Genomic DNA, 288,358 nt, shown 5'->3' with positions numbered 1-288,358 from the left:
AGCTGGAGCAGTATAAGGTCCGACAACCACCTCCGGTTATCGCCAACATCAAGCTAATGTGGTGGATTAACACCATTGATGGTGGTGCTTTCATAGGCAGCTTATCACATAGAGCAAGAAAGCGTTATGAGCGCGCTAACCACCCAAAAGAGGTATTCAATATCCGCTATGACCGGTAAGCCAAAATGGCCAAAACTGGTTGGGAACCAATCACTTTCTCTGAGGAGGAAGAGCGAGGTATTCACTCACCTCATGACAACCCATTTCTGATAGATGCAATCCTCAACAAGTGGTCCGTAGGAAGGGTACTGATAGATAGCGGGTCCGCTGTCAACGTCATATTCAACGGCTGTTACAAGCAACTGCAGCGCAACAACAAACTTCTGCAAGACCACGAGCTGCTACTTAGTTTCTCCGGCGACATGACCCAACCTCTGGGGTCAGACTATATGCTCTTGTCGGTCTGAACAGTCCCCTGTACGGCGGAAATACATACCGAATTCATTGTGGTAGACTGCTTCAGCTCATACAACGCCATTATCGGTCGCCCAGCTCTCAACAAACTCAAATGCATTATAGCCGGATACATGCTACTCATGAAGTTCCCAACACCCAATGACACTGGATCTGTAAGGGGAAGCCAGTCAATTGCAGGAGAGTGTTACTCAACAACGGTATCAAGGTCAAGAGGCCGCCATGAAATTTTAACGGTAGCCAATACACCACAGTTGATGGACAAAATTGATGACCCCAGAGATGACGAGGAAAAGTACTACAAAAAAGAGCCCGTCAACCCAGAGACGTCGCTCCGTACTGTAAGCATCTCTGATGAGCACCCAGAGAGAATTGTTCATATCGGAGCCCAACTCTCCCCCGAGATAGCAGCTGAACTCACCCAGTTTCTCAAGGAGAACGCTGCAGTCTTTGCATGGTCGTACGTCGACATGCCAGGAATCTCTCCCGACATAATTCAACATAAGCTCAGCATCAAGCCAGCCTTTTACCCCGTCAAGCAGAAGCGATGGGCATTTGACGAAGAAAGATATCGGGCCATCAAGGAAGAAGTAACCAAGTTGCGCGACATAGACTTCATTCGTCAGGTTCATTATCCATAATGGATCTCCAACGTGGTAATGGTAAAGAAACCTAATAGAAAGTGGCGGATGTGTGTCGACTTCAAAGGTTTGAACAAGGCATGCCCTAAGGATAGCTTCCCGCTACCTTGCATTGACCAATTGGTTGACGCAACAGCAGGACATGAGCTACTCAGTATGATGGACGCCTTTTCTGGCTATAACCAGATAAAGATGCACCCCGAAGAGCAGGAGTGCACAACATTCACCAAGGGTTTATATTGCTACAATGTCATGCCTTTTGGCCTCAAGAATGCCGCAGCCACATACCAACGGTTGATGAACGCAATGTTTGCACAACACTTGGGTAAGATCATTGAGGTATATGTCGACAACATGCTTGTCAAAAGCGTAAAAGCTAGCGGTCACGTGGCCAACCTCCGCATCATCTTTGCCATATTGCTAGCATATGGAATGCGCTTGAATCCAGAGAAATGTTTCTTTGGCGTAACCGCCAGCAAGTTCCTCAGATATATAGTCAGTGAGCGGGGAATAGAGGCTAACCTCGAAAAAATACATGGAGTCATAAACATGAAATCTCTAGAGAAAAAAGTTGAGGTACAGAGTCTGCAGGGAAAGTTAACAGCTCTTTCCCTGTTCATCTCCAGGTTAACTGACAAATGCCTACCCTTCTTCAAGGCAATGAAGCGGTCCCATTGCAAGGTGGTAGATTGGACGCCTGATTGTGAGGCGGCGTTTCAAAACCTCAAGGAATATTTAGCCTCTGTTCCGCTACTCTCAACTTCGGTACCGGGCGAAACACTATACATCTACCTAGCAGTGTCCAAGTTCGCCATTAGCTGCGCAATTGTCCGCTAGAGGCAACAGAAGAATTACTGGTATTCTATGCCGACAGAGGCATGAATGGAGAGGAAACAAGGTACTGGCCACTTGAGCAACTGGCGCTAACACTCATAATGGCCGCCAGAAGGTTGCGTCAATATTTCCAAGCACATACAATCCATGTTCTCACAAATCAACCGCTAAAGCAAGTTCACCAAAGTCCGGAACACTCAGGACGCCTTAGCAAATAGGCAATAGAACTCAGCGAGTTCGACATCGATTACAAACCAAGAACCGCCATCAGGGGACAGGCTGTTACTGATTTCATAGCAGAGTTAACGGAACCACAGCTGGAACATACCACCGATGTAATGTCGGAGGACAGCATTCAGCACCCGGAAGCCACATATGCAAAGACGCAATCACAGTGGGATCTCTATGTAGACGGTTCCGCATGCTCCAAGGCTTGCGGCGCCGGTATAGTCCTCACCGATCCAGGGGGACTTAACGTAGAGTACGCTCTAAAGTTTAACTTCAAAGCCTCCAACAATACGGCGGAGTACGAGGCATTTATCGCAGGGTTACTGCTGGCCATCGATTGTGGAGCAGAAAGTGTCAACATCTTCAGTGACTCACAGCTGGTGGTCAATCAAGTCAACGACATTTTTGAAGTCAAAGACAAACAACTGGCGGCATACCTAGGGTACGCCAAGACACTACTCGGCAAGTTCAGTTTCTTCAACATCACGCAAATACCCCGCGAAAAGAATGCACAAGCCGACTCCCTGGCACGCTTGGCAACAGCTCAGCCACATCAAAGTCCCGCTGATAATAGGGTGGAGACCCTCGATAAGCCTAGCATCAATAAAACTCTGGCGGAAATCTACACCATCGAGGTAGACCCAAATTGGATGGATGAGATACTCAAGTACAAACGTGACGGCACATTGCCATCCGACAAATTCGAAGCAAGACGACTGGTGCGAAGGGCAACATGTTACAATATTCAAAATGGCAAGCTCTACCGCCAAGGGTTCACACATCCCAACTTAAAGTGCTTAACGCCAGAAGAGGGAAAGCAAGTCCTCGCAAAAATACACGCTGGAGAGTGAGTAATCACTCAGGAGCAGTGTTCTAAAAATCGGCCGAGGAGGCCGCCTAGGCGCTGGGCGTCACCTCTCCTAGTCAATTTTATGCTAGGCGATGCTTCTGGGCGTTTTGCTTCTCGGCGGCCGTTTTAGTGGTATTATGCGGCTTCTAGGAGCTCTGGGCGCCTAGATTTTTTGTTTTTGTTTTCCTCTTCATTATTGTTGTATTTCAAAGCCACCGATGACGACGACGTAGATAAGTTCGCCGTTGTTCTTCAAAAATCGAGGACGGGCGTTGTTTTGACAGTGTCTGGCGACAAGGTGTTGTTCGAGTTGTCCTGATCTGCGGACTATTGCGGTGCCGAAGCGATCTCCATGGGTTGGGTCATGGATCCTAGGGGTGGCTCTCATGATCGATGATTCATCTCCGTCTACATTCTAAAGTTGGATTTGGGGGTTTGGATCGTGGGAAGAAGGAGATGGATGAGTACCATTCTAGTGTATTAAATTGGTATTGATTGATTCGGTGTACTGATTTTAAATTACTGTAGCTATTAATCTGGTGCATTGATTTGGTATTTATTGATTTGAAAATTACTATAGTTATTATTCTGGTGTATTGATTTGGTATTGATTGCTTTGGTGTATTGATTTGAAACTGCTGTAGCTACTATTCTGGTGTATTGATTTGTTATTGATTGATTTAGTGAAGTTAATATACGAGTGGATTGATTTGGCATGATCAGAAATTCAATAAGCATCACGCATTATATTTTCTTTATTAGTTAAACAATAATTAGTTAATTACTTATATAATTATACACTATAAAAATAAAATTAAAATTAAAAAAATTAAAACTGCCTAGGCGGCGCCTAGGCACCCGCCTAGACGCCTGGGCGCTAGTCCTCTGGCCACCGCCCAACTAGCGCCTAGCGATTTTTAGAACCTTGCTCAGGAGCTAGATCATTAGCCAACCGCACCATGTGCCAAGGATATTTTTGGCCGACATTGGGAGATGACACCAAAGAAACATAAAGAGCATGTCACAAATGCCAGCAGTACGCAGACCTTCCGCATGCACCAGCAAAACCGTTATCCATCATTATCGCACCCTGGATTCACTCCATGTAAGGGCTGGACATTGTCGGAAAACTCCCAACCGCCAAAGGTCAGTTCAAATACATAATCGTAGCCATCGATTACAATAACAAATGGATCGAGGCTGAACCGTTAACGGCCATCACCATAGCCAAGGTCCAGCATTTCTTGTGGAAAAATATCTACTATCGATATGGAGTGCCCAATACAATCATTACCGATAAAGGAACGCAATTCAACAACGAAGAACTCATTAGCTTCACCGCCAAACTAGGCACCAAGATGCGTTTCGCTTCGGTGGCACACCCCTAGACCAATGGCCAGGTGGAATCTGCCAAAAAAATCATCAAGAAGCTGCTAAAAAAGAAATTGGAAGACAAGAAAGGCTTATGGGCTGAAAAACTCCCGGAAGTTCTTTGGGCCATTCGAACAACACCAACATCCGCCAACGGCGAAACCCCATTTTGCATGATGTTTGGCACAGAAGCAGTCCTCCCCATTGAGGTAACCCAACCAACAGCTAGGATTGACGGGCATGACGCCACAACAAACGTTGCCGGCGTCAATCTCGACAAGGACCTGTTGGAGGAAAGACGAGATAAAGCCCACCTGCATAACTTGCAAAACAAGCTGCGAGTGTCACGTTTTTACAACAATCGTGTGAAGGCCAGAAATCTACAACTTGGCGACTGGGTCATGAAAGAAGTCATACCACCGCCAAAAGCACTTCGCCCAACTTGGGAGAGACCTTACCAAATCATAGAAGTAGTGAGCCCCGACACATTTTACTTGAACAACAAGGAGGGTGTCACATCCACTCACCCGTAGAACACTCAACATCTCCGCTACTACTATAAGTAGCGTCCTAACATGCCCACGAGCATCTTCACTTAGCTAATTTTTGCAAATTTTAGCTAAGAAAAGCTACCCTACGAGTACATATTTTTGTAAGAAGCTGGGTCCGCCCAGTCGTCAATGAAACGAGGAATTATTCAAACCATTGTCCCAAACATGCACAAAAAAAAAAAAAACATAAAAACATGTTAAATTTATCAAGTCTGGCCAGGCCAACACCTTTGCTCCTCAGGACAAGGGCGATATATATGCATTTAACGGGCCAATCTTAATCCCTTTTATGTTTCACTGATGTGTAAAAATATTTCCGCCACAATCCCAAGGGAATTAGCAGACAAACATCCATCACAATACAAAGGAAAGCAATTACATTAAAAGTTTCATATTAACATATCCTAATCTTGCCCGACCTGAGAGGAGGACCCCGAAACACGATCACCACGGTGGCGATTCTCCACAAGCTGACGAGAACCCATCTTTCTTTTCTCAGCCTTACTTGTCGGCGTCGGAGTCTCAGGATTACCATCAGACCTCGCACCATCTTCTCCAGAAGAACCACTCTCTTCACTACCATCAGCAGTGCTGCTTTCTGAGGAACCGCCATCTTCAGATCCCTCAACATCCTCCGCGGCGACATCATCGACAAGCGTGGACTCTGGAGGGGCTCGATCAGCTAGTATCTTGTCAAAGTTCAAGTAGCCGCTATCTTTGAGCTCTTTAAAGTTGGCGGCAACACCTTGTTTACCAGCATCCGTCAGAAGTGCCTTGAACTCTACTGACTTCTTGAAAGTGTTAACCGCCTCTAGACGCACCATCTCCCTCTCGTCCTCCGCCAGCTTGGCCATCTCTTCTTGCCTAGCCGACTGGAAGTCCGCCAACTCTTTTTCTTTGGCAGTAAGCGCCTCCTACAACTGAGCAATGGTGTCTTCCCTCTCAGCCTTCTCCTTCTTCAGGGTCGCCAACTCGGCATTAAGGTTGGTAATGGTGGCAGTATCGGCAATAGTTTTATCCACCGCGCACTTGAACTTCTCTTTGACGTCAAGAAGGGCACCGTCAAGCTTGGCAATGTCACCAGCGGTGTCCTTATTCTTCTCCCTCTCTGCCACCAAGTCACGCTGTGCCTGCAGAAGTTCTTCTTTCAGTTTACGCTCCTCCGCCGAGCCCTGATGAAGGTAAAGCTCATGAGCACCCTTCAAAATTAGATCTAGGGATTTCTCCAGCTTTGATGACGCCGCTGGCCAAGAAACTCTCGCCTCGCAGCCAAATCCAAGGCGCTCACAGACCTTGTGGAGAAAGGCCTGTTGACTGGAGGGTGCACTTTGCACCAACTTTACGACAGGGTTGTCGGAGACAAACTGTCCTCCGACATCTTTGTGGCCAGCCGCAACATGTTTCTCCCCCACATGCTTATCTCCAACCTTCATCTTCTTTGAAGGATCTGAAGGAACGGCGGAGGTAACAACCTTCCTCTTCTGCGGCACGCCGGACCTCTCAGATGGCTGACCGCCAACATCCCCACCCGTACCGTCGATAACCTTGGGACCGACATGTTTGGACCCTCCGATGTAGGCCTGATTACATGCATTTATATACGTGTAATTATATCTAAAACACTAGAATTAAGCTAATCCTTAAGTCAATTATTATGTAATTAATCTATTTTTTTATTTATTGTGTAGGAAATTAGCGGAGTTGTGGAAATGAGATAAGAAAGCGCGAAATTGGGGTAAATTGGAATATTCCGACGAAAGGACCAAATAATAGAGCATCCGTCAAGCACTAATCGGCATGGTCAAGAAATGCGGAAGTAAATTGAGGAAAAGAAATAAATTGAAGAAAAGGAACCTTAATTAACCATTAGTCTTAATTAACCAAGGCCAATCATGTGCTGCATGCTTTGCTTAATTAAATGGGCTTAAAAATTCTTTTAGGCTTCAGTATGTGCTGCACGTGATGGCATGGTGGTTTAATTATGATGGCTTCCAGCTCCTTTCATTTCCAAATATGCATAGCAGCAACTGTGGGGGACACGTGCCCATTTCTTGGAGGAGCTCCAATCTCTTGACCTCATCCTAGCCTTTCTTTTTCTCATGAAGATATCCAGCCACCCATTCCTTGATGACTCATATATACCACCGCCACCAGTTTCACTTAAGGGGAGAGCTACAGCAGCTGCAGAGATATATTCCACCAGATCCATTTTTCATTTTCTCTCTTCCTTCTTCTCTACAGCCGAAACACTCCACTCCATTTCCATCTTCTCTCTCTTCCCAATTTATCATCCTCTACCATTTTTCTCAAGGAATAATCAAGGGGCTTTTACTACCCACACAATCAATTGCTCATCAACATAAAGAGATTTTATTTTTGGTAAAGAGTAGGGGCTTAATATCAAGTTGGGTTTATGTTTGCCTATAGCAAATTGTGAGCCTAGCTTGTGTTCCTCTCTCCTCTATCATTAATTCTCTTAATTTCTTATGTATTTGATGATGTATTTGCTAATGGGTTGTGAGTAGTTTAATTTTAGGAGTTAGGGTTGTAAAGCCCTAACTCATCTTGTATAAATATTGATGCTTTAATTTTAATAAATGCAATTTCCATTGTGTATACTTTAAATCCGAATATATTGGTCCTTAGAAGCATGTTTCTAGGCTTTGTCACCCTTTGAAATTATGTTGTGGGCAGTTGTGATGAATAGATTGATAAATTGACAACTTATTAGTCTTGTTGCGTCTAGGATTTAAGTGTGGTAACCATTAGCTAGCTTAATTGTAGTTAAGCTTGCTTGAGTCTCTTTTATCTTGCACTCTAGGCCTCTAATTTTAGATATTGCTGCCTTAACCGGTGTAATGCCTAAGTTAGAGAGTTGATTGTGGCCCTAACTAGCATAATCGATACACCGAAAGGATAATTGGTTTAGTAGCCTTAACCGGTACTAGATACGGGACTCAACACATATAGGAAATGCATGCATTTGTGAAATTGGTATCGATATTTGCAAGATAGTTAGTGTGAATCACCCGACACTCCCATGTTCCCATTAATTTGAAATCCGAATTTAATTTCTTGCTTGATAATTAGTTGTTTGCCTTTATTTTAGTTTGCATTTAATTTAGTTAATTCTCTATTCAAAACTCCCAAACAAAATTCTACATTCCATTGTGCATAACTCATTTGGGCTACAAGTTAGTGGCTTTGATTAGGCTTAGTGTGAGCTAAGCCGAGCATTGCCGAGGCTTGGTGCCTTGTGAGTATAATTTTACTTTATTTTATTTTTATTTTTTTATTGTGTGCTTTTAGTATCCTAGCGCCAATTACCTCGGTTAGGTCCAACGCCTAATCCCCGAGGTACGATAATCAAAGTTTTAATACTTCCCTTACTTGACAACGATTCGTACGCTTGCGAGAATTTATGCATTCAAGTCACGGCCCCAACTTTTGTTCTCCTCTCTCTCTCAACATCGCCCACCGCCATATCCTGCTCCCCGACAACAATTGTCGCCTTCTCTTGTGACTTGTCAGTAGGTACCTCCAGGGCAAACCCCGTATCTTCCTCGTTCTCTTGTTCACTCTCCTCCGCCACATTTTTTTCTTTGCCCCCTGTCTTCTTCTTCTTCAGATTGGCACGATTCGAGTGTAGCGGAGCCACCAGAATTTTCGCCTCTCCCGCCGTCGTTATCTCCCTTGTTTGCGGATCAACAGTCTGTTTCCGCACCTTGGCCGCCTCGTCAATCATGAAGTTGACATAGTCCTTGATACCACCAATATCAGCCATCGCCTTTTTAAGAACTTCGGTGGTTCTCTTGTTCGTATGAATTATCACTACAAAAGAGAGCAAACATACCGTCACCTTTCAGACTAACAACATATCACAGTTCTAATAATAGATTCTGCTTACCAGGCTCCCGAGTCAGGCGCAGATGAATAAGTAGCGACCAATATGATAAGATGCGAAGATCTAGGCAGCTTTTGTGCGACCAACAGTAGTGCACCCGGCACACCCGCTGTCGTTCGATATCCGTTAACTTCGGTCTCCAACCCTCTGCATACAGAGACAAGATATCACATAAAGGAACTAACGCAATAACAAAATATGATGGCATAGACTACAAGCAAGGAAGCAAATATCGCACTCAATATAAAAATCAAGCCTCAAGCACAGACAACAACCTTTTATGGCTTGAAACTTCAAAGGAACCCCGAACCGCGGAGCCTTCGCCCCCTCTGGCCTTGTGTCATATTCCTAACCATCAGTGGCAACACACAAAGCGGCCCGCCATGTTGTGGAAGAAGCAAGCGTATGTTCCAAAAGCTTCGGGGCTCTAGGTCGACGAGTTAGTTTGACAGTCTCACCACATTTTTTCCTCTCGTTATATGTCAACTCATAGAAAAATAATACTTCAGGCACTGTTGGAAATTCACACCCTGACAAATCCCACAAAGCAGTCAAAGCCAATAACATCTTCCACATGTTTATGTACACTTGACCTACCGCAACATTCAATTCATGCAGCAGATACTGCAGGCTCGAAAGTAGCGGCAGCTTCACCCCGTGATTCAATATAGCCTCGTGAATAGCGGCATAACCCTCCGACAAATCAGTAGCCCTCTCACCCTTCTCTAACGGCCGTAACTTCACAATACCGGGCAAGCGAAACCTATCTTTCATCTTTTGTATTTTTCACCACGAAATAATGGAGGAAGGTTCATCTACGCCGACGCCATCGCTGAGAACCCACGAGAAATTAGTAGGTCCGGAACTTTGACCTTCATCCCCAATCTCAACCCCGTCGTCACTTTGTCTAGAGGCGCCAACACTTTCTTCGCTACTATCGGATACCTCCTCCTCCCTGGTACGACGAACAACTTCATGCTCTTCACATTGACGTGCTACCATAGGTGGCGGATAAATGGTCTGGAGGGGGACAATATCTAGCGGTTCTTCTGGGCTACCTCCTGCAGAAGTGGGACGACGTAAAGAATCAATAAAACCCCTCTTTGACGAATTAAGGGACAACACGTCCGATTCTTCACTACTTGAGATATTGATAATGGCCAGCATGCCACACAAACACTCTAAACCTAGAAGTTAGCAGTCAAGTCAGATCTAAACCTACCCCATACCATCAACAACAAGAACTCATTCAAGAACAGTCACGCCAAAATCCCAGAAAATACCCGAAAAGTCCCAGAAAATCCAGAAACCCTAAGACACAGAATAACACAAAAACCATAAACATATCTTTTCGGTACAAATAGAGCAAATGCATTCACACAAACCAGACCAAAACAAGAACACAAAAAAACCCAGAAACAAACCGTACCTCAAATTCGTAGAAGCAAACACCGACGACCGACGAAACAGATCAACCACAGGATGAGCTTGATCGCCTCTTCTCTCCTTCAAATTCTTTTCCTCCTTCTTTCCTGATCCTTCAAATTCTTCTATCGATCAACGGGGTTTCCAGATCCTTCCTCTCTGGTTCTCTCTCACCCAACGAAGAAGGCAAAAGCACAGAATAGGGCAAAGTGAGTGAACCCAACTTCTTTCCCCCCTTAAATACAAACTCTGGAGACAAATCTCACCCGTTGCCGAAAAAGTAACCACCAGCCATGATCATGCCACGTGCCCCCATTAACTGAGACGACGCCTCGGTACAAACGACGTGCTCATAAATGAAACATTTATGATGAAGCGACAACGGCTGCACAACGACGTTTTCGCACACGCCATCCCTATCAACAACTCCCACATGTCACCTACATTGTCAGAGGATCATGCAGAATCTGGCCAAATAACCCCAAATTTCAAAAAATCACCGCCAAAGCCACCTCTCGCTCGCTAATTAGCCTTATCTTCCGCTAATTAGCCTTATTCTCCGCTAAGTAGCCTTATTCCCGCTAATTAGCCTTATCCTCCGCTAAGTATCCTCATCCTCCGCTTTGAGTCACCAAGCAATGAATCAACGATCCGCCAAAACATAAGTGTTACCGCCAACAAATCCACTTCACCGCTAACACTTACCTCATCTAAAAAGACGTATACCAACTCATCAACAGACAATTAATGACCAACACGTCTCCGACATCGTTGCTTCCGATAGCAATCAATTGTCACTCACCCGACACAATTTACATTTAGCAGAACATTCCCAACTAGGGATATCCCATTTAGTATGGGTACACCGACCTTAACGAGGCGGTGCAGTTAAGTTTTTCTCCTCCGGGAAAGAGTAAGGGAACCGTTAACACAACTTACGGCAGCCATTGATCAGACCATTAACTTCCCGACACTAGGGCACCGAAAGAGTGGGATCGCTACCCATCGCCTCATGCTGTCAAACAGCTCCCCTCAACAAACAATCATCCGACCAAACGGAGGTCTTTCTTAGCCGGGGAGTGGGGGACTCCCTGGAGGGCCTAGCAGGGGCCCACCCGAAAGGGCAACAGCTCGCTCAAACAAAATCCATGGTTGACGATGCACTCGCACTGATTATGCCCGACATGTAACTGAAGGTTTCGCCTTAGTTGTGGTAACTCCCCAACCAAGAAATCCCTCCTTGACTGGGGACTTGGGGGACTTGTACATACATAGCACTTGCCGGCCATAATCAACACTTAGACTTAACCATGTCACCTTGTCAGAGTGACTTCAAAAGTGTAACCCCTGGACACACAACAAGACAACCTCCACCGGCAAGCCAACTCCAGGCCGAAACATGCCTTGACGCGCCGACACGCGCCATCCAAAGTTGTCTCTGCGGAAAGGATCAAAACTCAGCAAACTGAAGTGTATCAGTCCCACATCGAAAACAAGACTGAGGTAACTCATTATGTCACCTATAAAAGGTCCACTTCTCTCTCTTCATTACCTACGCATTCAATAGCTATTTATCGCTACATTTGTCAATACAAGTACATAGTTTAACTTTAGCATCGGAGGAGGGAAGACCGCCACCCGCGGTCTCCCCTCTTGACGTCGTTGTATTTCTCTTGACAGATTAGCGGGATTTCATGAACTATACACATATCGGAAGATTGGTCCCCTGTCCACGTTATCGGAAGTTGACATCACATGGCGGTATTCTGAGCATTAACAGTGATATATATTTATAGTGTAAATTTTTTAAAACCATATGTGTAAAAAAAAAAAAAAAAAAAAAAAAAACCAACGGCTACATGACGTTGCTGATGTCATGCATTCGTCAGGCTTACCCCAAACGTGGGCCATTGTAGCTTTCTGATCCATTTCTTTATAGGGCTAAAAGGCTAACCAAAGGGCTATTTTTGCCCCTTTGGGTACCCTTTAGCCCTCCCCCTCATGGGTTGGACACCATTTGGGTTATTTTTTGGCCCTTTAGCCCTTTCCCCCCATGGGCTGGAGAAGGCCTTATTAGCTAGTTATTGCTCGAACATGGAGGTATGAACAATAATAAATAAAGTCAGTACTGTGGTAGTGTGCACACTGTTTTTGTAGGCAACTATCAGAGCATGCATGTGATATTTATTTTGCTTCTGAATTGGGCACGATATGGTAATTATAACTGGGTAGCTGAGATTGAGTATCATTTATATCTCTTTAGAGCAAGTTCACCCGTTGTCAAGAAATGTAAAGGTCGAAAAGTCAAGAGTTCGACCAATCAAGAAACTCCACTGGACATGGGTTTCCACCTGTTCCGTTTCTTGACCAGTTAGTTTTACTGTTCATTGATTTTTTCTTACATATGTTTTGTATGAGAAATTCGGTTTCGAATCGATTTTTATTTTCGAAATGAACGTTATTTTTATACGTTCAGAATTTGGGAAAACTTCCTTCATGAAAGTTGTAGAGCTCGTCGATACGATCTCGTTCATATATTGAACACAATATTCGGAGTTCGTATGAATTTATTCTGAATTTTTGAAATCTGGGAATTTTCTATAAATAGCAAAAAAAAATTTTGTTTTGTTTCAAAGGACGAAAATTTTTCTTTTTTTCATTTCCTCCGGTTCTGTCTCTCTCTCGCGCGCCCCCAGACCCGATTTTTTCTCCCTTCTCCAGCGTCCTCTGGCCACGGTCCCGGCAACCCCGAGGTCGCCTCGCCTCACCCAGCCGCTGCCCCCAGGCCGAGATCGAAGCAACCCCAGGCGGAGCAAATCGGACCCGGCAACCACGCCTCCTCTCTTCCGCGTCTCTCTTTGCGCGTCAGTGGCTGATGTCAGCCACGATTTCTTTTGGGCCGAGCTGGCAGCCAGTCAGTTTGGGTCAAGATTTTAGTCAAGGGCTTGCCTATTTTTTTGGACTCGGTCATGAAAAGCCAAAGCTTGGCTGGGCAAGATTGGGCCGATGGATGCAAGTTTTTCCTTGTGGCCGGTCACCACCTCATTAATCCTTGCTGGAGGCCGGTCAAAACAAGACCGGTGGAAATGCTCTTACAGAAGTGGTTGGGGGGGGGGGGGGGGGTAATCAACGCAGGCTTACTAGATCCACGACAACGATAAACTCGATTAATATTAATTAGGACTAAATTCAGTTTGCCTCCTCTAACTTAGGGGCAAACATCATGTTAGTCCTTGATCTTTTTTTTAATCAAGATCATCCCTAGACTTCTCAAATGCATCATTCATGTCCAATTCTTAGAAATTCATCAAATTATGACATCAAATAATGATATGGCACCGACAGCATGACCCACTTTCAGATTTTCAATCTACAAGAAGGGCAAAATTTCAAAATAACCTTTAGAAAACAAAAAACAAAAAAGCACTGGAACAAATTTTCATCTCTCCTCCTCTTCTTCCATGACACTTCTCCATATTTTCCACAAGCCACTTTGCAGGTAAAGGAAATTGAGATATTAAGGACAAACAAAGAAAGAAAACGTAATATCAGATCCAACAATCATTGAAGCCATTTTAATCAACAACGATAAGAAATGAAGCAACTATATATCCACAAATTCTCTAATTCTGACTATAGATCAGTTTCTCAAATAAACTCAATTCACCATTCCTCTATCTATTTCTTCATATACATAACACAAATAACCAAATAAGCAAAATATCAATTCGAAAATACATGAAAAGAGATATTTCCCCGTCACCCTAGAACTGCACCTCAATGGGGTAGTTTTACTTCTAGAGCTATCTCAGAAACCAAATTCAAAACAAGCTAGATCCAATAAGGGATAAAAATAGGGTAGTTTCCAATTCAAAATTCAACTTCAAATCAACATAAACCCCAGAATCATCAATTACATTTCTAGGTGTTCTCAAAAGGCAAAGTAGAAGCTACTGAGCAGAAATTGAATAAAGGAAAAGGTAAAAGACCAGTAGTTAGGGCCTTGATCAAGCCAATTCTGCAGCCCCTGAAATCTCTGACAATCCCTTTAACGGATCGAGGATTGTAGGTTGCTCTGGCATCAACTCCTTTTATAGATACATAGCCATCTCTCTCTTCTCTCTCCCTCTCTCTCTGTAAGTGAGTGACTCCAAACCTCGTTCAAACCCAACCCAAATCGGTCGAATTTCATAGATATCCATATAAAATTAAAAAAGAAAAATTTGTTGCACCTTTCGTAGAGATCTGAGATTTAGGTGTGTTTGTACCCACATTTGCATGTCCACTCCGACGTAGCTAATGTGTATAGTTTTTGAATGACTTCTAATTACAATGAGCCGCTCAACAAGTAATTTGGGCTGATAGCCAGAAATGGTGGCCGATGAATAATTGGACACTTTGGTTGGTCCACGTTGAGTCAGATAAAAGTTAGGCTTTTAGTTATCGGCTGGCCCGTAGTCATCAATTCAAAAAAGAGATTTATTAACTAAAAGCCCATCGGCTGATTATTCAAGTCATTCTAGTCAGTTTCCAACTCGAACTCAACTTGGGAGGATATTGCTAATCGATAAAGTAAGCTGATAAACGATAAAGATGAGGTGGAATCTAGTATTTCAGTCGAATTGAAGTTCCTTAGCAGATAAGGAGAGTTCAATCCAAGATAGTCTACTTCAAGATTAGTTACAGCCGTTGATGACAATCATCAAAGCCGATCAGGACGGAGTCCAACATCAAGTCAGCCGACGATAAGTATTGGAGCCAAAGCAAGATAGAGTCACAGAGCCAAGAGGAGGCCGAATTCCACTCAACTTCAAAGAGCCAAGAGATCAGTTCAAGTCACAGAGCAGCCAATATAAATAGAAGCATCGATAGAAGATGACATACACAACTCCAGAAACTCAAGCCATCAAGCTTTTCTTGTTTTCGTCTTACCTTTTCCTTAGGTAGAATTTCCTCTTGTTCCTTAGTTAGTTTTCTCTGCTAGTTACAATTTCAGTTACTTTACTTTCCTTGTAGCCTAGTATCGATTTTGAATTGTTCTCTTTGTTTTCTTTCAAACAATAGTTAATAATTTTCAGCCATTCCAGATTTCAGTTTCGTTGTTATTATCTTTTATTTGCTCCTTATTGTCTTTATGCTTTACTTGTTTGATCATGTTATTTACTGTTAGTAGTTGCATAGTAGCTATCAATCTTGAAGATTTCATTCGTTACGAGTTCACTTTTACTGTTACTTGTTATTACTTGGATCCAATTGACTTAAGCCCTGTGACCAGACAATTCGTATTCACTCATACTCTCACAACCACACCCAATTCACCTGACCTTCAGCCATCAAGTCCTTGATCCAAAGGCAGTGAACTATCGGCCGAGAATCAGTTCCTTCCTCAAACCAACAATTGCTTGATAAGTCAGAACTACATCTACTACAGCTACAATTGCACACTTGGCCTTTTGGCCTTGTGCTGGCACTCCCCGCAATCTACTCACCAAGAAGGACGTTTGTTCCTTGATCTCTCGGCTATCTAGGCCGAGGTGATTTTCAGAGGCAACATCTTTTGGCACGCCCAGTGGGACTCAATATTACTAATTGTTTAGTAAGGTTGAATGCAAGGGAAGGAGGTTAGTCAACAAAAGCAAGACAACCCATACAGTGTAAATAGGGGAAAGAAGTGTCTTCGCTACGGAGAGTCTGGACATAATTCAACTTTTTGTCCATTACGGCCGAAGCTTGATCTTACTCCAATCAGAGTGTCACTTGAGTCTAGTGGGAATGGAACTTCAGATTCTTCATCGGTAGAGAAATCAGCCGATGAACGTAGAGCTCAAGAAGCAGCCAAGACTGCAGCAGCCGAACTAGCCTCAAGGTAGGAGGCTACACAAGCAGCGGCAGCCGACGCTGCTACAAGGCAAGAAGACATGAGGCGAGCAGCCGCTGAAGCAGCTTTGGCCAGACAATCTACTGACAGTTCGTCTAGAGGCTCACCAGTTAATGCTTTTCAGGGTGCCTCAAATAGTGCGACCACTCCTGGCGCTATCATATATGCAACATGAGACGGAAGAGTCAGAGATACTGTGGAAGCTGATTATTTCGAACCGGCCGGAGTGTCAGCCGAGTATATGTATAAAGTATTGAATGAGGTTTTTAAGTTGCAAACGAATGAACTCGCTGCCCGAGGAGAAATCAACAATAGAACTTTGGTGGATCAGTTAGCTACTGTTTTGGGAGAGAATACTAACCGATCAATCGGAGGATTGCAAACGTCTCTTGAGCAACTGAACCAAATAATGGCGGCTATGGTGAATGGTCAGAACACTTTGAAAACCTTGCTAATACAAAATCAACAAGGCCAACTCAACCAAGCACTTCAACCTCCATGGCAGCAGGCTCATGCTTATATTCCACAGCCTCAGGCACAATTTCCAATTGGTGGACAGCCGTTTCAAGCTCAACCTCAGTTTGGCATGGCCAACAATTATGTGCAACAGCCGCTGAATAACAACAACGGTTTAGGAGGACAAAATCCACCTAGGAATGGGTTGACAGTCGAAGAAATTAGGAGAATCTATGAAGAAACTATAGGGCAGGCTCCTAGGAGAATCGCCAGGCCGAGATACACCAAACCATATCCGGAAAGGGTTGAAAATAGAGATTTTCCGAGGGGATTCAAATTTCCTGACTTTCCTCTCTTCAGTGGAGATGATTACCAATCAACTATAGCACACATTTCTCAGTTCACAGCACGGTGTGCCGAACACTCTAGAGATGATGACTTGAAGCTGAAGTGGTTTGAAAACTCATTGACCGTCCCTGCACATGAGTGGTTCATTAACTTGGCACCTAATTCTATTCAAAACTGGGCCGACATGGAGAGAGCTTTCCATGAGCAATTCTATCGAGCTGAACCGGAAGTCACAATTGCCGATTTGGCAAAGATGTATCAGGAAGCACATGAATCAGCCCAAGATTTCTTAGACAGATTTAAGGCCGCAAGAAACAAGTGCAGAGTTAATTTGGGAGAGCTAGAGTTTGTCCGGATAACTCAACAAGGTCTAAATTACGAGTTGCGCAAGAAGTATGAAGGAGTTGATATTAGGGACATCTTTGAGTTAACTACTAGCGTGGCTAGATATGAGGCAATCATCAGAGAGGAGACTCAAGCTAGATCATCCTCAAAGGGAACTTATTATAAGAATCCTACTGTTCATGCGATAGAGGTCAATTTCGAAGGTTTGAAGGTCGAGGAAGAAGATTCGGCCGATATCAATGCTGCCGAATTGTTTATAAACAAGCCAGTGGTTTGTAAAGCCCTTGCAAAGCCAACAAACCCAATCAAAGATAAACCTCAGCCGATAACCTACCATACCAAAGATGGCACACCTTTAAGATTGACACCTACCCGCACTTACACTTTTGATATCACAAAAGCTGACATAATTTTTGATCAACTCCTTGCTGAGAAAGTAATTAAATTGCCAAACGGCCATGTTATACCTAAGGCCAATGAAACTAGAAATAAGTCTTATTGTAAATTTCACAATTCATGGAAGCATTCTACTAACAATTGTATGGTTTACCGTGATGCTTTGCAGGATCTCATCGAAAAAGGAAAGTTGAAGTTTCCAGAAACGAGCAAACCAGCTCAGCTTGTCGATACCGACCCTTTTCCAGTCAACATGGTGTACGTCAACTTCCCAAGAGGTCACAGGAGGAATTGGCCTAATATGAACTTGTCTGATCCTAGGGCCCATAAGAGGTATATGTTTCGTGACCAGAGGAGGGAGCAAGTTTATGACAGTTAGGATGAGGATGCATACGATATGACAATGCCACCGGCTTTGAAGGCCTCATCGTCATCTACTTCAAAAGCACCGCCGGCTAGTGCTGTGATTCTGTGCAGCCGTTATAATTGTGAGGTAACCCTCAGTAATCTTCTGCAAATCAAGAACTAAGAGTTAGCTACTGATCAACAGGTAAAGCCTGAGTTAAAAGCCCCAACTAATTGTGAAGAAAGTAAGAAGAGAGGCACAAGAGGGAAAGATGCTGGCAGTGAATTGGGGACTCCCACGGCCAATTTGGCCAAGGATGAAGTACTTAAGCTCTTTGGCCCTCACAGTCCCAAGGGATGTTATCAGGGACAACAAACTTCCCAAAGTGTGTTTAAGAGGATAAAGGAATCTGAAAACGCTGAGAGCGGACGACTTTCGGTGAGGAGGAGGTTGACCTTTGAGGATGATGATCTTGAGGGAAATTTTGCTGACGGTTTCACTGGCCGACGGCGATCAGGTTTTGACCAAGATGATTGATTTTATGACCAAGATTACTTTGCTAGGAATAGAGGCCGTAGACCTTATAGGACATATCGGCCACCAGTTACTCATGACAATAGGTAGTATGGCCGAGCCGCCAGAGATCAACCATTTTCCCCTTTAACAAAAACTCAAAAGAGACGCATGAAAAGTGAAGTGGCGGCCGCAAGGCAGCAAGGGTCTGAAGGGCAAGAAATCAAACGCTCAACTGAAGCCAATAACAGAGAAGCTCCAATAATAAGATAGGACTTTCATAAGGATTCAGGAGAAACTATGGAACTTGAGACCATCGGTGACCAGTTTGAGAATGTTCTCAGCTTCCCAAAGCTACCTCATCTGCTGTTTACTGAAAGAGGGGTTAAGATCTTCAAACATCTCAACCCTCCATTTAAGCTGGCTGAATTAGAAACAATGAGGAAGTTCCATAAGAACCATTCAGCCCTTGCAGTCTATGGGCTTCCAAGGAGCCAAGATTATATTCTCAATTCAATAATAGCAAATTCTGATGCAGATCATGCTCTGATTCGGCAGGGTTTCCATAGCCGATTCATTACTCATGGTTTGAAAGACTTGTATCAAGCACATCGCAAAGGAATCCAAAAGAAGGATATTGTCGCTCAAATTCCGGTTTCAGAAGCCGACTTTCATTTCCTTAGATGTTTTCATAGAAGTCACTCGGCTGAGGAAACCTATGGCATAACGCCAGAAGAGGTCCAGCTCGCAAGAGAACTAGATGTTTATTTAGAAAAGAAAGACTTCGCAACTGAAGAGCAAGCGAAGGCAGATGCCAAAGCTAAGGATATTGAACAACAGAAAGAGATCCAGAAGGCGGCTAGGGATAAGATGCCAACTGGGAAAATCCCTACCATAAGAGTACTGAGAGGACAAGATCCGCCATTCTCAAAATAAGATCTGGGGATGATGAAGAAATATCATAGGATGTATTCAGCATTGGCCACTTATGGCCTAACTGAGGAGGAAAGCGCGATGATGAAGATGTTGGAAATGGATCTGTCTTCTGAGTCTTACCTCATCACTGAGGATTCTAGCATCGACTTAAAGATCAGTTATTAGGCTATGATGGAGAACTGTAAGATGGAAGCCAACACTGATAACTTGCCCATTTCCGATTATGACCTTGCTTACCTTCGCACTTACCATAAACAACATTCGGCTACTGAGATATATGGATTCACGTCTGCCGAGAGCAAATTATTGGACAACTTGTCCAAATATCTGCGGGCTCGTGCAATTGAATGGCAAGCTGAGATAGAAAAGGCATCCACCAAGATGACAATTGGGGCCATTGAAGAATTAAAGAAAGAGCAAGCCAGTCTCAATCAGCATTTGAAGGATGAGGAAATGGTAGACGGTGCTGCCATGAACAATGGCAAGCAAGACGATTTTGGAGACGAAGGTGATGAGGAAGTCGATTATGGGGAAGAGAAGGAACAAGGTGACTATGATAATGAAACTGGAATCGACTACGACATAGGAGATGACACAGCTTTTGACATAGAAAACTTATCCCCATTTTACAAGGACGAGGTCGCCTTTGGAAAAGGATAAGGTAATACAATGGACATCAACATGGTTTATGTCCTACCTTCAGAACTTAAAGCTCAACCAGGTCAGTCAAATGAACTGATCAGCGACTTTGTTGCCGATCAACAACCTCGATTTGAGATTGATAAAGTCGATGTCCAGTTTAAGGATGAAGACGGCCGTGTGGTACTCACAAAACCAACGGCCAAAATGGCTCAACATTTGAAGCCGTTATACATCACGGCTTACATAGAGGGATATCCAATAACGAAAGTTTTGGTGGACAATGGTGCGGTAGTTAATGTGTTACCTACAGCCGTCATGAAGAAATTACGCAAAACTGAATCTGATTTGCTCCCTTCAGACATTACAGTGAGCAACTTCTCTGGAGGTAAAAGCAGGCCAAGAAGTATCCTCCCACTCGGTGTCACCGTGGGGGAAAAGACAAACATGACGGCTTTCTTCGTGGTTAATTCATCTGCTCATTACAATGCATTGCTTGGCCGCGATTGGATTCACCAGAACATGTGTGTCCCTTCTTTCGTGCATCAAGTATTAATCTTCTGGCATGGCGACAAAATTCAGGTCATTCCAGCAGACAATAACCCATTTCAGGCATCCACCAATGTAGTGGAAGCAAGGTTTTACGAAGATGATATTGGTTATTTCACTTTCAGTGGACGAGATAGCAAGGGCCGACCTACCCAAGTTACGGCCCAGAAGATTGTCAACCTAGGGATTGAGGATGTTTTGCAAGACGCAGAGCGTCCAACCTTGGTTGACCTATTCAAGGACAATATCAATGTCTAGAGACCCAAGGTCTCTAGAAAGAAAGGCCGTAGTCCGATCTATTTTAGAACGTTTGCTGGCCTATTGGGTCGACAGGACTACCAAGTCTAACTCAACCATCAACTTAATGGAATATATTACAGAACAACAAGAAGAAGAACTGTAGTTGGAAGATATCGGCCCAGCCCCGGCCTAATTGGAAGATACTGAAGCCGAAACTCAAGATCCGGTAGATCAAATTAACTTGGGAGACGAGGATAACCCTCGGCTGATCTCTATCAGTAGACTTCTCGATCCAGAACTGTGAACAACGATGGAGGCATTATTATGAGAATACAAAGATTGTTTTGCATGGGAGTACCATGAAATGCCTGGGCTCGATAGAAGTTTAGTAGAACATGTGTTACCTCTTAGAAACGATTGTAAACCTTATAAACAAGCTCCTCGGCGATGTTCCGCCGAGGTACAAATTGAAATGAAAGAGGAAATTGAAAGATTGTTACATGCTAAATTTATTAGACCTGCTAGATATGTAGAATGGGTTTCTAACGCTGTACCTGTAAGAGAGAAAAATGGCAAGATGAGAGTATGCGTTGATTTCAGAAACTTGAACTTGGCAACTCCAAAAGACGAATATCTTATGCCAATGGCCGATCTCTTAATTGATGGAGCGGCCAAACACGAAATACTATCTTTCATGGATGGTCATGCCGGCTATAATCAAATATTTGTAGCCGAAGAGGATGTACATAAAACTGCCTTCAGGTGCCCAGGCTTTGTTGGAACCTTTGAATGGGTAGTGATGCCTTTCGGTTTAAAGAATGCCGGAGCGACTTATCAAAGGGCCATGAACGCCATTTTTCACGATTTACTTGGCAAAACTGTAGAGGTGTACATAGATGACATAGTTGTTAAATCAAAAACCCGATCGGGACATCTAGCCGATCTTGAGCAAACATTCAAACGTATGCGAAAACACAAACTTAAAATGAACCCCAAGAAGTGTGTTTTCGGAGTATCAGAGGGGAATTTTCTAGGTTTTCTCATTCACCAACGGGGAATTGAAGTCGACCAACATAAGGCTAAAGCTATTATCGTCGCACCCGCTCCTTCTAACAAACAACAGCTACAATCATTCCTTGGTCAGGTTAATTTTCTTAGACGATTCATCTCTAACTTGGCCGGTAAACTTCGGCCTTTCTCTTCTCTACTTAAGTTGAAAATTGGAGATGAGTACAAGTGGGAGCCAGAACACCAAAAAGCTTTCGACGAACTCAAGAAGTATTTAACACAACCCCCAGTGTTAGTACATCCACAGAAAGGAAAGCCGCTGAAGCTCTATATCGCGGCCACAGCTGAATCAATTGGGAGCATGTTGGCTCAAGACAGTGATCAAGGAAATGAACAAGCCATCCATTATTTGAGCAGAATCCTCACACCTGTTGAGATAAGATATTTGCCGATTGAAAAACTGTGCCTCGTGCTCTACTTTACGACATTATATGTTACCATCAGTTGTTCATATAATTTCACAAATGGATTTAATTAAATATATGCTGATTCGGCCGATCATCAAAGGCCGAATTGGAAAATGGACAATGGCACTTTCTAAATTTACTTTCAAATACGTGGCTCAGAAGTCAGTCAAAGGCCAGACATTGGCTCAATTTCTTGCTGACCACCCTTTTGTTGAAATTGAAGATATGGAGAACGTTGAAATAGATACTGCACAAGTCGGCCAGATGTATCACGAACCTTGGCTACTATATTTTGATGGCTCAAGCACCAGTGACTCCGCCGGGGCAGGGATAGTGATTGAATCTCCAACCGGCCAAAAGCATCAATATGCATTCAAACTGGACTTTGACTGCACAAATAACCAGGCAGAATATGAAGCCTTAATAATTGGTCTGGAAGTAATATGAAGCCTTAATAATTGGTCTGGAAGTATTGGAAGAACTTGGAGCAACACGAGTTAAGGTGTTTAGGGATTCCTTGCTAGTCATCAATCAAATGCTCCAGGTTTTTAGATGTTCAAATCTCTCGTTGGCCACTTATTATGCCGCAGCACAACAACTACTTAGTTGTTTTCATGATGTGGAATTTCACCATCTGCCGTGAGCACTTAATCGTGAAGCGAATGAAATGGCTCAAATTGCTTCTGGTGTCTGCATCCCGGAAGGCCAAACTAACAAAATCATCACAATTGAGAGAAAATCGTTGCCCTCTTTGGCCGAGAGAGGTATACCGGCTGATGTCTTCGAGCTTGACGTACCACTTGGTGATTGGAGATTTTACATAATCCAACACCTTTTGATGAAAACTGATGGAGGTGAGAGCCGAAAAATCAAAATGTTGTCTAGTAAATTCACTATTAAAAATGGTGAACTGCTAAGGAAAAGTCCTGATGATGACCTCCTTCTTCGTTGCCTTGTCTCTAACGATGCCCAGCTCGTAATGGCTGAAGTTCATGAGGGTATTTGCAGAGCACACCAGGCTGGGCTTAAAATGAGGTGGTTAATTAGGAGACATGGCTACTACTAGCCAACTATTCTTAAAGACTGTATTGAGTATACTCGAGGTTGTGCTCCATGCCAACTTCACAGTTCCATTCAGAGAGTTCCAGCTTTCCCCATGAATCCAATAGTAAAGCCATGGCCTTTTCGAGGCTGGGCAATGGATATAATTGGCCAAATCTCTCCCCCATCTTCCAAACAGCACAGATGGATTCTGGTAGCCACAGACTACTTTACAAAATGGGTTGAAGCCGTTCCATTCACCTCCATAAGTAGTGCCGAGGTGATCAAATTCATTGAGCAAAACATCATTCACCGCTTCGGTATTCCAGAAACTATAACAACTGACCGAGGATCGGTATTCATAGCTGAAGCCATCATCAAACGGATGGCCAAGTATAAGACTACAATGCAGCAATCGACACCCTATTATGCTAAGGCTAATGGACAGACTGAGGCCACAAACAAGGTCCTCATCCAAATTGTGGAAAAGATGATTCAGGAAAATCCGCGTGATTGGCACAATCTTCTATCAGAAACTTTATGGGCTTATCGAACCTCCAAACGCTCGGCTACAGGGACAACTCCTTTTGCTCTAACTTATGGACATGATGCAATTTTACCAATGGAAATAACAGTCAGATCATTGAGAGTAGCAATGTAAAATAATCTAACGGCCGACGATTATAGTCAGGCAATGTTACAAGAACTAGAAGACCTTGACCAGGCACGGTTGGATGCATATGATCGGCTTCAAGCTCAAAAGAAGGTTGTCACTCGTGCTTACAATAAAAAGACCAGATACAAGAGTTTTGGGGAAGGCGAGTTGGTTTGGAAGGCAGTGTTACCCATCGGCACGAAGGATCCCAGATTTGGAAAATGGTCACCAAATTGGGAGGGTCCGTTTATTATTGACAAAGTTCTCAGAAAAGGAGCATATCATTTGCGGGATAAAAATGGCAAACGACACGCAATGCCCATTAATGGCCAATACCTAAAGAAATATTATCCCACAATGTGGGAAGCGCGAGCTGCTGAATAATGGTGTGACCAAAAAAGGGCCACTAGCTTATCCTTTCTATATGTGTAGGCCGTTTTGATGTTGGCTGATGTAGTTAAGCCGAAAAGATTATTATTTTTATCAGATTTTTCCAGTTTGTTTGCTTGACCATTATGCTCCACTAGTACTTACTACTACAAGATATTATCTTTACATGACACAACAATGTTTATGATAAGTTACCACCAAGCAAATAATTAGTTTTTCATTGGCCCATAAGATTCAAATGTTTACGAAAGCCGGCCACTGGCTGATAAAAGAGCCACATACATAAATCATCATTACTCGGCTAATAAAGCTTTAAGAGCTCCCAAGGTACAACCAGTGTCTAAAAGGTCACTCTCAAGTTGCATACACTTAGGCTCGGAATTTTTCAAGTCGGCCTCTATCTATTTCAGTTGTTCTTGGCTTTGGAAATATTGCTTACTCCTTTGAGCGTCTAGTAATACTTTTCTGTTTGCCTTCATAATTGTCTTCTCCGGTCCCTTTCGAAGCCATTGCTTGGCCGTCGCACTCCTACAAGATATGGAGCGTCCTGGTTAGCACATCATGTTTCTTGGTGTACATCAAGTTTCTAGTTATTCGGTGCTAGTCGCCGAAAACCATGAAACTTGGGGGGGGCAAAGGTATATTACATGCATATGAGCCAATGTTGGCAATATTTATCGAGAAATATGCGTGCGTCCATGTTTGTGCATTTGGTGTTTAATATATAGTAAGTCAATCATTGACTGATTTTATGACCCTGCTGCCATGCTTTTCAAATGCATAATTATAAGATCATGAAGAAAGCTACTGAAATGAGGACATTAGCACAAGTTCCACTTTGTTTGACTTTTCAAACCATATATATATAAGTGATAAACTGCAATTAAAGTGCTAGTCATGATAATTGTGAATAAAGTGATGACTTCGGGGCCTTTGAAAGACAAGGACAAATGTGGTTTGGTCAATTACTCAATTGCATCAAACTAAAGCTGGGAACTTGAAAGAAGTTCAGCACACATATAATTGCATGGTGGCTTCATATAATTACAACATATAATTGGGTATTGATAGGATATTGCACTGAAGTAATTATGGGCTGAGGACAAACTATTATGGGTCAATGAAAGCTTAATTGCAGTCATGAACTAGTTTATTTAGTTCATTGGCATGTGCTTTATATTTTTGGAAATTGGGAACAGGTGCAGGACGGCATAATTACATAATTAGCTGGCCCAAAATATGAACTTGCATTTAGAAATCAATAGCCGTACCTGCACTTCAAGGATAATTCCCAGTCACCGTATAACTCTGATAGAGTGGGATTTGTTCAAAGTCAAGGCATACCCAGCCATGATTTCAACTTTGGATCGGTAGAAGAGATGACTACAAGATGCAAAATTCGAAATCTGCACAAGAAACATTCATCAGATTCACCCGTAAATTCGAAATCTAGGTTTTCTGGTTTCAATGTCAAAATTTCAAGATCGTACGTTTCGTGTGATGATGATAGCCCATTTTGCCTCCTACTCACTCCATACCCAGTACATTTGGTGAAGGATTTGATAAATGCAAGATGAGATCTGTGAGTTGAAGACCACCCGTAAAAAGAACAAATGGGTATTGCTTTGTGTTTCTGTCAAAATGGAGAGGGAGAGTGTGTGGTCATGAAGAGCTGAGAAGATGAAGAGATAAAGTGATTTAAAGGAAAAAGTGAAGAATCGTAAATGGGTCGACCCGTAGCAAAATGGGTGCACAACCAACCCGAAAATAAAAAAGGAGAGAACGAAAGAAGAAGGGAGTAGTCGCGTTGGCTACCCTATTCTTTCATTTGGCTGCCCAAATTTTCCTTGCGTTGGCTACCCTATTCTTTCCTTTGGCTGCCCAAGTTTCCTATTCTTTCCTTTGGCTGCCCAAGTTTCCTATTCTTTCCTTTGGCTGCCCAAGTTTTCCTTGCGTTGGCTGACTTGAAATTCTTCACGAGTTGGCCAACTTAAAATTTAAACTCCCATGTTGGCTTACTTTCCCTCACTTGGGCTCATTGGCCAACCTGAGATTTTTCATGTGTTCGCTTACTCCTCCTTACTTTGGCCAACTTGAAATTTTTCATGCGTTGGCTTATCCAAAATAGTTTTGTTGGCCTCCTTGAGATTTTTCATGTGTTGGCTCCCACTAGCCACTCTTTTAATGGCCAACTTAAGGTTTTTCATGTGTTGGCCAACATGAGCTACAAATTGGCTTTTTTATGATATTTTTTTTTCATTTGTTGGCTAATCCTTAACATTGTTCACTCGTTGGCTTCCATGAGCCACTACTCATTTGTTGGCCAACACTAGTCCTATCAATCGGCTAAACTCAAGTAAGTTATTTGTTGGCTTTCGTTAGCTGATTTGCCTATTCATTCTTCTGTTGGCCGATTTGAACATTAATATTCGTTGGCTTCCATGCGTTCATTGATTTGTTGGCCACCATGAGGTATATTCACATGTTGTCCTACTCAGACTTGTTCATTGGCTTACTAATGGACAACTCACTTGTCTACTCGAATGTCTTTTGATCAAGTCAAACAATTACTTACTTAGTAGAACATGAATATAGTGGTCAACTTCTCCACTTGGATTTTGGCCAATAAATTTACCATACAAATCATTGAGTGAGAGCTTCACACTCAAGTTGCTTTCCCGAAACCTTGGTCGACCAAGAAAATATATTCTAGCCATCAGGGAGGTGATGGGGGACATATTTACATGAGTTTTCAGAATTAGGAGGCCATGTTGACTCAAATTTCCCAACCACTCGGCGACATTCGCCGATGCTTAAGAAACTTGGGGGGGCAATGTTTGTACCCACATTTGCATGTCCACTCCGACGTAGCTAATGTGTATAGTTTTTGAATGACTTCTAATTACAATGAGCCGCTCAACAAGTAATTTGGGCTGATAGCCAGAAATGGTGGCCGATGAATAATTGGACACTTTGGTTGGTCCACGTTGAGTCAGAAAAAAGTTAGGCTTTTAGTTATAGGCCGGCCCGTAGTCATCAATTCGAAAAAGAGATTTATTATCTAAAAGCCCATCGGCCGATTGTTCAAGTCATTCTAATCAGTTTCCAACTCAAACTCAACTTGCGAGGATAGAGCTAATCGATAAAGTAAGCTGATAAACGATAAAGATGAGGTAGAATCTAGTATTTCAGTCGAATTGAAGTTCCTTAGCCAATAAGGAGAGTTCAATCCAAGATAGTCTACTTCAAGATTAGTTTTAGCCGTTGATGATGATCATCAAAGCCGATCAGGACGGAGTCCAGCATCAAGTCAGCCGACGATAAGTATTGGAGCCAAAGCAAGATAAAGTCACAGAGCCAAGAGGAGGCCGAATTCCACTCAACTTCAAAGAGCCAAGAGATCAGTTCAAGTCACAGAGCAACCAATATAAATAGAAGCATCGATAGAAGATAACATACACAACTCCAGAAACTGAAGCCATCAAGCTTTTCTTGTTTTCGTCTTACCTTTTGCTTAGGTAGAATTTCCGTTTGTTCCTTAGTTAGTTTGCTCTGCTAGTTACAATTTCAGTTACTTTACTTTCCTTGTAGCCTAGCATCGATTTTGAATTGTTCTCTTTGTTTTCTTTCAAACAATAGTTAATAATTTTCAGCCATTCCAGATTTCAGTTTCGTTGTTATTGTCTTTTATTTGCTTCTTATTGTCTTTATGATTTACTTGTTTGATCATGTTATTTACTGTTCGTAGTCGCATAGTCACTTTCATCAACACGTTCCACCTCTCCATCTCTCCACCATTAGTCATCTGGTGTCAAATAATGTGGGTCATGCCCTTTACTATCTAAGGAAGGAACATAAAATCAAAGCTCACTCACCATTAACTCAATCGCGGAGAAGAAATGGTATGACATCGAAACACCAAGCACCAGTTGAGCTCAAGCTACCAACTTTCGGATCAAAAATCAACCATTTACCGATTTAGGGTGAGAATTTGAGAAGCCAAGCCAGTTGTCGCCTTAATTTTCAATTATCAAATCTGAACCACTCCATTCCATAGCGCATTTACTACAATATGAAGCCGCTGCCTGAATTAATTGCAAATTTGCAAGCTTCATGAAGAGCAGCTATCCACTTGGATACTTTCTCTGCAGATATATTTGCAGCTTTATGTTTTCCAATGCCTCCGCAAAGCTACCTGTCTGATTCCTGACATCTGAAGGATCAACACTATAGAATATTGGAAAAACAACTTGCCCCCAATGTTTTTCTACACTCCATGATCTTCACCACCTCATCAAGACACCATTTTGAACTCGCATAGTTCGCTGAGAAGACTATGAGAGAGATCCTAGACCCTTGGATTGCCCTCATCAATTGCGTTGACATATCTTCCCCTCGCCTTAGTTCTTCTTGGTCTATGAAGGAATGGATTCCAGATGCAACTAATCTGCTGTGGAAGTGGCCCGTGAAGTTTTTGCGTGTCTACACCTCCAAAGCTCAAGAACACGTCGTAACCCAACTACCCTCTGTGGAAGAGTATGAAGCCATTTCTGATTTGCTTCTCCCTCTAAAGCTCAAGAACACGTTCAACCTTTACTAATTGCTACTCAAAATAAGAAATGAATGAAATCCAATGCTCACTCCATCATCTAGAGAGCGATGTGGGCATGTGTCATCACTGGAAGGCCTAATGTAAAGGAATCAGGGGATCTGTTGTCAGCACATCTCACACAGAAAGTGACGAGGTACACAGATACAAAAGAGCCGACTGAATATTTACTATTATGTATGTAGTGGGTGAATTTATCAAGGTCATGTTAGAAAAAAGATAAATAAAAGCTGCATTGGCGCAAGCTCAATGTAGACTGTGTTGTCCTTAGTGGCAATTTGACCATGTAAAAGGAATTCCAGTGGCATCAATAGAAGTAATATTTGCATTATTTAAGAAATTGATTAAGTTAAACATATAATTAGTAATATTTATTTTTCTTTTCATACCTATCATTTTGACAAGAATATACACATAGAAAATGCAACACATGATGCAGTTGCTAAGGCTAGATTTGTGGCCTCGAGTGTACAACATATATCAGTCCATCTCTTACCACACATTCAATGTCCTGAGAACAACCGAAATGCCTTGGGCAATTCTTGACAAGAGTGAGACTTGGAAAGTTCCATCAATGATCATCCGACCACTCGAGTAGTCCAATACAATCTTCTCCTCTTTATCCACGTTTACACTGTGCAAAGTTAAAATACACATTAAATGGCTCTCTCTGGGAAACACGGCAAGACAAAACTGTTGCGTGAGCTGTTCCAATTAGGATTAATGTTGATTGAATGACTAACTTCTAATTCTAGATTGATTGACTGTAATCATAGAAATGATTAGTCTAGGTGTTGAATGCTTACCTTTTGTATATGTTTTGTAATCCTATTTAAACCTCAGTGTGAGGTAAATAGAAATACACAGAAATTTACCAAATATCTGAGATGGTATCAGAGCAATACTCTCTTGAGACCCATATCCATAGGTAGATTACCATACCATAATTCCGCTGCAAATTACCTTTCTCGGCCTTGTTTTTGGCAAAATACCTTTAGGAATTATTCCCTACGTTTGCCAGACCTTACCAAACCTGTATCTTACCAAAAATACCCAGAAATATACCCTTACCAGACCCAAGTTCTTCACCTGAGAAGAACAAGATTGCAACTGATATTTTTGCAACCAGATTTTACCAAATACCCATTACCCACGCCTGTATACATAGAAGATTCAAAACCATACCTATACATCTAGGCCTGCAAGTCTGCCGACATCCTTTGTTGCTTGTCTCTGGGCATCATTGTTGGACCTGTAGATCGATAACCTGCCTAGCCACGGATAGACTGCTGCCCAAAACCAGAATCGACGACCTCCACCGGACGCCGCTGGACTTCCATCCATCAGACCCATGTCCAAACGTTGTCAGACTCTGTCCTCCCAGAACCAGACTCGCTCACGTCGAGACCTGACGTCAAGGAGCAGTGACGAACGCTGGACCAGCTTGATCAGCGACGAGCGCCAATCAGATCAACGCCGGAAGAGCTTGATCGACTGCACTTCAATCACACCCGGACCACAAGCGTCTTCCACCCCGACCTGAGGAGCCCAGACCACAGGGTCTTCTTCAACAAGGCAACAGCCTTATGTTGAAGAACAGGTGCCATAGGCTTTCAGGTTCTTATTGAACCAGATTCGTTTGCTTCACTCGACCCGATCCATTTTCAGTTGGGTCCCTAACTCAAAAAAAAAAAAAAAAAAAAGGGAAAAAAAAAAAAAAAACCCCGAAAGGGCAGCTTAATCAAAAGTTGTGAGGGAATATCTTTTGTACCGACAAGATGTTTCTCTCTAGCTCAGATGTCCTCGACGACGGATGAGGTAAATCAGTACTTCTGCCATGATCATGCATTCGCTCAGCCTTTCAGGCCAACTCAGGTACACATGGCCATGCTCTAAAAGTTTCAGACTTTAATTGGAAAGATATGTGGATAATTGACTCTGGTGCAACTGATCATATGACTCATGATCGTAGTGTCATCCAAAAACCATCTCCCGCTCACCGGTCAGTTGTTACTAATGCTAATTGTGGCTCATTCCCTATTACTGGTGCTAGATCGGTATCATTGACACCATCCATAAATATGGATACAATTTTAGTTGTCCCCTCCTTGTCAAATAACTTGTTGTATGTGCGTCAAATTACTAAACAATTGTATTGTTGTGTAATCTTTTATCCTTGGTGTTGTGTCTTTCAAGACATCCTTATAGGAGAAATTATCAGTCGTGGTATTGAGAAGGGGGGATTGTACTACATGGAAATGACAGACGCTGGTGACCTCCGTGCTACTGAAGTATACCATGTGCAAAAGAGTACTTCAACAAGCAAAGAGAGAGAAAACATATTGCTGTGGCACCAGAGATTGGGCCATCCTTCATTTGGCTACATGAGGAGTTTACTTCCTACCTTGTTTACAACTTGCACGGAGTCTGATTTTCAATGTGAAATATGCATCCAAGGAAAGAGCCGCCGTGCTAGCTATCCTCTCAGCCATTCTCGCAATGTTAGACCATTTGACTTAATCCACTCAGATGTTTGGGATCCTTGTCCAGCTACTCCTTCTGGTATGCAATATTTCCTGTTATTTGTGGATGATTGTGCAAGAATGTGTTGGGTTTTCTTGTTAAAGCATAAGAGCGAAGTTTGTTCTGTGTTTCAAATCTTTCATAAAATTATCCAAACCCAATTTCAAACTCCCATCAAAGTCTTCCGCTCAGATAATGGTGGTGAATATGTGAACCATGCCCTCCATCAGTACCTAAACAACCATGGCATTATCTACCAGACCACATGTCCCCAAACTCCCCAACAAAATGGTGTGGCAGAACGAAAAAACCAGCATATCCTTCAAGTTGCCCGTTCCATGCTCATAGGAGCCCACATGCCAAAATATCTATGGGGTGATGCCATCCTTACCACTATTTATCTCCTAAATTGCCTGCCCACACAAGCCCTTAAAGCACCACTGGAAGATGACCATCTACGTCCAAAAACACCACTTGAAGCTCTTGGTCAGTTCTTTACCCTACCACCACTCCATACCCTTCCACCCAAGATCTTCAGTTGTGTGGCTTATAGACACATTCCTCGTAATCAGAGAACGAAGTTGGATGCTTGTGCTAAGAAGTGTGTCTTTGTGGGATATGGTTCTACCCAAAAAGAATATAAGTGTTATAATCCCTCTACCCGGATGGTGTATGTTACCATGGATGTAACATTTTGTGAACAAGAGTTTTTCTTCTTGCCGAAGACTTCTCTTCAGGGGGAGAGCACATCTGGAGAAGAGCAGTCTTCTTTATTAGAAGTACCCGGAATTGTTGTAGAGGAAAGAATTGTTGTACAAGAAAGAACTCAAAGAGATCTTGAAACGCCAACAACAAATGATGATCAACCAGAAGCACCAGCAACAGAAAATAATGATCAACCTCAGTCAATCGTGCCAGATTCAGCTGAAGACCCCACTACTCCTACAATACCAGTCCCTATTTCTTATGAGGATGCTCTTGAGGTAAGTCCTAATCCTGAAATCGAATCAGATAGTGTTAATGATGAGCATAGCCCTGTTTGTGAGTCTAGTGATATCATACCTACTGCGGTTAATCCTGAAACAAGACCCAACACCGAAACAAATGTGTGCCCTAAATATCACTTGCCTAATCGTACAACAAGAGGGAGACCTAAACTCTAGTCTGAGCCAAATCCCAAAGCCAAAGCCAAAGCCAAAGCCAAATACCCCATAAATAACCATATGTCAACCCACAGGTTATCTAAGTCATATGCATCATTTGTGTCAATTGTCTACTATTGTCATTCCAAATAAAGTGCAGGAAGCATTAGCAGATCCTAAATGGACTGAAGCGATGAAAGTTGAAATGGAAGCTTTGGAGAAGAATGATACATGGGAGCTAGTACCAAAACCTCAAGGAAAGAAAACAGTGGGGTGTAGATGGATCTATACCTTGAAGTATGCTGCTGATGGGACACTAGACAGGTACAAAGCAAGGTTAGATGCTAAAGGCTACACGCAGACATATGGTATTGATTATCAGAAAACATTTGCAATGGTAGCCAAGATTAGTACTATCCGTGTATTACTCTCTCTAGCTGCAAATTTAGATTGGCCCCTATAGCAATTTGATGTGAAGAATGCATTCTTGAATGGAGATCTGAAGGAGGAAGTATACATGGATCTACCTCCAGGGTTCATTACACCTTCGCAGGAAGGAATGGTGTATAGATTGAAGAAATCTCTATACGGACTTAAGCAATCTCCCAGAGCATGGTTTGGAAGGTTCAGACAGTCCATGAAGACATTTGTGTAATAACCTCAATTTTCAATCAAGCAAAACTTAGTGGTGATTACTTTTAATAAAAATTGTGTGGCGTGTTCCGTGTTTTGAGCGACAGTGGGAAGTAGTGCTTCTGCTTTGTTTCTTTTATATTGTATGCGAATTGGTGGGAGGTGGTAGGCAAGCAAGTGGTTAGTACTTCTGCTTTGTTTCTTTTATATTGTATGCGAATTGGTGGAAGGTGGTAGGCAAGCACAGAAAAGTCTCTCTCTCCCTTTCGCGCGTCCGAGCCCAGAAGAAAACAGAGCAAGCTTTGCCGACCGAGCTCTCCCTCCTCAGGCCACCTCACGACGTCGGACCACCTCCCTTAGCTTCGCCTCAACCTTACGCAGCTGCCAGTGGCAACCTTGCGCCGCAACACGGCCCGCAGCGGCGACGGAGAACCCGGCTCCATTTGAGTCGATTTTGAGTTGATCTCGATATCTCGAGCTACAGGCCACCAATTCTCTTGATCTTTGGCACATTAGACTTGCCTCAACTTTCTGAACAAGCACCAAGAAGGACCGGACCTGGGTAGATCGATTTCACGTTTGTCGGAGCTCAACCCGTTTAGATCGAAAAACAACCTTTTTATCCGGATATCTTGAGTTACAGACCACCATTCCTTGTGATTCTTGGCATGGTGAACTCACCTTGAGTTTTTGAACAAGTCTCCAGAAGGGATCGAGGCGAGTGGTGGAAGTTTTTATGTCGAACTGGAGCTCGCCGGTTTCTGCAAATTTTCCGGCCACCTCGACTGGTTCTAGGTAATTTAGACCCCTTCCAGTCATTTCCAGCTTACATGCTAGTTAGGAAAGTTGTTAAGCTTGATGAGACGAAGAAGAGCAGCCAGGCCCCGACACCATTGGTGGTGGTCGGCGGCGGCTTTGCCACTAATTCCGGCGGCCCTTTCCGGCCACCTCCAGGGGCCACAAGAGCAGTTTCTGTGCATTTTAGATTCTATATTTCAATACGATCATTCGATATGTTATACACAATTTTTGGATATCGTATGACTAAGTTATGATTTTTTTTACGTTTCGATCGATTTCGATAGTTCGATTTGTGATCTGTGAAGATCGGACCGTCCGATGGACTTGTAGTTTTGATATGTTGATCGTATGACTGTCCCGATGACTTTGTGTGGTCATGGGCAAAGATCCGACCGTTGGATCTTTGTATAATTGTGAAATAGTGATTCGGAAGGCGATTTGTGAGACTCCGACCATCGGATTTTCATATAAAATTATGGAGAGGTTAGTAAGGGAGATTCAGGAAGATCCGACCGTTGGATCTTCGTGATAATTAAGGAGGATGATCCTAAGGGCGATCTGTGAGGATCCAACCGTTGGATCATCGTTTAATTTCTATCCGACCGTTGGATCATCGTTTAATTATGTTTATGAGTTGTTGGCTAAGTTAAGATCATATTGGATTAGGTGATAGACGGATTGATTTGGCGGACGATTCGTGAAATTGTTGTTTGAGCTGTTAAGAAGACGCAGCGGGAATTTGGAGGTGAGTAAACCTCACGTGGTTCATATTACGAACCGAGTACATTTAATTACTTTATTTTTGTCGTAATTTTGTGAAAATATTTATGGAATAAATATTTGTTTTAAATCATATGGACTTGATCAACTGCGGTCCATAGGTAAGTAAAATGATTTTAACTATACAAATGAATTTCACGATTCTTATACTTGAACTTGGTATTAGTGGTCATTCCTGAGTGGATGATTACGTATTTATATTTACATGATTATATATGGAATGGTGTGACATTGAGGAGTGTGGAATTGTGATGATTTTAGATATAATATGGATTGAAATATATTGTGCCATATTTATATATGATGATTTTGATGGATTAATTCATGTTTAAAAATCATAGTTGACTTGATGGGTTGTATAGAGGTCCAATGATGTAGGGTTCTGAAGGCGAAATGGTCTAAGGTTCAACGGTTAAATAATAACCGAGATGTATGTCGATTACTTGGACCTAGGCCAAGGTGTCAGGTAGCAATGAAGTTAGATATCTAACGTGTTGTGGGAAAGACCACAGTGGTGATATTTGCAGGTTGTGGGAAGGACCATAGTGGTGATATTGCAGGTTGTGGGAAAGACCACATAGGTGATATTGAGGTTAGGGGATTGTGAGGATGTATTCCTTGTTGTTTTACGTGAGTTGGTTTGACGTCTTCTTTGTGGATGTTGAGATTGTTGGTTGTTTACTTGAGTTAAAAGAATTGTGATTTAATAAATCAACCGTTCATTTCTTGTTTACTCATACGAGCTTTCAGAAAGCTTACTGGGTTTTGTGTTGTTGCAATCCCGGTACACTATTCAAACTGTGTAGTGGATAATCCTGCAGGTCAGGATAATCAGGGCGGAGGCCGAGCTGGTTAAGAGTTGCAGCATTTACTTTCTTTTCCTTCTATTGTGAGGTTTTGTTATGCTCATCTAAAGCTTTACAATTTTACTTGGTGAGAGTGAGTTGTAATAAGTAACTTGAGGATTTGGTTTATATAATATTGAGTGGTGTGAGGCGTGGTTGTTTCTGAGAAAAAAATTCTTGATGTTATTTGTATAAGTTGTTTTAATTCATGTTTTCAGATTTGAGTTGTTATTCAAAATCCGGGGCGTGACAATTTGACTACAAGAAGAGTAACTCAGATCACACTCTCTTCTTGAAGCGCAGAAATGATAAGATCACTGTCTTGATTATCTATGTGGATGATATGATCGTGACAGGAAATGATCAGATAGAAGTAAAGAAATTGGAAAGTTACTTATCATCTGAATTTGAGATGAAAGATCTCGGAGGACTTAAGTATTTCCTTCGTATTGAGGTGGCCAGATCAGATAAAGGCATTTTCTTATCTCAAAGGAAATATGTCTTAGACCTACTCACCGAAACAGGCATGCTGGCTTGTAAACCTGCAGATACACCTATGGAGCAAAATCACAAGTTAGCAGAATATCCTGAACAAGTGCCTACTAACTGAGAGAGATATCAAAGACTAGTTGGCAGACTCATCTACCTCTCCCACACTCGCCCTGACATTGCATATGCTATGAGTGTGGTGAGCCAATTCATGCATGCTCCAAGCAAAGACCATATGAACGCGGTATATCATATTCTCAGTTATTTGAAGTCAGCTCCAGGCAAAGGGATCATGTTTTCTAAAAATAATCATTTGGAGGTGGCTGGATACACTGATGCAGATTGGGCTGGATGTATCACTGATAGAAGATCAACCTCAAGATACTTCACTTTTGTGGGAGGTAATCTCGTCACATAGAGAAGTAAGAAGCAGAAAGTGGTAGCTAGATCAAGTGCAAAGGCTGAATACTGTGGGATGGCCCATGGTGTATGTGAGATGTTATGGCTCCGAAATTTAATGAAAGATTTGGGCTTCAAAACCCAAATATGTCATGGACTTATATTGTGACAATAAAGCAGCCATTGATATATGACTTGGATACACATTTACGCAAGCGTACATATCGTTGTCAAGATAGGGAAGTATAATGCCCAAAGTTATCGTACCACGGGGATTAGTGGCTAACCCACAATCCTTGGGTGGTCGGAACTAAAGTCACTAAGCAAATAAAGGAAATAAAACAAATAAAATGAAATAAAACTAATCTAAGGCACCAAGCCTTAGCAATGCTCGGCTTTAATTTTCACCAAAGCCTAATCAAAACTAAGAGCCTAGTGGTGGATATGCACAAATGAGTGAAAGAGTTCAATATGTTGAGAGAGGATTTTAGATTAACAAAATGTAATGAAATGTAAAGCAATTAATAAAAATGAAAATAAATTAATAAAAGTGTAACCAAATAAATGGGAATGTCGGGTGTTAGGGAGGTTCCTTCACCCAAATTCTATGTATCAGAAGCTAATATAATATAGATGCAAATCCCTACTTTGGCGGTAGTCGTATCCAAGGCGGTTCAAAGCTCAAGGACCGAAATTCCCTTTCATGGTATTCCTACTCCGGTTCAAGGGTTGTAGGGACTCACTTGGCATGAATTAGAGCCGGTTCAAGGGTCTCTAATTCACATCAAGAGGCGTAGAGATCGAGGAATTAGACTACTAAGCGACCCGCCCGCGCAATCACGCAACGGGTGTAAATCACCATGCTTATAACCCCTCGAATACGAAATTGAAGGTTTCTAGCTTAGGGATTAGAGGGGGTCAAGCCTCTAACTCCGTCCTAGAAATGCTCAAAATACACACCCTAGAGTTGACTAGGCTCCTAGACATGCATTTTAACCCAACAAAAATAGATATAAACATCCATCATATGAAAATTGCATCATTACATTAAATTAAACATCTTTTACATAAAATTTGGGTTAGGGACACAACCCTAACCCTCAACAAGAAAATTACTCACAACCCATAATCATAGACATCAAGATTACAAAATTTAAAGAGAAAAGAGTATAGAAATGTAGGAGAAAACAAGGGTAGCCACAATTAGCTAGAAAGCTAACATGACTATCCTTGAATTATAACTCTCACAATTACCCAAATCTTGAATCTTGTAGAGGAGAAGCCTTTGATGAATTCTTAAAGCTTTGGGTGAGTAAATCCTTGAAATCCCTAAAATAAAACTAAAGAAAAGAGAAAAAATGGAGGAGAAGGAGGAGAGAGAGCAGCCCAAAGGGGCTGCCTCTGATATTGGTGTGCGGCGACTGTTGGTCCAGAGAGGATTGGGGTGAATGGATATATATGGGTCGTGTCTACAATCCCTCATTAATTAAAAACGTGGTCGTTTTGAAGCTAGAGAGAATAAGAGTTGATTAAAGATGGGTGGCTGGCGTCTTCCTAAGAGAGAGGACCAGGGGACGTGTCGTTCACTGGGAGTAGAGGAAGACTATAGGATGGTGCGGCTGGGTAACTTAATTAAGCCAAAAAGAAATGAGGGTGCAGCTGGGTAACTTAATTAAACCAAAAAGAAATGAGGGTGCAGCTCCGTTTTTGGTTAATGAGGGTGCAGCTCCCTTTTTGGTTAATTAAACCAAATTGGTTTAATTAATTGTTAAGCTGTCCCCATTCTTCAATTAAACTAAAATTAATTAGTTTAATTAATTCTGCTGTAACTCCTCTCAATGTACTTGACTCAAGCTTGACTTTTGTCTTTTTGTCAGAAACCTCATTTTGCTCCAATTTCGCACAACTTCTTCCGAAATCCACAACTCCGCTTATTTACTACAATATAAATAAAAATAGATTAATTACATAATAATTACTTTGGAGATTAGCTTAATTCTAGTGTTTAGAACGTAATTACGCGCATAAAAATGCGTGTAATCAATATAGCACACAATCCCATTCAACATGACAGAACCAAACATGTTGAAGTGGATAGACATTTCATCGAGAAGTTAGAGTCAGAAATCATTGACATGCCACATGTAAGAACTGAAGATCAATTGGCTGACATTCTAACGAAAGCTGTCTCTAGTAAAGCATTCCACAGCTCACTGGATAAGTTGGGTATTCGAGACATCTATTCTCCAACTTGAGGGGGAGTGTTGCGTGAGCTGTTCCAATTAGGATTAATGTTGATTGAATGACTAACTTCTAATTCTAGATTGATTGACTGTAATAATAGAAATGATTAGTCTAGGTGTTGAATGCTTACCTTTTGTATATGTTTTGTAATCCTATTTAAACCTCAGTGTGCGGTAAATAGAAATACACAGAAATTTACCAAATATCTGAGAAAAACAATGCTTTGCATTTATTCTTCCATTTCAAACAAATGCCTTTTCACTGCAAATATGCAGAAACTCAAATGGTCAAATTGACTCTTTACACCTATATCGTGTGACTGTGTGGTGTTTACTGTGTCAAGAGGCCAACAAAATGAATCTTCATCTACTTTGGTGTTGTAAAACGATGGTAAAAGAATTTGAGAGAAGGAGAGTTTAGACACAAAGAATGAAGTATGAGAAATGGAGTGATTCTATTCATCTCACAATGAGGTTTATATAGAAGTACCTCAGGTTTACAAAAGGTAACTATTTAACGATTACATCAATCACTCGTCTGATTACAATCAATCAATCGCTAATTATATTCTGTCAATCATCAATCAATCTTAATTGGCGTATATCACGCAACACCAATTGCTATTACATGAATAACCACATTAATATTTACAACACTCCCCCTTGGATATTCCATGTCAATAGTGTTGCCCCTGCTATGCGTTTCTAAGTTGGCTCGTCAAAAACCTTGCCAAGTAATAAAAACTCTGTGGGAAAAAACAACATTGGTCGAAGGAGAAAAAGAGCACAACGCGCTTGAGTGTGGATTAGCAGTATCACAGCTTTATAGATAGGTGGAGTCTTCTTATCAGCACCATAAGTAGGTAGTATGTCTATGAGAGGGATGCATTAGAGTTGCTACACCAAAACCTTGCCCGGTAAACCCAGTGGGAGAAACCCGTGGTCAAAGGGAAAAGATGAGCAAATGCATATATGTCAAATCAAAGCATCTTCTGGATGTAGTAAGTGGGCTGACCATGCTAAAGATGTGCCTCGTCAAAACCTTGTCAGGTAACAAAACTCAGTAGGACAAAAATAACCCTGGACGAAGGACAAAAAGAGTACACGATGGTCAAATAAGTATGCTTCAGGATACTCCCCCTGAAAATTACATGTTAGGTAATTCATATAGTTTACGTAGACCAATACCTTGGACATGCTTCTGGAATGTAGACTTTGGTAGTGCCTTGGTGAAGAGGTCAGCATGATTGTCTTCAAATCAAATATGCTTAACTTCAATCTTCTGATGCTCCTGTTGTTGCTAATTGAAGGAGAAATTCGGTACAATATGTTTGGTGTTGTCTCCTTTGATGAAACTCGTCTTTATCTGCTCTATGTAAGCAGCATTATCCTCGTAGATAATGGTTGGTTCATCAGTGGTGGAATGCAGTCCACATGTGCTTCGAACATGCTTTGTAACGGCTTTTAGCCATGTACATTCACATACTGCTTCGTGAAGAGCTAGTATCTCACCATGATTCGAAGAGGTAGCAACAAGTGTCTATTTTGTAGACCTCCAAGAAATTGTAGTATTCCCAATGGTAAAGACATAACCAGTTTGGGAACGTGCCTTGTGTGGGTCTGATAGATAGTCTATATCAGCATATCCAACAAGGCGAGCATCATTCTGAGGATCAAGGGGGTTTGATCCATTCCTTGATGCGTAGGGATAGAATAAGCCCATATTCGTTGTACCTCTAAGGTAGCGAAAAATGTCTTTTATGCCATTCCAGTGGCGGCGTGTTGGCGCAAAGCTATATCTAGCTAACAAGTTCACATCGAATGAGATGTCCTATCTAGGGCATTGAGCCAAGTACAATAATGCACCTATTGCACTTAGATATGGGACTTCTGGCACCAATATCTCTTCGTTATCATATGCAGGACGATATGGTTCTCTCTAGACTTCAGACGACCATGGGTGTGCTTGCTTTTATCCTCATTAAAGCATCTTAACATCTTCTGGATGTAATTTGGTTGATGGACGAAAATTTCATCTGCACTGTGCTCGGGCTCCAGGTCGAGACAATAATTTGTTCTCCCAAGGCCTTTCATCTCAAATTCCAACTTCAGGTGCTTTGCGGTTTCCTTGATCTCTTTAGGAGTATCAATCAAATTCATGTCATTGACATAGACCGCCACAATTCCAAACTAGGAACTTGTTTCCTTAATAAACACACATGAGCATAGTTTATTATTCAAATATCCCATCCCGATTAAATATTCACTTAGACGGTTATACCACCTTCGTCTGGATTGTTTCAATCCATAAAGTGAACGCCTCAAAACTAATGAAGAGTGTGTTCCGTGGTCTAGAACTATTTGCATCGGGTATATTAAGTCCTTCATGAACTTTTATGTATATCTATGTATCGTGATCCCCATAGAGATAAGCTGTGACCACATTCATAAGCTGTATTCAGTTTTTCGAAAACTACCAAACTGATAAGGTAGCAAAACATTATGACGTCCATTAGGGAGAATACGCCTCCTCGTAATCAATCACAGGGCGTTGAGAAAATTCTTGCGCCACTAGACGAGCCTTGTGTATCACAATCTCGTTTTTCTCATTACGCTTCCTTACAAATACCCATTTAAATCCTACAGGTTTAACATGGGGAGGTGTAGGAACAACATGTCCAAAACACCTTTCTCTTTGTCAAGGAATCTAATTTGACCTGGATTTCTTATTTCCTTTTTGGCCAGTCGTCTCTTCGTTGATATTGATCAACAAAGAAAGGTTCGAGGTCATCGCTTATTATAATTTCCGTGGCCACCACAAATACTAATATGTCATCGATGATAATCTCAATCCGATTCCAAATCTCACTAAATTTACCGAGATTTCTCTATTCTCGGGTATGGGTTCAAATGTTGGAGCGTCCCCCAACATGGTCTCTTCTAGGACGTACCCATAATCCGGATTTATCTCATGAGACGAATCGGTTTGAGATAGCGATGTCAAGAGGATTCGTTTGTGCCAAGTTTACCCTCTTCTGGGGATAAGAATCATTCGAACCTAATGGTCTACCTCGCTTCTGGGCAGGGACATATGACTGGTTAGCCGCCATGGTCGTACCTTGTCCATCTGGGACTACACATCCTACAGGGACTTCTATCCTTGCAGGCACATTTGCAGCAGGTATATATGATCTCGTCACTTTTGCTAGATCAGAGAAAGTGTCTGGCATATTTTATTCTTACACTCTATAGATCTAGAATTGTCCGCACTTCACTATTTTCGTGCGGTTTGGGGATCAAGATGAGACATTGTGGGGACATTCCATGTTAATTCACGTCGTTCATCAGGAACGGTGACATTCTTATCTCCCCCTAACGGCGGGAAGACTGTCTCATCAAAGTGACAATCCGCAAATTAAGCGGTAAAGAGATCGCCTATCAAGGGCTCTAAAGAGCACATAATGGATGGAACTCATAATCGACATGTATACCCATCCTTTGTTGAGGACCCAATTTTGTACGTTGTGACGGCACAATTGGCACGAGGACTGCATACCCAAATGCGCTTAAGTGCGAAACATCAGGTTCATACCCAGTCACCAGCTGTAACGCGGAGTAAGGTTGGTAGCAGTGGGCCTCAACAGGACCAACATAGCTGCATGCAAGATTGCATAGCCCCATGCAGAAAATAGAAGCTTGGTGCGCATTACCAAGATTCTATTTGCGAGACCATCTTGGGTGTGAACATATGGAACTATATGTTCAGCATCAACCCCAAAGGATATGCAATAATCATCAAAAGACTTCGATGTAAACTCTCCGGTATTATCAAGTCTTATAGACTTTACGGGATAATCCGAGTAGTGAGCCCTCAATTTCATGATCTGGGTGAGAGTTTAGCAAAAGCAGTGTTCTCTTATGAACAATAGTGTAACATGTGATCACTTTGTCGATACATCAACCAAAACCATTAATATTTAACTGGTCCATATGGTGGTTGGATATATATGTCCACAAATTTCCCTTGCATTCTGTGCAGAAAAATGGTGGTGTATGTACTAGTCTTTGCATATGATGGTCTAGTATTAAATATTCTTAACGAGTATGGCATAGTGTGTCATTATATACAAGACCCTTATTTAGAAGGGGATGCACCTGCGATGAGTTGAGGATACGGTGCATCATACTTTGACCTGGGTGTCTCAAACGGTCATGCCATAGCAAGTAGTTGCTTGAATTAGTTAGCTTCTAGCTAACAGATTTCAATTTTCTCCAATGTACGCTTCTAGCCACACACTTGGAGGTTATGCAAAGATATTACACTCATTTTTCTCAGTGGTTTCAACGTGGTAACTGTTGGTTCGAATATCCTTAATACATTCTTCTGGAACGTGGAGATTATAAGGCCTCATTAATGGTAGGTTCAATACCATTGGACAATATACAGTGGGTTTTGCCATAACCCTCTGTCATGTTGGATTGGCTTGATACGGTTGTCACAGAGGTATGAATAGACATAAGTTTGAAAAATATCTCCGATCTAGGAGTATGGTGTGCTTAATAGCACTTTTAACCAGACAACAAACTTCCCCACAAGACATGCCTATTCATAAATTTAATTCAATGGATCACATGTATAAATGAGTTTATTGAATTAAATATTCGAACATAACCACATTTCTATAATCCAACATAATTGAAAACATAAATCACTAAAATCTGAAGATGTTTCATTTAGTAAGATGAAATAGATATGGCACAAGGGGCCAATTATACCCATGTCTTCGAGTTCTAATCCTCGGTATGTTCAGTAACTGGCTGAAAATCCATGATCTCTAGTGTGGAATCAATAGAAAATTACCCTTCAATAAAATTGGTTTTTCGAGTTCCGCGACTGGCGTAATACTCATTTACTGCTTCGGGTATCGCACAACAGGTGCGGGACCAGCAGTCAATTCCTCCACATTGATAACAAAGATCATGTTGATTTTGGTGGCAGTGGACTGAACCAGTGTTCTTTTCGACTTTGGCTTGTTAGGCAGGGGCACTATAACATGGGGCCATGTTTTGGGGCGGTCATATGGGCCATTTATGGGCCCACCTCTCTTTCCTTGTCTCGAAAGATATGACTTTTTTTTTCCTTCCACGGCCACAATTTCTCCTTTTGCGATTAGGTTTGCGATGAGTAACATCATTTGCTTCAATCAAAAGTGTTGCTTAGGTACCGATGGGCTTGGCATGATCATTCCTCAACAGGAGGTTGTTGTTCATTTCAGTGAGCAACAAGATAGTGATCAATTCTAAGAATTAGTAAAGTGCCTCTCCGTGTATTCTTTTGGGCAGATGGGCTTGTTCAATATCTTGCTAATCATGTCTTGCTTTAGGCAAGAAAATGGTCATTTGGTGGTTAAAGTACTCTTCTAGAGCGACCCAAAGAGTCTGTGGATCCTCTTCATCAGATACTCAACTTGGAGTGCTTTCTCCATATGTTTTTTTATGAACATTATGGCACTCGCCTTAAAAAGCCTCAGTGACGACATTGTCAGTATCGATTGTTGATCTCATCTTCTTTGTAGTCAGATGAATTTTCACATCTTGAGTCCACTTTAGATAGTTTCTTCCGGAAACCTCCAAAGCAACAAAGTCAAACATGTTGAGATTTGACATTTCTTATAGGAAAGGAACAAATAATATTAGTGCTTTGGGTAATATCGTCCATAAGCAAGTAATGAGAACTTCAAGTTCTATAACATGGTATGAAAAATCGGATTAGACATGTAAAATCTACTGGTTTTATCATGTGTGGTGAATTTATGAAGGAAACTTCAAGTTTCTTAAATGGCATTATCAAAACTACAAGTTCGATTTATGTATGAACTATTGGTTCATTTAGAACTTCTAGTTCATTAGGTACCTACATTTTCTACACATATATTCTAGTGCGAAAATTTAGACAAGTAACACAATAATATTGAATTGAGCAAATTGAAACAATCTCACAAATTTGGATAAATAAAAATCACAAATCAATTGAGATATTAATTGCATGCTAGTAATATAACAGATTAATTATCACACAATTATGTGAATAAATGCTTCTGGCAATTAATTACACATTACATATGGTGAATCTATTTACAATATGAAATCATTTTTCCTTTTATTTTTGATTCTGCTGGACCAAAGAAAGAGTGGGCTTGATAGTGAAGCCTATCGGGCTTAGTCTGTGGGCTTGTGACCCGGGCTTTCATGCATAAGTCAAATGGTGTGTGAGACCTGCTGGGCTGCTAGGTCCTGCTGAGGGAGAGTGGGCCTGCTGGGCTGCTAGGTCCTGCTGAGGGAGAGTGGGCCTGCTGGGCTCAAACTGGTCTGCCAAGGAATGAAAAGTTATTACTCTACCCTTTCGGTAACTCCAATTGAATACGACCAGGTAGGGAAGGATGAGGTTTAGGTGGAGCGAGGTTCACTTAAGTACACGGCCTCATCTGAACCTTGCCTAGACATCGCATCCAACTAGATGAGCCTAGTTTGAGAAGATTCATAACTTTTGTCATGGCAACATGTGGTGAGCTTCTGTTCTGGTCTTGCAACTTGGGCTTGAGCTTCTGGCTCGGATTTGTTGTTGTGACTTTGGGCTTGATTTGAGCTTCTGACTCAGCCTCATTTAATATTCACAATTATAACATAATTAAATTCAATATATGTTATTAAATCATAACGTAAATAAATTAATACAGCGGTTATGTACCTAAGGAAATTGGTTCAAATCCCATTAATGCTTCTGGCATTTCGTATAGGTAATAAATTGGGTAAATGCTTCTAGCATTGTAGTAATATTAAATAGGAATCATACATGTCAATGTGTCATGATATATGTCAATCAAATCCAAAAACATGAACAAATATATATGTATCAACCAAATAAATTAATAAAGTAAATTTGGGGGTTCATGCATCAGGGTGATTGTTCATATTCAATCATTAGGCTCAATAAGCATGAATATGAAATTAGATTTTGGAAAGAAAAATACTTGATGAAGAACAGACGAATCTTCAGTTTATATGTGCAGAACTGAGAAGGTTGTCTTCTCAGCCAATCCAATAACTCAGGAGTTATTCGCCTCTTCTCTTGATTGAATGATGAACCACCTCTTCTCCGCAACTCGCAATCTGAATCCTAGAACTTGTCGTGCTGATAACGTGTTGTAAAACGATAGTAAAAGAATTTGAGAGAGGGAGAGTTTAGACACAAAGAATGGAAGTATGAGAAATGGAGTGATTCTATTCATCTCACAATGAGGTTTATATAGGAGTACCTCAGGTTTACAAAAAGTAACTATTTAACGATTACATCAATCACTCGTCTAATTACAATCAATCAATCGCTAATTATATTCTGTTAATCACCAATCAATCTTAATTGGCGTATATCACGCAACACTAATTGCTATTACATGAATAGCCACATTAATATTTACAACATTTGGTTAATTCTGATCATGTTCACAATTTCAGGAAGGATGACTCAGAGCAAGTTGACTCAATTCCAGGAAGGTTGATTCTTGGGAACCGATAGTGCAATAGACAAATTATAAAGTAGTGAAAATTTGAAAAGATATTGGCTTCGTAACTAAAACTAATTAGCAATGGACAAAGTTAACTCTTATCCTTACAATCCCATAAAATAGGTCTCTATTTTCCAACATGGAGTTCATATTCTCAACACTTTTGTTCTTTCTTCACTTTAAAGAAAAAAAAAATTATAATTTCACAGAACATATCTCCTGTTGAACAAACTGGCAAACACATACGATGGTGCAACTGTAAGTGACCCAGATATATCTCCAGGCAAACTAAATGTTAATTGTTGAAGAAACAAGCAAGTAGATCCAGTAATATATGCCATTCAAAATGTTGGAAGAGCTTTAAAATTCAAACTTCCCATTCCGAAAAAATAAGAATAAAGAAAAAAAGGTCTGAAGGAATATTTAGTAACTATATCAATTCATACAAATTTTTATTAGCCATATGCTTAAACAAAAGTAACTAAACGTTCATATGCTTACCTTGAAAATCAATTAGTTTCAGCATAAATAGTAACCTGCGGTCGCTAAAGGCTAGATTTGTGGCCTTGACTGAACTACATATATCAATCCATCTTTTACCACACCTTCAATGTCCTGAGGACAACCATAAAGGCCTTCTAATATCTTTCCCGCGTCTGCAATTCTTGAGAAGAGAGAGACTTGGAAGCCCCTACCAATGATCATCCGATTGCTCGAGTAATCCAATACAATCTTCTCCTCTTTATCCACGATTACACTGCGACATTATGACAACCATTATATGGCTCCCTTTGGGAAAGAAGGCAAAGACAAAAGAATACTCTGAACGCAGTCTTCCATTTCCAATAAATCCCTTTGTACTAAGAATGCAGAAACTGAAATGGTCAGATTGCCTCTTTGCACCTATATATACCAAGTGATTGTGGAACGTCGACTGTGGAGGCTAAACAAAATGAATCTACTTGAACTTAACTACTTCTGATCAATGGCAAAGAGAGGTTAACTAATGACTGACTGGTCATTTCAATTACATAAGACTGGATGGTTTGAACTTTGAACCACAGCATCATGCCAATTAATTGTGAGATGTCCTAGGTTTTTCTATTCTTAAAAACCCTCCATATGTAACTCAAAAGTAACTTTCTGAAGCTGACTCATCCAGTCCAGGAGAGAAAACTTCTTAGTTTCTTACAAATGCATATCCCTTTAAGGATTTTGTTACACTTGTTTGACAAAAAAAAAAATGTATTTTGTTACCCTCCGCTAGCTATAAGTCTAATTCAGAGCTGCATTCTCAAATCTTTCATCCATTTCAGGATTGATGAACATGGAACAAAATGTAGTCTTGGAAATTATTGGCCTATGAAATGTAACCAGGGATATGAGAATTAGCCCATTGTTACAACGGTATGATGATTTTTAGGTGTTTCCTGAAAAGATTGTCCTTCTGTCTTTGTTTATCAGTATCTACTTGAATGGAAACTCATGTCAGCTTATGCTCTTTTCTTCTTTTATTTATGAAGTCTGCTCAATTCTAAAGAATCATAATAATATCCAGCGATTGATTACAAAAGGAACTTGAAACTCATTGAATTTAGGGTGTCACTAGAAACATATTGTCTTGCAGTATACTTCTATCTTAACAGAATGCGCATAAGGGATGAATTTCTAGCTATCTCAATTTTCAGGAACAAATTTACCCACAGATCTTTTGTCTTGAAGTTTCCACATGGCAAGGAGAAGTAAAACCAATAACTCACTGGTCATTTCAATCACATGAAGACTCAATGGTTAGGAACATAGCATCATAACAATTCATTATAGGAAATGCTAATTTTTCTAGTCAGCCTCCAAGCTAGGACATGTGCCTTTTGGTTGGGGTGGATGTGATTTTCATCAAAATGAGCTCGGTTAATACAAGAGCATGTACCAATCAGCTAATCTTATATTTTTCTACCTTAAGGAAGAAACCTAGAAAACTACCACCAACAACTGCAAGGATTGCGACGTCTGACTTTGGGTTTTGCTTGTGAGCTTGAGCCACTTTTGAGCTGGTGTACTTGCAGTCTCATGGGCTGTTGCTCCTGCCTCGACATTTGTGAAGGTCGGTTCTCATCAGATAAGTCATGATCAAATGAAGAGGCAGGATGAAGTGATGACTCACACTCATATGGGATAGGCTCACTCTCTATCTTATTTTCATTGACAAGTTTGGGATCCCATACTAGACCGACCCCTGTATTCTTTACAGTGAAACCTGATCCAGTTACAGCTTCAACCTCAACAAAGTCACCACCTTCCAAATTGAAGTCATTGTTTGACAGATTCACCTGCCAAACCACCACTTCATCTGAAGTTATTTCAGTGAGATGATCTGGCCGGACAGCAAAGTTAATGAGCTTGGTGTAATTTGTAACAAAAATGGAAATACCAGTTGGAGATATGTGCTCATTGAACGAAGAAGAACAAACTGCGCACACAGTAAAAGCCTCTAAATTGCAACCAATTACTTGAGGCACTTGAAAAAAGACTCGCTCACTCTTTCTGACATACGCAAACCACTTTGGAATATCAGGGAGAAAAATGCCACCATCTCCACTTGCAGTCCATCCCTATACCATAACGAGCAAGATACGTATAAAGAATACATCTTCGTCTGTGTATAGAGAGAGAGAGAGAGAGAGAGAGAGAGAGAGAGAGAACCTGTAGGATGTTGTGCCTCAACGTTTTTGAAATATTTGGAATTATTTCCAGTGCAGTGCAGTGATCCACTTCCAACTCCTTCAGACTAGTTGGTAAATCTCTGCTTGCAGGAAGGTTTGCCATATTATTGAAACGTAGATATTCAAGATTGGAAAGGCCACTGAGTTTTGGAAGGCTAGGACCACTACTGCTTCCCGCCAAATTTAAATAAATTAAAGAGGTAAAGCCTTGCGGTAGAGCAGGAAAATAATTTTTAGGCACTTCTGGGAAGCGTAGCTTCACGCGAATCAGGCCTTGCATAGATGAGTAGTTCAGGTTTTGCAATCTTCCTACAGAGGATGGTACTTGACTCATGGCAGTGCCATGTACAAGAAGAGTTGTCAATGATATCATCTTCCCAATGTCCTCACCCAAATTCTCAAATCTTGAACAGCCAAAAAGAACAAGAGTTTTGATAGATGTTAATTTATAAAAACTCCTTGGAAGGTCCTTCAGCATTTTGCAGTTTTTCAGATTTAGCAAAGCAAGTCTCTTAAGATGTCCAACAGACTGGTGTATCTCTGACAAACTCTCACAGTCTTTTAGAATCAAATACTCAAGATTTGGGAGTTTTGAAAAGTCTGGTGATTGTGTTAGGTAATGTGAATGACTGAGATTAAGAATCTTTAACTTCTCAAGCAGCTGTTAGACAAGACCAGGAACAAAAGAAAAGTTAAAATACGAGAAGAAGAAGAGGAAAATTTTAAATGTTATGTATTAAACCAGAATGAAAAAGTTCTGAAGTACTTTTTTAAGCTTAACATACCCTGGAGTGCTCCCAGAATTTTATGAGATTGCTGTACCGCAGGTCGATAGAAACCAGTTTTCCTTGGTTAAGAAACTCCGTTCCTATGAAGTTCGGAGAGAATCCACGCCAGCAGAGCCATATCAACTTTTTCGAAAGATTGGCGTAGTCTCCAGTGAGCTGTACATAGTTGAGTTGGAGCAAGTTCAATCTCCTCATGTTGGTAAATGCTTTTGAACTGAAACTCTTCTTGTCAGTTCTTTGCAAATTTAAAGCGAGTCCTTCAATCTCTTCAGTGCCCTGTTAACAGAAGGCACTACGTAAGAAAAACAAAAAAATAATTAATTTATTTGCAGGAGAAAATTGATTTGTGTGCATGTGGAAGAGCCATGATGGCATTTGCACATCCTCACTGCCACAATAATGATGTAGAAGATGAAACCGACTGAATCCGTACACTACAATGACATGCAGCACTATATGGTTTTGCATAACTGAAATTGGCATCTTACGTTTAGTATTATGGACATGTAATGCATATGCTTGCCTGGATTGGGAAGTACTACTTACAGATTCTTCTGTCAATACATCTATTACATCATCCTGGCGCCACAATCTACTACGTTTTTCAGGGCGTTTGGGGGACTCCGCACGAACAACTTCTCTGCCCATTTCTCGAAGCAAATCATGCATCATGAGCTTGTTTCTTTCATTAACAGTGACAAGGCAACGATGAATGAGGACACGGATTCCTGTCTCTGGAAAATAACCACAGCCATGCAGGATTTGTGTGACATAGTTCCTGTCCATTCCAATTAAGAAACAAGATATATGGAGGAATATGTCCTTCTGATTCTCATCAATTGCATCAAAGCTTATTCTGAGCTTATCCTGAATTTTGTCATCAGGAATTTTTTTCAATTTCTCCAATGTGCTCTTCCAATCTCTTTTGCTTCCTTTAAAGAGAAAAGACCCCAAAACTTCCAGAGCCAGTGGTAAACCACCACAGTACGTAACCACACTTTTCGAGAGATTCAAAAATCCTGCATTAGGACAATGATTTTGAAACGCATGCCAATTAAAGAGCTCAAAAGCTTCTTCTTCATTCATTTCTTGAGTCAGATGTATTGTATCCACTGAAATTCGCTCTAGCAAATGTCGATCTCTTGTTGTTATTATAATTCGACTTCCTGGACCAAATGAGTAATGCCTTATGGCTAATGCATTTAATTGGTCCACATGATCCACATCATCTACAATGACAAGTACCTTTCTGAATCCAAGTCTTTCTTTTATCACAGTAATTCCTCTGGGAACACTACTTAGCTCTATCTTGGTTGGTTTTAAGATATCAGAGAGAAGTCTTTCTTGCAAAGTAATCAGACCATTTGAATCCTTTGCAGTTTCCCTAACATTTGCAAGAAAACTTACTTTCAAAGCTATGAATATATTTGTTATAGATGGCTTTTGCAAGTGATGTCTTCCCAATTCCACCCATACCCCAAATTCCAACCATGCGAACATCATCTAATCCAACAGATAAAGAATTACAGATATATGCAACACGTGAATCTATTCCAACTGGGTAGTCAGCTACATGCAAGTATGTGTTGTTCAGCCGACCACAGATCTCACCAATAATGTCATGGATAAAATCTCCCTCATATCTGTCAATTAAGCAGAACTAAGACTTATTATGCTACTAGAAAAGCAAAAATACCTCAAAAAAAAAAAAAAAAGACCAAGTAAAAGGGATATAACAAAACTGGATAAAGAGGTAAATCACATGAACTGAATTGAGGACCCTTAAGTAACAGCTAGCAGTAAAAAGCGTTTAGTATGTAATGATTATGTAGTAATATATTACCTGCCAGCAATATCGAAGCCAGACAAATTTGCAGCTCCCCGAAGAGCAGTTCTCCACCTGGATACTTTATCTGTACCCACATATCTAGCTTCATGTTTCTCAAATGCCGGACCAAACATACCAATCTGTCTTCTGACATGTGATGGATCAACATGATAAAATATGGGGAACACCAATTGCCCCAGTGTATTTTTACACTCCATGATCTGCACCAGCTCCTCAAGACACCAAATGGAATCCCCATAGTTTTCTGAGAAGACGATGACAGAGATCCTAGACCCGCGGATTGCCCCCTCCAGTTCTGCTGTTATATTTTCCCCTTTTTTGAGTTCGCTGTCGTCCATGAAGGCGTTGACTCCGGCCCGTTCTAATGCCTTATGGAGGTTGTCCGTGAAGGTCTTGCGTGTGTCTTTACCTCTGAAGCTCAAGAACACGTCATACCTCCACCGTTTTTCTGAGGAGGAGGAGGAGGAGGAGGAGGCCATTTTTGGGATTTTTGGGTTGGAGTAGTTTAGATGTAAGAATTGAACAATAATAATGTAATGAGAATTGCCTTGGCTTCTCAATCCAAGGCAGGATCACGTCAAAGTCAACACTCAAAGGGTTGATAAAGACATGTTTTCCTTCTTAATTACAGTATTAGACAAAGGAATACTGTAATTAAGTTCACTTTCCAAGCCATAAGGCAGAAACAACACAGTAAGTTCACTCAACAACCGACCAAGTTGACTCAAGTTCCAAGAAGGTTGATTGTTGTTGAGAACCAATAATGCAGAAGACAAATTTTTTTTTTTTTGTTTTTTTTTTTGAAAGGTGCACTTTCCTCTGCATTTCTTTGTCAGATAAACTCAGTTGTTCTTTTTTCACTTTAAGAAATTTTAAATTTCACAGAAGCATATCTCCAGTTTAGGGGTCGTCAACGGGCCGGGCCGGGTCTTACTATATTTTTAAATAATTGCAGGCCGGGTTTTATTAAAAATCAAAGAATCCAAGCTCGTCCATATAAAGCGGGCCTTGCGGGCTTTTTCGGGCCGGGCCGGGCTTGGCCTTGTGGGCTTTTTTAGGCCGGGCCTTGCGGGCTTTATTTATAAATAAATATTTAAAGACACAAGTTTTTTTTTTTTAAATCAAGCTTTGGAAATTCAATGGATAATGATCAAATACAACCAAAGATAAAATATCTATATAACTATATTGTACCCAAAAAAATCTATATTTATATATAGATACTAATTTATTGATAAATAAATTTTTAAAGACACTAATTTTTTATAAATCTATATTTATACATCATACACTCCAAAGAGCTACATATAGGCAATTCAAAGAAAATGAGAAACCGACCGTTGGATGAGTTTATTACAATAAATTATGAGTGTGGTAAAAAATTTAGCCAATTTTACCATATTTTCGAATCCGATCGGATTGGTCAACCGTAGTCACTTATATGTTTTATTGGTTGACCGATGGCGTGGCAACCGCGAAACGTGCTTATTTTTTCACATCACATTTGTATATATTCCATCGATGGATGTGCGTGGACATAAGATAAAAAAAAATTAATTTTAATTACAAACACATTGGACTATACCAATTTTATTCCTAAAGTTATATGACTTATACATTGCATTTAAATTGTTTAGGTTCATTCTAAAGCAACCATGAAGTGGAAAATGAATTCGGAGAAACCAACCGCTTGATGGAGAGATTGTAATGTTTTATGGTGGTTGTAGAAAATCCAGCCAATTTGATTCTCGTTTCGAATTTAATCAACTAGGTCAAACATAGTTACTCTTATAAACCTATATTTATATATCATACACTCCAAAGAGCAACCCCTATCAATTCAAAGAAAATGGAAAAACCGACCGTTGGATGAGTTTATTACAATAAATTATGAGTGTGGTAAAAAATTTAGTCAATTTCACCATATTTTCGAATCCGATCGGATTGGTCAACCGTAAACACTTATATGTTTTATTGGTTGACCGATGCCGTGACAACCGCGAAACGTGCTTATTTTTTCACATCACGTTTGTATATTTTCCATCAATGGATGTGCGTGGACATAAGATAAAAAAAATTAATTTTAATTACAAACACATTGGTCTATACCAATTTTATTCCTAAAATTGTATGACTTATACATTGCATTTAAATTGTTTAGGTTCATTCTAAAGCAACCATGAAGTGGAAAATGAATTCGGAGAAACCAACCGCTCGATGGAGAGATTGTAATGTTTTATGGTGGTTGTAGAAAATCCAGCCAATTTGGTTCTCGTTTCGAATTCGATCAACTAGGTCAAACGTAGTTACTCTTATAAACCTATATTTATATATCATACACTCCAAAGAGCAACCCCTATCAATTCAAAGAAAATGGAAAAACCGACCGTTGGATGAGTTTATTACAATAAATTATGAGTGTGGTAAAAAATTTAGCCAATTGCACCATATTTTCGAATCCGATCGGATTGGTCAACCGTAGACACTTATATATTTTATTGGTTGACCGATGCCGTGACAACCGCGAAACGTGCTTATTTTTTCACATCACGTTTGTATATATTTCATCGATGGATGTGAGTGGACATAAGATAAGCAAAATTAATTTTTATTACAAACACATTGGTCTATACTAATTTTATTCCTAAAGTTATATGACTTATACATTGCATTTAAATTGTTTAGGTTCATTCTAAAGCAACCATGAAGTGGAAAATGAATTCGGAGAAACCAACCGCTCGATGGAGAGATTGTAATGTTTTATGGTGGTTGTAGAAAATCTAGCCAATGTGGTTCTTATTTCGAATTCGATCAACTAGGTCAAACGTAGTTACTCTTATAAACCTATATTTATATATCATACACTCCAAAGAGCAACCCCTATCAATTCAAAGAAAATGGAAAAACCGACCGTTGGATGAGTTTATTACAATAAATTATGAGTGTGGTAAAAAATTTAGCCAATTTCACCATATTTTCGAATCCAATCAGATTGGTCAACCGATATGTAGAATATATATATATGCACATTAGGACATATTTTATATAGAAGTATAAGAATTTCCACACACACATATAGTCATATATATATATATATATAGGAAAGCGTTCGAAAGAGGACGTCCGCACTTTCGTTAAAGTGCGGACGGCGCTGCTGCAGCTCGGCTCGGGGTGCGACGGAGCGGCGGAGCTTGCCGGACGGACGCCACGGGTCAAACGGAAGGGTCTGCAGTCGGTGGAGTCGCCGGCGACGTGGTTGCAGCCTTGGCCAGAAACCTGCAGTTGCAGGTGAGCTCGCTGCCCAGAAACCTGCAACTCCGACCTCCTCCGACCTCGAACGTTGCCCAGAACCGTCCACCAAGCCTCCGGCCTCCGTCCGCCAAGCCCCGAGCCGCCGTCGCAGCCTGGAACGCCGCCGCTGCGTCGCCGTCCGCACTTTAGCCAAGTGCGGACGTCCGCTTCAGAACCCGCCCCTATATATATATATATATATAACACACACATATATATATAAACACACACACAAATATATATCTATATGTGCGTGTGTATATATTTATATTTATAACTGACTGAATGTTCAACCTAACTAACTGAATGTTCAACCAAACTAACTGAATGTTCAGACTCTTACCTAGAAAATTCATTATTTTCAGAATAAATAGTAACCTGCGGTAGCTGAAGGTTAGATTTGTGGCCTTGACTGAACTACATATATCAATCCATCTTTTACCGCTCCTCCAATGTCCTGAGGACAACCAAAAAGGCCTTCTAATATCTTTCCCAACTCTGCAATTCTTGAGAAGAGTGAAACCTGGAAGGCCCTATCAATGATCATCCGGTCGCTTGTGTAATCCAATACAATCTTCTCCTCCTTATCCATGATTACACTGAGGCATTATGACAACCATTATATGGCTCCCTTTGGGAAAGAAGGCAAGACAAAAGAATACTTTGAACACATTCTTCCATTTCAAATATATGGCTTTTTACAAAGAATGCAGAAACTGAAATGGTCAAATTGCCTCTTTGCACCTATACCAAGTGATTGTGGAAAGTCGACTGTCGAGGCTAAACAAAATGAATCTACTTGAACTTAACTACTACTTCTGATCAATGGCAAAGAGAAGTAACCAATGACTGACTGGTCATTTCAATTACATAAGACTGGATGGTTTGAACTTTGAACCACAGCATCATGCCAATTAATTGTGAGATATCCTAGGTTTTTCTAGTCTTAAAAACCCTCCATATGTAACTAAAAAATAAGTAACTTTCTGAAGCCGACTCATCCAGTCCAGGAGTGAAAAGATGGAACTCTTCGTTCTTTACTTCATTCATTTTGTTAAATTCAAGTTTAGGACAAACCTGTCATAAAGCCCAGCATCTGCATATCCTTCCACATCCTCAGCATTTGAGTCTGATCTGAATATGATAGACTGCTTGCTATACAGCCCTATTGGCTTGCTTGGATAACAATTAACCTGAGAGCCATATTCATGCTTGAGATGTCAATTCGTGAACGACGCAAATGTTGTCATCTGATATATTAAAAGTTTCTCCTACAATAGAAGAGTTTAGAGTGGCTTTTTGGGTTATGAAGCTCATGGCTCGTCCAGGATATGCACCCACAAAGTCTCCCCCAAGCCCTTAATATCTGTATTTGCATGAAGAAAGAATGGTGATCACATTTGATGGGGTGGTGAGGAAGAGATTTCAAACTCAGAGACGAGTCATACCTCTGTGTAAATTTCTGCAGTATTCCCTGACAAGGGATTAATTCTTTGTGTGAATAACAGAGGCATAATCGGCACAGATGATTTCTTGAATCAATACAGCAATGCATATATCCTCATCATCTAGTTTAGCTTTCTTACAACTAATAAAAGCTCTTTCATTCCACTTTGAAGCCCAAACCTGTTAAGAATAGGCAATACATGTCATAATAACATCATATGATGGATCTTAAGTCACACATAATCTTCCCTCTCTTAAGCATTTTGTTACACTGCTGTCAGTTCCATCTGATACTTTATCAATCTCTTTGACTTGAATAGAAGTCTTATTCGGACCTTCATTTTCAAATCTTTCTACCATTTGAAGATTGAAGATCATGGAACAAAATGTAGTACAGGAAAATATTGGCCTATGAAATGTAACCAGGGATGTAAGTATTAACCCATTCTTACAACTGTATGATGAGTTTTAGGCGCTTCCTGAAAAGACTGTCCTAATGTCTTTGTTTATCATTATCTACTTGGAAGGGAAACTCATGTCAACCTTTTTTTTTTTTAATTATGAAATATGCTCAATTCTAAAGAACCATAATAACATCCAACAGTGGATTACAAGAGGAACTTCAAACTCATTGAAATTTAGTCCAGCATAAACAAAATGTCTGAAGTAAACTGTTATGCGAACAAAATGTCCAAAAGGAAGACATAGAAATCTACATACAACCAAAATATTTCCTAGATTTTTTGGTTGTCTGTATTTAAACTTGCGATTTATGAGACTAAAGCAAGTTAACCCAATGGAACAGCACAAAGCAAATGATTGACATTCGTACCTTCTTTATTTCACACCAAGCTTGATTCCACCTCTCATCACCTTCATCACCAGGCCAAGGTATTCTTGAAGTACTCTTCATTATGCTCTTAAGTTGATGGGTCTACCAAAAGATTCAAATATGAAGTATGCATATTGCAGGTTGAATTAAAGTGACTAAACCTAATGTATAATGCAGTAGGAGCCATTTTAACTGTAAAAAAAATAACATAATCAATACTAAACTTAATGATAGTTTCATTACCAAAGAAAGAGGAGCATTCATTTGTACAATAGTTTCTTGTATTGCTTGAAGTTTAGAGAGGTCACCGCTCTTCACACATTTGTAAAATGAAGAAATCTTATATGCTATACCTGCAAAAAGAAATAAAATGTTCAAGCTTACTATTGTTTTTTAATTTTTTCTCCATGTTTCCTTCTCATTTGATAAATATTAGTGATGGAGATAGATCTAATCAGTGAATAGAATAAAGAATAATATAAATCTGTGTGATATATATATGATTTTATGTGTGTGTGTTTGTGCGCGCGCGCGCGCATCTGTTTAGCATCAGTGCTTCTAGGGGGTTGGGCACAGATACAAATGAGAAGAATCCAACTGGGATTCCCCTTCAAAAGCTGCAACAAACAGGCAGGAATAAAAAGACACTTTCACAAGAGAACCTTTAAGTTTAATTAGATGCTAATTGTAATATATTTCTAATGAGACCCATAGGTTAGCCCAAGTAGTGAGGGGGCTTGGGACTTGCGTTAGGATTAGACTAGGTCAGGGTTTCAATCCCCACTGTGACCAAAATAGAAGAAACACAAAACAGGGGACAAGCGAAAAAAACCCAAGACAAGAAAGCAACAAAAATACTGACTATGGGTGAAAAAATTATAAACGCCAGACAAAAGGATTAACACGAACTTGTGGCATTCCTTTTTGGTGACAAAAGCATAGATACACAAAAAGTTCTCTTAAGAAAAATAGCCAGTCTAATTGACCTTTTTAGATTCACAGATGGACCTGAAGAGAGCATAACATATGAAGAAAGAATACTCAAATGCCTGATCAAAATCAGAACCAGCTTTCTCGGTTTTGCGTAACTTAGGGACTGAGTCAGGGAATGGTAAGAAGAATACAATGTGATTTTGGTACACTAGAATTGAAATTCGATCAAATGATAATAGAATTGATGTACAATTAAAATTGATATAAATTTTTGATCAAATTAAAAGGTCGAAAAGAATACCTTAATTATTAACATACTTCTGATAGGACCTTTCCAAAGGCCAAATGGTATCGCAACTGACATGGGAATTTTAATCCATGCTGGCACCCTTCCTCTCAAAAATCTTATGTTGCAAGATTTTGCCCAACCTATGCGGCAGAAAATCATCAGATAACATGAACATATGCATAATTTCACCTATACAGACTTGAGAAGAAAAAATTTCAAACTTAAAAAGTATCTAAGAAAAAAAAGTTAGAATCTCAGAAGTTCCTTACAATTGTGATGCCTCTGTAGTGTATGTACATAACACACAAAAAAATACTAATTAGCTCATTAACCGAAGCTATAATACCCTGCACTTCAACTGGGTTGATGACCTGCCAACTGCCACTCAAGTTAAATCCTTACAAACAATATGAAAAAATACTAACAAAGCATCAATGTATATGCTTTAAATAAAGCAATGTGGATATAAGTTGTAGAGCAAAACTCAGATATCTTAGACATCATTATAAAGTCGATATTGGAGTGAATCTTCAATCTAATCAAGGAAATGAAGAACATAATCTCCTGTTTTCAGTATCATAAAAAAGCCCCGTAAATTTCTTGTTTGCATAATGGTATCTATTGACATTCATTCCTCTAATAATTTAGCAGATATTTAGACTAACAGCATATTTGATGCTTACCGGTGGGTTAGAAAAATGTAGATCTGTGAGTCCCCTTTCCATGTTGTTTTGACAGCTGAAGCCAAAGCAAGATCAAGGAACAGTATATCTTTTAGTCTGCTGTGGGAGGTGATCAGAAGAGGGCGAAGCTCAATACAAGATTCAAGTAACTTCTGAAACATAATTTTGAACAGAATGATTAATTCCTTAAAAGGGACATGAAAAGTTAAAAGGTATGTAACACAGTATGACCTCCTTTAGTGGAACAGTAGCTTCATCACCATGATGTGCTTGACAAAGTTCAGGTACTCCTATTATTTGAAGCACAATAAGACAGAGTTTTATCACTCACATAAGAAAAAGAAAAGTGTTACAAGAACGATTTCAGCATAAGTTGACTTGAACTACAAGAAGGAAATATTACCTGCAGTTTCGGGGACAAATCACAAACAGTGCTTGCGAAATCATGATCCTGGAGATCAAGAGGGAAAAGTGATCAGTTATTAGGCAAAACTGCATAAGAATAAACCTTTGATAGCAAACAAAGGGGAACTTGAATAGTATGGCAATCTGCAATAGTAGATACTATATGTAGTTTGATTCATGACACTACAATAAACAAAACTTTTTGTTATCGAAATACAGACTTTGAATCCAAATATAAATTAAACATTCCAGCCAGCACCTGATTTCGTGTATTACTGTTTATAGATAGACAGGGGGCAGTACGTAGTAAAGAAACAGCATTAGGCAAAGAGACTCATGGACTACATAGGAGATACTATTTATATGGTATAAACACCCCCATCCATTACTTCAAATAATAACATTCATAGTGACAGAACTACATCATATTTTGTAAAGCAACGTTCCCAAGAAACATATTACGAAGATCCTTCATCCAAGTTCCAACACAGACAAGCCATGGATAACTATTTACCTTACTTCAAATTAGTTATCCACTCCCATCATGTTACTTTTCTACAAATCAAACACATCAAAAAACAAAATTCCAAACTCTGTCTGCTTCTCTTCTTAATTCAATTTTCCTAGCAAACACACAGAAAGTAAATAAGTTAAAATGGTAACAAACAGCACCCATACCCATCCCAGTATATAAATATTTTCTGGATCAAATGGAAACCCAAATCTTTCTGCATTTCTAAGCAACCAAACATTGTGCAAGGAGTCAAGGACAAGGCAAAAGAGCATGTCCTCAGAGGTCTAAGAAGCAGAACGAGTAAGCATACCTAAGAATCACTGCTAGGACACCATTAACTACCAATGCAGCCACAATTCTAACCAAATCTAGCTTTCTCATTTCTACAAACACAAGACAAACAAGAAAGTAGAACACATGATCTTGCTGTATGCTCTTTGCGGTTTTGTTCCTTAAAGGTGGGTGGTCATACCAGTCATTTCCATTGAAGCAGGAGCACTAGCCCTCCGCATCCACAAGCTCTGCGTCTCTCCATAACCTCTTCCGCGCGCCTACTTACGATTCCATCGTTCCTTTCCTGCATGAAATCTTCAGAATCTCAAAAGAACACAACAAGCAAGCAATAGTATTCATGCACAAAGTGAAATTATACAAAAGGAGAGTAAGCCCAAATCAATCCATTCTTGGACCGAAAGTCTATTGAGCATTGGATTTTAATTGGAGACTAACTCATGTAGTAATGTGATTTTTTCAGTGATCCCAACCAAACAGCTTGATTGTTTCTTTAGAGTTTAGACCCCCTCGACCCCAATCTCGAGCTTTTATACTGAATTTAAAAAATTTAAGCAATAATACAAGTATATATATGAATGAATCCCCATTAAAATTAATTGAGCCACATACAGATATAAATTTCAAAACTCATCAAAACTTGAAAAAGCCATACCCGTCCATCCCCAGCCTCGTTGGTGTCCACTTCATTGGCCGCACCACTGTCTCTATCTTCTTCCACTCCATCATCGCCACCATCGGCGGTGGTGGTACCGGACAGATTCAAGAGATTAGTAATACTACAGAGTGGAGATGAGACCATGAAACATTAATCTTTAATTTATATGTTTTTTGCACCATGAAAGTTATTGGGCCTTAAACCTGACCCATTTCCATTTCCATTTCCAATCGGCTATCTTGCCACGTTGACTGTTTGACTTTTGCTACGCAACTCAAATTTCAGATTAAGGCTATTTTTCAGACAGCGTGTGGGGCTGACGAAACCACCGGTCTAAGGCGCCGACGTTCACAACTGTGCTTTGACCGTCCAAGTTCCACTTCAGTCCACTCACAAGCGCAATTGCAATTTCTCTCTGAATTCTCCCAGGTCTCTTTGTGGTGAAACTCTTCAATTCCGACCGATCCTAACCCAACACTCGCCATCAATCAAACACTTAAAATCAGGAGTTCCAGTTCAGATTTCTAAGAATCGATTGATTGCTGACAAGGATGCATCAAACCCTGTACATTGCAATTTGAATGAAACTCCCACAATTGTACATTAGCCACTTAATATTGCTATTACAAATACTGTTATGAACCTGCCCTTACAACTTATAAGGATATGGTACCAAATACCAATCCTTTGACAGCAATATAAGAACCGAGAGTCAGAGAAAGGGATTTAACAAGCTATTTGCGGAGGTTGATAAGATTGGGAGAGAAGCAAATCCTAAACAAGAAAACGTCAGCATTCATGCTCATGAGAGACACCTTCGTGCAGTCACGATGAGGTCTTCATTGGTAACAGAGATTTCTGCAAGCTTCTCCGACTCCGAGCTTTATAACCCTATCATTTCTCTTTGAAGGTCGCCCTCATCAGATTAGTCATGGCTAGGTCCTGTGGTCTGTTGTTTCAAGCTGTCTCGAGATGAAAAGTCCAGGCGAGGCAATAGTGTTTGTACAGAGGATGGTATCTCAGTTATGGATGTGCCATTTACGAGAAGAGTTCTCAATGATATCATATTCCCTATATCCTCATCCAAATTCGCAAATCCCGAACAGCCAGAAAGAACAAGAGTTTTGACTGATTGCAACTCATAAAAACTCTTTGGAAGGTCCTTGAGCATTATGCAGCCTTTGAGATTAACCACGGCAAGTCTTTCAAGACGTCCAACAGACTCATGAATCTCTGACAAACTCTTGCAGTCTTTCAGTATCAAATACTCGAGATTTGGGAGATTTGAAAAGTCCGGTGATTGTGTTAGGTTATGTGAGTGACTGAGATTAAGTATCTTCAGTGTCTTAAGCTCCTGTTAGACATGCAACACCAAAACAAAAAGAAATATCAAAATCCATAAAAAAGAAAAGGAGAGCGTGAGGTGTTTATTGTATTAAACCAGAAGCAAAAGTTTCTAATAAATATACCTCTGAATACTCCCAAACTCGTACGAGATTGCTGTACCGCAGGTCGATGGAAACCAGGTTTCCTCCATTAAGAAACTCATTGCGTATGATCTCTTTAGAGAACCCTCGCAAGCAGAGCCATCTTAACTTTTTGGCAAACTTATCGCAGTCTCCAGTGAGCTGTACATAGTTGAGTTGGAGCAATTTCAGTCTCATCTTTCCAAATGATTCTGTGCTGAAACTCGACTTGTCAGATCTAAGCCAATTTAGAGCAAGTCCTTGGGTCTTTTTAGTTCCCTATTAACAAGCATAAGGCACTTAATTAGCAAGCAAAAGCTTATTTGCATTGGAAAAATAGTTTATGCGCCTATACATGGAAGGGCCATGAATGCTTATATACATACATATATATAATATGGATATGCGTGTCTTGATATGGATAGTACTTACAGAATCTTCAGTGAGTACATCTATTATATCTGCCTGATGCCACAATCTACTACGCTTTTCAGGGAGTGCAGGGAATTCTAAACGAACAACTTCTCTGCCCATGTCCCTAAGCAAATCATGCATCATGAGCTTATTTTTTTCACTAACAGTAAGAAGGGAACGGTGAAGAAGGACACTGATATCTGATTCTGCGGAAAGATCACAGCCCTCAAGTATTTGTATGGCATGGTTCTTGTCCATTCCAATGAGGAAACAAGATATATGGAGGAATATCTCCTTCTGGTTCCAATCCATTGCATCATAGCTAATTCTGAGCCTTGACTGAATTTTGGCATCAGGAAACCTTTTTAATTTATCCAATGTGCATTTCCATGCTCCCTTCTCCTTTCCAAAGAAAAAAGACCCTAAAACTTCAAGAGCCAGAGGTAAACCTCCACAGTAAGCAACCACACTTCTGGAGAGGTCAGAAAATCCTAGAGGCGGCCACAGATCTCGAAATGCATGCCTACTGAAGAGCTCAAGAGCGGATCCTTCAGGCATTTCTCGAATCGGATATATAAGATGCACTTGCAGTTGCTGAAGCAAAAGTCGATCTCTTGTTGTTATAATAATTATACTTCCTTGACCAAAGGAGCCTTGACCAAAGGAGTCACGTTCACACGCTAATGCATCTAATTGTTCCTGATCGTTCACATCATCAAAAATGACAAGTACCTTTTTCCTTCCAAGTTGTTGTTTTATCACATTGATCCCTATGTCAACTTTACCTACCTCTATCTTGGTAGGTTTTAAGACATCAGAAAGAAGACTTTCTTGCAGAGCAGTAAGACCACGTAGGCCCTTCGCAGTTTCCCTAACATCTTCTAGGAAACTTCTACTGTCAAAGCCATGATAGAATTTGTTATAGATGGCTTTTGCAACTGCTGTTTTGCCAATTCCAGCCATACCCCAAATTCCGACCATGCGAACATCATTATTATCTGATCGAACATCATCTAAACACTTACTAATAACTTCAACGTGTTGGACTATTCCCACCGGGTACTTGGCTTCCTTTAAGTATGTAGTGTTTAGCCCGCTTCTAACCTGCTTGACTATGCATTTGATAGTCTCTACTTCACTCCTGTTGATCATTTAACATTTAAAAGCATAAATATGATGCATTCTGTATCAAGCATCAACTATAAGATATTATTGAATTATCTTATTTCTAGTTAACTATATCATATCATTCTCTCTCCAAAAAAAAAAAAACTATATTATATAAACAAGCACTTCTGATTGCATTTCTAGAAGTTAGAAGTGTCTTTGTATTATGATGATTGAAAATGTGGTTCACCAGTTTTGGCTTGGAACTCCTCCAATTTTAATACTTAAGAGTTACATGGTAAATTATAAAATAACCAGAAGAGGCAGAACCGAGAGAGAGAGAGAGACGTCTGGCGACTACCCACTAGTCCACAACATTAAAAAAAGGGTTTTTGTCCATTTACACCATTTTTAGAGATTTTTTTCCCACTTACCCCACTAAGTTTTTTTAATTCTCTCTTACCCAAAACACTCGAAGGAGGTCTTCCCTAATACCCCATTAAGATTTTTTTTTTGTTTTTATTATTTTTTTAATACCATTTTACCCTCACCTTTGTTACTTAGAGAGAGAGAGAGAGAGAGAGAGAGAGAATGGGAGAGAGAGAAACCATAGGGGATTTCGCCGGAGTCCGGTCACCGGCCGCCGGAATCCGACCAATTTTCGCCGGAATCCGGTCACCGGCCACCGGATTCCGATCACCGGCTACCACCCACCGGAAAGTTTTTTTTGCCCCCAATAGACGTCTATTGCCCCCCAATAGACGACTATCAGCCATGTATTGCCTCCCAATAGACGTCTATTGCCCCCCAATAAAGGGGCAATAGACGTCTATCAACCATGTATTGCCCCCCAATAGATGTCTATTAACCATGTATTGCCCTCCCAATAGACGACTATCAGCCATGTATTGCCCCCCAATAGACGTCTATTGCCCCCCAATAGACGTTTAAATTACCGAAATGGTAATTAATCTTCCTAAAACTACACAAATAAAACTTTGATTAAAGAAAAAAACTAGCAAATTACATCAATTCAAAACATCTATTGCCCCCCAATAGACGTCTATTGGCTCCTAATAGAACTTTCAATTGCCGGAATGGGAACTAATCTCCCTAAATTTAGACAAATAAAACTTTGATTAAAGAAAAAAAAAAAAGATTACATCAATCCAAAACTTCTATTGCTCTCCTATAGACGTCTATTGCCCCCCAATAGACCTTTAACAAGCCTCTATTGCCCCAATAGATCTTTTTTTTTTTTTTTTGTCCTTTCATTCTGACATTCTGCCAAAAAAAAAAAGAAGAAAGAAATTGACCTGGGCACCCATAGAAAAGCTCTGGGCACCAAAATGTCGTTCACCTCCGCCTCCTGCGCACCAGATCAACGTTCTCCTCTGCCACCGGCCTGTGACGAGAGCCGGAGAGCCTGGATTGAGCACCGGAGGTCGAGCTCGAGCGCCGAATCTCGCCGGAGATGACTGATTTGCAGCGGGCAGCAGTGGAATTGAGGCGAACGCCGGAGATAACAGATCTCTTTCGCCGGAGATCAACGCGATTCCAGCTCGGTCAACTATTCCAGCTCTGCCGGCACTTTTCTCTTCCATCATCGGATCTGCAGCATCGACTCTAGTACCGAGTTGTAATTCCAGTTTGGATTCAGGCTCCGGTTGAACATCAAACTCTGTCGTTGGCTCCGGTTGAGCGCCGGAGAACCTTGATCTAGCACCGGAAAGCCTTCATCGACACCGGAGAACCTTGGTCTAGCGCTGGAGAACCTTGATCGAGCTCCGGATAGCCTAAGTCGAGCACCAGAGAGGCTAGATCAAGCGCCGGAGGGCCTGGAACGCAAGAGGGCCTACGTCAAACGCCGGAAGGCCTACGTCGTACCCCGGAGAGGCTGGGTCCAGAGTGCCTGGGTCAAGCGCCGAACGCCGGAGGGGCTGGAATGTCGCCGGTGCTAGAGGTCAGTTGGGGAGAGAGAGAGAGAGAGAGAGAGAGAGAGAGAGAGAGAGAGAGAGAGAGAGAGATCGGGGATGAGAGCTCGAGTGGCAGTATGTAATTTATTAATTAAGCAGAGGGCAGAATAGTCATTTCTCTTTAAATTGGGTTAGTAAGAATAAAAATCTGTTGCTGGGGTAAGTGGGATAATTTTGGCTAATTTTAGGGCTTTTGGTCAAGAACCCTTAAAAAAAAGTTATTTAAGTCAAATTTTCTTATTTTGTTAAAAATTTAGAAGAAGCTATTTTAGGAATGTTACTTAAAATTTTGGTAAGTCCCACGTGGGATATAGATAGTCTTGAAAATGAACATTAAATTAATCTCTTCGGTGCTCTTCTCTTATCCGTGTTTACTGATGTATAAAATAAGAGAAGAGCACCGAAGAGAGGAAATTTCAAAAGTACTCGGAATCATTGCACGAATTTTAGTTTGTTCATATATTGGAATGATTTTCCATATCTTGAGAGCGCTATGATACGCCAAAACTTAAAGTTATAAGATTTTCCATATCATTCTCATAAATAAGCATATTCCACCGAACTCAAGGAGATCTGAGATCTCCAACAACTTTATCAAAGACTTCATATTATTAAGAATCAAAAGCAAGAACCAAACTGAGAGCAACAGCAACAAAACGAAACTAAAGACCAACAGCTAGCTTTTAAGAAGTTATGTACTTATTATATATACTTACACATCAATACCAAGATGCCAGCCAGACAAACTTGCAGCTTCACGAAGAGCATTACGCCAACTACGCTCGCCATCATTACGCCAACGCCAACTACGCCCGCCAGCAGAAAAATTAAATGCAGCTTCACGAAGATCATTACTCCAACTACGCCCGCCAGCAGAAAAATTAAATGCAGCTTCACGAAGATCATTAAATGCAGCTAATGACGTCTCCCATTTTCCTAATGACGTCATTGCAAAACTACGCCTCCGATGCCTGACATCAGAAGGATCAACATGATAGAATATTGGGAAAACCAACTGCCCCCGTGTTCTTCTACACTCCATGATCTTCACCAGCTCGTGAAGACACCAACGTGAATCCCCGTACCTCTTTGAGAAGACAATTAGAGAGATCCTACACTCTTCGATTATCTGCATCAATTTTTGTTCTATGTCTTCCCCTCTTCTTAGTCCCTCGGCATCCCTAAACGTCCTGATTCCGGCACCATCTAATGCCGCATAGAGGTGGTCCGTGAAGCCGTGGCGGGTGTCCTCACCTCTGAAGTTCAAAAACACGTCGTAGTCCCAGTCTTTTGGGGGCGATGAGGAAGGTAGCGGTGATGGGAACGATGACGAGGACGACGACCGTGGCGATGATGGTTCCCATGGCTTCATTTGTACTGTGAACTTACAATGCAGTGTTTATTTTTGTTTCTGAGAAAACGAAAACTGAGATTCTAAGTGGTGGAAATGCAAACCGAGGTTTCTTTATTTCCTCTTGCCCTTTTCTTTTGAATTTCAAAACATCCCGAACCCAACAAAAACAAGAATAGGCGTGGTACAGAAGCTCCCTATTGGATGACAGCTAATATAACACCAACAACAATTATTGTTCTAGGCCCCATTTCTTTCTTTTCTTGGACAAATTCCAGGCCCATTTGTACGGACAACTATTATTTTCCGCGTACACTTTATTGTTTTTCTGACAACGCGTAAAGAAAGGACCACATGCCAACAGTTTGTTTTTTTTTCTTGTTTTTTTCGTGGTTATTTCCGTGAATATACTAACGTAGGCCCAAAATGTTTTTTTGACTAAAGTCAAACGTTAGGGGAGGTAAAAAGTCAGCTTAACCTCTAAAATGTATTGAAGTATAAACACAAACTACAAGAGGAGGGCTCTAAAATTTATTAAAGTATTACCCAATGGAGTTGATCGGGTGGAACCATACTAGGCTAGTAGGCTGGAAGAATGACAGACGCTTCAGGGCTTCTTCTAGTATTAGGCCTGATTTGAACCCCAACCTCTTAATAACATCCCTTGGGGAGGGCCCATACCCAAATTGCTCCCGATCCTGGAGTGCTTCTAGTATTAGGCCTGATTTGAACCCCAACCTCTTAATAACATCCCTTGGGGAGGGCCCATACCCAAATTGCTCCCGATCCTGGAGTGGTAGCTCACTCCGCCACCATTTTGCTTATCAAATATTTTTTTTTTATGAAAGTATAAAATAAATTTAGGAATTGATTGTTTGTTGGAGACATCATTGAGTATGAAAGTGTGTGCAAATTTGTGTATGATGTTCCTTATTTCCAAGTGTAGAAGGTCACGTTTTAGTAAGAGAAAGTGTAGAGTATCGTACCCAAGGGATTGAGGGAAACTCCACCCTAGCTAGATTACCACAAGAAAACCTAGAAAAAAAAAATATGCAATCTACCTTTTTACAAAATCACAACCTTAGCTCTTTGGAAGCTAAAGATCATGAGGATGGTATTAACAATTATGGTAGTGAACGGCTTGATTGATTTTAATTTTTATGCGAATAAATTAAAAGTACACAAAAATAAAGTATGCAAATAAAAATAGAGATTTTGATATAAGAGAGAAATAGAGGCTTAGGCATCACACCTAGCCTTACTCATGCACACAATATAACCCAAATTTAATGTAACAACATGTTTTGATAAATTTCCCATTAGTGCTTTGATGAAGCTGCTAAGAAACTAACTAGTCATGCAATTTTAACAATATCTTCCAAAGCAAAGCTAAATTACACAACCTTTAGGCCGCGTTTGGTTCGCGAAAAGAAAAGGAAAGGAAATCAATTCCTTGCTCTTTCCATAAGCATGGGAAATTTCAATTCCCAGCTATTTTCCTTTCTAGTGTTTGGAAACACTAGGAATGTAGTCAGAATACACATTTTAGTTTCCATTGCAGGAGTAGTGCAAAAATCATACAAACAAGAAGTACAGTTGATTATATTAGCAAATAATGATTTTGAGTCGGGACAATTTAGTCATATCATTTTATAAGTGGGTGGGGCCGTTCCTAAGGTGGATGGGGGGGAACCAGTTTCCTCCTTTTTTTCCATTTCTTTGGGAATCATTTTCCCTTCCTTGGCCATCCCAAATGCAGGAAAACACAGGAAAGGAAAGACTTTCCTTTCCCAATACCCAGATTCTGTGAAACAAACGCAGCCTTATACCATTCAAATCTTCCGGATTATAAATGGCCTACAGTGCCATGAGCCTAAATTCTTCCGGAACCTAAACTCACAACATCATGCTTTAATTTCAAAGTAAGAAATTCAAGCAACTTAGTTCTTCCCGTAGGAATAAGCCAAGCCACCACTTATTTAGCTACACATGCTCACGGAATCAAGAGTTTATCAAGTTCATGTTTTCGATTCATTAACTTGGTAAAGTCTGCTTCTAGGTAATAAATCTATGAACACACTTAAGATACATTAAAGTATTGTAGCCAAAATATTCAAAACATGCATAAACATCAAATAACATAAGGATTACATTATTTTGTGCACAAGTTTGGCCCTAGCCCCAAATTCAACTACTTACAACTCATATTTACACAACTACAAGCCATAAACATCATAAATAACAAATAAAAGAGAGCAAAGAGTGGAGAACAAGTTATATACCCACGGGTTTCACTCTTTTTGGAGCCAAACCAATAGAACAAGATGTCTCCCTTCAGTCCCTTGTCTCCTAGATGCTATATGAGAAGAGAAATGCTTCAAAGTATAGAGATTTTGGTTTCTAGAACCCAAATCACTATACAAATCAACAAAATCTTAAGAACAAAGTAAGGTCAAGGCTTGAGTGTGTGAGAAACAAGAGAAGTGATTGATCAAAGTGTGTAGAAACTTCAGTTTTGGCGAAACCCAAGTGGCTACACACCTTTCTCTTACACAAAATCAAAGAACTATAAACTAGCTATGAAAAACTAGAGAGAAACCATGCTAGAACTAGAGAAAAGAGAGATTTTGATGTTGCAAAGTGAGAGAGTAAAAGGGTGAACGGTTTTGGGGAGAGAGAATGGGCTATTTAAAGGGCAAGGCAATTCAAATCAAGGGTGGAGATCAAAAGAAATGAAGGGCTAGATGTGATTGACAAATGTGTAAGCACAAAATGTGGATCTAGTTTTTAGCTCCACATAGAAAAGACATAGAGAGCCCCTTTATTTTGGTGGAGGAGAAAAAGTAAGGGTATAAGGGTCATTGTGTAGGGGAACAAGGTAATATCTGGGAGACAAAGGTGTAAGGTGTAAGAATTGAACCACTTGTCATCTTTCAAACTTTGAATTTCAAAATAACCTAGACCTAAAATCTTCCCACCTAAAGTCTCTAACCCTAGTCAGCTCTTCCTTGTCCTCTACACATGTTCTCGGCCGGCCAACTCGGCCGAAAAAGTCCAAAATCCGGCGTTGACCACCGTTGATCCAATTTTTTGTCCTTTTGCGCATTTTCTTCTCCTTTCTTCCTTCAATTAAATCTCCATCGAGAGTTTCGAATTGGCATTTGACTTATTCATACCAAATGTTCCTCCATGAGTGTAGATCATCCAGGTAAAATTTCAGAGCTTAGTTCTCTGTGGTTTAGCCGGAAATGCTGCCGGAATCAATACAGGTCCGGTTTTGCAGTTTTCATCTTTTAGTCAGAAATTTGTGCCGATCATTTGAAAGCCTTACACTCCGAACTAGCTTTTACACTCTTCATACAAAATGATTTTTAGGATGTCTAGAATGAATCTGCAAAGTTTCAACTCATTTGGAGTTCATGTGGTCAGACTGCCGCTCCTCCTTCCTTGCCTAGCTCGGTTTCTCCTAGCCGGAGTAGAAAAATGTGCTAAACTTGACTTTTTAGTGCACTTCCAAGCTTCTCCATCATTTCCTAACATGATAAGAAAAACATAATAAATATATATAAATAAGCACAAAAGTTAAGTAAAACTGCAAGATTAGAGGAATAATTAGTAGGTAATTATAGACCTAAGTGTTTGCGGGGTTTTAGTTTGTAATTTTTTTTTATCATTAGAAAAAAAAGTATAAAGAAAATTACAAGAGGAGGGGACGTCCTGGGCAGCCCTTGTTAACCAAGTGTTACGTGTCTCACTCATGGTCCAATAATTGTTTTTTTTTCCTAGCATTTGTGTCTTCCTTTTTTTGTTCTCCTTCTTCCTCTTCTCCAGTCCCTATCGGCTCCTCAAACCAACCAATGTGACCATCCCTAAACCTCATGCCTCATCCTCCTTAATCCTCAACCCCTTCTCCACTCCCTATCGTCAGTTTCAAGTCACCACCATTGCATTCCCCACCCTCTCAATCAAAACCTACGTTGCGGATCTAGACCCCTATGTACTTGTCTCCGACCACGACACATCCTCCTCCAAGGTATTATTCTCTGCTTCTAGCAGGACTACGCTTCCTCCACCTCCATCGAGGTCGATGCTATCACCAAGATTGAGCTCCGGGATAATTGATTTTGAAGCACAAGACGCCACCAACGGGTTCAACCAGCTAAAGGCCCTTGCCTTCACTGCATGAACGTCACACGATGACATGTGCCACAGCACACGCAACTAACACTACACCGTGATCAAGCGCATGAGCAAAGTATAATCCGGGACAAAATAAAAAACCCAAAATCTTCCCGACAAAAAACTGAAACAAGCTAAGAAAAGAAAAACCAAACTATTGGAGCAAGTGTTGTGCTTGGTGACCCCACTGTGGATGTTGGAATATGGGCCAATCTTGGAACTGGTTTGGTTATTGTTGCTGAAGCTTGGGGTCTCCTTCTTGGGCTTAAAATGGCTTCTCAAAAAGCAAAGGGTCAACTTTTAGTCGTAGAATATCATTCAGATGTGCTTGTCAATATTATGGCTAATGGAGTTGATGATCTTCACCCTTTCAAATTTATTGTTAGCATTGTAGAGTTCTCATGGAGCTTTTTTAGTAATGTACTACTCATCTTGTTTACCATGAAATGAACATGGCCACAAATGGTCTTTCTAAGTGTGGCTTGCAACTAACATTGGGATTCATTTTCTTGAATATCCTCCTCCATAAGTAGGGCTGGGCTATGTGCGGTTCGGGCCTGAAATCACAATCACACCGCATTATTAGGTAGACCCACTTTACGAACCGCAACCGCTTTTACATTGTTTGGACTGGATTTTTGATTGCACTGTTTTAACGATGCAGTGCATTGCGGTTTGCACCCAAACCACATACTAAAACATGCAACCAAAACCTGAAAATTTGATAACCTGTAGACTAGAAAAAAATAAAAAGAACTAAAACTTGAAACTTCTACTTCCAGCAGACCAAATTCCCAACTACTAATCACTCAAATCTGAAATAAACATACATACCATATTTGATAACCTGCAAACTCGAAAAAAGAAAAAAAAATCAACTAAAACCTGAAACATATATTATATTTCCAGCAGACCAAATTCCCAACTACAGAACTACAGCTACTAATCAACCAAATCTGAAAGGAAAAAAAAACCCATAAGCAGACACTAGAAGAAACAAACATACAGACCAACAACTAATACACTCAAAGTCTGAATAGATTTAAATTACACTAATACAAAGCATTTCCCAAAGTTCAAATTAACCAAATGCAGAAAATAAAATGGGAATTCATCATGGTGCTAAATTATAGACCACTCCCCAAGTCTAAATTCACCAAATGCAGAATTAAACGAAGAAAATAAAATGGCAGTCCAACAAACAAGCAAATGCCAAACTCCAGTGCTGCCGATTGCCAACTTCAAACTTCCTCCAAGCAATCCAACTCTTTCACTTCATTCCTCAGTGTCATAAACAGTAGTAGCCCCTCCATCTATCCATCAAATTTCCAACAAGTGCAAAACAGAAAAACAAAAACAAGTAAGCCAACTCTGCAACTCAAGGAACTCATTATACATGTGCAAAACAGAAACTGAAACTTATTAGACAGAAATCCATTAAACATTACTATTTTACATGAGAAAATTAAGCCCTCAATGAAAGTTATTATACAAGTGCAAAAGTGCAAAACTGAGAAAACTATCAGCCACTATTATACACTAGAAAAATGCGCCCGCGCGATGCTGTGAGAACATGATCAATGTCGTTCCATTCAATGCTACTGAATTTAGTAACATTTGTTTATATTACATTACTACATTATATCTTATAGGGAAAATTCCACAAATGGTCACTCAACTATAACTCATTAGACACTTCGGTCACTCAAGTTTCAAATATATCACTTTGGTCACTCAACTATTACACTGTCAATCACTTTAGTCACTTTGTTAATTTTTTCATTAAAAAAAAATTATTTGCTACAATATTAATGATATTTTCATCCAACCAATTGTGAAAAATTGAGAAATATGTATTAGAATGATTAGGAGAAGCGATTAAAGTGAGAAAAAATTCTCCTTGGGTGACTAAAATGATTGATAGTGTAATAGTTGAGTGACCAAAGTGATATATTTGAAACTTGAGTGACCAAAGTGTCTAATGAGTCATAGTTGAGTGACCATTTGTGGAATTCTCTCTATCTTATATATTATTTTACACGTTCAAAAATCTGGTAACTTAGCCAGATTTCGAAGTTAGATATGCTATCCATAGTAGGTGTTTATGTACATATTGCAAACATGGTTAGGCTTAACAAATGGTTTAAGATTTCGAAGTTAGATATGCTATCCATAGTAGGTGTTTATGTACATATTGCAAACATGGTTAGGCTTAACAAATGGTTTAAGATTTCGAAGTTAAATATGTTGGAGAGGAAAGATCCCACATTGGAAAAGTGACAAATAAAATATAACTTATAAGTAGGTGGATCTCACCCAATTGTACCGAGGCCTTTTGTGATTAAAACCCAACACCTATCGGGTGGTTAACTTGGGACAGTATCGGTACAATAGTGGGCCACGGGCCACGCTTGTCGCTGTTTAACATGGTATCAGAGCGGGTCTCTTTCCAATTGCTTCGTCATCATGGACCTGGATATGGGTTCATTCATTAATTGATTCACCAATCTCCTCTCCAATCATGGACCTACTTTGGGTTCATTAAATTGGCCATCGGAAGTTTCCGATTGGATTATTGCCAAGTGTCCGATGTGGGCCTTGGATTGTTATGTGATTGGTCAAGTCTCTAATGTGGGACTTGTGACCCGATTTCCAATGTGGAATCGGGTTTGTCAATTAATTCCACGTGCATACCTGAAGCTAGGTTGCACGTGAGGGGGCGTGTTGGAGATGAAAGATCCCACATTGGAAAAGTGACAAATAAAATATAACTTATAAGTGGGTGGATCTCACCCAATTGTACCGAGACCTTTTGTGATTAAAACCCAACACCTATCGGGTGGTTAAGTTGGGACAGTATCGGTACAATGTTGGGCCACGGGCCACGCTTGTCGCTGTTTAACAAGATATGCTATCCATAGTAGGTGTTTATGTACATATTGCAAACATGGTTAGGCTTGACAAATGGTTTAGGCTTGTAGTGGTGACCAACTATTTTACATAAGCTCCTCAAATGTGTCTACAAAGTCGGATTCATCATTTGCAACAGATGATAGCTCATTTGAAATTCCAGCTGAGCTGTTGTAGGCACAACAAAAGTCTAAATAGCACAACCTGTCTTCCAAACTCTTTAACTGTACCTCTCTAACCGTCTAGAACGTTTCCCTGAATTAATAAACAAACAAAGTTCAATCTTTAGATAACTATGGAATTCAAATTACGCTCAAGATATATGCTTGCAACAAAAAGAAAACTGCCAATATTTAATTGTTTTTCTTTCCCCAACAAAGTGCCAATATTTACTTGTTACTAATTCTGCCTTCATCTTCTCTTAAAACCTATTATTAAAAAGTGCATGCATATGCATCTACGCAGTTGGTAAATTTGCCATGTAAATGGAGTATCTACAGTAATAAAGTAAACAATAAGTGTGCAGTTTCAATCTATTCACTACACCAATTTTTCAATCAGACGACGATTATAGGCATTGATGTTGTCTATCTCAATGCCGTCTGATACTTAATCAGACAATACCAGAAAACTGTCGTCTGATAAAGTTTAGTACAACAGCAGCTACTATCATGTCTGTTGTCTGAATACCACGGAGAACAACAGCAGCTTATATACTTACTGTTGTCTGATAAAGTTTAGTACAACAACATCTACTATCATGTATGTTGTTTGAATACCACGAAGAACAACAGCAGCTTATATACTTACTGTTGTCTGAAGGCTGTGCCAGACAACAGGGGCTTATATGCTTGCTGTTGTCTGAAGGCTTGATAAGACAATATGTACTTACAAATCCCATTGTCTATCTATTATTGATACTATAGATTTCTAAACAAAACCATTGTTTGTTGTTTTGTTGGACAATGGCTTTCTCGTTCTTTTAGTCCTTAAAGTATTATAGTTAGAGGACTCATACAACAGTTTTTGTTAGGCATTTTATGATGATCAATTATTGGACAATAGTTTTTAGCTGGAATAGAATGGTCTGAGAAACATTCAAAAGACCTACATTATGCATATATGGGATCCAAATGACAACCCAAAACACATTTATTTATGTAAAGATTCGATACATTCATCCATATATCCAACAAAGTCATTCTATCCCAACATTAACCCCCACGATACTTGTCCATAAATGTGATGCACATTAACCTTGCCTAAACCTCACAAATATGTGAAAACAATGCACCGGCAACTTTAAGTACATCCTTTTGTTTACCCTCGGTAAGAACCTGCATATAATAATGTATAGATGAGTGAATACATTATAATTAGTATTATATATCTTAAGAAGCTGTAAAGAGATTGTAGAAATATTAGAGATAAAGGCGTTCAATTAATCAAATGCAAATTAGAGTTCTTACAAGAATTTACTCCGTTCTACCTGCTAAGATAGTCCTATTTACAACATCAACTAGCAAAGCATAAGTTTATGGAATTTAAATCTTCTTATGTACACTTTTAAATCTTCTTACTACTTTATAGTTCATTGTTTCTATATAGAGCACAGTATTTAACCAGACCAATCATACAAATGTGAAATGCCACAGACCAACAATGGTAGAACAGAACATACCAACAAATGTAAACCTACAGCTTTTAAACACTACACAATTGTGCCATATATTCATGAGCCATCAGTACACTTGGTAGGAGGCAAGTCAATCTTAATGAATATAGATGACTTACAATTGAGTTTCTCACAAGGTAAGAACTTGCATATAGTAATGTAGAGATGAGTGAATAGGCTATATACTAAAATAATACATTGGACTAAACAACAGCTGAATGTACAACATATTGTACTAGCCAATTATCCCAACAGTCAATTTTTGGCAAAGATTTCTAGTAGAGTAGAAGAGTTGAAATATTTGGTCTGCTCCAAAACCAGATGTTAAGGACAATTCAATCCAACAAGCATGCTACATATTGTAACAAAACCTAGATATTTTTAAGCTGCCTACTTTTTATACACACACATACACAAAATTTCATGCAGCAAACAGAGATGCTGCTAGACCTTTTGTGGGCAAAAGAGATATACCTAAACTGGACTTAATTCTTGCAGGGATGGAAACTGGAAAGGACATTGTAAGATAATCAATTAAATAGTATCTGCTATCCTTTGGACGAGACACAAGAAGGATTAACTGTAAAGAAGTAGAAGTAGGCCCAATGTTTTAAAACGCTGAAGGTGTACCCGAGCCGTTTTCGGGAGAGCCTTGCAGCCTTAAGGTATAATGCGCATAAGGCGTAAGCCTTGCGACATAAATTTTTATCGTCACATTAAAGAGAGTAAATCCAAACAATACTTACAAGGATTATTATTTGCAAATTCTCTCCTGCCAATTCTGGAATGGTTTCCACTAGAATATATGAACCTTTCTGCTCCTCTAGCCTACCAATGAAGCCTATTAATGGGATGTCCCTATCCACTGGCAGTCCAACTTCGGCTTGAAGGGCCTCCTTCAAAAGAGGCTTTGCATCCAGTACCTAGACATACAATGCGAGAATATTGTTGAGATTTGCAACATATACAAAGCAATGATACAGAGCAACATATTCAGTCAATGATACAGAGCAACAATCTTGAAATTTTGTACCTTCAAATCTTGTCTGCAATTCAATGATACAGAGCAACGATACAGAGCAACATATTCAGTCAATGATACAAAGCAATGTATGAGAGCCTTAAAACAGAACAAGGTCCATGAGAGCCATAAAACAGAACAAGGTCCATGAGAGCCTTAAAACAACATGAGATTCATAAAAATCCTAGATACCACCAACCAAGACTTCATAATACTACTCAGTTCATCAATAATGAACCTAATACAGTTCACAGCAACAAAATGAAGGGCTTTATATATAGAGACAGAAGAGAGAGTCAAAATCTAGGACACTTGGGATTTTGATTTTAAAATGAGAAAGGGATGGCCTTTGGCATATTTCGAAAGACAATGAACCAAGGACGCGAAAAGTTCCCTACTGCCCCCAGCCAAAAGGCCATTATACATTATACATTATGCATGTATTAAAAAGCTCAATTTCCTAATGTGCAGCTTACCAAAAGAAAAAGAAAAAAATCTCCTATTTTGATCTCTCTCCCCTGCAGCTCAAAATAAGTACTTGACTCATACAGAAGAGACAATCACTCAATTAACACAACTATTATAATGATGGCATATCAATTAACACGAGACACTCATATAGTAAAGTAGTAAACCCAGACAATCATATAGCTAATCATATATCAATTAACACAATCATATAGCTAATCATATATCAATTAACACAAGAGATAATCAGATAGCTACTTGGCCTCAATATAGTAGAAGTAGATCTTATATTTTGAACAGGGGATAAATTTAACCCACCACAAGCTATTACTTTCTTACTATTTCTGGATTCTTGTCCAGTTATTCTATCAAGAACAGGGGATAAATTTAACCCACCAAGATATTGTTGCCTCTCCTAACAGGTCCTGGCAGAGTCTTCACACACCCAAAAAAAAATATTAATTATTCACTCAATCAATTAAGCAAACCACAATAAAGTAACCAAGATAAACTGCAGAAATGTTATTTACCCTTGCTTTGCTTATGAGATCCATACCAGATCCACCAATCCTGTTTACAACATCGAAAAGAACACATAAACATTATGAGCTTTTGAATTGATAACTTAGATAATAACTCGCATGAAAGTTCCACATATAACAAAGAAAAAATAACCACACCAGTTGTATATTTCTTGCTGCTCACTTAAATCTATAGCTCTTATCAGTTCGATCTCTACAAGTTCAAAAGTTAAAATTTAATTGTTTAGCATTCCATTTCCAATTCTCCAGAAGTTTATATTACCATAGCTCTGGTCTAAAACAATCTAGAAACATTGCCATCTATCTCACCTCAGACACCAAAATTCAAAAGCAGCAAATCATTACAGATACATACAAACTATATCCAGGTGTCAAGAAAATCCTCAACTTAAATAAATAAACAGAAACTATAATCATTTTACCGAATGCAACAACATTTTACCGAAGATTCAATCCACTCAATTAACCCCACAGACCTCAAACTTACCTAATTCGATAGCAAAAATTGGAATTGAAACAAGTAAAACACAGGAACAGTAAAATTTAGCCACAAATAAAAAAGGTCAACCTTGGCGAAACCTTCAGCGGTGCCGGTCTGAGTCCCGGAGAAAATAGTCACCCTAGTCTTGCCTGACGCAACCTCAAACTCATCTTCCTCCTCCTTAAGCGGCACCGCCAGCTGCTTCACCACCTGACTAGTCTTATCAGACGATCTCCGCCACAACACCACCAAAAACCCAATTATCAACTCAATTGAAGTCGTCGCTATCACCACCGCCATGTCCGTCACCGAGCCTCCCAGCGAAACCCCAAGAGCCGACTCCAGCTTCCCCACCAATTCCGAATTCAAACTCACCGTCGGGAAATCTCCAACCTCGAATCCCTCGGTCTCTGCGAAATGAATCGGAGCAGCGGAGCTCTCGATTTTCTCTAGGTTGGTGAACTAGAAACTGAGAGAGAGAGAGAGAGAGAGAGAGAGAGAGAGAGTAGGGTTTGGAAGGATAAGGAAGCGAGAAAGAAGGAGAAGAGAGAAAAGTGCTGGTCGGAGGCGGGGAAGGACGAAGAGGAGAGTTGGGAGAAAATGAGCTGTGCTCGGTTAGGGTTTGGGGAGTAAATGCAAGTGTGGGACAATATATCCAAGTGTGGGAATTAAAATTTTTGTTCCCACCTTCAACTGTTTAATTTTAAGTTCACCGCTCCGTATTTTTGTGATTCCCGCAAAAATTTTAACAAAATGTTTTTTAGGGAGAGGGGGGATCTAACTTCAGACAACAGCATTTAGGGTGCATTGTCTGAAGATAATGTAACAACAGATGAATAAAAACAGTTGTGTGAAACCAAATCAGACAATATCTTTTAGCAAGTATTGACTTAAAAGTTATTGCACAACAGACAATGAATAACAGTTGTGTGATTAAACAATCAGACAACATCAAAAATCAATCATTGTCTGAATAAACCTTGGACAACATTGAAATAATAACTGTTGTCTAAATTGATCCATTCAGACAACATCAAAAATCAACCATTGTCTGAATAAACCTTGGACAACATTGAAATAATAACTGTTGTCTGAATTGATCCATTCAGACAACATCTATTATATCAACCATTGTCTGAAAAGTAATTGCACAAGAGCCAAGTAATGACTGTCGTTGGATTCGAAAATTCAGACGACATATATTTTTTTGCTGTTGTCTGATTATTTCAGACGACAGTTAAAATGTTTGCTGTCGTTTAATATGTGTTGTCTGATTGAAAAATTGGTGTAGTGATTGTCTGCCACATTACTCTTACCACATTAATTTATACACTTACAATATTTTGACAAAGACCATACTTTGCCATTTCAGAGTTCCTTTTTGCTTACACTCATCTTTCCTTTCACACGCAACTGATAATTCCAGTGTTACTAATGCTCACTATCTAAATTTCTTTTACTCTCATTTGCAAGCTTAACTGGATACTCTTTTAGCTTGTGTGTATTATTTATAGTAATGCATTTGCTTACTGAGTTATAATTTCACTATCAAAAGGATGCATTCCTGTTTAATTTTTAATCTCAAAGTAACTACCTATTTCCAAATCAAATGAAAACTAGTTCCAAGCACTACTACAAAAAAATCATTTAAGGACGTTCAAAAAACGTCTTTAAAAACTTTAGATGACACGCAAAAAAAGCGTCATCTATCAAGGAGTCATTGTAAGTCGCTTACAAGGACGTTCGAAAAACGTCCTTAAATACCTATAAGGACGTTGGAAAAGTGTCCTCTAATCTCAAAAAAAGCGTCCTCTAATGTTTTATAGGACACTGAAAAAGTGTCCTTAAATCTGAAAAAAGTGTCATCTTATATATACAAGGACGCTGAAAAAAGGTCCTGAAATCTAAAAAAAACGTCATTGTAACTATTACAGAACACAAAAAAAAAAGTCTTGGTATGAACAAAAACTGTCCTTGAAAAGAAAAGAGGACATTTACTGATCTGTTACTCATAACAGTGGAACTAAACTACAATTAAAACAAACTAAATAAATCCTAATTACAGGTTGATATCCTATGTGATCTTAGATGGCAGTAGAGGCACAAAAACTTGGTTTCATCATCTCCAATATCTTCATCCACTACCTGATAGATATAACAAAAAGCCAAGCATTTAATAGAAATCATAGGGCCAAGTTAATAACACATCTCAAATCTGCTACAATACAATGAAGAAAAAAATAAAATGCAAAAGCTTTAATTTGTGAAGATAGTAGTGGCTCAGGTGGCTCACCTTTGAGACAGTTTCAAGAAACATGACAGGGAACAATTACCTGCACTGAAAGGATTTTCAATAGTCAAAACAATAAGAGATGACGATGGTAAAACTTGAAGTAGATTGCAATTATTCACAAAGAAAAGTTCTTAGTTAGCATATATGGTCCATGTTAGTAAACAAACAAAAACAAGAAAAAAACCCAAATGGACTAAACACAAACAAAAACCTAAACTGAAACTGCAAAAATAATTCACTGCAATAAGCTCCTCAAGTTGTAGTCAATTACTTGCGGAAAAAAAATATATGAAAAAGAAAACATGCATTGTAAGTCATTAAGTTTAACGCTTAGCTTACTGAAGAACAAGTTGACAGTGATAAGACCTACATAATGAGATATAATAGATACACATAATGAATCAGATTAAATAAGTTACGCATACTTATGCTCACATTTAACCCACAACTTTGTACTCTAAGATAATTCTAACAGCATTAACCTAATAGCATTGATATATTGAAGTACTGGCACAACTTTGAGACATTAAAGCTCTAAGAGAAAGAATCAAAATCCACTTATTTGAATTCTCAAGTACATAGGAATGAACTCTCTAGTTTAAGAGAAACCAAACAAAGTTGGATACAAGCACAAACATTAGTAAATGCAAACAATTTATTAACATGGACAAGCACCAAGCTTAAAATCAGTAAATGCAAACAATTGTTTTCGGTAGTAGTGATACAATTATCATATAAGCTTATAAGCATATACACGTAAATACAAAAAAATCAAATACAAAACCCAAATCATTGGACAAAAAGATGGTTGTGACAGTAGTTACCTAGAAGAGTGTTACCATTTCCAGGATTCCTGTCATTTCTGTTCTCATCCTTCATCTTGCCTTTAAGTCATTCATATATGGATCCACATGAAAGACCACTAATGATAAATTCCATGTACCTATATATGAACTTCATCACTAACGAGTAGGGATCAAGGACCTGCAATATCACTGAAACTCCATATATATCCAACTTTGTGGTAGAAGTACGATCATTTGGCATATACATAACTACATAAGCTTGTTCTCCAACTGCACAGACCAACAAATTTTCAATTAGAGGAGTAAAATTCCAGAAGCTTAACAGTCACATATAATAAATAAGATAAATAATTAAGAAATGGAAGGAACACAGTTCGAGTGAATTGTTATTTAGGAATTTGTCAGAGGTTCGAGTGAATCAATATCCTAATTTTACTCACTAAAAGACGTTATGAAGCTGTATCTTCTTCTTCAAATAAGAAAGAAACGGTCATAGACCATTAATATCAATCTCAAGTTGTCCCCACAAAGAACTCAATAAATGATCATCTGTGAATATACAATACCAGCTTAATCATCTAAACTGAATAACTGATCTTGCAAGTTTCAACTTACATCTACAAACTAGTCACTCATCAATGTAAACTTCTACTGTAAGCGAGATAAGTTTACCAGTCAAACATCAACTAATTCTATACATACTTAGAACCAAAGTCAAATCCTACTCCACAAAAGGATCACATATCCTCGAACGCTAATAGAAGCACTGGAATTTGGGGAAAACCACCCTCTTTGCCTTGGTCATCATTGGAACATTATACCACTAGTAAACTAATTCAACACTTTAAACACGGACCAAACTTTATATGGGCAAAGCTATATATCATTGGTTGCATTCCAATCTCTTTAAAGCAAATAACTTTGATCTTTATAGACAAAGTATTGAAATAAATGACGCCCTTTAGCGCTATACAGCTTTGTAATCGCTTTCTGTTGCCTAATTACCGCCTCAGGAAATTCCTCAAGTAAAACAACTATCAAAAATAACCAAAAGGAAAACAATAGAATTCTCAGGCTCAAAGTTTAACACAGACAAATTCAGCTCTATCCAGAAGTTCATGCAAAAGAAGAAATTGCAGAGATAGCATAAATCCATAGGTGTAGCAAAATTAAACAAAGCAAAGTAATTTGCAGAGAATTAGGAAGCTATTCAAGTAAAAACTTACAGAGAGGGAGTGACTGCCTGAAAAAGCTTCGATCTTCAACGGGAACGATGCTTTGGCTGAGAGCAGGTCAGCGGAACAACCAAACCTACAGCTAGCGTACCAACCCAGATTTAATGGAAAATTTTCTGACAACCAAACCTAGAAATTTAGAGAAATTCCAATATTCGTTCATCAACCCAGATTTAATGGAAAATTTTCTATGGTTTCTTTTTCTTTTTTTTCTAAATCCTAGAAAATTTTAAACCCTTAGTTAAATCTAACAAACAAGCGTATGATTGATTGATGAGCCTAACAGTTAAAAAATACAATTGAGATATATGGCATTCACCTGAAGAGCCCAACATGATAATGGATCTACCATGGTGCTTCACCGATGGGAGAGAGAACGTCAATGGTTTGTATTGCCAGATGGCTTTCAGATTTCTCTCGCATCCAGTCGGAGAAGATAGCAAATCGAGAAACTTGAAAATCATCCGAGAGAACGGAGAAAGCCGAGAAGATGAATAAAGACTGCTAGATCTAGATCTGAAGAGGAGTCGTTTCGCTAGAGAAGAGAGAGAGCGTGGCTTCTTTTTTTATTTTTTAGGGTGAAGACTTTTCTTTCCTTTTAATCTCTCGGCTTGTTTTGGACCGAACGTCCTTAAACAATATATATGACATTGAAAGATAAAAACCGTCCTTATAAAAAAAACGGGGTGTCCACGTATCTATTTTCTGTAGTAGTGAAGGAACAAACTCCTTCATCGTATAACCATTATAGGTTATTTCTCCTTGAAGTTAAAAATTTGTGAATAAGTGATTACCCCTTATAAGGGTTTAAGTACAGAACTACCTTTGCTTGCACTTGAACTACCTTCTGATCCTACAAACCAACTACAAAACCAGTACACAATTCCACCACAAAAGGCAATAGCTATCCCAACTCTCTATTAACCATATTAACCACCATAACCAAACAGTTTTTCCTGGATTCCATGCTCCCTTTCCAAAGCACCAATTCACTCACTGGTAACCCCAAAACCCTATAGCTAAAGCTTGTCCCAATCTCCAGTTTCTCTTTCTAAAGCACTAACACAAACAAAACAAAAGGTGCAAGAAAGAAATATAAAACAAAATGCCTCACCCTTGAGTTTAAACTCTGGAGCTTTGGCATTTTAGCTGCTGTTCTGTTTTAAACCTGCAATAAAGAGGTCAGTCAGCTACAGCCTTTCGTATTTTTTAATATAATTGGGGTATAGTGTCTTTTACGTTCACAAAGAAATCAAAGGTATTCTGTGAGAATGAATTAGAGGTGTCATTGCAGATTAAAAGAGAAAATTCAATTAAATGCGCTGCTATCTAAGCGTTTGCAGTAGCCAAAAAAAAAAACAGAGCTACAGGAGAGTATCCTTGACTAAATATGAAATGTCAACAATGCAATTCCAAAAGCACAAAGCAAAAAAATAAAAAAATTAAAACAATAAAAAAAAAAGAGAAGAATGAATGTTCTGATAGTTTAATTAAGCTATGCAGAAGATAAAAAAAGCTTTAATTAACAAAGTGCAAGCAAAGTTCGTTCATACTGGGCTTGTGAACACAAAGGAAGAAAACCAAGACAACCAAAATGTTCTATGAAGATAAAGAAGTTTGCCACTTCAAAAAGTATGTCAATTCACAATTGAATTGGGTGATAAAGAGAATTTGGCCTCACCCACAAAACGACGGAGACTTTGAATTGGATGCAGACTAATGGATAGTTGTAGCCAATATTCTTGTGAAATGCAATAGAAAGGGTCTCAGTACTTAGCCTTCATTACAAAGCTAGATGTGAGAGCAAGGAGGAGAAGGTCTTTACCCAATTTCTCACAGGAAGAAGTAATACAGCAAATTTTCAAGCTTCCAGAGTTGAGAAATTCCTTCTAGATATATGCAAAAGCAATACAAAACTTGTATCACAATTTCAACAAAGACATACATAAATCTATCTCCTCTGATCCCTAATGAAGCTATATATTACTACATGTCATTCATTAACTTCTCACATTCAAAAGCCTATTGAAACAGTATGATCTGTGAATTTTACTACACTTTATGATGAAAATTTTAGATTTTGAATGAAATCAAAGACTGGAGACATAAAACTCTTGATTAAATGCGACAAATACATCTATTGTCAATAATTGAATCTGGTTTTAAAAAGTTTGCTTTTTGGAGTTATTCAAAGGCTACAGGAAACACTACAAAATGAAATCAGATTTCAGATATGAATAATTGAATCAGATAATGTTTAATTAACAAAACAGATAAACAATAGAGGTTTCCGTTTTGACAAATTCCAAACTGCAGAAATCAATCATTATCAAGATAAACAACTCGTTCTAATCAATGTCATAAATCAAGAATATGTGATGTACCTTTTCCAAAACAAACACAAATTGATTCGTGGTCTCCTCCTTTGCATCTCAGTGTTTGAACTTTGATAGAGTCTGCAAACAACAGAAAACCAATTTCAGATCAATCGCTTTCAGAAAGATAATAATACCGTTTAAATCAAACGCAATAACTTTGGACATATGAACAAAAAGTGAATAGATCAAATACATATATTGATATATATGATTTCAGAAAGAAGAACATGGCCTTGATAAAAGACCCAACGAAAACTGCATTATCACAAAATCACACATCGAAAAAAACATAGAATACACAACCAACAAACGATCCAACCCTCTGAACTGAAATTAAAGGGGATAATGAGCAGAAAGAGAAAAAGCAAATCCAAATTCACCGATCAAAAGCAACGAACCAAACTCTTTCAATGTCACTTATACAGCAGTGGAAGACATGGATGAATCGGTAGTGGCACGATTGTGATCAACGATTTGGGTATTTGGGTATAACAACGGAGGTCTGTGTAAAGTTGTAAACAGAAAGAGATGCTTGGTCTTGCGTATGTCCAGAAAGAGAAATACAGCGAGAACTCTTTTCTTTATTTATTTTTTTTTTTTTTTAGGATTGATGTGTCTGGTTTTGGAGGATTGATGTCTAGCTCTTTTGGGGGCAAATCCGGTAAATTACTATATTACTATTCATTCAACAGTACCAAAGACATTTTACTTTTATATATGCATAATGTGTAAAACAGGAAAACAAAAAATTGAACAAGTTCAAAAAATTGAAACGATGAAACCCTTACCAATTTCCAGCTTTTCCAACTCCTCATACAGTTGCAACTCATCTTTGGTTGGTTCCTTATACACATCAAATCCCGCTCCCCTTAGCCAATCACTCAAACAAACTAATCCCTCAACCATCTTGGGGGTAAGGGAAGTTCTAAAAGAGTCCACAACCCTTGTTCCAAGGCTGAATACAGCTTCAGACACCACAGATGAAGCGGGTCAGGTACAGCGAACACATCTTTAGCGATTTGGGATAGAATAGGGTATCATGGATCATTCTCCTTCCACAAAGCAAAAATTTCAAACTTTGGGTTCAAAAGGTCTTCTGAAGCTTCCAATAGATACTTGTCTAGCTCATTCTTGATCACCACAACATCTTTCTCTTGCCGCAAAATCTTAAACTAATGCAGATTTGCTGCATGACTATCCTCATCAACTTGGTGATACGTAGACTCGATCCTTGGCATTGTCACATTCCTTGAAGCTGCTGCAGCAACTGGATCTTCGTCTGCAAGGAAAATTAGAGAAATTAGTGTATCCATATTATGTAAACTATACAAAATCGAAAAAAAAAAAAATATATATATATATATATATATATATATATATATATATATATAGTTACTTGAACAAAAATCAAACAGTGAGCTCAAGGTTGTCTTCACTTCATCGATCATCACTTGCACAGATCCTTGGTCTACTTACAGCTTTAGGAAGAAGAATTCAAGATACGATAGCTTGTATCATGGATCTAAAACCACAGCAATAAGCAGAATTTTGTTTAAATCTTCAAGCTGCAGGTAATACTTGTCAAACTTCTTTTTCATCGAGGTGCCAATGCTAACAAAAAGAGGATCCTCACTAGCTATGCACTTATCAAGCTCACTAACAATTGTGCATATCTAAAGGAGAGGCTCATTAGCGCTTACATGCTTAGTGGCACTAAACTTCAGGGTTGCTGCATTGAAGATCTTGAGAAATTTGACGAGCCTTACTACCTTTTCCCAATCTGCAGCTCTATGAGGCCCTTGTCTCTTGCTTCCACCCACTCTCTCTTGAAAGTAATTCTCAAATTGCTGATCTTCATCCTCAAGCCTCAGAAAAGCCTTCTTATACTTGTATGCAGGATCCAACATAAAGTATCTTGAATTCCATCGTGTGCAAACATCTAAAGGTACAATTCTTCCCCTGTGCTCAATCTTTTCTTGAGCTGCACTCTTCCTAAACTTCTCTAATCTTGCAGGTGATGATCTAATGTACTTGACACAATTCTGAATGCCATCAATGGAGGAGTCTAGCTCTTTCATTCCATCCCTCATAATGATATGTGACAGCAGCATCTCAAATGCAGAAAGCTGCCTCCCAACACCAACTGATTCCAATTTCCTATCTTCTTCTTCATGTAGTCTAGGGCCATCTGATTTGGACTTGCATTATCGACAACTATTATAAAAACCTTATCGATCCCCCACCTAATCAAATAAGATTCAACCAGCATGCCTATTGTTTTACCCTTCTGATTTGGAATCACACAAAAGTTTAAAATCCTCTTGTGAAGCTTCCTACTAGAGTCTACGAAATGAGCAGTCAACACCATGTAGTGAATATTTTGGATACTCGTCCAAGTATCCATTGTGAGTGAAACCCTTTGCTGACTAGTAGCTAAAAACCTTGTAATCCTCTCCCTCTCAGCCTCCTAAAGCTTCCAAATATCTCTAGCTATTGTTCTCCCAGAAGGTGGATAAATTGAGGCTGAGTCACCTTCATGAAATCTCTAAACCCTTCGTTCTCAACAAAAGAAAATGACAGTTCATCATGAACCACCATTTTCGCACAAGCTAACCTAGAAGTTGGCTTATCATAAGCAACAACAATTAATTTACCTTCAAATTCTGCCGAATCAAAGGTCAAGTATTCTGCCTCTTATTCGGGACATAAATTGGCGATTTCCTACACTGGTACAACACATGTGTCCTCATTGCTGTTTTGCCATTGCTTCTGGAGTTGCTTCCGTAGGTATGAAGGCAGTACTTGCACCTTGAATGCCCTGGCTTCATGAAACTCCCATTTGGATTCTTCAACTTCTTGAAATGCTGCCACATAATTAAGCTACTCTTCCTATTGCTTGTTTTGTCTTGTTCTTCACTTTGTGGTGGATGTGGTGGTACTGGAACATCACTTTGAACAACTGCAGCACTAGGACTCAGTGTGGGGGTCATCCTCATGCTGGAGTCTGCAGTTCCAGCTGGTGTAGAAGTTGGAGTTGAGGAGATCCCTTCCATAATCTGCAAGTAGCCATGAAAAAATTGAAACTCAATCACCAATGAATCTATAGTTTAATACCATGAAAAACAACCACCTACAACAAATCTGCAGTTCAATACTATAAAATCAGAAAGCGCCAAATGGATTTTTAAAACCCTAATTCAATTTTCAAAGCCACAAACCAACAAAACCAAAGGAAGAAATACATCAAAGTAGCAAACTAGTTGCAGTCTTCTTTAAACAGAACACGCATTTCCTTGATTTCAAAACAAGAACACGCATCAAAGTATTAAACTAGTCTGATGGTCTCATATTTGAACATAAACTAGTCGCATGAGTCATCACACTCTCATAGTCTCATCAAAATATCAACTTGTTTTGAACACAAGAACTGGAAAAAAAAAAAACAACAACAACAACAATAACAACAACAACGAGAAAGAGACAGAGAACTAAGAAGCGAAGAGAACTCGATCCTTACCCAGGTGATGGGGTTCTAGCCGTGAGAGAAGGGACAGGCTAGAGAGAAGCACCTGCAGAGGTGGTAGAGTGGAGCGGCCTAGAGAGAGATGTTGTGGGAGAGATGAGGGAAAATTGAAGATGAAAGTCAAAAATGAAATAAGCGGCCGAGGTAGAACCCTCGAAGGCTCGAACCCTAGGGTTAGTCGTGTGAGTTACCAATCAGATTCGAGAAATAATATAAAAAATGATTAAAAATAATTATACATATATATATATATATATATTAAAAAAATTGGTTCAATGCTGGCTGTTCAAAGCTCTAAACCTAACCCGCATTGTAGTTAAGCGGTTTAATGCAGTCCCCCTTCAGAAATGATGTTATTTTGCTCACAATTCGGTTGTCGAACCTAAAAATCTGGTCCGGTTTGGTCGGTTACCTGTTTTTCGCCAGTTTATGCCCAGCCCTATCCACAGGTCACTGAAGTTTAGCTTGATGATTTGTGTTCAATTACCAGAAATAGGAATATCTTAGCTATTAGTTAAGCTATTTCTTCTGTTTTTCGGGTCTTTTAAGACTCCCATGTATCCCAAAAAAACAAACTGATTTCGTGGGACCTAACTCATTTTTTCATTCATGAACATTTTTAGAGCGATCACTAGAAATCTAACCATAATTTACCAATGCATCCACAACTTGATTCCTCTTCCAGAAAGATATGTGATCTGATCCTGAGATATATGTAGGACCAAGTTGAAATCAATTAAGTAATCGTTTATTCTATAAAAAAAAAGACAGATATACTCTAAAATGTTTTTTTTTTTTTGGATAACAGGTAAGAGCTCTCTCTAGTTAATATTATGATTTAAAAATGGAGGGTACAACGAGGGGGACGAGTAGCCTAAACCTCGTGTTACATTACAACCATCTTCAATAAGAACATCTAGAATGATCTCAGGTGTATCATTAACCTAAAAATCATCAACATAAGAACTCCGAGCAAGGTGAGCAAGTCTATTTGCTGACCATTTGTTTCCCGAAAGATATGTCTAAAAGAAACAAAGCTTAAAGCAGTTAAATATGACGACAATCTTGCAATATTACTAACCTCAAACATATCCTCCCCATTCTTGCGCAAGGCACTGATCTAGCATAATCACTTTCAATTTCAACCTCATTCCATTCTTGATGAATTGCAATAAGGAGAGCTCCACGAAGTGCTTAGACTCTGCATGCAATGCAGATTGTGCATGGGGAAGGTGCCTAGATAGAGATGCAGCACACCTCCCTTCACTGTCCCTTGCCACTACACCAATGCCACCCACTCCAGACTCCATATAGTATGCTCCATCCACATTGGTTTAAGCCCTCCATGAGGGGGGCATGACCATTTGGTTCTAACCTGCTTCACCTTCTTAGCAGCTGATGGATGGACACTTGATAGTCTTCAAGAAATCATAGCCCACATCGACATATGAAACGGATCACACACACCCCCATTCCACAGAATGTTGTTCCGCTCTGTCCACACGGTCCAAAGAAGAACCAGAAAAGCATCAAGTTGCATAGAAGAAAGACTGTCCATCATCAAGTACACCCAGTCTAGAATGCAAGTAGCTGGAAACTGCCAAGCATGTAGGGGCAGCGTACTATGCATCCAGAAGCAATTCACAACAGAACAATCTCTAAACAAATGCATACATGTTTCTATCTCATCATTGTAGAAGACACAACGCAGGTCCTATAACTGGACTCTTTTTAACAAAGTTGCTTTAGTAGGAATGATGTCCTTGCATAGCCTCTAGACAAACGTCCAAACTTTTGGGGGAACCCTAGCCTTCCAGAGCCTTTTCCAGTATCCATCCAATAAACTACTGGAGGCCCTAGAGGTCGAGGCCTACTGTGTGAGCTGCTACACGGTTCGAGCCAGATGATAGCCGCTCTTGACTGTATACCTGCCTTGTTTGTCCAAATGCCATATTAGCTCATCCTCCCCACCGCTCAAACTTAGAGGTAATCTTACTTCTGCCGAGAACAACTCATCAATTATAGGCATCCTTGTTCTGTCCTCCGGCTTAATGAGGTCACTCACTCTAAATGCCTCTGTATGGGCCATAATCTAAAATGTTTTAGAATAAGAGAATTTGGGAGAATAATGAGATACTTTCATTAATAATATGAGCCTCTTTATATAGAGGATTACATGTACAATTCCTTAGAGTATAAAGTATCCTAACCAAATATGGATTAGAAGATCTAGAATAGTCTACCATATTACAATTAGAAGAAATAATCATGTTTGGGCCAGGCACACATGCTTCTGATAGAGCCATATGCTGCACACCTGAAGCGTAGCAGACTTGTAGGTTCAAAAGATTCAGTTCCTAGAAAAAGGAAATCAAAGGCACATCTGAATAATAATGACATTGCTTTTGAAACTATTGTTAGGCAAAAAGTTGATGTCTGATCCACAATTCATGATTCTGTAATTGCAAAAGAGCAAAGTGTCCATGATGAGTCACAAGCCCTTGAAGAGGCTCAGGTACCTGATAATGAGGAAGTTTCCATAAATTATGCGCACATCAATGAATTGTGGGATCGAAGAGAAACGATTATCGATGATGTATTTTCATTTATAGTAGCTACTGAGATCGTAAAACATGATGAATTTGAACATTGCTCTGTCGATGAATGTAGATAGAGATATGATTGGCATAAATGGAAAGATGCAATCCAACCAAAACTAGATTCTCTGAAAAAAGGGCAGTGTTTTGGACTGATAGTCCAAACACCACCCAATATGGACCCTGTCCCTGTCGGTTACAAATGGGTATTTACGAGAAAGCGCAATCAGAAAATGTGATTGTAAGATATAAAGCATGCCTTGTTGCACAAGGTTTTTCACAAAAGCCTGAGATTGATTATGATGCAACTTATTCCCCCATTATGGATGTTATTACATTCCGGTATCTAATAAGTTTAGTAGTTTCTCTGAGACTTGATATGCAACTTATGAATATTATTACCGCATATCTATACGAAGAGTTAGATACCGATATATACATGAAAGTCCCAGAAGGACTTAAGTTGCCTGAAGCAACTACAAAATCACGCAATATGTACTCAATTAAATTAAGACGGTCATTATATGGATTGAAACAATCCGGATGAATGTGGTACAACCATCTCAGTGAGTACTTGATTAAGGAAGGATATGTTAATAATCCTATATGTCCTTGCATGTTTATCAAGAAATCAAATTCTGGTTTTGCAATAGTGGCAGCCTATGTCAATGACATGAATGTAATTGGAAGCCCTGAAGAGCTCACAAAGACTGCTCAGTATTTGAAGAAAGAATTTGAAATGAAAGACCTTGGAAAAATAAAATTTTGCCTCAGCCTGTAGATCGAGCATTTTGCTAGTGGGATTCTTGTCCATCAATTAGCTTATGCTGAAAAAGTTTTGAAAAGATTTGGTATGGACAAAGCCTACCCACTAAGCACCACAATGGTCGTTCGGTGTCTTGACGTTGAGAAAGATCCATTATGTCCAAGACAAGAAGGTGAAATTATCCTTGGTCCAGAAGTACCACATCTCAGTGCTATAGATGCCCTGCTTTATTTAGCACAGTACACTATACCAGATATTGCATTTGCAATCAATTTATTTAGTGCCATTGGAATGGTATAAAACATATTTTTTGCTACCTTTGTGGTACAACGGACATGGGTTTATTTTACACATGTAAATCACAAATAGTCAAATTATTATTGGGTATGCAGATGTTTGATTTCTCTTTGATCCACACAAAGAGCGCTCTCAAACAGGTTATGTTTTTACTTGTGGAGATACTGCAATTTCATGGCAGTCGACAAAGCAATCACTAGTGGCTATTTCCTCCAATCACTCAGAATTCTTGCACTTCACGAAGCTAGCCGAGAATGCGTTGGTTGAGATCAATGATTAGCCATATTTGAAGCACATGCAGCCTATCATCAATAACAGACATTCCTACAATCTTACACGAAGAGAATGCAGCATGTATAGAGAGATAGAATGACTATGGTATTTAACATTGTATTAACAAATACAATAAAATAATTTCAGTTAGCATCACATCAGAGAGATATAATGACTATAGTAGAGAAGTTTTTGATGGAAAAGAAAAGAGAGAAAAAGAGCTTTAAAGACCGAGCTCACAGAAGGAGGAGGACAACTAAGGCTAGGGATGATTGACTTGCCAAACAGAAAAAAGAAAAAAGAAACATAATTGCAAAGGAGTGTAAATAGGTTAATTTGTAAAAAAAAATTAAATTAAAATAACAGAAAAGTAGATGGAGTGTGGGAATAGAGAACAATAGTGTGTCAATAACACCACTCTAAAAAGTTATAATTGTTTAAGGAAAACAGAACTGGGAGAGAATTCAGTCGTGCTTTCATTGATAATATGGGCCTCTTTATATAGAGGATTACAAGACATAGATATAGAGTTGTACAAGGAAAGATAATCGTACAATTAAACGGATATCTATGAATATCTCTGAGGATATCTCTAATTCAAAACCCTATTACAACTAGGTCAAGTAACCTAGAGTTTGGGCCAGACACATATTCTGGATTTATTTGAACACTCCCCCTTGTGTAGCCCAAATGCGGTGCTCCTCTCGTTGCCTCATTAAAAACCTTGCCGAGTAAAAAAAAACCCTGTTGGACAAAAATAACCTCGGTCAAAGGGGAAAAAGAGTACAACATACCCTTCACTTTTCGAGACCATACATGTAGACATCTCCCCCTGATGTCTGCATGTTCCCCTGATGACTACGGTCATGGGAGTTCGGATAACTTCCGCAAACAATGCTACCAACATGTTTCTCAAAAGTGGAATTTAGGCAATGACTTAGTGAGCAAGCCTGCCACATTATCCTTAGATTGAACCTAGTTCACTTTGATCTTGAGGAGAGTTTGTTGTTGCTGATTATCCTTGGTGTTGTCGCTTTTGATGTAGCCTTGCTTCATTTGTTCAAAACAAGCAGCATTATCCTAAGTGCTCGTAGGCTCATCTGTGGTAGACTTCAAACCACAATTTTTTGAACACGCGTGATTATGGATCTAATCCATATACATTCACGAACTACTTCGTGAAGAGCAATGATCTTTGCATTGTTCGAAGATATGGCGACTAGGGTATGTTTTGTAGACCTCCAAGATATCACGATCTTTACCCATGGTGAACACTTAACCAGTTTGGGAATGACCTTTGTGTGGGTCAGAGAGATACCCAACATCAGCAAAACCTTCCAAAACACATATGTCATTTTGGGATAAGGATAGAGGACGCAGGCCAGTGTTGGCAGAGTTCCTAGTGTGTGATGGGTCCTAATCTATCGTATCTATGTAGGGATAGAACAAGCTAATATCAATCATATATCTCAAGTACTGAAAAATATCCTTTTAGACCAATCCAATGGAGTAGCGTTGGCGCAGATCTATACCTTAGCTAACAAATTCACTACAAATTAGATGTCCGATCTTGTGCATTAAGCTAAGTACAATAATGCGCCTATTATACTCAAGTAAGGCACTTCTGCCTGTAGCACATCTTCATCATCATCCTTTAGACGAAGAGGATCATTTTCAGGATCAAGACTATAGACGATCATGGGGGTGCTTGAAGGTTTGACCGGGTCAAAATGCCTAAGTATCTATCAACACAATGCTCAAGTTCCAAACCGAGACATAATCGTGTTCTCCCAAAATCCTTCATCTCAAACTCAGATTTCAAGTGTTCAGCGGTTTCCCTTAACTCTTTAAGGGCTTCTAATGAAGATCATGTCCAACATGAACCGCAATAGAATCTGAAACTTTTTCTGAAAACTTGCGGGCATGTCCCTTCCCAATCAAGTAGTCACTTTAGTGAGCATTTAAACCTTATGGTGAACACGCTCCGTGGTCTAGAGTCACTTGACATGAGTAAATGAAGTTCACTATGAACCTTCATGAATGTTCTGTATCTAGATCCCCATAGAGATACGTAGTGACCACATTTGTAAGCTGCATATTCAGTTATGCGGAAACTACCAAACTTACAGGGTAGTGGAGTGCAATGACATCCATTACGAGAGAATATGTCTCATCGTAGTCGATTCCATGGCGTTTTTTGAGAAGTCTTGCGCCATAAGGCGAGATTACTATCTCTTTTTCTCATCACACTTTCTAACAAAGACCCATTAGTCAATAGGTTTTATGTTAGGAGGTGTTGGCATCACTGACTCGGAAACCTTCCTCTTCGGTAGAGAATCCAACTTAACCTGGATTGCATCTTTCTATTTAGGCCAAATCTCTCTACGTTGGCATTCATTCATCAATGGAGTGTAGTTCGATATCATCAGACTTAATAAACTCATGCACAATGAAATACGTGACTACATCATCAATTATAATAGAGTTTCTATCCCACGTCTTATGTACACTAGTGTAATTTTCAAAGAGCTCTATATTCTCAGGAATAAGTTCTGACGTTGAGGCATCCCCCAACGATAACCATAACCCGGAAGATTCTCATGAGACGGATTTTGAGTATTGATGATCAAAGGATTGGAATGTGCCAAAGTATCCTTCGAGCCCACGGGCCTCCCAAGCATCCTAGCTGAGGCCATGGCCTATAACGCCAGAGTGCCATTCTTTTTGGCGTTGGTGCCATGCCTACCTCCGTGTAGGGTAGCGCTACGTCCTCTTGTAAGGACGTCCTTCCTTGCAGGCATATTTGCAGCAGATGTGTGATCTCATCACTTTAACAGGGATCGAGATGTGACATAATGGGGACAGGCCACGATAATTTCTGTCGTTCCTACTAAACATCTGTGTTCTTATCTCCCCCTAACGACGGGAAGGTTGTCTCATCAAAGTGACATCATCAAATCTAGCAGTAAGAAGATCGCCTTGCAAGGGCATTAAGTGGCGGACAATTGTCAGAGTCTCAAATCCAACGTAATTGCCCATTCGTCTATAATGACCTATCATAGTGCGTTGTGGGGGCGCAATTGGCACATAAATGGCTCACTCAAATGTGCGTAAGTACAAAATACTTGTACCCAGTCACTAGCTGTAAGGCAGAGATACATTGAGTGGCGGTAGGTCGTAGACGAATTAGCATAACTGCATGAGATATTGCATCACCCCAAGCGGATATAAGAAGATTGGTGCGCATTACCAATGTCCGGGCTACCATTGTAGTCCTTTCCACGAGACCATTATGTGTGTTCATGGGAATATGATGTCCAACATCAGTCCCAATGCAATAACCATCGAAAGTCTTCGATGTAAACTCTCTAGCATTGTCAAGTCCGATTGATTGAATAGGATGATTCGAGGAGTGAGCCCATTGTTATATGGTATGTGCTAGGAGTGTAGTATATGCATCATTTACAAGTAGACAATGGCACAATACGTGACCAGTGTATTTTCTTGTCAACCAACATCATGAGATATTTAAACGTCAGCAAGTTGGTTGAACTAGTCCACAGAATCCCTACGGATTCTACGTAAGAACAGAATGAGTATGTTCATTTCCTTCGTATAGGACGGTCTCAGTCCTAATTTCCTTAAGGAACAGGCTTTGTAAAGTGAGCGAGAGGCTTTAGAAGCAACTAATGAGGATTTTGGTTGGGACTGAGCTTCTGGAACGCTATTTGAAGGAAAGTTGGTAATTGCAGCATCACCTAGGGCGCCATCCATGGCGTCAGGGATAGGGATTGTGTCAGCCCTAGGCTGGTGGTGGACTGCAGCGGGGCCAGAGGCAGCGGCGGCGGTCATAATTAGTCTAAGAATCAACTTTGGATTCATGCTTCATTTTGCTCGAAAGAATGAATGTCCATGTGAAGTCTTTAGTAGACGGATCATCATATCATGACTAACATGATCTATCCTGTCGTGACAAAGCCAATATGTGTCTAAATCCAAGAGATATTCTCTCATAACTTTATTGGATTTAATAGCTTAAATAGTGATATAAAGTTCACTAGAGAGACACATAAACTTCTCTAAGATGCGCCTTTGTTCGCAATCATTAGAGGCATTGCAAAGGAACTCATTTCCGTTCTCTACATACATTTTCACATGGAATCCGTTGGCTATTCATAGATGCAGTTTGTCCTAGGAGCGTAGAGAGTTTCTATGACAGTAATCAAGGTGCCATTTGGCAAGGGAACTTGGGCTATTCCATGTTCCATGTCCTTGAATTAATACTGATGGCCCAGTCAACGTAGTCACAAAGTAATATGCTCAGAATCAAAATGGAGTCATGAAAAGAACTCGAAATTTTATTCATAAGCCAACGGAGTACATCATTGTCTCTTAACCATTAGGAGAATCTAATCCAAATGCTAGCTAATGCAAAACAATGGTAGTCGTTTGACTTCTTTCGGTAACTCCAAAATAAATATGACCAGGTGAGTAGAGAGATGTTGGTGGAGCAAAGCTCACTTGAGTACTACTTATCTCAAAACCTTCCCAGACATCATACTCACTTTGGATGAGCCTATGTGAAGAAAAACTAAACCAATGGCATTTACTGCAAAGTATATGGCAATTGCCTATTACATCGTTTGGAAAAATAAAGACTTAAAACAGAATTGGCAATCTATTGATCCCAGCCAGATTTGTAGTCTTCCACCCTGCACTCTAGATCATCTTCTTGATCTTCTTTTTCCACATAGTGAGCTTCACTTCCTTCACAATATGTTTTGTAGGCGGTGACAATTTCTTCACGAGCTCTAAAAATGTGTGCCCAATGATCGGATACTCCACATCGAGAACATACATCTCTCTGCTCAAACTCCATTGATTGAGGAGCTTTGAAAGCGTCATTTAGATGGCTCTTAGTGTTGGTGGCGCTACCAACATGGCCAGAGGCATTGCCTCCCTCTCTCTTTCAAAGTTTACCTCTTCAATTCTGTGTTCACCTATTTTGGCGGTTACCTTCCCAAGTAGAGCGATTATATGGACCAGAATGTCCAGAAGTATCCCTAAGATTAGGATTTCGTTCTTGGCGCCCTCTCTTAGAGGGGAGACTATAATTAGATTCCAGAATATGCTCTGTTTCCACGGATCTCAAATTACAGTTCTTCACAAGGATGTTGTCATGCTTTTCAACGACATTCATAGCTCCAACAAGCTCAGGAAACCTTGTGATCCGTCCTGCAGTAACATCGATTCGATAGTTCTTAGCAACCATCAATGTAGAGACGGGGAAGGTAGGGAGAGTCTTCTAGATCAATATCTCATATGTGATCTCTTGACCACAGAATTCCATTAAGGATTTAATGCAAAGTGCTTCTGAGTTGTAGTCAAGAATTGACTTAAAATCACAGAAGCGGAGGCTATGACATCTCACTTCTAGGTTAGGAAGCAGGGAGTCACGGACGTTGCCAAATCTTTCTTCGAATGAGACCCACAGCCTTCTAGGGTCTTCTTCATTCATACACTCGTACTAGAGTGAATCATCCATATGACGAGTCATTAGGATGATGGCATTTGCCTTATTTGCCTCTAAGGCTGCTCTATTTGCTTCCAAAGCTTGAGATTGCTCAACAGTTAGCACGTCCTGGCTAAGCTCGAGAATCGTATCCAGGATTCCATCGGCCTTGAGATGCAGGCAGACATCACGAACCCACCTGTGATATCCAGAGCCAGTTGTTTCTAATGGAGTAAAGTCCAATGTTCAGGTTACTCATCTTGAAAGACAACAAGAAATTAGGGTTAGTTTCAGAGCATAAAAGGTTACCACGAAAACATATAAAATTTCTGAGCGTAGTCGCTTCCAAAAAATCCGATTTCAAGAGGTATTGGATTAGATCGAAACAATGACATAAGAGGTCGATCATAAATTCTCTACAAACTCTAAGTTTGGAGATCTCAACAAGCTCCAAGCTTGGAGTGAGCTTGGAGCGAGCATGAACCCCCACAGTTCGACTTAATTAGGTCTCGATCCCCTATAATGAAGAAAGGGGGGTAGAAGAAGGGAGTTTGCAAGTCCCCGAGAAAAAGAAGAGAAAAATAATAAAAACTTCAAAAACGGGAACCTTTAGTAAAACATACCTCTTAGGATTGCAGAGAGTATTTGATCCTTGTTGTAGGATTGGAGACGAGCTTCAGTCCTAGACGAACAGACTTGTAGGATTGCAGACGAGCTTCAGTCCTAGTGTAGGCGAACCAATTTGTAGGATTGCAGCGCAGTTTCGATCCTTGTTATAGGATTGCAGACTGCTATCAATCCTAGTTGCTGAAACTGATAGACAAAAGGCGCACGGGGCTACTGTTGGCAGGTTGGGCGCTGGGCAGGCGCGGTGTACTGCTTGCTGCCTTGCTACGTTGGGCTGCAGAGATGTGCTATTGATCCTAAGCTAGGATTGCAATTGGTTTCTAATCCTGGTTGAAGCCGATGCTAGGTGGATGCGGTGTTGCAATTGGTTAGAGCTCGTGCTGATAACGTGTTTAAGGAAAATAGAATTGGGAGAGAATTCAATCGTGCTTTCATTGATAATAGAGGCCTCTTTATATAGAGGATTATAAGACATAGATACAGAGTTGCACAAGGAAAGATAATTGTACAATTAATCGGATATCTATGAATATCTCCGAGAATATCTCTAATTCAAAATCCTATTACAACTAGGTCAAGTAACCTAAAGTTTGGGCAAGACACATATTCTGGATTTACTTGAACAATAATTTTTTTTTTCAAAATTTGGGATGGGCTATATTCCACTGCAACCCATGTGTAGTTACACACTTGTTCTAAGTTGTAAACCTCCGTTTGGATATGAGCATGGGGCATATGGAAGTATTTGGCTTGGTTCTATCTAAGCAAAGTAGCTTTGAACATGAATCATGTCATGATTGTCATCGATTGAAATATCTGTAATTTTTAGGTCATTCATCTATCTATATTTTAATTTGATTTGACGGTCAACATCAATGGTAGAGAAGAGATCAAAGTCGAGATCTTGTTCGATTGGGAACTTAATTTACCAGTTTTTTTTTTTTTTAATGATAAGGGTAAATTTGAATTTTAAAAGTTTGAAAAATACAGAGAGGTCCAAAGATAGAGCTCCTTTCTTTTGAAACCCAATTAATCGACGGCGGCTTCATATTGTAGTAAACGGGTTGTCGAATGGAGTGGTTCAGAAAGGCGACTATTGGCTTTGGCTTGGCTTGACAAAGGTCAGGTCAGGTCTAAGTAAACGGTTGATTTTTGATCCAGAAGCATGTGAATCACTAGCAAAAGTTGGTGGCTACAATTTTCTTTGCGCTCCTTTTACCAAAAGTTGGTAACTTTTCTGATCTTTTCTCTTTTTCTCTTATACTACTTTACTTCTTTTCTTTTCTCCGGTTCTTGTTCATGGTCCCATATTAGTTTCCACGATGGCACGATCAGACCATTTCTTTTCCAAAATGCGTAGAAATTGGGAGGGGATCCAAGAACTATTTTTCTGGCAATTTTAGATTTTTTTTTTTTTAACTTTCCACGACATTACTCGTAGGAAGGGAGTGAGTAAATTGAACAGCTACCCCACCCTATACGGAGTTCCTTATATGTAGTTCAATTCCAAGTTTCCTATTATCAAAAGGAAGGAGTGATTAAATTGATCAGTTGATGCAGAACGGATGACAGCTCAATTTGAAGAACAGTTAGATCGTGCTAAAGGAGGAAAACGAAAAGTGACTAGTAGACAGGAAACAGCTCGGTCTCCGATTGGGACGTGCCTTACCTTTCAGGAAAGGGAATCGCGCCAGAAACAAGACTCATTGCAATGCCATGACCTGTAGCATTTTTCGGGCTTTCGGGGTTGTTTAGGGCCTCAAACTGCATTTTTCTATTTTACCCGTTTTGGTTTTCCTAGTTATTTTTGGGTTGTTTTTGTTTTTATCCATGAGCTTTAGGGTTTCATTGTTAGTCGCCCTAGGGTACTTTTCTCTTATTTATGCGGCTGCAGAATGCATCTTTCAACTTTTAATCAATAAAATAGAGATTTTCTCTTTTATCTCTGGTGGACTCCAAAATCCTTTTGTTAGGTTTATTGCTGGTAACCTAAGTTACTATTCCGACTGCGTCAGGTGGTATCAGAGTAGGTCTTCCCTGTCTCTTTTATTTGCCTTAGTAGCAATGGGTGAAGTTACGAAATCAGATATTGAAGCTCTTACGGCAGCATTTACCGCTGCCATCAATTCCATGAACAATCAGATTGGAGAAATTCGTGGATTGTTGGGTGAGAGGAACAACAACAACAACAACAATAATTGGCATAGAGGTGGGGAAGGGGGCCAGCGAGTTAGGGCTCCACGTGGTGAAGTTGTTGATGATACATCAGGATTTGAGCTTGAAGAAGAAATTTTACAATATGAACAACAGGGACAAGCTGACTAGGATTACAAAGTTAAGACCGAAATTCCTTTCTTTTCGGGCAACTTGGGTGTAGAAGATTATTTGGATTGGCAGCTTCAGGTGGACAGATTCTTTGAGATTATCGAAGTGCCTGAACACAAGCCGGTTAAGCATGTTGCCAGGAGATTGAAGAGTACTACTGCAGTATGGTGGGATAAGTTACAGAACACTCGAAAGAAGCATATGAATTAGAACATGGCAAAGAATGAAGCAACTGATGATGGAAAGATTCTTACCAGATGATTATGAGCAGATTCTATACAGGCTGTATATTGAATGTGTCCAGGGAACTAGGACAGTGGCTGATTATATAGCTGAGTTCTTACGCTACTCAGAGCGTAATGAATTAGGAGAAACTGAAGGCCAGAAGGTGGCTCGCTATATCAGTAGGCTGAAGCCTTCCATTCAGGAGAAAATTGGGTTACAAACTGTTCATACTATGGCCGAAGTTACAACCTAGCATTGAAGGCAGAGTTGTTGGAGAAGCCTTCACGAGTTTCTTCTTTCGAGAGGTATAATTACCAAAGGAGCCCAGATTTGGTTAACGCCTCAACTGCTAAGGGTACAACCACGCTGCAGAGAACAGAAAACGCTTTTAGGGCTTCCAATCCTCCTTTTAAAGGCGCGGGCAGTTCTAACAGTTCTAGTGGTGCTCAAAACAAGGCCCCGAACCAGAGGTTTAATAATCCTTATGCTAAACCTACAACAGATATCTGTTATCGATGTAACAAGCCTGGGCATAGATCTAATATGTGTCCTGAGAGGAGACAAACTGCTCTTATAGGTGAATATGATGAAGATGAAGAAGAAGGAAGAGGTGTCTTTTACGTTCACAAAGAAATCAAAGGTATTCTGTGAGAATGAATTAGAGGTGTCATTGCAGATTAAAAGAGAAAATCCAATTAAATGCGCTGCTATCTAAGCGTTTGCAGTAGCCAAAAAAAAAAAAACAGAGCTACAGGAGAGTATCCTTGACTAAATATGAAATGTCAACAATGCAATTCCAAAAGCACAAAGCAAAAAAATAAAAATAAAAAAACAATAAAAAAAAAAGAGAAGAATGAATGTTCTGATAGTTTAATTAAGCTATGCAGAAGATAAAAAAAGCTTTAATTAACAAAGTGCAAGCAAAGTTCGTTCATACTGGGCTTGTGAACACAAAGGAAGAAAACCAAGACAACCAAAATGTTCTATGAAGATAAAGAAGTTTGCCACTTCAAAAAGTATGTCAATTCACAATTGAATTGGGTGATAAAGAGAATTTGGCCTCACCCACAAAACGACGGAGACTTTGAATTGGATGCAGACTAAGGGATAGTTGTAGCCAATATTCTTGTGAAATGCAATAGAAAGGGTCTCAGTACTTAGCCTTCATTACAAAGCTAGATGTGAGAGCAAGGAGGAGAAGGTCTTTACCCAATTTCTCACAGGAAGAAGTAATACAGCAAATTTTCAAGCTTCCAGAGTTGAGAAATTCCTTCTAGATATATGCAAAAGCAATACAAAACTTGTATCACAATTTCAACAAAGACATACATAAATCTATCTCCTCTGATCCCTAATGAAGCTATATATTACTACATGTCATTCATTAACTTCTCACATTCAAAAGCCTATTGAAGCAGTATGATCTGTGAATTTTACTACACTTTATGATGAAAATTTTAGATTTTGAATGAAATCAAAGACTGGAGACATAAAACTCTTGATTAAATGCGACAAATACATCTATTGTCAATAATTGAATCTGGTTTTAAAAAGTTTGCTTTTTGGAGTTATTCAAAGGCTACAGGAAACACTACAAAATGAAATCAGATTTCAGATATGAATAATTGAATCAGATAATGTTTAATTAACAAAACAGATAAACAATAGAGGTTTCTGTTTTGACAAATTCCAAACTACAGAAATCAATCATTATCAAGATAAACAACTCATTCTAATCAATGTCATAAATCAAGAATAAGTGATGTACCTTTTCCAAAACAAACACAAATTGATTCGTGGTCTCCTCCTTTGCATCTCAGTGTTTGAACTTTGATAGAGTCTGCAAACAACAGAAAACCAATTTCAGATCAATCGCTTTCAGAAAGATAATAATACCGTTTAAATCAAACGCAATAACTTTGGATATATGAACAAAAAGTGAATAGATCAAATACATATATTGATATATATGATTTCAGAAAGAAGAACATGGCCTTGATAAAAGACCCAACGAAAACTGCATTATCACAAAATCACACATCGAAAAAAACATAGAATACACAACCAACAAACGATCCAACCCTCTGAACTGAAATTAAAGGGGATAATGAGCAGAAAGAGAAAAAGCAAATCCAAATTCACTGATCAAAAGCAACGAACCAAACTCTTTCAATGTCACTTATACAGCAGTGGAAGACATGGATGAATCGGTAGTGGCACGATTGTGATCAACGATTTGGGTATTTGGGTATAACAACGGAGGTCTGTGTAAAGTTGTAAACAGAAAGAGATGGTTGGTCTTGCGTATGTCCAGAAAGAGAAATACAGCGAGAACTCTTTTCTTTATTTATTTATTTTTTTTTTTTTTAGGATTGATTTGTCTGGTTTTGGAGGATTGATGTCTAGCTCTTTTGGGGGTAAATCCGGTAAATCACTATATTACTATTCATTCAACATTACCAAAGACATTTTACTTTTATATATGCATAATGTGCAAAACAGGAAAACAAAAAATTGAACAAGTTCAAAAAATTGAAACGATGAAACCCTTACCAATTTCCAGCTTTTCCAACTCCTCATACAGTTGCAACTCATCTTTGGTTGGTTCCTTATACACATCAAATCCCGCTCCCCTTAGCCAATCACTCAAACAAACTAATCCCTCAACCATCTTGGGGGTAAGGGAAGTTCTAAAAGAGTCCACAACCCTTGTTCCAAGGCTGAATACAGCTTCAGACACCACAGATGAAGCGGGTCAGGTACAGCGAACACATCTTTAGCGATTTGGGATAGAATAGGGTATCATGGATCATTCTCCTTCCACAAAGCCAAAATTTCAAACTTTGGGTTCAAAAGGTCTTCTGAAGCTTCCAATAGATACTTGTCTAGCTCATTCTTGATCACCACAACATCTTTCTCTTGCCGCAAAATCTTAAACTAATGCAGATTTGCTGCATGACTATCCTCATCAACTTGGTGATACGTAGACTCAATCCTTGGCATTGTCACATTCCTTGAAGCTGCTGCAGCAACTGGATCTTCGTCTGCAAGGAAAATTAGAGAAATTAGTGTATCCATATTATGTAAACTATACAAAATCGAAAAAAAAATATATATATATATATATATATATATATATATAGTTACTTGAACAAAAATCAAACAGTGAGCTCAAGGTTGTCTTCACTTCATCGATCATCACTTGCACAGATCCTTGGTCTACTTACAGCTTTAGGAAGAAGAATTCAAGATACAATAGCTTGTATCATGGATCTAAAACTACAGCAATAAGCAGAATTTTGTTTAAATCTTCAAGCTGCAGGTAATACTTGTCAAACTTCTTTTTCATCGAGGTGCCAATGCTAACAAAAAGAGGATCCTCACTAGCTATGCACTTATCAAGCTCACTAACAATTGTGCATATCTAAAGGAGAGGCTCATTAGCGCTTACATGCTTAGTGGCACTAAACTTCAGGGTTGCTGCATTGAAGATCTTGAGAAATTTGACGAGCCTTACTACCTTTTCCCAATCTGCAGCTCTATGAGGCCCTTGTCTCTTGCTTCCACCCACTCTCTCTTGAAAGTAATTCTCAAATTGCTGATCTTCATCCTCAAGCCTCAGAAAAGCCTTCTTATACTTGTATGCAGGATCCAACATAAAGTATCTTGAATTCCATCGTGTGCAAACATCTAAAGGTACAATTCTTCCCCTGTGCTCAATCTTTTCTTGAGCTGCACTCTTCCTAAACTTCTCTAATCTTGCAGGTGATGATCTAATGTACTTGACACAATTCTGAATGCCATCAATGGAGGAGTCTAGCTCTTTCATTCCATCCCTCATAATGATATGTGACAGCAGCATCTCAAATGCAGAAAGCTGCCTCCCAACACCAACTGATTCCAATTTCCTATCTTCTTCTTCATGTAGTCTAGGGCCATCTGATTTGGACTTGCATTATCGACAACTATTATAAAAACCTTATCGATCCCCCACCTAATCAAATAAGATTCAACCAGCATGCCTATTGTTTTACCCTTCTGATTTGGAATCACACAAAAGTTTAAAATCCTCTTGTGAAGCTTCCTACTAGAGTCTACGAAATGAGCAGTCAACACCATGTAGTGAATATTTTGGATACTCGTCCAAGTATCCATTGTGAGTGAAACCCTTTGCTGACTAGTAGCTAAAAACCTTGTAATCCTCTCCCTCTCAGCCTCCTAAAGCTTCCAAATATCTCTAGCTATTGTTCTCCCAGAAGGTGGATAAATTGAGGCTGAGTCACCTTCATGAAATCTCTAAACCCTTCGTTCTCAACAAAAGAAAATGACAGTTCATCATGAACCACCATTTTCGCACAAGCTAACCTAGAAGTTGGCTTATCATAAGCAACAACAATTAATTTACCTTCAAATTCTGCCGAATCAAAGGTCAAGTATTCTGCCTCTTATTCGGGACATAAATTGGCGATTTCCTACACTGGTACAACACATGTGTCCTCATTGCTGTTTTGCCATTGCTTCTGGAGTTGCTTCCGTAGGTATGAAGGCAGTACTTGCACCTTGAATGCCCTGGCTTCATGAAACTCCCATTTGGATTCTTCAACTTCTTGAAATGCTGCCACATAATTAAGCTACTCTTCCTATTGCTTGTTTTGTCTTGTTCTTCACTTTGTGGTGGATGTGGTGGTACTGGAACATCACTTTGAACAACTGCAGCACTAGGACTCAGTGTGGGGGTCATCCTCATGCTGGAGTCTGCAGTTCCAGCTGGTGTAGAAGTTGGAGTTGAGGAGATCCCTTCCATAATCTGCAAGTAGCCATGAAAAAATTGAAACTCAATCACCAATGAATCTATAGTTTAATACCATGAAAAACAACCACCTACAACAAATCTGCAGTTCAATACTATAAAATCAGAAAGCGCCAAATGGATTTTTAAAACCCTAATTCAATTTTCAAAGCCACAAACCAACAAAAACCAAAGGAAGAAATACATCAAAGTAGCAAACTAGTTGCAGTCTTCTTTAAACAGAACACGCATTTCCTTGATTTCAAAACAAGAACACGCATCAAAGTATTAAACTAGTCTGATGGTCTCATATTTGAACATAAACTAGTCGCATGAGTCATCACACTCTCATAGTCTCATCAAAATATCAACTTGTTTTGAACACAAGAACTGGAAAAAAAAAAAAACAACAACAACAACAATAACAACAACACGAGAAAGAGACAGAGAACTAAGAAGCGAAGAGAACTCGATCCTTACCCAGGTGATGGGGTTCTAGCCGTGAGAGAAGGGACAGGCTAGAGAGAAGCACCTGCAGAGGTGGTAGAGTGGAGCGGCCTGAGAGAGATGTTGTGGGAGAGATGAGGGAAAATTGAAGATGAAAGTCAAAAATGAAATAAGCGGCCGAGGTAGAACCCTCGAAGGCTCGAACCCTAGGGTTAGTCGTGTGAGTTACCAATCAGATTCGAGAAATATATAAAAAATGATTAAAAATAATTATACATATATATATATTATATATATTAAAAAAATTGGTTCAATGCTGGCTGTTCAAAGCTCTAAACCTACCCGCATTGTAGTTAAGCGGTTTAATGCAGTCCCCCTTCAGAAATGATGTTATTTTGCTCACAATTCGGTTGTCGAACCTAAAATCTGGTCCGGTTTGGTCGGTTACCTGTTTTCGCCAGTTTATGCCCAGCCCTATCCACAGGTCACTGAAGTTTAGCTTGATGATTTGTGTCAATTACCAGAAATAGGAATATCTTAGCTATTAGTTAAGCTATTTCTTCTGTTTTTCGGGGTCTTTTAAGACTCCCATGTATCCCAAAAAAAACAAACTGATTTCGTGGGACCTAACTCATTTTTTCATTCATGAACATTTTTAGAGCGATCACTAGAAATCTAACCATAATTTAACCATGCATCACAACTTGATTCCTCTTCCAGAAGATATGTGATCTGATCCTGAGATATATGTAGGACCAAGTTGAAATCAATTAAGTAATCGTTTATTCTATAAAAAAAAGACAGATATACTCTAAATGTTTTTTTTTTTTTTTTGGATAACAGGTAAGAGCTCTCTCTAGTTAATATTATGATTTAAAAATGGAGGGTACAACGAGGGGACGAGTAGCCTAACCTCGTGTTACATTACAACCATCTTCAATAAGAACATCTAGAATGATCTCAGGTGTATCATTAACCTAAAATCATCAACATAAGAACTCCGAGCAAGGTGAGCAAGTCTATTTGCTGACCATTTGTTTCCCGAAAATATGTCTAAAAGAAACAAAGCTTAAAGCAGTTAAATATGACGACAATCTTGCAATATTACTAACCTCAAACATATCCTCCCCATTCTTGCGCAAGGCACTGATCTAGCATAATCACTTTCAATTTCAACCTCATTCCATTCTTGATGAATTGCAATAAGGAGAGCTCCACGAAGTGCTTAGACTCTGCATGCAATGCAATGTGCATGGGGAAGGTGCCTAGATAGAGATGCAGCACACCTCCCTTCACTGTCCCTTGCCACTACACCAATGCCACCCACTCCAGACTCCATATAGTATGCTCCATCCACATTGGTTTAAGCCCTCCATGAGGGGGGCATGACCATTGGTTCTAACCTGCTTCACCTTCTTAGCAGCTGATGGATGGACACTTGATAGTCTTCAGAAATCATAGCCCACATCGACATATGAAACGGATCACACACACCCCCATTCCACAGAATGTTGTTCCGCTCTGTCCACACGGTCCAAGAAGAACCAGAAAAGCATCAAGTTGCATAGAAGAAAGACTGTCCATCATCAAGTACACCCAGTCTAGAATGCAAGTAGCTGGAAACTGCCAAGCATGTAGGGGCAGCGTACTATGCATCCAGAAGCAATTCACAACAGAACAATCTCTAAACAAATGCATACATGTTTCTATCTCATCATTGTAGAAGACACAACGCAGGTCCTATAACTGGACTCTTTTTAACAAAGTTGCTTTAGTAGGAATGATGTCCTTGCATAGCCTCTAGACAAACGTCCAAACTTTTGGGGGAACCCTAGCCTTCCAGAGCCTTTTCCAGTATCCATCCAATAAACTACTGGAGGCCCTAGAGGTCGAGGCCTACTGTGTGAGCTGCTACACGGTTCGAGCCAGATGATAGCCGCTCTTGACGTATACCTGCCTTGTTTGTCCAAATGCCATATTAGCTCATCCTCCCACCGCTCAAACTTAGAGGTAATCTTACTTCTGCCGAGAACAACTCATCAATTATAGGCATCCTTGTTCTGTCCTCCGGCTAATGAGGTCACTCACTCTAAATGCCTCTGTATGGGCCATAATCTAAAATGTTTAGAATAAGAGAATTTGGGAGAATAATGAGATACTTTCATTAATAATATGAGCCTCTTTATATAGAGGATTACATGTACAATTCCTTAGAGTATAAAGTATCCTAACCAAATATGGATTAGAAGATCTAGAATAGTCTACCATATTACAATTAGAAGAAATAATCATGTTTGGGCCAGGCACACATGCTTCTGATAGAGCCATATGCTGCACACCTGAAGCGTAGCAGACTTGTAGGTTCAAAAGATTCAGTTCCTAGAAAAAGGAAATCAAAGGCACATCTGAATAATAATGACATTGCTTTTGAAACTATTGTTAGGCAAAAAAGTTGATGTCTGATCCACAATTCATGATTCTGTAATTGCAAAAGAGCAAAGTGTCCATGATGAGTCACAAGCCCTTGAAGAGGCTCAGGTACCTGATAATGAGGAAGTTTCCATAAATTATGCGCACATCAATGAATTGTGGGATCGAAGAGAAACGATTATCGATGATGTATTTTCATTTATAGTAGCTACTGAGATCGTAAAACATGATGAATTTGAACATTGCTCTGTCGATGAATGTAGATAGAGATATGATTGGCATAAATGGAAAGATGCAATCCAACCAAACTAGATTCTCTGAAAAAGGGCAGTGTTTTGGACTGATAGTCCAAACACCACCCAATATGGACCCTGTCCCTGTCGGTTACAAATGGGTATTTACGAGAAAGCGCAATCAGAAAATGTGATTGTAAGATATAAAGCATGCCTTGTTGCACAAGGTTTTTCACAAAAGCCTGAGATTGATTATGATGCAACTTATTCCCCCATTATGGATGTTATTACATTCCGGTATCTAATAAGTTTAGTAGTTTCTCTGAGACTTGATATGCACTTATGAATATTATTACCTGCATATCTATACGAAGAGTTAGATACCGATATATACATGAAAGTCCCAGAAGGACTTAAGTTGCCTGAAGCAACTACAAAATCACGCAATATGTACTCAATTAAATTAAGACGGTCATTATATGGATTGAAACAATCCGGATGAATGTGGTACAACCATCTCAGTGAGTACTTGATTAAGGAAGGATATGTTAATAATCCTATATGTCCTTGCATGTTTATCAAGAAATAAATTCTGGTTTTGCAATAGTGGCAGCCTATGTCAATGACATGAATGTAATTGGAAGCCCTGAAGAGCTCACAAAGACTGCTCAGTATTTGAAGAAAGAATTTGAAATGAAAGACCTTGGAAAAATAAAATTTTGCCTCAGCCTGTAGATCGAGCATTTTGCTAGTGGGATTCTTGTCCATCAATTAGCTTATGCTGAAAAAGTTTTGAAAAGATTTGGTATGGACAAAGCCTACCCACTAAGCACCACAATGGTCGTTCGGTGTCTTGACGTTGAGAAAGATCCATTATGTCCAAGACAAGAAGGTGAAATTATCCTTGGTCCAGAAGTACCACATCTCAGTGCTATAGATGCCCTGCTTTATTTAGCACAGTACACTATACCAGATATTGCATTTGCAATCAATTTATTTAGTGCCATTGGAATGGTATAAAACATATTTTTTGCTACCTTTGTGGTACAACGGACATGGGTTTATTTACACATGTAAATCACAAATAGTCAAATTATTATTGGGTATGCAGATGTTTGATTTCTCTTTGATCCACACAAAGAGCGCTCTCAAACAGGTTATGTTTTTACTTGTGGAGATACTGCAATTTCATGGCAGTCGACAAAGCAATCACTAGTGGCTATTTCCTCCAATCACTCAGAATTCTTGCACTTCACGAAGCTAGCCGAGAATGCGTTGGTTGAGATCAATGATTAGCCATATTTGAAGCACATGCAGCCTATCATCAATAACAGACATTCCTACAATCTTACACGAAGAGAATGCAGCATGTATAGAGAGATAGAATGACTATGGTATTTAACATTGTATTAACAAATACAATAAAATAATTTCAGTTAGCATCACATCAGAGAGATATAATGACTATAGTAGAGAAGTTTTTGATGGAAAAGAAAAGAGAGAAAAAGAGCTTTAAAGACCGAGCTCACAGAAGGAGGAGGACAACTAAGGCTAGGGATGATTGACTTGCCAAACAGAAAAAAGAAAAAAGAAACATAATTGCAAAGGAGTGTAAATAGGTTAATTTGTAAAAAAAAATTAAATTAAAATAACAGAAAAGTAGATGGAGTGTGGGATAGAGAACAATAGTGTGTCAATAACACCACTCTAAAAAGTTATAATTGTTTAAGGAAAACAGAACTGGGAGAGAATTCAGTCGTGCTTTCATTGATAATATGGGCTCTTTATATAGAGGATTACAAGACATAGATATAGAGTTGTACAAGGAAGATAATCGTACAATTAAACGGATATCTATGAATATCTCTGAGGATATCTCTAATTCAAAACCCTATTACAACTAGGTCAAGTAACCTAGAGTTTGGGCCAGACACATATTCTGGATTTATTTGAACACTCCCCCTTGTGTAGCCCAAATGCGGTGCTCCTCTCGTTGCCTCATTAAAACCTTGCCGAGTAAAAAAAAACCCTGTTGGACAAAAATAACTCGGTCAAAGGGAAAAAGAGTACAACATACCCTTCACTTTTCGAGACCATACATGTAGACATCTCCCCCTGATGTCTGCATGTTCCCCTGATGACTACGGTCATGGAGTTCGGATAACTTCCGCAAACAATGCTACCAACATGTTCTCAAAAGTGGAATTTAGGCAATGACTTAGTGAGCAAGCCTGCCACATTATCCTTAGATTGAACCTAGTTCACTTTGATCTTGAGGAGAGTTTGTTGTTGCTGATTATCCTTGGTGTTGTCGCTTTTGATGTAGCCTTGCTCATTTGTTCAAAACAAGCAGCATTATCCTAAGTGCTCGTAGGCTCATCTGTGGTAGACTTCAAACCACAATTTTTTGAACACGCGTGATTATGGATCTAATCCATATACATTCACGAACTACTTCGTGAAGAGCAATGATCTTGCATTGTTCGAAGATATGGCGACTAGGGTATGTTTTGTAGACCTCCAAGATATCACGATCTTTACCCATGGTGAACACTTAACCAGTTTGGAATGACCTTTGTGTGGGTCAGAGAGATACCCAACATCAGCAAAACCTTCCAAAACACATATGTCATTTGGGATAAGATAGAGGACGCAGGCCAGTGTTGGCAGAGTTCCTAGTGTGTGATGGGTCCTAATCTATCGTATCTATGTAGGGATAGAACAAGCTAATATCAATCATATATCTCAAGTACTGAAAAATATCCTTTTAGACCAATCCAATGGAGTAGCGTTGGCGCAGATCTATACCTTAGCTAACAAATTCACTACAAATTAGATGTCCGATCTTGTGCATTAAGCTAAGTACAATAATGCGCCTATTATACTCAAGTAAGGCACTTCTGCCTGTAGCACATCTTCATCATCATCCTTTAGACGAAGAGGATCATTTTCAGGATCAAGACTATAGACGATCATGGGGTGCTTGAAGGTTTGACCGGGTCAAAATGCCTAAGTATCTATCAACACAATGCTCAAGTTCCAAACCGAACATAATCGTGTTCTCCCAAAATCCTTCATCTCAAACTCAGATTTCAAGTGTTCAGCGGTTTCCCTTAACTCTTTAAGGGCTTCTAATGAAGATCATGTCCAACATGAACCGCAATAGAATCTGAAACTTTTTCTGAAAACTTGCGGCATGTCCCTTCCCAATCAAGTAGTCACTTTAGTGAGCATTTAAACCTTATGGTGAACACGCTCCGTGGTCTAGAGTCACTTGACATGAGTAAATGAAGTTCACTATGAACCTTCATGAATGTTCTGTATCTAGATCCCCATAGAGATACGTAGTGACCACATTGTAAGCTGCATATTCAGTTATGCGGAAACTACCAAACTTACAGGGTAGTGGAGTGCAATGACATCCATTACGAGAGAATATGTCTCATCGTAGTCGATTCCATGGCGTTTTTTGAGAAGTCTTGCGCCATAAGGCGAGATTACTATCTCTTTTTCTCATCACACTTTCTAACAAAGACCCATTAGTCAATAGGTTTTATGTTAGGAGGTGTTGGCATCACTGACTCGGAAACCTTCCTCTTCGGTAGAGAATCCAACTTAACCTGGATTGCATCTTTCTATTTAGGCCAAATCTCTCTACGTTGGCATTCATTCATCAATGGAGTGTAGTTCGATATCATCAGACTTAATAAACTCATGCACAATGAAATACGTGACTACATCATCAATTATAATAGAGTTTCTATCCCACGTCTTATGTACACTAGTGTAATTTTCAAAGAGCTCTATATTCTCAGGAATAAGTTCTGACGTTGAGGCATCCCCCAACGATAACCATAACCCGGAAGATTCTCATGAGACGGATTTTGAGTATTGATGATCAAAGGATTGGAATGTGCCAAAGTATCCTTCGAGCCCACGGGCCCTCCCAAGCATCCTAGCTGAGGCCATGGCCTATAACGCCAGAGTGCCATTCTTTTTGGCGTTGGTGCCATGCCTACCTCCGTGTAGGGTAGCGCTACGTCCTCTTGTAAGGACGTCCTTCCTTGCAGGCATATTTGCAGCAGATGTGTGATCTCATCACTTTAACAGGGATCGAGATGTGACATAATGGGGACAGGCCACGATAATTTCTGTCGTTCCTACTAAACATCTGTGTTCTTATCTCCCCCTAACGACGGGAAGGTGTCTCATCAAAGTGACATCATCAAATCTAGCAGTAAGAAGATCGCCTTGCAAGGGCATTAAGTGGCGGACAATTGTCAGAGTCTCAAATCCAACGTAATTGCCCATTCGTCTATAATGACCTATCATAGTGCGTTGTGGGGGCGCAATTGGCACATAAATGGCTCACTCAAATGTGCGTAAGTACAAAATACTTGTACCCAGTCACTAGCTGTAAGGCAGAGATACATTGAGTGGCGGTAGGTCGTAGACGAATTAGCATAACTGCATGAGATATTGCATCACCCCAAGCGGATATAAGAAGATTGGTGCGCATTACCAATGTCCGGGCTACCATTGTAGTCCTTTCCACGAGACCATTATGTGTGTTCATGGGAATATGATGTCCAACATCAGTCCCAATGCAATAACCATCGAAAGTCTTCGATGTAAACTCTCTAGCATTGTCAAGTCCGATTGATTGAATAGGATGATTCGAGGAGTAGCCCATTGTTATATGGTATGTGCTAGGAGTGTAGTATATGCATCATTTACAAGTAGACAATGGCACAATACGTGACCAGTGTATTTTCTTGTCAACCAACATCATGAGATATTTAAACGTCAGCAAGTTGGTTGAACTAGTCCAAGAATCCCTACGGATTCTACGTAAGAACAGAATGAGTATGTCATTTCCTTCGTATAGGACGGTCTCAGTCCTAATTTCCTTAAGGAACAGGCTTTGTAAAGTGAGCGAGAGGCTTTAGAAGCAACTAATGAGGATTTGGTTGGGACTGAGCTTCTGGAACGCTATTTGAAGGAAGTTGGTAATTGCAGCATCACCTAGGGCGCCATCCATGCGTCAGGGATAGGGATTGTGTCAGCCCTAGGCTGGTGGTGGACTGCAGCGGGGCCAGAGGCAGCGGCGGCGGTCATAATTAGTCTAAGAATCAACTTTGGATTCATGCTTCATTTTGCTCGAAAGAATGAATGTCCATGTGAAGTCTTTAGAGACGGATCATCATATCATGACTAACATGATCTATCCTGTCGTGACAAAGCCAATATGTGTCTAAATCCAAGAGATATTCTCTATAACTTTATTGGATTTAATAGCTTAAATAGTGATATAAAGTTCACTAGAGAGACACATAAACTTCTCTAAGATGCGCCTTGTTCGCAATCATTAGAGGCATTGCAAAGGAACTCATTTCCGTTCTCTACATACATTTTCACATGGAATCCGTTGGCTATTCATAGATGCAGTTTGTCCTAGGAGCGTAGAGAGTTTCTATGACAGTAATCAAGGTGCCATTTGGCAAGGGGAACTTGGCTATTCCATGTTCCATGTCCTTGAATTAATACTGATGGCCCAGTCAACGTAGTCACAAAGTAATATGCTCAGAATCAAAATGGAGTCATGAAAAGAACTCGAAATTTTATTCATAAGCCAACGGAGTACATCATTGTCTCTTAACCATTAGGAGAATCTAATCCAAATGCTAGCTAATGCAAAACAATGGTAGTCGTTTGACTTCTTTCGGTAACTCCAAAATAAATATGACCAGGTGAGTAGAGAGATGTTGGTGGAGCAAAGCTCACTTGAGTACTACTTATCTCAAAACCTTCCCAGACATCATACTCACTTTGGATGAGCCTATGTGAAGAAAAACTAAACCAATGGCATTTACTGCAAAGTATATGGCAATTGCCTATTACATCGTTTGGAAAAATAAAGACTTAAAACAGAATTGGCAATCTATTGATCCCAGCCAGATTTGTAGTCTTCCACCCTGCACTCTAGATCATCTTCTTGATCTTCTTTTTCCACATAGTGAGCTTCACTTCCTTCACAATATGTTTTGTAGGCGGTGACAATTTCTTCACGAGCTCTAAAAATGTGTGCCCAATGATCGGATACTCCACATCGAGAACATACATCTCTCTGCTCAAACTCCATTGATTGAGGAGCTTGAAAGCGTCATTTAGATGGCTCTTAGTGTTGGTGGCGCTACCAACATGGCCAGAGGCATTGCCTCCCTCTCTCTTTCAAAGTTTACCTCTTCAATTCTGTGTTCACCTATTTTGGCGGTTACCTTCCCAAGTAGAGCGATTATATGGACCAGAATGTCCAGAAGTATCCCTAAGATTAGGATTTCGTTCTTGGCGCCCTCTCTTAGAGGGGAGACTATAATTAGATTCCAGAATATGCTCTGTTTCCACGGATCTCAAATTACAGTTCTTCACAAGGATGTTGTCATGCTTTTCAACGACATTCATAGCTCCAACAAGCTCAGGAAACCTTGTGATCCGTCCTGCAGTAACATCGATTCGATAGTTCTTAGCAACCATCAATGTAGAGACGGGGAAGGTAGGGAGAGTCTTCTAGATCAATATCTCATATGTGATCTCTTGACCACAGAATTCCATTAAGGATTTAATGCAAAGTGCTTCTGAGTTGTAGTCAAGAATTGACTTAAAATCACAGAAGCGGAGGCTATGACATCTCACTTCTAGGTTAGGAAGCAGGGAGTCACGGACGTTGCCAAATCTTTCTTCGAATGAGACCCACAGCCTTCTAGGGTCTTCTTCATTCATACACTCGTACTAGAGTGAATCATCCATATGACGAGTCATTAGGATGATGGCATTTGCCTTATTTGCCTCTAAGGCTGCTCTATTTGCTTCCAAAGCTTGAGATTGCTCAACAGTTAGCACGTCCTGGCTAAGCTCGAGAATCGTATCCAGGATTCCATCGGCCTTGAGATGCAGGCAGACATCACGAACCCACTGTGATATCCAGAGCCAGTTGTTTCTAATGGAGTAAAGTCCAATGTTCAGGTTACTCATCTTGAAAGACAACAAGAAATTAGGGTTAGTTTCAGAGCATAAAAGGTTACCACGAAACATATAAAATTTCTGAGCGTAGTCGCTTCCAAAAATCCGATTTCAAGAGGTATTGGATTAGATCGAAACAATGACATAAGAGGTCGATCATAAATTCTCTACAAACTCTAAGTTTGGAGATCTCAACAAGCTCCAAGCTTGGAGTGAGCTTGGAGCGAGCATGAACCCCACAGTTCGACTTAATTAGGTCTCGATCCCCTATAATGAAGAAAGGGGGTAGAAGAAGGGAGTTTGCAAGTCCCCGAGAAAAAGAAGAGAAAAATAATAAAAACTTCAAAAACGGGAACCTTTAGTAAAACATACCTCTTAGGATTGCAGAGAGTATTTGATCCTTGTTGTAGGATTGGAGACGAGCTTCAGTCCTAGACGAACAGACTTGTAGGATTGCAGACGAGCTTCAGTCCTAGTGTAGGCGAACCAATTTGTAGGATTGCAGCGCAGTTTCGATCCTTGTTATAGGATTGCAGACTGCTATCAATCCTAGTTGCTGAAACTGATAGACAAAAGGCGCACGGGGCTACTGTTGGCAGGTTGGGCGCTGGGCAGGCGCGGTGTACTGCTTGCTGCCTTGCTACGTTGGGCTGCAGAGATGTGCTATTGATCCTAAGCTAGGATTGCAATTGGTTTCTAATCCTGGTTGAAGCCGATGCTAGGTGGATGCGGTGTTGCAATTGGTTAGAGCTCGTGCTGATAACGTGTTTAAGGAAAATAGAATTGGGAGAGAATTCAATCGTGCTTTCATTGATAATAGAGGCCTCTTTATATAGAGGATTATAAGACATAGATACAGAGTTGCACAAGGAAAGATAATTGTACAATTAATCGGATATCTATGAATATCTCCGAGAATATCTCTAATTCAAAATCCTATTACAACTAGGTCAAGTAACCTAAAGTTTGGGCAAGACACATATTCTGGATTTACTTGAACAATAATTTTTTTTTTCAAAATTTGGGATGGGCTATATTCCACTGCAACCCATGTGTAGTTACACACTTGTTCTAAGTTGTAAACCTCCGTTTGGATATGAGCATGGGCATATGGAAGTATTTGGCTTGGTTCTATCTAAGCAAAGTAGCTTTGAACATGAATCATGTCATGATTGTCATCGATTGAAATATCTGTAATTTTTTAGGTCATTCATCTATCTATATTTTAATTTGATTTGACGGTCAACATCAATGGTAGAGAAGAGATCAAAGTCGAGATCTTGTTCGATTGGGAACTTAATTTACCAGTTTTTTTTTTTTTAATGATAAGGGTAAATTTGAATTTTAAAAGTTTGAAAAATACAGAGAGGTCCAAAGATAGAGCTCCTTTCTTTTGAAACCCAATTAATCGACGGCGGCTTCATATTGTAGTAAACGGGTTGTCGAATGGAGTGGTTCAGAAAGGCGACTATTGGCTTTGGCTTGGCTTGACAAAGGTCAGGTCAGGTCTAAGTAAACGGTTGATTTTTGATCCAGAAGCATGTGAATCACTAGCAAAAGTTGGTGGCTACAATTTTCTTTGCGCTCCTTTTACCAAAAGTTGGTAACTTTTCTGATCTTTTCTCTTTTTCTCTTATACTACTTTACTTCTTTTCTTTTCTCCGGTTCTTGTTCATGGTCCCATATTAGTTTCCACGATGGCACGATCAGACCATTTCTTTTCCAAAATGCGTAGAAATTGGGAGGGGATCCAAGAACTATTTTTCTGGCAATTTTAGATTTTTTTTTTTTTTAACTTTCCACGACATTACTCGTAGGAAGGGAGTGAGTAAATTGAACAGCTACCCACCCTATACGGAGTTCCTTATATGTAGTTCAATTCCAAGTTTCCTATTATCAAAAGGAAGGAGTGATTAAATTGATCAGTTGATGCAGAACGGATGACAGCTCAATTTGAAGAACAGTTAGATCGTGCTAAAGGAGGAAAACGAAAAGTGACTAGTAGACAGGAAACAGCTCGGTCTCCGATTGGGACGTGCCTTACCTTTCAGGAAAGGGAATCGCGCCAGAAACAAGACTCATTGCAATGCCATGACCTGTAGCATTTTCGGGCTTTCGGGGTTGTTTAGGGCCTCAAAACTGCATTTTTCTATTTTACCCGTTTTGGTTTTCCTAGTTATTTTTGGGTTGTTTTTGTTTTTATCCATGAGCTTTAGGGTTTCATTGTTAGTCGCCCTAGGGTACTTTTCTCTTATTTATGCGGCTGCAGAATGCATCTTTCAACTTTTAATCAATAAAATAGAGATTTTCTCTTTTATCTCTGGTGGACTCCAAAATCCTTTTGTTAGGTTTATTGCTGGTAAACCTAAGTTACTATTCCGACTGCGTCAGGTGGTATCAGAGTAGGTCTTCCCTGTCTCTTTTATTTGCCTTAGTAGCAATGGGTGAAGTTACGAAATCAGATATTGAAGCTCTTACGGCAGCATTTACCGCTGCCATCAATTCCATGAACAATCAGATTGGAGAAATTCGTGGATTGTTGGGTGAGAGGAACAACAACAACAACAACAATAATTGGCATAGAGGTGGGGAAGGGGCCAGCGAGTTAGGGCTCCACGTGGTGAAGTTGTTGATGATACATCAGGATTTGAGCTTGAAGAAGAAATTTTACAATATGAACAACAGGGACAAGCTGACTAGGATTACAAAGTTAAGACCGAAATTCCTTTCTTTTCGGGCAACTTGGGTGTAGAAGATTATTTGGATTGGCAGCTTCAGGTGGACAGATTCTTTGAGATTATCGAAGTGCCTGAACACAAGCCGGTTAAGCATGTTGCCAGGAGATTGAAGAGTACTACTGCAGTATGGTGGGATAAGTTACAGAACACTCGAAAGAAGCATATGAATTAGAACATGGCAAAGAATGAAGCAACTGATGATGGAAAGATTCTTACCAGATGATTATGAGCAGATTCTATACAGGCTGTATATTGAATGTGTCCAGGGAACTAGGACAGTGGCTGATTATATAGCTGAGTTCTTACGCTACTCAGAGCGTAATGAATTAGGAGAAACTGAAGGCCAGAAGGTGGCTCGCTATATCAGTAGGCTGAAGCCTTCCATTCAGGAGAAAATTGGGTTACAAACTGTTCATACTATGGCCGAAGTTACAAACCTAGCATTGAAGGCAGAGTTGTTGGAGAAGCCTTCACGAGTTTCTTCTTTCGAGAGGTATAATTACCAAAGGAGCCCAGATTTGGTTAACGCCTCAACTGCTAAGGGTACAACCACGCTGCAGAGAACAGAAAACGCTTTTAGGGCTTCCAATCCTCCTTTTAAAGGCGCGGGCAGTTCTAACAGTTCTAGTGGTGCTCAAACAAGGCCCCGAACCAGAGGTTTAATAATCCTTATGCTAAACCTACAACAGATATCTGTTATCGATGTAACAAGCCTGGGCATAGATCTAATATGTGTCCTGAGAGGAGACAAACTGCTCTTATAGGTGAATATGATGAAGATGAAGAAGAAGGAAGAGGTGTCTTTTACGTTCACAAAGAAATCAAAGGTATTCTGTGAGAATGAATTAGAGGTGTCATTGCAGATTAAAAGAGAAAATCCAATTAAATGCGCTGCTATCTAAGCGTTTGCAGTAGCCAAAAAAAAAAAACAGAGCTACAGGAGAGTATCCTTGACTAAATATGAAATGTCAACAATGCAATTCCAAAAGCACAAAGCAAAAAAATAAAAATAAAAAACAATAAAAAAAAAAGAGAAGAATGAATGTTCTGATAGTTTAATTAAGCTATGCAGAAGATAAAAAAGCTTTAATTAACAAAGTGCAAGCAAGTTCGTTCATACTGGGCTTGTGAACACAAAGGAAGAAAACCAAGACAACCAAAATGTTCTATGAAGATAAGAAGTTTGCCACTTCAAAAGTATGTCAATTCACAATTGAATTGGGTGATAAAGAGAATTTGGCCTCACCCACAAACGACGGAGACTTTGAATTGGATGCAGACTAAGGGATAGTTGTAGCCAATATTCTTGTGAAATGCAATAGAAAGGGTCTCAGTACTTAGCCTTCATTACAAAGCTAGATGTGAGAGCAAGGAGGAGAAGGTCTTTACCCAATTTCTCACAGGAAGAAGTAATACAGCAAATTTTCAAGCTTCCAGAGTTGAGAAATTCCTTCTAGATATATGCAAAAGCAATACAAAACTTGTATCACAATTTCAACAAAGACATACATAAATCTATCTCCTCTGATCCTAATGAAGCTATATATTACTACATGTCATTCATTAACTTCTCACATTCAAAGCCTATTGAAGCAGTATGATCTGTGAATTTTACTACACTTTATGATGAAAATTTTAGATTTTGAATGAAATCAAAGACTGGAGACATAAAACTCTTGATTAAATGCGACAAATACATCTATTGTCAATAATTGAATCTGGTTTTAAAAGTTTGCTTTTTGGAGTTATTCAAAGGCTACAGGAAACACTACAAAATGAAATCAGATTTCAGATATGAATAATTGAATCAGATAATGTTTAATTAACAAAACAGATAAACAATAGAGGTTTCTGTTTTGACAAATTCCAAACTACAGAAATCAATCATTATCAAGATAAACAACTCATTCTAATCAATGTCATAAATCAAGAATAAGTGATGTACCTTTTCCAAAACAAACACAAATTGATTCGTGGTCTCCTCCTTTGCATCTCAGTGTTTGAACTTTGATAGAGTCTGCAAACAACAGAAAACCAATTTCAGATCAATCGCTTTCAGAAAGATAATAATACCGTTTAAATCAAACGCAATAACTTTGGATATATGAACAAAAAGTGAATAGATCAAATACATATATTGATATATATGATTTCAGAAAGAAGAACATGGCCTTGATAAAGACCCAACGAAAACTGCATTATCACAAAATCACACATCGAAAAAAACATAGAATACACAACCAACAAACGATCCAACCCTCTGAACTGAAATTAAAGGGATAATGAGCAGAAAGAGAAAAAGCAAATCCAAATTCACTGATCAAAAGCAACGAACCAAACTCTTTCAATGTCACTTATACAGCAGTGGAAGACATGGATGAATCGGTAGTGGCACGATTGTGATCAACGATTTGGGTATTTGGGTATAACAACGGAGGTCTGTGTAAAGTTGTAAACAGAAAGAGATGGTTGGTCTTGCGTATGTCCAGAAAGAGAAATACAGCGAGAACTCTTTTCTTTATTTATTTATTTTTTTTTTTTTAGGATTGATTTGTCTGGTTTGGAGGATTGATGTCTAGCTCTTTTGGGGGTAAATCCGGTAAATCACTATATTACTATTCATTCAACATTACCAAAGACATTTTACTTTTATATATGCATAATGTGCAAAACAGGAAAACAAAAAATTGAACAAGTTCAAAAAATTGAAACGATGAAACCCTTACCAATTTCCAGCTTTTCCAACTCCTCATACAGTTGCAACTCATCTTTGGTTGGTTCCTTATACACATCAAATCCCGCTCCCCTTAGCCAATCACTCAAACAAACTAATCCTCAACCATCTTGGGGGTAAGGGAAGTTCTAAAAGAGTCCACAACCCTTGTTCCAAGGCTGAATACAGCTTCAGACACCACAGATGAAGCGGGTCAGGTACAGCGAACACATCTTTAGCGATTTGGGATAGAATAGGGTATCATGGATCATTCTCCTTCCACAAAGCCAAAATTTCAAACTTTGGGTTCAAAAGGTCTTCTGAAGCTTCCAATAGATACTTGTCTAGCTCATTCTTGATCACCACAACATCTTTCTCTTGCCGCAAAATCTTAAACTAATGCAGATTTGCTGCATGACTATCCTCATCAACTTGGTGATACGTAGACTCAATCCTTGGCATTGTCACATTCCTTGAAGCTGCTGCAGCAACTGGATCTTCGTCTGCAAGGAAAATTAGAGAAATTAGTGTATCCATATTATGTAAACTATACAAAATCGAAAAAAAATATATATATATATATATATATATATATATAGTTACTTGAACAAAATCAAACAGTGAGCTCAAGGTTGTCTTCACTTCATCGATCATCACTTGCACAGATCCTTGGTCTACTTACAGCTTTAGGAAGAAGAATTCAAGATACAATAGCTTGTATCATGGATCTAAAACTACAGCAATAAGCAGAATTTTGTTTAAATCTTCAAGCTGCAGGTAATACTTGTCAAACTTCTTTTCATCGAGGTGCCAATGCTAACAAAAAGAGGATCCTCACTAGCTATGCACTTATCAAGCTCACTAACAATTGTGCATATCTAAAGGAGAGGCTCATTAGCGCTTACATGCTTAGTGGCACTAAACTTCAGGGTTGCTGCATTGAAGATCTTGAGAAATTTGACGAGCCTTACTACCTTTTCCCAATCTGCAGCTCTATGAGGCCCTTGTCTCTTGCTTCCACCCACTCTCTCTTGAAAGTAATTCTCAATTGCTGATCTTCATCCTCAAGCCTCAGAAAAGCCTTCTTATACTTGTATGCAGGATCCAACATAAAGTATCTTGAATTCCATCGTGTGCAAACATCTAAAGGTACAATTCTTCCCCTGTGCTCAATCTTTTCTTGAGCTGCACTCTTCCTAAACTTCTCTAATCTTGCAGGTGATGATCTAATGTACTTGACACAATTCTGAATGCCATCAATGGAGGAGTCTAGCTCTTTCATTCCATCCCTCATAATGATATGTGACAGCAGCATCTCAAATGCAGAAAGCTGCCTCCCAACACCAACTGATTCCAATTTCCTATCTTCTTCTTCATGTAGTCTAGGGCCATCTGATTTGGACTTGCATTATCGACAACTATTATAAAACCTTATCGATCCCCCACCTAATCAAATAAGATTCAACCAGCATGCCTATTGTTTTACCCTTCTGATTTGGAATCACACAAAAGTTTAAAATCCTCTTGTGAAGCTTCCTACTAGAGTCTACGAAATGAGCAGTCAACACCATGTAGTGAATATTTTGGATACTCGTCCAAGTATCCATTGTGAGTGAAACCCTTTGCTGACTAGTAGCTAAAAACCTTGTAATCCTCTCCCTCTCAGCCTCCTAAAGCTTCCAAATATCTCTAGCTATTGTTCTCCCAGAAGGTGGATAAATTGAGGCTGAGTCACCTTCATGAAATCTCTAAACCCTTCGTTCTCAACAAAAGAAAATGACAGTTCATCATGAACCACCATTTTCGCACAAGCTAACCTAGAAGTTGGCTTATCATAAGCAACAACAATTAATTTACCTTCAAATTCTGCCGAATCAAAGGTCAAGTATTCTGCCTCTTATTCGGGACATAAATTGGCGATTTCCTACACTGGTACAACACATGTGTCCTCATTGCTGTTTTGCCATTGCTTCTGGAGTTGCTTCCGTAGGTATGAAGGCAGTACTTGCACCTTGAATGCCCTGGCTTCATGAAACTCCCATTTGGATTCTTCAACTTCTTGAAATGCTGCCACATAATTAAGCTACTCTTCCTATTGCTTGTTTTGTCTTGTTCTTCACTTTGTGGTGGATGTGGTGGTACTGGAACATCACTTTGAACAACTGCAGCACTAGGACTCAGTGTGGGGGTCATCCTCATGCTGGAGTCTGCAGTTCCAGCTGGTGTAGAAGTTGGAGTTGAGGAGATCCCTTCCATAATCTGCAAGTAGCCATGAAAAAATTGAAACTCAATCACCAATGAATCTATAGTTTAATACCATGAAAAACAACCACCTACAACAAATCTGCAGTTCAATACTATAAAATCAGAAAGCGCCAAATGGATTTTTAAAACCCTAATTCAATTTTCAAAGCCACAAACCAACAAAACCAAAGGAAGAAATACATCAAAGTAGCAAACTAGTTGCAGTCTTCTTTAAACAGAACACGCATTTCCTTGATTTCAAAACAAGAACACGCATCAAAGTATTAAACTAGTCTGATGGTCTCATATTTGAACATAAACTAGTCGCATGAGTCATCACACTCTCATAGTCTCATCAAAATATCAACTTGTTTTGAACACAAGAACTGGAAAAAAAAAAAACAACAACAACAACAATAACAACAACAACGAGAAAGAGACAGAGAACTAAGAAGCGAAGAGAACTCGATCCTTACCCAGGTGATGGGGTTCTAGCCGTGAGAGAAGGGACAGGCTAGAGAGAAGCACCTGCAGAGGTGGTAGAGTGGAGCGGCCTAGAGAGAGATGTTGTGGGAGAGATGAGGGAAAATTGAAGATGAAAGTCAAAAATGAAATAAGCGGCCGAGGTAGAACCCTCGAAGGCTCGAACCCTAGGGTTAGTCGTGTGAGTTACCAATCAGATTCGAGAAATAATATAAAAAATGATTAAAAATAATTATACATATATATATATATATATATATTAAAAAAAATTGGTTCAATGCTGGCTGTTCAAAGCTCTAAACCTAACCCGCATTGTAGTTAAGCGGTTTAATGCAGTCCCCCTTCAGAAATGATGTTATTTTGCTCACAATTCGGTTGTCGAACCTAAAAATCTGGTCCGGTTTGGTCGGTTACCTGTTTTTCGCCAGTTTATGCCCAGCCCTATCCACAGGTCACTGAAGTTTAGCTTGATGATTTGTGTTCAATTACCAGAAATAGGAATATCTTAGCTATTAGTTAAGCTATTTCTTCTGTTTTTCGGGTCTTTTAAGACTCCCATGTATCCCAAAAAAAACAAACTGATTTCGTGGGACCTAACTCATTTTTTCATTCATGAACATTTTTAGAGCGATCACTAGAAATCTAACCATAATTTACCAATGCATCCACAACTTGATTCCTCTTCCAGAAAGATATGTGATCTGATCCTGAGATATATGTAGGACCAAGTTGAAATCAATTAAGTAATCGTTTATTCTATAAAAAAAAAGACAGATATACTCTAAAATGTTTTTTTTTTTTTTTGGATAACAGGTAAGAGCTCTCTCTAGTTAATATTATGATTTAAAAATGGAGGGTACAACGAGGGGGACGAGTAGCCTAAACCTCGTGTTACATTACAACCATCTTCAATAAGAACATCTAGAATGATCTCAGGTGTATCATTAACCTAAAAATCATCAACATAAGAACTCCGAGCAAGGTGAGCAAGTCTATTTGCTGACCATTTGTTTCCCGAAAGATATGTCTAAAAGAAACAAAGCTTAAAGCAGTTAAATATGACGACAATCTTGCAATATTACTAACCTCAAACATATCCTCCCCATTCTTGCGCAAGGCACTGATCTAGCATAATCACTTTCAATTTCAACCTCATTCCATTCTTGATGAATTGCAATAAGGAGAGCTCCACGAAGTGCTTAGACTCTGCATGCAATGCAGATTGTGCATGGGGAAGGTGCCTAGATAGAGATGCAGCACACCTCCCTTCACTGTCCCTTGCCACTACACCAATGCCACCCACTCCAGACTCCATATAGTATGCTCCATCCACATTGGTTTAAGCCCTCCATGAGGGGGGCATGACCATTTGGTTCTAACCTGCTTCACCTTCTTAGCAGCTGATGGATGGACACTTGATAGTCTTCAAGAAATCATAGCCCACATCGACATATGAAACGGATCACACACACCCCCATTCCACAGAATGTTGTTCCGCTCTGTCCACACGGTCCAAAGAAGAACCAGAAAAGCATCAAGTTGCATAGAAGAAAGACTGTCCATCATCAAGTACACCCAGTCTAGAATGCAAGTAGCTGGAAACTGCCAAGCATGTAGGGGCAGCGTACTATGCATCCAGAAGCAATTCACAACAGAACAATCTCTAAACAAATGCATACATGTTTCTATCTCATCATTGTAGAAGACACAACGCAGGTCCTATAACTGGACTCTTTTTAACAAAGTTGCTTTAGTAGGAATGATGTCCTTGCATAGCCTCTAGACAAACGTCCAAACTTTTGGGGGAACCCTAGCCTTCCAGAGCCTTTTCCAGTATCCATCCAATAAACTACTGGAGGCCCTAGAGGTCGAGGCCTACTGTGTGAGCTGCTACACGGTTCGAGCCAGATGATAGCCGCTCTTGACTGTATACCTGCCTTGTTTGTCCAAATGCCATATTAGCTCATCCTCCCCACCGCTCAAACTTAGAGGTAATCTTACTTCTGCCGAGAACAACTCATCAATTATAGGCATCCTTGTTCTGTCCTCCGGCTTAATGAGGTCACTCACTCTAAATGCCTCTGTATGGGCCATAATCTAAAATGTTTTAGAATAAGAGAATTTGGGAGAATAATGAGATACTTTCATTAATAATATGAGCCTCTTTATATAGAGGATTACATGTACAATTCCTTAGAGTATAAAGTATCCTAACCAAATATGGATTAGAAGATCTAGAATAGTCTACCATATTACAATTAGAAGAAATAATCATGTTTGGGCCAGGCACACATGCTTCTGATAGAGCCATATGCTGCACACCTGAAGCGTAGCAGACTTGTAGGTTCAAAAGATTCAGTTCCTAGAAAAAGGAAATCAAAGGCACATCTGAATAATAATGACATTGCTTTTGAAACTATTGTTAGGCAAAAAGTTGATGTCTGATCCACAATTCATGATTCTGTAATTGCAAAAGAGCAAAGTGTCCATGATGAGTCACAAGCCCTTGAAGAGGCTCAGGTACCTGATAATGAGGAAGTTTCCATAAATTATGCGCACATCAATGAATTGTGGGATCGAAGAGAAACGATTATCGATGATGTATTTTCATTTATAGTAGCTACTGAGATCGTAAAACATGATGAATTTGAACATTGCTCTGTCGATGAATGTAGATAGAGATATGATTGGCATAAATGGAAAGATGCAATCCAACCAAAACTAGATTCTCTGAAAAAAGGGCAGTGTTTTGGACTGATAGTCCAAACACCACCCAATATGGACCCTGTCCCTGTCGGTTACAAATGGGTATTTACGAGAAAGCGCAATCAGAAAATGTGATTGTAAGATATAAAGCATGCCTTGTTGCACAAGGTTTTTCACAAAAGCCTGAGATTGATTATGATGCAACTTATTCCCCCATTATGGATGTTATTACATTCCGGTATCTAATAAGTTTAGTAGTTTCTCTGAGACTTGATATGCAACTTATGAATATTATTACCGCATATCTATACGAAGAGTTAGATACCGATATATACATGAAAGTCCCAGAAGGACTTAAGTTGCCTGAAGCAACTACAAAATCACGCAATATGTACTCAATTAAATTAAGACGGTCATTATATGGATTGAAACAATCCGGATGAATGTGGTACAACCATCTCAGTGAGTACTTGATTAAGGAAGGATATGTTAATAATCCTATATGTCCTTGCATGTTTATCAAGAAATCAAATTCTGGTTTTGCAATAGTGGCAGCCTATGTCAATGACATGAATGTAATTGGAAGCCCTGAAGAGCTCACAAAGACTGCTCAGTATTTGAAGAAAGAATTTGAAATGAAAGACCTTGGAAAAATAAAATTTTGCCTCAGCCTGTAGATCGAGCATTTTGCTAGTGGGATTCTTGTCCATCAATTAGCTTATGCTGAAAAAGTTTTGAAAAGATTTGGTATGGACAAAGCCTACCCACTAAGCACCACAATGGTCGTTCGGTGTCTTGACGTTGAGAAAGATCCATTATGTCCAAGACAAGAAGGTGAAATTATCCTTGGTCCAGAAGTACCACATCTCAGTGCTATAGATGCCCTGCTTTATTTAGCACAGTACACTATACCAGATATTGCATTTGCAATCAATTTATTTAGTGCCATTGGAATGGTATAAAACATATTTTTTGCTACCTTTGTGGTACAACGGACATGGGTTTATTTTACACATGTAAATCACAAATAGTCAAATTATTATTGGGTATGCAGATGTTTGATTTCTCTTTGATCCACACAAAGAGCGCTCTCAAACAGGTTATGTTTTTACTTGTGGAGATACTGCAATTTCATGGCAGTCGACAAAGCAATCACTAGTGGCTATTTCCTCCAATCACTCAGAATTCTTGCACTTCACGAAGCTAGCCGAGAATGCGTTGGTTGAGATCAATGATTAGCCATATTTGAAGCACATGCAGCCTATCATCAATAACAGACATTCCTACAATCTTACACGAAGAGAATGCAGCATGTATAGAGAGATAGAATGACTATGGTATTTAACATTGTATTAACAAATACAATAAAATAATTTCAGTTAGCATCACATCAGAGAGATATAATGACTATAGTAGAGAAGTTTTTGATGGAAAAGAAAAGAGAGAAAAAGAGCTTTAAAGACCGAGCTCACAGAAGGAGGAGGACAACTAAGGCTAGGGATGATTGACTTGCCAAACAGAAAAAAGAAAAAAGAAACATAATTGCAAAGGAGTGTAAATAGGTTAATTTGTAAAAAAAATTAAATTAAAATAACAGAAAAGTAGATGGAGTGTGGGAATAGAGAACAATAGTGTGTCAATAACACCACTCTAAAAAGTTATAATTGTTTAAGGAAAACAGAACTGGGAGAGAATTCAGTCGTGCTTTCATTGATAATATGGGCCTCTTTATATAGAGGATTACAAGACATAGATATAGAGTTGTACAAGGAAAGATAATCGTACAATTAAACGGATATCTATGAATATCTCTGAGGATATCTCTAATTCAAAACCCTATTACAACTAGGTCAAGTAACCTAGAGTTTGGGCCAGACACATATTCTGGATTTATTTGAACACTCCCCCTTGTGTAGCCCAAATGCGGTGCTCCTCTCGTTGCCTCATTAAAAACCTTGCCGAGTAAAAAAAAACCCTGTTGGACAAAAATAACCTCGGTCAAAGGGGAAAAAGAGTACAACATACCCTTCACTTTTCGAGACCATACATGTAGACATCTCCCCCTGATGTCTGCATGTTCCCCTGATGACTACGGTCATGGGAGTTCGGATAACTTCCGCAAACAATGCTACCAACATGTTTCTCAAAAGTGGAATTTAGGCAATGACTTAGTGAGCAAGCCTGCCACATTATCCTTAGATTGAACCTAGTTCACTTTGATCTTGAGGAGAGTTTGTTGTTGCTGATTATCCTTGGTGTTGTCGCTTTTGATGTAGCCTTGCTTCATTTGTTCAAAACAAGCAGCATTATCCTAAGTGCTCGTAGGCTCATCTGTGGTAGACTTCAAACCACAATTTTTTGAACACGCGTGATTATGGATCTAATCCATATACATTCACGAACTACTTCGTGAAGAGCAATGATCTTTGCATTGTTCGAAGATATGGCGACTAGGGTATGTTTTGTAGACCTCCAAGATATCACGATCTTTACCCATGGTGAACACTTAACCAGTTTGGGAATGACCTTTGTGTGGGTCAGAGAGATACCCAACATCAGCAAAACCTTCCAAAACACATATGTCATTTTGGGATAAGGATAGAGGACGCAGGCCAGTGTTGGCAGAGTTCCTAGTGTGTGATGGGTCCTAATCTATCGTATCTATGTAGGGATAGAACAAGCTAATATCAATCATATATCTCAAGTACTGAAAAATATCCTTTTAGACCAATCCAATGGAGTAGCGTTGGCGCAGATCTATACCTTAGCTAACAAATTCACTACAAATTAGATGTCCGATCTTGTGCATTAAGCTAAGTACAATAATGCGCCTATTATACTCAAGTAAGGCACTTCTGCCTGTAGCACATCTTCATCATCATCCTTTAGACGAAGAGGATCATTTTCAGGATCAAGACTATAGACGATCATGGGGGTGCTTGAAGGTTTGACCGGGTCAAAATGCCTAAGTATCTATCAACACAATGCTCAAGTTCCAAACCGAGACATAATCGTGTTCTCCCAAAATCCTTCATCTCAAACTCAGATTTCAAGTGTTCAGCGGTTTCCCTTAACTCTTTAAGGGCTTCTAATGAAGATCATGTCCAACATGAACCGCAATAGAATCTGAAACTTTTTCTGAAAACTTGCGGGCATGTCCCTTCCCAATCAAGTAGTCACTTTAGTGAGCATTTAAACCTTATGGTGAACACGCTCCGTGGTCTAGAGTCACTTGACATGAGTAAATGAAGTTCACTATGAACCTTCATGAATGTTCTGTATCTAGATCCCCATAGAGATACGTAGTGACCACATTTGTAAGCTGCATATTCAGTTATGCGGAAACTACCAAACTTACAGGGTAGTGGAGTGCAATGACATCCATTACGAGAGAATATGTCTCATCGTAGTCGATTCCATGGCGTTTTGTGAGAAGTCTTGCGCCATAAGGCGAGATTACTATCTCTTTTTCTCATCACACTTTCTAACAAAGACCCATTAGTCAATAGGTTTTATGTTAGGAGGTGTTGGCATCACTGACTCGGAAACCTTCCTCTTCGGTAGAGAATCCAACTTAACCTGGATTGCATCTTTCTATTTAGGCCAAATCTCTCTACGTTGGCATTCATTCATCAATGGAGTGTAGTTCGATATCATCAGACTTAATAAACTCATGCACAATGAAATACGTGACTACATCATCAATTATAATAGAGTTTCTATCCCACGTCTATTTTCAAAGAGCTCTATATTCTCAGGAATAAGTTCTGACGTTGAGGCATCCCCCAACGATAACCATAACCCGGAAGATTCTCATGAGACGGATTTTGAGTATTGATGATCAAAGGATTGGAATGTGCCAAAGTATCCTTCGAGCCCACGGGCCTCCCAAGCATCCTAGCTGAGGCCATGGCCTATAACGCCAGAGTGCCATTCTTTTTGGCGTTGGTGCCATGCCTACCTCCGTGTAGGGTAGCGCTACGTCCTCTTGTAAGGACGTCCTTCCTTGCAGGCATATTTGCAGCAGATGTGTGATCTCATCACTTTAACAGGGATCGAGATGTGACATAATGGGGACAGGCCACGATAATTTCTGTCGTTCCTACTAAACATCTGTGTTCTTATCTCCCCCTAACGACGGGAAGGTTGTCTCATCAAAGTGACATCATCAAATCTAGCAGTAAGAAGATCGCCTTGCAAGGGCATTAAGTGGCGGACAATTGTCAGAGTCTCAAATCCAACGTAATTGCCCATTCGTCTATAATGACCTATCATAGTGCGTTGTGGGGGCGCAATTGGCACATAAATGGCTCACTCAAATGTGCGTAAGTACAAAATACTTGTACCCAGTCACTAGCTGTAAGGCAGAGATACATTGAGTGGCGGTAGGTCGTAGACGAATTAGCATAACTGCATGAGATATTGCATCACCCCAAGCGGATATAAGAAGATTGGTGCGCATTACCAATGTCCGGGCTACCATTGTAGTCCTTTCCACGAGACCATTATGTGTGTTCATGGGAATATGATGTCCAACATCAGTCCCAATGCAATAACCATCGAAAGTCTTCGATGTAAACTCTCTAGCATTGTCAAGTCCGATTGATTGAATAGGATGATTCGAGGAGTGAGCCCATTGTTATATGGTATGTGCTAGGAGTGTAGTATATGCATCATTTACAAGTAGACAATGGCACAATACGTGACCAGTGTATTTTCTTGTCAACCAACATCATGAGATATTTAAACGTCAGCAAGTTGGTTGAACTAGTCCACAGAATCCCTACGGATTCTACGTAAGAACAGAATGAGTATGTTCATTTCCTTCGTATAGGACGGTCTCAGTCCTAATTTCCTTAAGGAACAGGCTTTGTAAAGTGAGCGAGAGGCTTTAGAAGCAACTAATGAGGATTTTGGTTGGGACTGAGCTTCTGGAACGCTATTTGAAGGAAAGTTGGTAATTGCAGCATCACCTAGGGCGCCATCCATGGCGTCAGGGATAGGGATTGTGTCAGCCCTAGGCTGGTGGTGGACTGCAGCGGGGCCAGAGGCAGCGGCGGCGGTCATAATTAGTCTAAGAATCAACTTTGGATTCATGCTTCATTTTGCTCGAAAGAATGAATGTCCATGTGAAGTCTTTAGTAGACGGATCATCATATCATGACTAACATGATCTATCCTGTCGTGACAAAGCCAATATGTGTCTAAATCCAAGAGATATTCTCTCATAACTTTATTGGATTTAATAGCTTAAATAGTGATATAAAGTTCACTAGAGAGACACATAAACTTCTCTAAGATGCGCCTTTGTTCGCAATCATTAGAGGCATTGCAAAGGAACTCATTTCCGTTCTCTACATACATTTTCACATGGAATCCGTTGGCTATTCATAGATGCAGTTTGTCCTAGGAGCGTAGAGAGTTTCTATGACAGTAATCAAGGTGCCATTTGGCAAGGGGAACTTGGGCTATTCCATGTTCCATGTCCTTGAATTAATACTGATGGCCCAGTCAACGTAGTCACAAAGTAATATGCTCAGAATCAAAATGGAGTCATGAAAAGAACTCGAAATTTTATTCATAAGCCAACGGAGTACATCATTGTCTCTTAACCATTAGGAGAATCTAATCCAAATGCTAGCTAATGCAAAACAATGGTAGTCGTTTGACTTCTTTCGGTAACTCCAAAATAAATATGACCAGGTGAGTAGAGAGATGTTGGTGGAGCAAAGCTCACTTGAGTACTACTTATCTCAAAACCTTCCCAGACATCATACTCACTTTGGATGAGCCTATGTGAAGAAAAACTAAACCAATGGCATTTACTGCAAAGTATATGGCAATTGCCTATTACATCGTTTGGAAAAATAAAGACTTAAAATAGAATTGGCAATCTATTGATCCCAGCCAGATTTGTAGTCTTCCACCCTGCACTCTAGATCATCTTCTTGATCTTCTTTTTCCACATAGTGAGCTTCACTTCCTTCACAATATGTTTTGTAGGCGGTGACAATTTCTTCACGAGCTCTAAAAATGTGTGCCCAATGATCGGATACTCCACATCGAGAACATACATCTCTCTGCTCAAACTCCATTGATTGAGGAGCTTTGAAAGCGTCATTTAGATGGCTCTTAGTGTTGGTGGCGCTACCAACATGGCCAGAGGCATTGCCTCCCTCTCTCTTTCAAAGTTTACCTCTTCAATTCTGTGTTCACCTATTTTGGCGGTTACCTTCCCAAGTAGAGCGATTATATGGACCAGAATGTCCAGAAGTATCCCTAAGATTAGGATTTCGTTCTTGGCGCCCTCTCTTAGAGGGGAGACTATAATTAGATTCCAGAATATGCTCTGTTTCCACGGATCTCAAATTACAGTTCTTCACAAGGATGTTGTCATGCTTTTCAACGACATTCATAGCTCCAACAAGCTCAGGAAACCTTGTGATCCGTCCTGCAGTAACATCGATTCGATAGTTCTTAGCAACCATCAATGTAGAGACGGGGAAGGTAGGGAGAGACTTCTAGATCAATATCTCATATGTGATCTCTTGACCACAGAATTCCATTAAGGATTTAATGCAAAGTGCTTCTGAGTTGTAGTCAAGAATTGACTTAAAATCACAGAAGCGGAGGCTATGACATCTCACTACTAGGTTAGGAAGCAGGGAGTCACGGACGTTGCCAAATCTTTCTTCGAATGAGACCCACAGCCTTCTAGGGTCTTCTTCATTCATACACTCGTACTAGAGTGAATCATCCATATGACGAGTCATTAGGATGATGGCATTTGCCTTATTTGCCTCTAAGGCTGCTCTATTTGCTTCCAAAGCTTGAGATTGCTCAACAGTTAGCACGTCCTGGCTAAGCTCGAGAATCGTATCCAGGATTCCATCGGCCTTGAGATGCAGGCAGACATCACGAACCCACCTGTGATATCCAGAGCCAGTTGTTTCTAATGGAGTAAAGTCCAATGTTCAGGTTACTCATCTTGAAAGACAACAAGAAATTAGGGTTAGTTTCAGAGCGTAAAAGGTTACCACGAAAACATATAAAATTTCTGAGCGTAGTCGCTTCCAAAAAATCCGATTTCAAGAGGTATTGGATTAGATCGAAACAATGACATAAGTGGTCGATCATAAATTCTCTACAAACTCTAAGTTTGGAGATCTCAACAAGCTCCAAGCTTGGAGTGAGCTTGGAGCGAGCATGAACCCCCACAGTTCGACTTAATTAGGTCTCGATCCCCTATAATGAAGAAAGGGGGGTAGAAGAAGGGAGTTTGCAAGTCCCCGAGAAAAAGAAGAGAAAAATAATAAAAACTTCAAAAACGGGAACCTTTAGTAAAACATACCTCTTAGGATTGCAGAGAGTATTTGATCCTTGTTGTAGGATTGGAGACGAGCTTCAGTCCTAGACGAACAGACTTGTAGGATTGCAGACGAGCTTCAGTCCTAGTGTAGGCGAACCAATTTGTAGGATTGCAGCGCGGTTTCGATCCTTGTTATGGGATTGCAGACTGCTATCAATCCTAGTTGCTGAAACTGATAGACAAAAGGTGCACGGGGCTACTATTGGCAGGTTGGGCACTGGGCAGGCGCGGTGTACTGCTTGCTGCCTTGCTAGGTCAAGTAACCTAAAGTTTACAACTAGTTCAAGTAACCTAAAGTTTGGGCAAGACACATATTCTGGATTTACTTGAACAATAATTTTTTTTTTTTCAAAATTTGGGATGGGCTATATTCGACTGCAACCCATGTGTAGTTACACGCTTGTTCTAAGTTGTAAACCTCCGTTTGGATATGAGCATGGGGCATATGGAAGTATTTGGCTTGGTTCTATCTAAGCAAAGTAGCTTTGAACATGAATCATGTCATGATTGTCATCGATTGAAATATCTGCAATTTTTTAGGTCATTCATCTATTTATATTTTAATTTGATTTGACGGTCAACATCAATGGTAGAGAAGAGATCAAAGTCGAGATCTTGTTCGATTGGGAACTTAATTTACCAGTTTTTTTTTTTAATGATAAGGGTAAATTTGAATTTTAAAAGTTTGAAAAATACAGAGAGGTCCAAAGATAGAGCTCCTTTCTTTTGAAACCCAATTAATCGACGGCGGCTTCATATTGTAGTAAACGGGCTGTCGAATGGAGTGGTTCAGAAAGGCGACTATTGGCTTTGGCTTGGCTTGACAAAGGTCAGGTCAGGTCTAAGTAAATGGTTGATTTTTGATCCAGAAGCATGTGAATCACTAGCAAAAGTTGGTTGCTACAATTTTCTTTGCGCTCCTTTTACCGAAAGTTGGTAACTTTTTTGATCTTTTCTCTTTTTCTCTTATACTACTTTACTTCTTTTCTTTTCTCCGGTTCTTGTTCATGGTCCCATATTAGTTTCCACGATGGCACGATCAGACCATTTCTTTTCCACAATGCGTAGAAATTGGGAGGGGATCCAAGAACTATTTTTCTGGCAATTTTAGATTTTGTTTTTTTTTTAACTTTCCACGACATTACTCGTAGGAAGGGAGTGAGTAAATTGAACAGCTACCCCACCCTATACGGAGTTCCTTATATGTAGTTCAATTCCAAGTTTCCTATTATCAAAAGGAAGGAGTGATTAAATTGATCAGTTGATGCAGAACGGATGACAGCCCAATTTGAAGAACAGTTAGATCGTGCTAAAGGAGGAAAACGAAAAGTGACTAGTAGACAGGAAACAGCTCGGTCTCCGATTGGGACGTGCCTTACCTTTCCGGAAAGGGAATCGCGCCAGAAACAAGACTCATTGCAGTGCTATGAGCTGTAGCATTTTTCGGGCTTTCGGGGTTGTTTAGGGCCTCAAAACTGCATTTTTCTATTTTACCCATTTTGGTTTTCCTAGTTATTTTTGGGTTGTTTTTGTTTTTATCCATGGGCTTTAGGGTTTCATTGTTAGTCGCCCTAGGGTACTTTTCTTTTATTTATGCGGCTGCAGAATGCATCTTTCAACTTTTAATCAATAAAATAGAGATTTTCTCTTTTATCTCTGGTGGACTCCAGAATCCTTTTGTTAGGTTTATTGCTGGTAAACCTAGGTTACTATTCCGACTGCGTCAGGTGGTATCAGAGCAGGTCTTCCCTGTCTCTTTTATTTGCCTTAGTAGAAATGGGTTAAGTTACGAAATCAGATATTGAAGCTCTTACGGCAGCATTTTCCGCTGCCATCAATTCCATGAACAATCAGATTGGAGAAATTCGTGGATTGTTGGGTGAGAGGAACAATAACAACAACAATAACAACAATAATTGGCATAGAGGTGGGGAAGGGGCCCTGCGAGTTAGGGCTCCACGTGGTGAAGTTGTTGATGATACATCAGGATCTAAGCTTGAAGAAGAAATTTTACAATATGAACAACAGGGACAAGCTGACTAGGATTACAAAGTTAAGGCCGAAATTCCTTTCTTTTCGGGCAACTTGGGTGTAGAAGATTATTTGGATTGGCAGCTTCAGGTGGACAGATTCTTTGAGATTATGGAAGTGCCTGAACACAAGCCGGTTAAGCATGTTGCCAGGAGATTGAAGAGTACTACTGCAGTATGGTGGGATAAGTTGCAGAACACTCGAAAGAAGCATATGAATTAGAACATGGCGAAGAATGAAGCAACTGATGATGGAGAGATTCTTACCAGATGATTATGAGAAGATTCTATACAGGCTGTATATTGAATGTGTCCAGGGAACTAGGACAGTGGCTGATTATATAGCTGAGTTCTTACGCTACTCAGAGCGTAATGAATTAGGAGAAACTGAAGGCCAGAAGGTGGCTCGCTATATCAGTAGGCTGAAGCCTTCCATTCAGGAGAAAATTGGGTTACAAACTGTTCATACTATGGCCGAAGTTACAAACCTAGCATTGAAGGCAGAGTTGTTGGAGAAGCCTTCACGAGTTTCTTCTTTCGAGAGGTATAATTACCTAAGGAGCCCAGATTTGGTTAACGCCTCAACTGCTAAGGGTACAACCACGCTGCAGAGAACAGAAGACGCTTTTAGGGCTTCCAATCCTCCTTTTAAAGGCGCGGGCAGTTCTAACAGTTCTAGTGGTGCTCAAAAAAAGGCCCCGAACCAGAGGTTTAATAATCCTTATGCTAAACCTACAACAGATATCTGTTATCGATGTAACAAGCCTGGGCATAGATCTAATATGTGTCCTGAGAGGAGACAAACTGCTCTTATAGGTGAATATGATGAAGATGAAGAAGAAGGAAGAGGTGACGATTATGATGGGGTTGAGTTTGCGGAGGAGGAGTCTCCTGAAAAGGTTAATATTGTGTTGCAGCGAGTCTTATTATGTCCTAAAGAAGATGGGTAGCGACGCAATATTTTCTGGTCATTTTGTTCCATCAATAACAAAGTGTGTAATTTGATTGTGGATAATGGGAGCTGTGAAAACTTTGTAGCCTAGAAACTGGTGGAATACTTGCAGTTACCTACGCAGCCTCATGAAGCACCTTATTCCCTTGGTTGGGTCAAGAAAGGTCCACAGGTTCGAGTTACTGATTCCTGCAAAGTATCGGTATCCATTGGTAAGTATTATAAAGACGAAGTTCTGTGTGATATTATTGATATGGATGCTTGTCATATTTTATTTGGATGACCTTGGAAATATGATGTGTATGTGATTTATAAAGGCAGAGATAATGTGATGATGTTTATGTGGAATAGTCATAAAATTGCTATGGCTCCTGTGTGTCAATTTGAGAAATCTGGTGGAAAGAAAGGGGAGAGTTTTCTGACCTTGTCTAGTAGTGAATTTGAGATGGAGGAGTCCTTTAAAGAATCTGAAGTTTTCTACCTCGTGGTGATAAAGGGGTTGTTGGCTGCAGAAAAGGAGGATGTGGTGATCCCTAAGGAAGTGCAGAATATGTTGGGAGAGTTTGAAGAGTTGATTTCAGATGAGTTGCCCAACGAACTACCACCTATGAGGGACATTCAACATCAGATTGATTTGGTTCTTGGAGCTAGTTTGCCAAATCTACCACATTACCGAATGAGTCCCAAAGAGAATGAGATTTTGAGGGAGCAGATTGAAGACTTGTTGAAAAAAGGTTTCATTCGTGAAAGCATGACTCCTTGTGTAGTTCCAATCCTCCTTGTGCCTAAGAAGGGCAATCAATGGCTGATGTGTGTTGATAGCAAGGCCATAAATAAAATAAATGTGAAGTACAGGTTTCCCATTCCTCGTTTGGAGGACATGCTTGATGAACTGGAGGGTTCCAAAGTATTTACCGAGATAAACCTTCGAAGTGGTTACCACCAAATTCAAATCAAGCCGGGAGATGAGTGGAAGACAGCTTTTAAGAGCAAGGATGGCTTGTTCAAGTGGATGGTTATGTCATTCGGGTTGTCTAATGCACCCAACACTTTTATGAGGCTTATGAACCAGGTTCTTCGTCCTTTTATTGGTTCCTTTGTCGTGGTGTATTTTGATGATATATTGATCTATAGCAGGACCAAAGAAGAACATCTGGTACATTTGAGACAGGTTTTAGGGGCTTTACAGGAAAATAAACTGTACATTAACCTGAAGAAGTGTACTTTTTGTACCAACAAACTGTTATTTTTAGGATTTGTGGTTGGAGAAGAAGGCATTTAGGTTGATGAAGAGAAGGTGAGGGCAATAAGAGAATGGCCAGCTCCAAAAACAGTTTCTAAGGTGTGGAGTTTTCATGGTTTAGCTACTTTCTACAGAAGGTTTGTGAAGAATTTCAGTGCCGTTACTGCCCCTATTACTAAATGTTTGAAGCAAGGCAAATTCCAATGGGGAGAGGAACAAGAGAAGAGTTTTGCCTTAATCAAGGAGAAACTTTGTACTTCTCAGTTCTTGCTCTTCCTAATTTTGACAAGGTATTTGAGGTTGAATGTGATGCTAGTGGCATGGGGGTAGGTGCTGTGTTATCACAAGAAAAGAAACCAGTAGCATTCTTTAGTGAAAAGCTTAGTGAAGCTCGTCAGAAGTGGAGTACTTATGACCAAGAATTTTATGCAGTGTTCCGGGCATTGAGGCAATGGGAACACTACCTGATTCAGAGGGAGTTTGTACTGTTCACTGATCATTAGGCCTTGAAGTACCTTAATAGCCAGAAAACTGTGAATAAGATGCATGCAAGGTGGGTGAGTTTTCTGCAGAAATTCCCTTTTGTGATTCAGCATAAATCTGGTACTCTTAACCGGGTTGCAGATGCTTTGAGTAGGAGAGCTTCCTTGCTGGTCACTTTAGCTCAGAAGATTGTGGGGTTTGATCTCTTGAAGGAGTTGTATGAGGAAGATGTTGATTTCAAGGAGATTTGGGCCAAGTGCAGCAATAATAATGTAGTTGCAGATTTTTATGAGAATGAAGGATATTTATTCAAGGGCAACCGGCTATGTATCCCTAGTTCTTCATTGAGGGAGAAACTGAAACTGATCAGAGATCTGCATGGAGGGGGATTGAGTGGGCACTTGGGCCGAGACAAAACTATTGCTAGTCTTGAGGAGAGGTATTTCTGGCCACAGTTGAAGAAGGATGCAGGAACTATCGTGAGAAAGTGCTACACCTGCCAGGTTTCTAAGGGTTAGTCCCAAAACACAGTTCTTTATCTACCTTTACCTGTTCTTGAAGATATTTGGCAAGATTTTGCTGTGGATTTTGTATTGGGATTACCCCGTACCCAAAGGGGTGTGGATTCCGTGTTTGTGGTAGTTGACAGGTTCTCCAAGATGGCGCATTTCATCGCATGTAAGAATACTGCTAATGCTTCTAATATAGCCAAACTGTTATTCAGGGAGGTGGTTCGTTTGCATGGAGTACCCAAGTCCATTACTTCTGATAGAGACACAAAGTTCCTTAGCCATTTCTGGATTACCTTGTGGAGGATGTTTAGAACAGTTTTGAACCGTAGCAGGACGGCTCATCCTCAAACTAATGGACAGACAGAGGTTACTAACAGAACTTTGGGTAACATGGTCCGAAGTGTTTGTGGAGATCAACCCAAACAGTGGGATTATGCTTTGCCACAGGTGGAGTTTGCTTATAACAGTGTTGTGCATAGTGCAACAGGAAAGTCACCATTCTCCTTAGTTTATACTGCTGTTCCTCGACATGTGGTTGATCTGGTGACACTTCCTAAGGTTCCTGGTGCTAGTGTTGCTACTGAGGGCATGGCTAGAGATGTGCAGGCTGTTCGAGACAAAGTTAAGGACAAGCTGGAAGCAACTAATGCTAAGTATAAAGCTGCAGCTGATAAACATCGCAGAGTAAAAGTGTTCCAAGAGGGTGATGACATGATGGTGTTTCTGCGGAAGGAGAGATTTCCTGTTGGTACCTATAACAAGCTAAAGCCCAGAAAATATGGTCCTTTTAAGGTGCTGCGGAAGATCAACGACAATGCTTATGTTGTTGCCCTTCCTGATTCCATGGGCATCTCTAACACCTTTAATGTGGCTGACCTGGATGAGTTTCGTGAAGATGAGGTTCTTTATCCAGATGAGAACTCGGGGTCGAGTTCTTCGGAGGTGGAGGAGACTGATGCAGAACGGATGGCAGCCCAATTTGAAGAACAGTTCGATCATGCTAAAGGAGGAAAACGAAAAGTGACTAGTAGACAGGAAACAGCTCGGTGTCCGATTGGAACGTGCCTTACTTTTCCGGAAAGGGAATCGCGCTAGAAACAAGACTCATTGCTTAGCTATGAGCTGTAGCATTTTTTGGGCTTTCGGGGTCGTTTATGGCCTCAAAACTGCATTTTTCTATTTTACCCGTTTTTGGTTTTCCTAGTTATTTTTGGGTTGTTTTCGTTTTTATCCATGGGCTTTAGGGTTTCATTGTTAGTCGCCCTAGGGTACTTTTCTCTTATTTATGCGGCTGCAGAATGAATCTTTCAACTTTTAATCAATAAAATAGAGATTTTCTCTTTTATCTCTGGTGGACTCCAGAATCCTTTTGTTAGGTTTATTGCTGGTAAACCTAGGTTACTATTCTGACTGCATTATCAGTTGTCTAAAAAGGAAAACGAGTAAGAACTCCCTAAGAATCACTGAGACACCATTCATTACCGATTCAACCACAATTCTAACCAAATCTAGCTTTCTTGTTTCTATAAACACAAGACAAAGTAGAAGGTAGAACACATGATCTTGTTGTGTGCTCTTTGGCTATGTTCCTTAAAGGTAAGCGGGCGTTAATTTTTTTATATTTTTTATTAAAGGTGCAAACTTCCATTTATTAGAAAGAGAGAATGCTAATACAATAGGACGGATGGCTAAACGTAATCCCTCTATATAAAAAACAAAACAACTTAAATACAAAAAGCAGCGCTTAATTAAACTTAGTAAAGAAAACAAAAAATGAGGTAAGCCAAATTGATTCCATAAGGAAATGGGGGATTGAATCCCAATAAACCAAACCTGAAGAAGTTAAATCGACATTTGAAGCGGGCGTTAATTTTTTTTATATTTTTTATTAAAGGTGCAAACCTCCATTTATTAGAAAGAGAGAATGCCAATACAATAGGATGGATGGCTAAACGTAATCCCTCCATATAAAAACAAAACAACTTAAATACAAAAAGCAGCGCTTAATTAGACTTAGTAAAGAAAACGAAAAATGAGGTAAGCCAAATTGATTCCATAAGGAAATGGGGGATTGAATCCCAATAAACCAAACCTGAAGAAGTTAAATCGACATTTGACAGAGCGTTCGCAAATTGATTTCCTTCTCAGATGGACATTATGTGGTAAGCTCGGGTGCAATTGCTGCTCAAAATAAGAAATGAATAATCCAATGCTCACTCCATCATCTAGAGAGCGAGGTGGAATCTTTTCTTTTCCGGGTAATTTCCATGAATAAGCTCATGCAGGACTCCAGTTGACTAGCTTCTTCTTTTTTACCAGCTTTTTCTCTCTTTTTTTACAACAAACCTTTAGGCTAAATTGATTATGTGACAAAAAAAAATCTCTATTTTTCTTTTCATACCTATCATTTTGAGTTTTTTGACAAGAATATACACACATACACTACTACAAAAATTAAATCAGACAACGCCTCTCACACGACGCATCATACTTTTCCGTCGTCTGATTAATTTTTATTTTTTCGGACGTCGTTTTTACCAAATCTGTCGTTTGATATGGACTTATGAATTAGTTCAGAAGGCGTTTAAGGACTAAACAGTTGTGTGATGCTTAAAAAATTAAGCGGCAAGTTTCCCACCATGTAAGTAGTGCCAAACCCCAAATTCCCCCCCCCCCCCCCCCCCCCCCCCAACATATATTAATCATACGACGAAAAATAATAAAACTGTAGTCTAATCAATATGTTTGGCTGAAGGAGGGAGATTTCCCAGCACTATTTTTCTCTACCTCCCTAAAAAGGGAAGTCAAATTGATTGGAGACAGATTCCAAATTTAAAATTGCTGCATTCAGACCACATTTTTATAAAATCCTGTTGTGTGAATCTTGCCCAAATTGATATAGCAGGGCTTGAAGCCCTAACACTCGAGCAAAACAATAACAAAAATACCCGCAGCTCCTCAGTCTCTTGACAGCTCCTCACTCTCTCTCTCTCTCTCTCTCTCTCTCTCTCTCTCGACACATACACAGACCCATAACCAAAACCCATAACTATGAACTATCAGTGCATCCTCACTTCAACCATATCTCTCTGTTCTACACGGTGTCGAAATCCATCAAATCTAAAACCTAGACCTCTCTCCTCTCTCCTCTTTCCCTCTATCTTCTACCCTAGACCCCAAATCCATCATTTTGAAACCTTGGACCTCTCTCCTCTCTCCTCTCCCCGACAACTAAACCAGTTTCCGCCTCATAGGATTGATGGTGAATTCATCCCATCATTATCGCTTCGAAACAGACCGGAGAGAGCCTAGATTGGAAACTCTCTCTGCTCCAATTCTTCGAGTCCTCTTTCTCTTACATAATCCAAGGCAGCCTCTCTATATATGAGCAGAAGAACAAGAAGCTCGAGCTCCTTCGACCCCATGAACGGGTCAAGAAGATCGAGTCGGTGACAGGTGACGAAGAATCCCATCGCAGCGGTACCGGTGAAAGTTGATTGCCTCCCGAAAGGTAAACGTCCCAATTTAATTTCAACATCTGGGTGGATACTTGTTTGCTATTTTATTGCTTAGTTTTCTGGGCATTGGTTCTTTATACTTGCATAATGTTATTTTCCAAAGTCGAATTCTCGTGTTTGATTCAAAGGGTTCATTTTGGACAAGCTGACGCTCAATTCTTTGATCAAAAGATCTAGACTGTAATTTGAGCATTGTGTTATTCTGAATTTGGTGTGCAGGAGAAGTAGCAGACTGTAAATGGCGGTTACGAAGCCTGGAGTGATTACCTTGTTTGATGTTGATGGGACTCTCACTGCTCCCAGAAAGGTACGATATCTCTGATTTTAGTTTCCTCTAAGTCTCTTTTGTTTTTAAGTAGGGATCTTAAACAATAATTTACTGATTCAATATGGATGTACTCATATGTATGTACATGCTCTTTAAAACATCTCTAATTCATACATTTCATTGGAATGGTAGGATGTTACTCCACAAATGTTAGGATTCAGGCGAGAACTCAAGAAGGTACATAACTTATTTGTCTGGAAGTTTACATATATGCAGGGGCTCTTTTTTTTATGAGGGGTTGGGTGGTGAGTGTCTCAGTGGATGATTATATCCTTGTTGGATTTCAGGTTGTTACAGTGGGCATTGTGGGAGGATCCAACCTTTCTAAGATAACAAAGCAGCTTGGAAATACAGGTATATATTTCTTCATTTTTAATGTAATCAACAACTTTAGATGTATTATAATTTAATTGTATGGAGAACTGACTTCAAACTATAGGATTTATTGGGATTTGGGGGGTTTGTGAAATTTTGTTTTGGGATTTATTGGGTTGTTAAAGGATAAGCATGTAGTATTTTTCTTATGTGATTTTATGATTCTTTTAGTGAATTTGTCTGACTTTTTGCTGTGGGATTGAAGGAAGAATTGCAAAGAACAAACTTGGAGCTGGATTCATACAAGGAAAAGATAAAGGAGAATCAGGAAAAGATTAATCTCAATAAGCAGTTGCCCTACTTGGTCGGCAACATTGTTGAGGTATGCTCCTTTTTTCTGTGGGATTTAGGTTTTTTAGTCTCTGTGTTTCTTGCTGTAAGCACAGTTATTGTGGTCCTGAATGTCCGGGATGCAAATGAAGAAGTGTCCAATTTGCCTTGTTAGCCTAGCTAATTAATGTGCCAGATATGCATTAGCTGAAGTTTTAACTTATGACAGACTTGTACCAATTTAATTTTAAGCTGTTGAAAGACATGTTTTGAACTATCATATAACTTGTTTGGGTCATAAGTTGCATATATAGACTACATGCAAACCTTTGAGCTCTGAACCTGTTTTTTAAGATGATAGTTTGTTGTACTTCTAACATTACCTGGTTCTGACTTGTAACGTTTTCAGATATTAGAAATGAATCCAGAAGATGAAGCTGAGGAAAATGGGGCAAACATTGATATTGGAGGGCTATGGAGGTTGATGAGAAGCCAACTGAAGATTACAATGATATTGGAGGGCTAGAGAAACAGGCAAGTTTCTGACATTAGGCATAGGCTGTTGACTTGCTCATTGTTTGTATCCCATACTCATATCTGTATTAATGGAGTCAAAATTTTAAAGTCAATAGCTTTCCTGATTGAATTTGTTCTCTCATTATTGGTTACAGTGAAATGAGTGGTGATAGGGAGGTGCAGCGTACAATGCTTGAATTGATTAATCAACTTGATGGCTTTAGTAGTGATGACCGGATCAAGGTTTGTTTGTTTTCATATATTCACTTCTCTTGTAACTATGACTATTTGAGAACACTTTGTAGATTTTGAAGTTTTTTTTTTTTGCTATTATTTTGTTGTGACACATGGTTGCACACAGATTATAAAGTATAGTAGACCTCCAATTTTGTGACTTATATGATTTTATCATCAAAAGTTTAATTTCCTTTGTAAAGTGTAGTCATTTAAGAAATAGGGTCAAAACTTCAAAAGTTGAAATTATTTAGTATATAGAGGAATAGGAGGTTTACATATAAAAAATTTAGCATTTATATTACTAGTCATACAATATAATATAACTTTATACAAAGATTAGAACACTATGTTCTGCATCTGGCGAGTATTCAACATTTAGACTTGGAATATAGATAATGATGAAGATTCTCAGGCACTTTTCGGTTGAGTTAGACTAATTAGTCTGAAAATTACAGGTGATAGCAGCGACAAATCATGCTGACATCCTTGACCCTGCTCCTATGCGTTCCGGTCGATTGGATCGTAAATTTGAGTTTCCACATCCCACTGAAGAAGCAAGAGCTCGGATTCTGCAGGTTTGTCTTTTACAATTGGTTATGTTTTGGGAGAATTTCGCTCTTACCTGGATCTAACTTAATTTGTTGCATTAATTTTGTAGATTCACTCTAGGAAGATGAATGTTCACCCGGACGTCAATTTTGAAGAATTAGCTCGCTCTACTGATGATTCAATGGTGCACAACTAAACGCAGTTTGTGTGGAGGCAGGCATGCTGGCCCTTCGCCGTGATGCAACTGAGGTACTCCATCTCATTACATACCTATTACTTTGATCTTTAGGGGAACTGTGTATACATTATGTGCAGACGACTAAGCAGTTGGTACATCATTGTTTGGCATACAATTCCTTATTTATGATATTTGTCTTTCGCTTGCTCTCGAGTCAATTTGATTGTTTGGTATTGTACCTTTTTTGTTGTTTTCAGATGAGCCTGATGATTCCATGCATACATTTACTGGTCATATGGGTAAGAATTTGTCTTTCTGTGGTTACTTCCTATTTGTAATGCTCCTTACGTGTTTGTTACAGGCATAATGCATTCTTAGTCATTAGAGTGTTATCAGTAGTGACTTATTAAAAGCTAGATCAAATTGTTAATTTCAATTGGAAATGTGTTATACACAAAGTTTATAATTATTACTACATAGGGTAGCCACTGTATGCTCTATCCATGTCAGAGTTACGTTTCTTTGGATTTAGAATGTGAGAGAAACAATTGCTCAGAAACAATTGAATTTTGCACTGGTGTGTCCAGTTAGCAACTAACTTTAATTCACATAGATCCACCCTTCCTTGTAATATAATGTAATTTCTATTTACATCAACTAGTTCTTTATTGGGCGGTTTGAGTGGTTTTTACGATTGAGTATCCTCATAATTGATTATTCAACCATCATTTGTGTTCTATCTGCGAGAAAGATTGTATATGAATAAAGAAGCAGCAGCATCACGAGTCAGCCTGACTAGATTTTGTTATGGCTTTGTCTAACTTAATATTTAGTTGTTTAATGTTTTGGATCATGGACATTTTATTATTTAGTTCCTTTATTTTTCTCAATTAGTTTATGGGTTCGTAATTTGGATTGGATTTTAGACTAAATTAGTTTCAGTCTTGATTTCAATTGGGTACTTTTTTCTCTTTGATTTCTGCTAAGTTTATTCGATTGGGTATAGCATGAAAAGTTTAGGCATATTTGATCGAGTGAGCGATTGTGTATCATTGATTTCCTATTATAGTTTGCATAATAGTGGCTTTTGGGTTTTCAGAGGGCAAAACCATTTATTTTCTACGGACGAAAAGAAAAAGAGAGGAGACAAAAGAACAAAAACGAAAAAGCAAGAAGAGAACAGGAAAGAAGGGAAAAAAGAAGAGATTCAGAGGAAAAAAGAAATTGGGGGGGGGGGGGGGGGGAGGAAGAACGAAAGAAAGAAAAGTAGTGGCTCTCCCTCTTGGTATTTGATTTTATGTACTGCAAATCATCTATTGGAATTGGGTTTATCACATGACTATGTGGTGGAGGCCGGGGCTACACTAAATTTTGAACCTTGGCGTAATGAGGATGAGGTATTGGAAGGAAGCGTAGTGCTTATTAAATGAGTTTTTTGTTTCCAGATTTTTTATGCTGTTGTGTACATTGTTCGATGACTCGATTGTATATGCTGTTTTGTTTTCAGGAAGCGGATGAGGAGAAGTAGAAGAGGGAGATGCCATGAAATCTTTGGAGAACATATGCTTGGATTCAAAAAGGGGGATGGATACGCTTGCCACTTTGGATGAGATGAAGTCCACAAAGGTAGATGCCTCAGTAGTTGTTACCAGTACAGGTAAAAAGTTTAAATCTATGCAGTGGTAGTGTTCTGATTTACAGAATTTGAAAGGACCATCCTTCAGATTATTTTGTGCTTACTGATTGTTGTTCATGAATCAACCAGTACTTAGGTGGAGAATCAGGGTTTAGGAACGATATATGTATTACTTGATGCTGGTTGAGAGAGGATAGATCGGATTACCTTGTGAAAGGTGTCCTGAAGGTACATGGCTAGAAGCCCCTGATTATATTACTCAACATTTTCTTATTTTCTTTTTTTGATCAAGTAAACTAATATTGTTGTTTCTCTCTTGAATTATGTTATGATTTATGAACATCTGAAATAACCATCGATGAGTGGTAACCTGTAATAGGTTCTGTACTGTTATATTGTCATTCCATTTTTGTTTCATCACATTATAAAATGAGTTTCAAGGCAAGATAGTTTCAGCCTATTTTGATGTTATAATTCCAGAGTGGATGGGATACATGCTTCTGTATGAGGTAGCTATCAAAATTTTGTATATTATATTCTTAAAATGTTGGTTATTGGATTGTATAATTACTGCTAGTTTATAACTCTACCAAAGAGTTGTTGGTCTAGCGGTCAGGCCCTTGGTTTGCTCCCAAGTGGTCTGGGGTTCGACCCTCTCCCAAGGTACCCACCTAGCAATTGCTAGAGTTTCCAGTTCCCCAAATGTTGTGGGGTCAGGCGGGGGACCTAGGGAATAGTCGGGTCAAAAGATTCGGATACCCTAGTCTCAAAAAAAAAAAAAAAAAAAACTGTGCCTCTGAATATATACATGGGCATATATGGTTCGAAATTATAAAGTTGACATGCTTACTTTTCAACAGTGTGGTTGGAAGTGTCATTACAACCATAGATCGCTGGCTAAAACCCGGAGGTCTTGTACTTTCTTCAAATGCAATGGTAGTTTTATGTCTTTTTGGTCTTTCATTGTTGTGGCCTGTACATCTTTAGTTATAAATACACAGTTGCTGCTTTAATGTCATTGAATTGACAATCATATCAACCTCATATGTTGTTAACTTGTGGATTATCAACTAGAGTACGTATGCAGCTTCATTAATATCTTTTTGTACAACATTAGATGCTAAATGAATTTGGTTCTGTCATGCTGATTTTGTTGTTGACTGCTTGCAGTTGTACATAGCACCTACATATTCATGTTGCAAGTTTCATAGCTATGTATGCTACACTTGCCAGTCGCGATGTGGACTATTTTTTGATTCCAGATTCCCCCTTTCTTTCCTAAAAGGATGATGTGGACTTTTTGAGTTCACTGAAAAACGACTCAGAAAATGGACATATGGTTATTGTGATTGCTGAGGGAGCAGGACATGATCTTTTAGAGAGCTTGTAATCCATGAACTAGCAAGATGCTTCAAGAAACAAGCAACTTAAAGATGTTGGGTTATGGATATCTCAAAGGATCAGGTTATTACTCGCAATCCTACAGAGTTAGTGCTTGGAAACTTCCAAAGCTAGACTCCAATGAGGCCATGAGAGCAGCAAAGCTAGACACAAGTAAATTTCTAGATGTATTTTGCTAGGAGAGTACTATTAGATGTACTCCTTCTGGGGATAAAAGATTAACTTTGCACAATTCATTTTGGTGCATGATGTGAATTATAACAATTTCTTCTATATATATATATATATATTTTGATAAGTTAATTTGGTCTTTTTTGATTCCACATCCAGCAAATATAATGCATTGAATCATTCTATTAGGACAACAATTACCACAAAAAAAACTGTCGTATGTGCACAATAGTCACAATGACCCAAAAATAAAAACTGTCGTCTGAATGTAAAATAGATAATGGATACTTTGAAAAACTGTCGTCTGAATGAAAGTCACACAACGGGCAAAAAATAAAGCGACCTCTGAATTGCTTTCACACAACAGTTTCTAAAGTCGCCCGTCGTTTGAAGAATAGTCACGCAACAGCTAATGCTGCCGACATGCTGCGCGCCATGCTGCCGAGCCCTTCACACGACGGTTTCCTACAATCGATCTTTATCAGACGGCGCCTCGATAGACGACGCTTTGCCTCCATATCAGACGACGGTTTTTAGCCGTCGTCTGATTTAATTTTTGTAGTAGTGATAACAAACAAATGCAACACAATATGCGGTTGCTAAGGCGAGATTTGTGGTCTCGACTAAACTACATATATCAGTCCATCTTCAATCTCATGACTCCTGAGAACAACCGCAAATGCCTTGTGCAATTCTCCTCTTTATCCATATGATTAAACTGTGCAAAGTTAAAATACTCTCTCTTTGGGAAACAGGGCAAGACAAAACAATGCATTGCGTTATTCTTACATTTCAAATAAATGCCTCTTCACTGTGAAGGCAAAAACCCAAATGATCAAATTGACTCTTTGCACCTATACCGTGTGACTCTGTAGTGTTTACTGTGTCGAGAGGCCAACAAAATGAATCTTCATCTACTTTGGTTCTGATCATGTTCACAATTCCAGGAAGGTTGACTCAGAGAAAGTTGACTCAATTCCAGGAAGGTTGATTCCTGGGAACCAATAATGCAAAGAACAAATTATAAGGAGGTGGAAATTCAAAAAAGATGTTGGTTTCGTAATCAATATTAATTGATTGACAATGGACGAAGTTACAATCCCATAAAAAATATCTCTATTTTCCAACATGGAATTCATATTCTCAACACTCCTTTTTTTTTTTATGGAAATAGATCAGCCATTTCATTAAAATTCAGAAAGCAATACAAAAACAAAACACTTTTATGAGATCGACAGAAAGAAACGTTCCTTAGAACCTCATGAAACCCTATTCTAGAAGAATAACATCCCAAAAAAATTCCGAGTACACCCACCTTTTAGGAAATTCACGCACAATTATTCTAACAAAAACCTAGAAACCTCGAAATTTATATAAAAATGTTCCAACTAAGGCTCTGGTTTTTGCGACCCAAACTAAAATTAACAGTATTATAGGCCATAGAGACCCAATCCATCCCGCCCCATAGCAAAAGAGTAATCCAGCCCACTCTTGTTTTTTTTTTTTTTTAAATTAAATAGAGGATTAGGCGATATTAGTTCCTCTGTGACAGCCGATTTGGGGTGACTGGCACCCACCCACAATCTCGAAAGAAAGGGGGCCATCGCAACCGGGAACCCACCGCCCATCCCACTATTTTATTTTATTAAAAAATGAAAAGAAAACACAAGAAGAGAGAGGGGGACAAGAACCAAAACCTCTCTGAAAACAAAATGAAATAAAGTACTCAAAGTGAGCACTGAGCTAAAATAGTTACAAACTAATGAATAGAGCAATCATGCAGCATAAACCACCGTTGCATGAAATCTATCAAGCACTTCCGAATTAGCTAATACGGAAATTCGGTAACCCTTGCAGATTGTGAACAAAGGCAGCTGATGCACAAGGAGGGCAAGAGTCCCACCAATAATGCCCCTCATGATCCACCCCATAGTTAGCTAAGCAATCAGCCACTTGATTCCCTTCTCGATAAATATGTGAAAATTGAATCTGCATAGAGGAGAGAGTACTGATACAACAATTGACCCAATCAACACTTAGACGCCAAGGGACTGAGTAATTTTTATTGGCAAGAAAGTGAATTGCTATAGCTGAATCACACTCAATCCAGAGAGAAGTCCATCCTTTTCCTTATGCTATTGAAACTGCATGAATAATGGCTTGAAGCTCTGCTTCTAGGGCAGTAGCAATACCTAAGGAACCAGCAAAACAACCCATACAATTACCCAAGTGGTCACGAAAAATACCTCCATAGCCCGCGAGTCCTGGTGTCCCACGAGCAGCACCATCTGTATTAACCTTTAATTGAAAAGCACAAGGAGCATGCCAATTTACCTCACGAATTTGATGTGATCTTGAGGCTCGACCGCTGATTCTAAGAGCACTGAAAATACAAAACTCATCTACTGAGTTACGCATAATTCCTAAACCCCAAGAATCAACCTCTCGAATTTGCTGCTTGATAGAGCGAATCAAATAATCAGTAGTTAAGCGACGCTCATCAAAACGGATAGAATTTCCAGCCTCCCAAAGAGAGTAGAAGCCAGTTCCCATCATTCCCCACCATAGCAATTGCAATTGAGTACCAAAACCATGTTGCGGTGGGTAAGAGAAGAAATCATATATATCCAGTAAATGAATACTGACTTGAAACCAAGATAAAACTGCAGACCATACCTTCATAGAGAAAGAGCACTAAAAAAAAAAGGTGGTGGGCCGTCTCAGCAGATGCATGACAGAGAGAGCACATAGAAGCAAAAGAAAAGCCTCGCTGAAGTAAGAGATCATCTGTTAAAAGCTTACCATGAAGAAATTTCCCTAAAGTAACAGAGTTTCGAGGACGAAAGCATTGACGCCAAACCCATCTATCCCAAAGAACAATTGCATGTTTACTCCTCTTGAACTCATAGGCTATAGATAAAGATAAACTCCCATCAGAAGAATCCAACCACACCAGCTTATCCTCCATGTTTGAATAAGGAAGTCAAACAGCTGAAATTTCTGACCAAAGTGTAGAAAGATCAGCAATCAAATTTGTAGAGCAATACCAAGAGCCATCTCTGATGAAATTTGTAGCCCACTCTTGTTCTGTTTTCACTGTGAAAAAGAAAAAAAAAAAATTATGATTTCACATAGGTATATCTCCATTTGAACAGACTAATGTTTGACCATACGATGGTTTCAACTGTAAGTAACCCAGATATATCACCAGGCAACCACAGGCTAGTTACTAACTAATTGTTAATTATGTTGAAGAAACAAGCTAGTAGGTCTAGTAATATATGCCATTCAAAATGTTGAAAGAGATTTAAAATTCAAACTTTCCATTCCAAAAAAAAATAACAAAGAAAAAAAAATCTGAAGGAATAGTCTGTAACTATATTAATTCATACAAATTTTTATTAGCCATATGCTTAAACAAAAGTAACTAAACGTTCATACGCTTACCTTGAAAAACAATTAGTTTCAGCATAAATAGTAACCTGCAATCGCTAAAGGCTAGATTTGTGGCCTTGACTGAACTACATATATCAATCCATCTTTTACCACACCTTCAATGTCCTGAGGGCAACCAAAAAGGCCTTCTAATATATCTTTCCCGCCTCTGCAATTCTTGAGAAGAGTGAGACTTGGAAGACCCTATCAATGATCATCCGATCGCTTGAGTAATCCAATACAATCTTCTCCTCTTAATCCATGATTACACTGCAACATTATGGCAACCATTATATGGCTCCCTTTGGGAAGAAGGCAAGAGAAAAGAATACTTTGAAGTTTGAACACATTCTTCCATTTCAAATAAATGCCTTTTTACTAAGAATGCAGAAACTGATCTGGTCAAATTGCCTCTTTGCACCTATACCAAGTGATTGTGGAAAGTGACTGTCGAGGCCAACCAAAATGAATCTACTTGAACTCAACTATTTCTGATCAATGGCAAAGAGAAGTTAACCAATGACTGACTGGCGATTTCAAATTTCAATTACATAAGGCTGGATGGTTTGAACTTTTAACCACGTCATTATGACAATTAATTGTGAGATATCCTAGGTTTTTCTAGTCTTAAAAACCTCCATATGTAACCAAAAAGCACGTAACTTTCTGAAGCTGATTCATCCAGTCCAGGAGTGAAAAGATGGAAGTTCTTTGTTCTTTACTTCATTCATGCATATTGTTAAATTCAAGTTTTAGGGCAAACCTGTCATAAAGCCCAGCACCAGCATATCCTTCCAGATCCTCAGCATTTGAGTCTGATATGAATATGATAGACTGCTTGCTATACAGCCCTATTGGCTTGCTTGGATAACAATTAACCTGAGAGCCATAGTCATGCTTGAGATGTCCATTTGTTAATGAAACAAATATTGTCATCTGATATATTAAAAGTCTCTCTTACAATAGGAGAGTTTAGATTGGCTTTTTGGGTTATGAAGCTCATGGCTCGTCCAGGATATGCACCCACCAAAGTCTCTCCCAAGCCCTTAACTATCTGTATTTGCATGAGTCACATTTGATGGGGTGGTGGAGGAGATATTTCAAACTCAGAGACGAGTCATACCTCTGTGTAAATTTCGGCAATATTCCCTGACAAGGGATTCTTTGTGTGAATAACAAAGGCATAATCCGCACAGATGGTTTCTTGAATCAATACAGCCATGCATATATTCTCATGATCTAGTTTAGCTTTCTTACAACTAATAAAAGCTCTCTCATTCCACTTTGAAGCCCAAACCTGTTAAGAATAGGGAAAACAATACATGTCATAATAGCTTCATATGATGGATCTTAAGTCACCACAGTCTTATAGTCTTGCCCAATAATCTTCCCTCTCTCAAGTATTTTTTCTACACTGCTACCAGTTCCATCTGATACTTTATCAATCTCTTTGACTTGAATAGAAGTTTTATTCAGACCTTCATTTTCAAATCTTTCATCCATTTGAAGATTGAAGATCATGAAAAAAAAAATGTAGTATGGGAAAATATTGGCCTATGAAATGTAACCAGGGATAAGAGAATTAATCCATTCTTACAACTGTATGATGAGTTTTAGGTGCTCCTGAAACAGTTGTCCTAATGCATTTGTTTATGATTATCTACTTGGAAGGGATACTCATGTCAACTTATGATCTTTTCTTTCTTCTCTTTTTTATGAAATCCGCTCAATTCTAAAGAACCATAACAAAATCCAACGGTTGATTACAAGAGGAACTTCAAACTCATTGAAATCTAGTCCACTATAAACAAAATGTCTTACAGTATACTGTTATGCGAACAAAATGCCCAAAAGGAAGAGAGAGAAATCTACATACAACCAAAATATTTCCTAGATTTTTTGGTTGTATGCATTTTGAACTTGCGATTTATGAGACTAAAGCAACTTAACCTGATGGAACAGCACAAAGCTAATGATTGACATTCGAACCTTCTTTATTGCACACCAAGCTTGATTCCACCTCTCATCACCTTCATCACCGGGCCAAGGTATTCTTGAACTCTCCATTATGCTCTTAAGTTGATGGCTCTACCAAAAGATTCAAATACACAGTATACTAATGCAGGTTGAATTCAAGTTACTAACCTAATGTATAATGCAGTAGGAGCCATAACATAATGTTGTAAATAATTATGGCTAATATCATGTAAATAGATGGAGAGTCATATATGCCTTTCACTATAGATTAGTGATAGATAGGATTGTGAATAGGAGTAATTGACGTTGCTATTAAACGTTGCCTATTTGTATACATCATGTACTCCTATATAAAACCCCTCATGGTGAGATGAATAGACACACAATCTGATTCTCTGTGTCCAAACTCTCTCTCTCTCTCTCTCTCTCTCTCTCTCTCAAAATTTTTTCTGTTTTACAACACGTTATCAGCACGAACCTCTAACCCAAGTCCTAGCCAAGAAAAAAAACCCCCCCTGCTGCAGCCTGTTTTCACGCCTCGAAACCTCTTGATCGGGACCTCAGATCAAAATATTTCCTTCATCAAAGTTGTTCGTCTCTGCCTCTTCTATCTGCGCTCCAAATTTCAGCCTTATTGGAATCGTTTTGAGACATGTACACCATTTGAAGTGGGAGCTGTCCATAAGAGGCAAATAGCTCTTGGATTGGCTGAGAAGACAACCTTCTTAGTTCTGCACACATAAGCTGAAGATTCATCCGTCCTTCATCAAGTAATGTTTTCCAAAATCTAATTTTATATTCATGCTTCTTGCTTATTGAAGCCTATTGATTGAATATGAAAAATCACCATAATGCATGAACCCTAGCAAATCCTACATGATTTATTTACTTGGTATACGTATTTGTATATATTTGTTCATGTGTTTTGGATTGTTTGATTGGAAAAGAAAAAAAATTAGGATACTTTGGCTGCACTTGGTCCAGTAGCACCAATTCACAACTAGAGAGTATCAATCAATCATGCAAAAATAAAATTTACTATTTCTGAGATTCGAACCCAAACACAGTGTGTACCAGCCCAACATGTTGTCCACTATGCCATTATGGCCAATTGGTAATTATCACCACCATTTAATATTAATACTGCTGGAAGCATATTCAACTCCATTTAATTGGTGATTGATCAATTGATTCAATTCATGTTTTGGTTTTGATTGACATTTATCCAAAACAATTGCCATAATAATTTCACAATGTATCTTTTATTACTACATCTGAATCTTGTATATTGCGTGAATTATGGGCTTAATTTTTTGTTACACAAATTTGAATCTGCCATTATAATTCTTTATGCTAGAAGCATTATGGCTAAATTATTACATGATTATTACATAAATATTGTGCCAGAAGCATTTGCCAAATTTATTACCTGTACGTAATGCCAGAAGCATTAATGGGATTTGAACCCATTTCCTTAGGTACATAACCGCTGCATTAATTTATTTACATTACGATTTAATAATATATATTGAATTTGGTTATGTTATAATTGTGAATATTCATAGAGGCTGAGTCAGAAGCTCAAATCAAGCTCAAAGTCATAACAACAAATTCGAGTCAGACGCTCAGGCCCAAGTTGCAAGGCCAGAATAGTAGCTCACTACATGTTACCATGACAAAAGTTATGAATCTTCTCAAAGTAGGCTCATCCAGTTGGATGCGATGTCTAGGTAAGGTTCAAATGAGGCTGTGTACTTAAGTGAGCCTCGCTCCACCTAAACCTCATCCTTCCTTACCTGGTCATATTCAATTGGAGTTACCGAAAGGGTTGAGTAATAATTTTTCATTCTTTGGCAGACCAACCAAAGCCCAGCAGGCCCACTCTCCCTCCACGGGACCTAGCAGCCCAGCAGGCCTCACATACTCTTTGACTAGCGCATGAAAGTCTAGGTCACGAGCCCGCAGACTAAGTCCAATAGGCTTCACTATCAAGCTCACTCCTTTGATCCATCAGAATCAAATAAAATGAAAAATGATTTGATATTGTAAATAGATTCACCATATTTAATATGTGTAATTAATTGCCAGAAGCATTTATTCACATAATTGTGTGATAATTAATCTGTTATATTACTAGCATGCGATTAATATCTCAATTGATTTATGATTTCCATTTATCCAATTTGTGAGATCGATATTATTACAATTTACTTTATTCAATATTATTGTGTTACTTGTCTAAATTTTTGCACTAGAATATATGTGTAGAAAATGCAGGTACCTAATGTACTAGAAGTTCTAAATGAACCCGTAGTTTATATATAAATCGAACTTGTAGTTTTGATAATGCCGTTTAAGAAACTTGAAGTTTCCTTTCATAAATTCACCACACATGATAAAACCAGTAGATTTTACATGTCTAATCCGATTTTTCATACCATGTTATAGAACCTGAAGTTCTCATTACTTGCTTATGGATGATATTACCCAAAGCACTAATATTATTTGTTCCTTTCCTGTAAGAAATGTCAAATCTCAACATGTTTGACTTTGTTGCTTTGGAGGTCTCTAGAAGAAACTATCTAAAGTGAACTCAAGATGTGAAAATTCATCTGACTGCAAAGAAGATGAGATCAACAATCAATGCTAACAATGTCGTCATTGAGGCTTTTAATATGAGTGTCATAACTTTCAAAAAGGAAACATATGGAGTAAACACTCCAAGTTGAGTATCCGATGAAGAGGATATACAGACTCTTTGGGTCGCTCTGGAAGAGCACTTTCACCATCAGATGACCATTTTCTTGCTTGAAGCAAGACATGATTGGCAGAACAAAATTAGCCCATATGACCGTCTGCCACTTGGCCAAAGCCCAAGAGGCCATGTAATCAAGCTCTATGTGGCCAAGGCCCAAGTTGAAAGGAACACTGGTCCGGCCCGCTACCACCAGAATCAGCATGATCTTTGTTATCGATGTGGAGGAATTAACTGCTAGTCCCGCACCTGTTGTGCTATAGTCGAAGCAGTAGATGAGTATTACGCCAGTCGCGGAACTCGAAATACCAACTTTATTGAAGGGTAATTTTCTGTCGATTCCACACTAAAGATCATGAATTTTCAGGCAGTTACTGAACATACAGAGGATTAGAACTCGAAGACATGAGTATAATTGGTCCCTTGTGTCATATCTATTTCATCTTAATGAATGAAACATCTTCGGATTATTTTTGGTGATTTATGTTTTCAATCATTTTGGATTATGAAGATGTGGTTATGTTCGAATGTATTTAATTCAATAAACTTATTTATACATGTGATCCATTGAATTAAATAAATGAATAGACATAATCTATGGGAAGTTTGTTGTCTGGTTAAAAGTGCTATTACACACACCATACTCCCAGATCGGAGATGTTTTCCAAACTTATTGTCTATTCATACCTCTGTGACAACTGTATCAGGGCAATCCAACCTGATAGAGGGCTATGGCAAAGCCTACTTTATATTGTCCAATGATACTGAACTTACCATTAATGAGGCCTTATATTCTCCACGTTCCAGAAGAACGTTATTGAGTATTAAGGATATTCGAATCAACAGTTACCACGTTGAAACCACAGAGAAAAATGCGTGGAATATCTTTGCATAACCTCCGAGTGTGCGGCCAGAAGCATACATTGGAGAAATTGAAATCTGTTAGCTAGAAGCTAACTAATTCAAGCAACTACTTACTATGGCATGACCGTTTGGGACACCCAAGTCAAAGTATGATGCACTGTATCCTCAACTCATCGCAGGTGCATCCCCTTCTGAATAAGGGTCTTGTATATAATGACACGCTATGCTATACTCGTTAAGAATATTTAATACTAGACCATCATATACAAAGACTAGTACATACACCACCATTTTTCTGCACAGAATGCAAGGGAAATTTGTGGACATATCCAACCACCATGTGGACCAGTTAAATATTAATGGTTTTGGTTGATGTATCGACAAAGTGATCACATGTTACACTATTGTCTGCAAGAAAACGCTGCTTTTGCTAAACTCTCACCTAGATCATGAAATTGAGGGTTCATCACTCGGATTATCCCATAAAGTCCATAAGACTTGATAATACCGGAGAGTTTACATCGAAGTCTTTCGATGATTATTGCATATCCTTTGGGATTGATGCTGAACATTTAGTTCCCTATGTTCACACCCAAGATGGTCTCGCAGATAGAATCTTGGTAATGCGCACCAAGTTCTAATTTCTGCATGGAGCTATGCAATCTTGCATGCAGCTATGTTGGTCCCGTTGAGGCCCACTGCTACCAACCTTACTCCGCATTACAGCTGGTGACTGGGTACAAACCTGATGTTTCGCACTTATGCGCATTTGGGTATGCAGTCCTCCTGCCAATTGTGCCGTCACAACGTACAAAATTGGGCCCTTAACAAAGGATGGGCATACATGTTGATTATGAATCTCATCCATTATGTGCTCTTTCGAGCCCTTGACAGGCGATCTCTTTACCGCTAGATTTGTGGATTGTCACTTTGATGAGACAGTCTTCCTGCCATTAGGGGGAGATAAGAACGTTACCATTCCTAATGAACGACGTGAATTGACGTGGAATGTCTCCACTATGTCTCATCTTAATTGATCCCCGAACTGCACAATGTGATAATGAAGTGCGGAGAATTCTAGATCTACAGAGTGTAGCCCAAAATATGCCAGACGCTTTCTCTGATCTAGCTAAAGTGACGAGATCATATATACCTGCTGCAAATATGCCTGCAAGGATAGACGTCCCTGTAGGATGTGTCGTCCCAGATGGACGAGGTACGACCATGGCTGCTAACCAGTCATATGTCCCTGCCCTGAAGTGAGGTAGACCATTAGGTTCAAAGGATTCTTATCCCAAGAAAAGGATAAACTTGGAACAAATGAATCCTCTTAACATCGCAATCTCAAACCGATTCATCTCACGAGATAAATCCGGATTATGGGTATGTCCTAGAAGAGACTATGTTGGCGGATGCTCCAACAGGTGAACCCACTCCCGAGAATAGAGAAACTCAGTAAATTTAGTGAGATTTGGAATTAGAATGAGATCATCATCAATGATATATTAGTATTTGTTGTGGCCACCGAATCTATAATATGTGATGACCTCGAACCTTGCTTTGTTGATCAATATCAATGAAAAGACGACTGGCTAACAAGGAAATAAGCAATCTAGGTCAAAATAGATTCCTTGACAAAGAGAAAGGTGTTTGGACCTGTTGTTCCTACACCTCCCCATGTTAAACCCGTAGAATTTAAATGGGTATTTGTAAGGAAGCGTAATGAGAAAAACGAGATTGTGATACACAAGGCTCGTCCAGTGGAGCAAGAATTTTCTCAACGCCCTGTGATTGATTACGAGGAGACGTATTCTCCCATAATGGACGTCATAACGTTCCACTATCTTATCAGTTTGGTAGTTTCTGAAAAACTAAATATGCAGCTTATGAATGTGGTCGTAACTTATCTCTATGGGGATCACAATACAGAGATATACATGAAAGTTCCTGAAGGACTTATGATACCCGATGCAAATAGTTCTAGACCACGGAACACGCTCTCCATTAGTTTTGAGGAGTTCACTTTATGGATTGAAATAATCTAAACTGAGGTGGTATAACCGTCTAAGTGAATATTTGATCGGGATGAGATATGTGAATAATAAACTATGCCCATGCGTGTTTATTAAAGAAACAAGTTTCAGGTTTGCAATTGTGCGGTCTATGTCAAAGACATGAATTTGATTGATATTCCTAAAGAGATCAAGGAAACCGCAAAGCACCTGAAGTCAGAATTTGAGATGAAAGGCCTTGGGAGAACAAATTATTGTCTCGACCTGGAGCACAAGCACAATGTAGATGAAAAATTTGGTCCATCAACCAAATTACATCCAAAAGATGTTAAGATGCTTTAATGAGGATAAAAGCAAGCACACCTATGGTCGTCTGAAGTCTAGAAAGAACCGTATCATCTTGCAGATCATAACGAAGAGATATTGGTGCCAGAAGTCCAATTTCTAAGTGCAATAGGCGCATTATTGTACTTGGCTTAATGACATAGACAGGACATCTCATTTGATGTGAACTTGTTAGCTAGATATAGCTCTGCGCCAACATGCCGCCACTTGAATGGCATAAAAGACATTTTTCGCTACCTTAGAGGTAAGGCGGATATGGGCTTATTCTATCCCTACGCATTAACTCCATCAAGGAATGGATCAAACCCCCTTGATCCTCAGAATGATGCTTGCCTTGTTGGATATGCTGATATAGACCATCTATCAGACCCGCACAAGGCACGTTCCCAAACTGGTTATGTCTTTACCATTGGGAATTCTACAATTTCTTGGAGGTCTATGAAATAGACACTTGTTGCTACCTCTTTGAATGATGCTAAGATACTACTAGCTCTTCAAGAAGCAATATGTGAATATACAGGGCTAAGAGCCGTTACAAAACATGTGGACTGCATTCCACCACTGATGAACCAATCATTATCTACAAGGATAATGCTGCTTACATAGAGCAGATAAAGACAAGTTTCATCAAAGGTGACAACACCAAACATATTGTACCGAAGTTCTCCTTCAATCAGCAGCAACAAGAGCATCAGAAGATTGAAGTTTAGCAGATTTGATCTGAAGACAATCATGCAGACCTCTTCACCAAGTCACTATCAAAGTATACATTCTAAAAGCATGTTCAATATATTCATCTACGTAAACTATCTGAATTACCTAACATGTAATTTTCAAGGGGAGTCGAAATCAGGGGGAGTATCCTGAAACATACCCACTTGACTATCGTGTACTTTTTTCGTCCATCGTCCAGGGTTATTTTGTCCCACTGGGTTTTGTTACCTGGCAAGGTTTTAACGAGGCACATCTTTAGCATGGTCACCCCAATTATAGTACATCCTGAAGATGCTTTGATTTGACATATTTGCATTTGCTCATATTTTCCCTTCGACCACGAGTTTCTCCCACTGGGTTTACCGGGCAAGGTTTTGGTGTAGCAACTCTAATGCATCCCTCTCGTAGACATACTATCTACTTATGATGCTGATAAGAAGACTTCACCTATCTCTATTTGATATGGCTACTCCACATTCATGCACGTTGTGCTCTTTTTCTCCTTCAACCAAGGTTGTTTTTCTCCCACAACCAATGTTGTTTTTCTCCCACGGGGTTTTTTTTACTTGGCAAGGTTTTTGACGAGGCAACTTAGAAGCGCTCAGCCTAGGCAACACTATTGACATGAAATATCCAAGGGGGAGTGTTGTAAATAATTATGGCTAATATCATGTAAATAGATGGAGAGTCATATATGTCTTTCACTATAGATTAGTGATTGATATGATTGTGAATAGGAGTAATTGACGTTGCTATTAAACGTTGCCTATTTGTATACATCATGTAGTCCTATATAAACCCCCTCATGGTGAGATGAATAGACACGCAATATGATTCTCTGTGTCCAAACTCTATCTCTCTCTCTCAAATTTTTTTCTGTTTTACAACACATAATCAATAGTAAACTTAATGATAGTTTCATTACCAAAGAAAAAGGAGCATTCATTTGTATAGTTTCTTGTATTGCTTGAAGTTTAGAGAGGTCTCCGCTCTTCACACATTTGTAAAATGAAGAAATCTTATATGCTATATATCCTGCAAAAAGAAATAAAATGTTCAAGCTTACTGTTGTTGTTGGTTTTTTTTTCTCTGTGTTTCCTTCTCATTTGATAGATGATAGTGATGGTGATAGATCTGATCTGTGCATGGAACTAAGAATAATATAAATTTGTGTGTGATATATATGATCACACACACATACATACATCTATATGGATGCCACACAGACGCATGTCTGTGTAGCATCAGTGCCGCTAGGGGGTCGGGCACAGATACAATTGGGATTCCCCTTCAAAAGCTGCAACAAGCAGACAGGAATAAAAATACGCTTTCACAAGAGAACCTTTAAGTAGAATTAGATGCTAATTTTGATATAATCAACAAATATATTTCTAATGAGACCCATAGGTTAGCCCCCCCTAACTTGCGTTAGGATTAGAGTAGGTCAGAGTTTCAATCCCCTTCCAATGTGACCAAAATAAAAGAAACTCAAAACAGGGGACAAGCCAAAAAACCCAAGACAAGAAAAGCAACAAAAAAACGCAACAACGAGTACTGACTATGGGTCAAATTATAGACACCCGACAAAAGCATTGGCATGAACTTGTGGCATTCCTTTCTGGTGACAAAAGTATAGATACACAAAAAGTTCTCTTGAGAAAATTAAATTGCCATTCTGATAGGTCTTCCTACATTTACAGATGGATCTGAAAAGAGGGTAACATATGAGGAAAGAATATTCGAATGAGTGATCAAAATCAGAACCAGCTTTCTTGGTTTTGGGTAACTAAAGGACTGAGTCAGGGAATAGTAAGAGAGAATACAGTGTGATTTTGGTACGCTAGAATTGAAATTCGATTGAATGAAAATAGAATTGATATACAATCAAAATTCAGTGTAAAACAAATATATAGGTCGAAAGACCAATCAGCAGGTCTCTTTTGTAAACAATACCTTATTAACATCTTCTAATAGGACCTTTTCAAAGGCTCCAAATGGTATGGCAACTGATATATGAATTTTAATCCATGCTGGCACCCTTGCTCTCAAAAATCTTATGTTGCAAGATTTTGCACCAACCTATACGGCAGAAAATCATCAGATAACATGAACATATGCATAATTTCAGCTATTTAGACTTGAGAAGAAAATCCAGAAAGTCCTTTCAATTATGATGCCTCTGCAGGTTTTCATCAATTGTACTGTATGTACATATCAATAAAAAATAAAAAATAAACAAGAATTTGAAGCAGAAAAATGTTAGCTTACCATCTCATTGGTGAACTCCTCAACTGAAATAGCACATCTACCGCAGACAAGTTTCTTTTTTAAAGTAAATCCCTGATGAATGGATTGAGTAGCACAAGACTTACATGAAAAGACGGACCTACTGCTGTCACTGCAAGTTTAAAAAAAAAAAGTTTGGAAGGTGAAGTGGCACCAAATTCTACCAAATAAACAACACTCCAGTGACCAACCTGATAATAATATTTGCCAACTTTACTTCTATTGACATTGGTTTGCCTTCTTTCAACCTGAGATCGCTGAGAATATTTGAATCAAAGCAGGTGGCAAAGCATACCTGCATCATGATTCATGATACTCTAGTTAAGTATAAAATCTTGATTATCACAAGTGGAGCATTTGTACTTTTTTCATATCAAATGCACGCAATATAGTCTGTTATTTGGGAATTGGTACATCTAAAGGATGTACAACTTAAACCTTGCACTCAAATATCATCGTTGGTAATATAGAGATCAAGCAAGGGTCATTAACCGCTGAAGATTGTTCCTAAACTGCTAAACAAATATCACAAACTACTCTAAACCATGCTACTGAACAGTTAACGAACATAAATTAATAAACTAACCTAAACCCGATGGAATTTTCTATAAATTTTACAGGACACTAAAGACACATTGAATAATACGTATACAAAATTTTAGAACAATCGGAGTTGATTTGATATATGAAATAATTCACGTAAAACTGAACACAGAAAGATAACAAAGCAGAAACAGATTTTATAACTTTAAAACTATTGATAGAAACAAAGCTAAGGACTCATTCTTGATACGCTAAAAACAAGCGCTCAACTTAACCCTGCAAGATGTAGTCCTTAGCAATATAGAGTAAGCATGGATCGTTCAAGCCAGGGATTGAGGGTAACTTTATAATTCACACAAAATAAAACAAAACAAAACTAACTAAAGCACAAAACAAATAACAAAACTAAGAAAAAGAAAAACATCAAAGAGGGAAAAAGATGGCAGGACAAGATGGGGATAGAAGGGTGTATTGCAATCCTAAGTTGAAATAGATTTGGGGTTTTTATGTTCCTACGAAAATAAAAGGAAAATAAGAAAGCAAAAATGATTTGAGAGTTTGAAAAACAATATGGAGAAGACGTTAGAGACTCGGAAATCCACCACCAATTACTTTCGAACAATGTTAAATTAACCTAGTTTCAATTACTAAGGTGTGAACAGAAATCAACCAAGAAACAAGTCGGAGCAGATCATGTCCCTTATTAATGTTTCCCTAATTACTTAGTCTACGTGAACGCACAATAGCTAAGCCTATCAAACATGCAATCAAGGTATAGAACGCTATCCTATCAACAACACATATAGTGTCAACATATTTGAAGCATTAAGATCTCATGGAAATGATTGATTATAGAGTTGCAGTCTAGTGTGGAACGCCTACCTAGCATGCTCTTCTAGTTGTTTAAAACATCAACTTTTGTTCAAAGCCTTGCATACTTGTGGATTAGAAAACAAGACGATTAGGTGAATTATTTTCTAAACCTAGCTCCAATTACATGCATAAATTCTATGTTGGCCACCATAAAACAAACACATGCAAAAGTTTTCAATCAATTAGAGATAAACAACCAATCCACACCAAAGATCAAGAAACTAAATTTAAACAAACATATGTTCTACATAATTGGGGCTTCAAACCTCGCCCCTAACAAAAGATAACTAGTCACACATCGTCTTAAATTCAACAATTAAAAACATGAGTATCAGATTACAAGATAATAAAAACCGTAAAAAGGGAGAGTATGAGAGCCACGAATTCACTTTTAGGCAGCCTTAGATGCAGGCACTCCTTCAAGATAAGTCACGGCAGAAGCTTGATGGAGATGGATGGTGATGTGCACGATTTTCCTTCTTGAAGACTTGGGAAGTTTTGAGACTTTGTGTGCTAGGGTTTGGGAGCAGAAGATGGCGCTGTAGGATGGTGTTTTTCAACGTGTTCAGAGCCTCTGTATATATAGAATACACAGCCCAAGTTTCCTTTTCCAATTCCGCTTGAAAGCCTCTCCTAGTTGCTTGAGGATTACTCTACTTGGTGCATAATTAAATGATTTTCAAGCCTTAATAATCTTCCCAAAATCTTGAGGAATCATTCTAGGACTCTCCTTCATATTTGCAGCAGCAATAACCTTCCAAAAATGCCCTGGAAATCCGTCCAAAGAAGAATTCTGCAAAACCGTCCTATTTTGACTAGGATTCAATTTCTGACTCTGAAGCTTCCTTCTTGGACAAGGAACGACTTCGTCTTGACAATTTTCTGGATGGTTCTTGACTCCCACGTGCTCTATGACATCATATATTGTATATTTATCAACAAAATTCTGGAAAAACTCCAAGAAAATGGCCGGAAAAGATCTCCCAAAAAGCTTCGTGAAAAGCTGACAGTTTCTGCCTTATCGGGAAGCATACTTCGACTTTGATTTCCTACTGCCTCATTGACACTTTTGACCAGTTATTTGGCTCTTGTTGAAGTATAACATTATATATTCAAGGATAGCTGGCCCTTTATTCATAGGTGCAGATGGAATGATGCAAGAATTGCTCCTCAAAACCGTTTCCAGAAAGCTGATTCTGAAACTGCAGTTTTCTGCTTTGCAGCAACTGTTTTGCACAACGATTTCCGTGGACTTCCCTTATAATTTCTGGCCAAATGGTTGATCAAACGTGGTCCTCTGCATCATTAATTCATGATCTATGGCTCCATTTATCCCTTTCAGCTCTTATTTCTCTTGAATCACTCCACAAACTACCTAAAAAGAAAACAAAGTTAAAATTGACTTTTTAAAGGAAATAACTAAGAAAAGTATAAAGGTTTCACATTATATTTATCACATTTTATGCTCCTATCAATTATCCACCACCAAACACACTCAATCACATCAAAACTCAGTTATGGAATCTTAATTCTCAATTGAATTTACCCGAAGTTAACTCACAAGCTCGAATTAACCCATTACCCTTTCTTAGTTCCTCGTTAAGTAATACAAGCTCACTACGTAATCTATTTCAAATTATGCAACCTAGACACAAGCTCGCTAAGTTTAACATATCAAAATCATTAAGCACTAAAAGGGTTTGGATAAATCTAGGGTCACAAGTACGTTGGTAGTCTTTCTAAACCTAGGGTTTGAGTCACATGTAATTCAAGAAAACATTTTGCTACTCAATTGGAATGAACACATGACATATACGAATCTAGTGTTACTCCTAGCATTAGAACCCTAACCTATTCATTTAGTTGTGCACCTAAACAAACAAGTAAAGATTCATCTTGTAGACACGGTGAAACAAACACTCAATTGATAATATAGAAAACCAAAAACTGAATCGTCATCAATATGAATTGAACATGTTTGGGGCTTTGAAATCGCCCCTAGCTACAAAAGTATTTAGCTAGACATAGTCATGAACAAAACAAAAACTAGAAGAAAGGAAAAGGAAGGGATGGCGGCTGGATGATGGCAGAAAGGATGCAGTTCTTTTTTTTCTCTTGTGCGGCCGAACGTCCAAACTGATCCATCACGTCCCTCTTTTATTGCTTAGGTTAGGAGATTTTCACTTATTTTCCTTTTAGGAATCAAGTAGCTTCTCCTTTAAGATTCCTAACAATTTTCACCCATAAAAATATGGGTTAATTACATATAAGTGCATATTTGAATGTTTTTTTTAGCCATAAGGCCACCAACTTTTTTTTCCCTCACAAGACCACTAGATTAAAAAAGGTGTTATATTTTGGATATAAAAACCAACATATTTACATAGATACCACTAAAGTAAAAAGTCAACAATCATTTTCTCTCTCCTCTCCGGTCAACTCCAGTAGGTCTCCGGCCAACTTCCGGCCGACCTCCGGCGATCACAAATCTACTGTCACTAACACCAAAAGCTACTGTGATGAGATTTCTGGCAACCTCCGGTGAGGTCACAAAAGCTACTATCACTAACAATAAAAGCTACTGTCACTAACAACAAAAACTACGCTGGTGAAATTTCCGGCGAGGTCACAAAAGTTATTATCACCAGCAACAAAAGCTACGCTGTCGAGATTTTCAACGAGGTCACAAAAGCTACTGTCACCAGCAACAAAATCTACTGCCACTAACAAAAGCTACGCTGGTGAGATTTCCGACAAGGTCATAAAAGCTACTGTTACCAGCAAAACTACTGTCACTAACAAAAGCTACGCTCTACGAAACTAAAAGCTACTATCTCTACCAACAAAAGCTACTGTCACCAACACCAAAAGCTACTCTCACCACCAACAAACACTATTGTCACCAACATTAGAAAGCTATTCTCACCATCATCAAAAGTTACTCCCAACAACGCCAAAAGCAATAACTAAGCAAAACAAAAACTACTCTGAGAGATTGAAAAAAGCTATTCTCAAAGATTAACAAAGATATGGAAATCTAAAGGATACAACCAAAATAAAAAAGCTCTATAATTGAGAAATGAAAACATATTCAATGCTATAAAAAGTATGCAGGGTTCAACAATGATATAATTATGTAAAAAGCTACTACCATAGTTGTAAAAAAACCATTACCATAGTTGTGAAAATCTATTACAATAGTTGTATAAAACTACTGTCAAGCTCTACCACACTACGCTAACCATAAACATTATTTGCCACCTTCAGCATCAGACTTCATTTCAACATTTCTTGGTTGGCCGGATAATCTCTTGGTCAATAGAGGCTTCAGTATTCAAATTCACATGATTTTTGGAATCTACTACTGCAAATGCAAAGAAAAAGAATTCTGCAAGAAGATACAACAAAATATTAGTATTTAAAATATAGACTAAAAACAAGCAATCTAAAAATCTACTGACATAAACACAGAAAGCTACTATGACACATGTACAAAGTTACTAAACCAGTAATAAAAAGCTACTGACATACATGTTGATTGCACATAACCACCCTATTCATTTTGACTTGGTTCATAAACTCTTCGCAAGCGTACGAATCGTTGTCAAGTAAGGGAAGTATTAAAACCTTGATTATCGTACCTCGGGGATTAGGTGTTGGACCTAACCGAGGTAATTGGCGCTAGAGTGACTCTAAAGCATACAATGAAAAAGTAAAAATAAAAATAAAATAAAGTAAAATAAAATATTCACAAGGCACCAAGCCTCGGCAATGCTCGGCTTAGCTCACACTAAGCCTAATCAAAGCCACTAACTTGTAGCCCAAATGAGCTATTCACAATGGAAGGTAGAATTTTGTTTGGGAGTTTTTAATTGGGAATTAACTAAATTAAAAGCAAACTAAAGTAAAGGCAAACAACTAATTATCAAGCAAGAAATTAAATTTGGATTTTCAAATTAATGGGAATATGGAAGCGTCGGGTGATTCACACTAACTGTCTTGCAAATATCGGTGCCAATTTCATAAATGCATGCATTTCCTATATGTGTTAAGTCCCGTATTTAGTACCGGTCAAGGCTACTAAACCAATTATCCTTTCGGTGTATCGATTATGCCGGTTAGGACCACAATCAACTCTCTAATTTAGGCATTACGCCGGTTAAGGCCGCAATATCTAAAATTAGAGGCCTAGAGTGCAAGATAATAGAGACCCAAGCAAGCTTACCTACAATTAAGCTAGCTAATGGTTACCACACTTAAATCCTAGATGCAACAAGACCAATAAGTTGTCAATTTATCAATCTATTCATCACAATTGCCCACAACATAATTTCAAAGGGTGACAAAGCCTAGAAACATGCTTCTAAGGACCAATAAATTCGGATTTAAAGCATACACAATGAAAATTGCATTTATTAAAATTAAAGCATTGTTGTAAATATTATTATCTATGTGGATGTCCATGTAAATACTCATTAGTTATCTACTTTGTTGTAAACCCTACCTCTATATAAAGGAGGCTAATGAGACTGAATGATAGACTTCTACTTCCTCCCAACTTTTCTCTCTCTTTCTTCTCCTTACTTTATAACACGTTATCAGCACGCTTGCTCTTATTTTTTCTCATAAACCCTATGATGATTTATGAGTTTTTTGGTGCAACTTTGTTGTTTTTGACCATAACTTATAATCTACGGGTTAGAATATTTAAGGTTCTATATGATGACACAACCACTATAGTTTCATCAAATACCTTGATTATTTATTTTTATTGATTTGGATCTCTTTATATGTTGCACCTATAATCCATTTTTCTACTGTTCCATATACCTTGTTCATACAACGATTTCGTTGCCAAGCATATGTTTAATCATACATGCAAGTTGAATGATTCATATTTATATACAATTTCTAATTAAATATTATTTATTTATTATTCTATTTGTTTGTTTCATCAATAGCTATACCATACCATAGTTACATAATCATGGAACTTACAAATTAGTTTTGAGATTAGGTTTCCTCTGATCATAAGCCCCAGAAGCTCACGCATGTTTGGGCATAATTGATTTTCGCAGTTTATTTTAATCTCAAGTCTGTGACTGTACACACACTTATGCAGGTGAATTTTTTATTTTTTTTGTTTTTTTTTTATCTGCACCATAACTTTAGGCTTATCTTTGTTGATACCAATTTTTTCTATTGTTTTTCACCAAGTATAACCTTTGGGTAATCCAGGTTATAAGAATTTCCAAAAATCCAGTCTTTCAATTGAAAGAATTTCAGGTATGTATTTATCTATTTTGACCATTTGATTCACCTTCTTCTTTCATTCAATTTGGTAAATTTATATGGTGAACTCACAGCTATATCTACTTGTGAATTTTCTAATCAAAGTAGATTGAGACCTGACGTCTCTTGATTCGATTATAGAGGGTCTGAAGTTCCTCAAGAGTTGCATATTCAAAATTGTGACATGAAAGTTTCTCAAAGCTTCACAAGGGTCAGAAGTTCCTTAGAATTATACAATGATCAAAATCACATGTTGCTTGATCCCTGATCATATGAGGACCTGAAGTTCCTCTAATATCAGGAAATGTAAATTGGAAAATTGTGACATGAAGCTCTTCAGAACTTATGCAATTATGAGGGCCAGAAGATCCTCAGAGCCATACAATGAGTATATGAACTCACATATTTTTTTTTATCCCCAATAATTATAAGAGGGCCGGAAGTCCCTCAAAATGTTTGGGTATTGGGGTTCCCTCCTCCGCACGACAATGTGAATTTGGAGTTCAATTTTGAATGTAAAGCTAGAAGCAACGTTCTCCACAAGATAAAATTATGTTCTTGTGTGATTAGAGGAGAGAAAAAAAAAATTATCATATTTGTGAAGTTAAGCAGACCAAAAGTTCTGTGTATTTTCTTCATTCAAAGAACCAGAAGTTTCAACTGTAAAATATATTCCATTATCTATCTGTTTCCCTGCAAGTTTCCTATTTTGTTATGTACTTACATTACAGTACTTATCTTTTAAATTTTTTTTTTTTTTGTTCATACGGACCAGCAGTCCTATACTTCGAACATATGAATTTTGAGTGTAATATTTTTGAACCAGAAGTTCAAAATTTCATAGCAGAACTTGAAGTTCTAACAGTAAAACTCAAACCCGAAGCTTTGAGTATAAAATATAAATTAGTTAAAAGTGAACTTGAAGATTCACTTTAGTCACCTCGAGCCTGAAGTTTCGAGCACCAAATTTATTTGAACCCGAAGTTCAAATTACGAAATCTTAGAACTTGCAGTTCATAGGAAAAATATTCGAACCTGAAGCTTCGATTACACATATAATGTCATGAACCAGAAGTTCATTGAACCAAATACACTATTTTTGTAAGGCCCCGTACCTTAATATTTTTATAAAGTACGTTTTATCGGGTTTGACCGAGGAGTTGACTTTTAATTCATCTGTTATGGCGGAATTTTTACGGGAAAGTGGTGATTTAAGTGTTACGGTACTTTTGTAAAAAAAAATAGTAAAAAAAAAGGGGAATTTAGGAAATTACTACTTTTGGAAGTTTTTTTTTAAGGGGGGTTTCCCTTTTGGGAAGAGAAAGTGAGTTAAAAACAGAAACAAGGATCGGGAAGGCCGATCTGTTTTCCTCCTCCCCCTTCTTCGCGCGCACAGTGACCGGGAAAAACCAATCCGGCAAATCCGGCGCCATCAAGCAACCCCAGGTCGTCTCACCGGTCGGCAAGCTTCCTCTCTTCCTTCTCCTTCACCTCAGGTAAGAATTTTTCATTGGGTAAGCTTGTGTGGAGTGATTTCTGGTGGATTACCGATCGGGGGTTTGGGAAATTTTCGACTGGGTTTTTGATTTCCGGCTGTTTCGGCCGGAAATCTTCATGGTTTTGGTTCCCTGTGAAGTGCTAGATACGTTTTCAACCTCATTTCAGCTTGTGGAAGTGAGATTGATGTTGAAGTGTGGTGATGAACAATAAACACCGAATTTCAATATTTTGGTTTTCGATTTCCGGCGGTCTCCGACCGAAATCCTTGTGCTTTTGGGTCGCTGGGAAGGATGGAACACTTTATCAACCTCCTTATGGCTTGTTTTGGCCGGAGGAGGTGTTAGGGTTGATGAACAGTGGCGGTCGGATTTTCTTTTCCGATTTGGGTTGAGTTTTCGACCCTTTCAGCCTAGTTTCAGCTATTGTTGCAGGATTGAAGATTGTTGAATTGTTTTTAAGCTAGCTAACTGTTTGTGATGGAAATTGTTGACTGTTGCAGGTTTAGAAATGGTTGTGTGTATTATGGAGTTGATTTTGGATTAAATGGGTTAAATGGAATTGAATTTAATCTTTGAGTTTGTGTTAAACTTGAGGTTTGTTGGATATCAAGTTTTCTTTGATTTGTGATGTTGATCATGGTTGTGGTTTTGCAAAGAAGAAAAATTAAGAATGAATGTGGGAATTTTTGGAAAGGATTTATATTAATTGGTGGTAATTTGTGATGAAGGAAGTGAGACTAAATTGATTAAGTTATCGAACGGTTCTTGTGAAGGGTTAGATTAAGTGAAGTCTTTGAACGATTGGGAAATCGAATTTAAATCGGTTGAGTAGTTTGAATTAGAGGGCTTTGAGATTTTAAGGAATTATAGAATTTAATCCCAAGTTTAAGTGAGGCAGTTTTATGACAATTTGTGATTAACGGATGCTTATTCCGAGGGGAATGGGTTGTTTTTGAGAGTATTTCATTATATGGGTAATTATATCCTATTCTATTGTGACAGGACGTACTGAGCCCTTGAGCGAGGAGGACACAGGCAGGCAACAGGGTTAGCTGCGGGACTCACTAGTGAGTGGACCTTTAGTTTTATTTAAATAATTCATGCAGCATGGTATTAAGTTTTGAAATGTGATTTTATGGAAAGAAAAGGATTAAAAATGGAACAGTTGACTAGGAGGCTAGTTTGGCGCATGCGTATCTTACCTAGTTGGCAGTCCCTTCTAGGTAATAGTCTGGTCGGCAGTCCCGTCCAGACTACAGCTCGGTTGGCAGTCCCATCCGATGCGTCATCTAGTTGGCAGTCCCTTCCAGATGACTTGATGTAGTTAGTCGGCAGTCCCGTCTACTACCTGTGGCTAGTTGGCAGTCCCAACTAATCACCGCCTCCTATCCGGTTGGCAGTCCCTTCTGATGCGTCATCGGGTGGCAGTCCCTCCCCGATGGCATGAGATGCCTAGGAAGCAGTCCTTCCTAGTCATCAAATGAGTTTCTTGGAAAAAGATTGAGTTGGAAATTTTCATGACGTCTCGCTGCATGATGGTTTTGTTAAAAAGAGAAATGGGGAAGCATACCATAAATTGTTTTGATTCTCGTTTCGGTTTTGTCCACTCACTCTAATAGATTTTATGTGTTTTCCCCTGGGCCCTTCGTTTTCAAATGCCCAGATTTCAGATTAGCAGAGATTGCGTCCAGGCTCAAGGACTTGGGAATCAGTGCTTCCGTTTTTGTCCGTAGGTTATTACTTAACCTACCTTGTATGATATCGGCTTAGTTTAGTGTTGCTCTGATAAACTTTTTCTTTGAAGTTTGATGGATGTTGTTGTTTGGGTTGTTGTTGCTTACGGAGGATTATGTTGGGATTTGAACTTTCCGGATGTAATATATGTGCATGGATTGTAAATTTGATATTGTAGGTTGAGTAGAAGATATAGTGGTAATCATGTCCAGGTTTGTGAAATTTTGGGTAGCCCATTTTTAGGGAGGTTCTGCCGAATTTTCTGTAGGATTTCGCTTAAAGTGGGCCCCGTAGGCTCGTATCCAGGTAAGTGGGGCGATTCCTGGGTCGGGTCCTGTCAGTTGGTATCAGAGCACTAGGTTATTAGATTCTGTGGCCGATATCTTCTTATAGTTGTCTTTCATGCTTGATAGTATTCAGTACCTCCCAAGTGATGGCCCGACTGCAGCGGTTCCCCATCATATACTCTTCGGTGCTGACGTACCAATCAAGTATGTAAGATAGTTGTTGTTGGTATAAATAATTTGGTGTAACTCAGTTATGGGAATTTCAGGTGGAATGAGACCCGGACGCAGATCTCGTGCTGGCAGGAACCATTCACCCGCTAGTGAAGGTGATGATGAGCAGGTTCCTCGTGGGTTGTTACGGACCGTGGAGCGGTTTTTTGAGCGTTTTGCAGCGGCCCTCCCAAATCCTAGGACTGATTATACTGTGGAGCGTGTCAGACACCATGGGGCGTATACTTTCTCTAGTGCCCCTACGAAGTCCGTAGCAGGAGATTGGATTACCCGCATGGAGAGAGTATTTGAGTCCTTGGGTTGTCCAGCTACTAGGAGGGTTCCTTTGGCTATTGACCTCCTAGACGGGGATGCGTGGCTTTGATGGCAGGGTACCAGGAATATGGGTTATGACCTAACTACCATGACTTGGGAAGAGTTCAAAACGGAGTTCTCAAATCGGTACTATAATCAGGCATCCCAGCACCGTCTCCGATTTGATTTCATGCAATTGAAGCAGACTGAAGAGATGACTATGTTACAGTATGAGGACCGTTTCATTGCTTTGTCTCGGTTTGCCCCTGAGTTGGTGGCGACAGAAAAGTTGAAGGTTGATTAGTTTATCAATGGCCTTCTACCTGTATATCGGGATTGGTTGGCGCCTCAAGATTATCCGACTTTTAAGTTAGCTGTGGAGGCTGCTATGAGGTGTGAGGCTAGATATCTGGACGGTTCCCGACCTTTGGAGATTGGCGGTCCTAATCAGGGGCCATCTAAGAGAATTGCCTCCAGTTCGGGTTCTGCATCGTCATCAGGCAGTAGACCGAGCAGTTCAGATTCTAGCTCTCGTCAGCGCTTCAGGGGACGCTTCAGGAGGCCTGGGCAGACAGGTAGGAGACAGTTCAGGGGTGGCTGATTTGATGCCTAAAATGCAACTTACGCGCAACAAGGACATGGTCATCAAAGAATTGGGAAATATTTAAACCCGGAAATATCGTACCTCGGGGATCTTGAGCTAACTCAAATCCAATGGTTTATGGGTCACAAAAGTCACTTGCTAAACTAAAAGGAAAAATAGTAAAATGGCTAAGTGAAACACCAAGTCTCACACATGCACGGCTTAGGTCTCCCGAAGCCAAAAAGTAGCCAAGAACTCACCAAAATAAATTGGTACGCTCAAGGCCTTATGGTACTTACAATGAAAAATGTGAGCAAATATTTGGGGGAATTAATTTTTGGTTTTGGAAATTAAAAACTAGAAAATTAAAATTTGCAAAAAAGTAAAGTGCTAGAAATTTAAAGGTTTGGAAAACAATGAACAAAATTTGGGTACTAAAGCATCCACTCTAGCAATCATTTACCGTAACAACACAATTTTTTGGCACACAACAAAAGGGAAATGGCGCAATCCCTAACTCTAAGCCGGACTAGGGCCTTAGAGTGATAATGCAAATCCGGACTAGGGCATTCACATTCTCATAGTACGAAAATAATGTAAATCCGGGCTAGGGCATTCACATTCTCATATCACACACATTAAGACCGGACTAGGGCTCCTACCATGCATAAAATGGCATTAAGTCAATTTTTAGAGACTGACAATTTGCTCACAACATGCTCATTCAAAAAATTAAGCCACTAATTAAATGAATTTCATGATGAGGACAAGAACTAGTCATAAATTTGGCCAATTTTTATAACAAATTCCCATCGAAAATTACGCAAAGTCATAAACAAAAACCACAACACACTTTCATTAAGCACCAAAAATTAATGTCATTACATGATAAAAATTGCTAGGGCTTCTAGCCCTAGACCCAAATAAGAAACTACTCACAATCCATCAACATACCCACAAAGAAATTCATCAATACAAGAAATTAAAGCAAGAAGAGAGTTAAGAAAAGAGGGAGAGAGAGAGAGACCAAAACTAATCACAACTACAATAAAGAGTGAGCATGACTAGCTTAGAATTATACTCTCCCTTATACCTAAACCCGGATCCTTGACAAAATGATTGAATTTGATTGAGGAATGGTGAAGAATAAATGAGAAGTGAGAGAGGGTGGAACTTGGTGAGGAAAAGAAATTTGTGATGAGGTTCTTGGTTGTGTTGCCCAGAGGAAGAGATAGAGAGGGTAAGTGGGTGAGGTCGGCTTTGGTGTTTGAAGAAGGAAAAATGGGGATGGAATATGGGTCTAGTGGTGCGGCTGCAGAGAAAAAAAAAAAAAAAAGATGGGAGACCTGGGTGTGATTGATAGAGAAGAGGGGAAAAATGGGGTTTTGTCTCCGTGGCCTTCCAGAGAGGAAAGAATAGAATAATGGCTAGCTGGCCACAAATGAGAGGAAGAGGGGAAAAAGAAAAAAGAAAAAAAAAAGAAAAGAAAGGAAAATGCTGCACGGGTGAGAGGAAGAAGGGAAAAGGAAAAGGCAATGGTGTGCTGACGTCATCATGACGTCAGCATGGTGCATATATATATATATATATATATATATATATATATATATATATTTTTTTTTTTTCCTTTTCTCTTTTATTTTGTTTTGCTTTCTCCTCTTCTTCTTTTTTTGTTCTTCTTCTTTTTATTCTCTCTTCTCAATGCACTTCCGCAAATACTACCGGAGGTAATTGAATTCCACTCCCTTGATGGCGTTGATCACGGTTGACCCGCATTGACAATTTTGTCCTTTTGTCGGAAACTCCAATTTGCTCCAATTTCGCACCATTTTCTCTCGTTTTCGCAATTCCGCTTATTTTCTACAAAATAAATAAAAATGTATTAATTACATATTAATTGACATGAGGATTGGCTTAATTATAGTGCTTTAGATATAATTATACGCATATAAATGCGTATAATCACACCCCCACACTTGAACTTTGCTTGTCCTCAAGCAATCTAAATGTAAATTAATAGTCAAAAATCTATTAACTTAAACTCATATGCTCAAACATAAAGAACGCTTGGTATTAGCCTTTCCAACCATAACCCTCGGAGAACTAATTATGTATATGACTATAAAGTCGATAAAGCACAGCATAGGACTTGTGAATTTGTGAGGCAATTAAGAAGCACATGTAAGAAATGCTCAAGTATATGCATGTGTTGACCATGTGTCAAATCAATCCACCATAATCAAATAGGCATATAGAAGACCCGATATAACCTACTAAACTCACAAATGTTCACTAAATATTACCACTCAAGTGTTTAGGGGCTGTATGTGTTTCACTCAAAAGCAATTTCACAACATGCGTCGCCATAGGCTTGCTCTTCGATCTCATCTCCGCTAGGTAACCCACAACATTCAAGATTAAGAGGTCTTTTATTTAGTTGTAATGGGGCTAAGGGCGAGTGGCTATAAGAAATAAAGGATAAGGAAATACAAAGTCATAGAAATCGATGAAGCAACTCTCTCTTGTAGAGATTTAAGACTTTTGTTTTCAAATGCTAAGTCACTCACTCTAATCTCAATGTACAACCCACTAACTAAACTACGTAATACTTTCCTTTTTTACTTTTTTGAACTTTTTTTTTTCTTCTCCTTTTCTACTTTTCTTTTCCTTGAACTTTCTTTTTATTTTCACAACTTCTTCTTCTTCTTTCTCTCTCTCTTTTTTTTTTTTTTTTTTTTGAACTTTTTCGAAACTTTATTTTCTATACAAAAATCACTCACCCCCACACTTATTCTTTTGTAACCTAACACTTTTGACTTTTCTTTTCTTTTGAAGCACTCAAGCATAAAGTCATTCTCTCGAATCGCTTCACCAACTACCATGGAAGGGTAGGATAAAAGTGTATAGGCTAGGTAGAAATTTGTGGTGCAAATAAATAAAACGGCTAAATATATAAATAGGCTCAAAGTGGCAATCTAGTGGTAAATATCTTTGGGCACATGCTTCTTTGGCCATGGTGGTATTAACCTAATTGCCTCAATCCTTTCTATCCCGTCGTAAGCTAAAAGTAGCCTCGAGAGGTCTCAAGCAAGTTCTAGATACGCAATGTCATGAAATTGTACACACATGAAAGAAAAAGTGAATGAACGATGCATACACTATATATAGGCACAAAGCTCACGAATAAGGGCATGCAAGTCAATCAAATCATCTATATGCTTCTCTAATTATGATGAACCAACCTAACCATAGGCTATGTGCACACATATAGTCAAGCATAGATCACATATACGCTCAGTTACAAAACAAATTCAAAGTCCTAGATCATGCTCAATCTATCCACAATCACAACAAGTTAAGTCCATGGCTCGTCATTGGGGTTGGAAAAAGGCATTAACCACTACAATATAATTACAAAAAGCTAATCTAATTTTTTTTGTTTTTTCATAGGCGCTCGAGCCCTCACCCCCACACTTAAAACCAACATTGTCCTCAATGTTGCAAAGTGAGCTAGAAAGCCAAATCCATGTCGGATTTAGGCATGAGAGTGAAGTCTGGGCGTAGGCACAAAAGATAACTATGAAAATGAAAAAAAATCTAAATGCGGAGAAGAAATGCGAAAACCCCCTTTGTAGACATCCCATAGCTCACGACCTTCGGAGAAGACCAATAGACACCAACCTCAAGGCATAAGCCTTGACTTCCTTTGCGTATGCTCCAAGTTAGGCTCCATGGTGCTTAAATGGTTCAAGTCTCCATTTTCAAGTGAATGTGGTCGTTGGAGCTTCCAATCCTCCACAACAGGAGTAGCAAGCTCCTCCCAAAAATAAACTCCATCTCCATACCCTCCCAACCTCCAAAAGCATGGCTAAAAAGGCCTTATTCAACTACTACTTCTATACAAGGATAATCAAACTCTCAAAATTTGGTGGGGTTGCCTCCCCACTAGCGCTTCTTTTTAGAGACCTCAAAGCCGGTCTATCTCACATTGCTTCTCACTTCAAGGTGGTGTCATCAAGGAATTGCACCTCTTTACGAGCCTCATAAATATGGTCAAAGTAAGGCCTTAGGCGATGCCCATTGACCTTGAATGTTTCCCCATTCCTCAAGTTCTTGACTTCAATGGCTCCATGTGGGAATACCTCAACCACTTCATACGGTCCACTCCAACGAGATCTGAATTTTCCGGGAAAAAGATGAAACTTAGAATTGTATAGGAGCACCTTTTGATGAGGCTCAAAGATCTTCTCAACAAGTCTTTTATCATGTATTACCTTTGTCCTCTCGTTAAACAATTTGGTACTATCATAAGCCTCCCTTCTTATTTCCTCCAACTCATAGAGATCAAATTTTCGCTTCTCAACCGCTTTGGCTAGATCAAAATTTAATTGCTTTATTGCCCAAAATGCCTTGTGCTCAAGCTCTACGGGTAAGTGGCAAGCCTTGCCATAAACAAGTCGGAATGGAGTCATGCCCAAAGGGGTCTTATATGCGGTACGGTATGCCCACAAAGCATCATGAAGTTTGGTACTCCAATCCTTCCTTGAGCTATTCACCGTCTTCTCTAGAATTCCCTTCACCTCCCTATTGGAAATTTCAACTTGCCCGCTTGTTTGCGGGTGGTAGGGAGTGGTGACCTTGTGTTTAACCCCATATTTCTTCAAAAGTGAAGCAAATGCTCGGTTGATAAAATGGGAACCACCATCACTTATGATGAACTTGGGTGTGCCAAATCTAGTAAAAATGTGCTCCTGGAGGAATTTGAGAACTACCTTAGCATCATTGGTCCGAGTTGCTTGCGCTTCTACCCATTTTGACACGTAATCCACCGCAACAAGAATGTACTCAAACCCATTTGAATTAGGAAAGGGCCCCATAAAGTCTATTCCCCATGTGTCAAAGATTTCCACCTCAATGATGTTAGTCAAAGGCATTTGGTCTCTAGAGGTGATTCTCCCCACTCTTTGACATCGGTCACACTTCTTGGCATAATCATGAGAATCTTTGAATAATGTGGGCCAAAAGAAACCAGCTTGTAGGATCTTGAAAGCGGTCTTCTTTCCACCAAAATGTCCACCACAAGTGTGGGAATGACAATGCTCAAGAATATTAGGAACTTCCCATTGTGGCACACATCTTCTCAAAACTTCGTCTTGACCAACTTTCCATAGAATAGGGTCATCCCATACATATCGACATGCATCTCTTCTAAATCTCCTATTGGTTTGATAGTCCCAATCCTCCGGAATAAATGTCCCACCACTTGCCCAATAATTGACAATGTGAACAAACCATGGAAGCTCCTTTGATGTAACGGTAAAGAGTTGCTCATCCGGAAATGAATCAACAATAGGAATAGTACAATCATCTCCCCCATCAATAAGTCTTGACAAATGGTCCGCCACCACATTTTCTTTGCCGGCTTTGTCATGAATCTCTATGTCAAACTCTTGTAGAAGCAAAACCCATCTAATAAGTCTTGGCTTGGAGTCTTTCTTGGCTAAGAGATACTTCAATGCCGAGTGGTCTGTGTGCACAATCACTTTGGAACCCAAGAGATAACTCCGAAACTTTTCTAATGCAAATATGATAGCCAAGAACTCTTTCTCCGTTGTTGTGTAATTCACTTGAGCTTCATTCAAGGTTCTACTTGCATAATAGATAGCATGCATCAATCTCCCATGCTTTTGTCCCAACACCGCCCCTAAGGCAAAATCAGAAGCATCACACATCAACTCAAATGGGAGTGACCAATCGGGAGCACACATAATAGGAGCACAAGTCAAGAGTCTTTTGATTTCATTGAAAGCAATGAGGCAAGCTTCGTTGAAGTCCCAAGGGGCATCTTTTGCTAACAAATCACATAGACTTGGATATCTTGGAAAAATTTGGAATAAATCTTCGATAAAAGCCGGCATGTCCCAAAAAGCTTCTTATACCTTTGATATTCACCGGTGGAGGTAGCTTTTCAATGACTTCAATTTTTGCTTTGTCCACTTCAATTCCCCTCTTAGACACCACATGACCTAAGACAATGCCCTCTTCCACCATGAAATGACACTTCTCCCAATTCAAGACCAAATTGCTTTCTTCACAACGCTTCAAGACTAGGCTCAAATGGTGTAGGCAATCATCAAAAGTGTTACCATGAACCGAAAAATCATCCATAAAGATCTCCATGAATTTTTCGGTCATATCATGAAATAGAGCCATCATACATCTTTGGAAGGTTGCCGGAGCATTACATAAGCCAAAGGGCATACACCTATAAGCAAATGTACCAAAAGGACAAGTGAAAGTCGTCTTTTCTTGGTCTTCAGGAGCAATCACAATTTGATTATATCCACTATAGCCATCTAGGAACCAAAAATAGGAATGTCCCGCCAATCTCTCCAACATGTGATCAATGAAAGGTAGAGGGAAATGGTCCTTTCTAGTAGCACTATTCAACTTCCGGTAATCTATGCATACCCTCCAACCATTTTGCACCCTTTGAGGAACATCTTCTCCTTTGTCATTCTTCACCACTGTCATTCCTCCTTTCTTAGGAACAACTTGTACAGGAGAAACCCATTTTGAATCCGAAATAGGATAAATCACACCGGCATCTAGAAGCTTTGTCACCTCATTCTTGACCACTTCCATCATAGGAGGGTTAAGTCTTCTTTGAGCATCTCTAGAGGGCTTGCTACCTTCCTCCATGTAAATGTGATGCATACACTTGCTAGCACATATTCCCTTTATGTCTTCTATAGTCCACCCCAAAGCTCCTTTGTGCTCTTTCAACACTTTCAATAACTTGGCTTCATCAACGTCACAAAGCTTGGAAGAGATAACCACCGGCAATGTGTCATTAGGTCCCAAAAATGCATACTTGAGAGTAGATAGGAGAGGCTTTAGCTCAAGTGTAGGAGGAGAAATAATAGACGGCAACAACTTCGGTTGAAGATCAAGCATGCTAATAGGAGTGTGTGAGGAAGAGGTGGGCATAGCAACTTCAATAGTGGAATCATCTTCTTGAATACTTTTGTCATTGAACTCTTCTCCATGATGCATTATAGAAGCTACTAAAGAATCCTTGGCACTTGTTTCAATGAAAGTCTTCTCCACCATGGAATCAACCACATCTACCCGAAAACACTCACCTAAGTGAAGAGGACTTCTCATGGCATCAAAAATTCGGAAGCCAATAGTAGTATCAAAAACGGTCATCGTCAAGATTCCCTTCTTTACACTAATGTTGGTATCGGTGGTGGCCATAAATTCTCTACCAAGCAATATGGGAGATTCATCCTCCTCAACATCAATACTCTTAGCCATGTCAAGAACAACAAAATCCGCCGGTACATAGAGAGAATCAATCTTCACAAGCACATCTTCTAGCATCCCTCTTGGGTAGACAACACTCCTATCTGCCATTTTCAATGAAATTTTTAAAGGCTTAAGATCATCAAGACCAAGTGTTCGATAAATATCATATGGCATCAAATTAATACTTGCTCCTAAGTCCAACATCGCCTTGTCAAAGAACCTTGACCCAATAGTGCATGGCACGATGAAACTACCGGGATCTTTAAGTTTAGGAGGCAATTTTCCTTGAAGAATAGCCGATACACTCTCACTTAGACAAACTTGTTCATGCTCCTTAAATGCTCTTTTGTTTGTGCACACATCCTTTAGAAACTTAGCATAAGAAGGCACTTGCTTTATGGCTTCCAACAAAGGGATATTGATGTTGACTTTCTTGAACAACTCAATGAACTCTTTCGTTTGTGCTTCTTGCTTCTTCTTGAACTCTTGTTTCCGCTTCACTTGAGGATAAGGCAATGGAATCTCATAATCCGTCATATCTAGAGGAGGCACACAAATTGGACCCTTTCTTGGCTTTTGAGCTTGAGTAGATTCTTGACCACTTGATGGATCCCTAGGGTTACTCACGGCTTCATTGGGGTCCCTAGCCTTCATAGCCTCGCCCAAATTATCAAGAGCCATGGAATTCTCATTCTTAGGATCTACGACATCACTAGAAACCATCGGTTGCACAATAGAAGGATTTGTAGTCTTGTCTTGAATAAGAGTGGGAGAAACTGAAGCTCGGCTAGTGTGAGGCTTGTCAACATTAGAAACTCCTCCGGAGGGTACATTTTCTTCCCCTCCGGCTACCTTATCCACCCCCTTATTTCTTCCTTTTGCATTCAAAGCCACATCACCCACTCCAATTCCCGGGGGTACATTTTCTTCCCCCCAGTTCCCATCCTCCTTTGAATTAAAAGCATGTAAATAATCATTATTCAAATTACCACGAGGTACATTTTCTTCCCTCGTGGCACCATCATGCATATCACTATCATCACTATCATATTCCTCAACCAACACATAACCATCATTAGAATGTAGAGAGGTAGACTTGGGAACATGTGTGGAAGGGGAAACACAATTACCAAGAGAAGGTGATATAGTAGGAGAGGGAGCATTAAATGGGGCATTCACATGCAAAGGGGATTGAGAAGATGAAGGTAAATATACCTTATTGTCATATGTCCTCCCGCTTCGAAGAGTAGTAATAGCCTTGGCTACATGCTTCGAGTTCTTCTCCGTTGTGGAAAGAAGAGCTCCCATTGGTCTCTCACTCAAATTGGTTGCTATTTGGCCCATTTGTATCTCTAATTTAGTCATGCTTTGTTGTAGATTTTGATACCCTTGAGCTAGTGAAGAGATGTTTTGCTTGGTCTCCATATTGGTAGAAGTTTGAACCTTGAGGAACTCACCCATCAATTCTTCAAAATTAGGCTTCTTTGGTTCACTTGGAGCTTGAATCGGCATGCCTTGAAGAATAGGTGGGGAATTGTAGCTCTCGCCTTGATTTGGACCTTGAAATGAGCTAGAATTTCCTTGAAACTTGCTACCGCTATAGCCAACACCTTGTGTAAACCCGAGAAAGACATTTGGAGCTTGAAATCCTTGTGAAAAAGTGGCTTCACCATGAGAATAAGGCATACATGCTTGCTGCCCTCGTGAAGAAATAGGCATAAAATGAGTGTTTCCTTGGTGCGCATTGCCATGGGGCATGAAATTGGATGATCCTTGGCCTTGGTTGCCTCCAAAGCCTTGCTTTCCTCCTTGGTGCATATTAGAAACTCCACCTTGATCTTTCCAAGAAAAATTGGGGTGATTTCTCCAACCGGGGTTATAAGTGTTGGAGTATGGATCATTTCTTGGGTTCCTTGGCACAAAACTACCCACTTGGTTAACATGCTCCTCCATAAATTCCGGATATTGAGAAGATAAATGGCACTCTTGAGTGGAATGTGCTAGGCTCTCACAAAGCAAACATGGTGTAGAAGTCGCCATCTTGACTTGTGCTTGAGGAGGGTTCTGGTTAACTTGATTTAGAAATTGGTTAATCTTGCCTTCTAACCTTTTGAATTCATGCATAGAAAGCCCGGTTGATGTCCCTTGAACCTCATAAATACCACCTCGGTTAGGTATACTCTCCTTGTATCAAGATCATCCCATTGAAGGGAGTTGAGAGAAAGCTCCTCGTATGTGTCCCAAGCGGCATCCGAGAGTTTACTTGCAATAGTTCCACCACTAAAAGTGTCAACCCTTTGCCTTTGATCCGGCATCAATCCTCTATAGAACTTGTCCACAAGGAACCACTTCTCTAACCCATGGTGAGGACATGACATCTCCAAGTCCTTGAATCGCTCCCAACACTCATTAAAACTTTCTTGTGGGAGTTGTTGGAATGCAACAAGCTCATCTCTAACATTGGAAGTTCTTGAAGGAGGAAAATATTTTCCCAAGAAAATTTCTTGCATCTCAACCCATGTGCGTATGGATCTAGGAGGCAACTTACTTAACCACTTCCTCGCATAGTCCTTGAGTGTGAAAGGGAACAATCTAAGCTTCAAACCATCGGAATTTAGACCATGTAGTTGAACGGTAGTACACACTTCTTCAAACTCCGCAATATGATCATAGGGATTATTTGAGGGCATGCCATGGAATACGGGTAGAATGCTCAAAGTACTTGGCTTGATCTCAAAATGATGCTCACATGGAGGGAGCACAATACAAGAAGGATGATCAACAATTGTGGGATTAGTGTATTCCCTCATTGTCTTTTGCTCCCCCATGGTGTTTGTAGGTTGTGATCTTAATGGACTCGGTGAAAGGCTTCTTGGATGTACTCTTGGTCTAGGAGGTGCTCGCTTTCTTGGACGACCTCTTTGTCTCTTTGGAGCTTCACTCATGCACCTCGCAAAAATATGACCACGTAAGAAATACTCAAGAATTCACAAAATAAGCAACTTGAATCCAATTTCACGCTTCACAATAAATGTGAGATGTAACAAGATAAGATAAGACAACAATTAAACAAGAAAATAAAATAAATTAAAGCAAAGAATAAGTGAAAAGCTAACAACTCAAGAAACTAACGACTAATTAGAAAATGTAATAAAAAGCTAGCAAACAAGTCAAGGCAAGTGACGATCGCTATCGATGCTCATGTCTTACATGTACTACAAAGTAATACAAGGCCCGTCACTTCGATAGAAATAACCACAATGTCTCAACAAACAAATCACACCAGTAAAAAGTAACAAAAATAAGCAAAGTAAAACAGACAATCACCAAATTTTTTTTTTTTTTTTTTTTAGGCTAAACACACAAAGAAAATTTAACTACTACTAAGAAAATAATGCAAGTGACCTAACCACCTAAAACCAAGGGATTAGAGATATTACACTCTAATCCCCGGCAACGGCGCCATTTGATTTGATGCCTAAAATGCAACTTACGCGCAACAAGGACACGGTCATCAAAGAATTGAGAAATATTTAAACCCGGAAATATCGTACCTCGGGGATCTTGAGCTAACTCAAATCCAATGGTTTATGGGTCACAAAAGTCACTTGCTAAACTAAAAGGAAAAATAGTAAAATGGCTAAGTGAAACACCAAGTCTCACACATGCACGGCTTAGGTCTCCCGAAGCCAAAAAGTAGCCAAGAACTCACCAAAATAAATTGGTACGCTCAAGGCCTTATGGTACTTACAATGAAAAATGTGAGCAAATATTTGGGGGAATTAATTTTTGGTTTTGGAAATTAAAAACTAGAAAATTAAAATTTGCAAAAAAGTAAAGTGCTAGAAATTTAAAGGTTTGGAAAACAATGGACAAAATTTGGGTACTAAAGCATCCACTCTAGCAATCATTTACCGTAACAACACAATTTTTTGGCACACAACAAAAGGGAAATGGCGCAATCCCTAACTCTAAGCCGGACTAGGGCCTTAGAGTGATAATGCAAATCCGGACTAGGGCATTCACATTCTCATAGTACGAAAATAATGTAAATCCGGGCTAGGGCATTCACATTCTCATATCACACACATTAAGACCGGACTAGGGCTCCTAACATGCATAAAATGGCATTAAGTCAATTTTTAGAGACTGACAATTTGCTCACAACAACATGCTCATTCAAAAAATTAAGCCACTAATTAAATGAATTTCATGATGAGGACAAGAACTAGTCATAAATTTGGCCAATTTTTATAACAAATTCCCATCGAAAATTACGCAAAGTCATAAACAAAAACCACATCACACTTTCATTAAGCACCAAAAATTAATGTCATTACATGATAAAAATTGCTAGGGCTTCTAGCCCTAGACCCAAATAAGAAACTACTCACAATCCATCAACATACCCACAAAGAAATTCATCAATACAAGAAATTAAAGCAAGAAGAGAGTTAAGAAAAGAGGGAGAGAGAGAGACCAAAACTAATCACAACTACACTAAAGAGTGAGCATGACTAGCTTAGAATTATACTCTCCCTTATACCTAAACCCGGATCCTTGACAAAATGATGGAATTTGATTGAGGAATGGTGAAGAATAAATGAGAAGTGAGAGAGGGTGGAACTTGGTGAGGAAAAGAAATTTGTGATGAGGTTCTTGGTTGTGTTGCCCAGAGGAAGAGATAGAGAGGGTAAGTGGGTGAGGTCGGCTTTGGTGTTTGAGGAAGGAAAAATGGGGATGGAATATGGGTCTAGTGGTGCGGCTGCAGAGAAAAAAAAAAAAAAAAGATGGGAGACCTGGGCGTGATTGATAGAGAAGAGGGGAAAAATGGGGTTTTGTCTCCGTGGCTTTCCAGAGAGGAAAGAATAGAATAATGGCTTGCTGGCCACAAATGAGAGGAAGAGGGGAAAAAGAAAAAAGAAAAAAAAAAGAAAAGAAAGGAAAATGCTGCACGGGTGAGAGGAAGAAGGGAAAAGGAAAAGGCAATGGTGTGCTGACGTCATCATGACGTCAGCATGGTGCATATATATATATATATATATATATATATATATATATATATATATATATACTTTTTTTTCCTTTTCTCTTTTATTTTGTTTTGCTTTCTCTCTTCTTCTTTTTTTGTTCTTCTTCTTTTTATTCTCTCTTCTCAATGCACTCCCGCAAATACTACCGGAGGTAATTGAATTCCGCTCCCTTGATGGCGTTGACCACGGTTGACCCGCATTGACAATTTTGTCCTTTTGTCAGAAACTCCAATTTGCTCCAATTTCGCACCATTTTCTCTCGTTTTCGCAATTCCGCTTATTTTCTACAAAATAAATAAAAATGTATTAATTACATATTACACTATGCCAAAATGTGCTTCAGACGACACACTTCAGACGACATAAGTTTTGTTTTATGTCGTCTGAGTTTTTCAGACGACATAATTTTTTTTGTGTTGTCTGAATATAGACTAAAACCATACTCGTTCAATTTGAAAAAATGGTGAGCATTCAGACGACACATTTGTGTAGTTGTAAAAGATGATGATTTCCTATCTCAAAGATCGTTTCATTTTAAAAATATGGTTAGATACAGACAACACTTATATGTTGTTGTAAAATATGGGGATATTTCAAATCTAACCCTAAGAGAATATTTGGAATTCCCTCCAAAAAGTTATAGTCCTTTCCCTCTCAAAATACCGAGACCCTAGCTGACCAGTCAATGGGGGTGATACTCAGACAACACAATTGTGTTGTGTAAAGAAGGTGAGTTTCACTTTTTTTTCCCAAGTCGTTTTTGGCATTACTACACATTTACTCCTTCCCATCTCGGCTCACTCTTTCAGCCACCTAAAATCCCCATTTTCTCTCTCCACCTCTCGTTTGCTTCCCCGAAACCGAAAATCCCTAGAATCTCTCAATTTGGAAATTTTGTTCAGATCCAGTCCCCAAAACCGTGAAATCAGTTGGAAATCAGAGGACTGAAAAGGAGCGTGAGACTGGCCTGTGAAATCAGTCCTCTATATTCGTGTCTATCTCTTAAAATCCAATCTTTTGTTCTCTCATCTCCCCTCTCTCTTCCGCTCCCTCACTTCTCCCCCACTCCCCACCACCGATTCTCCCCACCCATCATCTCCGCTGTCCAATTCCGCCACCCTCACGCCCTCCTCGCCGTCCAATTTGAGGGGGACGAATGTTGAAAAGGTTTTGTTGTGAGTTATGACTTAGGAGTGAGTGGATTGAGTTTTGAGGGAGTGAGCGAATTGCAAATAATGTTTAATGGTGGTGGCTCTTGTGTCTCGAATCACCTACGGCTGCGAGACCGCGACCTCCGCCGCCGCCACCAACCCCAACTTGGTTTTGGGTTCGTCTTTGGCTTTGGATTGGGTACTCGAATCGCTGGGCTACGAGTACGACGCTCTCTCAAATCCTTGTCTGCTCGTAGAAGGGCAAGATCTCATACTCGATTCAGCAGGCGTTGATTGGCCTCTCAGCTATGTACGAATCCAGCTGCCTAATCTAAGGTATCCATCTGATTTAGGGTTGTTATAGAATTTGTTTTTTAATTCACGATTGTATGATAATTTCAGGTGTTTAGATTGCAAATTTGAGATATGGGTTTCGTCATTCTTGTTTCTTATTCTTAAATTGGGGTCTGATTCATTCAATTTTGACTTGAGAATTTCTGTTTTCAAGATTTTGTCAGTGTTTTGCTTCAAAAGGCAAGTTTGTGTCTTTATTGGTCTCTTGCTCAATTATGCTATATGGGTTTTTATTTCTAAGCTTGGTTTTGGCTGATTCTTCTCAGACTAGAACTGGGTTTCTTTTATTCAAATTGCAAGTGTATGATATGGTTGCATAGCTCTGTAGATTGATGAATGGGGCCTTGCGTCTTGTGGGGTTTACATGGAGACTGGCTTTTGGGTTATCTCTCCATTAATGTATGAGCAAAAAATTATGATATTGATTCTTCTTCTTTTCTTTTGGGTAGCAGATTGGGAAGTGAAAAGTGAAATCAGAAAGAATGAGAGTAAGAAAATAGGGAAGCTTGTTACCATGTAGACCTATGTCGGGCCACTTTCATCCAATTCCACCTATGGTCTCCATGGAACTGGTAATTCCTTATTTTCAATTTGTTCTGTTATCATGGTGATACTTTTGTAATTTGTACACTTATACATTGATCATGAAATTCTTGTACCATATGAACGAAGGAGAATGGGAGTTTGATTTTGCTGCTCTTGAAACTGAACTGTGGGAAGGCAAAGGGAGGAAGATTTCAGAAGTGAAGGGTTTCCATTCGGGCTGTTCAGTATCTATAGTTGTTTTCCAATTGTGAGTGACTCTTCTGATTTCTAACTAGACAAGTGATTAATGAAAGTTGTGTTTTAATTGAGAATATATCATGTCATTTGGCTGTAGGGCTTTCAAGATTAAACTTCACTAGTAGACTTTATGTTGTGAAATCTGTCAATGTTTTACTGCACATTTGATTATCGTTTCACTATTACTACTATTACCATGATCTTTATTAATTACTACGTAAGTTTACCTTGTCAAGTTATTTTAGTTTGTTCATCATATATGCAAGGTAAAGAAAAAGCATCTGTAAACTGTAATGGTACACAGAAAAGTCACACAGATATTATGATTTCATTCACCAAAGAGTAAGACTGATAGACATCATACTCGCAGAACTCTAAGATTAAGAGGACCCCTTGGATTCTTAACAGGATTTTCTGGTCTCTGTGTCCACGAAGAACTCCAGAAATATTCCAAACCATCAACTGAATCCTAGCAATCTTAACTCCGGCTGTTTTGATATGACAACTGAGTTTGGTTTGGCCAAACATGTATCAGTTCATAGCTTTCCCACTTTCTTGATTCAAACTGCGTCATGTATTTCCCACTTGAATTCGATGGATTTGCCCTGTAGTTTTAATTGGATGGACATGGACTGTTGAAGCCTAAGAGATGTTTAAGTAGATCTACATGGTTTGCTCATTGGTTTTGGTTGCAATTTTGTTTTCACTCTATGTCTACCTTTTATACTTCACTTGGTGCTTTTTTTAACTATATAGATTAAACGATTCCTCAATCAAATATCTTGGAGGTTTCCAAATATTTTCTATAGCATGCTTGGAACTTTTACTGGTTTAATTTCAAATCAGGGCATCAGCATTTATGTGTTACACCTTATTAGTTCTCATATTCAAGTTGAATACTGAATGATGTAAACTAGCTCACTGTTTCTTCACAGAAAGCATGACCAAAATAATTAAGGAGATGTGTTTCCTAAAAGAAACCTGCATTATTGGACAAAGTTATCTTTTTATGTTAAGATTCTAGTGTTCTGTAAAGTCTCTTTTATGTAACAATAAATCAAGTAAAAGATTCTAGTTATCTTTTTATGTTAAGATTGATGTGGTAGTAACCCATCTGCTGACATTTTATAAATGAGTTCTTGTCATAATATAGCTTTGAAATTGTAGGGAGATTGACTTTGTTAACGAAACAGGCGTACTCTAGCTAGAACTGTAACCAAAGGCCCTGATTACAGAGGAGGAAAAGGAAGCACGTACTCAGATAAGATTAGAAATACCTTGAGTTTGAGTATGTAAACCTTTTTTTATTAGGAATAATGAACTTTTGGTGATATCTCTTATTTTAATTGAATTACAAAATTCTTGGATATACATCTCTATTTTATTAAAGAATCTGGTTATATTATTCAGCTAATCAACTCTCCATGGGATGTCTGCTTTCATCCAGTCAATGAGAAAGTTTATATTGCCATGGCTGGCCAACATCAAATTTGGCAACTTGATACAGCTGATGGGATTACTAGAGCATTTAGTGGTGATGGTTATGAAAGAAATCTGAATGGATCAAGGTAATTGATAATTTGAAGATGCTAATGTCAATATGAACATTTTTCTGCTATTATGTAATTCCAGACTTGATTTGGTCCTTTTGATCTTTCACTGGGATAGCTCTTCAAGCATATCATTTGCACAGCCTTCTGGAATTTTATTATCTCCTGGTATTATAACACTCCGACACATTTCAAAACTTGTTATCATCATTTAAGAATATCATTTTTCAAAGGTCCATGTCCCTCTTCTAATTCAAACCACACAAGCTTGTTAACTCCAATTTAGTTACTGTTTTCTAATGAATTTTACCATCTTACTTTCAATTTGGCTACTGTACTTTGACGTTTTCAGCTTTTTGTCAGTTGTCATGTATAAATTTTAAATGCAGGAAGCTCGCAGTAAGTTTAGTGTTGAAACTGAGCCTGAAACTGCAGTTCTTGTTAATATGTACCCCCTGTTTACTTCAACACATTAGTCCCTTGATCTTGTTCTTCCATTTTTGTGGCTGAAAATCAATTAGGACAAAAATATTAATTCTCGCTGCTTAAAAATAATCTCTATGCTTTAATGTTAATGTTATAATACTACATCATAGATTTGGTTCAGCTTTGCTTGTGAGCTTGAAACAAAAGTCATCTTCTATTTTTGTTTCTGGCCATCAATATCCAAATGCTAAAGAGTGTATTTAAGGATGGTAGATAATGGCTTACCTCAGATGGTAACTCTTTATTTGTTTGAAGACAAGAATTTTTATATACTTTGTTGAACCTTTTTTGTTACATTGTTTGAATAGGTATCGAGATTTCAAATCCTCCAACGTGCTCTTGCATGAGGACTTTAAGCCAAAGCTCTCAGACTTCGAGCTTGCTAGAGAAGGGCCAACCGGTGACCGTACTCATGTATCGACAGCAGTAATTATTTTACTACTAGCCCAAGTTCTTTAAGGACTCGATGTCAACTTCATCTGGAGGTTGGCAGCATCTTGTTTGAATTGCAATATTGAGAGGACAATTGGTATTAGTTGTTATTTGCCTTTCTGGTTCTTTGCTTCTATTTCACAATTTCCCTGGTTCATGTTGTATTTGCTTTTGTTATTAGGTGGTAGAAAAAGAGGGAGTGAAAAGAGTGACAAAACACTCGATCACTCATTAGAAAGGGTAGTTGATTTTATATGGCTTTGATGATTTCACCACCTTAGTGTCAAATGATCTCTTGGAGCTACAATGTGCACTTTCTTGTTTACTGGTGTGTGATGTATGAAACCTTGAAGAAACTACTGTACAATATACATCCGTTTTTGGTTGCTTGTCTTAGAAATTAAGCAAAATTGTTATATTATGTCACATTCATCAGATATTTGATCTCTTCAAATATTAGTGAAGTTGCATGTATATATCTTTTTGGCTGCTATACTTGGTCTATCATTGTCCCCTGTGAGTTTATCTATTTTATAGATTTTGATGTTTCATTTTCTTACTCATTTTACTGCCTTATGTTTTTCTTCTTAGTTGGAAGTTTTAAGTAAAGATTAACATCAATTTGTTCTGTTTATGTGGGAGTTAAGATGTTCTTCTCTGTTGTCGATCAGGTGGTCTGCAGGAGTTTGATGCATCTAGGAATACTTTTGCTGTTATTCTGGTGGTTCAGTTCAATGCTGCATAACCGGTTGATAGAAACATTTCAAATTATTTGGTACTAGACATAAAGGTATTGCATTATTAATGTTGTTATCCTATTTTCTTTCGAGTATCAGTCACTTTTTAATTCCTTAGTTTCATGTTTGAATATGATTCTTATGAAGAAGTTAATTTTATAACCTTTGATGAATCAGGCATATCTTAATGCAATTCTTCTCATATACCTGTGTACTCACGAGGTCATGAAGCAAGCAGAAAATACTACAATGATTGCTCCGAGTAGGTAAAAAGCTCTGATAAGATTGTGAAACTGGTACAGCAGTACAGCTAGCTTGTTCCTTTATTAACTTGTGTCTAGTGGAAATTCTTCCTTCATTAAGCATTTGGACTTGTCTGCATATCCAGATTAGTAGATATGGGTCATTTTGAACTGATGTTCATGATTAGGTTTGTGTACATGAGACAATGGTGGATTAATGGAAATTGCAATGAATGATTTTGGATGTGGATTTTATGGTTTCATACTTTTATGAATGGGCAATTTTAATTTTTAGAATGCATGCATACCAATTGTAACAGGGGACTACTAATATGTGTTATCTCAAATTGCAAGCTACAACAAAAGCACACCAAAATGTGTGGTTGCAGCTAAACAAAAACAACACAAAAATCAAATAGAAGTCTATTGTCTTTTTGGCATTGGGACGACAGAAAATTGTAGTCTAAAGGGCAAAACAACAACATAAGTTAGACGAAAGTGTTGGCTAAAACGTATAATAACAACAAATAAGTGTGGTTGGAATCAATCACAGACAATATAAAAGACCTCATAAAAGACCTTTCACACAACACTTAAGTGTCGTATGTATGTACCCTAGAACGACACTTAATTGTCCTCTGATGCTCTTTACGACCACATATAATTGTCGTTTAAAGTAAATTAGCACAACCTTTAAATGTTGTTGTATGAGAGAAGACACTACATACGAGTCTTCATATTTCTTATTTAAGGGCATTCAGACCACACAAATAAGTCTTGCAAATATGCTTCACACAATAGTATTTAAAAAATATTGTGGTTGTTTTGTTTATCAGACAATACAAAACTGTTGTTTGAATGCTTTTAAAGATACAGATCACAATGTTCCCAAAATGCAAAACTCATCAGACGACACAAGACTTTTATTTTTTTATGTCGTCTGAAAAATCAGACGACAGAACACTTCTGTCGTCTGATGCCCCCAAGAGACGACACCGTACTAGACGACACATTTTTGTTCATTCAGACGACAGAACAGTTATGTCGTCTGAAGGTCTTTTTGGCATAGTGTTAATTGACATGAGGATTGGCTTAATTATAGTGCTTTAGATATAATTATACGCATATAAATGCGTATAATCAGTGGCACTGCTAGTTCTAGTGGAGGCTTTGGTAGACAGGTGATTCCGAGGGACTATCCCCAGTGTGCTACTTGTGGTAGGCACCATGTGGGCCCGTGTCAGGCAGGTGTGGGGACTTGTTGCCAGTGTGGCCAGTGGGGTCACTACAGGAGGGAATGCCCTCAGTTGACCCAGGGAGTCTTCACTACTACTAGTCAGAGTATGGGTCAGACCTCTGTGGGTGCTACTAGTTCGGGTTCTCATGGCAGTTTGTCAGGCAGGAGCAGCACTCAGCCGGGTCGTGGACAGAGAGGGCGTCTAGTGACCCAGGCCCGTCTTCATGCTATGACCCAGCAGGAGGGTCGCACTGCACCGAACGTCATTATGGGTATGTTAGTTGTTTTTGGTCAACCAGCTTTCATTTTGATTGATCCGAGAGCCTCTCACTCCTTCATGTCTAAGAGGTTTTCTTTCTTTGCTAATGTGCCCCCATCTCTCCTACTTGGAGAGTGGCATGTTGTTTTACCATCGGGGGAAAGACATAGAATTGAGTGGGTACATCGTTTTTGTGGAGTGTTTGTAGAAGGAGTTTGCTTAGAGGCGGACTTGATTCCATTTGAGTTAGTGGAGTTTGATGTAATCCTAGGGATGGATTTCCTTCGGATGCATCATGCCTTAGTGGATTGCTTTTGTAGTACTGTATTATTTCGGAGTCCGGGTAAGCCAGTTGTCACCTTTTATGGTGAACGGGAGGTTCTCCCATCTTGTATGATCTCAGCTTTAACTGCTAAGAAGATGTTGAGTAAGGGTTGCCAAGCTTATTTGGCACATGTGGTGAATTCAAATGCTGAAGTTATGGATCTTAGCCAAATTCCTATTATTGGTGACTATCCAGATGTATTTCTAGAAGAATTGCCTGGATTGCCCCCGGTGCGAGAGATAGACTTTACCATTGATTTACTTCCAGGTACAACACCCATCTCTCAAGCACCTTATAGAATGGCACCGGCGGAATTGAAGGAGTTGTATGTACAGTTGCAGGAGTTAACGGATAAGGGATTTATACGACCTAGTGTATCTCTCTGGGGTGCACCTGTGTTGTTCGTGAAGAAGAAAGATGGTACTTTGAGGCTTTGTATTGATTATTGGAAACTAAACAGGGTGACTATAAGGAATAAATATCCCTTGCCCCGCATTGATGATTTGTTTGACCAGTTGAGGGGTGCTAAAGTTTTCTCAAAGATTGATTTGAGGTCTGGTTATCATCAGTTACGGATTAAAGAGGAGGATGTAGCCAAAACTGCTTTTCGATCACGTTATGGTCATTACGAGTTCCTTGTTATGCCTTTTGGGTTGACTAATGCACCCGCTGCTTTCATGGATCTCATGAACAGGGTGTTTCGCCCGTACCTTGACCGCTTTGTGATTGTGTTCATTGATGACATATTGGTTTATTCTAAGAGTGAAGAGTTGCATGCGGAGCACTTGAATATTGTGTTGGAGACTCTGCAGCTACATCAATTGTATGCTAAATTCAGTAAGTGTGAGTTGCATGTGGAGCACTTGAATATTGTGTTGGAGACTCTGCGGCTACATCAATTGTATGCTAAATTCAGTAAGTGTGAGTTTTGGCTTGACCAAGTGACATTCTTGGGTCACGTCATTACAGCTGCTGGTGTTAGTGTGGATCCCCAAAAAGTAGAAGCAGTGTTGAATTGGGAAAGACCTACCAATGTAACGGAAATTCGTAGTTTCTTGGGTCTTGCTGGTTACTATCGACGTTTTGTGCAAAACTTTTCTAGAATTGCCGCTCCTCTTACTAAGTTAACGAGAAAGGGTGTCAGATTTGTTTGGTCTGAGAATTGTGAGCAGAGTTTTCAAGAACTTAAGAGTCGGCTGACTAGTGCTCCAATTTTATCCTTGCCTGATGATAGTGGGGAGTATGTAATTTATAGTGATGCCTCTAGACAAGGCTTAGGCTGTGTTCTAATGCAACATGGTAATGTGATTGCTTATGCTTCTAGACAGTTGAAGCCACATGAGTTGAATTATCCCACACATGATTTAGAGTTGGCAGCTATTGTACTTGCTCTTAAGCTGTGGAGGCATTATCTGTATGGAGCCAAATGTCAGATTTTCACTGACCATAAGAGCCTCAAGTATGTGTTTACACAACCGAATCTAAATTTAAGACAACGAAGATGGATGGAATTGATTGAAGATTATGATTGTACCATTGAGTATCACCCCGGTAAAGCGAATGTGGTGGCGGATGCACTTAGTAGGAATCCATCCGTGACCTTGTCATATTTAAGGGCCACTGGTGTACCCCTACTGGCAGAGTTGAGATCTACGGGGGTTGAGTTATCGGTTGATGAGGTTGGTACTCTGGTGGCTAGTTTTCATGTAAGACCAGCATTCATTGATAAAATACGGGAAGCCCAGCCTCTTGATCCAAGAATTGAAGGGATTAAAGAAGGTGTTCGTGGTGGTTGGCAACTTGAGTTTTCTATTCGAAGAGATGGGACATTGATGTTTGGGAAGAGACTTTGTGTTCAAAAATTGGTACGCCTGAATTAAGCGCACAAAATTACCTTGCAAAAGACAATTGTTAGTATAGGATAAGCAGGGATCGTTCAGTCCGGGGATTGAGGGTACACCTGTAATTGCAAAAATAAATTAATAAAAGTAAAAAGTTTTATGTACAAAAATAAAACAAAGAATAGAAATATATACAAGTTAATGTAAAAAGGGGGATTGGAGTTTTCAAAACGCAAACAATAATAAAAGAAAGAAAATGTTTCAATTTTTAGGGATTCCAAATCAGATGTATGGACGTTGAGAACTTCGTAATCCACCACTAGCTAAGATAAGAGAAAGACAATTTAACCTAATCTTCAATTACTAAGGCATGTGAATGAAACCAATCAAGAACTTTAGGATCGCCGCTAAAGCCTTATTTTTCCCAAAATTACTTAGAACCGTGAACGCACTGCATCCTAAGCTTGCTTATATGCAATCAAGGTGTAGAACGCTACCCTATCAAATTAACTCATTAAGCACACATAAACACATTAAGCTCTTTGGAAAGATTGATTTTAGAGTACAAAACTAGTGAGGAACGCCATCCTAGCATGCATTCTATTTGTTTGATTTCACCTAACATGTAGGCTTTACTACTTGAGTGTTTTAAGACCGTGAACGCACTGCACCTGAAAACTAGCTCCAATTACATGCTCATATTTTAGGTGATCAATCTAAGACATAAACATATAAAAGATTTTATAAAACAAAACCAAACAAAGCATTCACAAAACCTTGTAATCGAAAAAGAGATTCAAAAGCTAAATATCCATCACATAACTAGGATTTCATACTAGTTCTCAACAAGAAAATTACTCACTCATAGTTTGGAAATCCAAAAAAAAATAAAACCAAAAGAAATTACAAGGAAAAAGATAAAATTACACCATGAAGGGAGTGGATGATGAAAAGCTTGAGACGTTGATCTTGAATCTTGAAAGCAAGACTTCACTATCACGGCACAAGGTGGATGATGACGGCTAGGAGGCTTCATGACTTGTTCTTCTCTTCTTCTCTTTGCTTGGAAATGCAGAAACTTGAAACTAGAGGATGGAAAGGAAATGGAGAGACAAAGAAGATGGAATGGATGAAGGAATGTGTGTAGGAAAATGGAAAGGAAATGGAGAGACAAAGAAGATGGAATGGATGAAGGAATGTGTGGGAAAATGGAAAGGAAATGGGAAGACAAAGAAGATGGAATGGATGAAGGAATGTGTATAGGAAAATGGAAAGAAAATGGAGAGACAAAGAAGATGGAATGGATGAAGGAATGTGTCTTAGAATGAGAGGAGAAGGTGTTTATATAGGGAAGAAAAAGAAGAGTGAAATGATGAGTGGAAGAAAAATAATGAAAGTGATTTGTAAAATATGGAAAAGATAGAGAAATGATGAAATGAAAGCAAAGCATGAAGGTGCAGCAATATGGAAGTGATGATGATCTATTAAAGACATTGTAGAAGAAAAATATATCCAAGGAAAAAGAGAAAAGCATCTAGCTTTCTTCATGTGGGTAGGAAACATGAACATGTGAATATTGAGCTGGTTTTAGGTCAGTTTCTGCCTCTTTATTCCTTCAATTATTTCTCCAACAAGACTTCATTATATGCCTTCGACTTCTTCATATGAAATGTTCCACTATGAGTGTAGATCATCCTGACAAATTTTCAGAGTTTTATTCCATGCGGTTGGGCCGAAAATGCTGATGGACCTCTTACAGGTCCAGTTTTCCAGTTTTGCTTCTGTAGAAAATTGGACTGATTGTTTGAAGGCCTTCCACTCATAGTTCGCTCTGGTACTCTTCATAAGAAATGATCCTTGGGCTTTCTAGAATGAATCTGGAAAGTTTCAACTAATTTGGAGTTCGGATGGTTAGTCTGCCACTCCTCATTTCTTGTCTAGCTCGCTTTCTCATTGGCTCAATTTCTCCAAGACACGCTTTGTCAGGCCAAAATGCTCATTTTGGGGCCAAACAGCTCATTTCATCATCATCTACTCCAATGTACCTAAAAAATAGAAATTGAGTTAAAAATCGATTCGTTAAGGAATTAACTAAGCAAAATGTGAGGAATTAACTATTAAAATACCACATTAAATGCTCCTATCAGTTGGCAACTTGAGTTTTCTATTCGAAGAGATGGGACATTGATGTTTGGGAAGAGACTTTGTGTTCCTAACGTCGAAGAACTTAAACGAGAAATACTTGATGAAGCGCATAACTCCGCATATGCCCTGCATCCTGGTGGTACAAAAATGTATCGGACTCTCAAAGAATACTATTGGTGGCCAAACATGAAAAGAGAAATTGCAGCTTTTGTGCGTAAATGCCTAGTGTGCCAGCAAGTGAAAGCTGAAAGGCAAAAACCGTCGGGGTTATTGCAACCTTTGCCCATTTCGGAATGGAAATGGGATCATCTCACCATGGATTTTATTTACAAGCTACCTCGTACGCAGGATGGTAATGATGGTATTTGGGTGATTGTAGATCGACTCACCAAATCAGCTCATTTTCTAGCGGTTAAGGAAACCTTTAGTTTGGATAAACTGGCAAAGTTGTATGTGGACGAAATTGTAAAGCTTCATGGTGTTCCCGAGTCCATTGTTTCTGATCGTGATGCTCGATTCACATCAAAGTTTTGGAGGAAGGTTCATAAATGTTTGGGAACAAAATTACAATTTAGCACTGCTTTCCATCCTCAAACTGATGGACAATCTGAGCGGACTATACAGACTTTGGAAGACATGTTGAGGGCTTGTTCTCTACAATTTAAAGGAAGTTGGGATAAGCACTTGGCCTTGATGGAGTTTGCATATAACAACAGTTACCATTCGAGTATTGGTATGGCTCCCTACGAAGCTTTGTATGGGAAACAGTGTAGGACCCTCTTGTGTTGGGATGAAGTGGGAGAAAGACAACTTATTGGTCTTGAAATTATTGAAATCACAACAGATAAAGTTAAAGTGATCAGAGAAAGACTTAAGACGGCCCAAAGCAGACAGAAGAGCTACGCAGATAAACATAGGAAGCATCTTGAATTTCAAGTTGGTGATTGGGTATTTCTGAAGTTATCTCCGTGGAAGGGTGTGGTAAGGTTTGGTAAACGAGGGAAACTAAGTCCAAGGTATATTGGTCCCTATGAGATTGTGGAACGAATTGGTTTGGTCGCTTACTGCTTGGCTTTACCTCCACCACTATCTCAAGTACATGATGTTTTCCACGTCTCCATGCTTCGCAAGTACATAGCTGATCCTTCACATGTGTTACCAGCTCAACCCATTACACTTACAGAAGATCTAACATATGAAGAAGAACCAGTACAGATCCTTGATCGTCGTGAGCAAGTACTCCGAAGTAAGGTTATACCTTTGGTTAAAGTATTGTGGAGGAATCACCTGATTGAAGAAGCCACTTGGGAACCAGAGGATCAAATGAGGCCGCAGTATCCACATCTTTTTCCTTGACAGGTATAATTTCGAGGACGAAATTTTATAAGGAGGGGAGATTGTAAGGCCCCGTACCTTAATATTTTTATAAAGTACGTTTTATCGGGTTTGACCGAGGAGTTGACTTTTAATTCGTCGATTATGGCGGAATTTTTACCGGAAAGTGGTGATTTAAGTGTTACGGTACTTTTGTAAAAAAAAATAGTAAAAAAAAAGGGGAATTTAGGAAATTACTACTTTTGGAAGTTTTTTTTTAAGGGGGGTTTCCCTTTTGGGAAGAGAGAGTGAGTTAAAAACAGAAACAAGGATCGGGAAGGCCGATCTGTTTTCCTCCTCCCCCTTCTTTGCGTGCACAGTGACCGGGAAAAACCAATCCGGCAAATCCGGCGCCATCAAGCAACCCCAGGTCGTCTCACCGGTCGGCAAGCTTCCTCTCTTCCTTCTCCTTCACCTCAGGTAAGAATTTTTCGTTGGGTAAGCTTGTGTGGAGTGATTTCTGGTGGATTACCGATCGGGGGTTTGGGAAATTTTCGACTGGGTTTTTGATTTCCGGCTGTTTCGGCCGGAAATCTTCATGGTTTTGGTTCCCTGTGAAGTGCTAGATACGTTTTCAACCTCATTTCAGCTTGTGGAAGTGAGATTGATGTTGAAGTGTGGTGATGAACAATAAACACCGAATTTCAATATTTTGGTTTTCGATTTCCGGCGGTCTCCGGCCGGAAATCCTTGTGCTTTTGGGCGCTGGGAAGGATGGAACACTTTATCAACCTCCTTGTGGCTTGTTTTGGCCGGAGGAGGTGTTAGGGTTGATGAACAGTGGCGGTCGGATTTTCTTTTCCGATTTGGGTTGAATTTTCGACCCTTTCTGCCTAGTTTCAGCTATTGTTGCAGGATTGAAGATTGTTGAATTGTTTTTAAGCTAGCTAACTGTTTGTGAGGGTTGTTTTGTTGGAAATTGTTGACTGTTGCAGGTTTAGAAATGGTTGTGTGTATTATGGAGTTGATTTTGGATTAAATGGGTTAAATGGAATTGAATTTAATCTTTGAGTTTGTGTTAAACTTGAGGTTTGTTGGATATCGAGTTTTCTTTGATTTGTGATGTTGATCATGGTTGTGGTTTTGCAAAGAAGAAAAATTAAGAATGAATGTGGGAATTTTTGGAAAGGATTTATATTATTTGGTGGTAATTTGTGATGAAGGAAGTGAGACTAAATTGATTAAGTTATCGAACGGTTCTTGTGAAGGGTTAGATTAAGTGAAGTTTTTGAACGATTGAGAAATCGAATTTAAATCGGTTGAGTAGTTTGAATTAGAGGGCTTTGAGATTTTAAGGAATTATAGAATTTAATCCCAGGTTTAAGTGAGGGAGTTTTATGACAATTTGTGATTAACAGATGCTTATTCCGAGGGGAATGGGTTGTTTTTGAGAGTATTTCATTATATGGGTAATTATATCCTATTCTATTGTGACAGGACGTACTGAGCCCTCGAGCGAGGAGGACACAGGCAGGCAGCAGGGTTAGCTGCGGGACTCACTAGTGAGTGGACCTTTATTTTTATTTAAATAATTCATGCAGCATGGTATTAAGTTTTGAAATGTGATTTTATGGAAAGAAAAGGATTGAAAATGGAACAGTTGACTAGGAGGCCAGTTTGGCGCATGCATATCTTACCTAGTTGGCAGTCCCTTCTAGGTAATAGTCTGGTCGGCAGTCCCATCCAGACTACAGCTCGGTTGGCAGTCCCATCCGATGCGTCATCTGGTTGGCAGTCCCTTCCAGATGACTTGAAGTAGTTAGTCGGCAGTCCCGTCTACTACCTATGGCTAGTTGGCAGTCCCAACTAATCACCGCCTCCTATCCGGTTGGCAGTCCCTTCCGATGCGTCATCGGGTGGCAGTTCCTCCCCGATGGCATGAGATGCCTAGGAAGCAGTCCTTCCTAGTCATCAAATGAGTTTCTTGGAAAAAGATTGAGTTGGAAATTTTCATGACGTCTCGCTGCATGATGGTTTTGTTAAAAAGAGAAATGGGGAAGCATACCATAAATTGTTTTGATTCTCGTTTCGGTTATATCCACTCACTCTAATGGATTTTATATGTTTTCCCCTGGGCCCTTCGTTTTCAAATGCCCAGATTTCAGATTAGCAGAGATTGTGTCCAGGCTCAAGTACTTGGGAATCAGCGCTTTCGTTTTTGTCCGTAGGTTATTACTTAACCTACCTTGTATGATATCGGCTTAGTTTAGTATTGCTCTGATAAACTTTTTCTTTGAAGTTTGATGGATGTTGTTGTTTGAGTTGTTGTTGCTTACGGAGGATTATGTTGGGATTTGAACTTTCCGGATGTAATATATGTGCATGGATTGTAAATTTGATATTGTAGGTTGAGTAGAAGATATAGTGGTAATCATGTCCAGGTTTGTGAAATTTTGGGTAGCCCATTTTTAGGGGAGGTTCTGCCGAATTTTCGGTAGGATTTCGCTGAAAGTGGGCCCCGCAGGCTCGTATCCAGGTAAGTGGGGCAATTCCTGGGTCGGGTCCTGTCAATTTTGGCTTGACCAGTTATGTCATCTTTGTTGGCCATGTTGCATGGAATCACTTACAAGTTTTGATGACTGCTAACCTTACTCACAATCAAATTGTTTCTTTACCACATATTTGTGAGTTGTCACTTTAATGAGACAATCCTCCTGCCATAAGGGGGAGAAATATTGTTCCTGAAGAACAATATGAATTGGTGTGAGACTTTTCCACCATGTCTCATTTTGAGCTTTGTACCTAAAGTGATAATGATATTACTTGCAAAAGAATTTACTTGGATTAAAATCCTTAAAGCATAACATGATTGCATAGACAATCTAGACCAACTATGCATGGTAGCAGACATGTTGGTCCAAATGATATGGTCCTTTGAAAAGAATGACATAGACCAATGTTGGTCCCTTGTAAAATCGCTGATGTCTTGGTGAGACTATTTATCAGTATAGTTTATGCTCATAAACTAAATGTTTTTGACCTAAACTTGGTATGGGTTCGCCACCAACCAATAAATTTCTTCACTCTAAGGAAGTGATATTATCAAAAACATGTTTACAAGTGGTCAAAATAAGAAAGTATCCCCGTCATTAGGGGGAGAGAAAACTAATGTTATTAAAAGAATGGCGTGAATTTGTGTGGATTAATTATATCCACCAGGTCTAAAGTTTTAAGCTCCCAAAAAGGGAAGATCATACAAGCCCTATAGTGCTCGACATGAGATTATACGTAAAAAGATCCACATTCTACATAATTCATCTATGAGAGATGATTGTCCTGGAAGTGACAATGTATGCCTCAGAAGTGGCATGGGTACCTAATATCAATAAGCTTATTATAGCTAATGCATGCATATAAGAATGTGTGGGATCTATGATTAATGATCATCGATGATAATTTACATTTGGTAGCTACCAAAAATCATTAAGGCTTATATTGACGCTATACCACGTTTCATTATGAATGTCGACAAAGTATATTATTGGCCAAATTGGAAAGAGACAATTCCAATGAAATTGGATATTTGAAACGTGATGGAATTCTTGGACCTTTAACCCTACATGGTACAAAAGGGTATTTATCAAAAGTGAAGATAAATCACTATGACACAATGTCTATTTATCGAGACATGAGATTATGAATATCTTCCCTTATACGAATGACAATTTTCTATAAGTACAGTGTTACATATAGCTGTTATATTGACGAGAGATTTATGGCACGTTGTCATCGTATATTATGAAAATCTTAAAGTTACATTGTTAAAAGCATAATCTCAAAAGAAAAGTGTCATAATAAGCGTATTGCTTATCAAATCCTTAAGGGATTCAAATACATGAATAATTCAAGTTCATGAAAGGTTGAAAGAGCCTAAAGCTCACTTATGGAATCAAAGAGTCTAAAGCTAGCTCATATGTACTCATTTCGTTCTAGTCAACGAGATCTAAATTGCCTTAATGAGTACTATGAAGAGACTACTATTGAATTCGAATTATGAATATAATGTTGCAACATATTCTAACTTTCGCAAAGTTATGAATTATTTAGAGCTCTTGAAGAGCTTATATGAGACATATCAATACACAAAGATATTGATGTGTATGGCTAGGCATGCCATAATGATTTTCAATGTTTTAAGCTATACAAAGTTAAATGTGTCAATTTCTTTATATTGTTTAGCTATTACTTAGTGAATGAATTTGAGCATATGAGATTGTTTCTAACCTTATCATATGAGGTAAGGCTTATTGAAAATCGTCTAGTTTTGTTGGAATTGCTTAACCTTTGCAGGTATGAAATTTTGTGATAAGCCCTATATGCAAAGCACACATGGTCTCACTTCGGTGATAGACACATCAATCTACTATATATGTTACATGTAGCTTATCGCATACATAAATGAGACTTGCAACAGTTAGGGGGAGATTCTCATCAGGGGGTGCATCCAGAAGCATGCTACTTAGGACATATGCGCGTTGTGCTCTTTTTGTCCTTCGATCAGGGTTATTTTTGTCCCACTGGGTTTTTGTTACCTGGCAAGGTTTTTAACGAGGCAACAATAAGCGCGTCCAATACCATCATTCATTGATGGACATCCAAGGGGGAGTGTTGTAAATATTATTATCTATGTGGATGTCCATGTAAATACTCATTAGTTATGTACTTTGTTGTAAACCCTACCTCTATATAAAGGAGGCTAATGAGACTGAATGATAGACTTCTACTTCCTCCCAACTTTTCTCTCTCTATCTTCTCCTTACTTTATAACAAGCATCAATATTTATACAAGATGAGTTAGGGCTTCACAACCCTAACCCCCAACAAAATTTCTACTCACTACCCATAAATATATACATCATCAATTCCATCAATTTCATACAAACAAAAGAGGAAAATGTATAGAAGAGGGAAAAACAACCAAGACAAGTTACAAATGCTAAAAAGCAAACATAACAAGCCTTGGAATTATAATCTCTCCCTTTTACCCAAGTGGTGATTAAACTTTTTATGCTTGAAATGTTTTTCCTTTTGAAGCTCCTTCAAATTGATGAGGATTAGAATAGATGGGTGTGAATGAAAAGAAGAGAAATTAGATGTGGAGATGTGTTGGTGGTGTGCGGCAGCAAGGGAGAATAAAAATATGGGGAGAGTGAATTGTGGTCTGGTGCTTCGGCCTTAAAAGAGGAGAAGAGGAAATGCCAAAAAAAAAAATAGAGTTGTGTGGTCTGGGCGTGAGGGAGAAGAAAGAAAGATAAGCTGAGCTGACGTGTCAGCTTATGAGAGGAAGAGAGTGAAGGGAAGAGAAAAGAAAAGAAAAGAAAAGGGAAAAGAAAAGGGAAGGAATGGCTGCACGTGGGGGGTGGGGGTTAGTATTCTGATGCTGACGTCATCATGACGTCAGCAAAGTCTCTTTTTTTTTCCTTTTTTTTTTCTTTTTCTTGTTTTTCTTTTCTTCGTCCTTCGTTTTTCTTTCTTCTTCTCTCTTCTCAATGCACTTCCGCAAATATTATCGGAGATAATTGGATTCCACTCCCTTGATGGCGTTGACCCGCATTGACTATTTCATCCTTTTCTCGGAAACTCCAATTTGCTCCAATTTTGGATCACTTTCTCTCGGTTTCCGCAATTCCACTTATTTCCTACACAATAAATAAAATTAGATTAATTACATTATAATTGGCTCAAGGATTAGCTTATTTCTAGTGTTTTAGACACAATTACATGCATAGAAATGCGTGTAATCACGCCCCCACACTTGAACTTTGCTTGTCCTCAAGCAAACTAAATGAAATCTAATCCGAAAATCTACTAACTCACAAACATAAGTAAAATGCGGTATTAGCCTTTCCAACCATAACCCTCGGAGAACTAATTATGTAAATGACCATGAAGTCGATGTAAGCACAACATAAGATTTTTGAATTTGTAAGGCAATTAAGATGCACGTGTGAGAAATGCTCAAGTATATGCATGTGATATCCATACGTCAAATCAATCCACCATAATCAAATAGGCACATAGAAGACCCGACATAACCCACTATACTCACATAGATTCACTAAATATTACCGCTCAAGTGTTTAGGGGTTATATGTGTTTCACTCAAAAGCAATTTCACAACATGCGCGGCCATATGCTTGCTCTTCGATCTCATCTCCGCTAGGTAACCCACAACATTCAAGATTAAGAGGTCTTTCATTTGGTTGTAATGGGGCTAAGGGTAAGTGGCTATAAGAAATGAAGGATAAGGAAATACAAAGTCCATAGAAATCGGTGAAGCAACTCTCTCTTGTAGAGATTTAAGACTTTTGCTTTCAAATGCTAAGTCACTCACTCTAATCCCAATGTACAACCCACACTATACTACGTAATACTTTTTTTTTTTTTTTTCCTTTTTTCCTTCAACTTTTTTTTTTGAGAACTTTCTTTTCTATACAAATCACTCACCCCCACACTTATTCTTTTATAACCTCACACTTTTGACTTTTCTTTTCTTTGGAAGCACTCAAACATAAAGTCATTCTCTCGAATCACTTCACCAACTACCATGAAAGGGTAGGATAAAAGTGTATAGGCTAGGTAGGAATTTGTGGTGGTAATGAACAAAAAGGCTAAATTATATAAATAGGCTCAAAGTGGCAATCTAGTGGTAAATATTTTTGGGCACATGCTTCTTTGGCCATGGTGGTATATAGTCCTAATGCCTCCATCCCTTCTATCATGTCGCAAGCTAAAAGTAGTCTCGAAAGGTCTCAAGCAAGTTCTAGATACGCATTGTCATGAAATTGTACACACATGAAAGAATAAGTGAATGAACGATGCATACTCTATAGATATAGGCACAAAAGCTCACAAATAAGGGCATGCAAGTCAATCAAATCATCTATATGCTTCTCTAATTATGATGAACCAACCTAACCTTAGGCTATGTGCACACATATAGTCAAGCATAGATCACATATACACTTAATCACAAAACAAATTCAAAGTCCTAGATCATGCTTAGTCTATTCACAATCACAAAAAGTTAAGTCCATGGCTCGTCATTAGAGTTGGAAAAGGTATTAACCACTAAACTATAATTACATAAAGCTAATCTTTTTTTTTTTGTTTTTTTTTTTTTGATAGGGCCACCCGAGCCCTCACCCCCACACTTAAAACCAACATTGTCCTCAATGTTGTAAAGTGAGCTCGAAAGCTAAATCCGTGTTGGATTTAGGCATGAGAGTGAAGTCCGGGCGAAAGCACAAAAATTAACATGAAAATAAAAATCTAAATGCGGAGTAAAGTTACGGAAAACCCCCTTTGTAGACACCTCCATTGCTCACAACCTTCGGAGAAGAAAATATGAGACACAAACCTCAAGGCACAAGGCCTTGACTTCCTTAACGTATGCTCCAAGCTAAATGCATCACAAATAGGCCATCAAAGAATAAGGACAAGGGTCCTCCATTAAGCTTGTGGTTTTCATCCCATCAACTCAGAACCCAAAATCATCCTCCATGACCTCCACACAAGAATTGTAGCTCAAAATATCTCCTTATTCTCCACACTCCAAGTACCTCCCAACCTCCCAAAAAACGATAAGAATGAAACTACAACAAACTACCACAAACAAAGGAAACATCACAAGTATTGCTAGGGTTGCCTCCCTAGCGAGTGCTTTGTTTGAGGACTTCATTGCCGGTCCATAGAGTATTTCATTATTCAAGAAGCATCATCGAGGTAAGTCACCTCATGATGAGAATCAAAAGTGGAGTCATGATATGGTTTAATCCGGTGCCCATTTACCTTGAAAATTCTCCCATCATTCAAATTTCTTACTTCAATAGCACCATGAGGGAACACTTCCACTACTTCATAGGGTCCACTCCATCTTGATTTCAATTTTCCGGGAAAGAGACGAAGTTTAGAGTTGTATAGGAGAACCTTTTGTTTGGGCTCAAAGGCCTTCTTCACCAATTTGCGATCATGTAGCTCCTTTGTCTTCTCCTTAAACAATTTGGCACTTTCATATGCCTCCTCCCGTATTTCCTCTAACTCACAAAGGTCAAGTTTCCACTTGTCACCACTAGCTTCCAAGTCAAAATTCAAAAATTTGATAGCCCACCAAGCTTTGTACTCAAGCTTATTTCTAGTGTTTTTGACACAATTACATGCATAGAAATGCATGTAATCACATTTGTAATCACCTTAGAACAAAACAAAACACTCTGCGTTTTGAATCACACTTGCAGTTATTCAGTAGTAAATCAAATCTACCTTTTTCAGCTTCTTTCACTTTTCACTTTTTATCGAGCAAAAAATATCTAAAAGCTACCAAACTTCACTGGAATTCTAACAAGCAACCCTCACGGTTTCAGTTCCAAAGCGATCAACGTTCATTCACCACATCCAAACAAGTAAAAATCCACATTTCCAAAACGAATTACAAACAAAGGCACCAAAACGCTACCTGGTTGTTATAGATATTGATGTAGATGTTGAACAGGTACCAGAGGCCGAACAACGACCTGAGCTCGAGAGTCTTGAATAAGCTGTTCTTCGGCTCAGCGGTCTCACCGGAGCTCTCGGTAGTAGCGGCGACCTCAAAACTGCTCCGATCGACGGCAGGAGAAGTCCAGGGCCTGAGCTTGAAATCAGAGGAGGAGAGGAACCGGGGTCGACGGGAAAGAGCGTGCAGGAGGTGAGAGCGGTGTCATTGGTGAGGAGGTGAGAGCGGTGTCAGGCTTGAGGGAGGCGGAGACACGTGTGTAGGTGTGAATCTGAGGTGGAGGTTTGGGCGGAGAGGCGGTGAGACTTGGGGAGATGAAATCAACAACATCAAAGATTCACCAATTCCGGTCAGCAATGAAATCAACTACATCAATTATGAATAATTAATCAGTGAATCACATAGAGGAGATGACTTACGGCGATTTGGATGAGCTCGTCAAGGACTTGGCTTGGATCGGGAAGCAGACGTGGCGAGGAGAGAAGAGAGGCGCGTGGACGACGATCCATTGCGCTAAGTGAAGAACTGCAGTTCAATTTACTGAGACGATGCCGGATTACTCTTCGATGAACGACGGCGATTGCTCAGAGCTTAGAAAGAGAGAGAGAGAGAGAGAGAGACAGGTCGATTGATTGGGGCTTCGCGATTTGGTGATGAGAGAGAGAGAGAGAGAGAGAGAGAGAGAGGAAGGAGAGAGAGAGAGAGAGAGAGAGAGAGAGAGAGAGAGAGAGAGAGAGAGTTTGAATCAGATCGGAAGATCAATATGGGTCTCGTTTGTTAGTTGAAAGGGTAAAATCGTCATAGATGTCGTGACCACTTACCCAATTTCAACAATAAAATTGCCCACTTACTCCACTAAGAGTTTTTTAACCCCACTTACCCAATTTAATATCTATTGACAATTTTGTCCTATCAATTCACCTAAAACTCATCGATCTCTCTCTCCTCTCAAACTCTCTCTCTCTCTCTCTCTCTCTCTCTCTCTCTCTCTCTCTCTCTCTCTCTCTCTCCAGCCGGCAGTGCCGACCACGCCTTCAACACCTTCTTCGTCGACCTCGAGCCCGGCGCCGGCTAGCACATCCCAAGCCCCATCTTCGTCGACCTCAAGCCCACCGTTAATCGCCGAACATCGATCTGGTACCGATCACTAATCTGGACTCCTGGTAACTCTGATGATCCAAAAGCTCGCACTTTCTGATGCGATCTTGCTGGATATTTGGTCAAAGGATTGGTCAAATATTCTCTCATCGTTGATGGGCAATACCTAATCGGAATTGCATGGTTTGAGGTGCAACTGGGACATGAGCTCAGAAAGACGATGACGTGCGGGTGTTCGGGGTCAAGAAAAATGCAGGACAGGTTAAGGAGCACCGTATGGTTGTCGGCCACGTCTCTGTCATATATGGAGTTGCTTTGCTTCTGGAGTTGGTCGCAGTTTTGCCCCTTAAATCCCCGGAGCCTCTTTAGATCGACTGGAGAAGACGAAGGCAGCCGGTCGGAATCGTACCGGAATCGAGCTGAAGGAGCATGGGTGTCCAAAGGGGAAGCATGGGTGGCCGGAGAAAAATTCTGACGGTTTTTTTTTTTTTTCTGATTTCTCCGGTTGCTGAGTTTTTTTTTTTTTTTAAGAATTGTTGTTCAGTTCTTTTTTTTGGCAACGAATAGCATTTTTTTTTTTAATGTCTATTGGATTGGAGGCCAATGATCTACTATCTGTTCAACAATGTGAGTAATCTGACATTGCAATGTAACTGTGGGGTTTGTTTGATGGTCTACTAGGGAGCAGTAGACACATTATGGCCCCTAGTAGACTTTGATACGATGGAGAGGGATCACTATAGTATTGTGTTTTGATAAGTTACTTGTTGTTTTCTGTATATTAAAGTCAAATTATCTGTGAATCCTACAAAATTGTGCATTTTTGGTGGTCTATTGGGAGGCAGTAGAGACATTGGAATTTGTATTGGGGGGTAATAATATGATTATTGGGAGGCACTAATATGATTATTGGGAGCCAATAATTTGATTATAAATTGATCAATTGTGCATGTAGTGTATTCATTTTGGTTTTGGGAGTTCATACAATTCACTGGACGACAATAATAGGATTATTGGAGGCAATAATATGATTTTTGGGAGGCAGTAATATGATTATTGGGGGCAATAATATGGTTACTGGATATTATTAGGGACTGGTCGCCGGATTCCCGTCACCGGTCTTCAGATTCCGGTCACCGGTCGCCGGCGCCCTGCCACTGGTCACCGGAGGCCGGCAAGGTGGAGGATGACTTCTCCCTCTAAGTGAAAAAGAATGAGAGGGCAAAAAAGTCTCAAAAAAAAATAAAAAAGAATTAATTTGGTAAAGGGGAAATAATCCCTTAGAGTGTTTTGGGTAAATGGGGTTAAAAAACAGTTGGTGGAGCAAGTGGGCAATTTTTAGCCTAAAATCGGGTAAATGATCATTTCCCCTAAAATAAAGATGAAAGAGTGGCTTTATTTGTACAAGAAAAATTAAGTGGACTTGTGACTAATTAAAGTTTCAAACTAGCACTTGTGAGTAATTTTCTATAAAAATATGTCATATATCTCTAATAAATAGAGATATTCAGTTAATACTAGTCGGTGGGATTCTAAAAGGAATTCGGGCCTCAAATCATGGATTTCCATCAAAGTGTCAGATTCTCGGACTGCCCGACCTTGCTGTACTAAATAGGCCATAACTTTCTCTAGAAAAATGATATTGATGAGCTGTAAAAAGATCTGGAAACTAGACATCTGAGGCTTTCCACAATATAAAGATCATCCTCTGGATCGTTCTGAGCTGGTCTCAGTGATCTGTCGAAGTTGACTGATCTGCACAGGCAGATTTCCCAATTTTGCCTTTCAATCCCTCTTTTTACTTCTTTTCTCCTTCTTTGCTCCAAGATACCTATAAAACAAATAAACAAAGTAAATAACTGGAAAATACACTAAACTAACAAAGAAAGTACGGAGATTAACACTATTAACATCGCATAAATATGCTCTTATGAGGAATCTGTAATCAAATTATAAAAGGCTATCTACCTTGCTATTTATTGCTCTTATAGAGACATGAGATAGAACATCTGGCGTATCAGGTGTCAGGACAGCAACTACCCCATCTGGAATCTCCTCTTCCCCAGTTACCGTAGTTGCAATTAGAATGGTTGGCTTTTTATAGACTTTGTTCTGGATACTAATTAGCACATTAACCAAAGTTATAAAACCCTGCACTTCAACTGGGCTGATAACCTGCCAACTGCCGGACACAACCCAACACTCAAGTTAAATCCTTACAAACAATATGAAAAAATAAATAAATATATAAATAACACAGTATCAAGGTATATGCTTTAAATAAAGCAATGCAGGTATAAGTTGTATGGCAAAACTAATATTAAGAGCAAAACTCAGATAATTTTAAAGTGGATATTAGAGAGATTCTTCAACTTAATCTTACCGGCCTAAGTTAGCCGCTTTTCTCAGAATGGGGTCAAAACGATTGATGAGAGTAGACAGAATAGTCTCTGATCCAGCCCTTATTAACTCCTCAGAAAAAGTATCAATCTGATATTAGGGAGAAGACATATAAAAGAAGCCTCACCCGTTGTCTACTATAGATGCAAAAGTCAGGCAACAACAACATACCGCTGACTTCTGAACACCAAGCAAATTACCAAGACATTTTGCACTGGACTGGATCTTCTTCTGTAGCACTGACACCTATCAGCAAGTACTAATTGTAAGCGATCAAGAATAGCCTTTGATTGTAATGCCCACTGACCATTATTGGGTTTATACAGTTCACTAATACGGTACCAGTCCTATGACAAGAGCATAAAACCATGAGTTAAGAAAGGGACTCCATTGGACATTTAAATTTCAAAAAGCAAAAAGGATCTAAACATTGCATTCCAAAAGTTGAAATAGAGCAAGTACAAGTACCAAAACCATAAACTGGAAGTTCCCCAAATGATACACGAGAAGAGGTCAGCATGATTGCATTCATCCTCACGGAGAGATCTACCTTGGTGCAGTAAATGAGATCTTCATTGTTAACTGTTGACAGGCATAAATTTTCGAGCACCAAGGAAATGAAGAACATAATCTGCTGCTTTCAGTATCATAAAAACACCCCATAAATTTTTGTTTGCATAATGGTATCTATTAACATTAATTCCTCTAATAAGTAGTAGATATTTAGAGATATTTGATGGTTACCTGTGGGTTAGAAAAAAGTAGATCTGTGAGTCCCCTTTCCACAGTTGTTTTGACAGCTGAAGCCAAAGCAAGATCAAGGACCAGCATATCTTTTAATCTTCTAAGGGAGGTGATCAGAAGAGGGCGAAGCTCAATACGAGATTCTAGTAACTTCTGAAACATGATTTTAAACTTCACAATGATTCCTTAATAGAGAGAGAGAGAGAGAGAGAGAGAGAGAGAGAGAGAGAGAGAGAGACAGAGAGAGAGAGACAGAGTTGAAAAGTTAAAGGTTTGTAAGACAGTATGACCTCCATTAGTGGAACAATATCTTCATCACCATGATGTGCTTTGACAAATTTCAGGCACTCCTATTATTTGGAGCACAATAAGAATTTTACCACTCACATAAGAAGAGAAGTGTTACAAGAACAATTTCAGCGTAAGATCACAAACAGTGCTTGTGAAATCATGATCCTGGAGATCAAGAAGGAAAAAGTGAATCAGTTATTAGGCAAAACCGCAGAAGAATACACCTTTGACAGTAAACAAAGGGGAAGTTCAATAGTCAGTGAAATCTTTGACTAGTTCACAAAGATTACCCTATTTGAGGGAACCAAAACTTCAATAGCAGATTCAAGGTCAGCACCTGAATGAACAGCCTGCGGAAATGTTGATATATCAAATAAAAACATGAATAGTAAAACAATAAAGCTAAGGGTTAAGTAAAACTCATACAAAAAAAATTAAAAATTAAATAAAAAATGAAACTCAGAGTATGGTTGATTTGAAGGATCCAAAACCAGAAAGGCCTATAGGTTGCAATCCAACACAATTAAATGCTATCAAATCCACTAGTAAAGAAGACTGTAATCAAACCGATTTATGTTTCATTTCACCTAGCTATTCTACTGTATTTCATAATGAAGTAACATATTCATGGGTCACTCTTTCTTACAAGCTGGAATTTATTCTAGAAGGTTCATTAAATCAGGACCATAAGAATCAGAAAAAAAAAAAAAAAGGTTTCTCAGTCATGAGATCATGTGGACTGTTAAGATCAAGATTTGGGAAGATATCTTCCTGTAATTTTGGGATCATAGTGTCCAGTAACATCGCAATTGTGCAGTACTACAGGAGATTCTTTCCATGATATTCCACTCATAAATTTCATGCAATTTTGTCAAAAAAAATTAATAAATAAATCCTTAACGCAGTATGGTTGCACTCACTACAAGAAAAAGTAAATCACACGACATGTAACAGACGACATACAACATTTTGGTGTCGTCTGAGTTAGTCAGACGACATATTAGTTATATCTATCGTCTGTTCTCAAACTTAGCCAACACATTATAATCAATTGAAATTTGGTGAAATTGACAACTTTAAGACAACAGTTACTGGGACATGTGTTGTCTAAGAAATCAGAAAAAACAAAAAAAAATTATTTTACATTTATTTTTGTAGCCAAAACACAAATCCCTATCTAGCTCAATTCCCTCCCGTCATATCAAAACCAAAGACTTCCCTCCCTTGATTGAAAAATTTGGGTCATTCTCCCTCCCTTTCTCTCTCACCATCTCACCAGCCTATCGAGAGTGAAATCGATACATTCTCGCTCTCACTCTCTCTCGCTCTTGCCTCACTCTCTCTCTGCCTCTCACTCTCACTCTCTCTCCGCCGCCCCAGCTCGAAGTCGCTACCTGGTCCGGTGGTTTACTCTCTCCGCCGCCTCAGCTCGAAGTCACCGAAACTTAAGACCGCATCAACTCCGGTCGAGCTAGATAATTGATTAGTCTACAGGTACTATATCCCTCTTTAATAGGGCCTTTGTTTGATTAGGGTTTGGAAATTTTCAATTTGGGTTTGTTGGGTATGATTGGGTTTGGGTTTTATTCGAGTTTGAGATTTTGAGATGTTGATGTCATTGCTTGTTCTAGTTATAAAATATTGATTTGTTTAGCTTTTCTACAGAACGTGAATTGGGTGGTGTTAGGGAGGTCCAGGGGTAAAGACTCCACTTCTTGTTTAGGTGAATTGTCTTTCTTCCTCTTCTCTGGTCTGTCTTCATCTTCTTCTTCTGATTTTGGTTTCGCACTTGGTTGAACTTTTACAGAGAAAATGGAACTGGGTCTTGCTTCACGTTCTTTTGATTCCTTTGACTTTAAATTTGGATTTCGTTTACAATAATCAGTCAGTAACTCAGACTTTCAAGAGATAAATTCTTGAAGTAGGTTCTTGAGCATTTTAGTTTGGTTGTTGTTAGTTCACAAATTCTTTTCTCCCTGCTAGTTAGTGTCATCTTTTATTCTGGAATCAGTTTTGTGGGCTTGAGGTACTAACTGAAATGTGTTGTTTATTTCCTTTTTCTTTATGTTTTGGTTATGCTGAAGGATCTTAGCTCATGTACTTTTCTTCCTGATTTTATTTCTCCTTTTGTTTTTCGCTATCCACTGGATATTATGCTTTTTGTCCTATATTTACTGAACAATTGCACTGCCTTGTTGTATTACAAATCAATCGTTTGATATAAATCCTTTATCCAAGCCTCTAACTGTTTCTTCTAAGGTTTTGGTCACTAGATTTAAGCAATTCATGATATTCATGTAATGGAAGAGTATTTGAATACTGAAGGATACCTAAATATATGAATTTAGCGGTAAATGTTTTAGGAATACTAAAAAGTTCGTCATTAGAAGTAAATTATGAAAGAGAAGTACCCAGTTTATCGAATGTGGTGTTTTCCCAAAGGACTTCCATTTCCTCATAATCTTTACTAATGTGTTCTACCTGGATATGATAAAATTCACATTCTAGGTGGTACTTGGAGAGTTGGGACTTCGGACTTAATCACATCATTGTGCATTAACAACACAGAATAAAATTTACATGTACTCATTGCTTTAATATACTCATTGTTTTGTAAATTTCTTTTCAAAGATGGACCAAGCACTAATACAAAACACACAAAAATACTCATACATACTATTATATGCCTATATTTCTCTGTATCTGATGTCTGTGTGATTTTCTTCAGACTATTTCACTTCCATAGAATAGTTCCTCAGTTTTTTTATTTTATTTTTATTTTATTCTTATAAATATATCTAGATGAATATTATAAGACATGAATGTACTAATATCATAATGTCATATTAAAGAATACTAATTCTGGTTCTATGGAAATTTTGTTTGTTTCTCTTAGCTTGGCAAAGCTAAAGAATTTGGAGTTGTAAACATATTCTGATATACAAATTGATAAACAGCTAGAAGGTTCTGAAATGTACTTGTAGCTTATATCAAAATTATTCTGTTATAGACAGAAGTAGTGCAGATAAGAAGGTATTCACCATTTCTAGAAAGTGCATTACTAGATGGTAATAGTACCTTGGTAGCTGATGAGCGACAGGCAGTTCCTAACATTTGGAGAACTTCAGCTGAGAAATATGGGGATCGTGTTGCATTAACAGATCCGTACCATGATCCACCGTCAAATATGACCTATAAACAGGTTAAATTTCTTTTCTTTTTCAGTTATCTGTGATAGTTGTTTTATCTTACTATTTTCACTTCAAATCCCCTGCATCCAGTTTCCTCTATATCCAAAAGTTTCAGAAACCAGAAGAAGTTCCTTGTGCTGGAAAGCATGATTTTCTCGTGCCTTCTGGTAGCTTTCATATTGATTCCTAATATTGCTTTATTTCAATGAGTATCGGTTTTCCAGTTTTCATAAAAAAATGTGTGATAACTTATAGATTTGTAAGGCATTTAGCTTTTTTGTAATTGCAGCTGGAACAAGAGATTTTGGATTTTTCTGAAGGCCTAAGGATTGTTGGAGTAAAGCCTGTAGAAAAAATTGCACTTTTTGCTGATAATTCTTGTCGTTGGCTTGTTGCAGATCAGGGTATGCAAATTATTATTGTTCATATTCTGAACAAGATTAATATCTTCTTAACAACGTTTCCATCAAAAGGTGTGATTAAGCTATTGTGTATTGCCTTGTTTAAATATGATTTATTCTTGGGGTTACCACTTAAGCATTTATAAAGATTTACTATAGACGCTTTGTGGGGTAGTATAACTGGTCTTTAGTTCGTCCAGCTCCTTCTGGCAGTGAAAGTTTCAGGGTTAAAATATTTGGCAGGGAGTTGAGGGGTTACACAGTTTCTTTACTGTGAAAATCTCTTGCCTATTATCAAAATGTAACAGAGGGGGCTCTCTGCAAGTTGATGGCAGCTTTAGTTAAAAATGTAACAGAAATGAATCTGGTCAACTAAGAGAAGGTTTGATGCTATATGAGTGAGCAAAAATGGTGGGTCCTGGTGTGTTTTGTGTCAAAGAGCAGTTGAAAGTTTGTAAATGACATGTTGCTTTAGTTTTCTGTTGCTCTGTCTCTATGGAAAATGTTCTTTAGGGAGTCACATTAGAACTGGGACTATCCAGGTTCATGTAATGCTCTCATGTGTCAGAGATATAAATTCTTTGGAGACAGGAAAAAAACATGTCTTTAGGGAGATGCGCTGTGGTGGCTGGTTTTTGGGTGATTTGGATGGAGAACAAAGGAGACCTTGTGGAAGCTAGCAATGAGGATCTGGATCAACTATGAGATAGGGTTTGTTTTGGATCCTTGGCAGCACACTACGCTTCTCAAACTTGTAACTTCACGGCCTTCTATCGATAATTGGTATAGGAACTAAAGTGTATGCTTGAAAGGAAATCAAGTCCATGTTTTATCTATGTAGATAGCAAAATATAGTAATTCCTTCTAAAAAACAGGTTGTGAAATGAGAATGCAATTTTGATTCGGGTAATATTTTGTTCATTAATTATTCTGAATTCTTTCATATGAATTTCCTATTCTTGGTACAAAACAGTGTCAATCCGCTTTTGAGCAGCATACAAAAGAATCTAAGTAAACATCTACATTTGTGTTCCAACATCTTGTCTGACATGGTTGTAGTTGTTAGTTAAGAATTAATCTTGTCGCATTTAAGTCATTCTAATGAATACACTGTATACACCTAGATATCTTTTACTTGAATGTAAAATTTGTGTTTTTCTTGGAACATATAGACCCCATGCTCAATTTATGTGGTATGTATGAGGTTGTCAATCCACCCATCCATATGGCAAGCAATTTGTATAACTTTATAGAATAAACTTGGATCTATTGGGTCTGAACTTTTATATTCTGAGTATGTTGGGGGAGTACAATATTAAGCTGCTGGGTGCGTCAGTTGGCTATCATTTCAGTCTCTACATGGCATGCGAAAAACTATCAATTCCTGAATGAACTTAAAATTGTAAGGTCGAAAATTTATATGTTCAGTATGGACGTGACAATACTTAGCTGCTCGCTTTCTTCTTAATAGACAGTGTAAGTGACTTATTTTTTATGTTTTTCTCTGAAAACACTAAAGCAATTTCAATTTTGGTACACATGATTTTTATTTGAAATTAGTTTTTACAGTTATATATCATTAGTGAACGTAGTTCAGTCTCTAGAGTTCAAATCTCCATCCTCATTTTTTTTTTTTTTTGCTTTGGCTTAGGCATAATGGCCACTGGAGCAATCAATGTGGTACGAGGTTCAAGGTCATCAGTTGAAGAATTGATACAAATATACAATCACTCTGAAAGGTTCAGTAATTGCTCTCCGTTTACTCAAATGTTGTTGTGCTAGACATCTCACCATCGTTTATAAATTAACATATAATCTCTAAGATGCTGTATGCTATTTAGTGCATTTCTGTAATTCATTCCAACTTGGTGCATAGCATGGTCTCTAAAGTGATATTCATTGTTCTTTGTTGATTTTTACAGCTGAAACTTATTATAGAATTATACTAGGCTGCTTGCAACCCATTCTTTTAGTCTGATACTTCTTTTAAGGCCAAAAGGCAAATAGAAAAAAATTTATATGTTAGGAAAGGGTCCATTAAAAACACAAACTAGGAACATGAAATTATGATTACTAGGGACACCGATACAAGCGATACAAGCGAGAACATTGGTTCTAGTCGTCAGGAAATAAGAAGATAAAGAGAAAATATTGAGGGGTACCAGGGAGGAATCAGCTTAAATTTTGTAAGGAATCAGCTTCGACAACATGGAGATGTCCAGGTATATATGGCCATATTATCTCTTCAATCTATTCACAAGAAGACTAGTCACCTTAAATTTTTGTTGCTGTCAATTACAGTTCAGATGCAGTTTCTTTTGTAAGGAATCAGCTTCGACAACATGGAGATGTCCAGGTATATATGGCCTACACATTTGTATTTGGAAAAGTACATTGATCCCAGAACAGTGCTTAACTACAAATACTTTCTGTTTCTGATTTCAGCTAGCTTGTTATGCGCTTGCTGAAGCTGCTTTGGCAACAACTAATTGAATGGATTGTGTTTATTCTGACCATAGCGCTGGATTATGTCAGGAAAGTCCAAAATGCTTGAAATTTTGGTTGCTTGAAACTTTTATTTTTTTGATGACATGGTTGCTTGAAACTTTGGTTGCTATTGTTTTGCATGTATTTTGGTGAATGTCATATATCTAATTTTGGTTGCTGTTGGTTGCTTGGATTATGCTTATTGAAATTTTGGTTGTCAATTACTAAGTGGCATATATGTAATCCTCAAATTACAAATTTTTGTCAAGGTTGTCCAGAATACATAATGTACAATGACAACTATAGATTCTTTTCTGCAATATTGTCCATTATTAAGTGCAAACCATTTTGTTTTAGTGGGAGAGAAGAGGAAGGCAGCATATCCCAGGAAGATATGGATGTGGGAGTGGGCAAAATTTATGGTCAAGACATATATGTAAGCATTGTGCTGGACATATATATATATATATATATATATATGTATATATATATATATATATGTATCAGTTGAGACTTAATTTGTTCTTTAGATTTGGTTGGACATGAGTTTGTGCTAGTACTTTGAATTGATAATGTAAGATTTGTGAGAATGATGTATGAGAATGTAGCAAATGACATTGGAACTTCGAATTTCATATCTGCCTATTACCATATCAATTGTGCAGATTCAATTCCAACAACATTTATTGGATTGGTAACTGCTGTTGTAGTGCAAACTATCACACAACACAAAAGTTCAAAAAGGCATTACACATATTGTCTGAGGAAAGTTCAGACAACACTTTTATCTAGCAACTTGTCATATTAAAGCTATTCGGACAACAAGAAGGAAAAATAAGTGTGGTATGAGATTCATTCAAGGCAACAAATGCATCAAAGTCAATGTTATCTTAAATAATATTCAGACAACATTAACATCCTCAAAAATGTTATATAACGTTAAATTCAGACGACAAGAAAAAACAATGTGTGGTTTGAAATTTATCCAAGACAACACATGGATCCGAAATATTGTCATATGACTTGCATTTCAGACAACACTGAAATCCAGATAACTGTTATCTTAAATGAAATTTAGACAACATAAGGAAACTAAAAGTGTAGTCTTCGGTTCATGCAAGATAACACCATCTTCGAACAAGTTGATATTTGAACAGCACTTGACACAACATCAGGTAATCAAAAATGCTTGTTTGAGTTTTACTTTACACATCATATTTCTTACATTATTGTCGTTGGAGATTTTTAACAGACAACATAGCCTTGGAAAGATTGTTGTGCTTGATGAATTTCACTCAACACCCAACCAATAAGCTGTTGTCAGATTTCACACCCGACAACAGACTACCGCCATGAATCAAAATTTGGTAAATTTAGACAACATATATTTAGGTACACATGTTGTGTGAATGATCAGAGAGACAATTAAAAAAGAATGTTGTCTGATGGGGGAGATCAGACGTCATGCCAGTTTACAACATCTCCATTTTCATTCAGACAACAGGCTTTTGACTGTTGTCTGATTTGTTGAAGGAATATCGATTTAGTGTGCCTTATCAAACTAGGAGTAGCAATAGGAGAGAAGGTTCTAGATTTCCCAATCCTACACGGATTGGTATTCCTTGTAATATTAGAACTAGTACTTTGTAATCCCTATATATAGGGCTCCTATTCTCAATAATATGACACACAATTCTCTCTACAAATTCTCTCGAATCTCTTTTTCCTTAAACACGTTATCAGCACGACTCTAACCACAAAACAGAAAACCAAAACTCATTCACAAAGCAGCCCCTAGCCCGAGCTAGCTGAGCCTTCGCTGCAGCCCGCGTGCCCGTGCACTTGCAACCTTGCACAGCAGCCCCTGCTGCCCCCTCCCTGCAGCCCTGCGTTCCAGCCTGCTGCCACCGAAGCATCCCTGCTGCACAAACAAGCCAACGCACACCCACTGCATCTTTTTCCCGTTCCTGTGCACATCCTTCTTCTTGAAATCCTCGAAACGTCTAGTTTGGAAGCTCAGATCGAAAAACTTTCTTCATCAAAGTTGTTCGTCTCTGTCTCTTCCATCTAACCTCCGAATTTCAGTTTTATCGGAGTTATATTGAGACCGATACACCAATCGAAGTGCAAGCTGTTCAGAAGAGAATCTATTCCGAATTTCATCAAGTAAGTTTTAAGTTAAAGTTGCCGCTTTTGAAATTTAATTTCCTCCTTCTTTTTCTTCGGGGACTTGCAACCTCCCTTCTTCTACATCCCACCTTTCTTATAACGTGGGTTCGATTCTTGAGAAAGCGGAATCGTGGGGATTCACGCAATTAACGAACTAAGAGCGTTCGTAAGACTTCGGACTAAGAGCGTCCGTAAGCATCGATTTAACGAACTAAGAGCGTTCGTAAGCTACGGACTAAGAGCGTTCGTGAGCATAGATTTTGACCATTTAAACATCATTGTTTCGGTCTAATCCAAATTTCTTGGAAATCGATTTATTGGTAGCATTACTGCTCAGAAATCTCATATTAGTTTTCGTGGAAGCATTGACTCCGAAACTAATACGTTCTTGCTTTCCTTTTTAGGATGTAAGACTTGAACGAGCTCAATTTTACTCCATTGGATTCTACGGGCACGGAATTTTCATGTGGACTCAAAATGTTGAGCTCCACCTAATTGCCCTTAATTTATTGCCTACAATCCAGAAGTCTTGTTCTAAAAGAACCACTCAAGGCCCTCAAACTGAGATAGATAATTCCAGGGCATTTACCCTGATGAAGCGCCACATGAAGATGGCCCTCCAGTTTGAGCACATGAATGAGGATAACACTAACAACCTTTGGGTTGCGCCTCGTGAACGTTTTAGTAACATTCACAATTTTCCGGACTTAGAAGCATAATGGAATAATATCCGCTTCTCTAAACTTTGAAAGAGTTATGAAATATTGTTCGGAGGCTCTCTACATCATATTATTGATGCATGATTGTGAAAAACACAAAAGAACAAATTGATTGAGAAGACCCTAACATGACCATAGGAGTCATGACGTTGAGGGTATAGGGTTGGACACCATGGCGCCACTTTTGGCCATGGTTGCACTATTCCAACGCCATTGGTCCTAGGGACCATATGTATTGTGTCAATACATCTCAATCAAGAGAGCATCCTCTTCATGGTATTTTATGGAGTACTTGATCAATGGTAATCAAGATATCGAGCTATAAAAGACTTTAAATTTGGCGATGAAGATAGAATGCCGCAGATTTTTATTTAGAATAGTCTTTTAATTTCCAAGAATTATGTAATGGCAATTATGCCTTAATCAATAAAATGACTTATTGGATTATCTCTTTTCCTCTAGGCGTACTCAATTAAGTATGATGTCTAGGAAAGTAATTGAGATTAGTGGTACTTAAGAGAGCTTCGCTCCACCGACATCTCTCTCTATTTTCCTGGTCATATTTGATTGGAGTTACCAAACGGATAGAGTGACTACGATTTGTCTACGATTTGATTTTATGTTGGATTAGATTTTGGTCAAAAAACTTTGATGTAATCATTGGCTATTATTAATAAAGTATCGATTTATTTTAATTCAATGTCTTGGACATATTTTGATTCCGAACTTTATTATTTTTCAGTATGTTTCCCGAAGAGCTAGAGTGCCTCGTGGATAGTGCTACTACACATACCATCCTTCGAAATAGACAATTATTTCTATGGATGACGCCATCTCGATCTTCCGTGACTACGATGGCTGGATCATCTCAATTGATTCATGGTAGAGGACCAGCCCAATTTATGTTGCCAAATGGCACAATTTTAAATGTCACCGAAGCTCTTTATGCTCCTAGGGCAGGAAGAACCCTATTGAGTTTTAAAGATATAAGAGCCAATGGTTTTCATGCGGAAACGCATTGTGAGAATGGACAAGAGTTCCTTTGCATCACCTCTAATGACTACAGACATAAAAGAGTCTTAGAGAAACTTATGTGTCGATCTAGTGGGTTGTATGCAACCACTATACGCATAATTGAATCCAATCATGTTATGAGAGATGATTTATGGGATTCTGACACATATAGGCTTTGGCACGACCGTTTGGGACATCCAGGTCGTGATATGATGATCCGTATATTAAAGACTTCACACGGACATCCATTTTTCAGAACGAAAAGAAGTAAAACTCGACATTTGGATCAAGGAGGAGCACCTGCGCCTCACGGTGCCTTTCCCCTTCAAGTTCGGCCATCACAAGCCGACGCCGCCATCCCCCTGTGGCCCAAGGGTGGCTTTGACGCCACCTCTGCTCCCCTGACTCTAATTTCTACTTCTCAAGTCCATTGTGACTTCGTGGCTCAACCAGAATCCTCATTGGTTGTTTCTAAAGCCCATTATTCGTTCTGCAAAGCCTGCTCTTTAGCAAAATTAGGATCGAGACCATCCTATGCAAAGGACACTAAAGAAAATATACCATTCTTGCAAAGAATCCAAGGTGATATTTGTGGACCTATTCAACCAAAATGCGGACCATTTAGATATTTTATGGTGTTGGTTGATGCATCGACACGCTGGTCACATGTCATGCTATTGTCCACTAGGAACGCTGCATTTGCTAAACTCCTAGCACAGATTATTGAGTTGAGGGCTCACCACCCTGATCATCCTATTAAGTCTATAAGATTAGACAATGCTGGAGAGTTTACATCAAAATTTTTTGATGATTATTGCATGTCCATTGGGATTGAGGTTGAACATCCAGTTCCTCATGTTCACACCCAAAATGGTCTCGCAGAAGCCGCCATTAAACGACTACAAATGGTCGCTAGGGCATTGGTAATGCGCACCAATCTCCCTATTTCTGCTTGGGGCTATGCAATTTTGCATGCAGCTGTGCTTATTCGTCTGAGGCCCACTGCTACTCAACCCTTTTCTGCGTCCCAGATGGTGACTGGATATGAGCCTAATGTCTCACACTTACGCATATTTGGGTGTGCAGTATATGTGCCTATTGCGCCGCCACAGCGCACCAAAATGGGTCCTCAACGACGATTAGGCATTTATGTTGGATATGATTCTCCAACCATTGTCCGCTATTTAGAACCCTTGACAGGCGATCTCTTTACCGCAAGATTTGCGGATTGTCACTTCGATGAGACAGTCTTCCCGTCGTTAGGGGGAGATAAGAACATAAATGTTCAACAGGAACGACAGGAATTGTCGTGGTCTGTCCCCACTCTGTCTCATCTTGATCCCCGAACCGCACAGTCCGAAATTGAAGTGCGGAGAATTCTTGATCTTCAGAACGTAGCAGAATCGATGCCTGATGCGTTTTGGGATATCGCTAAAGTGACGAGATCACACATACCTGCTGCAAATGTGCCTGCAAGGATTGATGTCCCTAAAATTAGAGGACATGACGCCACCTCAAGGGCACTTGAGCATGGCGCCAACGTCCACAGTGGTAGTGATGTTGTGGCTAGGCCCACGGCTCCTGCCAGGAAGCGCGGGAGGCCAATAGGTTCGATGGATTCTCGCCCAAGAAAGAAAGCGAGTTTGGCACAAAATAATCCATTAATCATCGATGTAAATAATCCATCTCATGAGAACATTCCGGATTATGGTTATGTCCAAGAGACATCATTGGGGGACGCTCCAATGTCAGAACCAACTCCAGAGAATAGAGAGATCTCCATGAATTACACTAGTGTACATGAGATGATGGATAGAAATTCTATGGCAATTGATGATGCGTTTGCATATCATGTTGCAAAAGGAATCATAGAATATGATGATATCGAACCTCGCTCTGTCGAAGAATGTCAACGAAGAGCGGATTGGCCTAAATGGAAAGATGCGATCCAGGCTGAATTGGATTCACTAGCAAAGAGACAGGTATTTGGGCCTATAACGCAGACACCCCCAAATGTAAAACCTGTTGGCCATAAATGGGTCTTTGTTAGAAAGCGTAATGAGAAAAATGAGGTGGTTAGATATAAAGCCCGCCTCGTGGCGCAAGGTTTCTCACAACGCCCTGGAATCGACTACGAGGAGACATATTCTCCCGTAATGGACGTTATAACGTTCCGCTACCTTGTCAGTTTGGTAGTTTCCGAAAAACTTGACATGCAGCTTATGGATGTGGTTACAGCATATCTCTATGGGGATCTAGATTCAGAGATATATATGAAGGTTCCAGATGGACTTCAATTACCCAAATCAAGTGGCTCTAAACCACGGAGCGCGTTTTCAATAAGATTAAAACGCTCACTATATGGATTAAAACAATCCGGACGGATGTGGTATAACCGTCTAAGTGACTACTTGATTGGGAAGGGATATATTAATAATGAAATATGCCCATGCGTGTTCATTAAAAGAACAAGTTCCGGATTTGCAATCGCAGCAGTTTATGTCGATGACATGAACCTAATTGGAACTCTAGATGAGTTGAAGGAAACTGCTAAATACTTGAAATCCGAATTTGAGATGAAAGATCTTGGGAAAACACGGTTTTGTCTTGGTTTAGAACTTGAGCACCGTAGTGATGGCATTTTGATCCATCAGTCTGCATATACTCAGAAAATCTTAAGGCGCTTTAATGAAGATAAAGCAAAGCCTGTGAGTACTCCCATGATCGGTCGTAGTCTTGAACCAGGAAAAGATCCGTTTCGTCCAAAGGATGAGGACGAAGAGCTATTAGAGGCAGAAGTGCCCTATTTAAGTGCAATAGGCGCATTATTGTACTTAGCTCAATGCACAAGACCAGACATCTCATTCGCAGTGAACTTATTAGCTAGACATAGCTCTGCGCCAACACGTCGCCATTGGATTGGTGTAAAGACAATCTTTCGATACCTAAGAGGTACGATTGATATGGGCCTATTTTATCCCTACAGAGAGAAGATGAATGACGGAAGAATGGGATCGGACCCCATTAGGCATGGAGCCACCGTCCACCATGACAAAGTGGTCGGCCATGTTGCCGCCAACGCCGTCACCACCACAAGGGGTGGCCGGCCTAACCCTATCCCCCTTCATCAAAACGACAATGATGTCTTGATGGGTTTTGCTGATGCAGGGTACCTCTTTGACCCTCACAAAGGTCGCTCCCAAACGGGTTATGTCTTTACCATGGGAAGCACTGCGATATCTTGGAGGTCTACGAAACAGACCCTTGTTGCTACTTCCTCAAATCATGCAGAGATTATTGCTCTACATGAAGCCGTGCGTGAATGCATATGGCTAAGGTCTGTAATTAGACATATTCAAGGAAGTTGTGGTTTGAAGTCTACCACAGATGAACCTACATGCATTTATGAGGATAATGCAGCTTGTATTGAGCAAATGAAGTTAGGTTTCATCAAGGGTGACAACACCAAACATATCTCGCCTAAATTCTTTTATAATCAGCAACAACAAGCACTTCTAAAGATTGAAGTGAATCAAATCCGATCAGAGGATAATGTAGCGGACTTATTCACTAAGTCGTTACCTAAATCCACCTTCGAGAAACATGTAAGGAGCATCGGATTGAGAAAGTTATCTGAACTCCCACGATTGTAGCAATCAGGGGGAGATATCGACATCAGGGGGAGTTATGATGTCTACATGTTCGATCTCGAAGAGTGAAGGACGTGTTGTGCTCTTTTTGTCCTTCGACCAGGGTTATTTTTGTCCCACAGGGTTTTTGTTACCTGGCAAGGTTTTTAACGAGGCAACGGATGAAGCGTCACCACCAAGTTTGAGCGGCACAAGGGGGAGTGTTGAAGGAATATCGATTTAGTGTGCCTTATCAAACTAGGAGTAGAAATAGGAGAGAAGGTTCTAGATTTCCCAATCCTACACGGATTGGTATTCCTTGTAATATTAGAACTAGTACTTTGTAATCCCTATATATAGGGCTCCTATTCTCAATAATATGACACACAATTCTCTCTACAAATTCTCTCGAATCTCTTTTTCCTTAAACATGATTCACTTTGTGTAGTAGTGACTAAACTTCAATAGACCAGCAGGCATACAATAAGCATAGTTGGCCAATAAACTCCTATACGTTTCTGTATGAAAAATTGTCAACTGAAGCTCCAGTAAAGAGCATCAGTAAACAATGATTGCTTTCTGTACCTTTAATGTCTTCAAGTAGGCCGTCAGGTTGTGGACGAGATCCTCCTTTGTATCAGCTCTGAAATGAGGCTCTGAGACAATGGGGAGGTCATAACTCGCAAGCTTCTCTTTTGTGTGCCGTTAATGTTTTCCAATAATCATCGATTCTAAAACCAGACTTAATGTAATGTAATGTAAGAGTGCCTTTACGAAGGGGATGACTACAGCAACTTGCAATAGTAAGAAAGATCAAACTAGTTTGCAATCAGACACGAGGCACTTTAACCTGCAACCAGTTTGGTGGCCAATTAGGTCTGCTCTGATATTGTACGTTCTAGAATACAAAACCATAACTACCATACCTCACAAATTATCACATCATCTGGGCTACTATTATTGTGCAACTTTTGGTGCCATTCCTCCATCATGCCATTCTTGCAGTCATTGTTTCTCTGATAGTGGAAAGTGGCAGGTTATATGCAAAGGGTGTTGTAACATGAGTCACACATGTATGTCTTTGTGTATTGATACACACACACACACACACACATATATATATATATATATGCAACAATACAACTTAGATACCTGAATTACAAGTATTTCATCACGAATCTTCTGTCCAACATCTCCCTGAACCCTGCGACCAACATGTGCCATTAGTAGTCTCACTACGTCCCGATCCTTTGGCTGGTTTAAATATACTCTCTGTAGTAGACTGGCAAACCTATCTTGAGCTTCACTAATTTCACTGCAGATATATTGCAAATGTTGAGGTCAATATAAAGTATAAACACAATTGAGATACAGTGAATTACTGAAAAATCATAGCAAGAATTGTCCTCTGGTCCTTCATTTAACTAGTTAAAATTGGTTGGTATTCAAGAAGGACAAAGAACTCATAACAAAGAGAAAAGGCAACATCAGGGACCCTTCTTAGTAAAGTAACTGGGGTAGATCATTCCAACTTATGGAAAGCGAAGTCATATTAGTATTCAAATTAAAGTGGAAAATAAATAAAAAGGCAAATATGACATAGAATGATGATCACAGGTCAATGTGGAGTCTACTTTTGGAAAGTAAGTTATTGATAAAAGCTGTAGTACAATAAATATTACCGAGGTTTCACATTGTAGTTTTTGTTCCATGTGAGATGCCTGCACGACATGAATCTCAACCAGACCAACATGCCAATAAGCCCTGATTCACCTTCACTTTTGCAGTGTTCTGTGAGCTCCGTAGCAATGTTGAATCTTTGTCGGGTCAGTATAAAGTTCAAGAGATGAAATGAATGAAGCTGAAGACTATTTTCCTTAGCTCTATGTACCAACTACATTACATTATCATTTATTATTCCTGATATTCTATGAAATGAAGAATTGGCTCAATGACAATGCACATAAAAAGAATTTTTTGGTAGTATTAGTTATAACTTAATTTCACCTGTGCATTAATGATCTCTCAGCCTTTTTCTCTCTACGCGAGATTTCATCAAGCAACCATTTGTCAATTCCTTCCCCAGCCCCATCAACCTGCATGTAAGGTGTATCTATCAGTTTCAACAATAGAGACAATATGCAAAAAGAATTGATTTCTGATTCTTGTTTTGGTAATTTATTTGATGAGTTAAAACACTTTTGGGAGTCCATATCACGTTTATAAAAAAGAATTGATTCAACTGAATTCATTTTGGTTCAAGTCTACTAGTTGTGCTGACGGAACATAGCATATACATGAGAATCTTTCCTGTCCCACATCACAGGAGAAAATTGTGTTTAGGTAATAATTTCAGCTTCGTGATAATGTTCATGTATGGGAGAGGATCCTCTCCTAACCTTCTAATCCACCTAACCTACCTAAGCTTTCAACACCAAACTGACATGTGGCCAAACTTGCATCCAATGGCCTACAATAAACTTACATCCAAGTGCCGTCGGCAAATTCCCACTCCACCACACTCTCTCTCTTTTTTCCTCCATTTTCGAAGAGATCGTGATCGCGCTTTCCACCTTATCGGTTAATCTTTTGATCGGTGTTGTTAGTTTGAGTTCGGAATTTGATTTCTTCAAGCGGTTGAATCTGTTATCTGCTTTGGTTTTTGTGTTACAGACGAGGCGAAGAAGCGTCTGCAAAGAGCGGGGTACGAGCAGGTTTTGGAGAGAGAGGATTGGAAATTGGAGGCTGGTAAAAAGTACTACTTCACCAGGAACTACTCCACCATTGTGGCTTTTGCAATTGGTAAAAAGTAAGTACCGCTTCTTCAATTTGAGCTTGTTTTCATTGAGTTTTAGCTCTCTTTGGTTTTAGACTGAAAGTTTACGGATTGAATGGTTGAGAAAGCTGAATTTTGTATGTTATATTGGTTTGTATGCTCATATAGTGGCTATATTGTGCTTTAGATTTGTTGCCGGAAATGGATTCCATATAGTTGGTGCTCATACTGATAGTCCTTGTCTCAAATTGAAGCCTGTTTCCGAGGTGATGTAGTGTAATTTGTATCTGAATTGAACTGTTAAGAAAAATGATGAATGAAGAGTGTGTGAGAGCTTTGAACTTAGCATTGGTGTATCGGTGGCTTGTGCAGGTAGCTAAGGGTAGGTACTTGGAAGTGGGAGTCCAAACATATGGAGATGGCTTGTGGCATACCTGGTTCGACCGTGACTTGACAATTGCAGGAAGGGTGATAGTAAGAGAAGAGAAAGATGGTGTTGTTTCTTACTCTGGCAATTCACCTGGACAGGTAATCTTGCTGTGCAATTTATTATTCACATGTTTGGGTTGTTGAGTGGTTTGTGCTTTGGACTGAGATATGCGTGTATTTTTCATTTTTATTGGCTTGCTCTTGACAGGGATGTTAGAGAGGCGTTTAAGGTGAATGCACAGTCACCTTCTTCCTGTCTTGGCAACAGCAGTCAAGGTAATCTTGTAATATATTCAATATATCGTTAGCATCCACCATCACTTCTAAGAATAATTGATTTACTTATAGTTCAATTGTTATGACTTATTAGTAGTAAATGACATAATTTGTATTGATGATAAAACAGACAAAGTTTGTCTTTGAATGCTTGGGTTCAAGTACTACCATGTCATTGTTTTTCGGTCCGACTATATTACCATGTCATTATGTCTTATTTTTTGTAAGAGGAGAGGGCTATGTTGATTTTGAAAACCTTAAGAGGCTAGGCTGCTGAAGGCTTATGGAGAGCTTCCAGGGAACACGTCTCAACGACGATATTACTGGGGGTCTTGAAGATAAAAATGAAGGTGGTGCTAATGACTGCATCGAGTTTGAGGATGAAGATATTGACAAGATTTAAAGTTTGCAGCTAGTACTTTTATGGTTTTGTATTTCCAGATGGGCAATTGGTCATGTTCCCTGTAACAACTGTATATATATATACTTGTCTTCTCTTATTAATGTTCTATCTGTTTCATTTTTTATGTTCTGTTTTGTTTTTGAAAGAAATGGTTTAGTGATATTGTTTGTTGATGCTTCGATGGAGGGAGGTCCATTCAGGAATAAGATTAATCAGATCCATTTCATAAGTATTAATCATGAAGGCAATATGGTTGGTTGTGCTTGCACTGAATTCTGCATTACACAAACTAACACAAATTGGTATCCCAAAATAACTCTGCATTATACAAATTGGTTTCCCAAAGAATTCTGCATTATACACAAACTAACACAAATTGGTATTCCAAGAGAACTTGGCATTATACAAATTGGTTTCCCAAAAGAATTCTGCATTATACATTTCCCAAAAGGAGAAGGCAATTGTACAGACACTCTTTTATAACAATTACAGTATCCTCGATTCATTAAGAATGCTAGCCAGTAATCGTCTTCCTTATGGTTTCTTCAAGTTCAAACAGTGATATGCTGCTTGGCCAAACCACTCTCTGACCTCTTCCAGTTCTCTCCCTGCCACCATCAAGTCTCAATGACACAATTAGCTTTAGAAATATTATTTGGCTGAAATACTTGATACAATGATCACACCATATGAACAAAACTAGTTCACATATATGCAGTTTCTGTAAAAATATTGTGTTTGTAAATTTGCCTACAGAATACAAACCATAAGACCAAGGCAAATAAGACCTGCCAACTACATATAATAATCACGTCTTGACATGGCAAACCTAGAATTAAGATAGACGAGTTCCTCAACCAAAGTTGATAAATACTAACCAACACAGAACCCCTCACGAAGTGCATAAGCAGCAGTTTAGAATCAAAGCTAAAGTTTCAAAATGTGAAACAAAATGGGAAAGAGGAGGCAGCAATTGAATAACACATGGAATATTTACTAATTACTCTCTGTGTCTTATCAAGAAAGCAATAGCCCAAAATATGAAGATGATATGATACAAATTCTTGCGGAATTATTTTCATGGGACATCAACTGCAGACCTACTTTTAATTACAATATAATTGATGACTATCATATGGGAAGCCCAACAACAATTCTTTACAAGCAGAGTAAACAACAATAACCTAACTAAAACAGAATACAAATTCTGCATGACAACACCTCATGACGAACTGTTTATCAGGAGTTATCCCAGATCAAAAGAGGGCTAATTTTGCAATGTAAAATCAAAAAGTGCTTCCATTTGCATATTTGCCTAGAATGGAAGGGCTTGAACACTGACCTGCAGCTTCAAGATGCAGATCCCCCAAATTCGAGGGATGAAGAATAAGCCCAGACACAGAGAAAAAATTCAGCCAAAAGTAATCTAACAAATTGAAGGATCTCGAATCTTAGACCAGAGATCTCCCAAACCAAAACCAATCGAAGCGTCGACGCCTCCTTTCCATTTAGCAGCAATTTCTTGTCAGTGGCACAGAGCAATTTGGAGGGCCAAGGATGTGAAGCGAATCGGAGCAATCGGAGTGGATGCTCTCTCTATGTGTTTTAGCCGAAAAAAAAAAATATATATATATATAGTGCGAAATTATATGAGCCATTGGATGTAAGTTTGGCACGTGTCAGTTTAGTGTTAAAAGGTTAGGTAGGTTATGCAGATTAGAAGGTTAGGAGGATCCTCTCATATTGGATACCAACGAAATTGCTTTGCTGAAAATTAATATCTACAACCTTTTTAAGAAAAGGTGGAGTTGTTAAATAATTTTTTAATCGAGGAAAAATGAACAGTTAATTAATCACAGAATACAGTAAGCAGCTTGATTTGCACACCTGAAAGGACCCATACCAATTGACATGTTGTTAAAATAAGTCTGGCATGCTCCGGGAACCACATTTGATTTTTTAGGTAAAATCTCAGGTGGAGCCGTGGAGGGACCTGCAGGCAAGGAGGTGAGGTACCACTCATACTTGGAAAAAATCTGAACAGCTTAGATCTCCACTAAACTGCATCCTATTAAGTCAAGGAATAATTACTCACCAACCATTCTCTGGGGGGTATTTTTGAGACACCCCAGTGAAGCACTGTAGCACCTTTAATGTTTGTAACAACCAAGATATGATACTCCCCCCTAACCATTTCAAAAGGACCTAGAAACAGTCAAAGATCAAACAAAAAATCAATGAGAAGCGTGTAGAAATTAATTGCACTTTTAGAATGCAGTTTAGATTGACTACATTGATAATCCATGCATCTGAAGGATCCTACAGAGAGCCACTCCCACAAGATAGTTCTTAAGTTTAGTTATGCATATTACATACAAATATAGAGATCTCACTGGTTAATTTTTTCAGAAACGTGTCATCGACTTAACATTCTAGTCACCATGTTATAAACAGTTAAATTACCAACTTCTGACAAGCAGTGAGAAAGAAAGTAACTGTGATAGTGAATTTGAAGGAAAAAATAAGGTCATTTCAGAAGCAGAAGTTATGCCATGCGCCTCCCATTTTATTTCCCATAAATATAAGATAATTGCAGACAAGTGAGGACCAAACCATGTCAAATCAAAATAAAGGAAAAAACAAATTATCCACAAGATAAAACTGAGGTAATTAAATTCCAATCGTGCTTCTCGATGCAATTCATTCGCAGTTGTACTTCAATTTAAAAGTTAGGGTCCTTGGTAGCATTTATTCTCCTTGAGAAAACTAAGGATTTGAAGTAGAAGAAACTAACCACTACTTCATAGTTGTCAACATGATAACTTCTCTGTGAGACTCATCATCTCCTCCCATAGATTTGTCAACAAGATCCATGAGAGCTGAACTTGACATTGTGTTTTTGGCAGGTCCTGTGGTATGCTTTTGCAACCACTGCTAAACGTTATGTTTCCTTTTGTAAGAGTATGTCATTTCAGTCCTTAGCTGCTCTCTATAATTAGGCCTCATCATATGGCCCTTGGGCCCTAAGCCCGCCCGGCCCGTAGGGCCGAAGCCCGGCCCGGCCCTTCCATTAGGGCGGGCCGGCCCGACCCTTTTTTATTTAGGGTAGGGTATGGGTCACACAAATAAAGCCCGGCCCTACCCTACGGCCCGGCCCGATTGAGCCCATAAGGGCTAGGCCCGGCCCTGCCCTTAAAGCCCGGCCCTAACCCGGCCCTAAAATTTATATTTTATTTTTGTTATTTTCTATTACATGTGTTATATGTATAAAAGTAATAAAACTATGGAAGTGTAGAAAATTATTTCAATCTACCATATTAGGAAATGAGTCTTTTAAATTGAGCCATATTTTGAGAAGAAAAAAATAATTTTTTTTAAAGAATTAACCGTTAATTCGGCAAAAACACCGCCGTTTTAATATAATCTTATGGGTATTTTAATATTTACCAATAATTACTGTTAACTAATTAACTGTAATAATTACAAAGCTATTATTTGAAATTGGACAATATATTCATGTAATACGAATTTTGAAATAAATCAAGTAATCAACATAACTAAAAATAATCAATTGGTCGAGTTGAAACCTTTTTACCAATATAATGTTAACTTCTTAATGAGCAAAATGGGGGACGAAATGGAATTTTTTAAAATGAACCACTGGATGTTGTTTGCATATGAATATATGTTAGTGGTAGAAATTTCAACAATTTCCACATTCGGTTGGACCTCGATCTACCCGGTCAACTCAATACCCTAAATAGAACATAAAACAAATATGTTCTTAACCAGTCCTTGGCAATTCACTTTTTTCGATCTTTCAGCTCCCACACTCTCATGGGTAGGGGTCTAGTTATGGATGTCAAAATTCCGCAACGTTTGTCCGCGCATGGTGCCGCTCCCCTTAGGGAAGTTTGCTTGTGCAAAGCGTTGACCGCTCCATTAGGTGCCTTATTCACGGCGGATCGGCCTAATTTCTTTACACAATACCTATCACTATTGTATAAACATATAAGAATTTTCAGATTGATCGATTTTCATTTCAAAATTTTGTTTGGATCGCACATAATCCTTATATGTCTTGTAATGTAGTATAACTAGTTTATTAGGCTTGTTACCCTCCATGAGCAAAATGAGGGACGAAATGGAATTTTTTAAAATGAACCGCTGGATGTTGTTTTCATATGAATATATGTTAGTGGTAGAAATTTCAACAATTTCCGCATTCGGTTGGACCTCGATCTACCCGGTCAACTCAATACCCTAAATAGAACATAAAACAAATATGCTCTTAACCGGTCCTTGGTAATTCACTTTTTTCGATCTTTCAGCTCCCACACTCTCATGGGTAGGGGGTCTACTTATGGATGTCAAAATTCCGCAACGTTTGTCCGCGCATGGTGCCGCTCCCCTTAGGGAAATTTGCTTGTGCAAAGCGTTGACCGCTCCGTTAGGTGCCTTATTCAAGGCGGATCGGCCTAATTTCTTTACACAATACCTATCACTATTGTATAAACATATAAGAATTTTCCGATTGATCGATTTTCATTTCAAAATTTTTGGATCGCACATAATCCTTATATGTCTTATAATGTAGTATAACTAGTTTATTAGGCTTGTTACCCTCCATGAGCAAAATGGGGGACGAAATGGAATTTTTTAAAATGAACCGCTGGATGTTGTTTTCATATGAATATATGTTAGTGGTAGAAATTTCAACAATTTCCGCATTCGGTTGGATCTCGATCTACCCGGTCAACTCAATACCCTTAATAGAACATAAAACAAATATGCTCTTAACCGGTCCTTGGCAATTTACTTTTTTCGATCTTTCAGCTCCCACACTCTCATGGGTAGGGGGTCTACTTATGCATGTCAAAATTCGGCAACGTTTGTTCGCGCATGGTGCCGCTCCCCTTAGGAAAGTTTGCTTGTGCAAAGCGTTGACCGCTACGTTAGACGCCTTATTCACGGCGGATCGGCCTGATTTCTTTACACAATACCTATCAATGTTGTATAAACATATGATAATTTTCAGATTGGTCGATTTTCATTTCAAAATTTTTGGATCTCACATAATCCTTATATGCCTTGTAATGTAGTATAACTAGTTTATTAGGCTTGTTACCCTCCATGAGCAAAATGGGGGATGAAATAGAATTTTTTAAAATGAACCGCTGGATGTTGTTTTCATATGAATATATGTTAGTGGTAGAAATTTCAGCAATTTCCGCCTTCGGTTGGACCTCGATCTACCCGGTCAACTCAATACCCTAAATAGAACATAAAACAAATATGCTCTTAATCGGTCCTTGGAAATTCATTTTTTTCGATCTTTCAGCTCCCACACTCTCATGGGTAGGGGGTCTACTTACGGATGTCAAAATTCCGCAACGTTTGTCCGCGTATGGTGCCTCTCTCCTTAGGGAAGTTTGCTTGTGTAAAGCGTTGACCGCTACTTTGGACGCCTTATTCATGGCGGATCGGCCTAATTTCTTTACACAATACCTATCACTATTATATAAACATATAAGAATTTTCAGATTGGTCGATTTTCATTTCAAAATTTTTGGATCGCACATAATCCTTATATGCCTTGTAATGTAGTATAACTAGTTTATTAGGCTTGTTACCCTCCATGAGCATTGTCAGATTGGTCAATTTCCATTTCGAAATTTTTGGCCCGCCCGAATAAGCCATATATTTTTTTCTATTTTTTAATTACGTTTCTCTTTTTTCTATAATATGCAATTTATCTCTTTCTTTGTAATTGATTTCATAAGTTTTGTTTTCTTTAATTTCTATTTTCTTTGTTAGACAACAATTAATATTGGGAGATTTATATAGATAGTTAATTGAATATAACCACCTTAAGTAAGATTAATAAATGTTATAAGTTACAAGTATTACATTAATATAAAATATGTTCAATAAAAAACAATGAGTTTTTTATCACCAATATATACCATTAAGCCATATTTTGAGAAGAAAAAAATAATGTTTTTTTTTTGTTAAACAAAATAAGGCCCTTTTTGGCCCATTTCAGCCCTATTTGGCCCTATTTGAGGGCCGGCCCGACCCAGCCCTTTCGGCCCTAACGGATCGGGCTTTTCAGGCGGGTAAGGGTTAGCATATTTAAGCCCTGGCCCGACCCTAAATTTTATTGACTTTGACTAGGCCCGGCCCGGCCCGACCCTAAGCCCTAAAATTTAGGGTAGAGCCGGCCCTAGCCCGGCCCATGATGACCCCTATCTATAATCAACCACTTTCTTGGTATTGGAAGTTGAAAAGCTACTGTGCAACTTATTCAAGGATATTCGTTTCGATAGCTGATTTTGTATCTTCTATCAAAGCATCCTCATAGTCTTGCTGTATAAGACATACAAAGTAAACAATACAATATGGTTTGTTTTTTCAGTGATATTGATAGACTCACACTAAAACATATGCACCGAATAAAATTACCATGAAGTAGAAGAAATATAAGCAATATTTTCAACATTACAATGTAATTGCTTTATCAATTCAAAGCACATGTATACTGTGTTTTAATTGTGGCTAAAGTGGGAGGAAATTAAGGAATATCACATACAAAGAAAGTATTCCTCAGTATTTGATAAATTTTCAGTTACACACTTATTTGCTAAAATACAGAAAAAAATCAAAACAAAAACAAAAAATGAACACATTAAAGAAAGCGAAACAACTATAAGTTGATTGTCTAGTGTGTGTGTCATATGAGACGATAGTCTATCAATTAGATAGGGGCCATGGAAAGTCCATATAGATATGTATTCTCTTAGTATCAACCCAGAATCCTTTTTAGTCCAACACGACAAGAGCACTGTGATGATAATAATGATAAGAATAACAACAATAACCATGGATCTACCTTTTGTTGTTGTGGCGAGCTCATGGGCCTGCCCTTGCTTTCCCATACTAAAAATGCCTTGCGTTCAATCAGCTCTTTCGGTACTGAGGGCTTTAAAGAAGTTGGATAACTCGCAGGAATTTCTACTCGAAAATTTCCATGATTTAGTTTCAACCTAACACAAATATATAAACCAAAAGCTGCTTTAAGGTCCAGCTCTATAAATTAAATATCAAAGTGCCAATGAGAGAGAAACCAAACCATCAATTGCGACTTCCATCTTTTAGAACAAATTCAATAGCATGTATGTTGGGGTCCCGCAACTCAATGGTTAACAAATATAATTCTCCTTTCTGCAAGTGTACTTAATAGAGCTCTAATCTTTGCAAACAAACAGAGGAGAGGATCCACTAACAGTTTGAAAATGGCTATTTTAACATAATGATCACCCTTTTCAGGATTTCCTACTCTTTGACCTTAGTGCTTACGGTTGGGTCAATTCTCTACCCATGTATATAATGTACAAAAAATTAAGACCAGTCAAAGACAACCACTTTATCAATGTATTCAATTTACAGTGCGGAATAGTATGATAAACATACTAAGATTATGAATTGGACTGAACTAAAATTTAGCACAAGTCCAAAAACATTAAAACTTAATAAAGCAGAAGAAAATGTGGAGAGAACATTTTCATATATAGGGAAATGGGGTTTTGAAAGACCTTGGTGAATGGAGTCTGCAATTAGCCTTGCTTGAAAGTATGCGAACCCGAATTGGGAATGTACCAGTTCCTGTACATAGTAATCAAAATTTCTTAACCATAAACACACACCTAGATATCAACAACAAAAATCAAAAAAGAAAAAATTTGGGGTGGTTTTGGTATTACATATTTGCAGGGAAAACACAACCCCAGTGAAGAATCCAAGCGCTGGTGCATTTGCTAAGCTGAAATTCAAGTCTAACATTGCGTCCTTTACAAGACCCGGAGACATTAATCTACAACATCCAATGAATCCAACACAATCAATCCACGAAATCCATTAATTGATTAATTAAGGGATTAAATTTTGGTATTATTACCTGAAGTTGCATCCCTTCGACGAGCTCGAAGCGATGGAGCCGAGGAGTTACTCGAGCCTGGGAAGAAGTGGAGGTCGCCATTGGTGAGGTTCAGAGCAGTAAGCTCGAAAACCAAGAAAGGGAAAATCCTTTCTGGGGGTGTTTTGAGGGAGAGAATCGGATGCTGATGGAATTTGAGAGGGAGATATGGAAAGTGATCGGAGATTCGAAGCAGTGGTGGCACTTCGGTTCTGAAACCATCTTCCACGATTCGAATTATGATTGGCGCGCTTTGTTAGAATCTTTGTTTTGGGCCTAAATCTGTTCTTCATTTGGGCCTAAGAAAAACTATAGCTGGTGTTTGTTTGGGCCAATAAACATTCAGTGTGAGTAAATTCATCGGCAACCGTATAACGTGATATATGTAAGCATGGATAAACTTCCCCAACATGAGAGCTTTACAATTTGATAAAAAACAATGAAGACAATGAGTATCATCCCACTGCCCTCTAATCAAGTTTATCACGAGAAGAATCAGATTCGACAATGATATGATTAAAATTAACCATGGATGCCATCTTTAAAGTTTTGCCACTAGTTTGCAGCAAAGCCGAGAATCCAATCCCCATTGCTCTTTCAAAGCACTCCCCTATTAGTATTTTGGCTATAATTTTAAGCAAAACTTTAGGGGTGACAAATATTTACACAACTTAATTTTTAAAGTAAATTTCATTTTATCTCCTTAATTGTACTTGTGTTCTTGTACTTGTAATTTCATTACATGTGCCAATTTATTCATATATTTTAATCGATCTTATCTAGCTTTTAGTTTCTTTTGTCAACCATGTGAAACTTTACGGGTAACGGTTGACGAAAAACTTTATGTGAAACTTTATCAAACCTCAATTTTCTTTTCGGACATTAAACCCATGAAAAAACTCTTAAGAGGACCATACCGTTTCAGACATGCAAAGCAGTTTGTTTGAATTGTGAGAAAATTGAGACAACTGAAAAGTATAATGCAAAAGAAAATAAATATTTAATCCAAAATCAGGGAGAAAAAGGATGAAATCAGCCTGTGAAACTTTTTGGGAGATGAAATACTCTTGTATAGGGTGTCAATAAATAGAAAAAAGTTTTGTACGGTGTAAACAAATAGAAACACCCCAGACTACTAAACTGCTAAGATCACCGATTGTCAACTGACACAGTAACACCTTTGGCCAGAGAGACGAAATGCAATACAAATAAAACATCAGGCATCTCAATGCTAATGTATAAAGCATAATAATACTGTCCATAATACAAATGTAGAACTATTTGATCTCCAGCCCGTTTCATCTTCTCAAGAGAACAATAGAACAAGCACGCACCATCCTCAATATAACAACATCAAATAACTACAGCTGTCAACGTAGAGGGCTTTATAACTTATGTGTCTCCTACAGTTTCCAGTTCATGCGAGTAACCAGACTAACTGCTATATTCTTCCTCACCCTCCAGTACAACAGATTGCAAAGTCCTTATTTAGCATACCACCAACAGTCTGATATCTCATTGTGAGAGCAGCTTTGAGTCACATGCCACTATTTTAACGCGGCCAACATTTTCCGGATTATCCTCATTCTTAAACACAGCATCCTGTAAGATAAAGGTCCAAACATTGTCGCAGAATCTGTAGGTGTGCAGATGTCCCTGCAGAGGATACAAAGAAACCTTTTGTCGGAAATAGCTCAGATTCTGCATACTTCACCCTTATGTACAAGTATTGATGGTCCGCATCATGATAGAAATAGGAGACACAGGAATGAAAGATCAAAAAGGAATCGTGTCATGCAGATGACATGCGTCGTATGATTTATAAGAGTGCCAAACATGTGTCCATGTGGGGAAAGTTAAATGTCATGCTACAAAGACCAAAAGCAAAACAAATGAAAAGAGTTCAGTTGAAACAACATAGATGATGAAATCAAGGATACACCTGGATAACCTGTTTAAATCAAACTATTATTTCTCACATATGATCACACTTCCTCAATTATCTTGTTTCAGTAACAACTTTTGCACATCAATTGGTTAACCATAATGCCATGTGCTATTGTTTATAAATAATATCAGTTTCCATTACTTTTAGAAAACACAAGTTATAAAATTTAAGACTTCTCTATGGAAAACCATTGACAATTTAACATCAATATAAACTAGTGAAGTATCAAAAATGAACTGCTGGCCCACATAACCCATTGGCAGGAAAGGGACCTCCACAACTTTTTCAAAATCCAAATGCAGCAGACATATTTCATTTTGGGGAATTCCATAATATGGCACTTGAGTTAGAGGCATACATGAAAATGGCACTCTTGTCATGATAATGTTTCATGCACATCACATTTTCACTATGAGATGCCGTTTTTGGTATATCCCCTTTGAGAAACTAAATTAGATCCTATCCAAATTGAGTGGTACCATATTAATCCAAGGGGATTAACAGAAAATGGCACCCAAACATTATCCAAGAATAAAAATTAAGTTTTTCAAATAAAAAAAAAAATCACAGAAATGGAACTTATCAAATCAAACAACTTTGTAATGGGAACAGTTATAAATGTGCCATGTATGTCAACTTTTCAAGAAAAGTAAATTTTTTGTCAACCCATTATCATTTGTTATATTTTGGAGATTTGATTAGTGTAAATGGAATTATCGGTCAATGCTAGATTTAGTAGTATGCATGCATGCAACTTCGATTATATGCCTAGATGACAGGATATCTACGACTACAGAACGGCATCATTCATGTTGGGTAACTCTATCTACCTATAGGCTTATCAGGAGTGCCCGTGCCTTGGACCCACACCCACTTAATGGTTTTCATCTTATAGGTGTAAGCCAACAAGAAGGAGCAGCTTGTTGTGACATAAAATATAGACTCTGAAATATTAGCAGTAAGCCAGTAAGTCAAACAAGAGAAACAATATTGGACAAATACCAACAAAAGCAAGAAGTGTTCTCCTATTTTTGTTTCCCCATTACATAATTTATAAATTTATTACATGGGGAAGAAAGGCACTAAAAATAAATTCAAGAACAAGCACCCCATATTGAATGATACTTGACAATCAGTGGTGATAAACATAGCATAGATACAGTTTAACAATCTGCCAAATAACAGTCCCGAAAAATCTAGAGTGTCATTATATTTTTCTTTTAGTTTTTGCAAGTTGCTGTTGACTAGACAAATCTTAAGACATTTTAAAGTTCAGAATTCAAATTTGAAATTACAACTGAAACATTGTCCCCTGCATCTCGGATAAAGTGCAAGAATATTAAATTCCAGTGAGTAAAGGAACTTTACAAGGTTTCCTTCAACTCAAATTTTGGAACAAGGAATAAAAATAAAAATCCCAAAAGGGGGACAACCATGTTTCAAAATAATCCTAAATGCTAAGTGAACCATATATTAACTTCGGCTCTGCAACTATTGTTTTGATTAAAGTTTTATTCAAATTGGAAAACAAAGTACAGAAAGAGACAAACATATGTCCCTATCATTTTCATCTGCGCCCAGGAAAGGATGCAACAATTACAAAAGGACCAGTACAACTAGTCGTAACTCCCATCCAATCAAAATGAATTAACCATAATTAAGAAAATGCATGAAAATTGATGCTCATAAAGATACCAAAGATACATCCAATGCACTAGTTAAATACCATTACCTCGAAGAGACTGTAAAACAAAATAGAAAAGCAAAAAAGGCCAATCCCTAGCCAACGTACAACTAATGTGAACTCAAATTCAAACACGCATGCACACCGATAATATCAAAGCATCACAGGAACCACGCTATGATAACACAATCAACTGCAACACACCCAGATGATAATACCCAGTCACCGGAACAATCACTTCACCAAACACCATACAACTGTTCTAAGACAAAATAAACTCAAATACACAATCAAACCACATGGGAGACGCATGTTCAGACCCAACAAAGCATCTCAGTAATTCAAATCTCGGTATGAAAACCCAGAAATGCAAACACGAAATAAAGAACATTACCTTGATGGAGACCTTGCTCTTCACTTGGGTTTCCAGAGCTTCAGTCATAGACTAACGCAAACCCCATCAGAAACAAAAATCAATACACAAATAAAAATCAATTAATCCAAAAAAAAAGAAAAGGCAAACACAGTACCTTATCGAACTGGACCAGAACCTGAATGGCAAGCTCAGGACTGAGAGTCCCGTTCTGAACCATCTCATCCAAAGTCTCAGTCAGGCACATTCCGATCGTTGACCTCCTGTAGAGCTCAAACGTCGCCATTTTCTTCGATCTGTCACGAAACCCACACAAAAAAAAACGAAATTGAGAACGAATTCGTCGAACCCCAAATCCGAAATTGTTGGGGATTTTTTAGGGCTTGGGATAAGATTAGGAAGCAGAAGAAGAAATTTAGAGGGGAAAAAGGAAAAGAAGATGAAGAATTGAAATTGAGAGAGGGGGGAATTGGAGTTACGGATTTTGGTGGCGACGCTGTAGAGGAGATTGTTGGGGGTCTGAGTGTCGTGCTCTCTCTCTCTGTGAACGTTGAGCTTCGGAAGCCTTTTTTCTGAGCGCAGAAAAATTTGGGGCTTTTTATACCTAGCTTTCGTAGTTCTGGGGTATATATAGACGGGACCGACACGAGATAGCGTGAAATGACTCATATATCCTCTCTTTTCTTTTTCTTTTTCTTTTTAATAAAATTAAATAACTAGAATTTCAAATTTTTTTTTAATTACGTGACAACTGTTATATACACCAGCCGAGTAATCATTTGGTCTGGTGATATGAAGGTGAAATTGAAGGTGATTCATTAAATGTTTTCGGTTTGGTGAATTTAGAAGGAACTGACACTAGTGAGATTAGTGTTGTGAGGGAGGAAGTAAGATCAATGATGACGGAATTTGAATTAATGTCGTGCCAGCATGTTTGAAATAAGGGAAACAGGGCTACATATGGTTTAGCTCATTTAGCCTTGAAAATGGTGAACTCAATGTAGTGCAAGGAGGTTTTATAAATTTTGATGTTTGTTTCTACCTTTACATTTGGTGTTCGCTGAAATTCTAAGAATCGGATTTCAAACAAACCCTTCAAGGCAAAAAATATATATGTCAAAATTGGGAATCCAAACAACAATTCAAGCATTTCTTCCCAACCATATTAGGGACAACCAATCTAAACAAAGATACAAATAGATCTTGTTAATCTCACGTTCGGCGAACATCAAAATAATGGATATATTGTAAATTTTTCCATAAACATTGCACTTTATGGCTCTACTCATTTAGCCCGAGTTAAATCCTTCTAGATTGTTTTGACATCTAATTAGAGACTTCTTATTTGAATAGTGTTAAGAAAATTTGTGCATATTCCTCCCCAATGGAGTTACTTTGCATGCGATAATGCATAGTACAATAGTAATGGTTGGGTGCATTCATTGTGATAGAACTCATGCCTGTGAGAATGATGTATGATCAAGTGTATTTATTGGGAACAAATGCATTGTCAGGTTCATGTATTGACTTTTAGGCCTCGTTTGGTTCACTGAAAGGAAAATAATTCATTTGTCTTTCCCATGGGAATGGAAATGAAATTTTCTAACAACTTTCTATTCCGATGTTTGGTAACATAAGGAAAGTTATCAGGAAAGTTGTTAAAAAGTTTGTAAATAATATGTTATGAGTAATAAACGCAAGGAAAGAAGGGAAAGGAGAAATTTTTCTGTCCTCCAGTAGAATCATGTCAGCCTGACACATGGTCTACCAACCCAATAGAATAACGCCACGTGGATTTATTTAACACCTCATATCATAGCAAATTACCCTACATCCTACTGCAGTAAAACCAACGTGAAACAAAAAAAAACAAGAATCTTAAACGGGACGTTAACAGCTATCGTTAAATGATGCAAACACTATCAAAACACAAAAAACTGAAAGTATATTCATCCTCTGCTGTCATAGTTCTAAACTCAAATTTGGGTGATTTGCTAACCCTGCGATTTTTCCCTTCAGTTTTATCAATTCTCTTTTGGGTAGATTATGTGCTTAGATGGGTGATTTTTCTTGAGCGTTAGTTTACATCCATACTTCCAACCCCGATCCTTATAATCACAGAGAGAATGGGAGAACCAAATTCACAGAAATAGAAAGAGAAGCTAAATTCGCAGGAATCGAGCAATCGAGCCGACCATGACAAGGTGAGTATCATTTAATTGAACGATTTCGATTAGTTCCGTAATAGAATCTGAGACTGATTAAACTTGTATAGATCTCCCTTCTTGAGTATTTCATTTATGGGATTTGATTTTGACATCCAAGCGTTGGGTATGCTATAGAGTGGTAGTCAAACAGAAGCACACCAATAGCAACACCCAATAGCCTCAGCCCTCAGGTACCATCTTCTCTTTAGCAATTGCGATTTTTAGCTTTTCATATAAATCTGTGATTTGATTTTTCAATTCATGAAGTTGAAATTAATAGTAAATTGCATCTCATTTCAGTTTGGGTATTGAAATTTGTTGTTTGTTCATGCTCTAGATTTATAGGAAGTAAGTGAAAAGATAGATTAAACAACTAAAGCTTAGTAATATATGGAAGGGTGAGATAGGTAAGATTACTCAAAAGTCTTCAGCAATGGAGCCGTCAAAGCTAGGAGTCGACTCTTGAGAAATATATGTTTATAAGAATTTTGATAATGATCACCATTCATATATATGCAGCCTCGGAACTTTTAGTTTGCAACTAATGTAGTGGTGAGTTTACCTCAACATTGTTTTACTGAGTTAAGTTCATATCCATTCAAGCATTTGGTCACTGATTAAAGATGTTCACTGTTTCGAGTCAGGAGTAGTATAATATGTTGTTTAAAGAAAAGCCACTGAACCAAAATCAAAACGTGTGCAGCTAAATATCACTGAATTCTACTGCTCTACCAAAGCAAAGAAACTGGAGAAAGAAGCTTAGCTATATTTATTTTCTGTAATTAAATATTAGGCCTACGTTAGTATGAGTTTTTTTATCAATTTGAGTGAGCAAAACAAAATTTATGGTGTTCCTTTTGAATTTTGTAAAGCTCTCTCTTTGATTTTGTGTTGCCATCTGAAGGCTACTGGTTGATTATCTGACTTCCTTTCTAGGACTGATCTAAAGTACAAGTTCCAACTAACATCTGATGCATACCATTTTTATTAAATGGCCAATGCCTACTTTGAAAATTGCTAATGCAAGTGCAATGTGATATTCGCCCTAACAATGTAATAGATTAGTTGGTGTTAAGCATAGAACACTAGTTATACCACAATACAAAATATTTGGTGTTGTTTTTGAATTTTGTATAGCATGTGTTGCCCAAAAAAAAAAAAGTATGAAATCCATGTTCATTTTAGTTCTTATTCACCTGTATCTATAAAGGTATGAGTTCATTATTTGTTCACTTGTTATGAAAATATTGATTGCCCACATAGGAGAGGTACTAATCCTAATGCTCTTGTATCAATGTTGGCTTAGATGCTTAACTGTATCCAAACCTGTTTTACAGGTTTCAGACTTACAAACCTAAAATTGCAGAAGCAACAAGGGAAAAGGATGCTCAATTAGCTCAACGCCGTGCACAGTACTGGGTCAAAACAAATTTATGATGCAATTTGTAATCGGATAGATAATGATATCGAGCTTGCTCTTCGTGACTCAATTTATGGTTGATTGCCTAAAATATACAGAAGCTTAGGGATTGATCAATGTGTTCTATTCACGTATTTTGTTTGTATTGAGCAAGACTACCACATATTTTGTAGTGTACTGTGTACATATTATTTTTCAAGGATATTAATGGAACAGATTAGCAATATACAATCATCAGAGACAGAGAGACTTATCTAAAAAAAAAAAAAAAGGGAGATCATGGATCATACGTCAAACAAAAGGATGGAAGTAGGATTCTACTGAGCATAACTAAGCTCATTTTAACTAAACATTTAGTATATAAAAAAAATGCCAGAATCCTAAACAAACACATTTTATACTCTTCATTAGTATAACATAACAATCCAAATCCTGATCATTATTGAAAACCGTATTTAGCAAAATCTAAGCCAATCTACTACTACTATTGGAGAAATTGGTTGTTTTTTCTCCACTGGTAGCATATCAAGTCTTCTCCCATAAAGTCATAGCATATCCATATCACCAAATTCATAGAACAGCTGCAAAAATTTCATATTTGAAACGAGTTAAAATTATTGCACTGTAAAGTACACTACAAAGAAAAGAAGAAGAAAAAAAGAAACCTGTTTTACTTTTGTATGCATTACCTTACAATGATATATATTATTAGAGTTCTTTTCCTCTATCGGACTGTTGCACGTAACTACTTGAGTAAGAATCCTATAATAGAAACAATTTATAATTAACAAAAATAAAAACAGTTTGTTCATACTTAAAAATATATTATTCAAACCTGGCTCAATCGAGGAATTTAACTAGTTAGATTGTTTGCAGCAATCCTTGTGGATGAATTCTGTAAAGAAAAAAAATGAAGTGGATAATAAAGTTTATGAGTAATAGTTTGACAGTGAAGGTATGATCTATACCTGATTCAATTATGTGATATAGTTACTCCCTTGATGCATATTTACATATGTTAAATTGACTTGAGAAAATGGCAACATAGAAGTAGGATTCTATAGATACAACAGCATGTTTAAGGTTAGATTATAATAGAAATAAAATAGAATAAAACACAAAACATTAATTATGAACTTAATTAAAATTGAACTAGCCTGATTATATAGACCATAAGGAGCATAAACATTAGTTGTTGGCAAGCTCATAGTTGGAAATTGCTGCATATTAACCAGAACTAGATTAAGAATCTAAGTCCTTGAAAATGATAATAATACAAAAATCTTTGAAATTGTACCTCATTAATGGTATTTGTACCATTCGATGCAACAAATGGGTGAGACAAGCTTGAATTATGCACTACAAGAAGTGATGTATGTGAAGGCACTCCACTAATCGGTGGCTTGACTTTTCCTACACAGGTAAATGATAAAAACAATAAATTGATCATACTATAACTGATAAGCATTTTATGAAATGCTTAGAATGTTAAATTACTTACTAGAACCTTGGCCCTTGGGTGCTTTTTTATTTTGTTTCTTCTCCATTTCATCTTTTCTTCTTTTATTACTCATGCCTTTTGGCCACACACCTGCTGGATTTAGTACTGGTGTTTCCTCAAATGAAGTATCATTTTTGTTAGCACCACTGGCAGAAGCATTAGTACAGCTAACGTTAAGAACTCCCGCAATAGATAACTTCTTCATATTCTTTTCAATTAATTCTTCTGCTTCTATTAGTTTCTGCATAGCAATGTCACTACCTCTAGTTGTCTCTGCTCCCTTACTGATTATACCATAAGCCTTTCGCATTAAAGTATTCCTTCGCAATGTCACCGTTGTTTTCTCCTTGACTTGTACCGGTACACTATTTGCCTCAACTCCTTTCTTTGTGTCCTTTGTCCATCTCTTTAGTATATACTGTGTCGGTATTTGAGTAATATTTTTCACATTCAAAACCCTCAAAGCATGACGACATAACCAGCCCATAGATTCGTACATCTGACAACTACAGGAGATGGTCATATTCGAAGAATTGAATTGGACAATGTACACTCTTTTATGGCCCTCCTCATTAAGCTCAAATGTCTGCAATGTCCCATAACTTCCAACTTCCTCCATCTTCACTGCCAAACTAGCGATAAACTCAAACTCAAATAAATTATAAATTTTTCGAGTATAGACCATACCAACTTGCTTCTTAATTCCACTACTTTTTGCAGCCCTAGTAGCTATTCCGTTATTGCATCGAAAAGTCACTTCCAATTCACTTGAACGCATTTGTTCTGCCTGTTTATCATAATGATGCACAAATTCAGTGAGACTCAGTGTTTTAGTAGACATGAGGGTAAACACATTGTTTGTGCTCTCACTTCTTTGTGTAGATAATATTCCGACAGAAAATGTATCCTTGCTAAATAATGCACACCATTTTTCACGAAGATTATAGAGTGTCTGGAGCCATGTGTTCCCTGCAAGGTCAAACTTCTGTATTATTTCATCCCAAGTAGACTCAAATTCATCTTCTGTCACACGTCCAAAAAGCAACTTCTTGAAGAGCTCACCAAAATCAGAGTTTCTGTACAGCCAATTCAAGTTTTGTACCACATTCTTTGATATGTGCCACAAGCATAAACGATGACGTGTCTCAGGAAAGACCTTCTCAATGGCATTTGCCATTGCCTGACATCGATCGGTAAAGATAGTCTTGAGTTTCTTACCCTCCATCGCTTCTAAGAATGTCTCAAATAACCAAATAAATGAAGCAGTCGTCTCATCTAGCAAAAATGCACAACCAAACAACACATTTTTCCAATGGTGGTTAACCCCAATGAAAGGAGCACAAATCATGTTATACTTATTGGTTCGGTAAGTAGTATCAAATACTACTACATCCCCAAAGCATTCAAAGTCGGTTTTTGACTTCCCATCTCTCCAGAAAAAGTTTGTCATTCGATTTTCTTGATCCACTTGCACGGTGTAGAAAAACATAGGATCTTCAATTTGCTTTCTCTTGAATAAATTGATCAAGCTTTGAGCATCCCCTGCTTCAAGCATAATCATTCTGTCTCTGCTTACAAAATTGTAGCAGTCAGTCTTTGTAAATCCAACATTTTGAGATCCCCCAACTTCTTCTGCTAAATATGAATATGTATTTATCGTACTCATACCTGCGGTTTTCATTGATCTAATCACCCCCTGATGAGCATTTGAAACTTTTTGATTGGAGCGCAAAAATTGTCTTTCTTCTAGCTCTGCAAGCTTATGGTTGTGTTCAGGGACAAAGAGAGTCGCTTTCCATAAATTGTTATCTTGCAATCCAAATCGAATTTTTGCTATGCAACCAGTTCTAATGTCCAGCCTATCTGTCTTTTTCACTTTCGAAGGATCACTATCTAGTTTAAAACCTTCTTTTGAACAACAATAATTAACTTGCTTCACAACATTATTGGTTTTCCTCATCTGCATTATCCGAACACTAAACCCCATTCTAGCACCATACTCACAGTAGAGGTTATATGCTTCTTCCTCACTATTCACAATCACTCCATACAAGTCATCATCATTACTAGCTTGACGATTCACAAACATTGAATCTTTTCCCAAAGCAGTTCCCATGCTATGTTCTCCATCGTCTTCTGTGTCAATTAATGTAGGCATGTCAATTAATAAAATGGTGTGTGTGTGTGTGTGTATATATATATATATTGTGTAATATGTAGCTATAGTAAAAGAACAAAGAAATTGCTCAAAAAAATTACACAGAAGCACGAATCAAGTCGAGTATCATAACATGCCAATAAATATAAGGACTCCACCATCATATTAAAGAATAGTATTTCAAACTTGTGGTGCACACAATGTGAAAGTAGTTCATAATAATCGGAGCAAAAACACTGAAGCAAGTATCTAAAAAGGGACTAATAAATTATTTAGTAATTCACTCCAATCAATCATCTATATAATAGAGGGGTGTCGATTTACTCTAGAACACAACTCCTAAAAGAAACCAACAAAACAATAGGAAAAAGGACGCACCAAACTAATAGATTGAAGAGCCTAAGCGAAGTAGCTAGGGAAGGGGGGTGGGGATGAGCAAAGCAAGAAGCTAGCTATGTAGCTTGGGGGAAAAGAGAAGAAAAATAAAAAGGAAAAAAAAAACCAGCAAAGCAAGAAACTATGGTAGCGACTTGCAACAACAGAAGCAAAAAATTAAACCCAATTCGGAAGAAAAAAAAAAAAAAGAGGAGCAGAGCAAGAAGCTATGGCAACAACTTGCAACAACAGAAGCAACAAACTAAACCCAAAGAAAAGAAAAAAGATGAGCAAAGCAAGAAGCTATGGCAACAACAGAAGCAACAAATAAAACCCAATTCAGGGAAAAAAAAAACATAAGCAAGTAGAACATGGAAGAGAAAACGGAAGCAAGTACATGAACTTTTACTATAAACGCAGTTGGAACCCAATTCGAAAAACACAGAAGCAAGTTCATAAACTTGTACCAAATACATACATATCAGACTCAAAATAACATGATTGAACAGCTTTGTTTACCTTGATTATGATCATCGTTTGCATCTCTACTCATTGTTAAAGAGAGGAAGTTCAATCTTTATAGAAAGATAACAAGATTGTAGCAGCGAATTCTCGGGTTGATGAGATAAACAAATTTCTCTAGGGTTCCTTCGAATAGTGTTTGCATCAGTTAACGATAGTTGTTAACGTCCCGTTTAAGATTCTTGTTTTTTTTTTGTTTCATGTTGGTTTTACTGTAGTAGGATGTAGGGTAATTTGCTATGATATGAGGTGTTAAATAAATCCACGTGGCGTTATTCTATTGGGTTGGTAGACCATGTGTCAGGCTGACATGGTTCTACTGGAGGATAGAAAAATTTCTCGAAAGAAGGGGGGAAAGTGATTCCTTTGAGATTTGGAAGGAACCACTTTCCCCCTTATTTTCCCTTCTTTCAGGAAACGATTTCCTTTCCTTTTGCATTCCAAACGCAGGAAATGAACAAGTTTCATTTCCTGATATTTCCTTTCCGTGAACCAAACATGGCCTTAGTCTTCCTACAACATCAATGAGGGAGATAGTGGTTAAATTATGAATGTGCATCAAAAGTAACGTAAAAACTTCTATTAATGGTATAAATTGAAGAAAGCTTGTGTGGAACAAGTAGAGTGAAAGGAACAACGTTAAGGTCACCACAGCTACAAAGCAAAGTGAGCTGTGTTTGAGGGCGTAATTTAGGCCTGGCAACGTGCGGATATAGTGCCGGTACCGTGCGGGTTCTTAACGGGTCATGTTCTTAACAGGTCGACCCAGTAAGAACCTGTTAGCTTAGCGGGTTTCGCTGGCTAAACCCGGCGGGTTTGAGGGTTATTCATTGGAACCCATTAAAACCCATAAACATTTAAAAAAAAAAAAAAAAAACTTTTTATTAAAGCAACTAAAACCAATTCAGTCTTATGTATATAACCCCGCATTTGCCATTTTCTCTATATGAACTTTTTTGGTTTTCTATTTTGAAAATTTTTATTTTCTATCTTTTTAGATTTTTTTTCCTTTCCTTTTTTGAGAAAAAATAATGCACAAATCACAATTATACTACGATCCAACGGTCGGATCCTCACAAATCACCTAGAGGATCATCTTTACCGATTTATATGATGATCCAACTGTTGGATCCTCACAGATCGCCCTTAGGTTCATCCTCTCAAAATTATACGAAGATCCAACGGTTGGATCGTCCAGGATCGCCTAAGAATCATCCTCACAAAATTATATGACGATCCAACGGTCGAATCCTCACGGATCGCCTTTTGAATCATCTTTTCACAATTATACGAAGATCCAACGGTCAGATCCTCACGGATAGCCCTTAGGATCATCATCTCAAAATTATGTGAAGATCTAATGGTTGGATCGTCCCAGATCGCCTTTGAATCATCCTCACAAAATTATAAGACGATCCAACGGTCGAATCCTCACGGATCACGTATTTTTACAATTAATGCCTCGTTTGGTAATGCTTGCTAGAATAAGATAAAGTTTGAGAGTAAATCAAATTTAAAAAAATTAAAAATCTTAAAAGTTTGCTAGAAATGGATTTTTGGGAAGGGTTTTGAGTTAACCGGTTCCAACGGGTTTAGCCTGCAAAGCTCGTTAATTTGCGGGTTTTTTGCGTGCGGGCTTTTTTTAGCCCGGATTACTAAAAGGGCGGGTTTGTGCGGGTTTGCGGGTTACGGGTTTAAATGCCAAGCCTAGCGTAATTCAGAGGGTAGAGTGATTTAGTAGGTCTTAAAAGAGTGTATACGCCAATTGGATACAAAGACTCAAATTGCGTATAAAGTTGAGTGGTGTACTCTTATACTTTTTGTATTTCTATCATAGTGAAGATGTATACTTTTCAAGGACGTGTATATGAAATTTGCCAGAATCTGGTGAAATCTTATTTAAGTTTTTTTTTATCTTTTTTTTTTATCTTTATCTTTATTTAAGTTTTTTTATCTTTATCCAAGCTCTTAGGTTTAATGAAAAAATCTAGTTGTTTATGTTGAAGAAATCTTTAAGAGAAATTTTAAATACACACCCTAAACTACTTAATACACATCCCTATTATTTTATATTTCAAATCAGATTTTATAGGTAGATTAAATGACCAAAATAGACATCTATATATTAGAAGAAAAATAAGAATAATCATATCTTCCTTATATTATTCTATAATTATAAACACAATGAACTTCTATAAATGGCATCCTCATTTAAAACAAGAATAAAGTTAGAAACCATCTAATTTAAATTTTCCTTAAATAAATTGTAATTAAATGGGTGAGAGACCATATAATCTAGAATTTCAAAATGACTTACTGCCATTGTTTTAAAAATATATATAGCTTTACTTCCACTTTTTAGTTGATTTTTTTTCCTAAAAGTTATGATTAGTCAATTTATTATCTAATATAAAACATCACATGTATAAAACTTTATAATTGTTAATTTGTTTAACCATCCAATGACAACTTCGTGGTTTTGTCATTGTGGAAAAACTACTGATACAATTTTAGTTGAATGTTTGACTCAAAATTTTATACTTGATCAATAGGGTGTTTCTGTGTTTGGTGAATGAGAACTCAAATAATACAAAACCTATTTCTAAGCATCTATTTGAAGGGAACAATAATAAATCTTTATGGATTTACCAATAACTAACACAAGTAATTAATATGGTCAATTATATATACTAATCAACTTAAATAGTAGCCTTAATTAGGGCTGTCAATGGGTCATGTCAGGTTGGGTTCGTGTCGGGTCAAGGTATATGTCGTGTCACAAAGGACAAACCCAAACCCAACCCATTTATTAATCGTGTCGAAAATTTAAACTCAAACCCAACCTATTTATTAAACGGGTTACCCGTTTCCAACCCGCTTTACCCATTTAATAAATAGGTCGTGTGGTGTTGGATAAAATAGCCCATTTAAGGGTTAACACTGCGACCTATTTAACTAAAAAAAACATAAATTGATTAAATTCACTAAAAACTTCATAAGACGAAGAATATAAATAATTCATAAATAATTAAATTCAATAATGATGAAGTAAAATATTTCAAATTGTCCAAAATTTCAAGAAAAAGTATAGCATAATCGGGTTATATGGATTCACTTCATGTTGGCAGGTTGACCCGCGGCCGACCCCGTTGCCTACCCGCTTTTTAATCGTGCGGATTCAACCCACTTTATTTCGTGTGGGTTTCGAGTCGTGTTATCAGGTCGTGTCGAAATTGACAGCCCTAGCCTTAATGTAGTTAAATAATAGTGTATTTCATGATTTTTTTTAGTTTAAGGATATTTTAGGTAATTTGGGTTGTGTATTTAGTAAAATATTAGAATGAGAAATTAAATGGTAGGTATATTGAGTAAGGAGTGTGTATTAAGTAATTAGGGGTGTGTATTTAAAAAGTTCTCAATATTTAAACTTAGTTATAGCAGTACATACATATACTGTAAAAAAATAAAAAAATAAACAAAAAAAATAGATATTCAATTTTCATCATTCTGAGCCAAGGAAATTGAGATTGGCATGGGAGAATCGAACAGACTGAGTATGGGATGAACCTTAGGCTCCAAATCAGAAAAGCATCATATGAACTTGAAATTTGATAATGATAGTATCATGCCCCAGATTTTTAATACAGATAAAAATCGATATATAATCTCATAATTATACATGCGTGATGGTTCAGCCATCAATACAAAATACCTGGAAACTTTTTCCCTTTAAACCAAGTACATATTGATGCCCTGAAACCCACTATGTCAATATTGACCCGCTGCACAGAGTCATATATTACATAAACTTACGAATTAAATTGTCAACACAAAATAAAACGTAAACGCTCATCAGAGCTTACTATACAACAAAAGTCTTTATCAATGGTAAAGTCACAAAAATGGCTTCCTACCGTAAAGTTGCAAGGATGTTACTCAGCTTTAGCCATGATTATCCTGACATGCAGGATTAACCCCTACACCATTGAATAGTGCACCGGGTTTCCATACAACAAACCCGGTAAGCTTGTGAAATCTCGTATGAGTAACTTAAAACCACCACAAATCAACTCACACCAAAACTAAGGAAAACAACACACTCCTTGATTCCTTAAACACCAACTAATGAAAGCAACTCACGCTTTGTTTTCTTTCAATCCACGAAATAAGGAAAGCAACTCACACCTTGATTTCCTATTCAAATCACGAAATAAGGAAAGCAATTCACACCTTGGTTTCCTATTCAAATCACAAAATAAGGAAAGCAACTCACACCTTGTTTCCTTAAAACACAAATTCATGAGTTTGATATAACCTCGCACAGTTACCCCATGAATTACACTGGCAGACAGACTAGAGCTCTAACTGAAATTGTAACCACTCATTCTCTCAAGACGTGATTACTCGATATACTTCCTAAGGTCACTTGTGACCTTAATTCCTCGGGCCTCACTGTCCCTCAGAGTAAAACATTTAAAGGAGTCGCTCAGGACTCAAAATATTACACAAATCTCAATGTTTTTCAAAACAATAGAAATCAACATTTTCACAATCATTTGTTTTTTGAAAATCCATAACCCAAAACAATAAAAAACATCATTCATGCATATTGTTTTCATCAATCAACAAAATCCACAAACCTATATATATTTCACGTATATATATATATACACACACACACACATATACGTAGTCATCCGCTCAGGAATGACTACTAGCTAATACCAATTATAGTTTGCAGTTAACTAAATAACTCCCAAAACGATAAAGGTAATTTCGTTCATAAATGAACCTTGTGAGATTACTCACCTCGAAATTCCCTCTGCGTCTTCAATACAGAACAAAGCAGCCAAACCACAAAACAACTGTCCAAGAATACTTCGTCAAGTAGCTAATCACATACGGTTTCAACTTAGTAACGATTCACAAACGATTTAAGTCCGAAAACCCTGTTTTGAACTAAAATCCCCAAAAGTGGCTCCAATTGAAGCGAAACCACATCTGAAACCCAATGTCTCCAGAATACTTCTACGATCGATATGTCAAAATCACAAGCCAATTGAACGCTCAAATCCTCACGGATCGAATCATCGAACGGTCCGAAACTTTAAAAATCACAACATATTCATTCGATCTCCAAAAATTACGTATTATATATCGAAACGCTTGTATCGACGAGTAGATGATATATAAAACTAGAAACTATCAATTACATGGCCGGAAGGTTGCCAAAACATACCACAGTCGGTGGCACAACCACCACAACTACCACCGGCCAAAACTCCAAACTAGATTAATCCAACCGTCCAAAATATCAAGAACATCAAATAGATCAATTTTAATACTTAGGGTTCAAGCCAACTAGGCCTAGATCGCTGTCACAAGCCGTCGTGAACTATTCACCTTGAGTTGATCCAATTCCCACGTAAATCGCTCCAAACAACCACCACAGATCGACCATGGAGGCTCCTACGAACTCAAAATAGAAATCTTGAAGCCACGCGTCACCGGAGCTAGGAATTTCAGTTGGGTCCGACTGCACTCGAGTTCACCGCTTTGCTGCACCACCGTCACTGAGAATTGACGCTAGAGGATACCACAGGGAGGAGTGCACGGTGGAGGAGAAGAAGCTAGCCAAGTTTCATGGCCAGAGATCGCCGGAAAAGCTTGGTCGGGTCGGGTCAGTCGAATTTCAGGAGAGAGAAGAGAGGTTTCTGAGTTTCTGAAAAGGGAAACTTGACAAAATGGAAATAGTAACTTTCCAAAAACATAAACTTCTATTTATAGTGGTTTCCAAAAATATCTGAAACTTCCGCAAACCATAACTTTCACATACGAACTCCGATTGATGCGTGCCACATGTCCACGAACTCATATCGACGCGCTCTACAACTTTTGTGAAAGAAGTTTTTAGAGAAACCCAACGTATAAAAAGTCAACCTTTGCACCCCCTAAAACTATACTTTTGGAATAAAAATTCGTCCTAAACACTTCTGCTCCATCTACGAACCACATACTCGTACCAACAACTACTAATTTAATTCCGAAAAATCCTCAAAAAATAAATACGAATTTTTGGGATATTACAGATAGTTTGATCTGTTAAAAAAAAAAAGAGTATTAAAAGATGTAGCTCATCAGTTTATAATTCATCATCTACAAGCTACTACATATTAGAGAATCATTTTCTCAACATAGTTACTAAACTTTTCAACCATGCAAATACTAGATTGAAAATAGTTTAAATATTAGTAGTTACTAATTCTTATCAACATTTACTCACTTAAGATGCAGATTTTGAAGGATTGTAATTAAGAGATAAAATGAATACGACTATTTCCAATTTATATAAACAAAACTAGTTGTATCATTTATACTCACGCACTTATGCACAAATCATATGACGTTGAGCCACCTTATACAAGATAGATCAACATTATTCACACAACTTTCTTGATCCGATTTCTCTCTTTACTTTTTTTTAAACAATGAAAATTTTCATTAAACTACACAAAGTACTCTCTCTTGTTTACCGGCTTTCCCTCTAGTTTCGTGGTTAAGGCCTTTGACTTTTCCACAAGATAGAGTGGTTCAAAAGCTGATATGGAAGTGGTGGTGGTGTGGTGGCGAACTGGTTGTGATCTTTGTTCTTAAAACTCCAAAATGCAAAAGAAGTCTCTCTCTTTTACTTTGGCCTAGAGTTTTCATTTACCTTTTACTATGTTGAACTCCTTCCAAGTTTCAATACGTTAATGCAACCATTTTACAGTTCTCTAGAAGAGTTTAGCATCTGATCCAGCCAAAAGATTAGCCCCTCCAAGATGTAGTGCTTGTCTTCGTTTTAATTTTTTTTATCTATTTATTTTGTAAAAATGGGTGAGAAAATAAGTTCGGTAGATGACAGATATTGGCTATACCATTCTGGGTAGCTCTGAGTTCATTGCCATTAATTTAATGTAACCAACATGTTGGATATCCTTTTTCTTGACTAAAGTACACTACTAGTAAAACTACCATTTCACATTAATTTTAAATTGTGTATAATAAGTCTAATACACAGGAATTTTCATGTGTAAAACCCAATATCTTTTGTGCAACTACGGATTGTTATTCCATGTACTCTAGAGTCCAGAGAAAGTGCTAATGCTCTATCAAAACTGCTTTCCAATTTCATGTGAAACATTGACCTGGGCCTTACCATTTCTCAACTTTCATAATTAAATTCTTATAAAATCAGTGTAAGCTTTAATAAGTAAAATTTATTGTCCATCGTAGTCTTACTTCTATTTTTTTTATTCATAATAACTTGGGTGTCAATCCGTTAAAAGATATAGTTAACAGTACACAGTGACTACCCACGGAACGCGGAATGACTTGTATTACTGTTAAGGGAGCCCTAAAACTACCTATGTAATGCTAACCTAGAGAGATCTACCCTCATCTGACACTGCTAGGGTTTTCACTAAATAATTCAAGATGCAACTCTAATTTATTCTTAAACCCTGGGACCACCCTATGTAGAGGCCAGAGAGGGCTACCACATGATAGGATCAATCATTGTTCACCACAGTACTTCTCCCTGTTTAGTCCACCAGTTTCTTTTATGGGTTAGTCCAGCTGTTAGATCCCATTGTCCTAGCTAGGACAGCTGTCTTCAGTGTTCAGTTGATAACATCTTTTGTAAGCTATTTATGTTATATTGGGAACTCTGTATTTGAGGGGAATGAATATGAAGTATTTTTAAGTTCCTTCTGTTGTTTCTTTCATTTTGGTCAAGTTGAGTCTATCAGCTGGTATCAGAGCATGGCTCAAACGGTGCAAGCTTCTGCCCCCTCCTCCACCCCCATAGTCACCGCATTTGTTCCATAACCACCACCCTCCCCTCCACTGCTCAACCAACTTGCCTTATCCTCTTACCAACCCTCTGATAACTCAGAACCACTACAGAGAGCTGAATTTCAAAATTCCTTGGCTCTTCTGCAAGAAGAATTTCACCAATCGATGGACTCAATCAACCACAACCACACTGCATTTCAAAACCACATCACCTCACAGATGGCTGCCTTGCAAAGCACACTGGTCCAAGCACTCACTCACCAACACCAATGCATTCACTCATTAACCACAGTCTCACCAGCTCCACCACCCACAATTACACCCCATTCCCCACCTCTTACACCAGCCAACATTCCACCAATCACCTTTGGATCCATTTCGACACCCCTCATCGATGGATCAGGCTTCAATACGTCCACACAAATTCCAGCTTTCCATACCCCACTATCTACAACTCAAGGGTCATCCCGGCACACACCACCTTCATTTCAAGCTGCTCACCCGCAATACTCTACCATTATGTCATTACCACAACCCACTTTTCCTCTAACCACTGCCATCATTCACCACCAATCACATCCATCACTGCCAGAATTTAACACCTCGTTGCCTACTTATAATACCATACCCAGAACCCATAACCACAACCAATACCAGCATGATAACCAATTCTTCAGACCACCAAAAATCGACTTACCTCGATTTACAGGCGAAGATGCCATCGAATGGATCAATATGGCAGAGAGGTATTTGAGAACCCAACGCATTCCTCCATTGGAAAAGGTAGCCATTGCAGCTTCCCACTTCGGGCCAGATGTGTGCTTTTGGATGAATTCGTTCGAGCAAAGACATCCAGTCATTACGTGGGAGCAATTTGTGCCAGCCTTCTTGGCTCATTTCGGTGCAGGTGCCAATCATGATTTCAAAATCGCACTTTCACACCTCCAACAGACCTCTACGGTCGAAATCTTCATCACAACTTTCACCAAGCTGTCGTGCCGCGCTCCGGATTGGAATGATAATCAGCTTCTACCCATGTTCTTGGGAGGATTGAAGACGGCAATCAGGCACGATGTCATGTCCTTCAACCCTCGCGCAACGCCTAGCACGGTGAGCAGAAGCTAAATTGTCTGATAGCCCACGCGCTACACGCCTATATTCATGGCCCCATTCCTTTCGTCCAACCCATACCTCACAGTATTCAACCACTTCCCCATCCAACTACCGTCCTCACAATCTCATCCCATCTATTACCCACACACAACCACCTACTCCACCCACTCTTCCACTGACCAAACACACCAACAATCAATATCACCGTATCCTACCCCCTGCAGAACAACGTGAAAGAAGGGCCAAAGGATTGTGCTTCAACTGTGATGAGCCATACTCCCCCACCCACTCCTGTAAACAACCATTCTTAGCCATCTTAGACACTCCTCATCCCATACCCACCGAGGACAACCTTGACACCCAAGATTTCCATGATTGCATTCCCAACCTAGATGACCCCACTCCAGAAATTGAGGAAGCCTACCCACTCCATGCCATTACCCATACTGCTATTGGTGAAATGATGCGCCTTCGAGGCTCGATCAAGAATACGGATATCAACGTATTCATAGACTGTGGAGCGGCAAGCAATTTCCTGCATCCCGATATTGCCCACCGTCTTCATCTGAAAGTCTCAAGCCCCATTGGCCTTCAGTTCCGTTCAGCCTCCGGCGAACCACTCATCCCCTCTAGCATCGTTCACAATGTGCAAGTAAAGATACAGGATTACTCATTCCAGAGCTCCTTCCTCCTTTTACCTGTTATAGGTTGTGACCTGGTGTTAAGAGCTCAATGGCTCAATACCTTGGGCTTGATAGCCTGGCAGTTCCAAGACAAAGTAATGGGTTTCTTCACTGATGGACAGTTTCATGTGCTAAAGGGAGTCACCAAGACCCAAAGTTCGGTTCAAAGTCCAGATATTTTTGCTCTCCTTCCTTCAGAACAATAGGACTTTTTAGCCCAATCACCTACCACAGCCGGCCCAACCCAACCTCCACCCACACCAATTCCGATCCAAACTCTCATACATTCCTTCCAAGATATATTCTCTCTACCAACTGGCCTGCCTCCTGTTAGGCACATTGACCACCGCATCAATCTTCTCCCTCACACAAACCTAATCAATGTCCGACCATACCGCTATCCACATTCTCAAAAGACCGAGCTTGAGAAACAAGTCACCGAAATGTTGGCCAAAGGGTTGATCCGCCCTAGCTCTAGTCCTTTTTCATCCCCGGTGCTCTTAGTGAAAAAGAAGGAAGGTACGTGGCAGTTTTGCGTAGATTACCGTTCCTTAAATACGGCAACGGTTAAAGATCGTTTCCCCATTCCGGTGGTCGATGAACTTCTGGATGAGCTACATGGTGCTACATACTTCACAAAACTCGACTTACGATCCGGGTACCACCAAGTAAGAATGGCCAAAGAGGATATCCATAAGACGGCTTTTCGTACACATGAGGGCCATTTTGAGTTTCTAGTAATGCCATTTGGGCTTACGAATGCGCCATCCACATTCCAAGCATTGATGAATCAAATCTTCAAACCACTTTTACACAAGAGTGTATTAGTCTTTTTCGATAACATCTTGGTATATAGTCCTAACTTACACTCTCACATTGCTCACCTTGAAGAAGTATTTTCCTTGCTTCGTACCAATCTTCTACAGGTGAAGATGTCCAAGTGTTTGTTCGCTACAGCCTAAGTTGACTATTTGGGCCACGTCATATCATCCCAGTGTGTTGCTGTTGATCCAACCAAGGTCCAACCATTCAAGAGTGGTCCAAGCCCACAACTCTCAAGGGTTTACACGGATTTCTGGGCATCACAGGCTATTATCGCCCATTTATCAAGCATTACGGCATCACAACCAAGCCTCTCACCGAATTGCTTAAAATCGACAGTTTCAAGTGGAACCCAGCGGCGGAAACGGCCTTCGAGACGCTCAAACAAGCCTTGATGACGGCTCCGATGTTGGCACTGCCGGATTTCTCTCTTCCATTCAAAAAAGAAACCGATGCCTGCGGATTGGGTATAGGGGCAGTCCTCTCGTAGCATAGGCACCCAATTGCATACTTGAGTAAGCCTCTCTCTGCTTGAAATCAGCTACTATCGGTGTATGACAAGGAGATGCTCGCCATATTGCACTCCATTGACAAATGGCGCCCATATCTCTTGGGCCATCAATTCACCATCGTCATCGTCATCGATCACTAGACCTTGAAGCATCTCTTGGACCAGCGTATATCAACACCCTCGCAGCACAAGTGGCTTGCTAAACTCATGGGCTACCATTATTCAATCTAATACAGACCTGGCAGTTTGAATACAGTTCCTGATTTACTCTCAAGGCATCATGAATTGTGCTCAATCGCGGCTATCTCTGCTCCAGTGTTTGACAGTCTGGACCAAATATCTCAAGCATGCCTTAAAGACCCTCAAGCTCAACCAATCATCTCCCAATTACAAAAGGGTCTTTCCAGCAGCAAGGGATTTACTTGGTACAATCAACATCTACTTTATAAAGGCAAGTTCTTTGTCCCTTCTTCTTCGGATTGGCGAACTAAACTATTGTATGAGTTTCATTCATCACTCCAAGCAGGCCATTCCGGCTATCTACGTACATACCATCGGCTTTCAAGCAATTTTTCTTGGCCCGGTCTGCGCAAAGAGATCAAGACATTCATTGTAGAATGTGACCATTGCCAAAGACAGAAATACGAGACCATCAATCCTCCCGGCCTGCTCCAACCACTAGCAATTCCGGACAACATTTGGCTTGACATATCCATGGACTTTGTGGATGGATTACCAATCTCTCAAGACCACAATGCTATTCTGGTTGTTGTCGACAGATTGTCCAAATACAGCCATTTTATCGCGGTATCTCATCCTTACACTGCTACTCAGATCGCGGAGATCTTCATGAGGGAGATATTTAGGCTCCATGGCATGTCGAGATCGATTGTAAGTGACCATGACCCGATCTTCATTAGCCATTTTTGGGAAGCTTTCTTCAAATTGCAGGGCACCACTTTGTGTCGCAGCTCGGCTTATCATCCGCAATGGGATGGTCAGACTGAAGTAGTGAATCGATCTCTCAAACACTACCTCCGATGCTTTGCCACTGATAAACCCAACTCTTAGAGTACATTGTTGCATTGGGCAGAATGGTGGTACAACTCCACTTATCATTCCTCCATAAAAATGACACCATTCCAAGCAGTTTATGGCACTCCCCCACCAACAATATCTTCGTATCTTCCTGGTTCTACTTCAGTCAATGCGGTAGAAGGTGCGCTCAAGTCTCGGGATGAACTGCTTCAACTACTCAAACTACACATTCAGCAGGCACAAAACCTAATGAGGCAACAAGCAAATAGCAATCGCACTAAAAGGGAATTTGATGTGGGCAACTGGGTATTCTTAAAGCTACATCCGTATAGGCAGCGGTCACTGTTGAAGCATCCATCCCATAAACTAGCACCAAGATTCTATGGCCCTTTTCAAATTCAAGCTCGCATTGGTAAAGTTGCGTATCGGTTGTCTCTCCCTCCTAATTGTCGTTTACATCCTGTTTTTCATGTTTCCCTTCTCAAGAGAAGAATTGGTGAGGGAACTCCTCTCACAATTGCTCTACCGGAATTTGATGATAAGGTTGAACTCTTGTGGCGACCAGAACGTGTCCTCGACATGGCAATTATCAGGAAAAAGAAACGTAACATTACTTAATGGTTAGTGCAGTGGCACGGACTCCCTGCTGCAGATGCTACGTGGGAAGATGCCCATAACATCAAAGCTCGTTTTCCAACTTTCGGTGCCTGAGGTCAGGCCCCAACTCAAGGAGGGAGGAATTGATAGGATCAATCACTGTTCACCACAGTACTTCTCCCTGTTTAGTCCACCAGTTTCTTTTATGGGTTAGTCCAGCTATTAGATCCCATTGTCCTAGCTAGGACAACTGTCTTCAGTGTTCAGTTGATAACATCTTTTGTAAGCTATTTATGTTATCTTAGGGACTCTGTATTTGAGGGGAATGAATATGAAGTATTTTTAAGTTCCTTCTGTTGTTCTTTCATTTTGGTCAAGTTGAGTCTATCACCACAGGGCTGTCAACTGCCTGAAGAGACGTACTAAACCCTAGCAATAGACCTAAAGCTTGAAGAGACTTGCTAAATACTAACAACAAGCACAATGCCTGGAGAGGCTTACTATTCCCTAACAACAGGCCTAATGTTAGGCCCAAAACCTAGATCCACCGGAGGAGGATTCAGACCTGACTTTAGACAAGAGGAAAGAAAGCAGGTAGTGAATTTTTGGAGGATCAAAGATTGAAGAAGGAGTACCGGGTATTCTTGGTAGAATCTATTAATCTAAAACCTATCAGCAACCCCTAAATAATTGAGATCGATCTCTATACCTTCAATATGTGCAACTTCGAATGCATCACCACTCTGCGATCCCAACGAGAAGTCACATGGATCGTCGCCAGCTACCTCAACCCAATCAGCTCCGCCATTAACAGAGCTTAGGGCCCTTGCATTTGAAATCAAGAACCATAAAAGCCTACGTCGTTCGGCAGAACCTCCACGACCACCATCACCTTAATCTAGCCAAAAAAACATATTCTGATCTATCCAATTTCAGCCCAATGAATGAAAAACGCCAGCACGATGCGCCACCTCTCATCTCCACTCCCGGAGAGACCCACATCCATGCTTAACATCCCTCCATGGAGAATGATGTCGAGGAGACTGAGTAGACAAAAGCCTGCACATGTATGCTAGATGCCAAACGAAACAACCATCACACTCACAAGAAGGTGAAAAAAGCAGGAGGCTGTTCCAAAAACCAATGTGCGGAGAAAACCCATGCTTCTTCATCAGGATTCCTTAATTGTTCATCTTAGGCTCATAATATTACTTCCATAACACAATGATGTATTATATAGAAGAATTTTCTTTTGTAATTTACTGCACAATTGAATAACAAACAAGTACAATTATTTTACAAACAATTACAGCTAAACAATAAATGTATTTGTTTCTCAGAAGTACACATCCAACCCATTAACATTTAATTTCAATAAAACCCATAATTATTCACAATATCAAGCTTCAATCAATTCATTTCCATTCCAAAATATACTGAATTTATACTCCAAAAGGATTAAACTAGACATTCTAAAGTTCAACACTATAATTTTGGGAAAATGTCAATTTACCCAAATTTAAGCTACACTAACCCCATTTACGCAAACATCTTATAAGATTGCCCACTTACCCAACAAATTACATATTTTTTACCAAATACCAAATTAAGTTTTTTTTTTAATTAATTTTTTTTTTTTTTGGAACAATTTTGCCCTCTCTCCCTTTGTCACTTAGAGAGAGAGAGAGAGACTTCACCAGACTCCGGTCGCCGGCCTCCGGACTTTAGTCACTATCCGCCAAAATTCTGTCACAGGTAGCAGAACTTCGGTCACCAGCCGCGGGAATCCGATCACCGGCTGCGGGAATCCGATCACCAGCTGCCGGAATCTGGTGACCGGTGTCTGGTTTTATTGCCTCCCAATAAATTTTTTATTACCCCCAATAATGCCCAATAAACTTTTTATTGTCCCCCAATAAACTTTATTGCCCCCGATAAAAATTTACTGGGGGTTAATAAAAGTCTCCGGCTACCTCTTTGCAAACTTCCGACAACCTTCGGATCAGTCACCGGAGTCCCGCGTCCTATTTTATTGTCCTCTAATAAACTTATTGCCCCAACAATACCCAATAAACATTTTATTGCCCCCCAATAAACTTTATAAAAATTTATTGGGGGTAATAAAAGTCACCGGCGACCTCTTTGGAAACCTCCGGTGATCGGATTCCGGCGAGATCTTCAATGACTTTTTAATTATTTAAAGGGCTGACTTGTCTTTTTACATTTAAATTTGGTAAGTGTGCACATAAATCTTTTGGTGGAGTAAGTGAGCATTTGTTGGGCCCAAATTGGATAAATAGTCAAGAGCCCTATAATTTTTCCATGTGGATTACAATGAAAGCAAGATGCAATTGTACAGCAGATTTGTAATGAGTTGCATTTGCTTGATAGAGTTTCAGGATTATTGTCTGTTATCCTATTCAAATACATGTTATACTCTAACCTGTTCTAACAGCTATTGAATATAATGATATCAATATCCTTAAAAATAAAAAAAAACAAAAAAAAACTAAAGCATTGCTCTCATAATTGCCAATTGCATATTTAATTTGTCATTTCAACAATTAATGTGTAATTGCCATTTTCCCATCTTCATTCTAATTTAACAAGAATATAAAACCCGAGAGATCTCCAGAAAAAACCTAAGTCGGGTTTCCGCCCGTGGATTTTTGCGGCTCCAACCACCGGTGATCGCAGGCCTATACCGGCAGCTTCTGTTGTCCGTTTATCAGACGTCTAGTCTTCACCCAATCTGCTGTTCATTGTATTTGGTGTGCTGCGGTTTCTTTGCTCCTACGTCGGTATCGCGGTGGTTGGTTTCTGCTCTTTGTTTTGTCTCCCTGCTGCGATGCTGCCATTCAAAGTACTCAACTGGAACTGTCGAGGACTGGTTAACACAGAAACGCAGAGTGCTTTGGTCGCTCTGGTACGTCATGTCAACCCTAGTCTAGTTTTTGTCTCTGAAACTCTTGCCGGACCAAGGCTGACGGAGGACCTGCGAGTTGAAATGGGCTTCTCTGGCTGCATTAGCTTCCCAAAAAAGGATGGCTCAAGAGGTTTGGCTTTATTCTAGTCTTCGGAATTGAAGGTGAGCCTTCGTACCTATTCTGCACATCACATTGATGTTGAGATAGGGTTTCCTGGTGTTGCTGGAGTTTGGCGATTCACAGGCATCTACGGTTTTTCAAGGCATGGTGATAGGGTTCAAACTTGGGACTTGCTTCGTACTCTGGCAGCACAAGTGAATCTGCCATGGTTAATAGCCGGCGATTTTAATGAGATTTTGTGTGCGGCTGATAAATCCGGTAGTCCACCACGGAACGCTGCAATGATGACGCGGTTCAGGGAAGCCTTGGCCAATTGTAATTTGGAGGATATGGGGTTTGTGGGCTCTCGTTTTACTTGGTTTAATCGGTTCACTAAGGAAAGGTTGGACCGTGGTTGTTGCACACAAGATTGGTGTGCTACTTACCCATACTCTAGGGTTATTACACTACCTCCTAATAGGTCAGATCACAATCCCTTTGTGGTGGAGATAGCTGCTGCACCGGTTGTCAAAGTGCGAAGACTCAAGCGCTTTCGGTTTGAGAATATGTGGATGCAACATGGCGATTGCGCTACTGTTATTCAGAAGGGATGGTCCATTCCCTCTGTTGGTGAACCTATGAAGCAAGTTGGGTTGAAAATTGGTTCAACGGGCAGGTTGTTAATGGAATGGGATGTAGGAACATTTCGGCAGAGGAAAACAGAAATGCATCTCTTGCAATCTAAGATGGATATGTTGATGAAATTCCCTTATGATCCTATTCATTTTGAGCAGCAAAAAACTCTCCAATTTAGATATAATGAACTTCTATCTTTAGATGAAGCTTATTGGCGTCAAAGGTCAAGGGTGCTATGGTTGAAAGAAGGTGATCGTAATTCAGCCTTTTTCCACAGGAAAGCGTCTAACAGACACAGTCGCAATAAGGTGGTAAGTATCACTTATTTGGGAGGACAATGGCAAACTGACCCTGCACAAGTGGCTTTAGTGTTTATTGATTACTATGAAAATATTTTTCACTTTGAGGGTTCTGATCCTGCAGCTCTGGCAGTAGTTCTTGAACAGATTCATCCCTATATTGATAATGATATGAACTCTTCTCTATTAGCACCATATTGAAACGAGGAAATCAAGAAGGCTTTATTCCAGATGCATCCATCAAAATCACCTGGACCTGTATGTCTCCTGCTTTTTTCCAAAAGCATTGGGCAATTGTTCAATTTGATGTGTGTTTAGCTGTGAGGACTTTTTTAAACACAGGTCTTCTGGATTCTGAGAGCAATTTTACTCATTTGACTCTTATTCCTAAAATTAAAGAGCCTAAAATTGCAGCTGATTTCAGGCCTATAGCCCTTTGCAATGTGGTGTATAAAATTGCTTCTAAGGTGCTTGCTAACAGATTGAAAGTATTATTGCCTTCTATTATCTCTCCTCTTCAAAGTGCTTTTGTTCCTAGCCGTTTGATATCTGATAACACTCTTGTTGCATATGAAGTTTCTCATTTTCTGCATAAACTCCAACATCAGAATGAGGGTTTCTTCTCCCTTAAGTTAGATATAAGTAAAGCATACGATAGATTGGAGTGGACTTTCTTGATCTCTATTTTATCTAAAATGGGGTTTGCACAAAAGTGGATTGACACTATTCTTTGTTCTATTAGACCAGTGCGTTATTCTATTCTGCTACATGGTAAACCTACAAGTTATATTACTCCCTCTAGAGGCATTAGGCAGGGGGACCCTCTTTCTCCATACTTATTCATTTTGAGTGTTGAAGGTCTCTCGTCCCTTATTTCTCATGTAGTATCCCAGGGTTCACTGAAGGGGCTAAAGATGAGTCCTCAAGCCCCAACTATTCATCATTTGCTATTTGCCGATGATAGCTTTATATTTGGAGAAGCCTCTGTGGTGGAATGCTCTACATTCAAGTCTATTTTGAATGTGTATGAGCATGCTTCTGGCCAAAGGATTAATTTAGAGAAGAGCAGTGTTGTCTTTAGCAGGAATGTGCATCCAGATACTAAAGCTAGTTTAGCTTCTATTTTAGGGGTACAGTGTGTGGAGGACTATGGCAGATATCTAGGGCTTCCACTTCATGTGGGAAAATCAAAAGTGGCAATTTTTTCTTATCTTAAGGAAAGATTAACTAAGAAGCTGATCAGTTGGTGCACAAAAATCCTGAGTTCTGCGGGGAAGGAGATTCTGATTAAGGCAGTGGCTCAAGTTATTCCAACGTATGTTATGAGTTGTTATATGCTTCCTAAAGGTCTTTGTGATGATCTCCACCAACTTTGTGCTCAATTTTTTTGGGGAGGATCAGATTGTAATCGCAAAATTCACTGGCGGTCATGGGATAGGATGTGCCTGTCTAAAAGTGAAGGAGGTTTAGGTTTCAAGAATCTGCATGCTCAAAATTTTTCTCTGCTTGCAAAACAGGGATGGAGGTTAATCACTAATCCTAATTCCTTGTTGTCTCGTTTGCTCAAGGCTAGGTATTTTCCGAATGGTTCTTTTTTGGATGCAGATATGGGGGATTTCCCCTCGTATGCATGGAGAAGCATTATGGAAGCTAGAATTGTCCTTCAGGCTGGATTATTTTGGCAGGTTGGTAATGGCTCATCTATTCATGTTTAGAGTGATCAGTGGATTCCAACTGTTTCTCCTCATCAACTCTGTAAACCGGCTTCTTGTAATATTGAGCTAGTCTCTTCCTTGATTGATGCAGATACGAAAAGTTAGAGGGTTGATGTTCTGCAACGTCTATTCTCTCAAGAAGTTGTTGATGCTATCTTGTGTGTTCCTCTCAGTCATAGAAATAGAAGCGATCGTTTGAGCTGGAAACTTGGGAAGCAGGGTAAGTTTTCTTCTAAAATTGCCTACTATGTAGCTCAGGAGGTGGTGATGGGGATGTCTTTGCTTCCTCCTCTCTTGGTGATCCTTTTAGTATTCTTTGGAAGTCACTTTGGAAAGCTAAGATCCCTGGGAAGGTCTCTATATGTATCTGGCGAGCTTGTCATAATGTGTTACCAACTAGAGAGAGTTTGAGTAAGAAGTGTTATACTGGTGATATGGGGTGCCTGCTTTGCCGTCACCAGGTTGAGAGTGTTGGACATATGTTATGTGGGTGCCCTACTGCGCAGGAAATCCTTACTGCTCCTCCTTTTTCAATTCAGGTTCCTATTACTCATTCTTTTATCTTTAAGGAATGGTTACTTGAGCAAGCATCTACTCTTTCCTCTGAAAATTTGTCTAACCTGTTAATGCTTTTATGAGGTCTTTGGAAGAATAGGAATGATAAATTGTGGAATGATAATGCTAAAAACGCTTCTACAATTGTTGCTTGTACAATGGCTTGGTATGAAGAGTTCCTTCAGGCTAATAGGGATACAACTATGGGAACCGATAGGAGGACGAAAGCTAGAGTACATTGGTCCCCTCCCATGAGTGGCTTATTGTGCATGAATGTTGATGGTGCTTATGTTTCTTCTCTACAACATGGAGGCATTGGCGGTGTACTGCGTAATGAGAAGGGTGAGTTCATTGCAGTCTTTGCTTATAGAGTGACTAATGCGTCCTTTGCCTACCATGCTGAGTTGCTTGCTATTAAATCTGGGCTGGAGCTTATTCAGGCTCTAGGTGTCTAATGTTGCTATAATGAGTGATTGCTTAGAGGTTGTGACGGCTGTGACTGCAGAGGATCATGACTTCTCTACTTTGGGAATCATTGTTGAAGAAATTCAAGAATTGCTAGGTGATTTGCTTTCTATAGGTGTTCATCATACTTATAGGATTGCTAATCATGTTGCTCATAGACTAGCAGGATTTGGTTTTGATTCTGACATTCATATGGAATGGTTTTCTCAAGCTCCAGAGTGTGTTCTGGATGCCCTACAGTACGATTGTAATCGTATAATTCATTAATACAATTTCATCTTTACTTCAAAAAAAAAAAAAACAAGAATATATATAAAACCCGAAAATTCTTCTATGCATTGATAATACAAGTGAACCAACATCTATTAGACAATCTCAGCCTTTACTATTTGTAATCATCTTTTTCTTTTTCTTTGTTAACAACAAAAAGTGAACAAAAAAAATTCTTCTATGCATCGGTAATACAAGTGAACCAGTACCTATTAGACAATCTCGGCCTTTAATATTTGTAATCATTTTTTCTTTTAATAACAAAAAAATTTACTTAATGTTATCCAGCCGTCCATTCATTTTATTTTATTTTCCGATAAGTGTCCATTCATGTTGATGTAGGTGCACGTTGGTGCTATTTTCTATAAAATCTCCATTAACCAATATTCAAAATCAAGAAAAACCCAACGCACCAGCATTCTTAACAAACCCTATAAAGTAATGTAATGAATAAACATTCTTAAATTTGTTTTTCAGACAAACAAAATGAAGAAACAATTAAGAAATTCCTTCTGTAGGTCTGTTAAGCTATTAAACCACAATTAATCAAACTAAATGGAAGAAGCCAACTCTTAGACTAGTAACAGGAAACATCAGAATGCCTATTTTTGTATGGCAAACTCATTTTTGTCACTTTAATTTATCTATTTATTTATTTTTGGTATAACTAATGACGCATGGTAGTTACTCAGTACTCTGTAAAACCAAAACGTGGATGCTTTATCTAATCGCCACGCATTCTTGACTCTGACCCAAAGCTACAAAACGTGTTGGACTCCAGCCTCAGCTATCTTAAACAAAAGGCAATTAGTTCCCTCTAGTCAAGTAGTACTGCAAATCCAGGCACCATGGACGACAGGACTGATAGAAAGCAAGCAGAGATTTCTGGTATGTCTCGCATGAAGACGGAATGCATAGCCTTCACAGTTTCGTTGCAAGAGGGTTATCGCTATGTCAAGGCCTTCTTTGTTGGTCAGGTAACCCCCATTTCGTAGCTTTCCTGTTTTTCTTGGTTAATAACATTCTTTTTCTTTCTTTTGGGTCGAATAACGTTCTCAATCTAGTGCATGACGTTATAGCTGCCCACTTAGACCATGCAACTTGAGGAAGAAAAGAAAAAAAAGCAGAGAAATAAAATACTTGACTATTAGGAGTTTTAGGACGCAATGAAAAATGGGTGCTGATGGATTAATTGATTGGATGGGAATATTTTCTATGTGAATCTGTAGGGAAGCATTTCACTTTGAAATCTTCTAAGATTATGAGGTCTTGATTTCTTTAAAGACTAAGATTAATAATTGGATCTGTGGCGCAATGGTAGCGCGTCTGACTCCAGATCAGAAGGTTGCGTGTTCGATTCACGTCAGGTTCATTCCTTTTTCTTCCAAGTTACAATTTGATATTTTGATGTATGTTGGGTCTCTTTATGTTAGGCATGTGTTTTGATGATGTACTTAATCTCTAAATGTTAGGCATGTTCTCTGTGTTACATTGTTATCATTGTTTTTGGAAGCAGGTTCTCTCTATGTTAGGCATGTCTTCTGGGTTACATTGTAAATTTGGTTATTTCTGGAAGCAGGTTCTCTATTTGTTAGGCATGTTTTTCTGGGTTCCATTGTTGATTTGGTCATTTTTGGAAGCAGGCCAAGAAGTTGACGGCAAGAAATGAGAAAGAAGCAGCAGAAGCAGACCTAGTAACTGCCAAAATGCAAGTTGAAGCTACTGATGCAGCCGAGGATACCAAAAACAGACTCAACAAATCAGTGTAATTCTCATTTCTCAGACACCCTGAAGCCTTCTATTGCAGTACGGGTGCAATACATTTTAATGATATTTATATTTTAAAGTTCAATGTTCTCTTTCATCTGGTTTATTACTATAATGTATATAATAGCGCATTGGTAGATGTAGAATAATCTATATTCACACACTTCAATGTGAATTTTCACGGGTAGAATGCATAAACCAACTGCTTATGGTGTTACAATATTAAAATTTATCTTATCATTCTTAGAGGACAAATAGCTCAGGTAGAAATAGAAGTTGATGGACCTTCTAAACGGATATAGTCATACATGAGTCCCTGGAAAGGGCTGGTGCTCATTGCTTGGGTTAGAAACACTATGTTGTCTCCTTCCACAAGCAATGTGCCGGGTACGTCTATTGTATACAGCCGGTAGAGACCATGAATTCCATGTCTGCAAATTGTGTTGTCGTGTCCGATCACACCGGTCGTAAATACAGGTGAATCTGTCTTGGAATCATTTACGCGAATCTTTAATTGAAAAAGAAAGATAAATTCAGATTAGAGCTTTAATAAGCAAGCATAAACTCCCAGCCACATATTGTGGCCGGTTAGGTAATGTGGCCTGAAAATATAGTGCCTCTAGAATTACGCACCTGTAGTTCTGCAACGTTTGCAGTAGCAAGGGCAATTCGAAGTGTGTATGTTTTGGTCTGACTGACATTGTCAAGTCGAAACTTTATTTGCCACGTAGTGCTTTGATACTTGCCATCATCCTTCTTCCTGTTTCTCAGAACAACTTGAAGTTAAGGCCATGAATGTTACAAGTTTATCAACTGACACCAAAACTTTCAAATACAAAAGATGAAACTTTGACATAGTAACGACGAAGTCGAAAGAACTTGACCTGGTAACGTGAGCAAAGAACCAGTCTCTAGTATAATCACTAACACCAACTGTAAACACTAAATCCTCCTCAGGATATAAGTCTGCATATCTTTCCCATAAACCATACTGCCTAAACCTGCAATCGTAAGGAAACGAGAAGACTGGTGTGTTAAACTGTTAACTCTGTATAAATGATTCCGTAGAGTTCATAAATATAATGGAGTTTGAGCTAACCTGTCAGGATGGTTGACATATAGCTTATTGATATACTTTGGATTAGGATCTGGGACATAAAATTCAGCAGCAGAACGATCAGGGATGCCAATTTCCCACAATGTTGGTCCACTCCTTGGTGGTTCATATACAATATCACCAATGTCAATATCACAACCTGCTCAATACATAAGGTATTGATCAGACTAGTTGCGATTCAACTCTATTAGTTCTTCTATTTGTTTGGAAAAGAAACGAGAGACATTACGATTAGAAAGTCCTTTAAGTTCCAGGAAAGAAAAGTACAAGTAGATTTAAGAGAATTAAACCTGCGGTTACGTTAATGGTTTCATCATATCGATAATCTCCTATAAAACCAGGAACCCATGCATAAAGATCGTAGTTGCCCTCACGTATATCATTTATAGAGTAATAACCATTCTGATCTGCCCTAGTCCAGAACTGGTAGCCCTAATAGAAAGGAAAATGAGAATTGTCAAGTATAGTACTGATTTGTTTGAGAGAAAACGGGATTATAAGTCAGGCTAGTCATACTTGCAATCAATAATCAGTACCATGCCATAAGTCATGTAATATAGTAGTACAGTGTCTTTGAAGTTTCCCATGGATTTGTTAATTTCACTGATTGATGTGGCAAACTAATAAACTTCTATGCCATATATGACACAAGAACTCATCAAGGATCCAAAATCACCATCACATTAATCTTAGTTATGAGGAGATCATGCAGTAGGAAAAGACCAGTTTTGATCAGTACATAATTCGGCAAATGCTGAACACCATGTCATTGCACTAAAATCCGGGGCACATTGGTTGGTTTGCATGTCACAGAAACATTACGTACATTCTTCCATAAGTAGATGAAAATAAAGCTCCATAATAAGTAGATGAAAATAGAGCAGCTTATAACACGTTCACTGCGCAGGGGTTGAATGTGAACCTCATGGATGCAGGTACGTCCTTCATGTCAATAAGGGAATATATGGAGTTGTAGAAATATTACTTAGATTCGTCCTATTTGGTCTGTAAATCTAAGAACAAAATTCTTAAGACAATAGGCTCAGCAACTGCATGTTTGGCAAACCCTATTGATACCTCCGCATCTTTCCATATGTGTCTGCATATATGAAACATTTCACCTCCCCTTACCTCATCGTTCATGTAGTGCACAATAGATACCAGTGCCTCACACTTGCTCAGACAACCATCTGCAGAAGCTCTTGGAGAAATTCCCCATGATTTCCATCAATTGGCTATGTACTTAGTCAGAAAATATGGTGATTAGTGTGCCTAAACCCAATAAAGCTCTTCTGGTTTTTCTATGGTCACATTTACCACATTATGGACACATAGAAATGTGACAATCTAATATTGAACCATGTAAGTGTGAGTGTGTGACCGATCATGTGACTAAACCATGCTTAATGTCTTAACATGTACCTGAGGTTGAGACGGGATCATCAAAATAGTATTAATCTGACGTATATCCTTTTATGTATGATACTAATACACAGACTACACATATACAAAATATATGTGTCATCATTTCTAGTTTCCAAGTTCCAACAAATAGAAAAACCAAACTGAACCTGTAGAGCATAAACAATTTGAGATATTAATTGGAAGAGATTATATGGCGAAAGAAAACTGACGTTTATATTTTACTTGAGCTATAGTAATGTCTGATTGTCTACAAACTTGCTACTTACATTTAATAAGAAGCTTGAAACATATTTTCCTGAAATTTTGATCCTGAAGATTCTGTTAATTCAATGTGTAGACTATTATGTCTAAATGGAGTTCAAAGAATAAATTTGGAACGATATTTGTGTGAAACAATCACCAAATTATCGTAGCCAAGTAACTCAATATAATACTAGTGTGTTATCCACTAGTTTCCTTTTCTCTAGTCATCCCTTCTTCTTCTTTTCCTAATTTGTCGTGTGAAAGAAGAGTGGCAGTGTTTGTAAACATATCACCTGTCTTAAATGTATGAGTTTGTAAAACTCTATACTATATAACAGGGTCGACCTCCTTCGGTTTGAAGATATTTCGTATTGTTTGTAAATTTGTAGTCTTTATCTAGTGTTTGAGTTGGAAAATTCAATACTAATTAGGTTCGACAACCTGCTTCGGTCTAAAGATGTGTGTGATTCCACACCCCCCTCTTTTTTGTATTTTTCCTTTTTTTGTTTTATTAATAAAATATGAATAGGGGGACGGGCGGTGGGTTCCCAAAGTGTGGCAGACCCTTCTCCTTCGGGATTGAGGGTTGGACTTGCTTTCTACATCGTCTGCTTCTGAGGAACTAATATCGCCTAATCCCTTATTTGATTAAAAAAAAAAAAGTATGTCTGCATGTGATTCTTAATTTTTCATGTATACGACTTCATTGACTATCTAAATGAATAGGAACATCACAATTATGAAGCTATTATATGTATATCAATCAAGGCAATAAGAATCTCATCTTTCAAGTGTGTTATCACCTTGCAATCTCTCTGCCATGATCCAGCGTCTCCCGGAGGTGCCAAGCCCACGTAAGCACCGTTGGCGAGTATATAAGTATCGCTTACGTACCTGCCAGGCATAGAATTCAGTAGAACTTCAAACAAGTTTTATCAATTAATGCAAATTTTTAAATGATATCAATTATCAAGAAGAAATAATAGATATACACACACACGTCTATTCTTATTCATAAGCTTGGGCGTATTATTTAATTATGAAGCCGGCCAGCTAGTTTAGTAATATAGGAGCTCTCTATAATCCACACAACCCATTATTTACATTCCTCTTTTCAGGTCATCATAGCCAAAATCCGGTGCATGATTGACTATTAATATAGCAATCATTGGTTTCTCGAAAGATTGTGTTCATCCATATTTGTTCCAATTGTTTGATCCGAGTTGGATGAATAAGTCAATAAACCATCTTGAATTTGCTTGAATTCTTCATTGATGATCTTCGAAGAATGGCTGAACGATGATTCGGTAAACATAATACATCCTAACAAGGATTAATGGGTATGGGAAGGAAAAAGTGATTTAGTTAAGTACCTATCTTGAACGCGTATTCTGCCACTAAGATTACCCCGTTGATCTGATGGTGGAAAGTCATGAGATGCTGGAAACTCGTACGGCCAACTTTGTACTTCTGTCATCATCTAAAGTAAAGGTCCAAATTACAAACTTAACAACAAGAATGAGAAGCATATAATTTCCACAAGTTAATAATCTTTGTCTAATGACGTTGATTCAGAAAAATTTATGGGCATTTGAACCTGTGCCTTTGCATCCTCCCAGAGTGACAACGAGTCTTTTGCATCCGGCGCCGAATTAAGATAGATAAAAATAGGGCCAAACACCTTCTTCCATGGCTCATCTGGTTTGAGCTTTAGCACAAGGTCCTCTCCTGAATAGTGAGCACTGAGAAACATCTGAATATAGTAGCATTTTATCAATATATAAAAAAATCAGGGTTGCTTATTCATTCAAGACTCTTTAACAGGCCAGATACTGAAATGCAGGCTTAATTGGAATTGAAGCAAACTTTACTCAAGCACTTTTATTAGGAAAACAAAACGAATTCCATCGATCAATATTCAAATAGTTCTCCAGTAGTTGAAGATGTACATTATAGGTTCAATTCAAACGCTCCATGTAGTTGTGGACCAGTTCTCTATTGTAATGCTATATTGATATCTTAAGCATACTCGAGGGTTTTCTTAATTTATGCTGAAAGAAATAATTATCACCGAACTTACCGCAATTAATTCATACCAAAAGAAGAAGAAGAACTTACTGCAAGACAAGTTGGGCCAACATGGGAGGTGAGGTTCTGTTTAAGAGGTCCACCAGATCGGAACTCATTGCTGGGTGTTATTTGCCAGAACCCGACGGGTGGATCCATGCATATCCAACCATGCACTTGCAGATTCTGGTTCTCGCAGGAGTATTGATATTTGTCATCGACCTACAATTGTATAATGGAATTGGAATTTACAATTTACATTGAGTGTGTGTATTGCAGCAGAATAGATCTCGTGAGCTATTTTATATACAATTTTTTACTTCACCTGCCGATTCACCCACCCCACAAGGCTTAGCTCCTTGAGTGCGGGTGTGTATTGAGTGTAATTTTTTTTTTTTTTTTGAGCTTCTTGATGATTTATTCTCTCAAGGTCGACGGCGGTGACCTCGAGTGTTTTGACTGTTTTCGAGTTGGGGGTTGATTTTGTGTGTGAAGAATCCACCACCCCATTCTCGTCAGCTAACTAAAGCCAGGGTGGAAATCAATAAAATCCTAACTGTTGCTTAACCATAGAATTCGAACCCTAGTAGGGTAGTATACATGAGTGGCTCTTGGAGGAAGGCTAATCGAAATATATATATACGTTCTCCTAGCTTGCTATGTACTTGTACTGTTTTCATCCTAAACTTATAATTGTAATTTACTAGAATAACATACGGTAGGCATGCATGTATAAATTTAGCCAGCTTGTCAATTCTAAGCAAAGTTTTATTATGTACCTCTCCCTCAAATTCTGGCTCTATGGGATGGACAAGAAGAACTGCCTCTGGAAAATCTAAAACTTTGCTTCTGTCTGGTAATCGGTCATCCGGAAGCGGCATGTATCTTTGCCTGTTATCCGCTATGGCCATGTACCGAAACCTGCATGATACATATTCACTTATACATGACATAATTGATTAAAGAGATAATTCATGAATATGTTTGAGTTTTGTTTCATCTAATTAGAGGATTAGGCGATTATTTACTCCTTAGAAAAGGTCAATTAGCTAGGGTCGAATGTATATAGCGACCTACTTTTCTTGACTGAGCTTGAATGTTATCCTGGTCTGCGGAAGGTTAAAAGGAGGCCATTCTTTCAAGTGCTCATAGATGGCATACGAGTAGAAGCCTGACGAATTACGAAGCATTATAAACCTGAAAATATATATGATCATATTTATCAATAATTATCATTCATATATATAAAATACGATCGATCGACATAAGACGTCGAGATACTTAACAAAGACTATATGGGCATTAATCATACCTTTTGTCTATATTTAGCGGGACATGCTTGTTCTTATGGTTCCAGTTCCTTGTGAATGATATCTCTACCTGTTCCTCGTTTTCCACTATGACGGTGAACTTTGTTCCTTTAATTCTGTAAATAGATAAAACAATTAAGCAAAATATACTCTAAGATATAAAACTGATAAATGTATTAGTCCCGTGTAAAATGAATGCCCTGCTAAAATACAGGACGTCTAAAGAGCAAAACTTCGGTACAGGGCTGCCCTACGTAGGACTAAGCAAGTAAGCAATGAAGTTATTCACTCATTATGCATCATAAATACCCAAACTCCCATACCCACCCTCTGCAAATCCATTTCATTGGCCAACGCCTAGGTAGAGCAGCCCTAGCTATCCAAAGTTTTGCTCCCGTCCAAATAATGTTCCTCAATTGTTTAAACAGTGCACTCATTTTGCAAAGTTTGCTTGTCAATATATTCTCCATATATACAAAAGAGAAGAGAATGTTTTAGATTAACGTGGAGTAGTAGTGTAGCTCGTACACATCAAATGTTCCGGTTGTTCCGACACTTCCTGCTTCACTCCAAACAAGGTCCCAATACCTTCAATGTTCAAATTTGTATAAAGACATAAATGAAGAAGATAAGAATGGTAAGTAGCCACATGGTGAAGTGAAGCAGTACCCTCTATTAGTTTCTGTATTCTGAACTTCAAGCAAATTGTTGATGCCATTATATTGTATTCCAGTTACAATTCCACCTGGTTTTGACAGTGTAACTTGGAGTATGCCGTTATCCATTATAACCTGCAGTTTGTGCATATATCATTACGAGAGAAGTCGCCCTCTTTTCCCATATTATTTCGGCAAATATATATATATAAAACCATAATCTCTAGAGGTAATAATGAAAAAGAAAAAAGAACCAAAAAAAAAAGCAAAAATTGACACATGAGATTGCAGTAGATAAGATTGATGGGGGTATTGTATGTTACTCTAAGTTCAGGAAACTCCAGTGAGGACTTTGAATTAAGAACTACTCCATCAGAACAATAGAGCAAAAATAATAAAGAATTTCATGAGAACTTTCAAACTAATGGTTGGATGAGCAATCCAAATTTTAGTTGAATAATATTTATTTAGCACACAAGTTATCCATTAGTTAATTTAAAGGGCAATGATATGGGGGCTCAATGAGGCTTAAGATTTGTAGCCTCAAATCTTACGTGTTATGCCATGTAAGTAAATACAAATTTTATTTTCAATTCCACATAATATATCTTGCCATATCATACTATTGCAATACCAACTTTACCCATTTACATGATGATGAAAAAAAAATAGCAGCTATTAATTATGTCAGCTATTAATTATGTATTAATTTAAGAGATATGTCTACAGATTCTTTGACTAATATTTTTCTTCATTTAATTAAACTCTTTCCATTAAATTTTATTTCCAAATGGCATTAATATATTGAATTATGTGTCAAGAAATAGACGTTAACTTTTCTTTCCAAATTGATCAATTTCATAAAAAAAAAAATAGCATTAATAAATTGAATTTGGGAAATACTTATGTCTAAATTAAGAGCTATTAATGAAAGTGGGAGTGTGGATTTCACTTCCCTAAATAAATGATCCTAAAAATAATCCAAGGAGAAATTTTAAATACACACCCCTAATTACTTAATACACATCTCTATTATTTTATATTTCAAATCAAATTTTATAGGTAGGTTAAATATCCAAAACAGACATCTATATATTAGAAGAAGAAACAAAATTGAATCACGCCTATATTCTTTTTTACGTCTCTTCTTCTAAACCCTGGACGCTGTAATACATCTTTCTTTTCCACACTTCATCATATCAATTTCGACCAATGACATGGATTCTTAAGACCTCGCTCAACAATCTTCAATTATGTCGTGTTTGGATGAAATAATTATAAATTCTTGAGAAATTTTAAAACGATGGAATCTACCACTCCATCAATTAGAATTTCATAAATTGCAATTTCCATTGTTTGGTTGTATTTATTCAGAATTTCAAATGTGTAATAAATTAAGAAGATTTAAAACAAGTTAAAATATTGAAAATGAAAATGACCTTGTTTTGGAAACTAATAAAGTAAGAAAAGTAAACTTTTGTAAGGAAATTCAAAATGATACATATTTTGATGGAAATTGAAGTGAAGAATTCGGACAATCAATTCATTCATTTCTTTCCATAGAGAAATTCATAATTTCCAAGTATAGAATGTCAAATGAGATAATTCAAGTTAGGAAGTTATGAATTGCTTATTTTCATTTTAAATATCATCTCTTTTTCCTTCATCCAAACACATTGTTGAGGTGTGTGTTCTTCATCTTGTTTATTATTCTCATGTTTAAAGATTTGAAGGGATTTGAAGGGAACAGTAATAAATCTTTAAGGATTTCCCGATATTTAACACAAGTAATCAATAATTCAACATGGGCATTTACAAAACGTCATGCAACCTATATTGATCATACTAAATAGTAGCCTTAATATAGTCAAATAATAGAAAATTTCATGATTTTTGAGATTAAGGGTATTTTAGGTACTTTTGGGTTGTGTATTTAGTAAAATATTATAATGGTAAATTAAATGAGTGGTGTATTGAGAATGGGGTGTGTATTAAGTAATTGGGGGTGTGTATTTAAAATTTCTCTAACCCGAGACTATTTTCCTAAGAAAAAAAAGAAAACTATTAACATCATAGAAATTTTGTTGTATGTCCATTCTCCATGCCTATAGCTAGGTTATGACTTATGACTAAGAACCTGAATAAAAGTACCATGATGGCGATTAGACTAGTTTTGTGTGATACCATAACTTAAGAAAGTATCAGATTTTGTATCTAATCCAATGGAAACCAAAACTATTAATTCACTTCACTCTATCCGTAAATATATAAGATATTGGAACAAACTAAAATTTTCGTGTTATTACCCACAAGACCAACACTAACATTATATTGATATATAGGCGGAGTACTCAATGTTCTCATCAGAAGTAATTGAGTCTTTTGAATCATATATATTAGTATTCTTTTCCTAAACATCGTCAGCATCAGCAATGTCGTTAGCCTAGTCGACCAGTTGAAGTTAGTAACAAATTCCAAAGAGAAGCTAAGATGAAATAGGCTAGTGGAGCCATTAAGTGGCATGTGTGTCTAGCGTGGCATTCTGGGAGACCTCTCTCTTAAGCTTATAGTGGATCGTTGATTTCCAAAGATCCTGTCTTCTCCAATGACCGAAGAAAGGAAGGATAACATGCCATATGGACGTTACATCACAATAGCTATAGAAGCCGAGTTGACAGGTACCTGAGTGATCTTGGCAGTGGTTCTCACTAGAACAATAAGATATTTGTTCCTAATTCAGAGGGATACGGAAGACTCAACTTTGAGGAATTGTTGATGGGTCATCTGTGAAGAATAATAGGGGTATAAATATCCAAATTTCCTAATGTGCAAAGAGAAATTCGAGTATCACTAGATTGAGCCTTTTTTTTTTTTTTTTTTGTATTATGTTTCGATTGATATTTGAGTTGTTCTTGGGATTGGTCTTTTTCGAGCATCACTAACAACTGTTGAAAACTTTGGTTACTTTTTGGTAAAGATAGAAAAATGCTTAACTAAGTGCATAATTGAAAATTCAACCACCACACATCTAGAACGTATGAGAGCCAACATACAATTTATATTCTTAAAAATAAAAGTATAACATATTGTTTTTTAAAAGGATGTTTAACATGTCAATTGAGACTCCGAGAGCGGATTCTCTTGAAATTTCTAGCGCCGCCTTTGCGCGGTGGTTCAGCCTTGGGCTCCATGGCAAATTGTGTTTTCTATGCTGAAAATTTTAAGTGGGAAGGAATCAGGCTTAGTTGACCTTCATTAACTGGGTTCTGATTGCTCTAATCTTGCTACTGCTAGCAGTGATGTTAGATGGCGGAAGCTTTGCGACTCTACAAGTTATTTGTCGACATCAGGCTGGTTTCAGCCTTGGCCAGGATTGCAGTTGCCAGAGTTGCAAACGATGCCAAAAAAGATGGTTGCTAACAGTTGCGTAGGTGCCAAGGGCTTGGGTGTTCAAATCAATGTGGTCGGCGGTATTGCAACTCTCCAGATATCGGGATGTTATGGCCAACGAAGCCAAAGCCAAGAGCAATTAAAGCATTTCACTCTGCTGGCGACTTCAATGTCGCCATTACCCTCTTCACTGAGGTCATCAAGCTTGACGCTACTACTATTTGGGAACCGCCAGGCACAGCGTCAGACATCCCTACGACACCAGTTCGGCTTCCAAGGGAGGCCTCGATATTGATCCAAAGAGATTCAACATGGATTTGGCTGAATGTCGGTCCACATGGCCCGAGTTGCCCGAGTCCGATCTTGGCCGCCATCGCATCAGCACTCCCACGGTGCCAGTTTGGTTGATGATACAGTCAGTTTTGTCTGGGCCTATTGAGCTAGTTTGCTATCTTTGGGGCTAGAATGGGGCCTTCGGGCGTTATCTTCGGCCTCATAGGAAGTGGGTCAACTCTTTAGAGTTAGGTTTTATTTAAGTTTGTTTACCTTAGCCAATTATTATGCACTAGTTCATAGTTGAATGGGTTTACTTTGTTTAATTGAGCATGACATGTCAAATGAATGGTTTATCTTATGTATCACCGTGGTGTGTTTATCGCAACTTCTTGTCTATCTATAGATGGTAGTGGAAAAATATGTAATTGTCATTCTGACCTTAATTTTATATTAATGATAACCTTTATGATAGTTTATTAAAAAAAAAAAAAAAAAGGATAGCGTATTTATATTGGAGTTTTATTAAATTTCATTATCAATCTATAATATTATTGAGAGAATAGAGCTTGCCCTTCATAACTGAAACCCGGAAATGTTAGTAAGCTTAAAAAAACAAATTTAGTATATCCATAAATGTAATATAAATAAAAACAAAAAAAAAACATGGAGGAAAGAAACACCGTAACACCAAAAAGAAAGAAAGGCTATTTCTTATCTCCCCACACCCTACTAGTTTAATTAGGGTCCTTGACCATAAGGACAAAAGTCCCCCAATATTTTCCCACAAGTTAAGTGAATATTATTGATAGGATAGTACTTGCTCTTCATAACTGAAGGTTTTTAGAATTATTACCCAGAAATGTTGGTAAGCTTTAAATAACAAATTTAGTATATTCATAAATGTAATAAAAATAAAAATAAAATAAAATAAAACATAGAGGAAAGAAACACCCTATCCCCTAATAAAATAAAATAAAACTCTCTGCTATTTCATATCTCCCCACACCCCGCTAGTTTAATTAGGGTCCTTGACCCATAAGGACAAAGTCCCCCAATATTTTTCCCACAAGTTGAGTGTCCAAAACAAAATCCCTCAAGTTGCCAAAAAAAAAAGTCTCCCATAGAACACTAACCCAAAATTGATATAAAAAAAATTACAATATTACACTTCAACTACCTCAAAACAAATTTACACACATGCTCTCTCTCTCTCTCTCTCTCTCTCTCTCTCTCTATATATATATATATATAGACTTTATCTTGCTCTCAAAAAAAAATTTACTAACCCTCAAAAAATTTTCACGACTCTAAAAAAAAGACACAGAGGCTTCCGATTTATACTAACAAAAATTTCTTAACCCTCAGGGAAAAGAAAAAAAAATGGCTCCCAACTTTTACTTACAAAAAGTTCTTGACCCTCCGGAAAAAAAAAAGGCAAATTTTCTGACCCTCAAGAAACATTATCTAACCCTTACTGAAAAAAAACACAGAGGCAGATATCCTGACCCTTAAGAAAATTTTGTGTAATAGGTTGGGATGTGGGTGATTGTTCAAGGCTTACCGTGGACTCCATTGGAGAGATTGCAGAAGTTTGGAGAGTTGAGAGAGAGAGCGAGAGAGAGAGAGGAGAAGAAGATGGGAAGATTTAAGGATAAAATGGTCAGAAAAATATAACAAAAAAGCTTGGGCTTTATAAGAGTTATAGGGAAAAATTTTAGTTGGATTTAACTTGTGGCGAAAACGTGAGGAGAAATTGATATTTTGTTGAATTTTCTTTAAGTTTAGTAAAATTTTTTATTACACTCAAATGTAGAATTAAAAAAAAACAAAAGACTTTCTTGTCAATTTTATTATTTTATCCTTATATTATAGTATTTAATTTTAAAATTTTAACCAGGATTTAAAATTCTCTTTTCCCAATTTTTTTTCCTCTATAAAACAACATACTCGAACATTCGAGCTTTTGATCCTTTAGTTTTAAATGCCAACTCTTTCCCTACTAAACACCCAACGAGGAGGCTGGCAGCTCTGTAGCTTTTCTTGTGAAATCTTGTGAAACAACCAGAGTTAGGTACTTAAGTTGTGCCAGAGCAACCAAAAGTTATCCTCTATCACATTTGCAAATCACAGTAATTAATCCTCTTATACGAAATTCACTACAAGTCCTTCAGAACTCAGTACCCAATTGACCAATTCTCCTCACGATTGATACATATCATGCAAGTAACCACGACCAAAGGTAGAAAAGTAACTCAAACAGTTACTACAATCAACAGTGTATACCCATTTACTGCATAACCTTTCGCTATTTTGTTACTGTGTATATGATTATTGTCATATACAGACAGGTCTCATGAAAAAAGAAAAAAAAGAAAACAAGTAATTACAGCATATATGACTTACATGATGATCCTGAATATGCAATTGCACAGCTTGGGACGACATTGCAATTGTGAGGACTCCCTTTGAAATGTTAGTGTGGATTTGGAGGCCGAATACAATTACTTTTCTGCAAGTCATAATGGGTTAGCTATATATAGTTCCATTTTCTTATCGACAAACGATCATTTGGCTTCAAACTTAGAAATGAAGGGTTCTTTCTGGTGCGATGTCTTTACTCAGTCGTCACTACTACTGTAGACGTGTTGGGCTTGTCGAGTGTTTTATAAGTTAGCTTAGACACCATCATACATAGTCATGAGTGGTGTGTGAAATACTATGGTAGAGCATTACGATTTTCTAACATCATCACATACTTGTGATATTGATCCAACAAAAACTTTGCTCACGAACGGAAGATATTTAAAATGAAGACCGGAGAGTGAAAATATTAACAATTTATTATCAAAATAGTGGAAAGACTGGCTGAAATTAATAGTCAATAAGAAATTTCATCATAAATTTTTATAGTATCTAATTACTATTTTATTCTCCAAAGACCTGTATTGCTAACATCAACATGACATTATAAACCTGTTAGGATCAATTACTGTTCATTCCTGACTTTCTTTGCTTTTGGTCCATTATCTTATTAGCTTTAACTCATGAGCTGGACACGTTTTAGTTCTAGCATGAATAGTTGACAGCTGGTTCATATTATAACATTTTTGTAAAGACTATATATGTTATCGTCGGAACCCTGTTCTGGATATGAATGAAAATGCAGTTTCTTTAACTTTCCTCTGTTTCTTCTTTGTTTTGGTAAACTGTCTCTACCAACTGGTATCAGAGCATGGCTCGGACCATGCAGGCTTTCGCCCCCTCCTCCACCCCAGTCACCTCCGCTTTGGTTCCACCTCCACCCCCTCCTCCATTTACCCACCTAACTTCTTCATCCTTTCAACCCACTGATGAAGCAGAACCTTTACCAAGGGCAGAATTCCACAACTCTTTAGCCCTTCTTCAAGAGGAATTTCACCAAGCAATTGACGCAGTCAACCATAACCATACATCCTTTCAAAACCACATCACTGCACAATTGGCAGCCTTGCAAAGCACTATGGTGCAAGGTTTTACTCGACAACACCAACCCATTTGCTTTGCATCTCCCTCCACTCCCACTTCCACTCCATCGTTTTCACCACTTCCCCCAACCGCGTACACCGGCCAACATCCCACCTATAACATTAGGGTCCATCTCAACACCACTCACTGCTTGGCAAGGTATGAATTCCCCTACTCCTTTTCCAGCTATCTCCTCTTCAATACCTACACTTCAAGAGTCCCATCCATACCCACCTCAACCATTGCAATCTGCACCGCCACATTATTCCACCATTACATCATTTCCACAGCCACAATTGCCACCCCACTCAAGCATCATTCCATTTTCCACCACCAATAACACTTCCCAACCTCAAGCTCACTACACACATCCATATGACCCCCAATTCTTCAGACCCCCAAAAGTCGACTTACCTCGATTTACGAGTGATGATGCTACCGAGTGGATCACCATGGCCGAAAGGTATTTGCGAACCCAGCGCATACCACACTCAGAAAAGGTGGCCATTGCAGCTTCCCATTTTGGACCCGATGCTTGCTTTTGGATGAACTCGTTTGAACAACAACATCCAGTGATTACTTGGCAGTAGTTTGTACCGGCCTTCTTGGCCCATTTCGGTGTAGGTGTGAATCATGACTTCAAAATTGAACTATCACACCTGCAACAGACATCCACGGTGGAAATCTTCATCACCGCCTTCACCAAATTGTCCTGTAGAGCTCCGGATTGGAATAATGATCATCTTCTCCCCATGTTTTTGGGCGGCCTGAAACCGGCACTCCGCAACGATGTCAAAACCTTCAATCCTCTCACTTTGACAAAAGCACAAAGGCTAGCAAGATGCTGTGAAGCTAAGCTTACCGAATACCAGTCGACCTCTGAACTGTGTCCCAATCGAGTTTTCTGACCAAATCAGTGGACCCAATCTTCCCGCTACAACAACACCACTCCATACCCAACCACTCCCCCATTATCTTACCATGCCAACCATACCTTACCCTCACCTGCTCCCACCCAAACACCTGACCCACCACACGTACAACCCAACAAAATACCAACCCATTGCAATCACAGAATCCATTCCATATCGGAACAACGTGAGAGACAAGCCAAAGGTTTGTGCTTTAATTATGACGAGCAGTACACCCCCACCCACTCCTGTAAACAACCATTCGTAGCCATACTAGAAGCACCTACTGCCATACCCAATGAGGAATCCTCTGACACTCCGGATTTTCATGATTGTCCACCTACCCTAGATGACACAAATCCTGAAACAGAGGAAGCCTACCCACTTCTAGCCATTACCCATACTGTAATTGGAGAGATGATGCGACTGACAGGGTTGATTGATAATACCTCCATCAAAGTGTTCATAGATTGCGGTTCGGCAGGCAACTTTCTCCACCCAGCCATCGCTCACCGACTCAAATTACCGGTCTCCAGCGCAGCAGGAATTCAATTCCACTCGACCTCCGGCGAACCACTCTGACTTGCGGGTATAGTCCACAACGTGAAGGTATCGATCCAAGATTACTCCTTCACCAGCTCTTTTCTTCTATTACCTGTGATAGGCTGCGATCTGGTACTAGGAGCTCAATGGCTCAACACTTTGGGCCTGATAGCTTGGCACTTTCAAGAGAAAATAATGGGCTTCTTCACCGAGGGACACTTTCATGTACTAAACGGCCTCACAACCAATCACCAATCAGCCCAAACCAATGAGCTTTTTGCCCTCATTCCAACTACCAAATGGGACTCCACGACCCAAACACTTACTCCAACAAACCCACCCCAATCCGAACCTTACCCACCTCCCATTCAAGCCCTACTAGATTCATCCCATGATATCTTCTCACAACCAATGCAGTTACCTCCGGTGAGACTCATTGATCATCGCATCAACCTCCTCCCTAACACCAATCCAATCAATGTCTGTCCCTACCGTTACCCCCATTCTCAAAAGGCCGAGCTTGAGAAACAAGTAACCGAGATGTTGGAAAATGGATTGATCCGCCCTAGCTCCAGCCCATTTTCATCACCGGTTCTCTTGGTCAAAAAGAAAGAGGGCACCTGGAGATTTTGTGTCGACTATCGCTCCTTAAATGCTGCAACCGTCGGATCGGTCTCCTTT

The 288,358-nt window shown here is 38.8% G+C and overlaps 8 protein-coding genes, 6 long non-coding RNA genes, 3 other non-coding genes and 2 pseudogenes across 35 annotated transcripts; 8 read left to right on the top strand and 11 right to left on the bottom strand.

Moving 5' to 3' along the window:
• The first annotated feature begins 16,565 nt into the window (after nucleotides 1–16,565).
• LOC112178264 lies at nucleotides 16,566–18,080 on the top strand. The gene has a single exon (XM_024316435.1). The coding sequence runs from the start codon at nucleotides 16,566–16,568 to the stop codon at nucleotides 18,078–18,080; it is 1,515 nt and encodes a 504-aa protein (XP_024172203.1).
• Nucleotides 18,081–48,257: 30,177 nt separating this feature from the next.
• LOC112175468 lies at nucleotides 48,258–52,532 on the bottom strand (annotated as a pseudogene).
• A 2,422-nt stretch (nucleotides 52,533–54,954) lies between these two features.
• LOC112179975 (disease resistance protein RPV1) lies at nucleotides 54,955–67,722 on the bottom strand. Of its 10 annotated transcripts, none has more exons than XM_040510456.1 (15): nucleotides 66,896–67,722; nucleotides 63,115–64,237; nucleotides 62,686–62,961; nucleotides 61,214–62,570; nucleotides 60,740–60,844; nucleotides 60,268–60,376; nucleotides 59,752–59,799; nucleotides 59,580–59,638; nucleotides 59,349–59,500; nucleotides 58,935–59,036; nucleotides 58,678–58,805; nucleotides 57,687–57,796; nucleotides 57,444–57,545; nucleotides 56,614–56,791; nucleotides 54,955–56,531 (listed from the first exon to the last, which is right to left on the bottom strand). In XM_040510456.1, exons 1-4 carry the CDS (start codon nucleotides 67,549–67,551, stop codon nucleotides 62,142–62,144), a joined length of 2,484 nt encoding a protein of 827 aa, XP_040366390.1. In that variant the 5' UTR covers nucleotides 67,552–67,722; the 3' UTR covers nucleotides 54,955–56,531; nucleotides 56,614–56,791; nucleotides 57,444–57,545; nucleotides 57,687–57,796; nucleotides 58,678–58,805; nucleotides 58,935–59,036; nucleotides 59,349–59,500; nucleotides 59,580–59,638; nucleotides 59,752–59,799; nucleotides 60,268–60,376; nucleotides 60,740–60,844; nucleotides 61,214–62,141. The 10 variants fall into 10 exon arrangements, with proteins under 10 accessions (XP_040366390.1, XP_040366395.1, XP_024174225.1 ...); XM_040510461.1 differs by having other exon boundaries at nucleotides 59,349–59,403; XM_040510455.1 differs by lacking the exon at nucleotides 60,268–60,376 and having other exon boundaries at nucleotides 54,957–55,764; nucleotides 56,243–56,531.
• A 6,872-nt stretch (nucleotides 67,723–74,594) lies between these two features.
• Nucleotides 74,595–86,011, bottom strand: LOC112179981. Of its 2 annotated transcripts, none has more exons than XR_005803047.1 (4): nucleotides 85,917–86,011; nucleotides 85,525–85,596; nucleotides 84,255–84,308; nucleotides 74,595–74,874 (listed from the first exon to the last, which is right to left on the bottom strand). It is a non-coding gene; the product is annotated as an uncharacterized LOC112179981 (long non-coding RNA). The 2 variants fall into 2 exon arrangements; XR_005803048.1 differs by having other exon boundaries at nucleotides 85,899–85,928.
• Nucleotides 75,732–79,454, bottom strand: LOC112179977 (NADPH--cytochrome P450 reductase). 3 transcript variants are annotated; one of them, XM_040510463.1, is made up of 5 exons: nucleotides 78,894–79,453; nucleotides 78,314–78,353; nucleotides 78,180–78,208; nucleotides 77,041–77,217; nucleotides 75,732–75,956 (listed from the first exon to the last, which is right to left on the bottom strand). In XM_040510463.1, the coding sequence occupies exons 1-5, from the start codon at nucleotides 79,104–79,106 to the stop codon at nucleotides 75,882–75,884; spliced, it is 534 nt and encodes a 177-aa protein (XP_040366397.1). In that variant the 5' UTR covers nucleotides 79,107–79,453; the 3' UTR covers nucleotides 75,732–75,881. The 3 variants fall into 3 exon arrangements, 2 of the variants coding, with proteins under 2 accessions (XP_040366397.1, XP_040366398.1); XR_002928012.2 differs by lacking the exon at nucleotides 75,732–75,956 and adding an exon at nucleotides 77,328–77,340 and having other exon boundaries at nucleotides 77,076–77,217; nucleotides 78,180–78,218; nucleotides 78,894–78,995; XM_040510464.1 differs by lacking the exon at nucleotides 75,732–75,956 and adding an exon at nucleotides 77,328–77,340 and having other exon boundaries at nucleotides 77,100–77,217; nucleotides 78,894–79,454.
• LOC112179979 lies at nucleotides 80,651–83,767 on the bottom strand. Its single transcript, XR_002928013.2, has 5 exons — nucleotides 83,460–83,767; nucleotides 83,132–83,222; nucleotides 81,924–82,175; nucleotides 81,100–81,144; nucleotides 80,651–80,951 (listed from the first exon to the last, which is right to left on the bottom strand). It is a non-coding gene; the product is annotated as an uncharacterized LOC112179979 (long non-coding RNA).
• Nucleotides 86,012–145,799: 59,788 nt separating the features above from the next.
• LOC112179983 lies at nucleotides 145,800–146,321 on the top strand. The gene is made up of 3 exons (XR_002928021.2): nucleotides 145,800–145,874; nucleotides 145,958–146,097; nucleotides 146,284–146,321. It is a non-coding gene; the product is annotated as an uncharacterized LOC112179983 (long non-coding RNA).
• A 6,411-nt stretch (nucleotides 146,322–152,732) lies between these two features.
• LOC112178263 lies at nucleotides 152,733–238,877 on the bottom strand (annotated as a pseudogene).
• On the bottom strand, nucleotides 180,675–187,094 carry LOC121050459. Its single transcript, XM_040510454.1, has one exon. The coding sequence runs from the start codon at nucleotides 184,391–184,393 to the stop codon at nucleotides 180,818–180,820; it is 3,576 nt and encodes a 1,191-aa protein (XP_040366388.1). The 5' UTR covers nucleotides 184,394–187,094; the 3' UTR covers nucleotides 180,675–180,817.
• On the top strand, nucleotides 184,625–184,731 carry LOC112181022. Its single transcript, XR_002928635.1, has one exon. It is a non-coding gene; the product is annotated as a small nucleolar RNA R71 (small nucleolar RNA).
• LOC121050460 lies at nucleotides 188,506–191,312 on the top strand. The gene is made up of 5 exons (XR_005803049.1): nucleotides 188,506–188,789; nucleotides 189,260–189,379; nucleotides 189,480–189,600; nucleotides 191,001–191,158; nucleotides 191,259–191,312. It is a non-coding gene; the product is annotated as an uncharacterized LOC121050460 (long non-coding RNA).
• On the top strand, nucleotides 214,447–219,517 carry LOC112179978. 5 transcript variants are annotated; one of them, XR_005803044.1, is made up of 8 exons: nucleotides 214,447–214,739; nucleotides 214,911–214,968; nucleotides 215,053–215,129; nucleotides 216,256–216,447; nucleotides 216,726–216,840; nucleotides 218,489–219,059; nucleotides 219,139–219,193; nucleotides 219,283–219,517. It is a non-coding gene; the product is annotated as an uncharacterized LOC112179978 (transcript). The 5 variants fall into 5 exon arrangements; XR_005803043.1 differs by lacking the exon at nucleotides 215,053–215,129; XR_005803045.1 differs by lacking the exons at nucleotides 214,911–214,968; nucleotides 215,053–215,129 and having other exon boundaries at nucleotides 216,260–216,447.
• Nucleotides 229,336–230,836, top strand: LOC112179980. Of its 2 annotated transcripts, XR_002928018.2 has the most exons (6): nucleotides 229,336–229,435; nucleotides 229,529–229,664; nucleotides 229,819–229,897; nucleotides 230,004–230,159; nucleotides 230,269–230,336; nucleotides 230,467–230,836. It is a non-coding gene; the product is annotated as an uncharacterized LOC112179980 (long non-coding RNA). The 2 variants fall into 2 exon arrangements; XR_002928017.2 differs by having other exon boundaries at nucleotides 230,269–230,836.
• LOC112179982 lies at nucleotides 231,043–232,327 on the bottom strand. The gene is made up of 2 exons (XR_002928020.2): nucleotides 232,082–232,327; nucleotides 231,043–231,347 (listed from the first exon to the last, which is right to left on the bottom strand). It is a non-coding gene; the product is annotated as an uncharacterized LOC112179982 (long non-coding RNA).
• A 979-nt stretch (nucleotides 238,878–239,856) lies between the features above and the next one.
• On the bottom strand, nucleotides 239,857–243,336 carry LOC112180018 (transcription initiation factor IIA subunit 2). Its single transcript, XM_024318508.2, has 4 exons — nucleotides 243,199–243,336; nucleotides 242,877–243,015; nucleotides 242,741–242,791; nucleotides 239,857–240,370 (listed from the first exon to the last, which is right to left on the bottom strand). The coding sequence occupies exons 2-4, from the start codon at nucleotides 243,003–243,005 to the stop codon at nucleotides 240,230–240,232; spliced, it is 321 nt and encodes a 106-aa protein (XP_024174276.1). The 5' UTR covers nucleotides 243,006–243,015; nucleotides 243,199–243,336; the 3' UTR covers nucleotides 239,857–240,229.
• Nucleotides 243,337–247,054: 3,718 nt separating this feature from the next.
• On the bottom strand, nucleotides 247,055–250,005 carry LOC112178262 (protein FAR1-RELATED SEQUENCE 5-like). The gene is made up of 4 exons (XM_024316434.1): nucleotides 247,938–250,005; nucleotides 247,644–247,759; nucleotides 247,504–247,566; nucleotides 247,055–247,108 (listed from the first exon to the last, which is right to left on the bottom strand). Exons 1-4 carry the CDS (start codon nucleotides 250,003–250,005, stop codon nucleotides 247,055–247,057), a joined length of 2,301 nt encoding a protein of 766 aa, XP_024172202.1.
• A 21,252-nt stretch (nucleotides 250,006–271,257) lies between these two features.
• Nucleotides 271,258–272,320, top strand: LOC112175738. Its single transcript, XM_024313467.2, has 2 exons — nucleotides 271,258–271,445; nucleotides 272,112–272,320. Exons 1-2 carry the CDS (start codon nucleotides 271,317–271,319, stop codon nucleotides 272,235–272,237), a joined length of 255 nt encoding a protein of 84 aa, XP_024169235.1. The 5' UTR covers nucleotides 271,258–271,316; the 3' UTR covers nucleotides 272,238–272,320.
• Nucleotides 271,769–271,840, top strand: TRNAW-CCA. The gene has a single exon. It is a non-coding gene; the product is annotated as a tRNA-Trp (tRNA).
• Nucleotides 272,321–272,377: 57 nt separating the features above from the next.
• On the bottom strand, nucleotides 272,378–285,241 carry LOC112175736 (probable rhamnogalacturonate lyase B). Of its 2 annotated transcripts, XM_024313465.2 has the most exons (15): nucleotides 285,123–285,241; nucleotides 279,067–279,188; nucleotides 278,926–278,985; nucleotides 278,400–278,513; nucleotides 278,165–278,284; nucleotides 277,867–278,008; nucleotides 277,139–277,309; nucleotides 276,618–276,773; nucleotides 276,394–276,500; nucleotides 275,824–275,914; nucleotides 273,643–273,784; nucleotides 273,335–273,491; nucleotides 273,120–273,236; nucleotides 272,869–272,995; nucleotides 272,378–272,743 (listed from the first exon to the last, which is right to left on the bottom strand). In XM_024313465.2, exons 1-15 carry the CDS (start codon nucleotides 285,237–285,239, stop codon nucleotides 272,495–272,497), a joined length of 1,992 nt encoding a protein of 663 aa, XP_024169233.2. In that variant the 5' UTR covers nucleotides 285,240–285,241; the 3' UTR covers nucleotides 272,378–272,494. The 2 variants fall into 2 exon arrangements, with proteins under 2 accessions (XP_024169233.2, XP_024169234.2); XM_024313466.2 differs by lacking the exon at nucleotides 278,926–278,985.
• Nucleotides 285,242–288,358: the final 3,117 nt, after the last annotated feature.

This window comes from Rosa chinensis, chromosome 7, assembly GCF_002994745.2.
Source record: "Rosa chinensis cultivar Old Blush chromosome 7, RchiOBHm-V2, whole genome shotgun sequence".
NCBI lineage: Eukaryota > Viridiplantae > Streptophyta > Magnoliopsida > Rosales > Rosaceae > Rosa > Rosa chinensis.
The sequence above is the reverse complement of the archived record's forward strand: the minus strand, read 5'-3'. Positions and strand labels throughout refer to the sequence as shown.

Excerpts from the sequence above, each read along its gene's own strand:
- LOC112180018 (XM_024318508.2), bottom strand. The coding sequence starts at position 243,005 with ATGGCGACGTTTGAGCTCTACAGGAGGTCAACGATCGGAATGTGCCTG. Across the intron at positions 242,792-242,876 it reads TTCTGGTCCAGTTCGATAAG|TCTATGACTGAAGCTCTGGA; the intron begins GTACTGTGTTTG and ends GGTTTGCGTTAG. Across the intron at positions 240,371-242,740 it reads AGAGCAAGGTCTCCATCAAG|GGACATCTGCACACCTACAG; the intron begins GTAATGTTCTTT and ends TATCCTCTGCAG.
- LOC112175738 (XM_024313467.2), top strand. The coding sequence starts at position 271,317 with ATGGACGACAGGACTGATAGAAAGCAAGCAGAGATTTCTGGTATGTCT. Across the intron at positions 271,446-272,111 it reads AGGCCTTCTTTGTTGGTCAG|GCCAAGAAGTTGACGGCAAG; the intron begins GTAACCCCCATT and ends TTTTGGAAGCAG.
- LOC112175736 (XM_024313465.2), bottom strand. The coding sequence starts at position 285,239 with ATGACTTGCAGAAAAGTAATTGTATTCGGCCTCCAAATCCACACTAAC. Across the intron at positions 276,501-276,617 it reads GGGAGGATGCAAAGGCACAG|ATGATGACAGAAGTACAAAG; the intron begins GTTCAAATGCCC and ends CCTTTACTTTAG. Across the intron at positions 272,996-273,119 it reads TTCTTTGCTCACGTTACCAG|GAAGAAGGATGATGGCAAGT; the intron begins GTCAAGTTCTTT and ends TCTGAGAAACAG.
- LOC112179977 (XM_040510463.1), bottom strand. The coding sequence starts at position 79,106 with ATGGCGGTGGTGATAGCGACGACTTCAATTGAGTTGATAATTGGGTTT. Across the intron at positions 78,354-78,893 it reads CCGCTGAAGGTTTCGCCAAG|GATTGGTGGATCTGGTATGG; the intron begins GTTGACCTTTTT and ends TGTTGTAAACAG. Across the intron at positions 78,209-78,313 it reads ATCTCATAAGCAAAGCAAGG|GACCTGTTAGGAGAGGCAAC; the intron begins GTAAATAACATT and ends AGACTCTGCCAG.
- LOC112178264 (XM_024316435.1), top strand. The coding sequence starts at position 16,566 with ATGGCGGCTATGGTGAATGGTCAGAACACTTTGAAAACCTTGCTAATA.
- LOC112178262 (XM_024316434.1), bottom strand. The coding sequence starts at position 250,005 with ATGCCTACATTAATTGACACAGAAGACGATGGAGAACATAGCATGGGA. Across the intron at positions 247,760-247,937 it reads ACCAGTACTAAATCCAGCAG|GAAAAGTCAAGCCACCGATT; the intron begins GTGTGTGGCCAA and ends TTACCTGTGTAG. Across the intron at positions 247,567-247,643 it reads GTACAAATACCATTAATGAG|CAATTTCCAACTATGAGCTT; the intron begins GTACAATTTCAA and ends GTTAATATGCAG.
- LOC112179975 (XM_040510456.1), bottom strand. The coding sequence starts at position 67,551 with ATGAAGCCATGGGAACCATCATCGCCACGGTCGTCGTCCTCGTCATCG. Across the intron at positions 64,238-66,895 it reads TGGCATCTTGGTATTGATGT|GAGTGAAGTAGAGACTATCA; the intron begins GTAAGTATATAT and ends AATGATCAACAG. Across the intron at positions 62,571-62,685 it reads GAGTTTGGGAGTATTCAGAG|GAGCTTAAGACACTGAAGAT; the intron begins GTATATTTATTA and ends CATGTCTAACAG.
- LOC121050459 (XM_040510454.1), bottom strand. The coding sequence starts at position 184,393 with ATGCATGAATTCAAAAGGTTAGAAGGCAAGATTAACCAATTTCTAAAT.